We start from the raw sequence: 288,358 nt of genomic DNA, 5'->3' as shown, positions 1-288,358 counted from the left end.
GTTGTTTTGCCAGTCCTGGAGCTTGAACTGAAGGCCTGGGCACTATCCTTGAGCTTTCTCAAGGCTAGAGCTCTACCACTTGAGCTACAATACCACTTCTGGCTTTTTCCTATGTATATGGTACCAAGGAATCAAATCCAGGGTTTCCTGCATGCTAGGCAAGCATTCTACCACTAGACCACACTCCCAGACCATGTTCCTTGTCTTTTAGTATAATTCCAAGAGTGAAGTTTTATACCTAAAGTTCTACACTCAGGCAGAAGGCTTGCGGGTACCAGGCCAGTTTGGGCTATATAGCTAGATTGTTTCAGAACTTTGCATCAGTGATATAAGACATGAACTTTACATACAAGAAATGATCTTGGGGCCAGGAGTTTGGCCTAGTGGTTAAAGTGCTTGCCTAGCATGCATGAAGACCCGGGTTCGATTCCTCGGTACCACATACATAGAAAAAAGCCGGAAGTGGTGCTGAGGCTCAAGTGGTAGAGCTCTAGCCTTGAGAAAGTCCAAGGATAGTGCTCAGGCCCTGAGCTCAAGCCCAGGACTGGCAAAAAAAAAAAAAAAAAAGAAATGATCTTTACAACCTGAGGGGGGTTGGGGGTGTTTGGGGGGAGGGAAAATGGGAGAAAAATGAGGGAGGGGACAACATGTTCTCATTACTTTATTTATGTAACTGTAACCCCTCTGTATATCACCCTGACAATAAAATTCAATTAAAAAAATTGGGGCGGAGTATGGCCTAGCGGTAGATTGCTTGCCTAGCATGCACAAAGCCCTAGGTTCAATTCCTCAATTCCACATACATAGAAAAAGCCTGAAGTGGTGGTGTGTCTCAAGTGGTAGAGCTATCTAGGCTTGAGAAAGCCCTAGGACAGTGCTCAGGCCCTGAGTTCAAGCTCTAGGACTGGCAAAAAGAAATTTACCAAAACAAAAAAATTTTAACAATGAAAATGAATGCATAAACTTTCAAAAGAGCAATTTTTACATTTGGTAAACTTCATTTTTATCAAACTTTTTTGTTAAGTATTAGAGTTTGAACTCAGAACCTTGCTCTATCACTTGAGCAATGTCCCTGGTCCTTTGGCTTTTACTTTTCAGTATTTTTTTGATAAAGTCTCAAGCTTTGGACCTGAATCTTCCTACCTCTATCTCCTGAGGAGCTGAGATTACAGGTTTGTGCTACCATGTTTAGCCTAAAATCTCTTTTCTCCCCTTCCCTCCCTTTTCACCCTTTCTTATTAAGTATCATACCCAGGGCCTCATGCATACTAGGCAAGCAAATTCTCTATCATTGAGTTACATATTCAGCTCTCACACTTTTATTTTACGTTTCATTCTTTTTTTTATGTCTATCTAAGAAGCCTTCACATAGCAAGTAATTCAGCCTTTTCAAAAATTTAACTGGGCCGGGAGTTTGGCCTAGTGGTAGAGTGCTTGCCTAGCATGCACGAAGACCAAGGTTCGATTCCTCGGTACCACATACATAGAAAAAAGCCAGAAGTGGTGCTGAGGCTCAAGTGGTAGAGCTCTAGCCTTGAGAAAGTCCGAGGACAGTGCTCAGGCCCTGAGCTAAAGCCCAGGACTGGCAAAAAAACAAAAAACAAAAATTAAACTACCATAATTTGAAGAGTGCTAAATTTCCTCAGAGATTCCTTCTTTACTGGAATTAAATTATCTCTTAAATATAATGAGATGATGTTTATGGAAGGTGAGATTGATTGGAATACAGCAATGAAATCCCCCAACCTCATATAGCTAATACAAGAAAGAAAAGAAAAACCACAAAAGTATTGTTTGTGTTGTTTGTGCCTAAGAATATAGTTGACTCTTAATTCTATGTTGGTGCCATAGGTTGGGTCTCCTAGAACACAGACAGACGTTTGCAGGTGACAAAGACTCTTTCTTTGGCAAAACTTAGGCATATTTTCTAAGTCCTTTTTTCAGCTAGGCTCAGGTTATGACCTTCAGTATTCTCAGCTTGGGTAAGAATAGGAAGAATTTATCACTCTTCATATGTGACAAGTTCCCATTCTACCATCATCTTTCAGGTAAAGTATAGTTAGTCTGGTCTGCTTTCAGAGAGAGTCCTACCAAGTTGATTACATTAGAATCTCTCCCTAAGCCCCGAATTTTTCATCATGGTAATTTTCCATCCACAGAATCCCTACCTACCTTGTTCCTGGGCTCTCACTCCATAATTGTCCTTGCTGCATACAGGGTTGAACTAAGCTCTATTACAATAGATTAAATCTGATTTTTAACAAATACTATCAAGCTTCAGCTTTCCTCAGACACATGCAGAAATTCCTTTGGGGAGTGCTAGCAGAAGTGACACATCTAAGGTTGTGAGTGAAACACATTGACAGAAGGAGATGCTGAATTATGGAGCAATTGCAAGAGAGGCCTCAGCTGATCCCGTGGGGTAACTGAGACTAGGACAGTCTTGCAGAGTTGCCCAGAGAACAGGGAAATGTCTGGACCTTTGCATCCTTCATCCCCTCCCCCATCTAATGAGCTCATGAGAGAGACTTACATAAAATGTGGTGTGGGAATGGGAGAGATGAAGCATTTGAACTGTAATAAGTCTTAGTGAACCTAAGGCAATCTTCAATAAGGACAAATAAAGCACCACTAATTAGTTATTTGTGAAAGAAATCCTCTCTGAGGCTCTGTGACCTCTGCCATCCAGCAGGCATGTATCCTGGCAACAGTCTCTGGGCTTTCTGCCTAGTTTTGCATCATTCTCTCCTGGGTAAGCACATCATTTTTACCTGTTCTATTACTTCTTATCTTCCTGAAAAACTAGGTAAATCTGGATAACAAAGATTTCTATCCTTGTAGTGAATCCAAGAGGATGTGGCTAAGGCTGAATATAACAACTTCAATAAAATGTAATAATAACTCAGTCATTGTACTACATACTTGTAATTCCAGCACTCAGGAGACAGAGGCAGGAGAATCTCAAGTCCCAGGTCAGCCTGGTCTACACAGCAAGACCATACCTAAATAACCTGGATCCATGGGAAACCCTATCTGGCTGGGTTTAATCTTTACGTGTCACCTATGCTTCACTGAGGCTTCTCATATTGTTTTGTCCATTTAAGTTGGAAGAGTGGTTTCTCTTGCTCCAAAAGAAACCTGGCTGCTTTTAGTCCTCTAGGCAAGAAAAGTGCCTCTGGGAATCAGAGCTGTCAGGAGAGATTTGGTCTAACCATAGTTTCAGTGAGATCCTTTACAGTGAGGAAAGAAACTTAGGAGCACTTGACTAGCTTGTGGCAAAGCCAGCATCTGTCCCAGATCTGTTGACCAAGCCAGAAGCTCAGTGCCCTTTCTGATTCTCTTCTTTTTCTTCTTAAATCCACGTAGTCCCTAACTTACATTGTTTTGGGCCTAAAAATACTCCTCAGACTTAACTCCATATGTCTTTGTTTAGGTTCTACCTAATCTTTTGGACACTTCTTAGTAGCTTCATTATTGGTCCCTTGACCTTGACCTTGATTTCCCATTGTCAGCCCATAGACTGTTGTGCATACAGCAACCAGTGTTATGGTTAATTTTCTTCCTTTCAGTTTTTGTTGCTGCTGTTGTTGTATTAGGTAGTAGTGGGGACCGAATGTGGGGTCTTTCCTAGCACTTGCCTAGCAAGTGTTCTACCTCTTGAGTCACACCCTAAAACATTTTGCTTTTAGTTTAGTTTTCACATTGGGTCTTGACTTAGCTTTATTAGAGATGACCTTGAAATTGGATCTTTCTACCTCTGTCTCCCCAGTAGCTAGTATACTTATAGACAAGCATGTAATGATCCAGGGTGTGTGCGTGTGTGTACATGTGTGCTAGTCCTGGGGTTTGAATTCAGGGCTTAAGCTTTGTTGCTCAAGGCTAATACTTTACCAGATGAGTCACAGTTCCACTTCTACTTTTCTGTGGGTAATTGGAGATAACAGTCTCACAGACTTTCCTACCTGGGCTGGCTTTTAGCCACCAGCATCTGGCAAGTATAATGATTTTTAAGTACAAATTTTGGTAATCACTGTCTTATGTATACCTTCTCAAAAATCCTAGTCCTCTGTATGATAATACACCAAGTTCCTAGCCATGAGTATAAATGTCATTCTTGACATAACAGGAGTTATAACAAATTTGGCTACAAACACATCTAGTAGTGGCTTAACCATAAGGACATTTGCTGAGCTACAGTAAATAATTGTGAGGCTTAAGGGAGACAGCCTTACAAATGGTTTGATGAGTCTTTGATGTTGTTTGAGATCGTGTCATTTCTTTCTCCTTTGTCTTTCATTTCCAAGCTTTTCACTATGGTAATAATCCAAGTCACAAGAAAAGAGAAGAATGAAAACACGAATTGCTATTATTAAAAAATAAAGGATATCTGGAGCTGGGTACCAGTGAGTATGCCTGTAGCTACTCATGGTGGATGAAGGTTTAAGCCAGACCAGCAGAAGAGTTCATGAGACTCATTTCCAATTAGCTAGCAAATAAGTCAGGATAGAGTTATGGCTCAAATGTTAGAGTACCAGGCACGAGTAGAAAAATAACTGACTAAGAGCTAGAGGCTCAGAGGCCCTGAGATACACCCTCTGTCATGTGTGCATGTGCACGCATGTGCACACACACATACAAATACCTCTTCCCTGGATATCCTCCACCTTAAAAGCATATTTATTTGGTTGGAATCCCTAAGCATTATCATCAAAGGAGATAGCTATGACTGGTGCTACAATTTGAACACGTTCCCTGAATTTATGTGTTGGAAACTTGATTCCCTGTGCAGTGGTTTGGGGTCAGGCTTGAGGACATTTGAGCCAAAGGACCAAAAGATTAATGAAGAACTTGGAGTGTGGTCTAGTGGTAGAGTGCTTGCCTAGCATTCATGAAGTCCTGAGTTTGAGTACCACATACACACAGAAATGATGCTGTGGCTCAAGTGGTAGAGTGCTAGCCTTGAGAAAGCCCAAGGACAGTGCTCAGGCCCTCAGTTCAAACCCCAGGACTGGCAAAAAAAAAGAAATAGATTAATGAATTATCCCAGGAGTAAGTTATAAAACAATGAACTGGGTCCTGTGCATTCTTCCCCTCCTCTTTCTCTCAGTCCCTCTCTCCATCATGCCTTCCAGCCTTCTGCCATGAAATGATCAAACAAGAAGGCCTTTGACACATGTCAGCCCCTTGTTCTTAGATTCCTAGCCTCTAGAATTGTGGAAAAAAATTTCTTTACATATTACGGTCTCTCATATTCTGCTAGAGAAGAACAAAATGGATGAAAACAGATTAAGATTTGTTGTGTTTTTTACTCTGTCTCTGGGCACTCTGCTACCTAAACAAAAATCAAAGTTCTTAAAGGAGGAAGGAGAAATGATGAATAGGATGATCACTTTACAGTGTTGATGTCAGACTAGAAGGAGGCTGTTGTGAAGATTAAGGATTGAGGCCACTCTGGGCATAATGTAGGGAACCCAATTTCAACCAATAGTTGGACATTGTGGTATACAAAAGGCACACATAGGCAAATTATAGTCCAGGCAGGCCTGGACCTATATGTGAAAAATAATAAAAACATAACAAAGCTAAAAGGGGTTTAAAGGGTGCCTAGCAAGCTCAAAGACTTGAATTCAACCCCTTGTACTACCAAAAATAATTTTTAAAATTCCTTAATATATTAAACATATTTCTAAATAGTGAAATCAGGCTTCCTAGAAATTTGAGTAAGATTCTTCCTTGCATAGAATCTGATTCTAAGGAACTTAAAATACTCTGATGTGATGATTGGTTTCATAATATTCTTTCCCAAGGTATCTATAAAAATAGTTCCCTTGGGCAGGGAGTTTGGCCTAGTAGTAAAGTGCTTGCCTAGTATGCACGAAGACCCAGGTTTGATTCCTCGGTACCACATACATAAAAAAAAAAAAGCCAGAAGTGGTGCTGTGGCTCAAGTGGTAGAGTTCTAGTCTTGAGAAAAGTCCAAGGACAGTGCTCAGGCCCTGAGCTCAAGACCCAGGACAGGATAAAAAAATAGTTCCCTTTTACTCCTGGGTGGCTTGTACACGTTTTCTTACTGTCAGTCAAATTATGTTATGAATACTTGTATAGAGGTAGGGAAACTTAAAAATGCTTATTTGTATTGGGGTGATTCTAGTTGGGGGAAGTGTATAAAAATTTTAGTCAAATACAAGCAGTAAGATAGAGAAGGAAAGGATAAAAAGGTAGAGAGGGGAAAGAAAAAAAGAAAAGGACAACAGAGGGAAAAGATAGAAAATGATAAATGTAAAGAATTCAATTTAGTCCTGAGTGTGGGACGTTAATGCAAAATAATTTGAGGTGGCATAGGTTCTTAGGGGTAACTAACATTAATGTACACAAAGCTTATAGTCTACCATACCAATAGATACATATCAAACTGACTAAAGGATAGCAGATGTAGGAGTGTGATTGTATGGTGTAATCCTTTCGAACAAGTATCAGTCAGTTGAACAGGAACACAAAAAAGCTGAAACACATCTTGACTGTGAGGATTAAGGAAAGAAGGTGGACAAATGAAAAGAGGAATGGTGAGTAAACATTCAATAATACATACATAAAATAATATCTAATATACATACATGAAAACTGAACTAGGAAAGTTGAGGGATTAGATGGGGAACAGGACAGATAAGGGTGGAAGGGAGAATAATGAAAAACGTGACTGATCAGGTGCGCTGCACACATAAATGGACTGAAAATACATATATAAATGTCCAATAAAACTGAAACCCCTTTGGTCTTTAATATTTTTTCTTTGTTCTTCCTTTCCCCACCCCCAGTCTTGGGGCTTCAACTCAGGGCCTGAGTACTGTCTCTGAGCTTCCTTTGCTCAATTCTAGCACTCTACCACTTGAGCCACAGGGTCACTTTTGGCTTTTTCTGTTTCTGTGGTACTGAGGAATCAAACCCAGGGCTTCATGCATGCTAGGCAAGCACTCTACCACTGAGCCACATTCTTAGCCTTTAATTTTTCTTAATTATATTTAAGGAGTTATTCAAAGGGGTTCGGAAACCCCTTTGTACAACTATTGAAAGAAAAAGATAGTTTACAAAACATTCTTCCTATCTAAAAATAAATAAATAAAATAAAACAAAAATGCTTCTAGTCTCTTTAAATTCCCTAGAAACACAAGTCACCAGCTCAGGAAAGTGGAAGTGGCCTCGCTGGAGCTCTGTGTGCTGACCCAGCTCATGCTGGCTGGCTCAAGCATTTATGTGAAGGAATCTTTGATGGTTTGGTGCCTGACAGGGATTGGCTAAGAAATGCAAAGAGGCAGAAAGTGTCTATGAAGTCACAAGACGAAACTACTATTCAGTAAAGTGGCAACTACTCATGTTAACAGAATGAGACTTTTGGTGGGTGGCAGAGGGTGCTACCAATGTTGAAAATCAAGAAGACAAGGACTCAAAGTGAAGAAAAGGCTAGATGAAGTCAGGAAGGAAAGAAAGGTTAAATTGAGACTTCTGATGTTGGTTACAATGTGGCTTCCAGGAAGCCACGCCTATTCTGTGAAATATGACTCAAGTCCTTACCCAGGGGTATGTATAGCCTTGCTCTGACAGAACTTGGAAATACTTACTCTGTGGTCAGCTCAGGCAGCATCTCCATTATTTGTCTTTAAACCTCTCCTTTATAGGTTGGGATTCCCAGGTGAACTCGGTACCTTCAGGAGGAAAGTCGACTCTGTCCCTCAGGCTTCTTCTACTACATTTTTGCCTAGCTTAGTTCTCTTAGAAAATCTGCAGCTAAGGACAGGATCTGAGGCTGTCTGGACAGACGAGGGGGACTGAATTACAGACTGGGTTTATTTAAAAGGCCTGCTGGACTTTCCAACTTGGGCCCGGCAGAAAGTCTCCAGCAAAGAAGGGTGGTGAGAAGAAGGAAGGCCGTTCTGCCATCAACGAGGTGGTGACCCGGGAATACACCATCAACATTCACAAACGCATCCACGGCGCGAGCTTTAAGAAGCGTGCTCCTCGGGCACTCAAAGAAATCTGGAAGTTTGCCATGCAGGAGATGGGGACTCGCACATGAGCATCGACACCAGGCTCAACAAAGCTGACTGGGCCAAAGGAATAAGGAAATGTCCCGGATCAGATCCGTGTGCGGTTATCCAGAAAGCGCAGCGAGGATGAAGACTCACCAAACAAGCTCTATACGCTGGCAATCTACATCCCTGTTACCACCTTAAAAATCTACAGACACTGTGGCTCGAGTGGCATAGCAAAAGAGCAAAGTGAAGCTGGGCCAAGGGACTCATGCTTGTCATCCCAGCTATTCAGGAGGCTGAGATCTAAGGATCACAGTTCAAAGCCAACCAGGGGAAGGAAGGACTACGAGACTCTTATCCACAATGAACCACCAGAAAACCCGAAGTGGAGCTGTGGCTCAAAGTGGTAGAACAGTAGCCTTGAGCTGAAGAGCTCAGGGACAGTGGCCAGGACCGGAGTTCAAGCCCCACGACTGACAGAGAAAGAAAAAATAGAGAAAAGGCAAAGTGAGAGCGAGTTCAAGCCCTGTAATGGCAACCAAAAAACAAACAAGAGACAGGGAGTTTGGCCTAGTGGTAAAGTGCTCTCCTAGCATGCACCAAGCCCTGGGTTCAGTACCACATAAGTAGAAAAGGCTGGAAATGGTGCTGTGGCTCAAGTGGTAGAGCTCTAGCCTTGAGAAAGCCCAAGGACAGTGCTCAGAGCCTGAGTTCAAGCCCTGGGAGTGGCAAAAAAAAAAAAATACAGAAAAAAAAAACTCTACAGACAATGTGGATGAGAACTAACCAGTGAGTGTCAAATAAAACTACAAAATTGCTTAAAGAAAAAAAAAGCCTACCGGGTCATTTTAAACAAAAATCTCTTATAAAATAATATATCTTTGGAAATCTGATTGAAATTTGTCTAACAAGGACAGCCAAAGTGACTGTGTGGGAAAACTTGGAATTTCAGTCCCCAAGCATCCTCTGGATGCAATCAGAAAGCATTTCAAGGCCACTACCAAAATCTGTCTTGAGGGCAGATTTACATAGGTGCTGTAGCAAAGCAAGACATTTCTTTCTAAAGGTCTTAAAGGAACTAATGGACTGTTTTTTACACCTAGGATTATCTGTGCCAGTGAGAGAAATATTTGGGGGAGATAGGAAAAGCTTCTTGGACTCTATGAGAATGTAATTCCTGGAATTTAACCTGTCACTAACACTAACTGTAGACCATGCCTGAAAAATAGCCATGGAATCCCCTCTTTTCTATGCTTCCATCAGAAGCACAAGCAATTGAGCTTTCATTGGCACTTAGTATTTTGTTGAGTATTTTATAATATTTAGGTAGAATATAATTAGTATTATTTTTATTTATGTGAATCAAATGCCAAGGGCATTGATTGACTTGCAATAAATTGGAAAGTCCAAGCACAGAGTTGGCTTCAAATTTGACTGGACTTAAACAGTGTCATCAGAACCTTGTCTTTCTCTGTCTCCTGGCTGGGCTCCACCTTCCTTTCAAAGTTGGCTTTGTTCTCAGGTTCCCTGTGGGGGCAGGCAGCAGCAGCTGCTCCTGCCAGACAGTCTTTCAGCATCTCCATTTCAGTAGGAAATGGAGAACAACTCTCAGGATATAGTACTCAACTTCCTTCTGACTGCCCAGTTGCACTCTGATGACATATGATGAAGTTTTCAGCTTTGAACTGGCCTTGCAGCCAGCAGCTTGATCAAGCTCTGCATTTCTGGATGGTGAAATACCATACAAACCAGAGGATAGAGATTAGGAGGATCCCCAGTAGAAAGTAGGGGACCAGGCAACAGGAAAATTTTACAATCTCTAAGCATGTCATGGCTAATTTGATAAATGGGAAGACTAAGGCTCAAGAAACGAAGTAATTGACCCAAGCTAGGGGCTAGAAATCCACAAAACAAATTAAGTGTGCTGGCTCAAACCTGTAATCCTAGCTACTTGACAAGCAATGATCAGGGAATAGCAGTACGAGGCCATCCTGAGCTAAAGGAAGTTTGTATGACTTGATTTCAATCAATGGCCAGGCACAGGGCACATGTCTGCTATCCTAGCTACAGAAGAAGCATCATGGCTGGGATCAGTGTTGGGAAACTGTCATCCTACAGGAACATAAGTAGGAAAAGCACTGTCCAGGCCAGAGCTGTGGATTTTGGAGCATGTGGGAAAAAGCAATATGAAAAGAAGCTGAAGTATGGCTCAAGAGCTAGAGCATCTCCCTGCAAGGACATGAGGCTCTGAGTTCAATCATGAGTTTTGTTAAAAATTAATTAATAAAGATAAAAATTTGCCAGAAAAGGAGCATAAATTCTAATGATTAAACTTAAAGGCCATAATTCATCTTTAAATAAAAGTAAGCATAAATAACTAGAGTAAATAAATTAATGTCCAATTCTCTATAATGAAAATCCTCCTTCCTGGAAATTTATCACAGGGTATAAGCTATAAGAAGCTTTCTAAGGATTTATATCTTTCCAATAAGTCACTGGCTAAACTCTGCTGCCAAGGTAAAGAAAGGGAATGTGGCTATTGATTCAAGATACAAAGCATGTTTTAAAATTTGCCATCAGAATAATATTCTGCAGGATTTCAAGAAAAATAACACATGAAGTAAATTCTTAGTCTAATTTTTACTTTTCCTAGATACCAGACATGAATCTAGGGGTCTCCTGGGAAGATTTTAGAACATTCTTCTAGGAGAAATGGCCACTGTTGATTTTGTTCTGAACTCTTAACCCCAAGCAGTTATAAAGTTGGTTATTAATGACCTTATATATTGACATGTACTAACCATGATAAAGAAAGCTATGGTGTTGGCAGAGTTAGCTCAGTCCTGGAGCTAGAAACCACCTAACTTTACTGGTTCTTGTTTTCTTCATCCTTAAAATCTTTCTGTTTGGGTGCTCACATTAACTAGGCAAGTGCTCTCTCATTAAGTCATACTCTTGTTCCTTTTGCTTTTCGTTTGTTTTTCAGATTGAATCTTGCACTTTTGCCCAGGTAGGGAAATAGTGAAAAAAATACTCTCCCACCAAGTTACTGACTGATGATCTCTTACCCACACCTCTCAAGAGGCTGGGATTATAGATGTGTGTTGCTTCTCTTGGCTACCATTTATATGCTCTTCAAGATAAAGAAGATACTTTCTTCATAGTTTTTTTTTAAATTCAGACAATAGTGTGTATGTTAAGACCCAATCTATATGTAATCCTTTCGATATTTTACAAATACAGTCTTCCCAATCTGAGAAGTTCATGATTACCTGTACATTTTAGCAGTGCACCAAAAGGTCAATCTCAATCAAGTTACAAGTGAAGTCTGCTATAGCAGTAGCTGATTTGGACTAGGAAAATAACCTTTTATTTAATAAGGAAATAGTGGCTTGCTGCCAAACTAAAGAAATAAAGCACAACAAAGAAACACTAATGTGTTTTATTAGATTGAAATACAAGAAAAAAAAAGGAATGGGATACAAGTGTGTCAGGAGCTTCTCAGCAAAAGATTAGTTACCAAAACTTCACATGATTCAACTTTTTAACATCTGGGCTTCCGGATCATTTACTCTCATCCAAGAGATTTGTGTCCATCATCCTGGGTATGATCACATTCTTTCAGTAGGAAGCCAGACTCAGGGAAGAAAGCAACAAGGCTGAGCCAGTTCTTCAACATTGCACACCAAAGAGCAGTTTTACTGAGATCATATCAGAACAGAGCAACAATCTACCTTGGCTGCAGACTTGGCCACTGAACTACCCAAACAGTGACCACTTTTACTTGAACACAAAGGCAATTTTTTTTCATATTTTTTATTGTAATTAATAGAAGGGTTACATGATATTTGCCAGATAGGAAGTGCATTAATTCACATACATTGATATCCTTTCACATGTCTTGATCCCCATTTCCCACCCCCCCACCCCCACCCATCATCTTGTTTTCCCTCCTTCCCTATCCAATTTCAAATAACCAAATACAAATATATCCGATATATCAGGTAACAAAGTGAGATACTGTAACAATATGAGATAACCAAGAGATAGCAAAAGAGATGAGAGATAATATAGTACATTAAGGACAACAATCATTCATTATATGGCTTTTGTTTCTATACCCTAGAGGTCAGAAAGGCAAATTTTAAGGGCAGATTGTTGCTCTGGCAATATGGAGAGTCATCTTCCAAAGTATTAATTCACTAGTTCTCTGCCTCGCACTTGCAAAACACAAAGAACTCAGCACCTTAGATCATTTTCAACATTAATATCAGACAAACCCTTCTTGACTTTGCTTGCTTCCTAACACTCCGGAAACACCAACCGCCATTTGTGGTTTGTGTGGAGGACTGGAAGCAGAGTGTTGACCATGTCCCTCCATTCCAGGTACTGGAAATATCAACTAAAATCCCAGACTCTCTTTAATGGAATCCCCTGACAGATGGTTGGCCTGCAAAGATGGTATTTGAGCTGAAAGTTGCCAGCCCTCAGACAAAGGGTACAGATAAAGGATGCTCAGGTATTTCAAAGCAATATCCTGAGCTGAGGAGAGGCACAGGAAGCCATGATGAATTTGGTACCTTTGTGTCCATACCATTGGACTATTTCATGTAGCTGGTGTGGGGAAGCTGAGAGGAGGATACAGAAGTCAGTCATGATGTGCCCGTAAGACACATTAGTTTTGATCTAGAAGACAATAGAAAGGCATCAAAAGGTGTTAAGCACATAAGTGATAGAATTAGACAGCATTTAAGTAATAAGCAATGCATATTCCATTTAAATAATTTTTAAAATGTGTTCCAAAAATTAGGAAATCAGAAAAGCAAAGAAAACAAGAGCAGATTTATTGACTGTTCCGGACACCTTATATCTCTGGTAAGAAATGGCATTTGGTGATAGTTGGGGCCATGTTTGTGTGTGTTGGTACTGGAGCTTAAATGCAGGGCCTCATGCCTTCACGTAACCTTTTCACTCATAGCTAGTGTTGTACTACTTGAGCCACACTTCTACTTTTGGTGGTTAATTGGAGACAAGAGTCTCATGAACTTTCCTGCCTGGCTGTCTTCAAATCCCAATTCTCAGATCTCAGTCTCCTGAGAGTCTAAGATTATAGGCGTAACCCACCAGTGCCCAGCACCGAAGAGTTTTTCTCTTCTTTCTCTCTGACCTGAAGGTGAAAAACGGGCTTTTATCGACTGACCCCATATCTCAGTATGCCCTGCATCTAGCTAGATGGAATAGTAATTCTGCTTTTCAACATGCTGATTTAGGACTTATTGAAGTATTCTTAGTCCTTGAAGGCTTTATAAAACAGAGAGAGAAGGAGGAAGCAGAAGGCAGAAGCCAAAGAAGAAAAGAGGAAGAAGAAGAAGAGCTTTTTCCTTGGAAAATAAAACATACCTATAATTCCACCAGGATTTATTTTTTATTCCCTCCTTTGGAAGTCTAGAGCAAAAGAATAAATATCTTCTTTGCTCTCAACCTGGACAACTTTGCGTGTATCTTCCAAAATTGTCTTTTATGTGTATAAAAATCTAAAGATATGTCTAAATAGCCAGTAGATATTTTGAAACAAAGCTATGGATTTTTTGACATTTTTTTTCATCAAGGGTAGAGTTCATATTCCCATCCCTAGAATCCACATGAGCTTCTAACTGCTGTGAGCACAGAATAGAATAGAAATGAAGCTTGTGGTTTCCTTGGCAGGATCATAAGAGACCATGGGGCTTTCTTCCACCTTGCTTTTGGGAATACTAGCTAGCACTTGAAGCCCTGAACCACTGAGCAATATTCGTGACTGTCTTGAGGCCATAATGTAGGGAGGCCACACCCAGGTCAGTCTCTGATGAGCCAGTTCTTCAGCATTGATGACCAGGGCACAGAAAATGAGGACACCTTCCTCTTACAGCTGTGGTTCCCAGCCACTAGCACATAAGCACTATATATCACAGGGCAGAGCAAAACTAACCCTGGTATATTCTGTCTAAATTCCTAACCCATAGAATCTACAAGCACAATAAAATGGTCATTATTTTAGAATAATAACATTGGAGTTGCTTGTTACATCATGACAGGTAACAGGAATGATGGATATAGTCCTATTAGTAAGTTCAATTAATTAACCAGCCAGATACAATGGCTGTGTTGGTTCACATCTGAAATCCTAGCTATTCAGGAGGCAGAGATCTAGAGGATCATGGTTAGAGACATTGCAATCCATGCAAAAATTTAGTGAGCTATTAGCTCTATCAATAAGCTAGGCATTGTGCCTGTGAGCCCATCTATGAGAGAAGGGTCGATATCTGACAAAACCCCAAGACCTGACAGGTTCTGATAACTCGCACCTGAAATCATAGTTACTCAGGAGGCTGAGATCTGAGAATTTCAATTCAAGGCCAGCCTGGGCAGGAAAATCCCTGAGACTCTTATCCCCAGTTAACCAGCAAAAAGCCAGAAGTGGAGCTGTGGCTCAAGTGGTAGCCTCATGTAAAGAAGCTCAGTGATGGCACTTAGGAAGGAAAAAAAGGAAATACCTTACGAATGCTGAGTAGCATGTTGGAGAGAGCACACAGGGGAAAACGTCTGAGCTTTCTGCACTAATCTGTATGTGGTAAGGACCAAGTTTAGACAGTGCTAAGTGGAGTAGGAGAGGAGAGACAGCAGAAACTCAGACCCACTGGTCAATGTCAAAACTATGAAACATGTCAGCATAGGGGTACATACTTGGAATTCCAGTAGTCCAGAAGCAGAGACAAGAATATTCCAAGTTCAAGAACATCCTGGACTCGTGTCTCAATTTTTTTTTCTAAACAGCATGAAACAAAAGGTAGAAAAAAATAAGGAATAGGGCTGGGACTTTTGTGTGTATTGTGAATGAATGTCTCCTTCCTCCCCCGCTCAGTCTTGCTCTCCATGTGCAGAGTCGGCTTTCTGACTCCAGGCTGTGATTATATGGTTTCATTTCACAAATGGGAGGCCTTGAATGCTAGGCTGTAGACTACATTAATCAATCTATTTCGTTTTATCTTACATGCTTACTTAAAAGCCTCTTATACTTAGAAAATATATGCAAAGTAATGTACAAAGCAGGGCCTTGTCATTATTTTAAACTGAGCCATTTTCCCTGTCGATGACAAAAGGCTCCTGGGTCAGACTCCATGAGGTCAGCCTCCTGCAGTCAAGCAGTCAGGTGAGGTGTTCATGACAAGTGTACAGACCCCAGAAACAATCTCTCACGAATTGCTCACTACAGTGTTTCAAGCTATACCATGCCAGGCTCCAGGACAGTGTCTGCAGTAAGCTATCATTTATATTCTAAAAAAAGGGAAAAGGTCAGCAAACATGTGAATCTGAACATAGACAAAACACCAGAAGCATACAGATCTCAAATGGTGAAGATTATTATCTGGAGGGGAGGGGTGTATATGCTTTTACTTCTGCTTTGGTTGCTTTGTTAGATCTCTTATGCCTTTAAAAATGTTTAGTTTTCTACACATATATTGCTTTGAAACACACAGGTGCACACATGCACACACACACGCACACACACACACACACACACACACGCAGCTGGAAATCATTAAGCCTTCTTTTTACCCATCTTGCCTATGTTTACCATTGCCAGTGTTTCCTGCAGTTTTTCCCTTTGCTTATCTTACTGAACCAGGAAACCACAGTCAGGGACCACTTCACACAGTTAAGAACACTGTTTCTGTCTTCCAGAATTCTCTTCTGAATATTTCTCTACCACTCACCCCCTGAAATACCAGGTATATGGTCTTTCCTAACTTTCTCTCTGGCATATTCTCCCACTTCTATATTCTTTCATTTTCACACTGTCCAACCAAATGCTTCCCCAGTAGATACGGTCAGATGTTAGAAATGTAATCAAGCTCATTCATAGCATTTGAGTAGTTAATAGCCTCAGATTCTCTGGGTTTTTAGAGGTTACATAGTTCATGCTATTGTGTCTCTAATTGGTGATGTAAAAGCTATAGCAAATGCAGATTTTCACGCTCCCATTAGAACCACGTGCACGTAGGTCGCAACCTCTTTTTAGCAAAGCAGAGAAGGTTTTCTGTTGCCAGACGCCATTGCTATTAATATCAGATAGAGAGCAACTAATTCAGTCATGCTGATGGATGCAGAGATGGTACCCAGACTACAGTGCAAGAGTGCAAGAAACCAATTTCCTCCCAGCCTGAAGTACTCAGGTCAGCCTGGTTACAGAGAAAATGACATGACTCACTGTGTCTCCTAAGCCAGCTTATCCAGAATGTTGTGCAGGGTTAAGCCAATAAGTAACAATAGGTGTGTGTGCAATGCACGTGGTCTCACACCATTAGTTCCAAAGATCTACTCCAATTTTCCAGAAATTTTTTTTAAAGGTGAGGGAAACTGAATTTGAAACATTTTCACAAAGCACTTCAAACCAATACCCAACAGTGGCAGGAATACACTGGCTTCTGAACTCTAGCCAGTGAGCCAATACAAAACACGTTTGTAGCCAACGCCAAAACAAGGCTGCACTTGTCCTGACCAGAGAATCCCTTCCCCCAAGAGACCTACATAAAGGTTCAGAGGCTTTTTTGAGGCTTTTCTTCCCTTTCCCGGGAAGTCAGAATATAGAGACATACTTAAATACTTTTACATTTGTTCATTACCTTTGTGCCACTTACTGAGGCTTCAGTTAAGATTATGATTCGGTTTTCCCTACAACCAGAAACTAAATAAGACAGACTGACAGTTGAGGAGAAAAAGAAATGAAAAGGGGCTTCAATCCTTCTGCCAGGACTGAGAGGAAGATGGGGAGAGGGTAGGACAGGAGGGAACCTCTGGAGGGGAAACTTCAAGGATAATAACTAACCAAGTGCCTACATGAGGTTCAAGAGAGGAGGGGCGTATGACCCATTTCTAGATGTTTAAGGTATTTTTTTGTTGGTTTGGTTTGGTTTTGATTTTGTGCTAGTATGAGGCTTGAACTAAGGGCCTGGGCATTGTCTCTTTGCTTTTTCACGTATGCTTACTGCTCTACCACTTGAGCCAATTGCCACTTCTGGCTTTTTTTGTTTTGTTTTGCTGACTAATTGCTAGGTCTGACTTGGTGATCCTTAGATTTAGCCTCTGTATAGCTAGGATTACAGGCATGAGCCACCCACACCCGGCGTACTTAATTTTCTGTAGCAGGGTTTGTTGTTGTTCTCCATTCAACTCTATCATCAATATTAAGTGAAAACATTTTGTAATTGACAATGGAAATGGTACAATCTGACCTGTTAATTTTACACAGTTGATTTTACACAGTCATCCTCTGTTGTTAGTCCTTTTGAGTTTAGAGTTGTCCTAGGAGCTAGATAGAGAAATGAAAGGGGAAACGTGAAATCCAGTCAGTCCTTTTCAGTCTTTGATTCATGTTTTATAGCCCACTTCTGAAGAGGAAATCATTAATGTATCTGTGCAACTGATTGGGTTAAATTGATCATGAATATGCTAGAAACGAAAAGGTACATTTCAACCTTATTTCCTCAAGCTATTTCTTTCCTCTATTAGCCTGATAATTGAGAGATAACTGCAGGGCATGACATATTCACTTCCAAATATATTACAGGAAAAATGCCAGAGGCCTTCCTAAGCTTTTTCTTTATATAAAGGTTCCTAGAGCCACCTTTAAAATGCATTTGTATGTGTGTGTATCTTCTTTTGTATATAGTAAACTAACCATGAATATATTCCTTTAAAACTAATTTTAAAATTATAAGCAATATATACTTAAAATTAAAATAAAAATTACAGAAGTTAACAGCACTCCCTTCCCAGAAGCACTCACAGTCAACAGCTTTTGAATCTTTTCCCGACATGTATATTACATGCAGAATATTTTGTAGATCATGGCATCTCCAGCATTTCTATATCTGAGAAGCTCAGAGGAGGCAATCTGGTATGATGAGAGGAATAGCAACTAGCTTGCATTTTTCATTTTTCATAGTTAAGATTTAGGTTGATATTGACTTGGCATGATTTTAGGGATGGGAGCTGGAGGAGATATGAGTGAAGCTAAAGGCTTTATGGAGCCAGCCATGGTCTGCAGTGCTATATATATATATATATATATATATATATATATATATATATACATATATATATATTTCTACAACATTTTTAAAATTTTAAAGTGAATATTTCCACAATTTTATTTAAAAATGTCTTGAGCTGGGCATCAGTGGCTCATATCTGTAAAACTAGTTATTCAAGAGGCCAAGACCTAAGGAGTCAAGATTTGAAGCCAACCTTGGCTGTCTGGGATAGTCTACCTATAAATAACCAGCAAGAAGCTGGGCAGAGAGGGTGGCTCAATTGCCAGCCGTGAACAGGAAAGGCAAACAAACTTATAGCCCTTTATCATCTCTGCAAATAAATAAATATTGGAAAAATAAATTAGAAAAAATAGAAACTATAACATGCCATTATCTCAAATAGTCTTAGTATCTTCTTTGATAACAGTTACACAGGATTTTACTGTGTTTAATACATTCAGACCTTTTACCAGTTTTCATTAAATATTCTTATACTGGAGTTTGAACTCTGGGCCTTACACTTGCTTGGTATATACTACTACTTGAGCTACATCCCCAGCCCATAGTTTTCACTAAGTATTTTTGTATGTGTGTTTGAGTGCATGCTCTACTTATGACAAGAGAATGACTGTAGAATAAATTCCTCAAAGGGCAATTTCTAGGATGAATGAAATGTATACTTAAAGTTTAAACAAAACTGTCATTGTTTAATGTACAGTTAACATACAGATGTGGAGTCACTTGCCATTATGAAGGCAAAATACTGTCTTATGTGATTTATAGAGTAACCACATAATTTAATATTCAAAGCAGATCACTTTAAGAAAGTGCTATTAATTCTTATTCCAGAGGAATTCCAGAGGAAACTAATCCTGAGGAAACTAGTACAATTATTCATCATAATATTTATTAACAAGCAATATTAATGACAATGAGATCATTGCGAATTTAAGATAGCTCTGCAAATAGCTGAAGGCATTTCAACTATTCTCTTACTAACCTTCCAATCAACTTTATTACTCTCATAGTATTACAACAAGAAAGGACATGAATGTCCCAACAATCAATCAGATCTTATATTAATGACAGTAAACAAGAAAATGGGGAGAAGAAGGGTAAATTAACTTGTAAATATTTTACTAATAAATTTCTCAGTTGAAAAAGAGGGATTCCTTAACCAAGGATAGGCAGATTCCAAATTTTCTTATAAAATAATGAAGTAAGGTGGTGCCAAGGGCTGGTGGCTTACAACTGTAGTCCTAGCTATTCAAGAGGCTGAGATCTAAGTATCACAGTTCAAAATCAGAAAAATCTGTGAGACTCTTACCTCCAGTTATACAGGAAAAAGCTGGATATAGCACTGTGGCACAGGTGAAAGAGCATCAGCCTTAAGTGAAAGAGCCAAGTCATAGCAGGAGGGTCTGAGTTCAAGCTCCAGCACAACACACACACACACACACACACACTTACATGCACACCCAAAGAAGTAAGATGGAAGAGGTGGATATGTTTTGAAAAATAGTGATAGGATATTATCACAAAAAATAGATCTGATTTCATGGGTTCTCTAAAAGCCCAGAAATTACATGAAAGCACCAAAAAGAAAATGACAGATTATTTTCTGAAATCCATGGCTGGGATGGAAGAGGTCCAATTTCAGAGCTCCCTTAGTAGATGCTGATTTTTGTGGCTCACCTGGAAAGATGCATTCTCTTGGGTGTAAAAGTCTGGCAAACCTCAGCCTCCTTTGGTTCTTTGTGGGCACTTCAAACCTGGGGTATACACATACTGCCGTCTGTGAGTGTAGTCTATCAATGGGAATAAGAACATGTCATTTCCCATTTCCAAGACAGCAGGGGAAAAAAATCTTATTTTGCTGCCAGGCAGGATCAACTCTTGGTGAAAATCTGTGTGAGTTCAAGGGACAACTGTTTGTTCCAAATGGGAAAGGAAAAGCCCATTTCCATCTGGTCTGTTTGTGTTCCTATCCCTTTAACAGAGCCCTTTGTTGTTTGCTCCTTAAGGATTACATTTTTTTCTGTGTATCTCAGGCTCACGAAGAAAGCCCTTGACGGGCTAATGAATTGCCCGGCACACTGAATCATCTGTCTTGTGTTTCTCACTAAATGAGAGGCTTTAACAGATCAGTGCTGAGGTGTTGGGAAGTGTGTTTCTAGCTGATGGCAAGTTGTTGACAGAGCCTGGTGCCCTGCACTCCAACACCTGAAGACAGATCCATGGGAAGGGATACTCCAAACAGGACTCCTTTCAGCTCTGTCCATTGGCTGTTAAATCAAAAAGTGCATGCAATTGCCCAATTATTTAGCAAAGCCTGAGTTCATTACAATAATTTACTGTTTTATGGTAGCAACTATTCATCTACTTTAATTTCCACCTCCAGAAGTAGTAATAGAAGAAAGAGCAATAGCCCCACTTTCTCAAATAAACCTTGCTTTAATGAAGGCGTGTGTTGGCAAAATACTGCATATGCATTTCGTTTCTGTGAAATGGATGTTTTCCTTTGTCAAAAGCTATCTGAAAGCTGAGATCAGTCTATAAACACTAACAAAGATGGCTAAGCTGTGAAGACAAAAACAAGCAAACAAAAATTGCCAAATTGTATGCATGGCAGATCCCATTTATATAAAATATGTATAAATATAATATGTGCTAGTATATGACTAAAAGAAAGCTGGAGGACTATATACCACATTATTAATAGCTGTTAGTCTGGGGGTTGGTGGTCAGGCCTTTTTACTTTCTAAGACAGCTTTAAGATTTGCCTTTTCTACAATGAGCATCTGTTACTTTTTCAGTCTCAATGTGAAGCGGGATACAAAAATAAAGTTACTCAGAATGATTGGATCGATTTCCTAACCATATCAACAAACTGGCTGAGCTAATCAAATGCAATAATAAATAATTTCCCAGTGGGACATGAATAGCACATGAGGTAGAAATAGCCCTCTTCTATATTAATAAATAGAATATACATGCTTCACACGACAGAGGAAAAGGACAAAGACTGTAAAGACTTTTCTGTATTTCTTAAACTTGTTTAAAACATAAATTTGTGTTTTTAATCCACTTAGAGAACCTTTTTAAATTCCAGAATTGTTTCAGAAGAATACTCATTTTAATTTCATAGCCTAAACCCTCAGTGTAAAAAATTATTTTGATAGAATATTTCAGATGTTAGTAGTATATGATGTCAAATTATTGTTATATGGTTTAATTAAATCAGATTTAGTATACTTTTACCCCTATAGTTTCAGAGTTATGTTAGTATGATATAGTAGAAATGACATAGGCTTTAGAGATTTGCATTAGGTTCATCTGCCCCCATTCCCACCATACTTGCAATTCAATTTTGAATAAATCACTTAACCTTGTTGAGCCTTAGGTTTTTTTTTTTAACTTGGTATATGGTATACTTTGGTGATCACTAATGCAGAGGGTACTGCAAAATAATCCAAGGATCCAAGATGATCCATTTAGCCAGTCAGGCAAGTACAGTGTAGCTAGGCCAATTTTGATTCTCTTTCAGCCAGGCATCAGTGGGCATGCCTATAATCCTAGCTACACAGGAAGCTGCGATCTGAGAATTGTGGTGTGAAGCCAGCTTGAACAGACAAATCAGGGAAACTTATCTCCAGTTAGCTAGCAAAAAGCCAGAAGTGGAAATAACATCCTTGAGGGAAAAAGCTAAGCATGAGTGAAAAAGCTAAGCAACAGTGCAAAATTCAGAATTCAAGCCCCAGTACCAGCACCAAAAAAAGAAAAAAGGAAGAATGAAAAGAAAAAAAGGAGGGCCGGGAGTTTGGCCTAGTGGTTAAAGTGCTTACTTAGCATGCATGAAGACCCGGGTTCAAATCCTCGGTTCCACATATAGAAAAAAGCAGGAAGTGGTGCTGAGGCTCAAGGGGTAGAGCTCTAGCCTTGAGAAAGTCCAAGGACAGTGCTCAGGCCCTGAGCTCAAGCCCAGGACTGGCAAAAAAAAAAAAAAAGGAACAATCCCTTTCAGAGGAATCAAATAATTTGAGAGTTGAAGGAAAAAATATACTTACCCACTTTCAGAATGAGTTCTATGATAGCATCCCAAAGTGACAATTTTGTGACTGAAGTCTACGTTTGGTCCCATAGTCAGGAAAGAGAACACCTTAACTTAGTTATCTAACACAGGAGGTTTTTAAGTGTGGAAACATCTCAGAAAGAAGCCAAAAGCATAATTGTTTAACTTATTTTTTTCAGTGTTATGTCTTTAAAAAATACTTCTTACTACCACATAATAATCACACATACATATGGGTAGAATATAGAGTACATATATCCAGCACATGCATAAATTGCGTACTAATCAATCTGCAATAATTAACATATTTAACACCTTAAATATTCATCTTTTTTTATGGGGAGAGCTCACTTAAAAATCCACTTTTCTAGACGTCTTGAAATGAGTTGATCTGGCAGTTTAGTTTTGGCTGGCTGCTCATTACTTTTCCTTTCCTTATCCTGCAAGTAATCCCCACTGTTCCATCTGCCTCATTATATACTGGAACAGCAAGGTTGAGACAAGCAAGCTCTGGGGTGACCTCAGAGTGAAACAGCTCAGATGTGAGTCTCCTACCCAGGAGACAGTGGAGACTAGATTCCTAGATTTGAAACCTAACAATAATGGTGTATGTGGCAGAAGAACTTGGCACAAACCTAAAAGCCACAAAATACGCACAAGGCATCTAATGAGAAGGATAAACACACGGAAGAGCACTCCAGGAAGTATTTGTAGGAAAGGAAAGGTGGCATTTGGATTGCAATGGATTGTTAAATGAACAAGAATTAAGGCAGTACAACAGTGATCATTGGCTAAGGGACTGATAGAGGAGGAAGTATCTAGACAGGTATGGTCTCTTTAAATGCTTCCTCTCCACCCATGAGCCAGGCTACCCCAACCTAAACACAGAAGCTGCATTCCAGCCATCAGCACTGAGATAGCTTTCTACTTTGACTCTCACCTAGCCTCCTGAAATTTTTGGCTTTGTTTTCCTATCCCTATTTACAGATCCCTAAACTCCTGTCCAAGTTTTCCATCTTTGCCTAGAGTATTTTGGAGAGGTGTGGTGTTGCACTTGTCTCTGTCATCCTATTTCACTTGCCTCACCCTCTTTCCCTTTTTATTCCATGCCCTGAGATAGAGCCATGAGGATGTAGGCTCCAGCCTCTGAACTCACGAGCATCTCTCTCTTGCCCAATTTCCAAGCAGAATTAGCCCATACAAAGGTGAACAGGATACGGGATAGAAAAGAGGTTTTATTCTGGATAAGACAGTAGGGAAAGGAACATTAAATGATATCCCAAGTAAAATAAGGAAGAAAAATTGAAGGGACAAGCATCTCGAATAAGTGAAAGGGTACCAAGCGTATAGGTGGAGGCCTTGACCAGCGGAGGGGAAACCTTACCCTAGAAGAAGAGGGAAGGAGGCACCGGTGAGGATGGTTCAGTATGTAAGATGGGGCATACTCCTTAGAGTGAAGACTATACACATCAGGCAAGAACTTTGAAGGCTTGGAAAGGTTTGGGTGGTCATTGAGGAGAAACGTAAAGTGAACTAAGCTGGGAACAGGACTACTGGGTGACACTGTGAGGTTGGTGGAAGCTGGAGATGCTACACTCACAACAGTGCCTGCTGCAATAAGTGGTTCTCTCCTTCAGGGCTGCAGCACAGGGGAGCCATCTCTGATGATCAAGGTGGACCTTAAGTCCTGGTAGTTACAGCAAGAACTTGCCTTGGTTCTAGCCCAAGAGCCAGATGCACTGGAGGAATCCAAATATAGGAGATTTAACAACCCTACCCAGCATCTCTCTCATCTGTGAAAGGAAGTAGATGCTCTTCTAGCAACAAACAGGAATTTGAGCGCTGAATAGTAGCTTCTATGGAGGAATTACTATTTTATGTGATCAAGCCCAGTCTCCTTTTCTACTACACACTAGTTCTGCCCATCTTGAGCCCTGAGGGAGATTGTCTGTGTCCTACTATGTCTGACATTTTCATGGTCCTCATGTCCCAGGCCACCCATTTTTTTCAAGTGGAAAGTGAGCCTGTGGCTTTATGTAACGCATTCTTGGCTAGGCTGGGCTTCACAGGCTGAAGACCACAGGCTGGGCTTTTCGCAACTCCAGCAGACTATGATCATGCCAGACACTTTGCAACAGGCCTCTGGACCCAGAATCCAGGATCCAGGACCCAGAAACCAGAACCCAGAACCCACAGGCAATCTTGAACAGTTAGTTCAGCACAGAGCTGAGTGTCATTCCCAACAGCCTGGCTGAACTCCTATGCTAAGCAGTCAACAAATGTCCAGGGACTGAAGGCACACAATGGTCTCTGGAAATAAAGTATTATAATATGTATGAGTGTCCTGTTTGAGGATCCCAATCTCTACCACGAAGAGATGCCACATTTCTCCAACGAGGAAGAAAGCCAGCCAGAACCAAAAGAATTGGATCTCCTTTCCTTGACTATATCTTCTGTCTTGAGATTGACAGCTCTGCAGCTGCTCAGATCCAAAGTACATTTACAGCAGGGGCCCTGAGAATTCTGCAGCATCCTTTGCTATTTATTACATACCTACATACACATGAATGTGCACCTTGACAACCCTGAATTACCAGAGCAATTACCCCCCTTCCCCTGCTCCCTCACTCTCTCCCTCTCCCTCTCTTTGTCTGTGCAGGGGCCAGCAGTATTTAATGAAAAGACAGCTGAGAGATTATGTACATGGTGAAAGGAAAATAAATTATTCCAGGATGGCATGCTTTCTGAAATGAGATTTCAGCAAAACATTGAACTGCCTGGCCAATTATCTTCTTTGTCCAAGAATTATTTTATGACTTCATTCAACTGTAAGGTCTATGTAACTGATCGTGAATGGATAAAACAAACAAACTAAAAAGGTCAAAATTAAGCAAAAGCTGGGTAATGAGGTTGACAACCCTTTTCCCTGAAGGTCATGATTTTGAAATGTGTGTAAATTTGTGGCTATCTTTGCTGTCTGAAAATGGTCTGAAAGGTGGAGCTGTGAGTAACCTTGGCAACAAGGCAAGAAAGGAGTGTGTCCTGTTAGGGAATCCAAACAGCCGATATTTGGCTCAAGACAAGAGTGAATTTACTGTGGGAACTGGTTCGCAGAATCACAGATGGAGGCTGAGATGTCCCCCAATCTGTTGTTTGTAAGCAGAGAACCAGGACAGCCAGTAACATAAGTCAGTCTTAAGGCCAAATGCCTGGGAACTAGGAAGTGGAGCAGGCGTCATTGTGTAAATCCCAGAGTCTGAAAGCCTCCAAATAGTAGCTCCAAAGGGAAAAACGGGTATTTCAACTCAAGGAGGCAGGGAAGGGAAGGAATGAGATTCCCCTTTGCTCAGTCTTCTCTCTTTCTTTTTTTCCCCTCTATCTGGCCTTAAATAGATTGAATGATGTCTGCTCACTTTGGTAAGGCACATCTCTTCATTCAGTCTACTGACTCACATGCTAGTCTCTTCTAGAGACACCCTCGCAAACTGAAATAATGTATCTACTAGCTATCTAGGAATTGCTTAACCTAGTCAAGTTCACATATAAAATGAATCATAACTCCTTGTACCTGTCAGTAGTTAGTCCTAATTCCTCTGTGCCTTTAATATCCCGGCAACCACTAAATTACTCCCTGTCTCTGTGAATGTGTCTATTCAGAACATTTCATGTCAACTGAAATATGCAGTTCATTGCCTTTTGTGTCTGCTTGTTTGTATTTAGCCTGTTTTCAAGTTTCACATATGTTACAGAGATATACTTTATCACTTCTTATTGCTGAATAATATCCATTATTTTGGTATGTGACCTTTTTTTAATCCATTTACCAGCTGATTGACATTGATTCCACTTGCTACAATGAAGTCTATTTTTTTGTTTTGTTTTGTTTTTTGCCAGTCCTGGGCTTGAGCTCAGGGCCTAAGCACTGTCCTTGGACTTTCTTAAGACCAGAACTCTACCACTTGAGCCTCAGCACTACTTCCTGCTTTTTTCTGTTATGTTGTACCGAGGAATCGAACCCGGGTCTTCATGCATGCTAGGCAAGCACTCTACCACTAGGCTAAAATCCCGGCCCATGAAGTGGCGAAGATCCTTTCAAATTACCACATAACATTTTATAAGCAAAATTTGCAATATAACCATTTCTTCTATGGATCAACATATATGTTTATATGTGTGTTTATTTGTGTGTATATGTTTGTGGTCCTGGGGTATAAATTCAGAACTTTGTGCTTGCTAGACAGGTGCTCAATTGTTAGATGCTGTAGCCATTCTTCCATCCTTTGTTGTCACTGGTTTGAAATAGGGTCTTCTTTCCTTTCTAGCTATGGACCACAACCTACTTAGTTTAGCTCCCTACTGAGAGCTCAGATGGTAGGCGTGTACCACTACACCCAGCTTCTTCTGTTAAAAGACAGTTTCATGGACTCTCTCCTCCTAGGCTGGCCTGCAACCAAGATCTTCCAATATCAGCCTGCCACATAGCTAAAATAACAGGAACTTGCTATTGTGCCCAGCTACTGGTTGAGAAGATTTCTTGTGTATGCTTGAGATTGACTGGAACCTTGCTCCTCCTGATATCAATTTCCCATGTAGGTGGAATTACAGGTTTGAGCCAATGGCACCTGGCAACCTTTATGTTTTATTCACTTTTTATCTATTATAAATGATAGTGAAACACTTACCTTTATGCATACTTCTTTGAGGGAGATTGGTATAATGAAGAATACACACTGTACCCTAGCCATTTATATCTACTTCTTGGTCTTGTTAAGCTGAGCAACTTTCTTAGCCTGTCTGTGCCCCTGTTTCCTCATCTATAAAATGAGAAAAGACTAGAACTTAACTTACAAAGTCTGTTAACATAAACGAATCAGTCACCAGAGCTTTATACATGGCATATGTTCAATAAATTTTAACATTGTACATAAATAGTTCTTCATATTAGATTCTTAGAAATAGATTTTGGGGAGTATTCATATTTATTATTTTGAATGGTACGCTATCTCTGATAAAGTTATTCTAAAAGAAAGAAGAATGTCTATTTCTATATACCCTGATACCAATTCTGGGAATTATTAAGCTTCTTCTTTTCCTTCCTTCCTCCCTCCTTCCCTTTCCTTTCCTTTCCTTTCCTTTCCTTTCCTTTCCTTTCCTTTCCTTTCCGTTCCTTTCCTTTTCCTTTTCCTTTCCTTTCTACAGCATTCCTGTGGCTCTAACTCAGGTTCTGGACACTGTCCATGAGCTTTTTTGCTCGAAGGTAGTGCTCTACTACTTGAGTCACAACTCCATGGCCAGCTTTTTTGCTGGTTAATTGGAGGTAAGAGTATCATAGACTTTCCTGCCTATACTGACTTTGAAACATGATCCTCAGATCTCAGCCTCCTGCTGAGTAGCTCGGATTACAGTCATAAGTCTGGGCACTGTCCCTGAGCTCTTCAGTTCAAGGCTACCGCCATACCCCTTGAGCCACAGCTCCACTTCCAGTTTTCTGGCCTTTAATTTGAGATAAGAGTCTCACACATCTTAGTGCGCAGGCTGGCTTTGAACCTTGATCCTCAGATCTCAGCCTCCTGAGTAGCTAGTATTATAAGTGTGAGCCACCACACCTGGCTCAAGTCTTTTGCTTTTCTTTACCTTTTTTTTTCTAGAACCAAGACTTGAACTCAGGTAGTATAAAAATTTATAAAAATTTCCTTAAGACACATTTATTCATGTATTAGAGTGTTCTCTATTTTGACCTCATTCACATTTTAAGTCTCATTTATATCAGTGTTATATATACAAACATATACATGGGATCACTACCTGTCTGCTACATCAGTTTACATTCTATTCAGATTCTATTCCAAAATTTTCAGATTATATTAATAATAAAAGGCACAAAATTGGAGTTCTTTTTGTTTACCCATAGATGGAACTATATTTGAGTGCATATGTTTTGGGAAATTTTTTTCATATATTTTTTATTATAATTAATAGAAGGGTTACATTATATTCACCAGATAGAAGGTGCATTATTTCACATACATTGATATCCTTTCTTACGTCTTGGTTCCCATTTCCTTCCTACCCACCCCCACCCCTCATCTTGTTTTCCCCCCTTCCCTATCCAATTTCAAATAACCAAATACACATTTATCCAATATATCAGATAACAAAGTGAAATACTGTAACAATATGAGATAACCAAGGGACAGCAAAAGAGATGAGAGATAACATAGTACATTAAGGACAACAATCACTCATTACATGGCTTTTGCTTTTATATTCTAGAGGTCCTTTCATTTAGCCTCATAATGTATGGCCTTATGTATCTAGGTTTTGCTCTATTGCAAATCTCTGCTAGGAGATCCCAAGGTTTCTACTGATTATGACAAATGAGGGAAACCATTGAGCCTATGTTCCTTTGAGTCTGGCTTACTTCACTTAATATGATTTTTTCTAAGTCTTTCCATTTCCTAACAAATGGGGCAATGTCATTCTTTCTGACAGCAGCATAGAATTCCATTGTGTACAAATACCACATCTTGTTGATCCACTCATCAATTGAGGGACATCTAGGTTGGTTCCATATCTTTGCTATGGTAAATAGTGCTGCAATGAACATTGTTGTGCTGGTGGATTTAGTATGTCTTTGTTTCTGGATGATTGGGTAAATGCCAAGGAGTGGAATTGCTGGGTCATAGGGGCGCTCTATGTTTAGTCTTTTGAGGAACTGCCATACTGCTTTTCATAGTGGTTGAACGAGTTTGCACTCCCACCAACAGTGTAGTAGTGATCCCTCCTGGCCACATCCCCTCCAGCATCTGTTGTTATTAGATTTTTTGATCCTGGCCATTCTAACTGGAGTGAGGTGAAATCTTAGAGTTGTTTTGACTTGCCTTTATTTTATGGCCAGAAATGTCGAGCATTTCTTCATGTGTCTATTGGCCATTTTTGTTTCTTCTTCAGAGAAGACTCTCTTTAAGTCTTTGGCCCATCTTTTAATGGGATGGTTGTTACTGTGGAGATTAGTTTTGGAGTGATTCAATTTTTTGAGCTGTTGATATATTTTAGATATGAGGCCTTTGTCTGTTGTATTGTTGGTGAAGATCTTCTCCCATTCTGTAGGCTTCCTAATTAATTTACTAGCTATGTCCTTTGCCCTACAGAAGCTCTGCAGTTTCATGCAGTCCCACTTATCCAGCCTTTCTCTGACTTGTTGTGTTTCTTGGTCCTTATTGAGTAAGTTTCGACCTGTGCCAAGGAGGCCTAGTGATTGAAGTAAAAATTGCATGGTTAAAAATAATATTTTGTTTTTATTTCCTTGTTTTTGTGCTGGTCCTGGGGCTTGAATTTAGGACTTCAAGCTCTCATTGACTCTATTATTCAAGGCCTGCTCTACCACTTGAGCCACATCTCTATTTCTGCCTTTTTGCTACCTAATGAGTCTCAAGGGTTTATCTGCTCATTCTGGTTTTGAACCTTGATCCTCAGATCCTGAGCAGCTAGGATTTTAGGTATAAACCACTGGCTTCCAACTGAAAATATATATGCTTTTGTATGTTACAATGTACTTTGAAACTACCTCTAATTTAGAATTATGTAAAATCTAGAAACAGAGATAAAGAGAATCGTTATGGAAATATCAGGTAGAACTTATGTATGGGTAAGGTCTATGGGAAAAAAATGGAGTCTCTGTATATTTCTAGAAAGGGCGGAAACCAGAGCTAAAGAATACAAATGTATATGACTTCTAGCTCATAGCCCCTTCCTAGATTAGACCATGGCTGGAGACTGTCTTTATCCCTCTTCCTCATAGCTCCACCACTTTCTTGGGTTCTTTTCATATGTTCATATGTTAGCCTGCTTGCTTAAGGCCTCATGGGAGGTCTGCTGCTGGTGTTTTCCCTCTGGGCCCATCACAGTGGGGGAGTGAACCCTGTTCCCTCATCAAATTCTCAGGTAATCTTGGTAGTCACTAGACAGTCTCTCATTGGTAACTGAAACCCAACCAGGAAATGATGCTTACTCTTCTGCTCACAATGCACTGGCTAGTCGCAGAGTCCCATCCAACCACAGAAGGATCAGGAAGTATCAGTTGAGCCACAATCCAGAAGGTAAAGAACTAGAAATCTATCTCTGAGCACAATGAGTGAATGCACCTACAGTGGTCAAAGTTAGAAAGAGAGAGATGGAAATATAGGAGGAAACACTAGCGGGGTAAAGGGAGTCTTACTCTATCTGCAGATGTTCGATGAGAAGGCTGTGATCTAATAACAGAATGAATTTGATATCATGTTAAGAAAGCCATGGCTCCTGGAAAGCACTTCATGTGGAAAAGAATTTCAAAGAGGGACCCATTTCAGAAATGTTTCTGACTCTGATATAAATTTTAGCGTTCAAAGAGTGAGCATAGGAATTCTAGTTTTTCTCTTTGGCCATTGATATAGTCTTGATGTGACAAGTTCATATAGCTCATTCACATATTAAGCCACCAAGCCAGAGGGTATTTTGAATACATTTAGGGAATGACAGAGGTCTCTGTTCTTGAATAAGTGCCTGCCCAACCCCCACTGGCTGTAGGTTCTCTTAGTATGTGTGCGCGCACTTCTGTGAGAGGAAAAATCAATATCTTCTTGGATGGATGGAAATTGAGCTGTGTCAAAGCATACATGCTCTGCCTGATAGCATCTTCCTGCCAGGAATCTAATATATTGATCAAATTTCCCTAGCAGAGCATCCATGAAATATACAACAGCAAGACAGGTGAATGGTAGCTATGTTGGCTACACTTTGAACAACAACAACAAAAAAGGTCTCCTTTACCAAAAATAACAGAGCTTGAGATTTTCATGCAGGCCTCTGCCGTCTCCTGATGAATGTCCTGAATTTATGATTTCTGGCAGAGGTCATGGACAGCATGCTCTCCTATCTGTTTCTGTGGTTCACATGCTCCTCACTGGGGGTGAGAAATGATTTTCTCAGTTGGAACACTCCTGCGGAACACAGAGTTCTGCCTCCTCCCCGCATTTGCCTCAATCTCTCCCTCCCTGCAACTTCCAGGCAAAGCCACATTTCCTTTCTTCCCCAGCTAATAGCAGCAAATGTGTGGGTGGCTATTTGGCTTCAGTGCTACACAGCTAGAGAGACGTTGTACCTTTGTACTGTGCACATGGCTGTTGTGATTGTTGTTAATAATGTTTGTTATTATTGTCAGTGTGATGGTTGTTAAAAGGTCAGGATGATGATGGAAAGCAGGAGAATGGCTCTCTGCATCGCTTCCTTCACATATGCTTAATGACACACGGACACAAGGGACATTGACAGACACTTCGGTCATCACAGATGAGCCGGCCTTGCACCGTTAAAGAGGAAGGGATGGGGAGAAAAAGAGGAAAATGTGCCTATATTTTTACATAAATTGCCTTGTGATGCCAAAGCTCAGGGAAACATTTGAGATATTAGACTCTGGATATATGGAAAACTACTCACATGGTTTCTTTTTTTTTTTCCCTTTCCTTAATGACTCTAGCAATCTAAAGGAAAATTATTCCAGTTCAGTGACTCATCTCAAACACACTTTCCAACTGTATCTTGGGCAAGGAAGAATCTATTCAGAGATAACAATTCATTATTTAACATTTTGACAGGTCCACAGAAGTACAAGTCAATTGAGTCCAAATAAAGAACTGTGCTATTTTTAACAACTTCTAGATGTTCATGGCAGAACCAAGGCCAGACTTCATTAGAGGAAAGAACAGGTTTGTATAATTTTTTTTTATTCCGGTGTGTAAGATCTGATCATCAAAATAATATTTTAAAGGAAAAGTCAGGAAATAGATCCATTTATGAAAATATGGATGGAAAGGTTAACAAAGGAATAAAAGAACATGAAAACAAACTGTTCTAGAATTAGAAATAGATGCATCTGTGTTTCTATTACTTCATTTCTATTAGTTTGTAAAATTTTAGAATAATAATGTGCTTTTATGTCCTTAACATACAGGAATTATATCCTTTAAGGGAAAAAAATATCGCTGGGTGCTGGTAGCTCATGCCGGTAATCCTAGCTACTCCGGAGGCTGAAATCTAAGGATTGCGGTCCAAAGCCAGCCTGGGTACGAAAGTCCATGAGACTCTTGTCTCCAAATAATGGCCAGAAAACCAGAAGTGGCACTGTGGCTCAAGGGATATGGCAGTAAACTTGAGCTGAAGAACTCAGGAACAGCCCCCAGACCCAGAGTTCAAGCCCCACAACTGACACGCACACACAAAGTACTGTCCTGTTGGAACTTTGTTGTTCAAATCTTCAAAACCTTCTATACAGTTTTTATATATTCTCAACGTTTTCAAATATTTATTAAATAATTCTTTATTCAGAAACATATATTCTTATTATATAGATAAATGCACTATTGTTCCAGATTTATTGATGAGGCTACGGGGGCCAGGGTGACAAAGAAAATTCTGATACTATTAGACGCTTCCTGAACATCTTTATTATAACACATGGTTTCTTCAGACCAAAACCTCGCCTTATTTTTGGGCAATTTTACTTTCTCTCTTTTCCCTGGCACTGGCTTTTAGCTCTTAGAAGTTCTTGAAAAGTTTGAATGCATAAATATTTCAATCTTCCTGCTGAAGGAGTGACAAATGAGGGGTTTGTTCCCTTTGCAGTGAAAATGGATATTGTGTTGCATTTTCACAGCTTGAATTGGTCTGATTTTGTATTGTGCCACTTCCCAGTATTTTCACTTGGTTTCTAACATTATAGTGATTTCAGTAGTGAATATAGTTAATTATAGTAACAATGGAGGAATTAATATGGGAATGTCATGATAATCAGATATGGACATAAATCCAATAGAAGAGTTTGAGTAATAATACTCTCATGCAACAATGTAATTCCCATCCTTGTTGTTTATCCTGTGTTATGTAATTGAGCTCTTTACTGTCATGAGTCTCTCTTGTCTAATTTTATCAATGCATTCAAATAAATTCAATGTAGGATTTAGTTTTTCTGATTTCTTTTGTAACCTTTAATCTAAAATATGCTTTCCTTCATATATGAAAACATAGAAAGGGCCATATGAAATATAGACATCAAGTATGGTTAAAGTGTGATGTATATAAGGGTAGATTCCAGTGATATAATTCCTTTGAACAATTAACTGACAGTTTAAAGAAAATAATACCAGGAAGCTGAAACATGTTTTGAATGAGTAGGATGTGGTTTAAAGGGAGAGGAGGTAGACAAATGAATTGAGGAATGATAGGCAAAATGTTCAATGTCCATATGTGAAAATGGAACCAGATAACTTGAAGGGATGGGTGAGATTGGGATTAATATGGGGGAGATGATAGAAAGGGGGGACATTGATTAAGATGCGTTGGTTCCTAAAGTGACATGTTGAATTGAAATGCCTTTGTGCATGTACAAAGAATAATGCATATGCTTACCTTTAGAGTCTTCTTGAAGCATTCTCTATTTAACAATGTTCTATGTCCCATTTTTGCTCAAAACAATGCATTTATTGTCTGTTCTTATGATGTTTTTGATGCTCTGAAAATAAATATCCATGCTAATTTGTTAATACATTAATTTCTTCATTTATATGCCTACACATTTTACTACATGTAGTACATATTGTATTCCCATAATGTTTGCCATATTACATAGTAATTATCTGATTTTTCTCCTAGATCTGAGCTGTCAGCAGATGAAGACTATGTGTGTGGTCTTTTCATTTTGAGAGGCATCTGGTATACTCTGAGTGCCCAATGATTTGCGTGTGTGTGTGTGTGTGTGTGTGTGTGTGTGTGTGTGTGAAAGAGAGAGAGAGAGAGAGACAGAGAGAGACAGAGAGACAGAGAGACAGAGAGACGGAGACAGAGACAGAGAGACAGAGACAGAGACAGAGAGACAGAGAGACAGAGACAGAGACAGAGACAGAGTCAGTTCCAGGGCTGCTCATTGTTATTTAGCTTTTTTTAGCCTGTCGCTTAAGCCTGCCTCCAGTCCAGAATTTTGCTGGTTAATTGGAGATAGGAATTAACAGAATTTTCTTCCTGGGTTGTCTTCACACCATGATCCTCCAGTCTCCTTCTAAAATACTAGAATAACAGGCATGGGCCATTGGCAACCAGCCACAATTAATGCATTCTGATGAATATCAGTTAGTACAATGCCATGACCCCAATAAACAATGGCTAAATGATTTTTAGTGCCAAAGGCAACACTGATATTTTTTTGTTTTCTGTCCTATTCATTTTTTCATATGTAAGAGGTTTGAAATATTTGAAAGACTACCTTTCAGTTGAAGTTTCAAAAACTTTACTATGTAATAACTGTAACCCCTCTATATATCACCCTGACAATAAAATGCAATTCAAAAAACTGTTACTATGTAAGACCCTAGTTAAATAAAACCAGCTGCCTATTTGGGGAGTGTTTGGATATTGAATGCCCCTGAAGGTATTAAATATTTTTCAATACACATAATTTTTTCAGTAGGTTGATATATGCACAGCATGATGCAAAGAAATCTCAGGCAGGGATCAATACATCTTGTACTTTAAACTGTAGGGAAATAAATAAAAACTATTGAAAAAATATAGATAATTGTTTCTACAGTGTTTTGAATTTCCACCTCTGGTTAAGGCAAGAATCTTTTCAAATGCATTGGAACTTTAATCACATGTCACTAAGTGCTTTCACTTGTTCAATTTTTCATTTGTGAAGGTAATCTGGGCTTTAAAACCTGCAAACCTTTGAAATATACATCAGGCAGGAGGTCGGTGTGGAGACTGCCTTGAGGTCAGGGCTTTCAGTTCCTTGGTTGCTGAGTCTGAGGTTTCTCCCGAAGGCCACGAAATATCCCTTCATTAACTGGTTCTTGGCGGCAAATGTAATTAAGAGCTAGCCAGAGATCAGAGCATTGTAGAAGGAGAGATGTCTCCTGTGGTGTGAAAATAGGACCAAAGATGCTGATCCTATGACAAGAGTCCCGTACAATCACTACCCTTCAGTTGGCAGGAATGTGATTTTACAAAAAGGTTTGAAATAAAGCAGTTTTCGAATGCTAGTCATTTCAGTCAGTTAATGCAGTCTTCTGTGGTTCTGGCTTATGCAGCGTTCATTTGGCTTGATTCCATATGTTGGCAATGCCTTGGTTTTTTGTTTTTTTTTTTTTACCAAATCCCTTCTCAGAAAACCCTCAGAATAGGCCAGTGTGGTGCCTGTCTGTTCAGGTAGTTGGGCAGCTATTAACTGGAAGGCCTTTCCACTTCTTCCTGAGAAGGTCACTCAAGGGTGACAAGAAGTGTATACTGCTTGAAGACTGAGCCTGCTGTTGCTGCGGCTACCAAAATATAGCTTCAAAGAAACAATGATTTGAACCTGGCTTGTTGACTGCTGTCTCTAGACTGCCCGGCACCACTCTGTTCAGCACAGGAAAAAAAAAATATATATACCTGGTAGTGTTCAAGTTGGAAATTGTAATGAAGTTAGGGTGCCCAGATGTATCCTTTTAAAGGGATTAACCCAGTGTCCAGGAAGCCTTTTGACGATAATAAATTATTTACTTTTTCCAAAGCAGATAGCAATAGGAAATCTTCAATTGTGCTCAACGAGATTATGTTTTTCGATAGGCAGACCTCTCAAGTAGGGAGGTGGTAGCTGTTTGAATACAAACAGAGTACACCACAATTGATCTTTGTTTCTACCTAGATCATTAGTGGGTGGCTCTGATTACACCAAGGTCCCCAGAGTTCACCGATTACACTTTGCTCAAGTCTGCCTTAACAGTTGGATGGTGTAGTAAAAGAAAAAAATCAAAATCATCTTGGGAAGAGAAAGGAGAGATTTCAAAATGCTAATATCTGTCTTTGCAAGATCATATATCGCTGTTAATTCCTCCCGCCAAGCAACACTCTGCTCTCCCTCTTTCAGCTTGTTTGTTATACAGACTTGAATCATTTTCCAAAACCTCTCTTCAAACCCTTGACACTAGTCAAATGGCTCCCTGTGATTTCCTGAACACAACATTGAATAAATATTTCTCAACTACATATCCTAGACAGGTATTTTGTTATATGTCCTAAGTACATAGCATTTCTTCAAGGTGATTAATATCTATTCATTCTTTTATTCTATCAAGAAATACTTAATGGAGCCGGGAGTTTGGCCTACTGGTGGACTGCTTGTCTAGCATGCACGAAGACCCAGGTTCAATTCCTCAGTACCACATACATAGAAAAGCTGGAAGTGGTGCTGTGGCTCAAGGGATGGAGCCTTGAGGAAAGTCCGAGGTCAATGCTCAGGCCCTGAGATCAAGCCCAGGGCTGGGAAAAAAAGAAATACTTAATGAAAGCTGGTGTCTGTGGCTCATGCCCATAATTCTAGCTATTCAGGAGGGTGAGCTCCAGAGGACTGATGTTTGAAGGTAGCCTAGGCAGAAAACTGTAAGACTCCGTCTCCAAAATAGCCTGCAAAATGATGGAGCAGAGGCATGGCTGAAGGGGTAGAGTGCCAGCCAAACAAGCTAAGCCAGTATGAATTTTTAAATTCAGTATCACCAGAGGAAAAAAAACCTTTAATGTGCACATACAATATGTCAGGCTTTAGGGCTTTAGAAAGAAGTGAGAGTGCAGCTGTGAATAAAACAGATATATCCTGAACTCGTGGAACTTATGGTCAATAAAAAAGGGAGGTGCTAGATTATAGTAAGGAAGGCTAGAAAGATATGACATACAGCACATGCTTGCCTTGAGACATGAAGGAATTATGGGAAGTGGATGAATGAAGTTGAGATGAATGTTGGGGCTGAGGTTAAAACTCTGGGAAAGAGAAAGCAGCTTGAGTAAATGCATGGTGATGTGAGCCAGGGTTCTTGGTTCAAATCCTGGTTTATTATTATTTTCTTTGTAGCTGTGAGCAGGTCATTTAACTTCTGTGTGCCATTTCCTTATCTTTATATGGGGAGAACAGCAGTATAACCTAACTGTTGTCCTGGTAAATGAGTTTCTTAGTGCTCTGTACATAGTAAAAATTATATAATATTGGTTCTTTAAGCAATACAATGAAGAAATTTGGAGTTACTCTCTGGCAAAGGGCATGGCATTTAAGGCGGTAAAGAGTATGAGGCGAAGGTGAAACTATAGCTGATACAGCCTAGGTTTGGGTTATGTAGCCAAGGCAAAGGCTTGTAAAGCATTTTCTTAATCTGTAGCGCAGCAGGAAATCATTGCAAGCAGGACTAGGATGCTATCAGATTTGTTTGGTCAAGAAGAGACACAGTGTGAATTGGCAGAATACTGACTACATTTGATTATGGATTAAATTTATCAATGAAGAAAAGGGAAAAAAATAAAATGTAAGGACTAGAGGTGCACCTAGTAAAATGGAGATGTTGAGTTTATAATACTGGTACTGGAAAGAAGAAAAAGAATGAGGGAGGAAGGGAGAGAAGAAAGGAATGAAGAAGAGAGGGAAGAAAGGAGGAGGGAAGGGGAGAGAGAGAGCAAGAGAAGGAAGGAGGAAGAGAATTTGGACTGGGAAGCATCCAAGGAAGTTCTTTTGTCCAAGTAATAGAAAAAATATGGGATCATGCATATATAGCTAATGATGAGATTTCAGGAAAAATGTTGTTCAAAGTTTTGTCTTTGTCCATGCTAGGAATGCTCCCAGTTCACCTGCAGGGTAAGCTGAGAAAATGAGGGTGGAAGTTTGAGGAACTGCGACTTGAGATACAGGTTGCAGATAATGGGAGAGAACATTTTCGGGGGAAACCAAGATGAGGGTAGGGGTGGGAGTAGATTAATGAGGTTGTGATGTGTAATTTTTAGTGGTATTTGATTGCCTGAGTGTGAGGTTGGCTCAAGAGTTCTTGTGGCTCTTAAATACACAAGGTAGGTGAACCTCTGAAAGCCCTAGGACCAAGATACTCAAATGGTAATAATACTGATATTGTTCAATCCAACATTTATTGAAGGGTTATCAGGTGCCAGGTACTGTTTTGTTTTTATTTATTATTTATTTATTTTGTGGTACTGCAGTTTGAACTCAGACCTAGGTAGGAGTTCTACTTCATGAGCTACTACAGGAGCTATACGCCTAGGCCTTCAGCTTTTTAGTTTGTTTTCCAGGTAAGGTCTTGCTTTTGCTCAGGCTAGTTTGGAGCCTTAATCTTCTATCTCCACCTCTGGAGTTACTGAGATAACAGGCTCTTAGTATCTCTTCCATTCCAGGTACTATGTTAAAAGCCTCACACACATCTCATTTAATAGGTAGGTCTTAAAGTTTCACCAAAGGCATTAGCACAATGACTAATTTAAGGCAGCAAATAAAAGTTTAGGTGTTTGGTATCTTTCTTCAACTCTTCCTTCTTTCTCTCCTTCCTTCCTTCCTTCCTTGCTTGCTTCCTTCCTTCCTTCCTCCCTCCTGTTCTCCCTTTCTCTGCCTCCCTTCTTCCCTTTCTCTCTCTCTCTCTCTCTCCCTTTCTCTCTTCTCTTTATTTCCTTCCTTCTTCATTCCTTCCTCTCTCTTTCTTTCTTGTTCTTTCTCTCCCATTCATTCCTCTTCTCCTTCTCTCCCTCCATCTCCCTTTAACAGGATCTCATTATGTAGCCTAAGCAACCTTGTGTGATCCCTGCCCTACCAAGCTCAGTGATTACAGGTACCACTTGCCTAGCTCTGATATGTGATATGTTTATCTATATGACTTTATACATAAGTTGTGTTTCTCTGATCTCACAAATCCCTGAGGAAATTAGGGTTAAAAAATAACAACAACAACAAGGCCATTCATACTTCTCTATCTCTGTCCTAATCACTCTTGAAAATTCTTCTCAAATTCTTCACCAGTTTCATAGAGCTTCCATTTCATATCCCACAGAGTAGCTTACAACAAAAGGCTGTCTCCTAGTTCTAGAGGCTCCAAGTCCAAAATCAAGATATCAGAAGGGCCCACTCTTCTCTGAAGCCTGTAGAGGAGCGTCTTCCTTGCCTCTGACTAGCTTCTAATGGTAGCTGATGATTCATGGCATCCCTTGGCTTGCAGTTGAGTCACGCCAATAGCTGCCTCTACTGTCACATGGCACTCTCCCTGTGCATCTGTCTTGGAATGGCATTTCTCAGTTCTTTTAAGGACACTGGTAACATTCAATTAGACTCATCCTAAAGCCCTCACCTTAACTTGACCCGAATTCCAAATAAGGTCTCATCTGGAGATTCTAGGGGTAAGGCCTCCTTTTTTAGGGCACAAAAGTTAACCCATATCCAATTCCTTAATTAACTCTGAAAGTGCCCAGGAGGGCTGCTGGACAATCTCAAACCAGTATTCTTTATTTCCACATGCATGTCTCCTTTCCTGTTTTGACTTTGTTATAGCAGCTGCTCTTATGCTTCTGCCACTGTCAACATATTGTCCCAAATGCTTCAAAATCTGCAAAGAAAGACCAGATGCAGTGGTTCATATCTGTAATCTTAGATACTCCACAGGTGAATGAATATTGGGAGCATTACAGTGCAAGGAATCTCAGACAAGAAAAAAGTTATCAAGACCCCATCTGGACATAGTACATGCCTGACATTTCAACTGCAGGTAGATATAGATAGGCAGATGACGGTTCAAGGCTGGACCCAGGGAAAAACATGATACTCGTCCCTTAATATAAATCAAGAAAGGGGCTAGAAGCATGACTCAAGTGTAGAGTCTTGCCCAACAAGTGCGGGAAGTACTGAGTTCAAATCCTAGTACCACAAAGAGAACAAAACATAAACAAAAAACCATAGGGAAGCTCTAGAGAAACAATGGTTACAAAGCATACTGACCCCTCTTTGAAGCCACTGCACCTGGTACACGTCCTATCCACTCCCTGATCCAACAATGCGGGGGAGGGGGAAGTCTGTTGTATCCATTCTGAATTCTCACATTTCCCACATTGCCACCTGACCTGCACCTGCACAACCCCCACTGGGTTAGCAAACTACAAAGCAGTGCTCTGCATAGAGTTTCTTCCTGACCACATCACTGCCTGTCCAGCTTCCTAAACTCAGCTGACCTTGAGGACAATCAAACACTGGGGCTTAATGATTCTCCTGCTGGTAATAAACTTGCACCAGAGTCCCTGAAACAAACTTGCAAGGCTCATCATCCTTTTCCCTGGTCTGATGGTTGTTATTGCGCCCCTTGGTATAAATAAAGCTTCTGCTATACCCAGACATATACAAAAAAGTCAATCAGAATCTTAGAGTGAATGTAACTTAGCTTCTCAAGCCATGCTATGGCTTCTTATCAGAAGTGTTGAGATTACTTTTGTTCACAATTTAATCAGAACATAAAGCTTATGGTCAATAGCTAGTTAGTGGGTCTACAGCTAAAGACAGGGAGTACATGATAGAGGCATTTTATTATTTTTCTTTTAGGTAGTACCAAGTTTTGAACTTAGGACTTTGCACTTGTTAGGCAGGTGCTCTACTACTTAAACCAACCTGTTTTTCCTGCCTTCGTTTTCACACTGGGTCTTATGCTTTTGACTAGGACCTCAGACTTCAATCCATCCTAAGCTGACAGGTGAGAACCACTACATATGGTTTATTTGTTTAAATGGGGTCACATTAACATTTTTCCTGGGTTGTCCTTGAATTATCATCCTCCTACTCTCCTCCTCTTAAGTAACTGGAATTATAGGCATGTTCACCACATCTAACCCTTCTTCTACTCTTGAGTAGGGACTTTTTCTCTACCCATCTTGACTCTTCTTCTCTTTCCAAGCTTGCTAAATTTACCAAGATGTTCAATTCCAGTCCACAACACCATCTAGCCAAACACAACCTCAGACTGTGAAAAACAACCATACTCAGTAATATTTGACTCTAGTGTGTTTTGCTTTCTTCTTGTGTCTGCCCCTATAATTAAAGTAATTATAAATGTTTGTACCTAATCCTCACTATGACAGTTTTCACTTTCACCACAACACAAAAAGGGTTGACTGTAATTATACCTAGCTGTCTTTGATCCTACCTGTCTCTAGGTATGATGTCTTTCTTCCCACCCAAGAGAGCAATCTAAAGTCATTTATTCAGTCTGTCATCAAATATTTATTATTTCTTATGGTTCCTTACTAGCAAAAAAACACTAACACAAAGAAGCCATTCTTCTTATTTTTTTTGCCAGTCCTGGATCTTGAACTCAGGACCTGAGCACTGTTCTTGGGCTTTCTCAAAGCTTGAGCTCTACCACTTGAGCCTAAGTACCTCTTCCAGCTTTTTCTATGTATGTGGTACCAAGGAATCGAACCTGGGTATTCGTGCATGCTAAGCAAGCATTCTACCACTAGGCCAAACTCCCAGCCCCGAAGAAGCTATTCTTTTGGTGACTACTTTTTACATTTTTTTTTCATTCAAGAAATACTGTCTACTGTGCCAGACACTAGGGGACAGAATAAAAGCAAAGATCTGTACTAGTGCTAGATCTACTATCGGATAACCATCTTATAGATAAATATATATCTATCCATAAATCTTAAGAAGAACTGTAAAAGAAATATATGGTGTGCTATGTACAATAGGGAGAATGTAAGTTAGGTGGGCATGGATGGTCTGTGATACTTAATTTGGAGTTTCAAGGATAGGTGGAAGAAATGGAGAACAACATCTTGTGTAGAATAAGGTAAACAGAAGCCTGGAGGTGGAAAAGTGTTTATGCCATATAGACACTGGGGAAAAAAAGGACAAGGCAGTGCAGTATATTAGAAAGAAAGTAAGAAAAGATGGAGGGAGAACAAGGGCTAGCTCCTTGGCTAGCCATGGGAAAGAGTCTCAATTCTACCACATGTGTCATGGAAAATATCAAAGGAAGTTAAACAGAAGAAAGGTGCAATCAGACTTGTACTTTAAAAGATCATTCTTATGACTGTGTAGATAGTGGAGGAGGTAGACCAGCTGGGAAGTTGTTAGCACAGTTGAGGTGAGAGAAGATGGTCACAGTGCTGTGCTGGCAGGGAGAAGAAACAGAGTCGAGACATTTTGGTGACAGAGTCAGTGAGTCTCTTTCTAGAGGAGTATGAAAAGAAATCATTAACACATATAGAGCCCTGAATTCTTCGGGTGTTAATCCAAACAACCTGGAAATGAATCACTTGTTTAAGCACTGGAGATTCTGTTCCAATGCTCTGCAAAGATGCAGTACCAAGCCAGAAAATTCACCTGCAAATGGAGAAGTTGCCTTTCATTTTAATGCCTGCTTTGCCTGAGGCTGTGTGATCCATTTCAGGATTTCAAGAAATATGTAAGTGGTATTTTAAAAGGCAGTCATCTGAATTTATTTTTCAGAGATACACAGACATTAGAACAAAGAAATAATGTTTATAGTCTGATTGCTGGTGATACTGGGGTTGGCAATCAGGGGCTTGTGCTTGAGATGAAGGAGCTCTAACGCGTAAGCCACACTTTCATCTCTTTTTGGCTTTATTTTTCAGTCATGGAGGGTCTCTCATTCTCTCCACCCCTGGAGGGAGGAAGGGGTTTCTGGTCTCAGATCACCTTCCTCCTAATCCTTGCCTCTGGTATAGTTAGAACCACAGGTGTGAGCCACTGCGTCCGGTTGACCGTTTGAGATGTGTTCTGGCTTCCATTTTGCTCAGATTGGAGCATGTTCCTCCTGATCACTGCCTCATTACTGACTAGCTGGGATTATAGGTGTATATCACCATGCTTGGACTTGTTTTTCTATTAACTAGTCAGTGTCTTGTTTGTTGTGTCCTTATCATTGCTTATTTCTTCCTACATTCATTAGCTAAAGTCTGTAGGAATTATCTTTGAAATACACCTGCCCAATAAGTACCCAAATCTATACTCCTTACATAATTCTAGTCACCCTAGCAATCTCTCCTTTAAACAGGCACAGCCTGCTTCCTTTCTCCTCAGTACTAACTGATTCTTCTCAGGCACTTGTCTACTCTCCCACCCAGATCCTGGCTCTCATTATACAGCTGGAAAGATGTGAGCTGAAATGCACTAAAAATGGGTAAGAAAGGCATGCTGGACTTCTCTAAATGGCTTTTCCTAAGATCAGTCTGGCATGCAAAGGTGTTCCTTTCCCCCATTATGGAGATATTGACTATTTAATATCCAAGTTAGTAATGTCTGCAAGCAGGACATGGATGTGTTCTGTGAAGAAGGACGGATCTTGCCTCCAAGATCTGTACCTGATGCCAGAGACTAAACTAACAAGAGAGAGGAATACTTCTGCTCTTCAAGCTGCTTACTTGTCCTAACTTCAAAAGAAGCTTTTTTTGGGGGGGGGAGCAAAAGCAAGCCCCAAATGTTGACAGTATTAATATTTTTTAAATTTTTATTGTAACGTATAGAGGGGTTATAGTTATATTCACCAGATAGTAGGTGCATTACTTCTCACACATTGATACCCATTCTCATGTTTTTGTCCACATTTCCCTCCTCCCACCTCCTCCCAATCATCTTATTTACCCCCTTTCCTTTCCTATTTCAAATAAACAAATAAACTTATATACAATAAGAAGAGAAATAACAAAGTACATTAAGAACAACAATCATACAAGATAAAGCTCTTGTTTCCATATCCTGGAGATCTTTTCATTTAGCCTCATCCAGTATTACTATTTGTATGATGATATGTGTGTATTTCTTTATACTTTTCTGTGCATTCTCAATTATATACAATTAATTTGATAATTAAGAAAACATGCTGAAAATTAAAGTCAAGAATCTCTTCCTCCTTTCCTTTCCTTTCCTCTTTTCTTTTCTCTCCCTTCTTCTATTAGGAATTAAATCAAGAGCCTTGCTGTTCCCCCAAAGTTAACTTTGTTTTTCTGGGAATTTTTTGATTAGCCTTACTTGCAACTGAGTACCAAGAGTCTTCTGTAACTCACTAGGACTTAGGGACATGTTGGCAAATCTGAGCCCATTGGCCCCAAACTCCCCACTCCCTAAATTCTTCAGACATTTCTGTTTCTGAAGAATCTATCTTGTTTCTAATCATTCTAAGCATTGGAGGAGAGTACATTCTCATGACATATTTTAATAACAAACATGGATCTGCATGGACTCCAAAATTGTCATGCTTATCATTCCTGAAGAGAAAAAATGCCCATGTATTAAAGAGCCTATTTATATTGCTATGTTAAGTACTGTTACGAGTGAGTAAGACAGGCACGATTCTTGTCCCTCAGGAGCTAACAGCAATTTAGGAAAGGTTATTTCTTCAACTTTAAAGCTTTGGCAGAAAACAGTGATTTTTCTTCTTTGATCAAAACATCTGTGAGACTAATAAAAGACAAAGTGAATTACATCATGGCCTGCAGCGATCTTTAATGCCCAAATTAAAAAAAAACCCAGAAAGCTCTTTTAGTAATTCAAACAAATTATTTAAACCGCTATTCCCTAGTCATTTTGATTAAATAGCAAAACAACCCTGTTTTATACCTTTTCATTCTTTTGCAGGGTTGTTTTGTTTTCTCTTTGCTGAGGGGTTCCAAACAGATAACAGAAAACCACCATTAGCAATTTGAAGAAGGGCTATATACAGGAAATTATGTGCTCACAAATTCATTAGAAGGGCTAGAGAGGTAGGTCACTGTTTTGAGGAATTGGGGAGACCTTTAAGGGACCTCCTGGCTAAAGGGCTGGGGATGCAGCTCAACAGGAAGAGAGTTTGCCTACCATTCCTGACACCTTGCATTCTAGTCTCAGCACTACAAACAAAGCAAAAGCTTAGAGAAAGAGGAAAGAAGGAACAAAGGAAGTCTGTTATAGTATACATAACAAACAAAAAAGAAAATTGGGGTAGATCATACAAATCTTATTTCTGCATCTAGTCCCAAGTCCAGAGTTGGTATTTCTAATTCTATGTCCTCTTTAAAAAGTCTTCAGGCTGGGAGTTTTGCCTAGTGGAGTGCTAGCCTAGCATGCACGAAGACCCAGGTTCAATTCCTTGGTTCCACAAATATAGAAAAACCGGGAAGTGGTGCTATGGCTAAAGTGGTAGGGCTCTAGCCTTAAGAAAGCACAAGGACAGTGCTCAGCCCTTGAATTCAAGCCCCAGGACTGGCAAAAAAAAAAAAAAAAAGAACTGTAAAATAAAAGTCCCCAAGCTGCACTTTACCTGCCATACCTCTTTAACTCTTCATTTGAAGACTGACTTTATTATTTTTTATTCATTTGGAGATGTCAAGATTTGAACTCAGGGCTTTGAGCTTGCTAGGCAAGTGTTCTACCACTTGAGCCACACTCTCAGCACAGTTTTTTTAAAAAAATTATTGTACCACTCTCACCAAATGACAGGTCAACTCAACAAAAGATAAGCAAAGACACCACTGACTTAAATGATACCATAGCCCAGGTGGGCTTAACAGATAAACACAGAGTGTTCCACCCAACGGCAAAACTTTATACATTTTTCTCAGCAGCACATGGAACATACTCCAAAATAGATCATATAATAGTTCTTACAGATAACTAAAGCAGATACAAGAGGACTGATATAATCCCATGCATTCTATCTGATCACAGTGGAATCAGACTAGTTCTGAACAACATAGTAAAAGGTAAAAAAAAAACATTCAAACACTCGGAAGCTGAACAACACACTTCTGGATAAGTCCTGGGTTACAGAACAAATCAAAGAAGAAATTCAAAACTTTCTTGATTGTAATGACAATCAAGATACATCACAAAAGAACTTATGGGACACCGCAAAGGCAGTTCTAAGGAGCAAATTTATTGCACTAGGAGCCCATATTAAAAAGACAGAAGAAGAGCATGAAAATAAACTAAAGAAGAAATTGAAGAACCTAATGGTGCAAGAAAAAGTTAATTCTAGGGGGCCCGGAGTTTGGCCTAGTGGTAGAGTGCTTGCCTAGCATGCACGAAGACCCGGGTTTGATTCCACATACATAGCAAAAAGCCGGAAGTGGTGCTAAGGCTCAAGTGGTAGAGTGCTAGCCTTGAGAAAGTCCAAGGACAGTGCTCAAGCCCTGAACCCAAGCCCAGGACTGGCAAAAAAAAAAGTTAATTCTAAAACAACTGTAAGGACAGAAATAACAAAAATGAAATCGGAAATATCAGAGATTGAAATAAGATCTACTATGCATAAAAGTAATAAATCAAAAAGTTGGTTCTTAGAAAGACTCAACAAAATTGACAGACCCCTGGCAAGAGTAATCAAAAAAAGGAGAGGGGAGACTCAAATAAACAAGATTAGAGACCCTATGGGAACAATCATGACGGATATCCAAGAAATTCAGTCCATTATGAATAAATAATACCAGGGCCTATATTCAAAGACAGGAAAATCTAGTAGAAATGGATTTCTTAAATAAATATAGGCTACCCACATTGAACCAAGAAGAGGTAAGCAAATTGAACAAACCAATTTCATACAATGAAATAGCGGAAGCAATCAGAGAAATGTCATCCAAAAAGAGCCCAGGTCCAGACAGTTTCACTGCAGAATTCTACAAGACTTTTTTTTATTAAAGAATTTATTAACAATGATTTTTACATCATATTTCAAATGACATATTTAACAAATGAGTGTTCAAGAAGGGAATCTCTATGTACAATCACTGGCACTTAGTTTTTAGAACATAATCAAAATTAGGCTAAGGGTTTGTATATCATAGATACATATTAATCTATGTAATAAAACGTTATGTCTATAGAGTCATAGGTTTTTATGGTTTGTTGGGTTTGACGGGGGGGGGATTAGTTTCTTGAGTTCCCTGTGGATACTGGATATTAAGCAGATATATTTTGCTCCAGGCAAAAAGAGCAATGCAGGTGGTATTACAATACCAGACATCAAACTCTACTATAGAGCCATAATAACAAAAACCACATGGTATTGGCACAAAAATAGACCAGAAGATCAATGGAACAGAATAGAAGACCCAGAAATAGAACCACATACCAATAGTCAACTTGTATTTGACAAAGGAGCCAAAGATATACAGTGGAACAAATACAGTCTATTCAATTATTGGTGCTGGCAAAAATGGGCAGCCACATGCAGAAAACTAAAAATTGACCCTAGCCTTTCGCCATGCACAAGCATTAACTCAAAGTGGATCAAAGACTTCAATGTCAGACTGGAAACCATAAAACTGCTACATGATAGAGTAGGAGACACACTGGAACTCATAGGCACAGGCAAAAGATTCCTGAACAGAATCCCAGTGTCACAACAGATTGGAGAGAGACTCAATAAATGGGACTACCTAAAAATAAAAAGTTTCTGCACAGATAAAAGCATAGTCGCAAAAGTAGAGAGAGAGCTAACCAACTGGGAAAAGATATTTACCAAAAATACATCTGCTTAATATCCAACAAACCCAACAAACCATTCACTAAATGGGCAAGGGAACTAAAGAGAGACTTATCAAAAGAAGAGGTTAAAATGGCAGAAAGTCATATGAGAAAATGCTCATCATCCATGGTCATAAAGGAAATGCAAATAAGAACAACCCCAAGATACCACCTTACCCCAACAAGAATGGCCAAGATTTTGAACTCAGACAATGACAGATGCTGGAGGGGTTGTGGAGAAAAAGGAACCCTCCTGCACTACTGGTGGGATTGTAAGCAAGTTCAGCCACTCTGGAAAGCAGTGTGGAGGTTTCTTAAAGAACTGAAAATTGACCTTCCCTACGATCCCGCCATACCACTCCTGGGCATCTATCCTGAACATCATGACCCAAGATATGATAAGGACACCTGCTCAGCTATGTTTAGCTCTGCACTATTCACAATAGCCAAGTGATGGCAACAGTCCAGATGCCCTACTGCAGATGAGTGGATATAGAAAATGTGGTGTATGTATATATATATATGTATATATACATATATATACATACAATGGAATTCTACATAGCCAACAGACAAGATAAAATAATGACATCTACAGGGAGGTGGATGACTCTAGAACGAATCATGTTGAGTGAGACAAGTCAAGACCAAAGGAACAAAAGGCACATGGTATTCTTAATATGTAGCTATTAGACCCAAACAGTACAAGAGAGAGGACTCAATATTTGCATACCCAATGCTATGGACATGGTATTGGAAATATAAACACAACTACATAGACATAAAAATCTATGGCTCTATAGACATAATGTTTTATTACATAGATTAATATGTATCTATGATATACAAACCCTTAGCCTAATTTGTTTTGATTTGCAATTCTTTTTTTCATATTTTTTATTGTAATTAATAGAAGGGTTACATTATATTCACCAGATAGAAGGTACATTAAATCACATACATTGATTCCCTTTCTCATGTCTTGGTCCCCGTTTCCCTCCCCCTCACCCCAACCCCTCATCTTGTTTCCCCCGCTTCCTTATCCAATTTCAAATACCTGAACACAAATATGTCCAATATATCAGATAACAAAGTGAGATATTGTAACAATATGAGATAACCAAGGGACAGCAAAACAAATGAGAGATAACATAGTATATTAAGGACAACAATCACTCATTATATGGCTTTTGTTTCTATATCCTAGAGGTCCTTTCATTTAGCGTCATACTATATGGCCTTATATATCTAGGTTTTGTTCTATTGTAAGTCTCTGCTATGAGACTCCAAGGTTTCTACTGATTATAACAAATGAGGGAAACCATTGAGCCTATGTTCCTTTGAATCTGACCTTAGCCTAATTTTAATTATGTTCTAAAATCTAAGTTCCAGTGATTGTATATAGATTCCCTTCTTGAATACTTGTTTGTTAAACATGTCATTTGAAATATGATGTAAAAATCAATGTTAATAAATTCCTTATAAAATTATTGTAAAGGTGATGAACAGGGGTAGTTACAGTTACTTAAGTAGGAAAATGAGTACATTTCTTTTTTTTTTTGCTTTTGATAATTATTTACTTTTATACATTTTTAAAAATCACAGTTTTCAGACTATACTAGATAATTTAAGAAAAATATTTGTCTTATACTGAAGTAAACATCTCTTTGGTATAGAAATTATATCATATATGGCTTTTAGCCAAAAACCAAACAAACAAAAAACAAGAATTAGGGCCTAACATGCTAAATAAAACCATTCTTACTATTCTTTGCCCATCCATTTGGCCCCTATTGCAGGTCCACTGTGCGGATTTTGAATATAGTTCTTTATACATCAATAGTTCTACAAAGACTTAAAATACCACATCAAAGATGCTCAAAAGTCATAAATACATGGTGTCACTGTTGACATGATACATAGCTAAAATGAAATATGGTCAGTAAGGTCAAATCATACAAAACATTACATCACTTAATTTGACACATTAGAAATAAAGTCTCTTCTGAAGTTATTAAAAAGCAATAGCACAGATAATGTAATTCAAACATGAAAACATCAAATGTGAGAAATATTAAGTGTGAAGGCAATCAATCTTAAAAATAAGTTGGGAGCTGGGCATTGGTTGTTCATCCTTGTATTCTTAGCAATTCAGGAGGCTGAGATCTCAGGATCTCTATTGAAGGCCAGCCCAAGTAGGGAAGTCCAAGAGAATCTTATCTTATCAAAAAGGTGGAGCTATGGCTCAAATAGTAGAGCTCTAGCCTTGAGCAAAAAAGCTCAGGAATTTTAAGTATGGCCAGGAAAATAAAATGGGGATAAAGGGCATATTTTCTCTAGACATACATTTATTCTCTAAAGTAAACACTTTTTCAAAAAGCATCACACACTGGGAAAATTTACTTATCTGTTTCAAAAAGTTATCATTAGCCGGCGCAGTGGCTCATGCCTGTAATCCTAGCTACTCAGGAGGCTGAGATCTGAGGATCACAGTTCAGAGCCAGCCTGGACATGAAAGTCTAAGAGACTTATCTCCAATTAACCACCAGAAAAGCAGAAGTAGTGCTGTGGCTCCAGGGGTAGGGCAGAAGCCTGGAACTGAAGAGCTCAGGGACAGCCCCCAAGCCCAGAGTTCAAGCCCCACCAAAACAACAACAAAAAGTTATCAAAATTCAATTCACCATGCTGAGGATGGTGATGTATACCTGCAGTCCCAGTACTCATGAAGGCTAAGGCTGGAGAACCTACAGTATGAGGCTAGCCTTGTCTACATAGTGAGATCCTGTCTCAAAACACACACACACACACACACACACACACACACACACACACACACACACACACACACACACACCCTCAAGTCCCATTGAGCTAATTTTTTCCCTTTAGTTCAGATTCATACATCTTTTTTTAGGAAAATAATCTTAGTCTTCATGCCAAAAAAAAAAAAGAGGAGGGAAGCTTTTAATCATGTTTGCCAAGTGTTTTACTCAACAAAAAATTGGGGACTGTCAGGTGACAGTGTCAGGTGCTGTAGGCCTGGAAGTCATAAACTTGTCTCTGTTTTCATAGAACTGGGAGCTGATTTACATGGGCAAACTTAGTCATATGGCTTGGGTTGTACCATGACCTTCTGACATGCACCATCTTTCAAAACAATTATCTGGTCATACTAAGGCACTGTTAAAATTATCTGTTGAGAGAAATAACTTTTGTAAAGGAATCTCGAAACGTTTAAAGAACAGAAAGTAAGGATAAACACATCTGTGTTAACATAAGAAAATCACATCAATATTACGCTTTCACAAAGGTCTAGAAAAAGAAGAAAAAATTTCATTCTGAGTACACAGAAATGCTGAAGATTGCCCTATATATGTGGTACATGTGCAAATCCATATGAGGTGAATTATACAGTCATAGTCAGTTATCAGGTCTCATAGAATCATAGCCTTCTTTCAAGAGGTCTCTCCACGTCTTAAGGAAGCGTGCATTTTCTGTACATTTAAGGGCAATCTCTTCCACTTGAGCTGATATTGCAGATGTGACCTCAAGAAGTTTGGTTAATGAAAACGATGCGTCTCTGATCTGCCGCGCCACCTCCTCCAGGGGGTCCACCACTCCACCGCTGCTCTTGACAGTTACCCTCTCCCTCATCTTCTTCTGCTTGCCATTTCCCACTCCCCTACTCCCCAAGTTATAAAGCTCAGCACATTTTAAGGATGTTTGAGTCCTTGGTGATCCTACTATAATGGGGTTGGTACACATATAATTCATCCCCCGATGGCCTAGCCTAAGGAATGTCCTTCAGATTTCTCTTGGTTTTAGACCCAGTCTATTCATCCCACCCATTTCATTCCCATATGCTTTGTCTTGAAAGTCAAGACCAATCACTGCAACAAGAGACTCCTTTTTACTTGCTGACTTAACTATCACGGCATCTGCCAAATGGCTATCTCAATTTTCACTGAAGCTCTTGTTGAAGCCTAGGATGAGAGCCATATTTCTCAGGCTCTAAAGCCTCCTAAACCAGCAGACAGCCAAAATCCAGATACAAACTGTGCTGATCTGCAGTAATGGAAGGTGATACCACCATCTCACCCCTTCATGTCTAGACTTCTGTAATTTGACTAGGAGAAAAATCACTGAGTACTGGTTAGAGTACTGTCTCATTCCAGAGCACAGTATTTCAACTTCTGAGAGTGTTCTCCTTACTGGTACCATAACTGAGTCTTCAGTTTCTCCTCTATTCTATAAAGGCACATACGTATACACAATGAGATGAATAGTGAGGTTACAGTGAAGTTCTTGTTCTTTCTCTCACTTTGTACAGGTGATTTTGAAAGGTGATTACAGGAATTCACACATTACAGGCAGAATGGAAAAATCCACATCTAGAAACCAGTATTCCATTGAGGATAAGTTACTGCCTCTCTCATATCACCCCCATAATAGAGAGAGATCCATATGATACCCTACTACTACATATCTGACTGATCTACCCACTTGAAAATGGCTTATGTTCGGGACTGGGCCCTGGTTCCTCCTATTTTCAGGATAAATAATCAGTACCTACAAGACCAGGCTTGGTGATGGGGAATCCCTCTGTTCATATTCTTTATCCTGCTAGATGGCCATTTTATTCATGAGCTCTCTGGCCAAGGTCCTGACTGGCTGATGAAAGGGACTGACTGACATCCACAGAAAATCATTTTGTGTATCTAATTATTGAGTAACTTCTCAGTAACAACCGTGAGCAAATTTCTTAATCCCCATGACCATTCAGGGTTCTTGGCTATAAATAGGAAAACCTGACTGTGGTTACCTTAAACAGAAATAGATTTTATTGGATGACTTTAAGTAGTTCAGAGCATCAATGTTAAAGCAGGTAAAGAAACTTAAGAGAAAAAACTTAAGCTAAGAAAAGCTCACAGCCAAAACACAAGTTCATTTGAGGGAGGAGTCAGGGAGTCAGGGAATACCCCTTTAATGATCAGTTTTGGACAGTTGGACATTTTCACTGCTGAGGCCTTAAATCTGCTTTGGCCCCGAGAAGATGGTCTACCTATTGTCATGTTGTTAGGTACTTCTGCCTGAGGCAAAATCCTGGCAGAAGCATCTGTTTGGCCAAATCTAGGCCTTGCTTCTTGTCAAGGAGTTTTATGCCTAGATAGAGATAGAATCTTACCTCCCATCAAGATTTAGAGATAAAGGATCCCATTATCTAGTTGTCTTTTTATCCTGATTTATTTATTTATTCCTTTCTTTCTTTCTTTCTTTTCTTTCTTTCTTTTTTTTTTTTTTGCCAGTCCTGGACTTGAGCTCAGGACCTGAGCACTGTCCTTGGACTTTCTCAAGGCTAGAGCTCTACCACTTGAGCCTCAGCACCACTTCCAGCTTTTTTTCCCTATGTATGTGGTACTTACGAATCAAGCCCATGTCTTTGTGCATGCTAGGCAACTACTCTACCACTAGGCCAAACCTCTGGACAGTTTCTTTCATTTCTAATGTTGGACCAATCCTTTTGTTCAACTCTTGTCCTTGATCATTCGGATGATTCCATAGTTCCCAACCTCAGGCTTCTCTGGATGGTTGGCATAGCTCTTTTCCCAACTTTGTTCCTATTTCTCCAAGCAAATGGATTTGTTTGTTTCCTTTACAGAAGAAAAAGAGGTTACATAGAGATGTTCAACTTTTTCCTCCCAACCACACATCTATTAGCCTTAATTATTATTATTATTATCATTCTTACCCCAGGGCTCAAATGATGTCAAGCCTCTCCTTTGAAGGCTCAGTCCCTCCCTTTGTGTTATTCTGCCTTCTCTGAATCCTTACTTGAGCTTCCAAGCCTGGATTTTAGAACTCATTTTAAAGTTCCCATTTAAGGAAAAGTTAAGTTGTAGAGATGCGCTCAGTACCAGAGTTATCCATTGAACCTTATTTTATCTTATGAATCATAGGCATCTCTTTATTGAACAATTATAATGGCAAAATAGCTAATTCAAAAATATTCTCTGCTCAGATTTTGCTTTTCTTTGCCAGTGATATTTATTGAGAAGCAGAGGGGGAAAGAGAACATTATGTCACACTGGCCTCTTCTCTGTGGCTTGCAATATCAAATCTGCAGGAACACTTTCACAGACATCCCATATCACAAAGTATGAGTTCTATTAAACTAGATCTCTTTTTTCTGGATTGTATACATGAACTTTGTAAAAATTAAAAGCAGCCCAGAAAGGCTCAAGAACTAAAACAATCATTTGAAATCTTGAATGAAAGGGAGCCATTCCAAACATTCCTGATCTTGCCTCTCTCTTCAAATGTATTAGTATTTTATGTCTGGTATTATGTAGAGAAAATTTATGTCTCCATTCTTTCCCATGTAATCATGTTTTCCTACACTGAATTATTCTCATCAGACTATATATATGCTGTTATTTCTTCCAGCTTAAAAACATTCCTATTATTACATTCTAATGCAACTCTCACTTTATCATTTCCCTGCCATTTATAGAAATATTTCCTGAAGGAATGATAAATTCTCACTGTATTGACTCCCTCTCTCTTCCTCATCTAGTCTTCTTTATACATTACTTATCTTTCCAACTGTTAAGCTTGAGAATGTTGCAACAAGATAGAAGGGAGATCTTCAGACTCTTCTCTTTTTTCTATCTGCATTTATTCTCTAGGGGATGTAATCGAGACTCAAAGCTTTAATTTTATTCTGTTAACTCATGAATTTCCTCTCCATCCAAAGATTCTCTGTTGATCTTAACTCTAAGTTGCCTATTGGATGTTTCAATCTGGATGTCTGACTAACATCAATATAGCACATTGAAAGCTGAGCTGTTAAATCCCACCCCATATTGCAAGCAGGCTCCTTCTGAAGTACTTTCCAGTTCTAACCTACTTAGGAAAGACTCCAGAATCATCTCTGAGGCTTCTCTTTTACTCAGACCCCACACTGATTCCACCAGCAAATCCTATTTGCTTTACCTTCAAAACATATATTCAATTTCTAAAAATCACTTCACTTTTTACCTCCTGATTCAAATCACATTGTCTCTCCTTTGAATTTTTTTCAATAGTGCCTATAGTTTTTCTCTGTGTGGATGGATATGTAGCCCCTTAAAAGGATGTGCTGAAATCCTACTCTTAGCACCTGGAAATGTGATCTTATTTGGAGATAGAGTCTTTGTTAGTGTTATCAAGTTATAATGCACTCAAATTGAGCTATAGTTAGTTCTAATCTAGAAAGTAGGGTGTCCTTGGAAGAGGAGAAAACAGAAAGGAGAGAGTCATGTGAAGACATAGAGACATATTCAGTCAGGACACCATGTGCCAATGGAGACAGAGATGGAATTACACAGAAGGAAGCCAAGAAGCACCAAGGACTTCCAGTGACAATAGAAGCACAGAGAATGATATGGAACAGATTTTCCTTAGTGCCTTTGAGAGAGGACAATCCTGCTGTAAGTTTTATTTTGGACTTGTACCCTTCAAACTTGTGTGAGAGAAATTTCCGTTGATTGGGCATCTGGTTGGTGCTATTTTGTTAAGGTAGTCCTAGGAAACCTAGACACCCTGATCCTTCCCGTTTTCCTCTGAACACTATTTAACCCAGCAGAAAAAATATATTTTATCTGAAGGATGATATCACTAAAAAAAAACCCTACACTTGCACCTTGAAGCTGAACACAATGTTCATAGAAGCATTGTTCACCATAATCAAAATGTACAAACAGCTCAAATGTTTTCCAGCAGATGGGTGAGTAGCAGATTATACACACATAAAACAGAGTACTATTCAGTTTTTAAAAGGAATATAGTTTTAGCTAGGTATACTGGTGCATGCCTATAATCCTAGTTACTTAGGAGGCTGGATCAAAAGGATCAAGTTTTCAGGTCTACCCAGGCAAAAATGTTATGAGACATTTAACCATTAAGAAACTGTTATCCCAACTATGCAAGAAATGTGAATTGGAAGATCACATACAGGTCCACTTAGACACAAAGAGAGAACCGTTTTGAAATGTAAAGCAAAAAGGGTTGGAGTGTGGCTCAAGTGGTAGGCTGTCTACCTAGTAAGCATATGACCCTGAGTTCAAATTCTAATACTGCCAGACTAAATGTATGAAAGCCAAGGAATGCTAATTCTAACATAGACTACAACTCAGACAACCTGGAAAAGATTGTGCTAACTAAAATATGCCAAACACGAAAGGACAAATATTCTATGATGTCATACTTATGAAGTGCCCACAATGAGCAAATTCATGGAGTTAGAAAGTGTAATGGAGATTAGCAGGTGCTAAAGAATGGAAGGGTGGAGCGTCATTATTTAGTTGACATAGAGTTTCCGTTAGGGATGTTAACAACATTCTAAAAATGGACAGCGGTGTTGGCTGTACTACACTGTGAATGTACTTAGTATCATTGAATTGTACACTAAAAATTGAAATAGCAGAGTATATATTATATGCAATTATCACAATGTTTTAAATGCCCAGAAGAAAAGTAATTAGTATCACATCTATTTCACAATTCCAAATCAACAAGAGTGAAAAATAAAATCCTACCACAGCCCTAATTTACTCTGAGCCAAGTTTCCTGGTGGAAGCAATATGGCTCCCGATTCTCTGTGTGAGCCTCCCTCCTCCTCCCTCCCCCCACCTCTCTCTGTCTCCTTCCTCCCCCTTCCCCCACTCTCCCTGGCTTTAGCCACACTGACACTGCCATTCTTGCTTTTCCTCTAGCACCCTCAGTATATTCCAGTCTCAAAGCTTTGACATTTGTTGATTACTTTGCTTTGACTTGGACATCCAACTTGTACCCCCATCTCCAACTGGTATTTACATAGTTTTCTCCCTTTCTTCTTTCAGACCTCTCATTAAAGCTCACCTTGTTAGTGAGGCCTTTCCTGACTACCCTATATAAAATCATAAGGTATTCTTTCTAGCCACACCCTGTTTTATTTTTTCCACTCCTGTCTTACCTTCTAACCAATTGCATACAAGTTTCTTTATTGTCGGTATTCTCCTATTTAACAATGAACTTCATGAGGTCATGAACTTTTAGTTATTGTTCTATCCACAGTACCTGATTAGCAGTAGGTGCTTAGTATTTGTTGAGCAAATAAATGAATATTATACATGCTTGTTTTTCTTTTGTTTTTAATGATGAGGATTGAACCCAGCACCTGGCTTTGTGTATGACAAGCAGACACTATATCTCCACATCCCCAGCACACTAATGTTCTTTTATGACTTGCACAATATCTTTTTAAAATTTTTTATTGTAATTAATAGAGGGGTTACAGTTATATTCACCAGATAGAAAGAGCATTACTTCAAACACATTGATACCCCTTCTCATGTTTTTGTCCCCATTTTCCTCCCCCAATCCTTTCCCCCATCTTGTTTTTCCCCCTTCCCTTTCCTATTTCAAATAAACAAATAAATGTATATACAATATACCAGATTATAAGGTAAGATACTGTAACAATATGAAAATAACCAAGGGACAACAAAAGGTATAAGAAATAACATAGTACATTAAGAACAACATCCCCTCTTGTGCAATATGTTTATTCCTTAAAAATACTGTCCTGGAGAGAAATGGGGACCATGTCATGAGAAAGGGTATCAATGTTTGTGAAGTTATGTACCTTCTATCTGGTGAATATAATGTAACCCTTCTATTAATCACAATAAAAATTATTTAATAAAAAAATACTCTCCTGTTGTCCAAAAAGAAGTATGCTCTAAAACTGGGTGTTGGTGGCTTATGCCTGTACTCATAGCTTTCCAGGAGGCTGAGATCTGAGGATTGCAGTTCAAAGCCAGCCTGGGCATAAAAGTCCATAAGACTCTTATCTCTAATTAACCAGCAGAAAACCAGAAGTGTACTGTGGCTCAAGTAGCAGAGCATTAGCCTTGAGCTGAAGAGCTCTGGGACAGTGCCCAGGCCCAGAGTTCAAGTTCCACTACTAACAATCACAACAAATCACAATCACAATACTATTTACCTGATTTATGTAACTGTAACCCTTATGTACATCATCTTTATCATAACAATAAAAATAGAATACTTTTTATATAATAAAATATATTTAAACTGTTAAAATGAAAGTATTTTTAGCATCATAGAATTGAATAGTTTGGAACTTCATTGTAAATTCTTTTTTCTTTCCTCTTTAAGTGGAGAAAGTTAGTGTCCTGATGCTTTTGTTTTCAAATAATATGAAAAGTTTTTCTTTTTCGTCCCCCTGCTCCCCCTCCCCTACTTTCCTTCTCCATTTTTGGTGGTTGTATGGGGTTTGAAGTCAGAGCCATATACTTGCTAGGATCTATCTCTTGATTCATGTTCCCTAACAAGTTTTGCATACAATTTTAAAGGAGTCGTGGACCATCTGAAGAAGATCTATTGAATCCCTATTGGTCCCACAACTCCATCATATTTTGAAGTTGGACCAGACTTCACAGAAGTGTGAATCTTGGTTGTACTTTGAACATGATCTTTTCTCCTGTGCGACCACAGCTTATTCAGCTTCAACAGGGTAACCTTAAGAATTGATTTCTCTGAAGGTCAGTTCTTCACCTTTCTGCATGATCATTAGTCATGTTTTTTTTTAAAGTAACAGTTTGAATTCATCACACATAATTCTAAGTTTTAAAACAGTACTTTGTGGTAAGTATAACTGTTCTAAAACTTAGAATTATATGTGATAAATATCCATCTCTTAGATTTAGTACTTATGAATTTCTAGATAGATTGCTGAGTATAATATTAAATTCTCACTCCTGGTAACTGTACACCTTGTAGCCAGAATAAATACAATACAGGATCTATAAAAACAAAATGCTACTCATTGTCCAGACTTCCACAACCTGTTGATCAGGAAGTCATTCTTCCCAAGATTATTAATGACTACCTACTCTCTAAATCCAGTGATTTTTAAGTCACCCTACTCAACTTCTCTATGACGTTTGACTTTTGATTGTTGCCTCCTTTATAAAATATATGTTTTCATGGCTTCCTTGATGTTACTCTGTCCTAATTGTCTTGCCATCTACTCTGATCACATCTTGGCCTCCTTCCTTAACCCATCCTCTTCATTAGGCTCACACCAGCTTGTTCCCTTGGCCTCCTTTCCATTTTACAATATGTTGGCTCCCTCAGCACATTTACCAGACTTAATTACCACTTCAGTGTGAGTGGATCCCTAGTCTTTAGTTTTAATCTCTCTAGAATTTCAGATTTGTATCTCTAACTGGAGTACTGCATGTTCCAAAATATCCAACAATGCCGAAATCTGCTCCCTACTTGGATTCCTTATCTCATTTCATGATGGTTCTATTTAGGCATTATAGTCATGTTCCCTCTTCTATTTCCATGACTGACTTGAGTGGTTGCACCAAGTATCACATAACATAGTGGTCAGAGCAAGAACTCTGAAGTGGAGTTCTAACCTAGGTCTGCCATGTACTAGGTAGGTGTTCTCATGCAAGATGCTTATCCTCTTTTTCTGAGTTTACTCGGTTCTAAATGAAGAACCTAGGGTTCTTGTAGGATTACAGAAATTCACATTTGGAAAACTCTTAATCTACTACAAGCACATAGTAAGTGCTTGTTGATAAATTAGTCTTGGGTTTGTTTCTACTCCAGCCCATTCTTCACACTCTGGCAGAAGATTTTGAGGGGCTATCAGTTATTGAGTGATAAAACAGGAGCCAGATATCACGCTAAACAATTTATAGGCAGAATCTCATTCACTCTTCAAAATAATCTGAGGTAAGGAGATAATTTTAATCCCGAGTTAAAGAAATTGGCTGTAGAGCTAATGTACTTTGACCAAGGTCACACAGCTTGTAAATGCCAGAGTTGATGTTTAATTCATGTTTGTCTATTCCGGGAATGTTCAAAAGTTGAAAACTATACTGTATGTACTGTTTTCCCACCTGAGTAAGTCACTTACCACTTATATTTCTTCAAAGACTCCATGTTGTCATGATCATGTTTTTCCAAGTGAAGTTAACTTCACTTCCTGACATCTCTCCTTATAGCCTGTCCTTTCCTTCCTGTTTTTCCTTCCTTTGTTCCATATTTACTAAATGTCTGAATGCTAGGTTCTGTGCTAAGCTTAAAAAATTAGAGAATGGGGGCCAGGAGTTTGGCCTAGTGGTAGAGTGCTTGCCTAGCATGCACGAAGACCCGGGTTCCATTCCTCGGTACCACATACATAGAAAAAAGCCAAAAATGGTGCTGAGGCTCAAGTGGTAGAATTCTAACTTTGAGAAAGTCCAAGGATAGTGCTCAGGCCCTGAGCTTAAGCTCACGACTGGCAAAAAAAATTAGAGAATGAATTTTGATTACGTTCTAAAAACTAAGGGCCAGTGATTGTATATAGAAATTCCCCCCTTGAATACATGTTTGTTAAACATGTCATTTGAAATGTGATATAAAAATCAATGTTAATAAATTCTTTAATAAAAATAAAAAATAGAGAATGAGCAATTTGTCTTCTTGGAGCTAATTGTCTGATACAAATGATTAATGTCTACCGTGAGGGGAGTAAGGTGATATGAGAGAGACTGAGCAAGGAGAGTTTTATTGAGCAGCAGACCTGTCACTGTCTACAAAGAATATTCTCTTCAGATAATGTCTTTCTGTAACAATCCTGCCATCTTTCTTTTTTGCTAAGACTAAATTTCAAAGTCACTTTCTCTGTGACACCATTCTTTTCTTTCTGGTAAGCTAAGTGCTTGTTTCCTTATACAGATCTTAATTATAGTATGTGCTATATTGTAGTCTAGCTATTACCCTATCTGTTCATCATTTTGACTAGACTGTGATTTCTTCCAAGGAAAAGTAAGCTTATGTATTTTTGAACTATCTCCATCTCCAAAGTGGCATGACTGGAATATTACAGTGCTCAGGAGTGTTGTATTAAATGAAGAGTTATTTGCCTATTCATGAAAGGACGCCTGAGCAGGAAGCCTTTCTGACTGAAAACAAAAATATTCAGATAATCCTTTATAGTAACTGCCACAATGGTCTTCGGGGAGGAGGTGTTCAATAAACATGATCACAGTGAAGTATCTTAAAGATTGCTAGGAATAAGGAAAGTTCTTATTAAATCAACTTATATGGATAAAAAAAAAGAATTATTGGTTGGAGAGCTAATATTGAGGATTTCCTTTTTCCCGACTGTGGGCCACAATTCCAGATCTTATAGACAATTAAGGTATGGAAAGCATGCTGTGAGAGCATTGTGCCACAGCTCACAAAGGTTGCTACCAAGTGTAGCCCCTCTGTTTAGCTTTGTTTTTCTCCTGGCAATGATATACCTTCAAAAGAAGAGGGGAAATTTTATGGTGTGCAGAGAGGTAGTGGGCCGGCAGGAGTCCTGTCTTCCTTTTTTTTTTCTTCTTTCTTTGATTATGATTACCCTTCCAGCAGAGCTTAAGAGTCTGCAAAACTACAAAAATCAGAAAGATTTGTACTTATATTTCATCATCTCTTTCCTGAGAAAACAATTGTAGAATCCATACTGGAATGAATTTAAGGGAGAGGAATGGGGAAACGTATATGGAGGGAGTAGGGGGGGAAGAGGAGACAACAGCAGAGATCGATACTTTGCCAAGCACCATATTGGCTTAGTAAATTTCAAGTATATGTAAAGGAGTTTAGAACACTGCTTGATATAGGACAGTAAATGCTCAATAAATGTCAGCTATTATACTATCCAGGGCTCCTCCACCCAAGGCGGTCCCTGGGATTCTGTCTCAAATAATGTTCTCTAGGTCAGTCAGCTCCCAACGCCCACACCATATAGTGTGAATGATCTCTTCCATGTTTCCCAGGAACACTTCAGCCTGGGTGGATGCTGGAATCATGTCTAGTTTCAGTGGAAGTCAATTATTACAACATTTCTTTTTCCTCATAGCATGGTTTCATTTCCAACAGTTTTCCCCAGTCCTCTCATTCAGCTCAGTTGGTAGTGTCAGTCTGGATTTTGATTCAAGTTACTGGCCTTTCTAGTTCTGAGACTACATTATTACATTGAAATCTAGAAGCAGCATGCACTTTTTGGTATTGGCTTTTTAAATTAAGTTTAACAAGCCTTTGAAATTCATTTGCTTTATATGTATTTGGCTCTTAACTATCTTAACTACTCAAGCTGGATGAATGCTGATCCATTCTTACAGATTTTATGAAGACTACATATTCATGGAAAAACAATACTTGAACAGTTTCCTGCAAATATAAGCGTCTTGTGTGGAATACTGTTGCTACCGTATTGATATGACTTACAACACTGCTGCTTCCCCAGGCCGGCGCTGGAGAGCAACTGTAGACCAACAAGGAGCCAGACAGAAGAGGTCAGGGGAGGTGCTTCCAGCACGTCCGGCCCGGAGAGGGCCAACACACAAGCCCCGCCCCCGCCCTCCCTCTGACGCCCCGCCCTCCGCCCAGCCCGCTCGCCGGGTGCGGCGTAGGCGGTTACCATGGCGATGACGTCTAGGGGCGGGCGCGGGGCGGGGCTATGGAGAGGAGGAGGAAGATGGCGGGAGGGCGACTCTGAGGAGACCTCGGCGGCGGCGGAGGAGGAGAGAAGCGCAGCGCCGCGCCGCGCCGGGGCCCATGTGGGGAGGAGTCGGAGTCGCTGTTGCCGCCGCCGCCTGTAGCTGCTGGACTCGGGTGGGAGTGAGGGGGACCCGGCAGGATGAAGTTCGCCGAGCACCTCTCCGCGCACATCACTCCCGAGTGGAGGAAGCAATACATCCAGTATGAGGTACCGGCGGCGGCTGGGGCGCGGGGCACCTCGCTCGCCGGGGCTTGACTCTCTCACCGGTCCCGACCTCCGTCGCCTTCCCTTCCCGCTGCCTTCCGCGGCCGGGCGGACTTTGTCCCACTGCCCTCGGGGAGCCGCTGCGGCATCCCCGCCGCCGCCGCCGCCGCGGCCCCCACCGGCCGGGCCGTCCTTCCCCTCCCCCGCGGCCCGCTGCAGCCGGGGTAACGGATATGCGGGCGGCGGCGGAGGAAGGGCACCTCCGGGGCCGGGGCCGGGACCCGGGAGCGGGCATGGAGGCGGGGGCCCGGCCGGGGTCGGGTGCAGCCTGGGGTCGCGGCCGCTCCAGGTGAATGCTCCCTGCTCACCCTGGCCCCTCGTCCCCACCCCGGGCGAGCACCCCTTCGCCAAGGTTAGGTCTGGTTTCCGTCAGCTCACCTCTCTCGTCGGGGGTTCCTGCTCTTCCGAGCTAAGTCTCCCCGGTGATTTTTTTTTTCCTCACTGTTGACAAAGGCTGTGTAACAGAATTTGAAACTTGAATGTCTATCACAGATGCCCAGGTTCTAGTTTGCAAATGTCATGTAATCAACGGTACTGGTTTGATAAGGCGATGGCTTTTTTTTTTTTTTAAATGTAGGATTACATGAGGTATATAGAGTAAACACACATCTTTGGTTTAGGCGCTCCTGTGTTTTGAATGGAGGGAAGAGGAAGGAGACAAGAGAATTACTTAAATTTTCAGGTTTTTTCTTGTAAGTTTTTGTTAGCTAAGGAGAAATCACTATATGGTAAACACGGTACCTTACCTGTGTATCACAGAAATCATGCACTCCCTTTCCATTCCAGTTTCTGTGGCAACAGCTCCTGGAGGGTATTTTCTAGTGATAAGGACCCTTACATCAATTCTGGGAAAAGTAAAGGTAATGCACCATTTATGTATTTGGAAAGTGAGATACTTGAAGGACTTGAAGCATTACAGTACGTTATTCACCATAGCTAGCAAGTCAGCTTCTGAATTGAGAAAGACTGACTTTATCTGTAACCCAGGAATGTCTACCTCCTGTGCAGTAACAAAGAGTATACAAAATCAATATGAGCACACACACCCTCTAGTTAGATTTTTAGGAATTAAACTTTTAATTCTCTGATTTCTATGTAAATTTAGTGATAGGATGTTTAGGATAGAATGTTTAGGCAAGGAGTTCATTTATATATGTAGTTGATGCCATAATTGATGAATAAAGGATGTGGATAGGGAAAACAGAATCTTAAGATTGTCAGACAAATACAACATACAGAATTTAATTATTAGCAGAAATGAATCGCCTATATTTAATTCTTGTCACTTAATTTTCTTCTAGTGTTTTGTGGCCACATTTTGTAAGAAAATGTTCTAACATTCCAGCTTGTAGAGTCATTGATTTATTGCTTTTAATAATATTTGGTCAGTTTTAAAATCTTGGCTAGAATCCAGATGATGGGTTTTATTGGAAGAAAGGTATTATGGTTTTGTTTTTTTTTTTCCTAGTAGTAATTTTCAGCACCACTGCCAGTTCTTCATGGAGGAATAGAAAGACAGCAGCAGGCTGAAGCACATCTTATTCTTGTTATATAGCATGAAATTCTTGATTTGGGCAGAAGTAATACATGCTATGATTCATTTTAAGTATTTCAACACGACGATTTCGTAGAATTAATTTGAAATATCTGAGGCTGAAAGGAAAGCATATGATTTAGTTTGAAAATGCAATTAACTCTTGATTTGTAATGTCAGTTTTGTGGCTAGAGTAACCACAGTGACTCTGGGACTCTTCAATCACATAGTCTATTTAGATTCTATTCCTAAATGATTACTCTAGGTTGCACACCGAGGGACAGAATTCCTGAGCTTATGTGTAACTGCATTGTCTTACTTTTTGAAAAATTCATATCATAGATAACTGAAATTTGATTCTGTAGAGTCTCTATTATGTGTCTTCTGTCCTGGACAAACTCATTTATAGGCAAAATTAAGAACAAGACATATTTCTTTTTCTAAAATGAAATCATTGAAGAAATTTGCTTAGGGTTGAAGTCTTTGTCCTGTGTATTATTTCTAAAGAGTTGGTGGTATTCCTTTAAAAATAATTAAGAGCTTTGAGTAAAAGCATTTGTGGTCCTGGAAAGTTAGCTGCTTAAAAACTTCAGGGAAAAAGGACATCAGTCACCCTTTGCTTGGGAAAATGTTAGCCCGTGCTTTGGGAAAACAGCCTTCTCACAATGCAGTGCTTTCTTATATATGAAGATGATGCTCTATAGATACTTGGATTTGTTTTTCAAGCATTAGTGATGAAATTTAGGTATGTTACTCTTTATTTTTAGCCTAGGCTGTTTTCTAATATTTTCTAATATTGTGAAACAGTAAGAACTGTTCAGCTTTTTTGTCATTATACCATATGCAGTATTATTTGCATTAAGCAGAGCTTTAGGTAGAAGCTGAAACTTCTGTTTGCACTGTATTATTTTATCTCATTTAATCATATATATTATTATGTATACATAGTAACATGATAAATATTCTTGTTTATGTTAGCCATGATAACCTGGAAACAATATTTTTGTCTTCCAGAGCTCATTCTCATAAAAAATAAACTATAGGACCATAGCTTTTCAGTGTTCATTCTGATTTATAAGTTTTTGGTTTAAGTTGTAATATTTTTATTCTTCGGATTGCTAAAATTTGTAAATGATAGTATCCCAATATCCTGAATATACTTAGTTTTAATTTAAAAATAAATTACAGGGTTCATGCATCTAGTCATCGTAAAGCTTAAAGGCAACAAAGAATAAATCAACATTAGGAAACCATATAAAGATGGTTTTGTGAATAGGCTTTACAAAGAATAAATACAAGTTAGCAGACTATCCCTGTTTCCAGTAATCTATTTGAGAATAAAACTCAATATACAAAAAAAGACATCAATGATTTGGAATCAGTTATTGTATATTTTAGAGCTCTGTACTGGATCAATCAGAATTGATCCAAACATTCAGGTATAGTTATCTTAGTATTTCATGGAAAAATAGCCAAAGAAAGCAAATGTATTTGGTGCCTTAGGCTGCTGATTTGTGTGTGTGTGTGTGTGTGTGTGTGTGTGTGTGTGTGTGTGTGTATTTCTTCTTCTGTCAGTCTTTGTTTCTTTGATTTCTCAGTAACAAGGATGATTTTTGTAAAAATATTCTACAGTTTTGTATAATTCTAAAATGAGATCTCTGAATTACAGAATTTTAGAGTGGAAAGAGAATTGAAGATTACCTATCCTCTTAGTTTTTCAAGGAAGGAAACTAAGGTACAAGAAGCTAAGCCACTTGTTTAGCATCAATACTCCCAGCTGTAAAAACACTTTTATTTAGCCTGAGTACATAAAAAGTGGTGGCCATGGATTAATTTGTTGTTGTTGTTGCAAATATTGAGAAAGAAGTGCTGTATAAACTCTTATTTTTAAGGAAACATTGCCACAACATTATTATGATTTTCATTTATAGGACTCTCCCAGGAGAATACTGTGTTGCAGGCTTCAATTTCTCAAAGGCATTATGTTGATTTGCAAGAGTTAACTTGCCTTGCTGGAACTTGTTTGAAATTTCCAGTTTGGCCACCCAATGGGGCACAAACCACACTTTTTTTTTTTTTGAAGGCATTTCTGCAAATGAAAGTACAGTACATTATATTTAATATAACACTTTAAGTGATTATGTCAGTGAGATACCTGGTATTTACAGATACTTTTAAATGAGAAAATTTGCAGAGACAGGAAGCTATAACTATTTTTCATTATTTTTTTGTAAAAAGTATGTTAGGATGAATATACTGGCAAAATTATAATTGTCCATCCATCCCTCAGATCAGCTTTTGGGCCCAGATCTTAAACTAAGAATCTTATGTGACCTGGAGTAACCATGGAAAATTAGTCCTAATCTGGAAAGCACTTGAAAGTGATTAAGTTGTCCTAGGTAGGAATTTTAGGTATATTTGAGTCACAAGCCCCAAAACAATATTCCCTAAGTTCCCATAGGGCAAGAAAAGATCATATGAAAGCCACTGATTTCATTTATTTTATGCATATAAAAAGGAAGAAATCAATTTACTAATATTAAATAATTGGATTAATGTAGTATGTTTGGTAAAGAGATCACCCGCAATATTCTGAGGGAAACAGAACTGCCAGTGATTTTTTTTTTTTTTTTTTGCCAGTCCTGGGCTTGAGCTCAGGGCCTGAGCACTGTCCTTGGACTTTCTCAAGGCTAGAACTCTACCACTTGAGCCTCAGCACCACTTCCGGCTTTTTTTCTATATATGTGGTACCAAGGAATCGAACCCGGGTCTCCATGCATGCTAGGCAAACACTTTAACCACTAGGCCAAACTCCCAGCCGAGTGATATTTGTTTTTTTACTTGTTAGTTAGTTTTTAGCAGTTATGAGTGCTCAATTAAATTAATGTGTAATTATTTATTTAAAAAATTAACCCTTACAATGTGAACATGATTTAGGCTTCTGTAAAGATGCTGTAACAATAATACCAGTAGTATAAGCTCAGGTGAACAACCAGAAAATGATAGAGCTAACATCTACCTCTAGTACTAGCTTTCAATCGGCCAAAATATAGATAAAATAACACTTAATGGACTGGATAAATTTTCCATAAATTTCAAAATTATAAGATAACTTTTTTTTTTTTTTTTTTTTTTTTGCCAGTCATGGGTACGGAACTCAGGGCCTGAGCACTGCCCTTGTGTTTTCTCAAGACTAGAACTCTACCACTTGAGCCATAGCACCAGTTCCAGCTTTTTGCTATATATGTAGTACCAAGGAATTGAACTTGGGTCTTCATGCATGCTAGGCAAGCACTCTACTACCAGGCCAAACTCCCAGCCCTATAAGATAACTTTTAAATAGGATTTTATGTCTACTGTCATCTGCAGTTAAATTCACCCAAAATATACTTTTTTGGGTCTGTTTTTCAGAATATATCCATTATTAGTTTCACATTAACTGAATCCTGAACATTGAGCTAGACTTTGAAATATTGTGATAATTTCTTAGGTCAAAATCATTCATAAGTGACAGGCAAATATACTATCATCCATTTCCCTTGTCTTCTTAAAACTTTTTTTTCTCCCTTCATACTGGTATTTGAATAAAGGCCTTAGATTTGTTCAGCTTGCTTAGATATGCCTGTAGCCTGGCTTTTTGCTGGGTTTTGGAACTAGAATCTTGAAGACCTTTCTTTTTTTTTAAATATTTTTTATTATAATTAATAAAAGGGTTACATGGTATTTGCCAGATAGAAGGTGCATTAATTCACATACATTGATACCCTTTCACATGTCTTGGTACCCATTCCCCCCCCCATCTTGGTTTTCCCCCCTTCCCTATCAAATTTCAAATAACCAAATACAAATAAATTCAGTATATCAGATAACAAAGTGAGATACTGTAACAATATGAGATACCCAAGGGACAGCAAAGGAGATGAGAGATAACATAGTACATTAAGGACAACAATCATTCGTTATATGGCTTTTGTTTCAATATCCTGGAGGTCCTTTCAATTAGCTTCTTGAAGACCTTTCTGCCTGGAGTGGCTTTGGACTGTGATCCTCCAGATTTCAGCCTCCTGAATAGTTAGAATTATAGGTGTTAGCTGTAGACACTTGGCTTTTTAAAAACATAAATTTTTAAATTTGGCCTTTTAGTGTTCCCAGTTTTAGATTGATATAAATATAAATGTATAAATATGTATACATGTATATTCTAGAGTTGTATACTAATTAGACGTTTGGTATATCATAATTAAAAAATTGGAGCCTGGGGCCGGGAGTTTGGCTTAGTGGTAGTGTGCTTGCCTAGCATGCACAAAGACCTGGGTTCGATTCCTCGGTACCACAGACATAGCAAAAAGCCAGAAGTGATGCTGTGGCTCAAGTGGTAGAGTCCTAGCCTTGAGAAAATCCAGGGACAGTGCTCAGGCCCTGAGCCCAAGCCCAGGACTGGCAAAAAAAAAAAAAAAAAAAAATTGGAGCCCAAATTATGCAAATTAACCAAAGCTGTTGTATGGTTACCTTATTTCATTGGCCTTTGGGATTGAGAGTGTGTCAAAAGTCTCCAGGAGGCGGAGAGTTTTGGCCTAGTGGTAAAGTGCTTGCCTAGCATGCACGAAGCCCCAGATTCGATTCCTTGGTACAACAGGCTTAGAAAAAAGCCAGGAGTGGTGCTGTGGCTCAATCACTAGAGCTCTAGCCTTGAGAAAATCCAAGGACAGTTCTCAGGCCCTGAGCCTAAGCCCAAGACTGGTGGGGAAAAAAAAAGTCTCCAGGAAAAAAAAACCACCAGGCAGGATTGTTACCCAATATATTTGCTTTTTCAGGTCTTTTCTTACTTAGTAAATGCCTTCAAAAGAAGTTAAGTAGACAAAGCTCATAAATAAATAATTTAAAAAATTCATTCAACAAATATTTGTATAGGGTTCTTATTTGCTAGAGGCAGAAAGGCTTGGATTTTAGCTCTTTTATTACCTTTAAAATAGAAGGGGAAATATATGTGCATGAGCATGGTATTTCTGTCATTGGTGTTTGCAGAAATTGAACATTGTGTAGAAAGGCAAGATCGCCGAATGAGGAACTTGGAGCCTGGCTCTAAGTTTGCATCACTTTTGTAAATGATACTTAGATATCTTTAAGTCTAATTTATTTTATCAGACTGAAATCCAGACATCTATTTTTTCATGTTACTAACCAAATGTATAGGCATTTATAGGGACTCATCAGTTTAAAAATACTTTAATATTTATTTGCTAGAGACCAATTATAGAAATTATAATTAATCTGTGAACATAAATATTTTTCTTATTCTCTGTAGTGAGGTTAGTATGTTGATTCTTTACAGTATTATAAAGACCTTTGGTCAGAAATAAGGAGATATGCCAGATGCTAGTGGCTCATGCTTACAATTCTTGCTACTTCTGGGGTGAGATCTGAAGATTGAAGCTCTAAGTCAGCCCAGGCAGATAATTCCATGAGATTTTTACCTCTCATTAATCAGTAAAAAGCTGGAACTGGAAACATGGCTTCAAGTGGTAGGATACTAGCTGTGAGCAAAAAAGCAGAATAAGAAAAGGTCTACAATTGAAGCCCTAGGAAGTGGTGCTGTGGCTCAAAGTGGTAGAGTACCAGCCTTGAACCGAAGAGCTCAGGGACAGAACCCAGACTCAGAGTTCAAGCTCCAACAAACAACCACAACAACAACAAAAAAACCCCAAACAATTCAAGCCACAGTACCAGCACAAATAATAATAATAATAATTAATAAATAATAGTGAATACGTTTATTATTTTTTAAGATTGAAGGATTGGAGTATAGTCACAGAGGAAAATTGAAAGCTATTTGGTTATTGTATGAATTACTTAATCTAGGCTAAATTGATAAAATTGTGATAGATTGTGTGCTTTGTGGGCTTTATTTTTTAATATTTAGTAGCTTCGAGCAAAAATTCTCAAACTTTTTCTATTAGGACTACTTGAAACTTTAAAAAATTATTAGGATTTCAATATCTATTGGCCTGAAAACTGAGAAATGTTTAAAATATAAGCACATCATGTACTAGCTGTTAGGGACATGATATTTAATTAGTTTATTAATATATCCATTTATTTTATAATTTATGTTTTTTGTCAGTTGTGGGGTTTGAAGTTGGGGCCTTGACACTGTCCTTGAGCTCATTTGTTCAAGGCTAGCACTTTGAGCCACATCACTACTTCCAGTTTTCTTGTAGTTGATTGGAGAGAAGAGTTTCATGGACTTTCTTACCCCAGCTGGCTTTGAACCAGGATCCTCAGCCCTCAGTCTCCTTAGTAACTAGGATTACAGGAATGAGACACCAGCACCTGCATTTCATTATGTGCAGCATCTAGGAAACTGCCTTCTATAACTCCAGAAAAAAGCAAAGTTGTGGTAAGAAAATAATCTTGAAGGTTTCTGAGGATCCTTAAGGTATGTGGACCACTCTGTACAGTTTCTGCCTTAGAGCACAGACTTGCTTCAGAAAATTTGGAAATGTCTTGAAAAAAAAGGCTCTCTAGTCTTAGGAATCACAGAAGAGGGTATGGAATCTATAGGATGAGGATTTCTGGCATTTGCGCCACCATAAAAAGCAATAACGAAAAGAAAATTATCTTCTTTGAGTTTTATCTAATTCCCTAGTTCTACTCTCTTTTCTTTTAATTTAGTTAGTAGGAATGTTGTCAGTTTGTTTTGAGAAAAGAATTAACATGCACTGAGCAAGTATCTGATGATAGATGCTTTACATTATTTTATCATTTAGTCTTCGTGTTACTTGGGACAACCCAAACTTAGGAAATTAGCAGTTTGCTCAAGATTGCACTAAGCTTAGAACATAGGACTAAAGTTCAAAATCAGCTGTGAGACTTTACAACTCTTGGTTTTGTATGGTAATATCAACAGTGGTGTAGTAGCGGCTATAGCGGTAGTTGTTCCTTTTTTGAAGTCAGGTACTATGATAAACACTTTAAAAAACGTTTCTTCTAATAGCAAGCTACTTAGATAGGTTGTTAACACTGCTGATAGATAGGGATATTGAGGTAACTGACACATTGCTAAGTATGGATAGCAGAGATGACATTGTAAGAGCCTGTTCTCTTAATTCCTGTCTGCAAGATACTGTTTTATGAAGAATAAACCCATTCATTTATACTTATATGTATTTGGGCCTGTTCTGACCTATTCTTGAGCACCGCTGACTTGTTCTACAGCACCTGTTAGGTAGCATGAAGTAATGGCTGGTGTATTTTTAGCCCCAGGTTTCACTCTGCAAGGTTTAGAAGGTCTTAGTGTGTGGTCAGTAAGATAGAATTTACCTCTGTTAATTTACATTTTCCTCAAGATGATGATAACTACTGCTGAACATGTAGCTGATAGAAAATCTTAGGAAGATAATCATAAGAAAAAATCAGTTAACAGTGATAAGGGTGAAAAAAGAAAGGTAAAAGTAGATGTAGTTTTTGCCCTGTTACAGTGTGGCATTTGGTTCCTAGATTGTATGTCATAGAATGTTGTTATTAGACCTTTAAGGAACTTTACAACTTAGCCCAATTTCATGTTTTATTTAAGTGGGAAATAGAATCAGAGAGGTTAAGTGACTTGACTTAGGTTCGTTAAGTGCTGAATTAACACAATCATCTGATTTATTGCTCATTAATTCATATCAGATGATAATTTGTTAACAGTGTATACAGAGAACAAATTCATATAAAAAGCCAGATTGCATAGATTCATATTCCAGGTCTGACAACTTACTGGCTGAGTAGTTTAGTCAAGTCTCTCAACTTTTCTGTGCTTCAATTTTTTCATCTGTTAGATAAGAACAGTAATAGTACAATATTTATAGGATTTTATGAAGATAAAATGAGTGAAAATATGAAAATCTTTAGATCAGTACTTGGCACATAGTAAAAACTTTAGTTATTAAGGTTATTTCTTCTACAAAGCTTAAAAACATTAAATAATGTTTTGTTAACAATATTTATGTTAGTAAAACAGAACCTCAAAATGTATCTCTGTTAATCTTTTTAGGACATCCAGTGTAGGTTTTCTTAGAAAGCAGTTTTATTGTTTTTTTTGCTAATCTCTTACCTATAGGTTTTATTTTTGCTTTAATAATGAGTAGTGTAAAAACAGTTACGTGACTATGAAGTAAATTAGTTATCCTTGTCATTTATAACATTCATTTCAGTTATAGCAAGACTTGGTATTTTCTATTTAATTTAATTTAATTTTTTTCTTATGGTACTGGAGATTGAACTCAGAGCCTTGTGCCTATATTATTTTAGCCACACCCACAGTCCTCATATTTTTTTAATTGAGGTGAAATTCACTTGTGCATTCTTAAGTATATACAGGAGGTTTTAGTTTTTTTAAGGTTTTTTAAATTGTAATTAATAGAAGGGTTACAGTTATATTCACCAGATAGAAGGAGCATTACTTCACATACATTGATACCCCTTCTCATGTTTTGTCCCTATTTCCCTCTCCCCACCCCCTCCCCTCATCTTGTTTCCCCCCTTCCCTTTCCTATTTCAAATAAAGAAATAATCATGTATACAGTATACCAGATGACAAGGTAAGGCAGGTGGTTTAGTTTTTAGTTGATCTCTAATCTTAATCTTTTCAATTTTATGGTGAAATTTTAATAGTTAATCCTAGTATTTGTTTTTGAACATAAAACGATTTTCTTATTTGGATGCTGGTGGCTCACTCCTAGCTACTCAGTGGGCTGTGATCTGAGAATCACCATTCAAAACTAGCCCAGGTAGGAAATTCCATGACACTCTTTGTTCCAATTAACTACCAGAAAAACTGAAAGTGGAGCTGTGGCTCAAGTGGTAGAGTGCTAGCCTTGAACAAATAAGTTCAGGGACAATATCCAGGCTCTGAATTCAAGCCCCAGGACAGGAGCACTTACGTGTGTATGTGCGCGCACGCGCACACACACACACACACACACACAACCTTCTTAATTTGTTTTACAAATGAATTAAGAATGGAGAGGCAAAGATATTTTATCAGATTTCTTACAACTAGCTTATAGCAGAATTCGGCATTAAAGTAATTGTAATTGCATTCTGCTTAATGTTGTACTTTACTGAGAGTTACCTCAAGTCCTGAGGTTTGAACTCAGGGTCTGGACACTGTCCTTGAACTTTCTCAGGGCTAGTGCTGAACCACAACAACATTTCTGGCTTTTTCTATGTATGTGGTACGGGGGAATCAAACCTAGGATTTTATTCATGCTAGACAAGCACTCTATCAAAAGGTCACACTCTTGGCCCCATCACTGCTTTATAAACATTTCTTTGCTTTTACATTTTACTAAATTTTAGCAAATGAATATTCTTTGTGGGAGTTAGTAAGGATTTAAATGTTCTAGTTAATGATCTGAGTTCAGTCCATTAGATCACAGTAGTTCTTCCATATGCCAGCTGAAAGATCTAGTAAATTATGAGACTAGCCATTATGATATTGTTTAGTCAGCTACATAAAATTTGCCATTGCCAAATTTAGGTGTGGTCATTAGTAAAAAAAAACCCATCTCCAGTGAGGAAGCAGGATGTAGATAATTTTGATAAGGCTTGAGGAGGAGGGTCAGGTAGCAACGAAAGGAAAAATTAAGGTAGAAAAATGAATTGTCCATTCCTCCTAACATATCTGTGTTTGAGTTGTAGCACAGTTTATATATGTTACATAAAATACATCCCCATCTTCTGTAACCTAATTTGCCAAGACATGCAAGGCAAATGTGTAGAAAGTCAGAATGTCATTAAGCCTATTTATTAAGTATTCAGGAAGTCTTAACAGCAGCTTATGATAGACATTTTGCATTTATTTCTTATCCTCAAAGTGAGGTTTTGTTATCCCTTTTATCAGAAAATACTGAATTTTATACTGAGTAATTTTCCCAAGGTTACATAGCTATCCAGTGGTAGAGCTAGATAGCAAATACAGGTGTGTCTTATTTCAAGTGTGCCTTGACATGATGTTAAACAGTAGGAGTCATGTAGGGTGATTTAGGTGCTGGACATATAACCAGTGAGACTTAGTCCTTCTCATTACTATTAATTCTAATGTAGTATACTATAATTATATTACAGAGAAATGGGCAATTGAATTTGCCCTGGGCAGCAAAGACATTTACATCCTATGGTGTTAGGATTTGAATAGGATATTAGAGATTAAGTGTGATTTTATCATATTGCTTTTAAGGATAAGAACACAAGGGGCCTAAACAGGAAGAAAGATGATAGAAAGGTGATACTATCCAGATGTAATTAATAGAATATGGTTTTAATATATTGTTGGACAGTAAGCAATCTGGGAGAGTTCGAAGGGTAAAGGGCCAAGAGTATTATGACAATGAATGGAAACTTTTTCCTGAGTGTGAACCATAAAGATTTTATTTTTTTAAATTTGTTAATTACTCATTTAATTGGAGACAGGGTTCTCACTGTACAGGCTATTTTTGCCTCAACTTCACATGTAGACTGGCCTCCAACTTGTGATCCTCCTATTTCAGTATCTCTAGTCGTGTGAGGGTTCATGTACCACTTACGATCTCATAAAAGATTTTAAAGATGGCAGAGTGGAATCAGTGCAAAGTAAGATAAATAATTTTGGTTGCAAGACCAAGGCCAGAGACAAAACCAAATGTACAGTCAATGATAATTAATGAAGGCTTGAATGAATATCTTTAACAATTTTATATGTAATTTTTTCCCATTTTTACACTTGAGATCAAGCTGCCCTAACATTATATTATTACAGTTTTTAATTAGTAGGCTTGAAGCGTATAAAAGAATGATATTATTAGTGACATTTTAGATTAAGTATTATAAAATTGAGGGCTGGGAGTGCTTGCCTAGCGTGCATGAAGCCCTGAATTTGATTCCTTGGTACCACATACACAGAAAAAGCCGGAAGTGGCACTGTGGCTCAAGTGTTACAGTGTTAGGCTTGAGCAAAAAGTGTCCAAGGACAGTACCTTGGTCCTGATTTCAAGCCCTAGGACTGCCCCCCCAAATTAATAAAAATTGAATACTAGTTGTGTGTCAGGTAGGTAGTAATACTGGTCATATATCACTTAATACATGTTTAGTATCTTTAGCATGCATATTTGTTGAATGAAGTAGCTCATATAATCTTTATGATATATATATATATGCCTGGTGATGTAGGTTTTCATCACATTTTTAAGCAAAAATAAGTAATAGTACAAAGTCACATAAATAGTTTTTAGTAGAATTAAGACTATGATCTATAAGCCTTTGTTACTTCTACTGAGGTAGGAAGAGGGTTGAAGATGAAGGATGGATTTTTGAGAAATTTGATAGTAACTAGTATTATTAGGATGTTTGCTATAGGAACTAACAAGTACAATGAAATTTTTTATAAAAGTTGTCTTTTGAAGTTAGCACATTTCTGGAGAACACCATTTCATTGGTTGCCACAGAGGCATTACAAAAAATAATCTTTACCATCATGAATTTATTTTGCCTATGTTCTGATCAGAATTTGCAGTTTTTAAATGACTGTGGATTGATGGGGCTATGATGTAATTTAGAGTGAATGAATGAACGTTGTTCAATTCTCAGGGCAGCAAATTACTAAATTGAGAATTGTACCCAGAGCTCACATGCTAAAATAGGCTTGTCTTGTCACCAAGTTGTTTCCTTTTCGCTTCTCCAAGCTAAGAAAGATAAATTATAACAAGAAGGTGCCTGACTGAGCATCTAATTAGAAATAGAGTTAATGATTCACTTATTTAGTACTATTAGGCCAAGGTCCTGTGGCAGTATCTAGATGGGTCACATTCCTGGTGGAATATCTGTTTTCCCGAATTATGCTAGAAGTACTATGATTATTTTTTTAATTTTTGTTTTTTGTCACTCACGGGGATTGAACTCTGGCCTGGGCACTGTCCCTGATCTCTTCAGCTGAAGGCTACCACTCTACCCCTTGAGCCACAGCGCCACTTCCGGTTTTCTATTAGTTAATTGGAGATAAGAATCTCATGGACTTTTGTGCCCTGTCTGGCTTTGAACCTTGATCCTCAGATCTCAGCCTCCTGAGTAGCTAGGATTACAGGTGTGAGCCACCATGTCCAGCTTATTGTGATTATTTTTAAGTTTTCCTTATTCTTTTAAATACTGCCCTATTTTGTTTTGTTTATGTTTTTGGTAGTAACACTCAGTAGAGAACCTCCCTAAACTAGTAACTTCTTAGGCAAATGACAACAGAATTGCCCCAATCAGAAGTTACGTTAAAACTATGCACTGCTTACATAATGAATCAATCCAAAGCACTTAGTTAGGTTAGAAACAGTAGATTCAAATTATTTTACTTTAAGAAAATCCAACAGTTTTATGAATTCTGAATTTATTTAGTCAATCAATATGTATTTATATGAAGTACAAAAATATTTTCTATTTACAATGGATTAAAACCAATCCCTTACATCAGCATTTCTACTGTAATCTGAGTATCATTTTTATATTACTGAACTATTTATATAAACATAAACTAGGACAAAACTTCCAGTCCTTATAACAATTCATATACAGTAAAATCTTACAAATTAAATAAAAATAAAGCCACAAGATTGATACGATGAAACCTACAATATTAACAAGAAAGACAAAAGATGTTGATTTGCTAAAAATATAATCTCAACTTGTAACATGCACTTTTGAGCCCAGAATGCCTATCTTACTTTTTGTCAGATGAATACAATTCTTGATGTATTTATCTCTACATTGAGATAGTACAGAGGAAGTAGTCAATTTTGAACTCGTAACTATATATAAAAGCAATACTTCTGAGTCCTATAATCCTGGGAGAATTTATATTTTTGTACTTCAGTGCCCTCATTTATAAAACGGGTAGAAACATGAGAAAGGGTACCAATATTTGTGAAATAATGTACCTTCTATCTGGTGAATATAATGTAACCCTTCTGTTAATTACAATAAAAAATATATGGTAAAAAAACAGGTAGAAGTGATCAAACATACGATTTTAGAGGTCTATCTTGAGAATTAAAAACTCTTAAAACATGACTTGAACAGAAATGAACCAATTTTAAGAATTTAAATTTTTCTTATTTCACTGGATATCTTTTTGTTGTTGGTGGTTGTGGAGTTTGAATTTAAGGCCTGGGCACTGTCTGAGTTTTTGTGACTAAGGCTAGCCCTCTTATCACTTTGAGGCACAGTTCTGGATTTTTCTGGGTGCTTAATTGGAGATAATCTTATGGACTTAACTGCCTAGGCTGGCTTTGAGCCAGGATCTGCAGATCTCAGCCACCTGAATGCTAGTATTATAGTCACCAGCCACCAGCACCCTGCTAGATATATTTTTACAGTATTATTAAGTTTTGTTAGTCATGGAACTAACAGGCTGATCACTAACCTTGAGCAAATAGTGAATTCACTGGGGAAGAATGTAATTACTAGATGTGAATTCTAGATGTCCAATAAACAAGCTTACATATTCTGTTTCTTGCATATATATATATATATGTGTGTGTGTGTGTGTGTATATATATATATATATATATATATATATATATATATATATATATGCATGCAGGGCTGGGAGTTTGGTCTAGTGGGAGACTGCTTGCCTAGCATTTATGAAGACCCAGGTTTGATTCCTTTATATCACATACACAGACAAAGCCTGAAGTGGTGCTGTGGCTCACATGGTAGAGCACTAGCCTTGAGGAAAGCCCAAGGACAGTACTCAAGCCCTAAGTTCATGAAGGTGGGGCGAGGGAAATGGGGTCAAATATCTAAGAAGGGGTATCAATGTGTGAGAAGTAATGTACCTACTACCTGGCAAATGTAACTGTAACCCTTACATTACCTTGATAATAAAAAAGAAAAGGGCTGGGAGTTTGGCCTAGTGGTAGAGTGCTTGCCTAGCATGCATGAAGACCTGGGTTCGATTCCTCGGTACCACATGCATAGCAAAAAAGCCGGAAGTGGTGCTGAGGCTCAAGTGGTAGAGTGCTAGCCTTGAGAAAGTCCAAGGACAGTGCACAGGCCCTGAGCCCAAGCCCAGGGCTGGCAAAAAAAAAAAAAAAGAAAGAAAGAAAGAAAAAAAAGTGACAAGGGGGAAAACAAAATAAAACAACAAAAAAAGCAAAGTAAAATAAAACTCTCTAGTCATTTCTTGGAGTTCATTTAGATAACCATCATTTTATGTGATCATATGCAAATAGCTATTGATCCTTTATGATCCTTTTCTAAGAATATCCTCCTTTGGTCTCACCATGTGAATGTTTAGAGTCTTAATTTATCATGTCCAGTTGTGATTTTTTGTCTTTTATCATCCTTTGTGTTTACTTATGGATTTACAGGCACATTCCAATTACTACCAATGATGGAAACCATGTAATCTATGTTTCCTTGGGTCTGGCTTACTTAATATAATTTTTCCCCAGGTTTTTCCATCTCCTTATGAGGATTCCACATTTTCTGGATCAGTTTGTCCGCTGAGGAGAATCTGAATTGATTCCGTATCTTGTCTATGGTAAACAGTGCTGCAGTGTGCTGGTAGCTAACTTTAGTATAGGCTAGTTTGTGGTCAGTGGATAAATGCCCCTGAGTGGAATTGCTGGGCCATAGTTATATTTAGTCTTTTCAGGAACTTCCATACTGCTTTCCAGAGTGGTTGAACACATTCACATTCCTACTAATAGTGTAGTAGTGTTCCCTTTGGCCATATACTCCAGCATCTGTTATTGTTAAATTTTTTGATATTGGCCATTTTAACTGGGGTGAGGTGGAATCTCAATGTTGTTTTGATTTACATTTCTTTTATGGCCAAGGATGTTGAACATCTCTTCATGTGTCTTGTAGCCATTCTTTCTTCTACTTCTGAGAAGTCTCTCTTTATTTAAGCCAGTTTTTAATTGAGTGTTGTTTCTTTGATGATTTGTTTTGTGGGGGTTGTTTGAGCTCCAAGTACATTTTAGATATGAGGCCCTTGTCTGATACAAAGCTAGTAAAGATCTTCTCCCATTCTATAGGCTTTCTGTTTTTCTTTATATGTCCTTTGCTATGTAGAAACACTTCAGTTTGAATCCCATTTGTACAGTCCCTCTCTGATTTGTTGTGATTCTGGATCTTTATTTAGGAAGTTTTTACCCATGCCTAGGAGCCCTTGTGTTTCCCTTCCTGTAATATTTGCATGATATCTGGCCTTACATTGAGGTCTTTGTTTCATTTGGAATTGATTTTGGTGCAGAGTGATATATAAGGATCTAACATCAGTTTTCTGCTAATTCTGCCAGCACCATTTGTTGAAGGGCTGTCTTTCTTCCATCCTGTGTTTTTGACTCCCTTATGAAATAAATACTAGGTGGCTTTAGGTCTGTGGATTCATTTCTAGGTCTTCTATTCCATCGATCCTCAGGCCTGTTTTTGTGCTATTTGCTGTGGAAATTTAAAAGTGTATAAATTAGCTCTTGTCCTAAGGATTAGACAATAATAGGTGGGTTTTAAAAGTTAATTGAAATATTTCACTACATTCTAAATTTGGTTAATAACTAAATATAGTTGGATATTAAAAAAGTGTTGTCTAACTTGAACACTTTCATTGTAGAGTTTATTTAATGATTTCCTATATTGTTTTTCTTTCTTTTCAATAGGCTTTCAAGGATATGCTGTATTCAGCTCAAGACCAGGCACCTTCTGTGGAAGGTAAGACAAATTAATCTTCAGATTTAGTTATAGCAAAAAAAAAATTTAACTTCAAAGTATAAAACAAATATGATCTTTTCCTATGCATAGGTCTTTTTCCATTGTTTTGGTGCTGGTCCTGGAGCTTGAACTCAGGGCTTGGATGCTGAGCCATAGCTCCACATCTAGCTTTTTTGCTGCTTAAAGATAAGAATCTCAAAGACTTTCCTGCCTAGGATGGTTTCAAACCACAATCCTTAAATCTCAGCCTCTGAGTAGCTAGGATTACAGATGTGAGACACTGGTGCCAGGTGGGTTTTTTTTGCTTTTGATGAGGTGATTATTTTATATTTAAATTCACTTGTTTAGCTCAAATTTACTCTGTGATGGATCTTATATCTTTATATATCATCTGTTAAGACTAAGATATGAAGTATCCTCCAGAGTACTCTTATGTAAAATCTTAGTCTTTAGCTGTTGATGCTTATTTTGGGAGGTGGTAGAAACTGTACAAGGTATAACCTAGTTGGCGGTATAAATCACTAGAAACATATGCACCTTGTTTCTAGCTCATTTTAGTCTCACCTCTTCCTGCTCCCCCCCCTACTTCCTGTCCACCATTAAGTAAGCTGCTTTCCATTACTGCATGCTCCCATGCTCCCTACCTTAATGTTCAGCTTTCCCAAGGCCCAGGAACAAGATATTCAGCCAGGTGCTAGTGGCTCACGCCTGTAACCCTAGCTACTCAGGAGGCTGAGATCAAAAGATAGCAGTTCAAAGCCAACCCATGCACTAAAGTCCATGAGACTCTTATCTCCAATTAACCATCACAAAACTGGAAGTGACACTGTGGCTCAAGAAGTAGAGCACTAACCTTGAGCTGAAGAGCTCAGGGACAGCACCCAAGCCCAGAGTTTTAAGTCCCACAACCCACAAGGAAGGAAGGAAGGAAGGGAGGAAGGAAGGAAGAAAGAAAGAAAGAAAGAAAGAAAAAAAGAAAGAAAGAAAGAAAGAAAGAAAGAGGGAGAGGGAGAGGGAGGGAGGCATAGTCTGAAACCTGTCAATCCAAATTTCCTTTCTTAACTTTTTCTGTATTTTGTGCAAATGTATTTGGTTCATGATAAATGCTTAGCCTGAACTCAGATCCCAATACTGCCCCAAAATAAACTCACACACACATATGTATATATATATATATATATATATATAATTTATTTATTTATTTATTTAGCCAGTCCTGGGCTTGAGCTCAGGGCCTGAGCACTGTCCTTGGACTTTCTCAAGGCTAGAGCTGTACCACTTGAGCCACAGCACCACTTCCAGCTTTTTTCTATGTATGTGGTACTGAGGAATCGAACCCTGGTCTTCGTGCATGCTAGGCAAGCACTCTACCACTAGGCCAAACTCCCGGCCCCAACTCATGTATATTTTATTTTCCATGTGAATTCTCTTTCAAAACACTGGGTAATTGAAGATTGTTGGGAACTGGTTATCTTGAATAATGCTAAGACTAGAAGAAATTGCTAAGGGGACTGTAAGTGTTCTTTTACTTGCTTTGAAAAAGTATTGATAATAATTTCCATACTATATCCTTGCTATTAGTATTTTGGGACTTTTGCTTAGCAGTGCTTAGAAAATATTACAACGTATTACCTATATTACCAACAAGGTCTCAAGACTTTAAGAAAAAAGATGTGGTAGGTCAGGATTTTTTTCTTCTCCTCTCCCTCCCCCTCTTCCCTCCTCTTCCTCCTCTTCCTCCTCCTCCTTTTCTTCCTCCTCTTCTTACTACCCCTCCCCCTCCTCCTCCTCTCCTTCTTCTTCTTGAATTCTGGGCCTGGGCTCTCCTCAGCTCAAGGCTAGTGCTCTACTACTTGAGCCACAGCACTACTTCCAGTTCCCTGGCAGTTAATTAGATGTGATCCTCAGATCACATCCTGAGCAGCTAGGATTATAGGCATGAGCCATAGACATCTGGCTTCTGTTTTGTTTTGACAGTACTGGCATTTGAACTCAGGATATTATACTTGTTTGACTTATCATTTGAAGTTTTTTAGCCTTTGGGGCTTTATTTTTTCAGTTAGGGTTTTTTCCTTTTGGCCTGGCCTACCATTGGGTTGTGATCTTCCAACTGTATATCTCCTATGTAGCTTTTATTATAATTGTGTACCACTATTCGTGGAGACTTGTTTGTTGAGATTTTGCTTTTGCTAAGTTTTGCCCCCTGCTGGCCTCAAAATTCTAACTTTCTACTCTATGTCTCCAAGTAGCTAGACTTAAAAGCGTGAGCCACACAGTGCACTGTATAAACTTTTCTATTTCTTTTTTTTTTTAAATTGGGATTTGAAATAGGTAAGCACTCATATCACTCTGTTGTTTCATTTTGTGTTGTTGTTGTTGTGGGGCTTGAACTCAGGGCCTGGGTGCTGTCTCTGAGCACTTTTGCTCAAGGCTAGTGCTTTACCACTTTGAACCATAGCTCTACTTCCTGTTTTTCTGGTGCTTAATTGGAGATAAGATCCTCAGATCTTAGCCTCCTGAGCAACTTGGATTACAGACATGAGCCACTAGCACCTAGCTCATTCTTCCCTCAACAAATACTGTTTAAGGGAGGATCTTGGCCATGTAGCTTATTCTACCTTCAAATTTCTCATCTTGACTCAGCGAGGAATACATATCTGGGCTGCTATGCCTGGCTTTTTTTTTTTGCATGTGAAAAACATGAAGTATGATACAGTAACCCTTCTGTACATCACTTTTCCCCCCCACAATCCATATACATATTTTTTAGTTGAATTTGTTAATGGTACAGAGTTCTTATACTGCCAGATCATGCCTGAGAATCTAAAGGAAAGAAATGGTACACGGACAGCCCCCTTTTGTACATCACTTTTATAATACCGATATATATGAAATAAAATAATAAGGTAGATATAGATTTGAAAGGTCATTTGTGAGTTGTTAGAGAATTTTTTTGTATGTGTTTATTCTGTGGAATAAGTTTTTCTATAGTACTTAATATATAAAGACTTCTGGTTTGATAGGCTTCCTTTTACATTTTGCTTTTCATTATTTGGTGATGCTTTCCTCCTAGTGAGGAATAATATACTTGGCCAACCTTAGCTTAACATAGCTCTGATTCATTTAGCTTGATACAGCTGTCTGATTTTCTAAAATGAATGGATACAATTAAGGACATAAGTAACTGCCTGTTATACTATCCTGTTTTCCTTCTATTATCTTCAGTCTTCCCATCTCCTTCCCAGTTTCGTATACTGTTTTGTTGGAAATTTTTGGCTTACAGTCTCTTTGTTTATTCTTCTTAGTTACCAGATGTGTCAACAATTTTTCTAAGCTCCTTGGGATTGAGCTCTTAGTGACAGTGAAGATGAAAGCATACTTGTCAATAATTCACAGTGATTATATGCTTGGATGGGCAGGGTCCACTTCAGGCATTTTCTTTTGCCTCACATCTGTCCCCCTAGGTCTTTGTTGTTTTAACAGATAGGAGCTTGCTTTTTTTTTTTTAAGTTCTGGACACTAAAATATTGGATTATATTTCTAAAATTTATGAAGTAATTTTTATATGATAGGATTGTTGTCAAATGTACATTCACTAAGTATATTACTTTTTTATGTTGTTTGTAATTTTGTTCCCTTCTCATAGTTTCACTAAATAGACTATATCAGTATCTCTTTATTTATTTATCATTATCTCTTATTTATTTTTTAATCTAGAAATAAAACAGTTTGATATTGGTAAGGGGGAAAGTTTTACAGTATTTGTTACATTTTTAAGGGAGCGGTTGCAAAGAATAGCTTTCCTAGATTTTCTTTGAGTATTGTTTTATCAGTTGGAGTGCCCATTATAATCTATTTTCAAAAGGATTTCTGCTTGGAATAATGTTACATGAGACCAGAGGACTGGTAACCCCTAAATGAATATATTTACAGCAATTTTTAAAGTGAAATACTAAAAAAAATTTTTAGCTACTGTACTATATTTGAGAAGCATAAAGGGATATAGATAGCTAATAATGCAAGTTGAAACAAGAACTAGGCCATCAAGATAATTGTCATTTTATTCATGGTACTGAGCTTGAACTCAGGGCCTCACACTTGTTAAGCAGGTGCTCTGCCAGTTGATCTATGCTTTCAACTCCTTTTGCTTTTCCTTTTCTAATTTTTTTTTTAATACTGTCTTGATTTTTGCCCAGGTTAGCATAGAATGCAATCCTCCTATTTATAATTCCCTTGTAGCTATGATAACCGGTGTGAACCACCATACTCAGCTTTTTTAATTGACTGAAATGGTCTTGAGACTATTTTTGCTTAAGCTGCCTTTGAATTATGATCCTCCTCATCTAAGCCTCCTGAGTAGCTAAAATTATAAGTGTAACCATGGCATCCAGCAAGGATTAACTTTTGTTTATTTTAGAAAGTATGAAAAGCCTAAATGGTACTAAGAGTCATGTGAATAAGTTAAGGGTATGCTTTCCTGATTCCTGTTTCATGTTTTATAAAAGTATATTGAATTATAGTATGGAAATGACAGCTTATAGATTAAAAAAGATTATTTTAAAGCAGAAGTGGGGAACATTTTTTTTCTGTCTCGGCCATTTGAATATTTAAACTCATATAAAATTATCAGTTTGGTCAGATAGCCATAGGCACCCAATAAAAAGCATATGCGTCTGTCCTGTGTCATGTACCAGATGGCAGATATTATCCTATTCTGCTTAAAAGAAAGGACTTGTGTATTTAAAGATGCCACCAACCTTAGTGTAATTCACTAATAGAAAAGGTGAGCTTCCAATAGATGCAGAAAAGGCATTTGACAAGATCCAACACCCCTTTATGTTAAAAGCTCTGGAGAAACTAGGAATCCATGGACATTCCTCAATATAATAAAGTCGGCGTATCACAAACCCACAGCTAGTATTATACTTAATGGTGAAAAGCTAAAGCCATTCCCTCTAAAATCAGGAACGAGAAAAGGATGCCCACTCTCTCCGCTCCTCTTTAACATAGTACTAGAATTCCTAGCCAGAGCAATAAGGCAAGAAGCAAGCATAAAGGGGAGCCAAATAGGAAAGAGGAAGTAAAACTTTCCCTCTTTGCAGATGACATGATTCTGTATTTAAAGAATCCTATAGACTCCACTCCCAAGCTCCTTGAGCTGATTCAAAACTTTGGAAAGGTAGCAGGGTATAAAATTAACCCTCAAAAATCAACTGTCTTCCTCTATGCCAACAGTGAGAGGAATGAGGCAACAATCAGGAAAGTAACTCCTTTTGCGATAAAGTACCTAGGAATTATCTTAACTAAGAATGTAAAAGATCCTTTTGATGAAAACTTTAAAACCCTGAAAAAGGAAATTAAAGCAGAACTGAGGAAATGGAAAAACCTCCCATGCTCCTAGATTGGAAGAATCAACATCGTGAAAATGGCAATCTTGCCAAGGGCCATCTACAAATTCAACACAATACCCATTAATATCCCAATGTCATTCTTTAAAGAAATAGAAGAGGCAATCCAAAATTTCATATGGAATAATAAAAGACCCTGTATAGCAAAAACAATTCTTAGCAGAAAGAACAACGCAGGAGGAATTTCAATACCAGACTTTAGACTTTAGAGCTACAGTGACCAAAAGAGCTTGGTACTGGCACAAGAACAGGCCTGAAGACCAATAGAATAGAACTGACGACCCAGATATTAAACCACAGACCTATCTTTGACAAGGGAATCAAAAAAATAGAATGGAAAAAAGACAGCCTCTTCAACAAGTGGTGCTGGCAGAACTGGTTAAGCACCTGCAGAAAACTAAAGTTGGATCCTTCTTTGTCACCCTGCACTAGAATTAACTCCAGATGGATCAAAGACCTAGAGGTAAAAGCTGACACACTGAAAACTTTACAAGAAGGAATAGGAGATACACTAGGCCTCCTTGGCACAGGTAGAAACTTTCTTACTAAGGACCAAGAATCACAACAAATCAGAGAAAGGCTGGATAAGTGGGACTGCATTAAACTGCAGAGCTTTTGTATGGCAAAGGACATAGCTAGTAAATTAATTAGGAAGCCTACAGAATGGAAGATCTTCACTAACCATACAAGGGACAAAGGCTTCATATCTAAAATATATCAACAGCTCAAAAAATTGAATCACTCAAAAACAATCTCCAAAGAAACAACCATCCCATTAAAAGATGGGCCAAAGACTTAAAGAGAGTCTTCTCTGAAGAAGAAATTAGAATGGCCTATAGACGCATGAAGAAATGCTCAACATCTCTGGTCATAAAAGAAATGCAAATCAAAACAACTCTAAGATTCCACTCCAGTTAGAATGGCCAGGATCAAGAAAACTAATAACAACAGATGCTGGAGGGGATGTGGCCAGGAGGGATCACTACTACACTGTTGGTGGGAGTGCAAACTTGTTCAACCACTATGGAAAGCAGTATGGCAGTTCCTCAAAAGGCTAAACATAGTGCTCCCCTATGACCCAGCAATTCCACTACTTGGCATTTACCCAATCATCCAGAAACAAGGACATACTAAATCCACTAGCACAACGATGTTCATTGCAGCACTATTTACCATAGCAAAGATATGGAACCAACCTAGATGTCCCTCAGTTGATGAGTGGATCAACAAGATGTGGTATTTGTACACCATGGAATTCTGTGCTGCTGTGAGAAAGAACAACATCACCCCATTTGTTAGGAAATGGAAAGGCTTAGAAAAAATCACATTAAGTGAAGTAAGCCAGACTGAAAGGAACATAGGCTCAATGGTTTCCCTCATTTGTCATAATCAGTAGAAACCTTGGGCTCTCCTAGCAGAGATTTGCAATAGAGCAAAACCTAGATACGTAAGGCCATACAGTATGATGCTAAATGAAAGGACCTCTAAGATATAGAAATGAAAGCCATATAATAAGTGTACTATGTTATCTCTCAGCTCTTTTGCTGTTCCTTGGTTATCTTATATTGTTATAGTATCTCACTTTGTTATCTGATATATTGGATAAATGCGTATTTGGTTATTTGAGATTGCATAGGGAAGGGGGGAAAACAAGATGAGGGGTGGGGGTGGGGGGGGGAAATGGGAACCAAGACATAAGAAAGGGTATCAATGTATGTGAAGTAACGCACCTTCTATCTCGCGAATATAATGTAACCCTTCTATTAATTACAATAAAAAATATATGAAAAAAAGAAAAGGTGAGCTTTTTTTAATGAAATATTACTAAGTTATTGGGGCCAGGAGTTTGGCCTAATGGTAAGAGTGACTACCTAGTATGCAGGAAGACCCAGGTTCAATTCCTTGGTACCACACACATAGAAAAATACAGAATTGGTGCTGTGGCTCAAGTGGTAGAGCTCTAGCCGTGAGAAAGCCGAAGGATAGTGCTCAGGCCCCGGGACTGGTTAAAAAATTCTGACTTTGGTACTTGGTATATTGTATATATATTTATTTGTGTATTTGAAAATGGAGAGGTAAAAGAAAAACAAGATGAATGGGAGTGGGTGGGGAGAGGGAAAATGGGAGAAAAACATGGGAAAGGGTAACAATGTTCAAGAAGTAATATATCCACAACCTGATGAATGTAACTGTAATCCCTCTGTACCTCACCCTAACAATAAAATATAATTAAAATAATAATAATAAAAAGGAAAAGGTAAGCTTCTAAAGAATAAATACCATTATTATTTGAACAGAAGAAATATCTATTTCACTATCTGAAATAGAATTTGATGTAATTCATTGCTCATTCTTAGACAGTTGATAGTCACAGATTAGTAGTAAAATTATAAAAAATATATCAAGCTGTGAAGAGCTGGAGAATTGGAAGAAATAAAATGTTTTGAATATAAGTTGTTAATCTTTTCTTTTTGACACTAAGGAATATTTAATGTACCATAAGTTTTTATAATTTTCCCTTGCTAGTTTTTATGCAATACTGTTTATTTCTTATTAAGTCTGAGAGAAGGACATGAAATTGAGAGAGAACAAGTACAAAATATTAAATTATATAACAAAATGCCCTAGGAATTACTGATGTAAATCTTTTGTGGTAGAGCAATAGGTAGCATATCAGTTAAATGAATCTGATTACTTCAACTAGAATTTCCTATAATAACCATTAGAAAACTACAAAAATGGTTAAAGGGTGAAGTTGGCAAAGTTTAAAATAAGAGAAATTTCTTTTTTGGGGTTTTGCTTTCTTTGGATAAGGCTATTTTAGGTGTTCAGGAAGAATAAACAAGAAAGCTAGAAATTATGATCATTGAGCAGCTTTCCAGTCTACTCTGCTTCCTAAGAGTTCCTTCTGTAAAATTAATCATGACAGTGAAAGTAATTTTTAATTTTTTTAAGTAGTCAATAATTGAGAAAAGTAGATAATACCTGAAAATAGTTTCCCATGGCTGTTAGACAGTTTACCAAAACTTGATGGACAGAAACCTGTTTTTATTTTCACAATTCTTATGAAGTTCCCCATTTTCCTCATTTTTAAATATATTTTAAGATTTGTTAGTTTGAATAGGGACTCAAATCATTCATACAAATATTGTGGTTAATAGGCCTTTTAATTTTTTATTGATACGTACTAGTACAATCCAGTGTTGTACTCACCAGTTATAGTTATTTGAATTGGTCACAGTACCTGCATATCAAACAAGTGTTCAGAAGCCATGTGAAGTCTACTGCGTTTTGCAGCATAGACCATTTTTTCATTTGAGAAGGTTCTGTTTGTCAGAGCTGATATCTTTTTTCTCCAACTTTTTATTTTAAATTTTCCTTTAAAATGATTATTATTGTTAATGATTAGTGCTGGTTTTACTGTTATAGTTGATGGAACAAATCTTTTTAAATTCAGTGCTGGCTAAATGTATGTGTGTTTCCGAAAGAATGTTTTATCAGTGCTACTAAGGGACGTATGTGTATTTCAAGTATACACACATACACAAGAGTTGTTTCTCTGTAATATTACTAGCTGTAATGACCGTTACCTCGCCTGAGAGTAAGGTTTAAAAAATGGTTGTATTCTAATGTTCTTGAGTCTACTAAGAAGGTACTGGGGTTTGAACTCAAAGCCTGGTGTCCTTATTTGTTTTTTTTTTGTTGTTGTTCAAGATTGGCACTCTACCACTAGAACCTCTACTTTGCTTTCTGCTGGCTAATTGGTAATAAAAGTCTGTTGGATTTGTCTGCCTACGCTGGCTTTAAACTGTAGCCATGTGAATAGTTAGGATTATAGTGTTGAGCCACTGGAACCCAGCTAGCAGAATTCTGTGAAGTGAAAATTTGTCAGCTATTAATTCTTAGGTACAAGATATATAGGAAAAGTGGTATTAGTATTTATTCCTTTTCCTTCATTTACAGTTTTCAACTTAATATTGATTCTTTAACATTTTCCAAAGATGGCCAGTGAACTTATGAAAAGTATTTGAATGAACTTGCATGTTTAAGTATATTCAGTATGGATGATCCAGAACCCTTTTATCCCTAATAAAGATGAAATTCTGAACTTGGGAGAGTGGGACCCAAGAGAAAAGTCCCTGCTAGTCTTTGATATCTTTTCTATTACCTGGTGTTATAAACTTTCCTAGGCTGATGATACCTGGGACCTGAAACTGTTTTACCAAGTACTCTTAGTTCTTTTAATCATTACCAGGGAGTCTTAATTTCCTTAGAAGCCACAAACTGGACATTGCTTTGAAACTGTCATTGCTGTGGCATATTCATTGTTTTAGACTTTTTCACTGAAAAGAAATACATGCAGATATACTTACACATACATGCATATATTTAAAGATAAGTACTTCATTCTTTGAAACTTAGATTCAAAGAAGTACATGTTTTGGATATGAAAAAATGTACTGTAGCTGAAATTTGATCATTTTTAAGATTGAATAGGATTCTTAGGCAGCTTTCTACAATCCCAGTGTTAAGGATAGGGAATCAATTTTGATTAAAATTCATTTTCTTAGTGAAGGTTGAGAGGTAAAACATTGTTTATCAACTGGGAGATTGAGTACCAATTTGTGCCTCTTGATAAGAAACTGACCTGCAATGTGCTTGTTACCAAAGGTATAGTCAATGAGTTTGGAAAAGGAAATGGAATTTATATTGGAATGTTATCACATGCAGTTAATTTTACATATATACTCAAGGCATATGAATCTTACTTGAAGTTGAAACAGCTGTCCTCTGAAACGAGTCATTGAAAACTAGTATCATTAAATGTATTTGGGAGTTTCTATTGTTCCACAATTGCTGTCTTATAAGACTATGTGTTTATTAGATTCTTTACAAAGGAATCTTTTGGTTATTACAAGAAAATAAGATAGCTGCTTTGTGCTTTTTTTTTTTTACAAAGACTAATCTAGAATAAAATATCTGTGGTAAGATTTTATTTTTACATCATATTTTGAATGACAAGTTTAACAAACAAGTGTTCAAGAAGGGAATCTCTTATTTACAATCACTGGGACTTAGTATTTAGAACTTAATCAAAATTAGGCTAAGGGTTTGTATGTTATAGAAACATTAATTTATGAAATAAAACATTATGTCTATAGAGTAATAGGTTTTTATGTCTATATAGTTATGTTTATATTTCCATTACCATGTAGATTTTATTTATTGTGCTAAAATATGATCAAAATATATCAAGCTGTATGCTAAGAAAAATCTTGAATTTTATATACCTAGTACAAAAAACGAATTTGGAAAAATAATAGAGACCAACTTTTTTTTCAAGTGCTTTATTAGGATAGTCAGCAGTATCTATAATATTTCCTTACTAGGTATGGTTATTTGAATATAATATAATCTGATCTGATTACAGTCTTTTTTTGTTTGTTTGTTTTTAGGGTTTTTTTTTGTTGTTGTTGTTTTGTTTTGTTTTTGCCAGTCCTAGGATTAAGCTCAGGGCTTGAGGACTGTCCTTGGATTTTTCTCAAGGCTAGAACTCTACCACTTGAGCCTCAGCACCACTTCCAGCTTTTTCTAAGTATGTGGTACCAAGGAATCAAACCCGGGTCTTCGTGCATGCTAGGCAAGCACTCTACCAGTAGGCCAAACTCCCCGCCCTGATTACAGTCTTAATGTAATATTCGTTGAGAAACAGGAAGGTAATGATTTCATTCTTCTTTAATGAACATACTTTCTAGAATCATTAATTTTGAGCCCCATGCTGGAAAGTTTAGATAAGACATGATCTTGACATTATACAAATATTGATTCTTGGAGCTCAGCATTGGGCATGTTGAGGTTAATTATATTGCTCTTCTATATACTACTGTACAAGTTTTAAATTTTTAATTAAAAGCTTTTGGGGGGGCACTTTCGATTTTATTTTACCCAAAATATTTTCCAGGAATAGCATATTTAATGATTTAGAGTATTGTTGTTGTTGTTGTTATTATTATTATTATTATTATTATTATTATTATTATTACGTCATGGGGCTTGAACTCTGGGCCTGGGCATTGTCCCTGAGCTCTTCAGCTCAAGGCTACTGCCCTACCCCTAGAGCCTCAGCCCCGCTTCTGTTTTCTAAAGGTTAATTGCAGGTGAGAGTCTCTCTTCAGGCTGGCTTTTTTTTTTTCCCCACTGCATTTTTTTTTATTGTAATTAGTAAAAGGGTTACATGATATTTGCCAGATAGAAGGTGCATTAATTCACATACATTGATACCCTTTCACATGTCTTGGTACCCATTTCCCTCCCCCCCCACCCCCCCCACCCGTCTTGGTTTTCCCCCCTTCCGTATCAAATTTCAAATAACCAAATACAAATAAATTCAATATATCAGATAACAAAGTGAGATACTATAACAATATGAGATAACCAAGGGACAGCAAAGGAGATGAGAGACAACATAGTACATTAAGGACAACCATCATTCGTTATATGGCTTTTGTTTCAATATCCTGGAGGTCCTTTCAATTAGCTTCATACTATATGGCCTTATGTATCAAGATTTTGCTCTATTGCAGATCTCTGCTAGTAGAGCCCAAGGTTTCTACTGATTATGATGAATGAGGGAAACCATTGAGCCTAAGTTCCTTTGAGTCTGGCTTACTTCACTTAATATGATTTTTTCTAAGTCTTTCCATTTTTCAGGCTGGCTTTGAACAATGTTTTTCAGATCTCAGCCTCCTGAGTATCTAGGATTAAAGGTGCCGCAAGGGTTATTATTTTTTATTAAAGGATTTTATTAACACTGATTTTTTACATCATATTTCAAATAAGTTTAACAAACATATTCAAGAATGGAATTTATATGAAATCACTGGCGCATAAATTTAAGAATAAAATTAAAATTAAGCTGAGTTTTTGTATGTCATAGATACGTATCGGTCTATGTATCAATATGTCTATAGAGTGTATATCCCATTATGGACTTATATGTCTATATAGTTATAAATATATCTCCAAGATCATGTCAGTGGCCTTGATTACCGGAGTATTGAGTCATTGCTCTTGTACTGTTTGGATCTAATATCCACATATCAAGGAAACTATGCACCCTTTGTTCCTTTGATCTTGACTTATCTCATTCAACATGATTTGCTCTAGTTCCATCCACTTCCCAGTGAATGCCATTATTTTATCTTGTCTGGTGGCTATGTAGAATTCCATTGTATATATGTACTATATTTTTTTTTGTATCCATTCATCTGTAGTGGGGCATCTGGGTTTTTCCATCCCTTGACTATTGTGAATAGTGCAGTGATGAACATGGCTGTGCAAGTGTCCTTATGATATCCTGGGTTATGATGCTCAGGGTAGATGCCTAGGAGTGGTATGGCAAGATTGTAGAGAAGATCTATTTTAAGTTTTTTGAAGAACCTCTAAACTGCCTTCCAGAGTGGTTGTACTAGTTTACATTCCCACCAGTAGTGCGGTAGTGGTTCCTCTTTCTCCACATCCCCACAGCATTTATTGTTGTCTGAATTCAGACTGTTGGCCATTTTGTTTGGGGTAAGGTGGTATCTTAGGGTTGTTTTTATTTGCATTTCCTTAATGACCATGGATGATAAGCATTTTCTCGTAGGCTTCTTTGCCATTTTTGCCTCTTCCTCTGTTAAGTCTCTCTTTAGTTCCCTTACTCATTTGGGGATTGGTTTGTTGGGTTTGGTGGGGATTAGTGATCTTATTTCTGGATCTTTATTCCGTTCCATTGATCTTCTGGTCTATTTTTGTGCCATTACCATACTTTTTTTGTTGTTATTATGGCTCTGTAGTAGAGTTTGAAGTCTATACCTGCATTGCTCTTTTTGCCTACAATTGCTTTGGCTATTCTGGGTCTTTTTTTGTTCTGTATGAGCCTTTGGATTATGTCCTCTATTTCAGTAAAGAATGCCCTTGGGCTTATGTATCAAGGTTATGCTCTATTGCAAATCTCTGCTAGGAGAGCCCAAGGTTTCTACTGATTATGACAAATGAGGGAAACCATTGAGCCTATGTTCCTTTCAGTCTGGCTTACTTCACTTAATGTGATTTTTTCTAGTCTTTCCATTTCCTAACAAATAGGGCGATGTTGTTCTTTCTCACAGCAGCACAGAATACCATTGTGTACAAATACCACATCTTGTTGATCCATTCATCAACTGAGGGACATCTAGGTTGGTTCCCTATCTTTGCTATGGTAAATAGTGCTGCAATGAACATTGTTGTGCTGGTGGATTTAGTATGTCCTTGTTTCTGGATGATTGGGTAAATGCCAAGTAGTGGAATTGCTGGGTCATAGGGGAGCTCTATGTTTTTTTAGCCTTTTGAGGCACTGCCATACTGCTTTCCATAGTGGTTGAACAAGTTTGCACTCCCACCAACAATGTAGTAGTGATCCCTCCTGGCCACATCTCCTCCAGCATCTGTTGTTAATAGTTTTCTTGATCGTGGCCATTCTAACTGGAGTGAGGTGGAATCTTAGAGTTGTTTTGATTTGCATTTCTTTTATGACCAGAGATGTTGAGCATTTCTTCATGTGTCTATAGGCCATTTTTGTTTCTTCTCAGAGAAGACTCTTTAAGTCTTTGGCCCATTTTTTAATGGGATGGTTGTTACTTTGGAGATTAGTTTTGGAGTGATTCAATTTTTTGAGCTGTTGATATATTTTAGATATGAGGCCTTTGTCCATTGTATGGTTGGTGAAGATCTTCTCCCATTCTGTAGGCTTCCTAATTAATTTACTAGCTATATCCTTTGCCATACAAAAGCTCATAGAGCAAAACCTTGATACATAAGCCCATATGACACTAATTGAAAGGACCTCTAGGATATAGAAACAAAAGCCATATAATGTGATTGTTGTCCTTAAGGTACTATGTTATCTCTCAGCTCTTTTGCTGTCCCTTGGTTATCTCATATTGTTACAGTGTCTCACTTTGTTATTTGATATATCAGATATATTTGTATTTGGTTATTTGAAATTGGATAGGGAAGGGGGGAAAACAAGATGGGGGTTGGGAGGAGGGGAATGGGTACCAAGACATGTGAAAGGGTATCAATGTATGTGAATTAATGCACCTTCTATCTGGCAAATGTCATGTAACCCTTTTATTAATTACAATAAAAATATCAAAAAAAAGAATGGCCTTGGGATTTCTACAGGGATTGCATTGAAATTGTATATCAAGTTTGCAGTATGGCCATTTTCACAAATGTTGATTCTTCCTATCCATGAGCTTGGGATGTCTTTCCATTTCCTAGTATCCTCTTTGATTTCTTTCTTTAGGCTTTTATACTTTTCATTAAATAATTCCTTTACATCCTTGGTTAGGTTAATTCCTAGTTATTTTATTCTTATGGGGGCTATTGCAAATGGGATCATTTTCTTGATTTCACCCTCTGTTTGTGTATTGTTAGTGTACAAGAAGGCGATTGATTTTTGGAGGTTGATTTTGTATTCTACCACTTTGTCAAAGTGATTTATTAGTTCTGAGAGTTTGGGAGTGGAATTTATTGGGTCATTCAAGTATGAGATCATGTCATCTATGAATAGGGATAGTTTAATATCCTCTTTCTCTATATGGATTCCTTTGATGTCTTTCTCTTGCCTTATTGCTTTGGCTAAGGATTCCAGTACTATATTGAAGACAATTGGAGAGAGTAGGTATCCCTGCCTTGTTCTTAATTTTAAGGTACATTGTTCTAGCTTTTCTCCATTTAGTATGAGACTAAATGTAGGTCTGTCATATATAGCTTTAATTATTTTAAAGAATGTATTCTTATTCCTGTTTTCTTTAGTGCTTCAACATGAATGGAGTCTGTATTTTGTCAAATGCCTTCATGGCTTCTAGAGAAATCATATGATTCTTAACCTTAGCTTTATTAATATGATTTATTTCATTAATTGATTTGTAAATGTTAAACCAGGTTTGCATTTGTGGGATGAAACCTACTTGATCATAGTGTATATTTTTTTAAATTTGTCTCTGGATTCTGTTGGCTATTATTTTGAGTAGCTTTTCATCTGAGTTCATCAGAAAGATTGGTCTATAGTTCTCTTTTTTTGTTGGGTCTTTCCCTGGTTTGGGTATGCGTGTGATATTGGCTTCATAGAATGAGTTTGGGATGGCTCCCTCTGCTTCTATTTCTCCAAAGAGATTCAAGAGTATCGGTATTAACTCGTCTTTAAAGGTCTTATAGAATTCTGCAGTGAAACCATCTGGGCCTGGCTTTCCCTAGTTGGCAGGTTTCTGATTACTTCCTCTATCTCATTGTATGAAATTGGTTTATTCAGTTGACTTATCTTTTCTTGGTTCAGTTTGGGAAGCTTATGTTTATTTTAAAACTCATCCATTTCTACTAAATTTTCCTGTTTCATTGAATATAAGCCCTGGAAGTACTTACTCATGAGGGTCTAGATTTTTTGTGTATTGATTGTAATTGTTCCCGTGGCATCTCTAATCTTGTTTGAGTCTCCTCTTTCCTTTTTTTTTTTGGTTAATCTTGCCAGGAATCTGTCAATTTTTTTAACTCTTTCAAAAAATCAGCTTTTTGATTGCTATTTCTGTCCTTCTGGTTGTTTTAGAGTTAACTTTTTCTTGCTCCTCTAGGTGTTTTAATTGCTCCTTTAGGTTATTTACATGAATTTCTTCTGTCTTTTTAATATGGCTCCTCGGGCAGTAAATTTGCCCCTTAGGACTGCTTTTGCTGTGTCCCATAAGTTCCTTTGTGATGTATTTTCATTTTTATTGCGTTGTAGGAATTTTTCAATTTCTTCTTTAATTTGTTCCGTAACCCAGGTGTTACTCAGTAGTGTGTTATTCAGCTTCCATGTGTTTGAGTGATTTTTACAATGTTATTCAGAACTAGTCTGATTCCAGACTATGGTCAGATAGAACGCAGGGGATTATATCAGCCCATCTGCTTAAATTCTTTGTGTGAACTATTTATGATCTATTTTGGAGAATGTTCTGTGGACCACAGAGGAAAATGTATAATGTTTTGCCTTTGGGTGGAAAATTCTATGGATGTTTGCTAAGCCCAGCTGGACTATGGTGTCATTTAACTCAGAGATTTCTTTGCTTATCTATTGCTTGGATGATCTATTCTTTGGTGAGAGAGGTATACTGCAATCTCCCACTATGACTGTATTTGAATCTATCTTGCCCCGTAGCTCTATGAGAATTCTCTTGACATGCTTTAGGTGCTCCAGTGTTGGGAGAGTAAATGTCTATAACTGTGATATTCTGGTTATGAATTGACCCCTCTATTAATATGTAGTGGCCATCTTTATGTACTGATTTTACTGAGAAGATTGCTACTCCTGCTCTTTTTTTCATATTTTTTATTGTAATTAATAGAAGGGTTACTCCTGCTCTTTTGAATGGTGCATTGGAAAGAAAAGTTCTTTTCCATCCCTTCACTTGGAGTTTGTTTCTGTCTTTGGCAGAGGTGGGTCTCTTGGAGACAGTATATTGATAGATCTTGTTTTCTGACCCATTCTGCGATTCTTCTTTTGATTGGAGAGTTAAGTCCATTAAGGTAATTATGGAGAAGTGATTAGTGCCTTTTGTGTTTTATTTATTCCCTCTGTTTCTCTTTTTTTTCCCCTTTGTGCGTACTAAATTTTTCTATAGGTGATAGCTTTAAAAGCTTTTTTTTTTTTTTTGCCAGTCCTAGACCTTGAACTCAGGGCCTGAGCATTGTCCTTGGGCTTTCTCAAGGCTAGCACTCTGCCATTTGAGCCACAGCACCACTTCTGGCATTTTCTATGTATGTGGTATCGAGGAACTCAGGTCTTAGTGCATGCTAAGCAAGCACTCTACCACTAGGTCAAACTCCTGGCCCTTGAAAGCTTTTTTTTTTTTTTAAGAACCCTAAAATAGTGCTAGTCTTAGAAAAACAATGAGAGGAAATGTGTAACTGGTATGTCCTAAAGACATAATTTGTTACAATTTAATAATTTCTTCTTTTTAAACTCAGTTCTGTGTGATTTTATGTGGTTATATTGGCACTTTATATTGAATCATTAGAGCAGAAATACTTGAAAAGCATATAAATCTCAGTGAATTTCTTCCTGAAAATATTAATTTCTGAAGAGACCAAAGATTTTACTTGCTGGTAATATGCAGAGAGGGATGATGGAGGGAGGGGGAGAGAAGAGAAAAAGGAGAGAGAGAGAGACAGAGAGACAGACAAACAGACAGGCACTAACTCCCCTCTGGCCCAAAGAGTCCCTAGTGTACAGAGCTCAGTGTCATTAATAATGTTTTTGGTAATTTCTCTTCGTTTTCATGCTCTGGTAGACTGTAGAGACCATGCTTCTAAATAATGAATTGATGACTACAATCCCTATTCCCCAGGGTAAATGCTTTGGCCTTCCATCCTTCCTGAGTTTCTTTCATCTGGCCTCTTTGCCTTTCTTCCTGTCTCATGGTTGCCTACCACCTCTGTTGTAGTCTTTTTCTGTCCCTTCTGTCCCTTCTCTATTATGCTGTCTGTATTTGACCTTATTGGTTTTTGTCTCTGACAGTTTATTTTCTCTATGTTTCTGACTTGCCTCCCTTTTTTTGTCTGCTGGTCTTACTAAATCTGACTCATTTTTGTACGTTCCTTTCTCCCATTAGTGTTCTGATTTTTTTTTCAGTCTGCCTGCCTCCTGCCTGCCTGCCTGCATCCATCCTTCCCTCCCTCCCTCCCTCCCTTCCTTCCTTCCTTCCTTCCTTCCTTCCTTCCTTCCTTCCTTCCTTCCTTCCTTCCTTCCTTCCTTTCTTCCCTCCCTCCTTCCCTCCCTCCCTCCCTCCCTCCCTCCCTTCCTCCCTCCCCTTCTCATCACTCTCTCTTTCTTTCTGCCAGTCCTGGGGCTTGATCTCAGGGTTTGGGCACTGTTCTTGGGCACCACTTGCATCTTTTTTTTTGTGTATGTGGTACCCAGGAATCGAACCCAGAGCTTCATGCATGCTAGACAAGCACTCTACCACTAGGCCAAACTCCTGGTTCAATACATTCATTGTTTTATTTTTCCTTGTTTGTCAACTGTTTTATCCATCATTATTGTTGTTTTCTCTGTTATAAACTCTTCTTAATCTCATGCTTGCCACCTCTATTTCTTATTTTGATTATGTGCTTATGCTCTTCTTTATATCTTTTATTTTCATTTTTTGCCAGTCCTGGGGCTTGAACTCAGGATCTTTCTTAAGGCCAGAGCTCTACCACTTTAGCCAAAGCACCACTTCCAGTTTTTTCTATGTATGTGGTACCAAGGAATCAAACCTGGGTCTTTGTGCATGCTAGGCAAGCATTCTACCACTAGGTCAAATCCCAGCCCCTTTATATCTTTTATTCCCTTTCTCTCCCCCTCTCTTGTTTTTAATGTTAAGGTGATATATAGAGGGGTTGCAGTTATATAAGTCAAGTAATGAATACATTTCTTCCAGAATAGTGTTGCCTCTTCCCTCCTTTGTTTTTTTTCTCTCCCACCCACCCTCCCCTACAAATTATATAGTTCATTTTCAACATAGTGCCTAATATCACTGCTTAATTAAATGGTGATCTAATTCTCTCCCTTTCTTACTGCTACTTCTTTTGTCTCTGTTACTCACCTTTTCTCATTCTTTCACAGGATCAAGTCACTGCTGATAGCACTATACCTTAGCTACTTAGACTCTACACTAAGACATCCTGGGGTAACACAAGAGTGCAAATGAGCTATTTTACATTTGGAGGAACTATGGCATTATTTTATGTCTATTGGAAACAAAGTGTTAATGCAAGGCTGTTTACAACTTCAATATTAGATTCCAGTACAATCTTTTTGGTATATCATATATTTGTGAAGGTGGAATTGTAGTGATTTCTGGAATAAAACAAAGGAATAAAAGTTATCAGGAAATGAGATTGATAGTAACCAGTGATTTCAAAATTTTAGAAATTATGAAGTATTAATAGGACATAAGTATTTGGATTTATTAATAAGTATAGATTTTAGGCATTTTTTCTTTTTAAAATATATTTTTATTGTAATTAATAGAAAGGTTACATTGTATTCGCCAGATAGAAGATGCATTTCTTAACAAACATTGCTACCCCTTCTCATGTTTTGTCCCCATTTCCCTCCCCCACCCTCTGTCCTCATCTTGTTTTCCCCCCTTTCCTATCCTATTTCAAATAAATAAATAAACATATATACAATATATAAGATAACAAGGTAAGCTACTGTAACAATATGAGATAACCAAGGGACAACAAAAGAGATGAGAAATAATATAGTACATTAAGAACAACAATCACACATTATATGGCTCTTGTTTCTATATCCTGGAGGTCCTTTCATTTAGCCTCATCCTATATGGCTTTATGTATCTAGGTTTTGCCCCATTGTAAGTCAGCCAAGAGCCAATGGCTTATACCTGTAATCCTAAATACTCAAGAGTCTGAGATCAGGGATAGTGGTTTGAAGTCAGCCCAGGCAGGAAAGTTCATAAGACTTTTATATCCAAGTAGCCACAAAAAGCCAGAACTGGGCTGTAATTGAAGTGACAGAGAACTAGCCTGGACATGCGTCCATTACCAAATGTATGCATCAAATGCATGTAACCTCCTTCTATGGTATATCTTATAATTTCTTATCCCTTAAAATCAGTGGTCTGCCTATTCATCCCTCTTTCCCTCCCTCCTTCTTATCCACTGACAATCACTGGCCTTTTTTTAAAAAAAATTTATTAACGTTGATTTTTACATCATATTTTAAATGTCAGGTTTAACAAACGAGTGTTCAAGAAGGGAATCTCTACAATCACTGGGACTTAGTATTTGGAACTTAATCAAACTTAGGCTAAGGGTTTGTATGTCATAGAAACATACTGATTTATAAAATAAAACATGTCTATAGAGTCATAGTTTTTTGTATCGGTATAGTTATGTTTATATTTCCATTACCATGTCCATAGCATTGGGTATGCAGATACTGAGTCCTCTCTCTTATAGTCTTTGGATTTAATAGCCACATATTAAGGATACCATGCGCCTTTTGTTCCTTAGGTCTTGACTTGTCTCACTCAACATGATTCGCTCTAGATTCATCCACTTCCCTGCGAATGCCATTATTTTATCTTGTCTGTTGGCTATGTAGAATTCCATTGTGTATATATACCACATTTTCTGTATCCATTCATTTGCAGTAGGGCATCTGAATTGTTTCCATCGCCTGGCTATTGTGAATAGTGCAGAGATGAACATGGCTGAGCAGGTGTCCTTATCATATCTTGGGTTATGATGTTCAGGGTAGATGCCCAGAAGTGGTATGGCAGGATCATAGGGAAAGTCTATTTTCAGTTCTTTAAGAAACCTCCACACTGCTTTCCAGAGTGGCTGAACTAGTTTACATTCCCAACAGCAGTGTAGTAGGGTTCCTTTTTCTAGACAAACCCGCCAGCACCTGTCATTGTCTGAGTTCAAAATCTTGGCCATTCTTGTTGGGGTAAGGTGGTATCTTAGGGTTGTTCTTATTTGCATTTGCATTTCCTTTATGACCATAGATGATGAATATTTTCTCATATGCTTTTCTGCCATTTTAATCTCTTTTTTTGATAAGTCTCTCTTTAGTTCCCTTGCCCATTTAGTGAATGGTTTATTGGGTTTGGGGGGATTAATTTCTTGAGTTCCCTGTAGATACTGGATATTAAGCATTTGTCAGATGTATTCTTGGTGAATATCTTTTCCCAGTTGGTTGGCTATCTCTCTACTTTTGCGACTATGTTTTTATCTGTACAGAAACTTTTTATTTTTAGGTAGTCCCATTTATTGAGTCTCTCTCCTATCTATTGTGACCCTGGGATTCTGTTCAGGAATCTTTTACCTGTGCCTATGAGTTACAGTGTCTCTCCTACTTTATTATGTAGTAGTTTCACGGTTTCCAGTCTGACGTTGAGGTCTTTGATTCACTTTGAGTTAATGCTTGTGCATGGCGAAAGGCTAGGGTCAATTTTTAGTTTTCTGCATGTGGCTGCCCAGATTTGCCAGCACCAATAATTGAATAGACTGTGTTTGTTCCACTGTATATCTTTGGCTCCTTTGTCAAATACAAGTTGACTATAGGTATGTGGTTCTATTTCTGGGTCTTCTATTTTGTTCGACTGATCTTCTGGTCTGTTTTTTGTGCCAATACCAAGTGGTTTTTGTTATTATGGCTCTATAGTAGAGTTTGAAGTCTAGTATTGTAATACCTCCAGCATTTCTCTTTTTGCCTAGAATTGTTTTGGCTATTCTAGGTCTTTTCTTGTTCCATATGAATCTTTGGATTATATCTTCTATTTCAGTAAAGAATGTCTTTGGGATTTTGATGGAGATTGCATTGAATTTGTATATCAATTTTGGCAGTATAGCCATTTTCACTATATTGGTTCTCCCTAGCCATGAGCATGGGATGTCTTTCCATTTTTGTTAGGCTTTTATAATTTTCATTGAATAATTCCTTTACATCTTTGGTTAAATATATTCCTAAGTATTTTATTCTTTTGGGGGCTATTGCGAATGGGATCATTTTCTTGATTTGGCCTTCTGTTTGTGTATTGTTGGTGTACAAGAAGGCTACTGACTTCTGAAGGTTAATTTTGTATCCTGCCACTTTGCTAAAGTAGTTTATTAATTCTGGAAGTTTGGGAGTGGAGTTTGTTGGGTCACTCAAGTAGAGGATCATGTCATCTGCGAATAGGGATAGTTTAATTTCCTCTTTCCCTATGTGGATCCCTTTGATCTTGCCTTATTGCTCTGGCTAAGGGTTCCAGCACTATATTGAAGAGAAGTGGAGAGAGTGGGCATCCCTGTCTAGTTCCTGATTTTAAGGTGAATGGTTGATTTTAGGCATTTTTTGAATCTGGAAATTTTGGGGTAAAATGATGTGATTCAAATTAAGTTCTGAAATTGTGACCCACCTGGCTCAGACATACATGTGGGCCACAATCCACCTGTTCTAGACATCTTGTTATAGCTAAGATGACAGGTGAATGCCACTGTGCTTAGATATGGGTTGAAAAGGACCTCAAATACATTTGTGCTGGGTTTGATTCAAACTGCTATCCTCCTAATTTCAGGCTTCCAAATACCTAGTATAAATAGGTGCTCACCATTGGTGTCTGATATCACTTTTGTTGTCATTAAATCTGAATCTTCTCTAGCATCTTTTGATACAATTTTTTGTGGGTGGCCAAAAGGTATTACAACAGTTTTTTTCATCTATTTTTATTGTTACTGTGGAGTTGATATACAGAGGGGTTACACTTACATGAGTCAGGTAATTAGTAATGAGTACAATTCTTTTTGAACCATGTCTCTCCTTCTGTTTGCTCTCTCCCAGTTTTTTCCTCCCATTCCCTCCCACAAGATACCCAGTTCATTTTCCACAGTGTCTGATGAGTATCACAGTTGTATTTGTTCATCCTTGTTCCAACTTTTATGTGCCCTCCCAATATAGTTGTTTTTATTATTTCCTACTTACCTGGGATTAAATTAGGGCTTTGGCTTGCTTACTTGGCTGACACTACCACCTGAGCCACATATTCAGATTCAGTTTTTACTGGTTAATTGGGAATAAAAATTTCTCATTTTTCTGTGTGTATTGGCTTCAAACCAATGCCCTTCTGATCTCACATTGCTGAGTAGCTAAGATTATAAGCACAAGCTACTGGTACATGCCTCTTTGAAAGATTTTTTAATCATAAATTCCAGATTTCTGAAATAAAGCATTCATTTTCAATGTGTCAAATAAAAACTTCCTGGGTCTTGATAGTTTTGATGTTTTACTCTGAATTGATTTATTTGCTTATAATTATTTGTATTTTAAGTACTATTCTCAAATGTTAGTAAGGTTTCTAAAAAGCTTGAATATTTTTTTCTCTATTTTGCTACTAAATAGAAATTTCAAGTAAACTTAAAAAAATTAGATACTTTAGAAGCAGATCTTACTAAACTGGTAGGTATAAAACAGGCATAACTGGTATAATTGACAAGTTTTTCTAATTGACAAGTTTTTCTAATTATAATTTGGATTGTATATTTGCAGAAGTGCCTTATTCTTTCAGTAAATACAGACTTAATAGATACAGACAAGTTAAAAAGGAGAAAGGTGCACAGAATAAGTCACTTAACTAAGAGTAAGATTAAAGTATTTCAGTGTTTGGGCAGCAGTTGATTGAAAAGCTAAACTTGGAAACAAGGAAGACAAGTAAGAATATATGTTAATATAACAAGAAGAATGTCTAAATTGAGATAGAGTTTGTAGGGAGAAAGAACAGTGGTCAAATTTTAAAACCTAAAAAAAATCTAGAGAAATAGACTTTCATTTGGTAGAATAAGTAAGAGATAAATGAAAGATAACTTTCTTGCCTAGACCTTTTGTAGCTGGTTCAAGCATCTAAGTTAGAGAAATCAGATCTTGAAGTTGCAATCAAAGAAGCAGTGGGAATTGATGATAGTATTTTTAATAGCTGGTAATTTGATGGCTTCCTTTGTATCTGGCATTGTGCTAAGTGCTTTACATTCAGTTTTCATAGCAGTCCTTTCAGGACAATTATAATCATTTCCATTTTACAGATGAGTGACATTGTCAAAGAATTGGAATATGTTTTTCAGGGTCAGATACATAATATAAGAAAGAGACAAGGTCATTATTTCAACCCAAGGATTCTTTATCCAGAGTCTTTTCTTCTAAACCATGGTGCTTTCAAGTTGCCGAATTCAGTTTGGACATGTTGAGTTTAAGGTGCATATGTGAGAGCCAGAAGTAGGTATAGGGTATATCATTCTGGAGCCTTGTAAGTGGTAAAGTGGAGATAAAGATTTTAGCGACTTAATTGTATTAGGTGGTGAGTTGTAATAGAACCTAAAATGAAGATAGGTATCTTGGAAATCATTATGGGGAAATGCATAGTTAAGAATTCTGAGTTGACACATGAAGACACATGAAGAAATGCTCAACATCTCTGGTCATAAAAGAAATGCAAATCAAAACAACTCTAAGATTCTACTCCAGTTAGAATGGCCACGATCAAGAAAACTAATAACAACAGATGCTGGAGGGGATGTGGCCAGGAGGGATCACTACTACACTGTTGGTGGGAGTGCAAACTTGTTCAACCACTATGGAAAGCAGTATGGCAGTTCCTCAAAAGACTAAACATAGAGCTCCCCTATGACCCAGCAATTCCACTACTTGGCATTTACCCAATTGTCCAGAAACAAGGACATACTAAATCCACTAGCACAACGATGTTCATTGCAGCACTATTTACCATAGCAAAGATACGGAACCAACCTAGATGTCCCTCAGTTGATGAGTGGATCAACAAGATGTGGTATTTGTACACAATGGTATTCTGTGCTGCTGTGAGAAAGAACAACATCGCCCCATTTGTTAGGAAATGGAAAGGCTTAGAAAAAATCACATTAAGTGAAGTAAGCCAGACTGAAAGGAACATAGGCTCAATGGTTTCCCTCATTGTCATAATCAGTAGAAACCTTGGGCTCTCCTAGCAGAGATTTGCAATAGAGCAAAACCTAGATACATAAGGCCATATAGTATGACACTAGATGAAAGGACCTCTAGAATATAAAAGCAAAAGCCATATAATGAGTGATTGTTGTCCTTAATGTACTGTGTTATCTCTCATCTCTTTTGCTGTCTCTTGGTTATCTCATATTGTTACAGTATCTCACTTTGTTATCTGATATATTGGATAAATGCGTATTTGGTTATTTTAAATTGGATAGGGAAGGGGAGAAAACAAGATGAGGGGGGGTTGGGGGAGGGAAACGGGGACTAAGACATGAGAACAGGTATCAATGTATGTGAATTAATGTACCTTCTGTCTCGCGAATATAATGTAACCCTTCTATTAATTACAATAAAAAAGACAAACAAAAAAAAGAATTCTGAGTTGTCAGAATTGTGAAATACAGCATAGAAGCCATTGTCTTATCCACAATAAAAATGTTATAACCCAGATAGTCTGTTTTGAAATAGAATGTAGTCAGTAAGATTAGTTCCCTTGACTACTTAGAGGGATAATTAATATCGAATATGTTTTCATAATGTCTTTTGTGTATGCCAATCCAGGAGCTTGACCTCTCAAGATCTGGGTGCTGTCCTTGAGCTTTTGTGCTTAAGTCTAGTGCTCTACCGCTTAAGCTACATTTCCACCTCTGAGTTTTGGTGGTTAATTGTAGATAAGAGTCTCACAGACTTTCCTGCCTGGGCTGGATTTGAGTAATGATCTTCAGATCAGAGCTTTCTTTACTCAGGATTACAATTGTAAGCCACCAATGCTCAGCTGAGTAATTCTTTTAAAACACAAAAAATCACTTCTGTTTAGAAATACATATTGTCAGACAGACTGTGTTCTGTATTACTAAGTCCCAGTCTGTTTGAAAACTGATCAAGTAGTAACTTTTTAGAATGGTTTTAATCAGATTTGAGTATTACATTATGCTTTTCTCTAGAAATTTAACTTATTTAGGCCTACCAAAAATTGATTTTCAATTAACAGCAGATTTTATGACAGGAAATATTAGCTAAACAATTCCATGAAGTGACATGTATTCCAAACAAAAACAGATAGCATCTGTTAATTCATTTGGTAGGACAGAATTGAACTTAATTTTTTACTTGTATTTTTGAGAATTTTTATTTCAGACATTTTAAGGACTTTTACTAATACTGTTACATGAGATTTAAAATATAATCATGTCTTTTAATGACAATTATACTTTTGAGAAGCGTGTCTTTGTATGATCTTTAAAAACAGGTTATATGGGCCGGGAGCATGGCTTAGTGGTAGAGTGGTCGCCTAGCACGCATGAAGCCCTAGGTTCAATTCCGTGGTACCACATACTGAGAAAAAGCCAGAAGTAGCACTGTGGCTCAAGAGGCAGAGCGCTAGCCTTGAGCAAAAAGTGTCCAAGGACAGTGCCCAGGCCCTAAGTTCAAGTTCCAAGACTGGCCCCCCAAAAAACAAAAAAAACCAACCCGTCTTATAGTATACTTAATCAAAATAAAATAGTATATGTCATTCACCTGATGTGGTCTCTTTAACTCAGAAAACAATGTAAGGCTACTGATGGCATAACATGATTTATTGTTTTACAGTAAATGTTTCTTTTAATAAGGAGGAATAGACTATGGTATATTGATAAATACAGTATAAATACATGAATCATTTATGTAATTATTTTTGTGAAAAAATATTTTGTGAAGATTTTGTATCATGAAATCGTCAACAATTTTACTTTGTAGAATTTAGATATACTATGTAGAGCTAGTGAGGATGAGGATTCAAAACTCTTCTCACAGTATCTATTCTACCCTCTTCAAATGTCAGATTCCTTTCTAGTAATGAGCTATTTCTCACTGTCCTACAAGTTCAAAGCTGTAATTCATAGTGATATTCTGAATCTTCCCAAAGCAAAGAACTTTATTTCCTTTTGTGAATAAAATTTCTATGATTAAATATTTTAATAAGCACAAAGGTGCAACACTTAGTAGACACTGTATTGAAAATAAACTATACAACTTGTGGGCAGGGACAGGAGTGAAAAACTGGGAGAGAACAAAGGAAATGATGACATTTCACAAAAAGAAATGTACTCATGACCTGGCTTACAAGATGGTAAACCCTCTGTACATCACTTTTATATTAACAAAATATTGAATAAAAAAGCAACACTAAAAACGGCTGATACTCTTTAAGTTTTGCCACTTCTAGTCTGACTATACTAATTAGTTCTTAGCATTTTGAAACAGGAAAGCATTACTGCCATAATCTCCTTCTCATAGATTTTGGTATTCTGAAGCACTAGTCCTTTCTTTAAATGAACCAGTTTAAATATATAGAGTAAAACAAAACAGCTGATCACCAATGGTTCATGGCTATAATACTAGGGAGGCTGACATCTCAGGATTGTGGTTCAAAGCCAGCCTGGACAGGAAAAACTTTTTTTTTTTTTTGTCAGTCATGTGGCTTGATCCTGGCCTGGTTGCTGTTCCTGAGCTCTTCAGCTCAAGGCTTCCACCTACCCCTGGGCCTGGGCCAAGCCCCACTTCCCATTTTCTAGAGGTTAATTGGAGATGAGAGATTCTTTTGTGCCCAGGCTGGCTTTGAACCTTGATCCTCAGATCTCAACCTCCTGAGTAGCTAGGATTACAGGTGTGAGCCACCATGCCAGACAGGAAAAGCTGTTGAAATTCTTATTTCCATTTAATCACCTGAAAAACACAACTGGCTCATAGTGGTAGAGCACTATTCTTTTAAATTGTAAACTAAAATAGTCTAACCATAGGAGCTAATTTTAGTCATAGCCCCTTTAAACACAAGCTATGATTCACTAGGTGACATTCCATAAATTTAGGTAGAAATTAATTTACCCCCATTGAGGTGATGTTCCTCTGCTTTTACTTTAGGAACAGAAATAAGCATCCGTTGGATTTGTTCAAAAGAAGGAGAATTTATTGAAGGACAATATGTATGGTAGCACACAAAATTGAAAGAACAGAACATCTAGATAAATGGGAAGAAAAAAGGTCAACTTTGGTGCTTCCCAACAGTAGGGCCATGGATTACTTTCAGATAATTTATCTCAAATTATCCATAGCAAAGGGCATTAATATCTGTCAGTTTTTTTTAGTAAGTATTTTCTTTTTAAAAATTTGGTTTTGAAGCCAGGCACCAGTGGCTCACGCCTGTAATCCTAGCTACTCAGGAGGCTGAGATCTGAGGATTGCCATTCAAAGCCAGCCTGGGCACTAAAATGTCCATGAGACTCTTCCCTCCAATTAAGTATCAGAAAAACCAGAAATAATGCTGTGGCTCGATAATCAACCTTGAGCTGAAGAGCTCAGTGACAGTGCCCAGACACAGGGTACTGAGAACAGGAAAAGAAAAAAAGAAATGAAAAGAAAAAAATGGTTTTGAGTTTGTTACTATGCATATATACAAGTATTGCTTAATTTGAATAGTTTTTGCAGTTTCATTAGGTAGCATCTCTCTGGTGTCATCCTTGCTGTAGTTGTTTGCTTCCATGCAAATTTTCTCTCTATATATTTTTTGGTGTGTTTTTGGCCTCTGAAAATTTTCCTTACTTTCTTTTAGTTATGTAGTTAGCAACTACATAACCTGGCTTAGCTCAGGTTGCTACAACAAATTACCTTATATTTGATGGCTTAAACAACAGGCATTCATTTTTCATGGTTCTAGAAATTGGAACTTCAAATTTAGGATGGTCCAACGTCATGGTCAGGTTCTAGTGAGGTTTCTGCCTATGCCTTCTTTAGTTTATGCATACAGGGAATTTTCATGTCTCTCCTTTTATTTTATTTCTGTCATGCAAACTTTACTACCAGCACCTGATCTGAGCATTTTTTCCTCACAAGAGGCCCCATTTCCAAATAGTATTATATTGAAGTTTAGCACTTCATCATAGGAATTTGGGAGGAGAGAAAAACATGAATATTTTTTTATTTTCTATAGTATGAAAGTTACCTCTGATTATTCAGTCTCTTTTATTTCCAGAAGTGGAAGTCCTAGTATTTATCCTGAACTTACTAAAAAGTATATGCTACTGTCTTTCGTCTCATTTTTTTTACACAACTTTCTTTTATTTGGCATTATTCAACAATATTGGATTTCCTGTCAAGTTAGCCATGCTCTCATCTTTCACTATAACCTACTCCTTCCCCACATACATTCATTTCCTCATTATATCTTAGCTGAAGTGTTACTTCCTGAAAAAAGCGTGTTATTTTAAAATAATAGATCAGTGCTTTTTTAATGGGATGCTCATTGCCTTTTGTATTTTCATTACTCTTTTTCTCTCCTAATTATGTGTTTAGTATCTGCTTTCTTTCATCAAAAGTACAGGGTTTAAATTTGTCTTCCTGATCACTATCCTTAGTCAGTAGCCCAGTGCCTGACTATAGTCTTTTGTTGTTGTTGTTGTTATCTTATTCTACAGTCTTCATAATATTCTAGAAGACAGATTATTTATCATTCTAGCAATAGTGCCATCTGTATCATTTTAACAACAATATAACTTTGTTAATGAATATGTAAACTAATTGATAGAAGCATTATCAATTTAAGTGAGATTTATCTTCAGATTACCAGTAATATTTGTTGTTTTAATACAGTGCGTTCTAAGAATTATAATGGAATTTCAATATGGATGAAATTTTGATACCTAAATAATCAGTGTTTGCAAAGTGTCATATTTTAAAATTTAACATATATGTATATTTAATAACTAGAAAGTAACATAGGAACAACAATCACAAAGATAAACGCTTGTTTCCTTATCCTCTATGACCTTATGTGCATAGCTTTTGAGCTATTGTGATCCTCTGCTAGGAGAGTTCTAGATGTGTACTAATTATTACAAATGAGGGAACCCATTGAGCCTATGTTCCTTTGGGTCTGGCTTACTTCACTTACTATGATTTTTTTCCAAGTCTCATTTCCTTACAAATGGGACGATGTCATTCTTTCTGATGGTAGCACAGAATTCCGTTGTGTATGAGTTACTCTATTTGACTTTGTTACCTGGCATTTGTATATATGTTTATTTGAAATAGGGAAGGAAAGGAGGGAAAAAGATGTTTGGGATGGGGTAGGGAGAGAGAAATGGTTACTAAAGCACAAGAAATGGTATTAATGTGTGAGAAGTAATGCACCCACTATCTGACAAATGTAACTGTAACCCCTCTATACATTACCCTGACAATAAAATAAAAAAGGGGAAAAAAAGAAAGATTAGATGTTCAATAAGTGGCTTTAAGAAAAAAAAATATTAGGATAAATTCTGTTATTTGAGTAAAATGAAAATATAAGTTCCCAAAGGAAAGCGAGTGATATGAACTTACTGGTAATAACCTTATTTATATTTTAATAAGGACTAATGGTAGTCACCAAATTACTTAATCATTTATATTCAAATATGCATTTTAAATCATGTTATTTTAATTACAGTGCAAGAGAAGCTGCATTGTTCATAACTTTGAATGTGTTAAAATCTTTTTCATAATTTAAAAGTATGTAAAATAGTAGCAATTCTTTTAAAGATTATATGAGGCAGCCATCATTTGAAAGTTACTGACTGGTACATCCACTTAACTTGACATTGACTTATGCCCTTGTTTGAATTAATTTGTCAGTGTTTTTGTTTATTGGTATCCCTTGCCTAGCAGATCAAATCTAGATAAATATTCATCAGGATAATAATTAATTGTATCAGAGTTCGTGCTATTAAAATTAATTTTATTTCACTTACATTAGTGTGTATTAAATGGTTTTTTGTGTGTATGCATTCTGAGAATATTTGAAAAATACACTAGGTTAAAATCTCTTACGATAAAAGCTGGACTCAGAATTGTTTTTACAAAATTAGAAGTTTGGAAATTAACAGAATAGGAAATAGGAGTGAGGAGATTTAGAAATTGCCTGTTCAAATGCCCTCATTTTTTTTCCTCCAAAAATTTCTTTATTGAGATTAAGTAGTTACATATATTTCACAGTACTGGGGCATAGCTATACTTTCTAAAGTCATAATCACTTTTTTACTTTCATAATACTAAGCATCATCATTCTAGTCTACAAAATTTATAAATGTTGAGAAATACAAAAACCTCTAGTCATAAATAGAAAAAAGAGTTCAACTTTTCGAACATTGATAATAAAAACCATTTCTTCCAGATCTGGTGTTTTGTATGTTTCTTCCCTTTGCTAGGGTATCGGTTGTTTCCACTTTCTCTCTCATTCTCTCTCTCCCATCACTGCCCTTGCATTGCTTAGTTCCATTTCACCAATGTCTGGTGCCAGTGATGCATCCCGCTGCTTACTTTGTCACCTGTTTTCCACTCCTTCTGTGCCTTCCTCCCATATTCCCTTAGGTGTGTTCCTGTATATGCCATAGATAAGATACCCAGGAATACAGAATCATCTAATAATGCACAAGCCCTCATTCTGCTATGTCCTCTGCTTAATATCCTTCAAAAAGAAATTTTATTGGTCTTAGAAAGAAGACCTGTTCTTTATTCTGAAAGGCCCAACTGACTGGGCTTGCCTTCTAGCTTTGACACAGCGATCACTGTCCCCTGACTTCCATTGTTTAGAACTTTAGTTATTGGGATATAATACATTTTTTTCTGTAGCATGTTGTTACATGCTGTTTCTGCTGATTGGACCACTTCTGCTGCTCTAGAAAATGCTTGCTTACCCTTGAGATTTCATCTCAGATGATATTTCAGAGACTCCTACACCTTTCCCTCACCCAATCCTTACTAATTAAAGACCTGCTGATTATTTTTTCCATCTTTACATTTTTTTTCTGTTTGTATATTTGTGTCATTTGAACTTTTTACTACATAGATTTCAGAGGGCAAGTTTTATGTATACACTGTGTATTCATCTCTACACCTATTGTATTGCTTGATGTATAGAAGCATTTTAATATTCAACATTACTACACCAGTGATTCAGAATTATATTTTTATCTTTACAATCTTATTTGCCATGTGCTTTATGTAATTATCCACCTGTTTATGTGGTAGTATCTAGAAATAAATTGCATTTCAAGTTAGTTATTCCTGGTTTGCAAATTTATACTTTTTTTTTAGTGGGTCCATGGGGCTTGAACTCTATCTGGGCTCTGCCCCTGAGCTCTCCAGCTCAAGGCTACCGATCTACCCCTGGGCCTGGCGATGACCCTGAGCCCTTCATCTCAAGGCTACTTCCCTACCCTTGATATAAGCCCCATTCCCGTTTTCTAGAGGTTAATTGGAGATAAGAAAAGGTCCTTTTGTGCCCGGGCTGGCTTTGAACCTTGATCCTCAGATCGCAGCCTCCTGAGTAGCTAGGATTACAGGCGTGAGCCACTGTGCTTGGCTTAAATTTACACTCCTTGAAAAAGAAGTCTGAAAATAATAAAAGCAGTAATACAATTCTTACTATATTTGATAGTACCTACTCAGATATTTAATTTTTATTGATCAGTTTTTATTTCTCATGAGTAGAAATTAAGAATTCATAAAAATGATTGTGTGTAGAATATATTTGAATATAGACAAAAAGGTAGTTATGGTACTTTCATTACCATTAATACCTCTGAACTGAATAATCTACAGAATATCATTCTTACAGATTTGACTCTACCCTTTCCCCAGCTTGTCTCTATCACATTCCACCCTACTTGCAAGAAGCATTATATTCTTGTATATAAATTTCAGAAGCATAGTAAATCATGTCCCTTTTTTATAGCACTGTATATTAGAATAAGGCTCCTCTTTTAAATTTTATAAATTGTTATTATAAAGATAATGTACAGTGGTGTTGAATAAGTCAGGTAACAAGTACATTGTTTTTGAATAGTTTCACCCCTACCCTTGCTCTCTCTCAGCTTTTTTCCTTCTATCTTCACCCACAAGTTGAATAGTTCATCTTCAGTATAGTGTGTAGATAGTACCACAGCTTCATTTGTTCATATTTTGTCCTTCAGGGCCTCTTAAGGCTCACTTTTCACCAAAATATTAGTACTACTGGTATTTCCTTTTTTTTCTTTCTTTTTTTCTTCAAACTTTTTTTATCGTGATTAATAGAAGGGTTACATTATATTCACCAGATAGAAGATGCATAACTTCACAAACATTGATACCCTTTCTCATGACATGGTCCCCATTTCCCTTCCACCCTCCCCCTGCTTATCTTGATTTCTCGCTTCCCTATCCAATTTCAAATAACTAATTAAGCACATATAAAAAATATCAGATAACAAGGTGAACAATTGTAACAATATGAGGTAACCAAGGGACTACTGGTATTTTCAGTTGAGTAATTCTTTGTTTAAACAGGCCAGGAACCAAGAAGGAATTACTATCCTGGACATTAAAGAATATTTGTAGGGAGCTGGGAGTGTGGTCTAGAGGTAGAGTGCTTGCCTAGCACGCATGAAGCCCCGGGTTCAATTCCTCAGTACCAAATAAACAGAAAAAAACAGAAGTGGTGCTGTGGCTCAAGTGGTAGAGTGCTACTGAGAAAGCCCAAGACAGTGCCCACGCCCTGAGTTCAAGCCTCAGGACTGACAAAAACATACACACACACACACACACACACACACACACACACACACACACACTATTTTGGCTTCTACTTAGTAGATTAGTAACATTCTCTCAGATGTCCACTTTTTACAACCAAAAATGTTTTCAGACATTGCCATATGTCTTCTGGGCAACAAACATGGCTTAACATTGAGAACTACTACTTTAGAAAAAAGTCAGTTAAATTCTATTCACAGACTTATTCCAAAACTTATTTAAAGATAGAATTATTCTTCTTCATCTGCATTTCTAATTTTCTCAGAAGCATAACTTTAAATGATCATTTAGTGAAACTGGAACTATTTCTACTATGTATACACTATGGACTTAAAAAGCTTCTGTAAGTTTCATTGCACATAGAATAAAATCCAAACTTTTTAACACAGCCTTTGTTTGTGGAAGGACTATCTCCCTACCTTTATCTCATCTCACCACTGTTTGTTGGTTACATTTTGAGCTTCTTTCAGTTCCTCAGTCATCCCATAGACCCTTTACTAAAATGTGGTTCCCTCTGTTTTGTCATCCTTTATATTTTAGATTAGATATCATCTATTAAAGAGAGGTACTGTATGTGTGTCAGAAGGGGTAGAACTGAGCTTTGAACTCAGGGCTTTGACCTTAGCAGTCAAATATTCTACCACTTGAACCACAATCTCCAACCTGTGATAATCTCTTATTTTGCTAGAAAGGGTAGTCATTCATTGGGGGCAGCTTAGAAGTAGAATTGCTGAATGTTATAATAATTACATAATTTACATCTTGAGGATCTGCCAAACTATTTTCACAAAGTTGCTATACCTTTATTTTAAATTGGATAGAGAAGGGGGGAAATCAAGATAAGCAGGGGGAAGGTGGGAGGGAAATGGGGACCATATCATGAGAAAGGGTATCAATGTTTGTGATGTTATACACCTTTTATCTGGTGAATATAATGTAACCCTTCTATTAATCACAATAAAAAAATTATAAAGTTGCTGTACCTTTTAACTTTCTTACTTGTACTGTATTAGAGGTCTAATGTTTATCAAACACATGAATTTTCTCCTAGTCTGTAGGTTTCATTTGTCTTTTTAATAATATTGTTGCTAGAGGAGAAACTCATGCTATCTATAGGCTCTCCATACCTCAGTTCTTTTATCTACAAAATAAGATGAGCTAGTTGGCTTTTGAATGCTGTGATTCTTTGGTTCTCAAATTCAGAATAACTTTTTTTTGTTATTCAGCAGGGAAGTTATGGGAAGCATCTCATGTGAAAAGTTGATGTTTTGTAAATGGGCATTCTACCAACTTGTATAAAGAAACATGACTCAATCATTCTGTACCTCTACATTCTGATAAATTCTTTTCAACTAACTATATTGATATTAGCTTTTTACTATATATAATGTAAAGATTTAAATGTGACATTCCCTTCTTGTTAATAAGGTCCTTTATTTATTCATCTATGCATGAATATAATTTTTGTAATGAATTCAAACAATAAGTAATTATAGACAGTAAAAATAAGAGACTCCCTTTCATGCCTAATGCTCTTTTGTTTTTCTCCTTAAAATTCTTTTATTGTTATTAAAAGGTAATGTGCAGAAAGGATACAGTTACATAAGCCAGGTAGAGTGAGTACATTAACTTTTGGACAAAGTCACCCCTTCCCTTGCTTTCTCCCAGTTTATCTCCCCATCCCACCACAAGTTCTATAATTCATTTTCAACATAGTGTCTAGTGAGTGTCACTATTCCATTTGTTCATTCCTGTTCCTCTATCTTCCCAGAGACAGATAAATGAACAAATGAGATAGAAAGCAAACAAAAAGAACAATGAAGTAAACATTGCTTGTTTCCATTTCCTAGTGTTCAGTTTGATAGGTAGTAATTTTATATGATCAGGTATATATAGGTATTGAACCTTTGCGCCTATGCCTCTTTTTTTGTTTGTTTGTTTTTTGTTGTTGTTGTTGTTACTTTATACAAGCAGTGAAGTTTCTATAATAAGATACTAACAGAAATGATCCCGGAAAGTAGTGTCTTTGCCTACTCCTCTTTTTTTTTTATTTTCTTTCCATTTATGTAGTAGAATATTTATTTATTTTTTATTTTTTTGCATTTTTATTGTAATTAGTAAAAGGGTTACATGATATTTGCCAGATAGAAGGTGCATTAATTCACATACATTGATACCCTTTCACATGTCTTGGTACCCATTTCCCTCCCCCACCCCCCACCCCCGCCTACTCCTCTTTTAATTATTTTATTTTATTATTTTTTTTTTGCCAGTCCTGGGAATTGAACTCAGGGCCTGGGCACTGTCCTTAGACACTTTTTGCTCAAGGCTAGCCCTCTTCCACTTAAGCCACAGTGCCATTTCTGGCTTTTTTTGTGTATGTGGTACTGAGGAATTGAACCCAGGGCTTTGTGCTTTCTAGAAGAGCACTCTACCACTAGGCCATGCTTCCAGCCTGCCTAGTCCTTTTTTAAAAGAGGCCTCCACAGCTCACATTTTGGTAACCTCTTTTCAGTCTTGTTTTTTTGTGAATGTATAGAGAATGTTAACTTTTACATGTATTTTTCATAATAGAATCATGCTATCTATGTATTTTAATTCTTTTTACCTCATAATTTCCTGTGATATTTTATGTAAAAAATGACTGCTACAGTGTCAATTATAGTGTTTAGTTTTTTTAAATCAAACTTCTTTATTTTTTGTTGGGGTTGAGGAAGGGCAAGAGTCAGAGCAGGATAGGGGTTTCTCCACTGGTCCTGTCTGCTTGCATGCCTTGGAGAATTAGGAAGTCTAAGGAAGATTCATCTCTGAGACAAGTCATTCTCAGAAGTGAATGCCAGCCTGTGTGACACACACATCTCTCATGCATGTGTCACAATTCCTAACATCACTCCCCTTTATTGGCCTTCAGTTTGTTTTCTTTATCGCCATTGAAAGCAATGGTATATAAACACTCCCACAAATGTTCATTTGTTTAGGAGAGAGAGAGAGAGAGAGAGAGAGAGAGAGAGAGAGAGAGAGAGAGAGAGAGAGAGAGAGAGGGGGGGGGGGGGGGGAGACAGAGAGAGAGAGAGAGAGAGAGAGAGAGAGAGAGAGAGAGAGTGTGTGTGTGTGTGTGTGTGTGTATGTGTGTGTGTATGTGTATCTGCTTGCCTGCCTGCCTGCCTGCTTGCCTGTCTTGCCTGCCTGTCTGTCCTGGTACTAGGACTTAAATTCAGGGCCTGAATGCTGTCCCTCAACTTTCTTGCTCAAGGCTGATGTTCTGCCAAAGATTATTTTATAATGTATTTCCTACATGTCACATTGAAAAATACTAATTTTTTAAAATACCTATTACTAAGTTATCTTTCTAAAAGTTCCTACAGACTCATATATCTGTCATATAGGAGAATTCATTTTCCTTAATCATTGCCAAAACGTTAACAACTTAAAATCTTTCCAGTTATGATGGTTGAATATTGTATTTTAGTTTTGATTTTTCAAAAACATTTCATTTTTATCAAGTTGTTGTATTTAAATATTACCTGTGTTTTTTTTTAAGTTGCAATTATATGATGTCTGGATGTTGAATATCCTTTCATTTCTTTGTTCCCATTTGTTATTTTTCTGTTAATCTTTTTTTTTTTTTTTGCCAGTCCTGGTGACTGAACTCAGAGCCTGAGCACTGTCTTTGTAATTTTCCCTCTAAGCTAGTGCTCTACCACTTGAGCCACAGCACTACTTTCCAGCTTTTTTCTATGTATGTGGTACCAAGTAATCGAACCCAGGTCTTCATGCATGCTAGGCAAGCACTCTACCACTAGGCCAAACTCCGGGCCCTCTGTTAATTATTTTGATCCTCACATTTTTTCCTATAAAATTGAATATAATTCAAATATTGATTTGTAAACTTTTTTGAAATATGTTTTTACATTTGAGTCTTCTGTGTTTTAGAAAACTGAAGATACTTATTGCTCTTGTTTGCTGCTTTTTTTAAAAGCTTTGCTTATAGTATCTTATAGAATAGAAGCATTTTATTTTGTGAAAGTATCATTCATCTTTTGACTTTTCTTCCTTTTGTATAGTACTTAAGAAAGACTTCTATGGGGCCAGGAATTTGGCCTAGTAATAGAGTGCTTGCCTAGCATTCATGAAGATCTGGGTTCAATTCGTCAGTACCATATACATAGAATAAAGCTGGAAGTGGTGCGATAACTTAAGCGGTAGAGCTCTAGCCTTGAGAAAGCCCAACGACAGTGCTCAGGCCCTGAGTTCAAGGCCCAGGACTGACTGGCAAAAAAATAAAAAAAATAATTCTTATGTAATTCCTTTTTTATCAGTGAGTTGAACACCCCCCCTTTTTTTTCCTGCCAGTCCTGGGGCTTGAACTCAGGGCCTAAGCACTGTCCTTGGGTATTCTCAAGGCTAGGGTTCTACCACTTGAGCCACAGCCCTACTTCTGGCTTTTTTTTCTGTGTATGTGGTACCAAGGAATCGAACCCCGGTCTTTGTTTATGCTAGGCAAGCACTCTACCACTAGGCCAAACTCCTGGCCCATAAGCCTTTTTTTTTAATTAAAGAATTTATTAGCATTGATTTTTATATCATATGTCAAATGACGTATTTAACAAACAAGTGTTCAAGAAGGGAATCTCTATGTACAGTCACTGGCACTTAGATTTTAGAACATAATTACAATTAGGCTGAGGGTTTTATGTCATAGATACATATTAATCTATGTAACAAAACATAATGTCTATAGAGTCATAAATTTATTTTTTCTTTTCCAATCCTGGGCTTGAGCTCAGGGCCTGAGCACTGTCCTTGGACTTTCTCAAGGCTAGAGCTCTACCACTTGAGCCTCAGCACCACTTTTGGCTTTTTTTTATGTATGTGGTACCGAGGAATCGAACCCGGGTCTTCATGCATGCTAGGCAAGCACTTTAACCACAAGGCCAAACTCCCGGCCCAGAGTCATAAATTTTTATGTCTGTAGTTGTGCTTATAGTTCCAATACCATGTCCATAGCATTGGGTATGCAAATATTAAGTCCTCGCTCTTGTACTGTGGGGATCTAATAGCCACATATTAAAGATACCATTGGCCTTTTGTTCCTTTGGTCTTGACTTGTCTCACTCAACATGATTTGCTCTAGATTCATCCACTTCCCTGCAAATGCCATTATTTTATCTTGTCTGTTGGCTATGTAGAATTCCATTGTGTGTGTGTGTGTGTGTGTGTGTGTGTGTGTGTGTGTGTATCACACTTTTTGTATCCATTCATCTGCAGTAGGGCATCTGGAGCAGGTGTCCTTATCATATCTTGGGTTATGATGTTCAGGATAAATTCCCAGGAGTGTTATAGCAGGATCATAGGAAGTTCTTTGAGAAACCTCCACACTGCTTTCCAGAGTGCCATAAGCCCTTTTTTATCTTAATCTGAATTTCCATGTTTATTTGGATTTGTTTCTGTACACTGTTCTTTCTGTTGTGTTTTTTCTAAATTTTTAATTAATAAAAATACTTGCAGATCCAATAGTTTATCAGACCTTTTCCACCTGACAGGACCAAAATATTACCTTTGGTTTCATTTCTTTTTTATAGCTATGTTTGTTGTTTTTATTTATGTTTTTCTTCCTGTTATAGCATTACTGAACCCTCTTTGATTCATGGCTCTTAAATTGTATGTGAACTAAGACAGACTGCTGATTTTATATATAATGATCTCTGAAATGAGAACAATAAGAATAGTTCATGGGTTGAATGCTCATTCCTTAACTGCTAAAGTTTATTACAGATGTTTCAATTTCTCCAAGGCCTGGCTATTTTTGTTTCCGATTTTATGGTAATATTTTATGTAGTTGTGGAATAGGTAGCTTGTAAATCTTCAAATATATTATTGCCAAAAATTATCATTAATGGTAATCTATACATTATTTGAAGATTAGAGACTATCTTAAACTACTTTCCTGAACTTTACCTATCACTTTTATGAATGAAGTCTGATATTAGGAAAACTGAGTAAATGCAGCTAAGCCTGTGTTTTGGTTTATGTGTTCTTTGTTGACAATAGGAAATAAAATAAAAAATAAAACAATTTTTTACATTCCTTATTTTAAATTACCCATAGCTATGTGTGATTGTAAGTAGCGCATCTGATAACATGGACCTTCCTTAACTCAAGATCCACCTTTTTAAGAAGCTGGGGTTTGCTTTGAAAAGCAATTATCTAGTGGCCTGCAGTACCTTAATTGTATATAAATTGCTAAGTTTCCCCGAGGAGCTTAGTTATCTGTTGTTTTTTACTTTACTTTTTACAAAATTGTTATAATATCCTGCATTATCTGTGCAGATTTATAACAGGTATATATTGGAAGTAATTTTTTTGTGTGCTGGTTGTGGGGCTTGAATTCAGGGCCTAATCACTGTCCTTGGACTTCTCTCAAGGCTAGAGCTCTACCCTTGAGCCTCAGCACCACTTTCAGCTTTTTTTTTCTATGTATGTGGTGCCGAGGAATCAAACCCCAGTCTTCATGCATGCTAGGCAAGCACTCTACCACTAGGCCAAACTCCCAGCCCCTGGAAGTAAATTTTTGTGCATGTTTGTTGCACATTTATTTTACTCAAATTACACAAATAGAATTGATATAAATTACTGTTTATCTGAGAAGCTTTCAATGGTCATCTCTTTGTTTTTTATTTTTTACAAAATTACTAGAATATTCTGCATTATTGGTTCAGACCTAACACAAATGAATATAAAAGTAAGACTTTTAGACAAGTTCAATTTGTTTCACATTTATTTTATTCAAATTACACAAGTAGATTTAGCATCCTTTTTAGAACTGTTAAGCTCTCAGTGGTTTTTAACATGTTTCTAGTGATAAGAACTTGCATATATGTGTGTTTGCATATTTCTTAAGGAAATGACATTTCCATTGTCCTTACATTTTAGTGATCTGGAAAATAGAAAGAGATGTATACTTTTTCTATACCTTTCAAGCTTAAAAATAGCCAGAGATTGGGCAGGGAGTTTGGCCTAATGGTAGAGTTCTTGCCTAGCATACAAAGACCTGGGTTTGATTCCTCAGTACCACATACATAGAAAAAGCTAGAAATGGTGCAGTGGCTCAAGTGGTAGAGAGCTAGACTTGAGAAAGCCAAGGAAGTGCTCAGGTCTTGAGTTCAAGCCCCAGGACTGTCCAAAAAAACATAAATAAATACCCAGAGATCCAAAAACAGAATAGGATTTTGTTTATTTGTTTGTTTGGTTTTTTGCCAGTCCTGGGCTTGAGCTCAGGGCGTGAGCACTGTCCTTGGACTTTCTCAAGGCTAGAGCTCTACCACTTGAGCCTCAGCACCACTTCCGGCTTTTTTCTGTGTATGTGGTACCGAGGAATAGAACCCAGGTCTTTGTGCATGCTAGGCAAAGCACTCTACCACTAGGCTAAACTCCTGGCCCAACAAAATAGTTTTATACTATGAATAATATCTGGAGAATCTAATGGCATCTCAGGAAGGAAACATAGCCCTTTAGGATAGGTCTCCTGAATTTACATTTATATTTTATAGATTGTAATTCTACAAATTGGATCTAGCCTGTGGAAAAATGTACTGATTGGTCCACATAGGATTTATGGTCTGGAAAAATGGGAAAATCTGACAAACTATCCTTGTCCATATCACTACAGGGCAGCTAGTGGACTAGTCTAGATTGCCAAAAGTCATACCATTCATGTTAGAGGTGATAGTTACACTTATTATCTCAGTCATCCACTTGCTCAATTCAGTTTTTTTAACCTGTCAAGCTTCTGAAGCTTTGGAGCATCTAAACCTATTTACACTTACGTGCTCACACTTTTCTCTCTGTATCTGATAGTTAAAGTAAAAATGGTAGAAATTTAACAAAATCAACCTGATTTTTCAGGTTGATATCTCTGAGAGCTGCTTGGTTTTTTTCTTCTCCAAATTTTCTTAATTGAGTTTAGCTAAAGAAATCCCACAGCTCACCTGCTAGCACCTTGTATCTTCCTGACTTCTGTCTACAGAACAAAAATCTTCTTCTGAAGTCTTAGAACATTTCTTTTTTTTCTTTTTTTTTTTTTTTTTGTTTGCTTGAACTCAGGGCCTGGGCATGTCCTTGGGCTTTCTCAAGGCTTTCTCAAGGCTAGAGCTCTATCACTTGAGCCACAGTACCATTTCTGGCTTTTTTCTATGTAGGTGATACTGACAGAAAAAAATAAAAAATTAATACCCAGAGATCCAAAAACAGAATAAGACTTTGTTTGGTTGGTTGGTTGGTTTTTGCCAGTCCTGGGCTTGAGCTCAGGGTGTGAGCACTGTCCTCGGACTTTCTCAAGGCTGGAGCTCTACCACTTGAGTCTCAGCACCACTTCCAGCTTTTTTCTATGTATATGGTACCGAGGAATAGAACCCAGGTCTTCATGCATGCTAGGCAAGCACTCTAACCACTAGGCTAAACTCTCGGCCCCTTAGAACATTTCTTAACATGAGTTATTTTATTAGAGTAGAGAGTTAGTATCGTACAATTAAAAATTTGTGTTACTACGAAGAGATTTTTAGTTAGTCTCTTAATATGGTTTATAATTCATTTTTTTCAAAAAATACATGCAACCCTCTGTATAACACCTTTATAATAATAATAATTTTAGAAAATATAAACAACAGAAAGACAAAGAAAAAAAGAGAAATACATGCATTTGTTATCTGACTACTAAGATGGTACTAACAGTAATCTTGACTTCCCTAAGTATTTAAATACTGTTTTTCTTACCATTTAGTTACAGATGAGGACACAGTAAAGAGATACTTTGCCAAGTTTGAAGAAAAATTTTTCCAAACCTGTGAAAAGGAGCTTGCCAAAATCAACACATTTTATTCAGGTAAGTAGTCATATTAAGAGACAATGTCTGCTGCCAGTATAGAATAAATTCTGTAATGTCATTATTTTAATTTATTAGTATTGAGGCTTTGCTTTCCTTGTTAAACTACACTAAAGGAACATTTTGTTTAACTAGAATAACAGTTCTCCTAGTACCTTAGTGTTTATTAAGCTTCATATTGTCAGATTTTCCTGTAGGACCTCAAGGGTGAAAAGCTTAGCTTTGTCACTTTTAAGAATCAAATTTCACGACTCCAGGTTATGACTTAAGTAATGTTATGCCTGGTCACTGCCTAGAACACTTCTGCCTACATCCCTCCAGAGCACTGTCTCCAGTGTTAGAACTTCTGTTTATTTTGTCTCTGGATTGAAATATGCAAATATAGATCAGTAAACAGTAGTTTTATAATGGAAAAAAACCCTCAAAAATCTTCTTTAGAACATTGCCTTCTGTAGGTATCATCATTCTTTTGATATTTAGTTGATACTCAAGATAGTTTCATGAAAATAGAATCAAAGCAAAACCAATTAGATTCAGAAGCAATTTTCGTTCAGATTGTGGAAAAACTTACATGTAATCAGTATCACATTGCTGAATTTACATCCTGATAACTAGAATGCCTTTTGGATGTAATGATCTATTCCATGAACAGTAATAGATTTCTTCATCAGTTTTCAATTGTTAATAATATAGTAATACCACATACTAGGTAGGTTTTCAAAAAACATGCTTTGTTTCTGGAGGTCCAAGATAAAGCAACTATATCTATATCCGTTGATGACCTTCTTGCCAGCAGCGTTCTGAGGAAATACTTGTCTGAAGACAATTAGGGAGCCAACCACATATCTCTCTCCCTTAGTATTTAGTCCTGGGGCTCTATTCTGATGACTTCTATCTAATCCTACTCACCTTCTAGTGGTCCCACTTCTAATATTGCAATTAGATAAAGTCTCTTCCCACTTAATACCTTACAGTGGGGATTAATCTGCACCATGACTTTTGGAGTGGAAAGAACATAGCAATGAATGAACAAATTTTACTCCATAGCTTTATTTAATGTCAAAAGCCTAAAATTATTTTTTAGATTTTTCTTTGTATGTTTAGTATGAAAACTACATTTATACTACTAGTGTGCTATTATTAAATTATAGGAGATTTTAGTTTTGTATTATTTTAAATTATTGAATACTCTGTTGATAAACATTTTAGAAATACCATAATCTTAATACTAGCATAATCACAAACCAGATACTCATAATATGATGATATGTAATACATAATACATAATCATAAACCAAATGTTTTAGTCTAAGCATGAATAGTTTCATGGCTTTGTTAGCTTCTTCAGAGAATGATTTTTTCCCCCTGAGTTTTTTTTTTTTTTTTTGTCAGTCCTGGCTTGAACTCAGGGCCTGAGCACTGTCCTTAGGCTCTCTCAAGGCTAGAGCTCTACCACTTGAGCCACAGTTTCATTTTCAGCTTTTTTCTATGTATGTGGTATCGAGGAATCGAGCCTGGGTCTTCATGCGTGCTAGGCAAGCACTCTACCACCAGGCCAAACTCCCAGCCCTTTCCCAGGGTTTTTTTTTTTTTACAACTACTAGAAGCATCTTACTTAGGTGTCTCACAAGGCTCATTTATTTTTCAGTGGGAAATGGGAGATGGAGAGAGGGCAAAAAAAGTAATGAAAAGTTGCTTTAAAAAGCAAGAGGCTTAGCCAGGTGCCATTGGCTTGTCCTTGTAGTCCTAGCTATTCATGAGGCTGAAAACTGAGGATTGTGGTTAAAAGCCATCTTAGATAGGGAAGTCTGTGATTCTGACCTCCAGAATTGCTTAAAGTAGAGTTGTGGCTGAAGTGGTAAAGTGCCAGCTTTGAGCATAAAAGCTAAAGGATGGTGCTTAGGGCATGAGTTTAAGCCCTATACTGGCACAAAACAAGCAAAAATAAGAGGCTAAAGCCCAGTGATCTTCTAGATACCATTGTTCATCTGAGTCAGTATTTTTGTAAAATGAATCTTCTAAGATCTAGTGTAAAATAATGCATTCTATTCTATAATCCCTTTTGTACTAATTGAACTCTTGGTTGTTGATTCAAACTTTGGACTCCTGGCTCCCTAAATAATCAACTCTTGTTTATATATAATACCATGTATATATAGTCCACTCCTTCCTCAAATGCCTATGGATATTCTCACCCTTACTTATTTTTCTTCAGGTTTTGTAGGATACCCTTCTTCGCTCTTTGTCACATCTCTATAGTTACTGACCATATTCAACTCTTTGAGGCTTTACTCCAGTGATTGACTCAGAATAATTTTGAATAAATGTTCTTTTAACCCTCACCCCCTTTTTTTACTGCTTCATTCTTTGGGCAAGCCATCCTTTCAATATCATACAAAATTAAGAAAATTGAGAGAAGGGGTTGCGTTTGGAGGGATGGGAGAAAATATTGAAAGTGGTGACATTGACCAAGATGCAATATATTCATAAACTACTTTATTTAGCAGTAAGTCCTTTGTACAGCTACTTAAAGATAAAAAAATATATAGTGAGCATCCTTGTCTCGTTACTGATTTTAGAGGAAATGGCTTTAGCTTTTCGCCATTAAGTATAATACTAGCTGTGGGTTTATCATAGTCTTTATTATATTGAGGAATGTTCCATGGGATGAAGCTAAATGAAAGGATCATCCAGGATATGGAAACAAGAGCTTTATCTTGTGTGATTGTTGTTCTTAATGCACTATGTTATTTCTCTTCTCTTTTGTTGCCCTTTGATTAATCTCATATTGTTACTGTATCTGACTTTGTTACCTGACATATTGTATATACGTTTATTTGTTTATTTGAAATAGGAAAGGGAAGGGGGAAAACAAGATGATAGGGGAGGGAAATGGGGACAAAAATATGAGAAGGGGTATCAATGTGTAAGAAGTAATGCATCTGGTGAATGTAACTGTATCCCCTCTATACATTACAATAAAAAATAAAATAAAATAAATAAAAATACATCTACATTATGACCCAGTGCATGCATATATAGATGTGCATATTTTACATATGTTTGTATGCACCTATGTAAATGCACATGTTTTCAAATAGTTTATTTTTTCATAAGACAATGTTATCCTATCTTTGTAATGTTTTCTAGTGTTCATACTTTGCTATTTGTGTTTGATCTTTAACATGTTGGTTATGATCCACTAAATTAGTTTCATGATCCCCTATTGGGTTACAACACTCAGGTTGAAAAATGATACTTTATACTAGATCACTTGTCAAAAATAATTTTAGTCTAGCTGTTATTAAAAATTTGGATATTGTGGTTTAATAACATCACTGTGTGTATTGGCAGGACCATTGGGATATTTCTCTTGATGTCATCTTAGAATACATACAATTTGATAGTCTACAGACTGATGTTTTTTGCCAGGTCAGGAAGAGATAGGTAATATGAAGATAGGATTGTCAGAAATAGAATTTGGCACATGGCTCTAAATAGTATCATTTATCTCCTTATTTAGCCTTTCTCTACAGCAAGTTGTCTGAAAGACTACAATCCTCAGATAAGAGGGTATATGAAAAACCATAAACAATACAGAGGCATGTTAAGCTTTTAAAAAAAAAAGGACAGATGGGCTGGGAGTTTGGCCTAGTGGTAGAGTGCCTGTGTAGCATTCAAGAAGACCCAGATTCAGTTCTTCTGAACCACTTAGAAAAGGCTGCAAGTGATGCTGTGGCTTAAGTGGTAGAGCTCTAGCCTTGAGAAAGCCCAAGGACAGTACTCAAGCCCTGAGTTCAAGCCCCAGGACTGGCAGGAAAAAAAAAAAAAAGAATCTAGCTTCATAGCCTAGACTGGCATGAACCATGGATTCTTCTGCCTGAGACCTCTTAAGTGCTGAGATTACATCTTATGGTAGCATGTACAGATAAATTAGGCTTATTAACCTGCCTCCATCTATCACAAATTAAGTTAGCTAATAATGTTAGGTCAGTTTTAAAGTAACATGTTCTTTAATTTTTAATTACATTTTATGTAGTTGTACAGAGGAAAATGAAATATATTAAAACATTAAATGTCTCATAAAATATGTTTTATTGAGTCTGTTTCCTTTTAATTTTTCTTATTTTTGTAAAGGTGATATACAGAGAGGCTACAGTTACATATGTTAGGTAATAAGTACATTTCTTTTTGAACAGTGTTACCTCTTTCCTCCTTTTCTCCCAGTTTTTCACTCTTGTCCCTCTACAAGTTAAATAGTTCATTGTCAACTGCTACATTTGTTTGTAATCATACTTAAGAAAGGCCAAACAGGGCCAGAAGTGTGGCCTAATGTTAGAGTGCTCACCTAAGAGGCACAAAGCCCTGGGTTCAGTTCTTCAGTACCGCATACACAGAAGAAGCTGAAAGTGGTGCTGTCTCAAGTAGTAGAGCACTAGCCTAGAGCACAAAAGCTCAGGGACAGCCCCATGGCCCAGGAACCAGAAAAGAAAATTTCTTCAATTATATAACAATATAATAGATTTAGTCTTGTAAAAATAGATAAATTTGGCAGGAGAAAAAGACCTTAAGTGTTTGTTTGTTTTTTCTCCTCTCTTTTTGGCAATATTGGAGATTTGAACTCAGGGCCTATGCTCAGTAGGCTGGTGTGATATTGCCAAGCCATATCTCTAGCCCTGTTTTTCATTGGTTTTCTAGGATAGCTCTCTTTCTGGCTGAGCCTGAGTATCTACCTGCCTATTGTAGGCTTTCTGTCTTTCTGGAATACCAGGCATATATCATTGCATCCAGGTTCCCTTCTTTGAAGGTAGAGTCTCACAGACTTTTCTGCCCAGGCTGTTTTGTAAATCTCAGTCTCTCATATACAGGATGATAGGATACACCACTGAACCCAGTTACAAGTTGAGAAGAGGTCTCATATAGGTCAGTGATCCTCCTGTTCTCAACCTCCCAAGTGTCTATGTTACAGGTACAAACCACTGGGGCCCACACAGTTTTGCTAATTCTCATTTTAGGTTTTTGAAGGACACATAAGTGTTTTGAAATCTTCTGATAGTTATTAGAAACTTTGATCAGATATTATATATGAAAATCTATAGCAGTAGTATATGCTATTTTAATACTGTTGTTTATTCTCATTTAGTGTCTCTTGATATATTAGAAATTGAAATTTGTTGCCAAAATAAACTATTACTTGTAAAATTACTTACATTTGTTTTTATTTTTCTAAGTTTTTTTTACAGATTTGCATTCATAGATCAAAGTACTTTTTTTCTTCTTGTTGCTGATATTGGGGCTTGAACTTGGGCTTAGGTACTGTCCCAGCTCTTTTGCTCAAGGCTAGTGTTCTAACACTTAAGCCACAGCTCTACCTCTGACTTTTTGTGGTTAATTGGAGATAAGAGTCTGACTTATCTTGCCTAAGCTGGCTTAATCTTCAATCCTTAGATCATAGTGTTCTGTGTAGCTAGGATTACAGCTGTGAGCCACTGATGCACAGCTTCATGTTTATACATGTGTATACTTTTTTCCAATTTTTGTACAGTTCTGTATGTTGAGTTTTTGATCTAGATATGATAAAGTGTTCTCCTTGCCAAATAGAGTTGGACACTTGGTCCAAAGTAATGTTTGTCATCTTCTCTAAGCCTACAGAAACAGCTTTTACCTTAATTGTAATAATGTTGAATGTAACTTTTTCAAATCATATATGTTTTTGTGCTTTGATCCCTATCTCTATTTGGGGATTCTCATATGCTATTGTAGATAGTTAAGCCTTGAGAAGAATCACTAGTTAAAAGGAAGAAACAGCCAAGCGCTGGTGGCTCATGCCTGTAATCCTAGCTACTCAGGAAGCTAAGATCTGAGGATCAAGGTTCAAAGCCAGCCCAGGCACTTGTTATTTTTAAGTATCTGGCGATGTGTTATAGTTATCACACCTAGTATTCTTTATCTTCTATGTATCCGGTAGTAAGAACATTTGTAGCTTTATCTTGATAGTGAAAAGGAATAGCATCTTTCACATATCTCTGTTCCTTCCACTTAGCCCTGGGTCAGAATCTGTCTAATCTCCTATTTTGACCTACTGAGACCTGAGAAAATTGTAGGATGAGTTTGTAGACCAACTTTCAGCTATTCAAACTTAGGCTAGCAGTTTTGTGGGGAGAAAACTATGAAAGAGGTTGAAAGATGGCATTACACAAAATAATTTTCATATTCAGTTGTAAATAGTACATGTACCACTGTTCCCAGAAATACTAGAATAGCAACCTAATATTATTAAAAACTCAGAAGTCAGTAAGAACTCATCAGCTTTTATCTTTTTTTTTTCTCACTTGTGGGATCTGAACTCAGGGCCCTGTGCTTGCTAGATGGGTGATCTTACCACTTGACCCCTTATATCTTTTTACAAGCTTTTAAAAAAAAAAGACTTACTTTGTGTTTCTATTTTATTTCTTATAGAAAAGCTTGCAGAGGCTCAACGCAGGTTTGCTACACTTCAGAATGAGCTTCAGTCATCACTGGATGCACAGAAAGAAACTACTGGTGTTACTACTTTGCGGCAACGCAGAAAGCCAGTCTTCCACTTGTCACATGAGGAACGTGTCCAACATAGGAATATTAAAGACCTTAAACTGGCATTCAGTGAGTTCTACCTCAGTCTTATCCTGCTGCAGAACTATCAGGTACTTAACCTAAACAGTATTGTTTTAAAATAATAGAGAAATTCTAAGAAGTAGAATTATCTTGAAATACATTAAGACCTTCCAAAAAGGAAAAAAGTTTTATTCTTTGAGTTTTTATTTTAGTGCTGGGATTCTTGGGATTTTTAGTGGGTTTTTTGTTTTTTGTTTTTTGCTTTTTTTGTTTTTTTTTTAGTGTTTTTTAATTGACCAAAACTATGTACCAGATTTGACAAGTGCTGAAAATTTTGTTTGTTTATTTTTTATTTTTGGTAGTACTGAACTTTGAACTCCATGCCTCAAGCTTGCTAGGCAAAACCCTCTATCTTATGAGCCACTCCATCAGCTTTTTTTGCCTTGGTCTTTCTTTTTTTTTTTTTTTTTTTTTTTTTGCCAGTGCTGGGCTTGGGCTTAGGGCCTGAGCACTGTCCTTGGGTTTTTTCTCAAGGCTACAGCTCTACCACTTGAGCCACAGCACCACTTCTGGCTTTTTTTTTTTTTTTTTTCTATGTATGTGGTACCAAGGAATCAAACCTGGGTCTTTGTGCATGCTAGGCAAGCACTCTACCACTAGGCCAAACTCCAGGCCCTGCCTTGGTCTTTCTTGAGAGAACAGTCTTACTTCATGCCTAGGCTAAACCTATTCATGATTTTCCTATTTGTTCTTTCCCACATAGCTTGAATGATTGGCATATGCTAGTATCTAGCCACTGTTTTCTGTATAGGTTAACTGATGTTTTTCTGGGACTGGTTTTGATCATGATCCTTTTTTTTTTTTAAATGTGATTCCCTGCATAGACAGAATGAGAGGAATGTAGCATTTTACCCAGCCTTTGGTTGAAATGCAATCTTCTTTTTTTAATTGTTACTATAAAGGTGGCATGCAGAGAGGTTACAGTTACACAAGTCAGGTACATTTCTTTTTGAACAGTACCATCCTTCCCTTGCTCTCTCCCAATATTACACTCCCATCCCCACACATAGGTTATATAGTTCATTTGTGAGTACCACTACTACATTTGCTTATCCTTTGCCCGTCCTTTTCTGTGCCTCTTCTTGAGTTCCCAAAGACATATTAACAAACAGAACAGAAAGGAAAGATAACAAAAATGACAGAAAAGAAAAAAACTTGGAAACATTTTTGCCTAAGTTGGTCTTCCACATCTCTACTTCCCAAGTAGCTAAAATTATACGTTTCAGATTCTGCCCTGTCAAGATTTTTGTGTGTATTATTGGGTTTTGAACTCAGTGTTTTTTGCTGGCTCTGTTTACTGGCTCTGTTTGGTACTTGTACACTTGAGGCATACCTCCACTCTAGCTTTTTACTGTTTGTTTTTGAATTGTTGGGGATTTTTAAATTGTATTTTTTTCAGGGTCTGGGCACTGGGCCCAAGCTTCTTTTGATACTGCTTTATCACTTGAGCCAAAACTCCACTTCTAGCTTCTTTGGTAGTTTAGTGAAGATAAGAGTCTCACAGACTTTCCTGCCCTGGCCAACTTGGAACTGTGATTCTAAAATCTGAGCTTCCTGAGTAGCTACGATTAGCGATTTTGTGGACTTTTTTTTTCCCCTGATGCCTTTGAACTATGATTCTCTATCTCAGCCTTGTAGCCTTGAGGGGCTAGGCTTGCAAGCATGAGCCACCAGTTTGGAAAAAGACTTCTATTTTTTGCAGATTAGTTTTCTAAAACATTTTATATAGTATTGAAGGGATATCCTTTGACTCATGGAGTAGCCTTGCTTCCTAATTTAAAAGCGGCTCTGGTAGTTTTAGGTAAAGATAGTATGTGTCTACTAAACCATTCTGGGTCGTGTTAGAGTTCCTAATCAATAGTAAAAAAAAAAAATCCGAAATGGAATCATTGAAGAAAAATGTACTTCTCATTTTTAGCTGACCTTGTAGATGCAGTCACTTCTTCTACTGACTATTTTATGCTCCTGTCTCCAAACTTAAATGAATGGTAAGGAAGTAAAAGTTAATGAAACTAAAGTTTTCTTGCAGGTATATACATGATTACCTCCCAAAAGCAAAGAACTGCATAAGTATGTGTTAGTGCATTGTAAGTGCAAAAAAATGTACATAAATGTTCTTTTGACCAATGTAGTACAGTAATAGAAGCTATTTTTGGAATAGTTATACATAATAAAATGGAAATTAAAATGATTTGAGTAATAACCGGAGTTTTTTTTTTAAATCCATAACAGTGAATTCTTTTGTAAAACTTCTGTTGTTTCCTTAGGTACTCCATTCTTTGTCTATTCAGCTCTGTCAAGGCTTAATGCTGTTTTTTTCATCCTCTAACGATGGTAGACATTAATAATGTTTTTCCTCTTTCTTTCTTTCTTTCTTTCTTTCTTTCTTTCTTTCTTTCTTTCTTTCTTTCTTTCTTTCTTTCTTTCTATAGAATCTGAATTTTACAGGGTTTCGAAAAATCCTTAAAAAGCATGACAAGATTCTGGAAACATCTCGTGGAGCAGATTGGAGAGTGGCTCATGTAGAAGTGGCCCCATTCTATACATGCAAGAAAATCAATCAGCTCATCTCTGAAACTGAGGTACAGTAATCCTGTTTATTCATGATATATTTCACTTATGCACCCTGTACTTTATATTAATACGTTATTTTTAAAAATTATCTCTGCTTTTCTGTTTACCTTTTGTAAATAGTTATCTTTGAATTTATGATTTTTGTTTTATCGTCATACATTTGTATTTAGAGTATATATATTATAAATTATATGCATATAAGTATGTATCTGTATAGTATAGAATTATTCTTAAGGTACTATGTTATCTCTCATCTCTTTTGCTGTCCCTTGGTTATCTCATATTGTTACAGTATCTCACTTTGTTACCTGATATATCGGATATATTTGTATTTGGTTATTTGAATTGGATAGGGAAGGGGGGAAAACAAGATGAGGGGTGGGGGTCAGGGGGAGGGAAATGGGGAACAAGACATGTGAAAGGGTATCAATGTATGGGAATTAATGCACCATCTGTCTGGCAAATATCATGTAACCCTTCTATTAATTACAATAATAAATATATGAAAAAAAGAATTATTTATAACATGTCAAAATTTAGTAATTTGTTTTCTAGGCGGTAGTGACCAATGAACTCGAAGATGGTGACAGACAAAAGGCTATGAAACGATTACGTGTGCCCCCTCTGGGAGCTGCTCAGGTTTGTGTTTGCTTATACAAGTTTGTTTGTTTTTCTGTACTTAATATTATTTAATAACACAATCTAGTTGCTGGCTGGCTTCTTTATCTTAAAAAATTTTAAGCCAAAATTTATAAGTAGTTGCTATTATTATTATGCTAGGCATTTTTTTCAACTAGATGTCAAGAGTCAGACGTGGTGGCACATGCTTATAATATTAGTACTCAGGAAACTTGAGTCAGGAAGATCAAAAGTTCAAGGTCAGCCTGAGCTATATAACAAGACTATCTAGAAATATTATTTATTTTATTTATTTATTACAAAACTGGTGATATTTTTCTGCCTGGGTACTGATGATGTATGGAGAAAATTGTGTCATTAAAACTAATAAGAGTGTGACACTGTTGCCTTTTCAGTTGCAATGTAAGTTTACAAAAATCAGTTGTATACATAAATTTCAACAAGAACAATTAAAAAGCAAAAACTTTTCAATAATACTGTTTATAAGACTTTCATCCTTTGTGGATTTCTAAGAGGGGTTTGAGACTTCCTTGGAGGAAGTAACTGCAGATGTGGTGGAAATAAAAAGAAAACTAGAATTCAAAGTGGAATCCAAAGGTGGGGTTGAATTGCTCCATCTTTCTTTTTCCTCCTAATAAGTCCCTTCTGATAATTACCCTTTATCCATTCATTTGTTGTTAGGCATCTCAGCTGATTCCATTGTTTGATTATTGTGAACAGTGCTGTCATAAACATGGGCAAACAGGTGTAAAAAAAAAAGAATTAGATGCCTAAGATTATAATTCTTTTATTTCATGATTGAGATCAGATTTTTATAAAGTAACCGGTAACTCTATTCTAGTTTATAGGATGATAGTTCATGAATAATTCTGTGATTTATATTTATGAACATCTAGATAATTGCAAGGCATGGTGACAGAATCATAGCATGAGGAGGCCGAGCAAAAAAGATTGCAGGTTTAAGAACAGCCTGAACTATGTAGACATAAACAAGACACTGTCATCAAAAACAAAACTGAAAAATCAGATTATAAAACATTATTGCAGCTTCAGAGATTCCTTTTGTATTTATTTTTATTGGCTTATATTAGTTATACAAGGGAGGAAGTCATTGTTCTATCTCTAAATAGTTTGCACTGTTTTTCACTTTTGCATATCATACACTCTTCACCTTTCCTTTAAAACAGAATCCCTAAGAGGTTTCCTTGTTCTTTTTTTTAGTGTAAATTGTGTATTTTGACAATATTTCTCCCATCAGCCATTTTTATAGATTGTTGAAGCTTATACTGCTTATTACAGCATATGCTAAATGTATTTGATATCCTCTAATATTCATAATGCTGTTTTTTGGTCCACAGCCTGCACCAGCATGGACTACTTTTAGAGTTGGCCTATTTTGTGGAATATTCATTGTACTAAATATTACCCTTGTGCTTGCAGGTAAGTACTGTAAAATTTGAAATCATTTATTATAATTAATATACCTGTGTCATGTTCTGTCTCTGGGTTAAAAAAAATCAAGCATTCTTTTTTTAGATTTTATTGTCAGGGTGATATATAGAGAGTATACAGTTACATTTGTAAGGTGGTGAGTACATTACTTCTTGAACATTGTTAACCCTTCCCATGTAAAAATCAAGCATTCTTCTACCAAAAATATTGAAAGAAATTTGTCAGGGCTAATTTTTTTGTTGTTTGAAGGTTTGTTATTTGTCTCTTATTTATTTTACTTTTGTATGTGTGTGTGCCGGTCCTGGGACTTGAGCTCAGGAGCCAGGCTCTATCCTGAGCCATAGTTTCACTTCTGGCTTTTTCCGAGTAGTTTATTGGTAACAAGAGTCTCATGGAGCTTTTTGCCTGGACTGGCTTTAAACCATGATCCTCAGATCTTAGCCTCCTTAACTAGCTAGAATTATGGGCATAAACTACCTTGCCTTTGGATATAGTTACACTTTTAATCATTGACCTCTTACCTTTCATCTTTTTTTAGTTTTATCTTAAGTTTCTTCAGACTTCTTCTAGCTCAGTTACTTTGAGTTCAAGAATTTTATCCTTCTTAATTATAGATGAAGATAAATGAACCTTAAACAATTTATTCACCAAAACTCATTTGCCAAAACTCGTTCACTTTGCATGTTGGCGATCCTCTTAGCCTTTTCCAGAACAACTTATAACTGCTTTGGTATATAGTTTTAAGAAATTTGTTTATGTAATATACAAGTTTATAAAATAGAGAGTAGAAAAGATTGCTAAGATAGTCTCAATGCCAATAAATAATAAAATAGTGAGGAAACTATAATCATACTAAATTTCTCTAAAGAATTTTACCAGCCTGTCAAGAGCTTATACAGTGTTTATCACCACTTCTTGAAATATTTTCTTAAATTGACTTTCCTATTAATTTTTACCTGTGGATCTTTCCCAGTGTCTTTCACTAGCTATACTCTTCTGTGTGATATTGAAATGTAGGGGAGTCCCATTAGATTAAATCCTTACATCTCTACTGTTATTTATTTCCTAGGTACTCCTACTTGAGCCTATTGTTATAAATGCCATTTATATGATAAGAACTAATAGTTACCCCACACTTACATAGAAGAAAAGAACTCTTGGTTTTCTATCCTTAAGCAGGCCTTTTCTTTTCTGTGGCATCACCTGTTACCTAGTTTTTAGGCTGAAACCATTTAGCTTCTATTTTCTATCTCTATAACAAAATACCTGAGATTAGCAACTTAAAAAAAAGGAAATGTGGCTGGAAGTTTGGCCTAGTGGTAAAGTGCTTGCCTAGAACGCTCAAAGACCCAGTTTCGATTCCTCAGTACCACATTCATAGAAAAAAGCTGGAAGTGATTCTGGCTCAAGTGGTAGAGCTCTAGCCTTGAGAAAGCCCAAGGGCAGTGCTCAGGCCCTGAGTTCAAGCCCCAGGACTGGCAAAAAAAAAAAAAGAGACATGTTTATTTTGACTCATGGTTTCAGCCTATGGTTTGGCCCTGTCACTTTGGACCTGGCCAGAACATCATAGTGAGGAAAAAGTGGTGGAGCTAATAAGTTTATGATGGCTGGTAAAGAGAAAATATTAGGAAAAGGTTTGACTCTCAATATACCATTTAGTGGCATATTCCCAATGACCCACTTCTCCACCTAGATCTTTCTTCCTACTAAAGTTTCCAAATATGTTGATAGAACCATCATCTGAGTACCAGATAAGCTTTTGGGGAAGATTTAAGATTCACTCATCACTAATCCATCAGCGAATCCTCTGACTTCTGATTATCTAAATCTAACTGCTTCTCACTACCTCCAACAGTCAGTACCAACTTTACTTAAGCAACCATATTTTTTGAGCTTGTTTCCTTGAATCCACTGTTACCTCCTTGTACAACCATAAACCTATGGTATTTTGTATGTTTTAGTGTAAGTTGGATCATGTCACTATTCCATTTGAAATCCATTCCCAGTTTCTCTTACAATAAAATCCAAACATTTTACAGTGGCCTATATGATACAATAGGATATTGTCCCCCTGGACCTTTCTTACTTTATGTCCTGTCATCCTTCCCTATACTCAGCCCATTTTTACCTACTGTTCTTTCTTATCTAAGGAAGTTGCAGTGGTCTAATGTATCTTAAGCTCTCTACGTAGCTTACATTGTACATTCATTTAGGTTCCCTCTTTAGATACTTTTTCAGGAGACCTTCTCTGACCACCTATTCCCCACTCACTCTAAAATAATTTATTCTGACCCTTTAGTGCTAAAATTAAAATATATTACATATTTATCTCAGTTTCCTCACTAAAATGTAAACTCTTTGGTGCTTAGGCTTTTGTCTGTTTGCCAGTACATCTTTAGTGTTAGAACACTGTATAGAACACAAGAACTCAGAATGTTGGGGACATTTAAATAAATGGGAAAGAAAAAGATGAAATCATATGATTTGTAGAAAACACAAATAACAGAAAAATAGAAACAGAAGCAAAAACAATATCTAAAATGTCAGGTTTCTCCTTGGGGCTGGGAGTTTGGCCTAATGGTAGAATGCTTGCCTAGCAGGCACAAAGACCTGGGTTCAATTCCTTGTCAAAAGAGAGGGGAAAAAAAAGAAAATGTCAGGTTTCTCCAGGCAAATGCTTTCAACTTGAGGCCCAGTAATTACAGCATTCTTCAAGAGTCTATATAATTATAACTGTGTAATAATTTATTGTAAAATTAAACTCTTCAATAAGGTGGGCACAGTGGCTCACACCTGTAACCCTAGCTACTCAGGAGACTGAGATCTGATGATCTTGATTTAAAGCCAGCCTAGGCACTAAAAAGTCCATGAGACTCTTATCTCCAATTAACCACCAGAAAACTGGAATGGGTAGGATGATAGCCTTGAGCTGAAGAGCTCAGGGACAACACCCAGGCCCAGAGTTCAAGTTCCATGACCAACCACCCCCCCCAAAAAAAATTAAACTCTGTTCATTGGAGTCTGAAAAGGAATATGGTTTAGAAATAGGTATTACATTCTGTTTTAGACTGTCAGTGTAATCATAATGAATGCACAGGTAGGTTTAGACCACTGTCATACTGTCTTCGATTATATGTATTTTACATTTCATGTTCCTTAACAGGGCCCGATATATATAACAGATGTTCAAGAAAGAATTTTTTTTGCCATCCTGGGGCTTGAGCTCAGGGCCTTAAGCACTGTCCTTGTGCTCTCTCAAGGCTAGTGCTCTACCACTTGAGCCACAGCACCACTTCAGCTTTTTCTATGTATATGGGGTTCCGAGGAATCGAACCCAGGTCTTCGTGCATGCTAGGCAAGCATTCTACCACTACGCCAAACTCCCAGCCCCTCAAGAAATACTTTGCACAACTCATTACACTTCGTAAATGTTCTTCCTAATGCTTTCAATTATGTATTATAAAACTGTTACCCAAGTTGTGATAACATTTAGAGAGTTTATGAACTTTACCTATCAACAATGTTTTTATTTGTATTGTTATGGTTCTTTCATGAATTATTAAATATTAATGCTAATATATTAACTACCCTAAGCTTAAGATGTAGCATCAATATATGTAATCTGTGATCAAATATTAATCTGCCTCTGTTTAGGATAAATACTGTGTAGATAAGGAATACATAGAAATACTGTGGCATGAAGCTAGACCAACATTATTAAACTAAAACTTCTTTTCTTTATAGTTTGCCAGGTTAGAAATACTAACACAGTATTAATAATATGCTTTGAGGTTAGAGCCTATTAAATGTTCTAAGCAGTTCAGAGGAACAACTGAACACTTTTTTTTCCTGTTCTGGGGCTTGAACTCAGGGCCTGGGCTCTCTACCTGAGACCACAAGGCTTGTGCCCTACCACTTGAGCTATAGCACCACTTCCAGCTTTTTCTGAGTAGTTTATTGGAGATAAAAATCTCAAGGATTTTTCTGCTTGGACTGGCTTCAAACCGTGATCCTCAGATCTTAGCTTCCTGAGTAGCTAGGACTACAGGCTTGAGCCAGTGCACAGCTGAGCACTTTTCAATGAAGCTATTAAGGAAGATTTAGTGGAAGACATGGTATTTAAACTAGATGTCAGCCACAGTACCATTTCTGGCTTTTTCTATTTTTGTGGTACTGAGGAATCGAACCTGGGTCTTCGTGCATGCTAGGCAAGCACTCTAACCACTAGGGCAAACTCCCAGTTCTTTGGTGGCTTTTTTAATGTGTGTAATTTATGTTTAATGTTATGCATGGGGTTTTCTTACCTCAGAACCTTTTTTGTTTGATCTTTGTGTGTGTTCTTGAGGGGAGGATAAGTACAGTAAACCCAGCTGTCTATCCTTATTATCTCCCAGTGGGATCTCAGTGTTGAGAGTGAGGAAGAATGCAGCAGTAGTAATACATGTACAAGCATGAGCATTCTCATAAAAATCTATGTGTGTAATTGCTTTGGTTTCTCAGGAGACATGGTCCAGTGTTTAGTAATTTGTCTGAAAAAATTATGTATTCCATAATTTAATTTCATGAAGATGAAAGATGTCTATCTTGGGGAAGAAAATGGGGACAAAAAAATGAGAAAGGGGTGTCAGTATGTGAGAAGTAATGAACCTGCTACCTGGCAAATGTAACTGTAACCCCTCTATACATTACCCCGGCAATAAAAAAAATAAAATATAAAAGAAAGAAAAATGTGTATCTTAGAGATTCTTTAATATATACCATATTTCACTATCCTTGGCCATTTGCAGTTGATATAAGGGTGTGACATAGGCACAGAAACTAGTGGTAGGAATGTGATTGTAAGCTTTTTTGAAAACAATAATTTGGAAATTTTAAATATTATTTTAAGCAATTTTATTTCTACAGACATCCTTGAACATAGTTATAAATTTATATATGCAAATCTTTATTTTAATTGCCCATATTCAACAGAATACCATGTAGATATTAATATGAGTGGGAAGGTAGAAGTAAAATTGGGTACAGCACTTTGGAGGTCACTTTCCAAATCTGAACACATTAAGTTTAGATTCAGCTATAACAATGGGAAGTATTTTTTTTCATGTTTTGGTATGTTTGTTTGTTTTTTGGGTGAGATAAAGTTAAAATATTTTTGGTGAAAATCAAACCCAGAACTTCAAGCTCTCTCCCATTTGAGCCACACACTCTGCCCAGTCTCATGTATCTGAAGACACGAATGAGAATTTTAGTAGCAGTGCTGTTTGTGATTATTGCCAAATTGGAACAATCCAAATATTCATGGACCATAGTACAGTACTTTGTACCCGGTGAAATAAATGTAGTAGTGTGGAGAATGAAATGCATCTTCATTCATGAACATGGATGAATCTCATAAATGTTTATCAAAAGAAGGTTTTACAAATTTTAAAAAGTAAAAACTTTATGAGTCAATTTACATAGAGTTCAAACTGAGTACAATTTTGTTAGAGAGGATAATTTTTATTTTAGGGAGATGGGTAGCAGTTAGAAGGAGGATATAAAGTGGGCCACTAGTATACTGCTAATGTGCAGCCGTTCCCTATTCTGAGTTCCGTATCACTTTTATCATCATTCATGATAATGTAGTTACAGTTTATCCAAATTTACTACATAGCATTTGCATTAAAACTTTACATTAGGAAATAGTTGCTCTTTGTGTGCTAATTTGGAAAAAAATGACACTTCTGAAATATTTTTTGTTTTAGAAAAACAGGTTTTAGAATATACATAGTATTTCTTTGAAGAATTCTTTTTTTTTTAATTGTCAGAGTGATGTATATAAAGGTTACAGTTACATTCGTACATTACTTCTCAAACATTGTTGCCCCTTCTTATGTTTTTCTCCCACTTTCCCTGCTCCCACCCCCTCCTAAGCTGTAAAGTTCACTTCTAACATATTGTCTTGTGAAGATCACTGTTACTTGGTTCACCCTTTATCCTTTGTTATATCATTTTGTTTTCCCCTTCTGTTCCCTAGTTTGAATAAATAAATAAATGAATCTACAATACACCAGCTACCAAAGTCAGATACAGTATCAACAGGGGATACACGATAAGGGGGAACAGAGAGAGAGGAAAAAATAACTTCATATATGTACTTGAAGAATCCTTGAAAGATAATACATAAAACTGTTAGCATGGTATACTTCAAGGAACAGACTAGCAACGTGGACTGAGAAGAGGATTTTTATATTCTTCATAATATTTGAAGGCCTTTTCTCATATGTGTATTCCTTTTTAAATTTTGAAAATGTTCTTTTAAAGAAAACTGGTTTGGCAATTTGATATTATACACAGAAGACTAATTTTTTAACTTTTAAGTTATACTTCTATGGGGGAGAGGGGCAGAATTAGTTTTAATATGGGCACCCACTGATGTATATACAACCAAGCCCTGTTAAGTATAATGGATTTTGGAGCTAGATTGTTAAGGTTAAGTCCTTGTGATCCTAGTCAGAAGGCCTAATTTAATTAAACTTCAATTTCTTCATGCATCTGCTTAATAAAACCAAACCATAGTGTTGCTGTGAGAATTAATGAAGTTATACATGTAAAAGCATTGAATATATTACTTAGTCTAGAATAAATGCTTGATTAATGTTAGGTATTTTTGCTTTAAAAATTCACTTTGTTACCTGATATATCGGATATATTTGTATTTGGTTATCTGAAATTGGATAGGGAACGGGGAAAACAAGATGAGGGGTGGGGGAGGGGGGAGGGAAATGGGGACCAAGACATGTGAAAGGGTATCAATGTATGGAAATTAATGCACCATTTATCTGGCAAATATCATGTAACCCTTCTATTAATTACAATAAAAAATATATTAAAAAATTCATAGAGCCATGGAATTTTTGGAATAGAGTAATTTTTATCCTTAATTATACAGGTCAATGGATCACAGAAATGAATATATTTATTCTTAAAAATAAGTAATAGTAATTCTATTTTTTAATTCCATCGAGTTTCTGATGATGACCTTGACTAGCAGGAGATATTGCAGCTTATCTCCAGTATATTTACAAAAGATTGTTTCAAAAGGATCCTACCAGAAAGAAGTTTCATTCTACTTAAAGTTTATGTTATCAAGTAGAAGTTGGGTTTTATCATTGTTTTATAAATACATTAGTTTTTCTGTTGATAGCAATTTTCTTCATATACAGAAAGAATATTAAATATATTAAATATATTTAACCTTAAATATATCTATTAGCTGGGCTATTTATCTTTCTTTTATCCATGCCCGCCCACAGATTTTTTTTGGAGGGGTTGGGGGGGAGTTTCAATTCAAGCTTAAGCTCGGGAGCTTGAATTCAGGGCCTGGGGCTGAGCTTTTTTGTTCCAGGCTAATGCACTATAATTTGAGCCACAGGTCCACTTCAGCTTTTTAGGGCAATTAATTGGACATATGAGTCTCACAGACTTTTCCACGCTGGCTGGCTTCAAACCACAACCCTCATATCTGAGCCTGCTGAGTAGCTAAGATTAAAGGCATGAGCCACCAGTGCCTGACTAACCACTGATTTTTAATTGGATAGAATTAGAAAATTGTGGTATGGTATGACAAATCTATAATAGTTGAAATCATGTGTCTAACAAAGAATTTTGTCTTTATGAAATTTCCTACTCTGGATATTTCTTACAGCTGAAATCATTCAATGTGAGGTACTTTTTGTTTGCCTTTCTTCAATTAGCTAATATTTTCAGGGTTCATTTATGTTGAAGAATGTATCTGTACGCCATTACTTTTATGATTAAATAGTACTCCATTATATGTGAATAACACACTTTCCCACATTTCTACTTCTTAGGGATTTTTTGCTTTGTGGTTTTGTTTGTTAGATTTGAGGGATTTTTTGGTGCCAGTCCTGAGGCTTGAACTCAGGGCCCTGATGTAGTTTCTGTGCTTTTTAGCTAAAGGTTATCACTTTACTACTTGAGCCACAGCTCCGCTTTTGACTTTTTGGAGGCTAACTGGAGATGAGTTTCTAGTACATGGCCAGGATTTGAACTGTGATCCTCATATCTTCTTATCTTGAACAGCTAGGATTACAGATATGAGCTACTGACTCCCACCTATAATGTTCTTTACTTTTGATCTTATTAACAAATTAATGAGAATAGATTTCATTGACCAATAAGGAAAGTGAGTTTTAGAAAAATTAAATCATTTGGTCAACTAAAAGCACAGGCTTTCTCTTCCATTTTTTTCTTTCTCATTAAGTGATTTACAAATTGTAAAAAATACAAAGAAAAATAATAATTGACTTTTAAGTAAGTGAATAAATTAGTGAAAAGACAGTACAAGGCCATTTAGGCACAGTCAAATGTGAAAAAAAGCTTACTTAGAAATTTGTCAGGAGCACTGGAACTCATAGGCACAGGCAAAAAATTCCTGAACAGAATCCCAGGGTCACAACAGATTGGAGAGAGACTCAATAAATGGGACTACCTAAAAATAAAAAGTTTCTGCACAGATAAAAGTATAGCTACTAAAGTAGAGAGACAGCCAGCCAACTGGGAAAAAGATATTTAACAATAATACATCAGACAAATGCTATGGACATGGTACTGGAAATATAAATACAACTACATAGACATAAAAATCTATGACTCTATAGACATAGTTTTAGTACATAGATTAATATGTTTCTATGACATAAAACCCTCAGCCTAATTGTAATTATGTTCTAAAATCTAAGTGCCAGTGATTGTACATAGATTCCCTTCTTGAATATTTGTTTGTTAAACATGTCATTTGAAATATGATGTAAAGATCAATGTTAATAAAAATAAATAAATAAAAATTTGTCAGGAGCTAAGAATTACTGTTCCTCCCAAATTTGTATGCCATTCAAATAAGTATGAAGGGGTATCTTGTTTTAATTTGTGTTTTCTTAATGAATAGTCATTTTCAGCATCTTTTCATGGGTTTCATTTGTCATTTGTATATTTTCTTTGGACAAATGTCTATCCAAATCCCTGCCCAAATTTTCATTGATTTGTCTTGTTATTAAGTTCTTATTCTAAATATTAAACTACTGTCAAATAAGTAGTTCACAAATATTTTCTCTCATTCTGTAGATAGAGCCTCACCACATAGACCAGGCTGATATCAAACTGGGATTCTCCTACCTCAGCTTTCCAAGTGAAGTGCTTCTAAGAAGCCCTGCATCTTTTTGCGTGCTTGCTAGCAATCCATAAATTTAATTTCTATGAAACCTAAATTACCTGTTTCTTCTGTTCCACATCTTTTTTAGTGTCACATGTGTAGCCATAGCCAAATTGAAGATTATGAAAATTTGCATATTTTTTCTGAGAGTTTTATAACATTAGCTTTTATGTGACCATCAGTTCTAAACTAGTTTTTGTACATGATATGAATAGCCAACTGTCAAAGTACTATCTGAAGAGTATGCTTTTTCACAGTGATCTTTGCTCACTTTTTGAAAGTCAGCTAGGCATAGATGTATAGTTTTATTCTAAGTGTCAGTGTGTTTTCTGTATGTCTTTTTTTTTTCTTCTAGTACTGGGTCTTGAACTTGGGGTCTGGGTAGGTGTTGTCGTTGAGCTTCCTTTGCTCAAGGCTAGACCTTTACCACTTGAATGTCACTTCTGGCCTTTTCGGAGTAGTTTATTGGAGATTACAGTCTCACAGAAGTTTTCTACTTGGGCTGGCTTCAAACTGTGATTATCAGATCTCAGCCCTTCTGAGTAGCTAGGATTACAGGTGTGAGGTAAGAAAGTACCCAGTTGTATGTCTATTTTTATCCCTACCAACTGGCACTCTATACTTGAGCCATACCTCCAGTCTTATGTCTGTTTTTATGCCAGTGCCACAGTTTTAATTTCTGTAGGCTTATAGTATATTTTAAAACTTAGAAATAACATTGCTTTAACTATTTTGGATCTCTTCTAGCAAAGGCACCAAAAGAGAGAAAGATTAATATTTAAGATTACTTCAAGATAAATTTTGAAAAAATTGATTCAATATTAGATTGTCAAGAACTTATATTTGTAAAGCTGGGATATTTGAATGTTTTAATTATAGGACTGCTAAGCCTGGTTCGAGTTGGCTTATCCCTATAATACTATCTACTTGGGAGTCTGAAAGCCAGAAGATCCTGGTCCAGGCCAGTGTGGGCAGAAGATAAAACAATATCTTAAAAAATAATTATTATACTAGAATTAAGAATAATGGTGTTATTGAACATTTACATGCATTGCAGTGCTTGATAATATCAGCTTTGGATCAAACCTGTCTGCCTTTGCCCTGTAGTAGTTAGCTAACTGGGCAAATTACTAAACCTGTATGCTCTAGTTTCCTTATGAATCAAAATAGATAGTTGTTTTTAGCTCATAGAGTAATTGTGTTAATTAAATGAATTATAAGCAAAAATACTTAGAATAATGTTTAGCACATTATAAGCATACTTCAACTTTGCATTTAAATTTTATATTGGCTATGTTTTATTTCTTTTTTATTAATTCTCTACATAATACTGGTATCTAGTGTAATGGTAAAAAAAACAGTCAAAGAGATTGTATTGTATCAGAAACCCCCAACTGACATAACTGATCTTTTGATTCTAAGCCATTTCAGCATCTTCACTATAATCTAAGAAACTAATGGATCTGTGGAATAACATGCTAAAAGCCAAGTTTGAGGAAAATTGCTTTAATGGCATTCTGCAGAGTAAATGCAAAAAGAATCTGGAGGCAAGTTGAAAAAATATAGGTATAGGTTTTATTTATGAAAAATTCCATGCCAGAGTTAGGTCTTGGAAAATGAAAAAAAAAGTAATTAAAAGTGACATCGTGGATTTTATAACTAACCAATAAATTTTCTTCCAGCTGTATTTAAACTTGAAACAGATAGAAGTATATGGCCATTGATAAGAATCTACCGTGGTGGCTTTCTTCTGATTGAATTCCTTTTTCTACTGGGCATCAACACATATGGTTGGAGACAGGCTGGAGTAAATCATGTGCTCATCTTTGAACTTAATCCAAGAAGCAATTTGTCTCATCAACATCTTTTTGAGGTAATCAAAGCAAGACATAAAATCCTATGAATATTATTTGCCTTAGTTGTATAATAGGGTTAATAGGTACTGAACTCCATCTACTAGAAGAAAAATTGGCTTATTACTAATCATTTTACTTACCTTCATTTATTAAAGAAACTCCTCAGTAGTAATAAAAATAAAACTAATTATGGGGGGGAGGGTAATGGGTACCAAGACATGTGAAAGGGTATCAATGTATGTGAATTAATGCACCTTCTATCTGGCAAATATCATGTAACCCTTTTACTAATAACAATAAAAAAAGGTTTCATACAAAAAAAAATAAAACTAATATTTCTTTCTTTTTTTTATGTCCTTATCCTTTACCAGATTGCTGGATTCCTGGGGATATTGTGGTGCCTGAGCCTTTTGGCATGCTTCTTTGCTCCAATTAGTGTCATCCCCACATATGTGTATCCACTTGCCCTTTATGGATTTATGATCTTCTTTCTTATCAATCCCACCAAAACTTTTTACTATAAGTCTCGGTTTTGGCTCCTTAAGCTGCTGGTAAGTTCAGAAACTTTTTTAAGAATCGGATAAAACCAGGGGCCAAGAGTTTGGCCTAGTGGTATAGTGTTTGCCTAGCATGCACAAAGACCCGAGTTTGGTTCCTCGGTATCACGTACATAGAAAAAAGCCGGAAATGGTGCTGAGGCTCAAGTGGTAGAGCTCTAGCCTTGAGAAAGTCCAAGGACAGTGCTCAGGCCCTAAGCTCAAGCCCAGGACTGGCAAAAAATAAATAAATAAATAAATAAATAAAATAAGATAAAACCAAAACTACTAGGCTGTAGGATTTTAGAGGGTTACTGTTTACATCTATGCACATGGTACCCTAGCTTTGGTGGCAAAAACTGCATTTGATGGAAAGTTTTGCAGTGTGGTTCCCTTGGGGAAAGCACTCACGAATTTTCTTTCCCTCTTAACATGACCTAACCACTTCAAGAAAGTAAAGTTTTGTATCGCTTACTATTACATTATGCAGATTATTTAAGCAGTTATTGTATATAGAACTTTGTAAGTTTACATCTAAAGAAAAATGATAAAGCCATTATAATTTTTCTATAAAACTGATATAGTCGAGTACAATATTTTATTTTAGAAAAGTGTGCCGGGAGCGTGGCCTAGTGGTAGCATACTTGCCTAGCATGCACGAAGCCCTGGGTTCGATCCCGGGAACCACATACACAGAAATAGCTGGAAGTGCCCCTGTGGCTCCAGTGGCAGAATGTTAGCCTTGAACAAAAAGTGTCCAAGACAGTGCCCAGGTTCTGAGTTCATGCACCAGGACTGGCAAAAAAATAAACAATGGCAGAAATGCTTTGGCTATATATCTGAGGTTAATTTGAAATTTAATTTTTATTTTTGACTGTAATAAATTCCATTTCTTCTATTTTACCTAATAGTATATGTTTGAATTGAGAGTCTTATACTTGCTAAGCAAGTACTCTACTCCTAAGCTATGCCTCTAGCCCTGTTTTATTCTGTTTTTTTGCTTTGTTTTATTTTTGTTTTTGTTTTTTGCATAGGTCTTCGTGCATGCTAGGCAAGCACTCTACCACTAAGCCAAACTCCCAGCCTCTATTCTGGTTATATTTAAGTTAGGGTCTTACTTCCTGCCTGGTGGTAGGGCCTAAGCTACTACATGCCTATTTAAGGCTTCCCACCATTGCTGAGATGACAGGATCATGTGAATACAGCCAGCTTCTTTCCATTGAAATGGAATCTTGGTGAACTTCTCTGACCTGGTTGGCCTACAGCTGCAATCCTCCCTATCTTAGCCCCCTATGCAGTTTAGGATGACAGGCTTATGTCACTGTACCCAACTGGGTTGAAAGAAGGTCCTAATAACTTTTCTGCCTGGGATTGGCATCAAACCTCAGTCCTCCCACTCTCAGCCTCCTGAGTAGCTAGGCATAAACAACTGGTATCTGCTTTTAATAAACTGTACTTCTAAAACTGATACTTATTAGTTTGACTTGTTGGTCACTTTATTTTAAATATTTAACTTTGATCTAGTGGATCAAATTAATAAAGTATAAAAGTCAATTTTGGAAAAGATAGGTTTATTCACAAGACTAAAAACTAGAAATTTAAAGGTCGTCTTCACTGTTTATCTGCATTCACTTACCTTTATTGATCAACATCCCATTATACCCATTCTCCCTCCTTAACTACCCAAAAAAGTATGCAATATCCAGAGCTTTGGGTTGCAAATAGTATATCTTATCTCTCTGGCTTTTTGAACCCACAGAAAGAGTGTGAGAGTTATCAACAGGCTGAAGCATGGGGCCAAAATATACTGCCTCAAGAAAGCAATGTCTCAGAGCCTTCATTGTGTCCTGCAGACACCTGATATACCTTTCCAAGAGACATAATTTTCATAGATGATACCCAGAAAAATATTTAGAGAAAGAATAGAAAGGACAAACTAAGTCTAAAAGAGTTTTCATAGAGTTTTTAGATTGAATTTGTCTATTAAGTGAGTATGCTCACATAGGCAAGTCTATTCCTTAGGCAAAATTCTTTCAGTCTATTTCTCCTGTATAATAGAATGGAGTCTCATGGAATAAAAATAAAAGCTGGTTTCATTCCATCTTCACGTAGGCATATCAAGCCAGCCTTCAAAGTTTAAGCATATTTCTATGATAGCATTAGTCTGTAATCTTATTTTCTCTGCAGTGTCAGGGTTTCTGTTTATAGTGGTAATAGACTTCTGCTGAATAGGTAGACGTGTGTATTTATAATGGAAATTCATGTGCTACCTACCTTTAGAATTCTAAAACTTTAGTTAAAGCATTCATGAGGCTCTAAGAAAAACATACTGCATGAAGTAGTGGTCATTACACTTAATACATTTACTATTATTTTCAGAACAGTGGGAAGAATTTTTTTCATGAATTATGACAGTGAAACAGAAGTCAGTTTTATTAGACTATAATGTGTGGGATGATATATCATCCTTCCTTAGTTTTTCTTTGCAGGTAAAGAATACCTTTGTTTAGTTAGCTATGATAGGAAAATATTCTAAAAGTGATCATAATACTGTACCCAGCCAACTTACTTTATAGCCAAACTAGACTTCCTTTCAAGTTGTTCTACCTTAAGCTCTCTTTTATTCTCTTTTCCTCTTGGCTTTAAGTCTTCTCGCCTCTCTTCTTTCTCTTTTTTAGCTGCATATATTCCTGTCTCCTTACTTAGTTATACATTTCAGCTTCCTTCACTACTAATTCTCAACCGAGCCACTGTTGCTTGGTCCTTGGATTTGTCAGTTTGACTTACTAGTTTTGTTTTATTAGCTAAAACAGTCATGCCAAATGATAAGACAGGAAATAGACATAGTATAACTTCTTTTGTTTCTGTGTTGGCTGATTTTTTTTTCTTTCAGTTTCGAGTATTTACAGCCCCCTTCCATAAAGTAGGCTTTGCTGATTTCTGGCTAGCTGATCAGCTGAACAGCCTGTCAGTGATACTAATGGACCTGGAATATATGATCTGCTTCTACAGTTTTGAGCTAAAATGGGATGAAAATAAGGGCCTGTTGCCAAATGCAGGTAGGGTATGAATTTGCATTCACACTACTAAACCACTGGTAAACCAAGAACTGTTGAGAATGGTAATTAGGAAACTTAAGGAAAATTCATCCAATAATATTATAAACTTAATTAAATGTGCTTGGCATTCTGTTAACAATCTCTGATTCTGAAATTTCACTTTTAAATCATGTTGTGAATTTAGCCATCCATTTGCCAGGAGCTTTACAACCTACTTAAAAAGGATTCTAACACTTTTTTAAAAAAAATTTCTAGTAGTTATAGTACAGTGCTATAATGCCAATAATTTGTCATCATAGTATTTTTATATAGGTATAACATTATATAAGTACTAATGATCAAATATACTATTTATTTAGTTCAGTTCAAGTACTTTATGAAAAGCATAATAGATTCCTTTAATACTTATTTGCTTGAGACTTGTTTTTTTCTAGTTCTTTGTCCCACCTTTAGTTTAATGCCTGGAATTACATTATTAAGGAATTTTGTCTTTTTGACAACAGTTTAATGTAGATATTATGGCATCTGACTAATGTAATTAATGATAAGCTGGACAAGGTAGCACTTACTGTAATCCAAGCACTGTAGAGACTAAGGCAGAAGGATTCAGATGTGCCAAGATAGCCTAGGCTACAAAGCAAGATCCTGTCTCAAAATACATTAAAGCCTGTGCTGATACATTTTGAATAAATGCCAGTGGATTACAAGTCTGTTAAGGTTTGTCGTGCTATATAACCAGAACTCAAATATAGTAAACTATTCTTGGTTTAAAAGAAGAAAGGAGGGGCTGGTAGTTTGGCCTAGTGGTAGAGTGCTTGCCTAGCATGTATGAAAACTGGGGTTTGATTCCTCAGTACCATACACATAGAAAAAGGCCGGGAGTGGTGCTGAGGTTCAAGTGGTAGAGCTCTAGCCTTGAGAAAGTCCAAGGACAGTGGTCAGGCACTGAGCTCAAGCCCAGGACTGGCAAAAACAAAAAAGACGAAAGGAACATAAATATTTTCTTGGGGTATATTTTATTATCTTATAGTGATTTAAAGCTAATGAAATTGTCTATAGTACTGTTACTATATTTGTAGTTTTTTCAGATGTTTTAAATTATAAAACAAACCAATTCTGTTCTCCTTTGATTAGCACGCTCATTTTCTAATTTGCCTACAGTTTGATCATATTCAGAAGAAAGTGATTCTAGGACAGCTTTTCAGAAATCTAAGAGGAAAATTTTTCCAACTAGTTTCTTTTTACCTCCTCTTTTTTAATAGTTTGTCAACCACAAGATAGTATGTTGGAAATGATAGTATGTGGGATGGGGAGGAACTGAAAGGAAGTAGGAGACAAACAAAGGAAGGGATTAAAAATGTTTGACAAGAAATGTACTATTACCTTACATATGTTATGTGATTCCTCTGTACATCATCTTGACAACAAAATTATATTTACAAAAAAAAGCTTGAGAATACAGATATTTTCAAGAAAGAATGTTTAGATTACAGGCCTTTTAAGACTTGTTAACAGTTACACTTGTGACTTAAGTAATGTAAACCTGCATGTTTTGTTTTGTTTTGCTTAATTTTTTCTTCTTTTGAAATCTTCACAGAAACAAAAATTTGCAACAAATACACATATGGTGTGCGAGCCATTGTTCAGTGTATTCCTGCTTGGCTTCGGTTCATCCAGTGCCTGCGCCGATACCGAGACACAAAAAGAGCCTTTCCTCATTTAGTTAATGCTGGCAAATATTCCACAACCTTCTTCACGGTGACATTTGCAGCTCTTTACAGCACTCACAAAGGTATTCTGTGACTACAAAGAGATTTTTTTTACCACCTAGATTTTTAGTATTTTAGTTTGTCCTTACTCTCATTATTTTTCATTTGTTGTGGTTTTTTTTTTTCCACTGAAGTTTGAGTCTGCTCCATTTATTCTTGAAAACAATCTTAGTCTCAAAGTACTGGCAACTACTTTGAAAAGAAATACAATCACCCAAAATAGGAAGGATTATGATAATGTTTGAAATCCTGGAATTATGTTCAGTGAGTTCAATCTTTGGATACTTTGAATTTTCATTTGCTATTTTTAGACTTACTTGTTCGTTAACAGGGCTGGGAAATAGGTAGGTAAACAAGATTCCCTCTGGCATCAAGTATATTTTTAATCTCTTCCCTTTACCAACTAGTAAGCGTTGTTTCCAGCCCATTTAACTGCAAATTCAGTTCTCTGATCCCTCTAGGTTCTCATCTCCATGGCAACCTGTTATTACTTGCAAGTGCTCTTCTGTTGAAAAGAAAAAAAGCTTTTAAGTTCTGGGCCACATGCAGTCACTCCTTTTGAATTTTTAACCTTTTTCCAAGAACTGTCAATCAGTAATCTCACTTCCTTTTTCTAAAATGCATTCCTTCTTTGTTTTATAGAGGATATCAGCCCATACCTTAGATTCAGCTTTCTTACCTGTAGTTGGTAGAGAAATGTTACTAATCAAAAATATTATTCAGTTATTTTTAAATAATTAAGTAGAAAATGCCAATCATTTTTTTGTAAAAAGGCTGTTTTAGTGTTATAGAAATCTTCAAAATTTTTAATTATCTAAAGTGTGTCTGTTTATCACAAAAAAATACCAGAGCATTTTAGTAAGCATTGAGATTTGGTCCAGCAGAACACATGAATTTTAGGATTATTTTCCTGTTTATGTAAAGAAGGTAATTAGAATTTTGATTGAGATTATATTAAATTTGTAGATTGCCTCAGTAATATGGCCAGTCCACAATATTAATTCTGCTGATCTATGTACATAAACACCTAGTGTTTTCCATTTCTTCTTGGTTACATAGTTTTTATTATAAAGGTTTCTGAGCTCCTTGGTTAAAATTTATTCCTACTTTTTTGTTGTGATTGTTTTTGTTTTGGCTTTGGCTTGCTTTTGAGGCTGTTATGAATGGGCTTGTTTTTCTCATTTCTTTCTCAGTATATCCCAAAATAGTTCTTATCCTCAAAAATTTACAACTTAACAGAGAAAACAGATAAGTAAAACTATTTTAACTGTTGTAGGGCAATATGGATACTGAACTACACATTTAGATATGGTTGCAAAGTAAATTTTATTTATTTACGTTTTTACAAAGGACTTTAAAATAAAGTACAAAGAGAAAAATCAAGATTTCAGAAAGGCCCACAGTGCAAGGAAGTTTCTAACCCATTCTTCAGGCCACAGGATACAGCGTTTAGAGATTTCCAATGGGTGATATGTAGACTAACTCCCATTATATTAGGTCTAGAAAGATTCTGGCTATCTCATTATGTGCCTTGTTCCACACATGCATGTACATTTATGTGTTGGTATGCATATAGCACTGAGAGATGATCCTTAGAAACTTAATTGTGTGGTAGGCAATTACCATTTAACATTCCATATAATTTGAGTGGTAAAAGTGATCCTATTTCTTACATCTATCACCCTAGAGCTCTTTTATTGTTGCTTATATTTCACACAAAGCCATATTTTGAAAAGTGGAGATACTAATACCCATTTGTTTATTTCACAGATTTGTAGTAAGGACTAAGTAAAGGAGTACAAATTGAAACCACCTTGTTGCTTCTAATGTGCCAATAGATGGAATATACACTGAAATGAAATAGTTTCTTTTATTGATGAGTCTTTTCTTTTTTTCTTTCTTTCTTTCTTTTGTAGGGCTGGAACTCTGCGCCTCGGCGCTGTCCTTGAGCTCTTCAGTTTTAAGGCTACCGCCCTATCCCTTGAGCCACAGTGCCATTTCTGGTTTTCTGGTGGTTAATTAGAGATAAGAGTCTCACAGACTTTTAGTGTCTGGGCTGGCTTTGATGTGATCCTCACATCTCAGTTTCTTGAGTAGCTAGGATTACAGGCGTGAGCCACCTCACCCGGCTTGATGAGTCTTCTTATGAGCACTTTGGGTTGAAGATTGCATAATCCAAGTATCTGCTAGGAATGTTCAGTTGAAAATTTTTGGACAGCATAGTTGTCTCATGCCAACACTCCTCATTACTCTGGATACTGAGATCTAGATCAAGGGTTCAAATTTAGTCAGGGCAGACAAATCTGAAAGACTCCTATCTCCAGTTAACTAGTGGAGATGTGCATCAAGTTTTAGAGCTTCAGCCTTCAGCAAAAATAGCTAAGTGAGAGCATGAAACTCTGAAGGCAAGCCCCAGTTCTGCCAGAAAAAGGAAAAAGGGAAGGGGCGGTGGAGGGGAGATAAAAGAAATACTTTGGGCTTTTTGCTCAAGAAATAAAAATGCTTGTCTATTGAACACAAATTATGTGCTCATGGACTGAAGTTTTTGTTTTGCTTTGTTTTGTGCCAGTCCTGGGGCTTGAACTCAGGGCCTGGGCACTGTCTCTGAGCCTCTCTGCTCAAGGCTAGTGCTCTACCACTTGAGCCACAGCGCCACTTCTGGCTTTTTCTGTTTATGTGGTACTGAGGAATTAAACCCAGGGCTACATGCATGCTAGGCAAGCACTCTAACACTAGGCCAGACCCCAGCCCAGAGGAAGTATTTTTAAAGGAACCTTAGTTACATATTTTAATTATGTCCCTAAAAGTTTTTAAATGTTTTGTTGTTGTGACATATTACTATGTCACAATTTTTTTCTACCAAAAAGCTTAGAACAATGGGAAAAACAAGAAAGACAACTTAAGAGGGACTATTGATAGAAAACATGTCATTGAGTGATAAAATAATTTTCTTTTGTTTTTTTAAACTATTTTTGGATAATAAATAGTCCAGTAGAAAAGATGGTAGATAACAAGACTTGGGAAATAATCACTGAGTCAAAAGAATAAATTCAATATGGTTATCTAAGTAGGTTTTTCTTAAACTGAGTCTGAGTATGAAGTTGCAAAGAATAAATTTTATAAGGAAGAATGAGTAAACAGTAGTAAAATAGCTTTGTTCAGGCACACAGATCTGAGTCTTTTCAAAGATCTAACCTGCAAGGGTTGCCATAGTAACAGCATTTCATTAAAGGCATTCTGAATATTGTGTCACAGATTGTTTTTGTTATGCTGACTGATTCCTTATATTATGCTGCTGTACATTAAAATGGAAGCATCCGAGTTAACTCTACACCTAGAATAATTTTTTAGAAGGCTAGGAAAGAGTTTGTCAACCTACATTAAACTATGCCTGATAATATCACAGGCAACCTCATTGGTTGTATTGAAAGAAAAGCTCATTTGAAACATTTTGATATATTTAATTTTCTATCGTTAATTTTTAGAAACAGGTTTTTAGCTAACAGTCAACCTTTTATTTAAGAATTTGCATTTCATTACAGGGCTAAATTTGAAGCCAACTCCTATAAGTATTTTGTTGGCATTGGAATCACAGGAGGCAAGATAACATTTTAAATGGTGTTTTGTTGTCCTTGAGATTTTTTGGCTTTGTCAAGGAAAAGGTTGTGGGAGGTACAATAATAGAAAAGATCCATCCTATTGTTATTTCTAACCAGTTATTGAGGGAAAGAAAATCACTAGATTTTCTGTTTTTCATTTGTTCTTATTGGATTAACACTTTGCTATTCTCCTTACTATATAGAAGGGGAACATTCATTTTTAAATACTCCGTATTGTCCTCTAGGTTGTTTTGGTAGCATTTGCTAAAAAGCATTAATTATTAAACTTCTTTAAATGTTTGGACAAAAATAGATTCTATGTATTTAGTATTTATTTGTGTCCAAGTAGTTGGTACTGTGCCTTCTGATGAGGTTTCCTTAGCAGTAGTTTAGTGCCCTCATTGCAGTAGTTACATCATTGTTACAAGAAAGTACACATAGTCCTGATGTACTTCCTCTCTCAGTTGTGACCAGTTTGTTACTCTCTTATTTCTACTCTGAATAATAGACTGCAATTTCAAATTTTAGGGGTTTTTTACATTATAATGGAATGATAATTGTTTTTTAATTCTCTGGGGCAGTTTTTGTCCTGTTAACATTAAAAGATACTATGCGTAATTTATCAGTGACCTATTTTTAAAATGATTTGCCTTCTACTTTACTGTAAAAGACATTTCAAAGAAAAATTATGATATGCTATTATAATTTAAATTTATTTTTATTTTTTCTAATTTGAATACATTTAAAGGTGAAAAAATAGTATGCGTAATTTTTAAAGTTCATTTGGACAAATATTCCTCTTTTTTGGCTTACTATTGAAAATAGTTCAAAATTTTAACTGCTTCTACTTGATATGTTCTGCTGTAATTTTCATAGCCTAACAGGCAGATAAAATTGATTATTTTAAAATTTAATTTTGACAGAGGCTCCAATGGCTTATGCTATAAATAATTCTAACTACTCAGGAAGCTGAGATCAGAGGATTGTAGCTTGAAGCCAGCCTATATAGAAAAGTTTGTAAGACTTTTACCTTTAATTAGCCACAAAAAGCCAGAAGAGGAGCTTAGGCTCACGTGGAAGTGTACTAGCCCTACGCAAAAAAAAGCTCAAGGACAGAGCTCAGGCTCTGAGCTCAAGCCCCCAGGACTGGCATCAAAAAATTTTTATCACAGTATTGATTTACAACTTGCCAATATCATAAAGCCAAAAGTAAATTTTCTTGAGTAGCTTTTATCTGCTTGGCATTATGCTAATATCTAACCTTAAGTAGCTTTAAAAATAGTTATGTCCTTTGTTAATTGAAGAAAAGGCTTTGGAAAAAATAGTATGTATTCATTTCTCCCTGATACTATTTTTAGTTGTCTTTTCTCTAGTCGCCTTTGATTTCTTAATTATTCTTCCAACAAGAAGATGTGATATAAATTATATTACTTTTGAAACACTTGTCCACAAAAGTCTATAAAGTTTAAGGAGAATCTACTTTTTTTTTTTCTTTTACAGTATTGGAGTTTGGGTTCAGGGCCTGTGCTGTTCAGCCATACCTCTAGCCCTTTCAAGGTTTGGGGCTCTTGCTTGGCTTTTTTCTGCTCAAGGCTGCTGCTCTACCACTTGAACCTATCACATTTCTACTTCTGGCCTTTTGCTGGATAATTGCCAATAAGAGTCTCACATACTCTTCTACCTGTGCTGGCTTTTGGAGGGTTTTTTTGGTAGTTTACTGTAAATGAGTGTCTCAGACTTTCTATTTTTTTCTTTTTTATTGTAATTAATAGAAGGGTGACATTATATTCACCAGATAGAAGGTGCATTACTTAATAATCATTGCTACCCCTTCTCATGTTTTTGTCCCCATTTCCCTCCCTCACCCCTTCCCCTCATCTTGTTTCCCCCCCTTTCCTATCCTATTTCAAAGAAACAAATAAACGTTGTGCTAGTGGATTCAGTATGTTCCTTGTTTCTGGACATTGGGTAAATGCCAAATAGTGGAACTAAATCCACTATCACAAAGATGTTCATTGCAGCACTATTTACCATAGCAAAGATATGGAACCAACCCAGATTCCCCTCAGTTGATGAGTGGGTCCACAAGATGTGGTATTTATACACAATGGAATTCTATGCACTGTCAGAAAGAATGACATTGCCCCATTTGTAAGAAAATGGAAAGATCTAGAAAAAAATCATATTAAGTGAAGTAAGTCAGATTCAAAGGCTCAGTGGTTTCCCTCAGTTGTTGCGCTCTTCTAGCAGAGATTTACAGTAGAACAAAACCTAGATACATACGGCCATGTAGTATGACGCTAAATGAAAAGACTTCCAGGATGAGCTGGGGGGGGGGGGGGAAGGGAAATGGGGACCAAGACATAAGAAAGGATATCAGTGTATGTGAAGTAGTGCACCTTCTATCTGGTGAATATAATGTAACCCTTCTATTAATTACAATAAAAATATATGGAAAAAAGAAACAGATAAATGTATATACAATATACCAGATAACAAGGTAAGATATTGTAACAATATGAGATAACCAAGGGACAACAAAATGTCTCATAGAGTTTCTTATGCCTACTGGCTTTGAAATACTGTGCTCAGATCTCAGCCTCATAAGTAGCTAGAATTGCAAGTGTGAACTACCAGTGCCTAGACTATAGACTGTACTAGTTATTGTTGTTTTAAAATAATTTTATTGTTATTATTAAGGTATTTTACAGAGTGGTTACTATTTCTTAAGTCAGGTAGTGAGTGCATTTCTTTTTGCTGACAGTGTCATCCCTTTCTTTGCTTTTCCTCAGTTTCTTATCTCATCCTTGCCCATATTACATAGGTCATTTTTCATGTAACTGACTGCTATGAGTGCTAGTTATTTTTGAGATATGGTGTTCCTTCCTTCCTTAGTGGCACCTGAACCATGATCCTTATTTTTCACTTGCTATCATACCTGGGATGTCAAGCATGTACCACCCAGCTTCTTTCATTGAGGTTTAATCTTACAGACTTTTCCTCTTGATCTCAGCCTCCCACATAGCTAGAATATCAGACATACCCCAGTGCATCTAACTGTTGGTTGAAAAGTGTGCTTTTGTGTATTCCTGGCTGACCTTAAACTTTATCCTTCTGATCAGCCTCCCAAGTAACTAGGATTATAGGCTATAGGATTATAGGATTATGACTCAGTGGTGCCTAGTGAATTGTCTACTGTTTTATTACTTCAGTTGGGGTATTTGTGATTTTTAAAAGAAATAAAATTGAAAATGACTTATGGATTCAACAAAGAACAATTTCATTGGAAAGAAAATGGAAGATAATTGCTTAGTAGGTTTTGGGTCTGAGAGCGAGTGTGGCCTACTGGTAAAATGCTTGCCTAGCATGCATGAAGCCCTGGGTTCGATTCCCTGGTACCACATACACAGAAAAGGCCTGACATGGTGCTGTGGTTCAAGTGGTAGAGCACTAGCCTTAACCAGAAGAGCCCAGGTACAGAGTCCAGGCCCTGAGTTCAAACCCCAACACTGGCAAAAAAAAAAAGTAAGTTTTATTTTAACTTACTTATATTACATATAGTTTTAGAATTGTGAAAAGCAGTGAACATTTTCAGCAAAAAGAAAAAGAAAACAATGTTCAGGTAAATGCACTATCGGGCCTTAAGTTTCTGCTAAGAGCTATTTATTGTTCTCCAAAGAGCACAACATATTCTGTGTGAATCTTGTTCCATCAGTTTTATGGTTTAGTACAATCAACTATACATTCAGGTATTGCTACACAATCAATATAAAACTCATAATTTAAAACACTAGTAGTTTTTTGTTGCTTGTTCACCTTCAGACCAGTTGGGAATTGATTGAATTAAACTGTACTCATGTGGATAGCACAATTTCAATCCTCAGATTGGATTTGGGTCTATTCCATGTGTGTTCATTCTGGGACCCCATTTAATGCCTCTACTTGTTATATAACTGCTAGCTTCTCAACCAAAGCAAATCATATGACCAGATCAAGAGTATATTTGCCCTTCTAGAATCTAAAGCAGATAACCAAACCAAGTATCACTGAGGCAAAGAAGGATCCCTTACCATGGAAGCCAAAAGAACAGTGAATATTTTTTTTGATTGGCAAATGGACATGAACATAATTTTGAAGATAAATAAAAATAAGTGATAAACATAGGCAGTATTTTAGTTCACTAACAATACTTCACTAATAGCCTGAGCTAAACATAGTAGGCCCTGTCTCAAAAAATAAAACAATTCTATCAGTAAGAATTTTAATTTTTACTTCAATGATTAAGCATAATTTAGAACTGAATTGTTGAGAATTTAGCTCAGAAGAGAAGTACTTGCCTGGCATATGCAAGGCTTGGAGTTCAGTACCCACCTCTGGAAAAAAACAAAACAACAACAACAACAACAAATCCAACTAGAATTAAAAGAAGAAAGCCCCACTGGGTTTACTCATATTTTTGCTTACTGTATCCTTCTTACCTTTTGGTACTAGGGCTTGAATTCAAGGTCTCATGTTTCTTAGTGCCAGTTTAGTCAGAGCCCTGTCCTTTTTCCTCCTTAATTTCCTAATCTCCTATCATTCACATTGTTTTACCCAATAGGCAAGATATTGGGAGATTTTCTTAATGCTTTCAAGATTTTTTTCAAACTAAGCACTGGGCTCGAGCCCAGCTGAGCATTTCCTCCTTATAAGAAGACCAGGGATTCTAGCTACTAAGTAAGCTATGATCTGAGTCAGCCTGAGCAGATTCCAGTTAACTAGAAAAAAGCCAGAAGTGGAGGTATGGCTCATATGGTAGAGCATCAACCTTGAGCAAAAATAAAAAATCACAGGCACTTTTTTTTTTTTGATCAGTCATGGGGCTTGAACTCTGGGCCTGGATGTTGTTAGCCCAAGGCTAGCATACTTAAGCCACAACACCACTTCCAGTTTTATGGTGGTTAATTGGAGATAAGAGTCTCACAGACTTTTATGCCCGGGCTGGCTTTGAACCAAGATCCTCAGATCTTAGCCTCCTGAGCAGCTAGGATTACAGGCATGAGCCACCACCCAGCTTATAGGCACATTTTCTAAAACAGGAAATTGAGTTTAATCATAGTGTATCTTAGCAATGATTTATACCGTTCAGGTTTTTTCAACTTTTTGAATCTATGAGTTTACATGTCTTGCTTACTTTATAGAATTTATGTTTGTTTTGTTTGTTTAATTTTATTTATTTGAGCCAGTCTTGCTATGTAGCCCAGGCTGGCCTTAATTCATGATCCTAGTGGTTCAATTCACTATTAAAGCTTACAGTTTGCCAGATATGATGGTATTTGCTTATAATCCCACCTACTCAGGAGACAGGCAGGAGGATTGTGAGTTTGAGAAGAAACCAGGCAAGATTAGGAAGGTTTTATCTCAAAAGCAAAATGGCTAGAAGTTTAACTCACATGGTGACATCAGAAATGTAACTTCTTACTATGATGGAGCCTAGAAGTGCAAGTCAAGTTGTCATCAGGTTTGTCTTCTTCAAAAGCATCTTCTCTTGATTTCCAGATACTCTTATCTAACTAGCTCTCACTGGATTGTCTCATCACAGCTCTGCCAATCTCTTCCTCTTTTTGTATTTCATGGAATTTTATGAAACTTTTTCTTTTTAAAGTTTATATATACTCAGAGAAATAGCACTAGTACAAAAACTTTCCTGGACTAGGTGCTAGTGGCTCACACCTCTACTGTAATCCTTGCAACTTAAGAGGCTGAGATCTGAGGATCACAATTAGAAGCCAGCCTGGGCAGGGAAGGCCATCAAACTTATCTCCAATTAACCACCAGAAAGCTAGAAATGACACGGTGGCTCTTAAGTGGTAGAGTGCTAACTCAGGGACAAAACTCAAATCCTGAGTTCAAGCCTCATGATCAACCAAAAACTAACACAAAACTTTTCTGGATCACTATTCCTATTTCTGGTTCTTTTTTCTTTAAACCTAATAAGTTCCATTTTTGACTCAAAATTTTAAGAGTGTAGTTTTTTTGTAAGCGTAAGTTGGGGAAGTGGCATAATTTATATCTAAGGTCAAGTCCTCTAACATCAAATGTGGCATTTTGTATTTCTCTGATCTTCAGAATCCGTAACTATAAACTGGAAATAATAATGTCGGCAGTGCCTGCCCCCAAGATAAAGATGTTAATCGCGTAAGAGAGTAATACACACGATTTTGCATGCTAGCCAAAATAAAATACATATAACTAAAAATAAGATCAGGTTAATATTTACTGATATACCTTAATTTAAAATAGGGCTGCATCCTGATAAACTCTGTACATTTTTAAATATTCAAAGCAGGGACGGGGAGTTTGGCCTAGTGGTAGAGTGTTTGCCTATCATGAACGTCGCTCTGGGTTTGATTCCTTGGTACCGTATACACTGAAAAAAGCCGGAAGTGGTGCTGTGGCTCAAATGGTAGAGCGCTGGCCTTGAGGAAAGCCCAAGGACAGTGCACAGGCCCTGAGTTCAAGCCCCAGGACTGGCAAAAAAATAAAAAAATACTCAAAGCAAAAATTGAAAGGTAGGCAGGGTGGCTCAAGCCTATAATTCACTCCTTTGGAACTTGAGATTGGAGAAATCATAGTTTGAGGCTAGCTCAGGCAAAAGAAGTTTATGAGACCCCCACATCTCAACCAATGTCTGGGCCTAGTGGCAGATACATCTTAACCAATGTCTGGGCCCAGTGGCACATACAATCCACAGTGACACAGAAGCACAAGTAGAAGGATCACATCCCATCTGAGCAAGACCTGGTCTTATGAATAACCAACACATAAAAGGGCTAGAGACATGACTGTGGTGTTAAAGTGCCTACCTAACGAACACAAGGCCATAGGCTATCCCTAGGACTGCCATTTTTAATGCATTTAATACACTTAATCTACCAAATATGATAAGCTTGGCAATACAGTACATTATAGAATCTGAGTCATTTAAGCACATGAGCTTATGCCTGACTTAATGCTTGCTGCTATAGCCTATCATCACTAGAATATTATATGGCAATCACTCATTTGAGAACAGATTTAAATTCAAAGTAAAGGTTTCTTCTCAATATATAGGCTTTGGCATTATTGTAAAATTTTAAAAACTATATTTGCTAGATGCTAAACTCGGTCATAATTCAGCTTATTTACTGCTATTGATTTGGACCTTGAAAACAGTGTTCACTGTATTTTTTATTTGTTATTTAAATGAACAACTAGCAAATAACTAGTTGTTGAACCATTTTATGTGAAAAGAAAACATTTAGGTGAAAATTGTTCAATTTCTCTCTTGACTTTTTTCCTTTTTAAGATATCCTTCCTGAAAACTTAGAAAAAATCATATTAAATGAAGTAAGCCAGACTCAAAGGTTCAATAGTTTCCCTCATTTGTGATAATCGGTAGAAACCTTGGGCTCTCCTAGCAGAGATTTACAATAGAACAAAATCTAGATACATAAGGCCATATAGTATGATGCTATATGTGAGGACCTCCAGGATATAGAAACAAAAGCCATATAATGAGTGATTGTTGTCCTTAATGTCCTATGTTATCTTTCATCTCTTTTGCTGTCCCTTGGTTATCTCATATTGTTACAATATTTCACCTTGTTATCTGATATATTGGATATATTTGTATTTGGTTATTTGAAATTGGATAGGGAAAGGGGGAAATCAAGATGAGCGGGGGGGGGGGGGGGGGGGGGGGGGGGGAAGAGGAGAGGAAAATGGGAACCATGACATGAGAAAGGTTATCAATGTTTGTGAAGTAATGCCCCTTCTATCTGGTGAATATAATGTAACCCTTCTATTAATTACAATAAAAATATATGGAAAAAACATAATTATTTAGTACAAAATATTAATGAACGTTCTCTAATTGTTTTCATATTAAACCTGTTTCTTGCCATTAAAAAAAAAAGATATTCTTCCTGAAAGAAACATACTGGCTTATATAAAACTATTAAGGAATACATTTTTCTTTGTTTTAGATTCAATAGGTATCATTACCATAAATTCAGTATGAATTATGCTTCTAATGTGGCTAGCAGATGCGTGCTATAGAATGTTAGGGTAAAATAACAGTCACTCGATTTTCTTTCATTATTACTACTACTAAAGTAGACTACTGAGGTTAGCCAAGAGAGAATAAGATATAATTGCTTGCCTAAAGTGATATCTTTCCAGTATATCCTCAGAATACCAATGAAGCAGATAATTTCAGCAAGAAGGTTTTCTTCATTTGGAAGCTGGGAAAAATCAAATTAGGGTGGTAATTAAAATGAAATCAAACTGTACATGCATATGCTAGATATGCTAATCATAAAATATCACTAAACTATTCTATAAGAATATGTGTTGTTTACTTAAACTTTAATAAGTCTTCATGGATGTTTCATAGGAAATTTGTTGAATAATATAGGCTTAGAAAAGAGGGAGACTCGGGCCGAGAGTTTGGCCTAGTGGTTAAAGTGCTTGCCTAGCATGCATGAAGACCCGGGTTCAATTCCTTGGTACCACATACATAGAAAAAAGCCGGAAGTGGTGCTGAGGCTCAAGTGGTAGAGCTCTAACCTTGAGAAAGTCCAAGGACAGTGCTCAGACCCTGAGCTCAAGCCCAGGACTGGCAAAAAAAAAAAAAAGAAAAGAAAAGAGGGAGACTCACTTGACTCATTTTAAGAATTAAGCTATAAGGACAAGACTTAAAATCTAGGAATACTAGAAAAGTAGCATTATTAACTTTTATTTGACTTTTATATGATAATTTACATTCAATTATTCAGTAATCAATAAAGCAGAAAAGACAATTAGCTTTCAGAAATACTTCGTTAACTCCTACTGAATATATTCATATTACAATATTCTTGTAACCTTACTTTTACTAGCAAACAAAATATATTACAAGGTCCAAGGCATATATGTAGAGTAGATTACATATATAAACATTCAGTTCTGAAAGTTGCTAATATATTTAACAGTTCAATTAGCTTGTTTTCAGAAATGAGAAAAGTGGATTTTGTTGAGGGTGTGGGGGTGAGGGAAGAGCTGGGAATCAAACCAGTCATGTTGGGCAAGTGCTCTATTACTGAGTTACAGTCCCAGCTCTGAAAAGAATGAGTTTTTAGTAAGTTGCTGAAATTATTTTTACTCAGTTCATTAAAATGTAACTATGTTGCTAATTACTGGATGATACTACTTAGACTTGGTATCTGTATGGATTGAAATAAGGGTATTGGAACACATGCAGCTATACTCTGGCAATAAATCTTTTTAGAAATTAATAACTAGTATATATGATATTATAATATAAATATTCAGTCCAATATGCTTTTTTTTAATGTGCTGGTAATAGGACTTGAATTTAGAGCCTTGCATGCTTGTTTAGCTTTTTTGGGGGGGGGGCAGTCCTGGGAATTGAACTCATGGCCTGGGCACTGTCCGTAGACACTTTTTGCTTAAGCCTAGCACTCTGCCACTTGACCCACAGGTCCATTTCCAGCCTTTTTGTGTATGTGGTACCGAAGAATTGAACCCTTCGTTGCTAGGCGAGCACTCTATCACTAGGCCACACTCCCAGCCCTTGTTTAGCTTTTTACTCAGGGCTGGCACTCTGCTCCACTTCTGACTTTTTGCTGATTAATTGAAGATAAGTCTTGACTTTTCTATGTTGACTGGCTTGGTACCACAATACAAAGATTTAAGCCTCCTGAGTAACTAGTATTACTAGTATGAGCTACCCAGTAGTATACCTATTAGCCAATTTTAGGACAACAAAATGATAGCATTGAGTTTAGAGTTGGAAAAATAAGTATATATGGTTTACAGCATTATATAGTATTTCCATCATACAGACAGCATAAACATATATAAAATCTATATAAAGTTATAGTTACCATTTGTGTAGTTTGATGCTGGAATTCCGCATTATCCGTGCATGTGTGTGTGTGTGTGTGTGTGTGTGTGTGTGTGTGTGTGTGTGTGTATTAAATTATATATGTGTGTGTACTCACTGGTTGTGGGTCTTGAACTCTGGACCTAGGCACTGCCCCTGATATTTTTTGCTCCACTCTGGATTTTTTGGGGTGGTCAATTGGAGATAAGAATCTCATAGACTTTCCTGCCTGGACTGACTTTGAGCCATGATCTTCCCGATCTCAGTCTTCTACATAGATAGGATTTTAGAAATGAGCCACTGGCCTCCCAGCAGTATCCACTTTTTGCAACAAAGTAATTCTGATTAACTTGTCAACCAGTCAACTTTCTAAAACACAAGTTTGATCCTAAAAAGGCATTCCACATTCATGTCTAATTGTCCTTTCCAGCCTCATTAACTCAGTATCCTTTTTCTGTACATCACTTCTTTGAGGTATAGATGACTTACAGCTTTTCTTAGCATACTTTATGCTCTCCTATTCATACCTTTTCATTATTTTCCTTCGGTTTTGGATGACCTCACCTCATCTGTCTGCCTTTTGCAATACTATTTATTTCTATTTCTATAAATAACTCAAATGTTATTTCCTACTGCTGGAAACATTCCCATTCTCCTTGATGTCCTTGTACCTCTGTGCTTTTACTTCATTCTGAATTCAAATTTATCATCAGTAAATCTCATTAGATTATACATGACAATTACCTTTGAATCATATTGCCTTTTAGCATGTATTTTAATAATCTCAAAGTGATGGATACTTGTTTATATTAGTAGGAAAGGTATTGCCTGAAATAGCCCTTGCTCCTAGTACTTTTGAAAAAATAACCAAAATATAAACTTTTTATATTAGATGGTGTGCACCATTTTTTTCCCCTTATAGTTCAGGTAATTTTTCAGCAGTGATCTTACAATACCCATATCTTCCATGTAGAAAGCACTTATTATAATGAGTCTGAAGCTTATCAGAAATTAATTTCAGAGAGCATATAAAGTATTTACAACTAAAAACCATACATAGCTACATTGGTAATCAATAATTTATTTAAAATCATTTATAATATAGGTATATATCTCACTACTTTATTATTATAATTTATAATTCACTAGACTATAAATCTGTAATTATATTTGCAGTTATTTTTATTTGTATTTAATGTGTTCTCAAAAGAAAGTAGAAAATAGTGTTTTTAGCATAAAACAAAATTAGAACTTTGTATCAATAAAATCCTTCTAACAGAAGTAAAATTCCTTGGCTTATTTTGTGAACTCAAAAATTTGCTTTTTTAGTCTTTAAGTTTTTTAAATGTTTTTCTATTATCTTTAGTTCTATAAAGTGTTTCAATTCCATATTTCAGTTTATGAGTTCTTATATGTCCTTAAGATTAAATTCCTTATCAATCTGCTGTTTTCTGGCATTCTGCCTACGATTATTGGATTGTCTTTACAATTAATACTGAGAAGATCTAAGTGCCTGAAGGAAATACTGTTATAAAGTAAAAAGGACTCAAAAATTTCTTGAGTAACTACATTCTTTGTTAGTGATGCTTCTAAAATGTTACCATCTTTTACCCTAAACTGCCACCTGATGGCAAAAATTGTAATGACATTTTTTAGAATATTCAAAAAATCCATTAAAGTTATTAGATTTTTATGTATTTGATATAGAGCCTCCAAAATTCCAAATGTACATCTGTAAAAATATGATATATTCAATAAAAGTTTAATGATTTTAGATCTCAAGGAAATCATATTCATTAGATAGCCTTTGTTAGATAATGATCCTTATAAGGATCATGTCTGTAATCCTAACTACTCAAGAGGCTGAGATTTGAGGATCATAGTTCAAAGCCAAGCACTAAAAAGTTTGTGAGATTCTTATCACCAGAAAACTGGGAGTGGCACTGTGGATCAAGGGGTAGGGTAGTAGCCTTGAACTAAATAGCTCAGGGACAACTCCCAGGCCCAGAATTCAAGTCCCACAACTGACAAAAAAAAAAAAAGGCTTATTTCCTTTGTGAAATTATTTTTTAAAACTAGTTTTTAATTACTCTTATTTAATGAGCAGTTTTGCTTTGCTTAAATCTAGTAACTTTCTGTTTTCCTTTTTCCCTTTTCTTCAGAACAAGAACACTCTGACAGTAACGTGTTCTTTTACTTGTGGATCGTCTTTTGTGCCATCAGTTCCTGCTATACCCTCATCTGGGATCTGAAGATGGACTGGGGTCTATTCGATAAGAATGCTGGAGAAAACACTTTCCTCCGGGAAGAGATTGTATACCCTCAGAAAGTATGTATAATATGTTTGGGGCCAGGAGTGTGGCCTAGTGGTAGAGTGCTTGCCTAGCATTCATGAAGCCCTAGGATCAATTCCTCGGTACCTCATACATAGAAAATGCTGGAAGTGGTGCTATGGCTTAAATGGTAGAGCACTAGCCTTGGGAAAGCTCAAGGACAGTGGCTAGGCCCTGAGTTCAAGTCCAAGAGCTAGCAAAAAAAAAGATGTTTGAATTTTTAAACACAACACAAAAAAATCTTATCTCATTAATTAACTCCTGTTGTAAAACAGATCTAGTTCCTAATTAACCTAATAAAATTAGAAAAATATTTCCCCAAATAACTAAAATCAGCAAAAATATACTAGATAGATATTATGTATAGGTACTATTCAAAGTATAAGCAAAATAAATTGTGTTTCTCCAGGAGGCCATAAATTACATTCAAAACAGATAAATGAATTCCAATACAGTATAATATTTTTTTAATTAGAACATGAGAAAGGGTATCAATGTATGTGAAGTAATGTACCTTCTATCTGGTGAATATAATGTAACCCTTCTATTAATTACAATAAAAAATATATGAAAAAAATTAGAAGCTTGGGTGAGAGAGATTGGAATATATGTAAACATGTGGAAAAGTAACTGAAATCTTCCTTTATAACAAGTATGAGTTCATTAATTTTAAAAAATCTAGAAGAATAATGTATTCTTAAATTTTTATAAATTTTCAAGCATATTTGCCATTCATACTAATCATTTCCATTGCTGCAGTTAATAAATTGTAGTATAATCTATTTGAGAATAGTTAAGTAGTTAATGCATATGAAATTAGTGGATACCTATTTGTCTAAAGGAACAGCTGAACACCTACAGGAAAGGAAATATCTGACTACTTGGTACATGGTTTTCTGCTTCTTTTTTAATTCAACTAGTGTTTGTTACAATCAAGTGCCAATAAGAAAATACAAATTGTAAAATTATAAATTATAGGTAATAATTATTTTAGAATACTTTCCACATGTAACTAAAAGGATGGAGACTGAATTTTTAAGTCAAAAGATTGAAAGTGTTTATACTCTCAGATACATTAATAAAGGATTACTTTTGTGACTAGATGATTTGACTTTGAAAGAAATTAAACAATGAAAAAAGAATCCTAGTATGTAAATTTAGTCTGCTGTGTCAGTCATTAGCTACGTACACATATATGGTCATATAGGATGAGACTAAACAAAATGAATTCTAGGATATGGATACAAGAGGTTTATCTTTGTGATTGTTGTTCTTAATGTACTATGTGCAGTTACTTCTTTTCTCTTTTTTTCCCCTGATGGTTAATCCCATGTTGTTACTGTATCTGACTTTGTTACCTGGTATATTGTATAAATGTATGTTTATTTGAAATAAGGAAGGAAAGGGGGGGAAACAAGATGATTGGGGGGGAAGGAAATGGGGAAAAAAACATGAGAAGGGGTATCAATGTACAAGAATTAATACACCCACTACCTGATGAATGTAACTGTAACTCCTCTATACATTGCCCTGACAATGAAATTTAAAAAAAAAAATAGTTATACAATAATATGAACTTTAGAATCACTTCCTAGAGATTGGTAGTTCATAATATTGAACACCACATCTCAGGTTAAGGAATCATTTTTCTTACACATCTCTCCCTCTTGATCTTAAGTCATATGTATTCTTCCTAGAATTTTTTGATAGCTTCCATGGTAGTTAACTATAGATAGCTTTAAGAAAAAAAAAAGTGTAGTTCTTCACTTAGGGCTAACAGTGAGTACACTAAATGTGGAATTTTTTAATGCACTATCACTATATTGGAAGGATGGGAGAAGAAATCAGAGGAGTCTTTGTGGATGTATTAAAATCCTCTTAATAGTATTCACAAAATCTATAATAATCAGTCTGGCTATTTTCTAAAATTGACTAATCAAAAAACAGTACATATTATTTAAAATATGGAAGGCAAATAGTATAACGAATAGCTATAGATTTTGAAAATGTTTCTAGGGAATGGGAAAAACACAAGAACATTGTTGCTTTTCTCTTAATAGTCCTCTAAAAATGGCTAATGCTATGCTGTCCAATTAAATGCTAAATCTTAATACCTAGTAGTATAACAGTTATGGTTCCCAGAATTATCTCAGTCTTTAAATGCATATTAAAGAAATAATTTTGGAGTATTGGAGATTTAGCTTAGTGGCCATGTGTACTACAGCCCTAGTCCTCAGCTCTGGAAGAAGGAAGAACTTTGAATGAGCATACCCCTAAATGTCAAGATAAATTGGCAGTTTGTATATTTATGACTGAGAGGCGAGGTAAAATGGACTACTAAATACTGAATACTAGTCCCTACAAGTATTTGTTGAGTGCCTTCTTCCTCTGTAAAAAATGGAGCATTTCTTAATTCCAACCATATTTATGATATCTAAGCTTTGTTTAATACTAACATCAGAAGGCAAGGGTAAGGCAACTTGAAAAAATAGTACAGTCAGTAAATCTTCTAATATTCACTAATGTCATTAGCAAATCACATTCCTGCTAATATATAATCTAAATTGATCAATGTTCCTTTTTAATTTGTATTTCTGGGCTACAGAAAAGAATCTGGTATACAACATAATAATGAAATACATATGTTAAATAATTATTGGCACTTAGTATTACTTCATTTTGAGAAAAGTGATAGAGAACATACTCAATTTATTTCTTGTTCCCTAGGCTTACTACTACTGTGCCATCATAGAGGATGTCATACTGCGCTTTGCTTGGACTATCCAAATCTCAGTTACCTCTACAACTAAGTTGTCTCACGTTGGGGACATTATCTCAACTGTCTTGGCTCCCCTTGAAGTTTTCCGGTAAGTAAAGCACTGAAAAGTTTATCAGATTTATTTTACCTAAAACATACTGAATACTCTTAATTAGAATGAATTATAACATAGCTGATAAGCTTAAATTTTCCTACAATTCTCAAACTTCTCATCAGTCTTTGAGTTAGAAAATCTTACTTAAATGACTTGGAGATTAAAGCTAGCAAAGTTAATATAACTATTGATTAAGAAAGAGGCTCCATTGAGAATTAGAAAATTGGGAGGTTAAAAAAGTTTGTAATAGCCAGGATTGTAATCCTTGATACTTGAACAGCTGAGATGAGAGGATTAGAATTCAAGGCTAGTCTAAACAGAAAAGTTCATAAGACTTCATTTCAACCATTGGCTAGGCATGGTGGTACCCTCCTATTAAATCCAGTGATTTGGGAAAGAGCAAGTGGGAGGCTCAGGCAGGCAAGGCCCAGCATAGAGTCCTCAAAAATAACAGATGCAGAAAGGGGCTAGTGGTATAGTTTGAGCAGTAGAGTACTTGCCTCGCAATATGAAATACTGAATTCAGTCTCTATTACTATTTAAAAAACACCTTGATACAGAAATTAAAATCTTATACAATTAATTTTTATGAGCCAGGAGTTTGGCCTAGTGATAGAGTGCTTGCCTAGCATGCATGAAGCCCTCAGTTCAGTTCCTCAGTACCACATATACAAAAAAAGCTGGAAGTGGTGCTGTGGCACAAGTGGTAGAGTACTTTCCTTGAGAAAGCTCAAGGACAGTACCCAGGCCCTGAGTTCAAGCTGCAGGACTGGCCAAAAAAAAAAAATTAATTTTTGCAATTGTCTTCCTGTTTTTGTACTTTGAGTCTTCCTAAAAGTATCAACAGCCTAGCAAAACAACATAAAACCTAACCAGCATCGTAAATCTGCTTCTTTACCATATAAATTTACCCATAATGGAAGGTTTGAGGTTCAGTAGTTATTGCTAATACTTTGTATATCCAGTAACATACCTTGAAACTATATAAAGCAAAAGTAAACAATACTAAAAAGTAGATTAATTCATACTTTTAGGGGAAGAGTTTAACATATTTCCTTTATTGATAGGTCAATAAATACCTGTCAAGTTTGACCTAATTTATCTATGTAGAACATTGCATCCATAAGCGTACATATTATTTTATATATGTAAAGAACAGTCACTAAAATTTACCTTATATTGGGCCATACCAAGAAATCTCAACAAATTTCATAGGATTAAAATCACAAAACGTGGGCTGGGAGTTTGGCCTAGTGGTAGAGTGCTTTGCCTAGCATGCATGAAGACCCGAGTTCGATTTCTCAGTACCACATACATAGAAAAAAAAAGCTGGAAGTGGTGCTGAGGCTCAAGTGGTAGAGCTCTGCCCTTGAGAAGATCCAACGACAATGCTCAGGCGCTGAGCTCAAGCCCAGGACTGGCAGCAAAAAAAATAAAATAAAATCACACAACGTAACTAAAAATTCCCACATACTTAAAAAATAGTATATGTCTAATAACTCCTGGATTGTTTGAGATTGTAATACAAAGTAAGATAGGGTGAAAAGAAAATAAAGAATGCAGCTAAATGCCATGGGAAACATTTAACCCTAAATGTGCATATTAGGAAAGTATATAGCTGAAGAAATTAGAAAAGATTTAAGAATAGAAAATCAAACCTGAAAGAAAAATAAAAGAATAGAAATTTATGGACTAGAAAACATACAATGGAAAAAATTAACAAAGCCAAAGTTACATAAGACTTACCAAGCAAAAAAGAAACAAAAGCACGAATTAAAAAGAATCCTAAAAAAGATAGGACATCTAGCTCAGTTGTAAAGTGCTTGGCTAGCACACACAAGGCCTATCCCTGGCTCCAAAACAAACAAATAAAACCAAAAAGCTGGATGCCAGTAGCTCATGCCTGTAGTCCTAAGCTACTAAGAAGGCTGAAATCTAAGGATCAAGGTTTGAGGCCAAACCCACGCAGGAAAAGTTCATAAGACTTGATACCTTCAGTTTATCACCAAAAAGCTGAAAGTGGAACCTGTGGCTTAAGTGGCAAAAGCATCAGCCTTGAGCAAATTGCTAAGGGAAAGTCCCTAAAGGTGGCTTTCAGCATATGATAATGTATTTCCTACGTCTGGGTAATAGTCATGCAAGGTGTTCATCTTATGATACCTAATAAAGTTATATACTTAAGGTTTGCTTTTACCATGTGTATGTTATAATTAATTAAAAATGTTTATATTTTTTAAGCCAGAAAGAAGTTACACTGATAGTAACTTTCCAACAGCCAGTTAAAATGAAAGCCTAGGTATAGTGAAAGAAATGACACCCTGCTTAGAACTCTTTTTCCATTGAAAAATTTCACAAATGAAATGATTCATCGATATTTTCTAGTAGGTATATAGCATTCTTTTTTAGTCAGGATGAGTAATCACATCTCTATAAAATATGATAGATACAAATATTAAGTAATTGTGAAAGGTAAAGAATGACCCTAGAACACAGCATTCTTGTTACCCATACTCTCTCCAGTCCATTTTCTCTTTAAAAAATACTTAGAAATACTGTTCCCAAAGTACTACTTAAAAATAGTATTTGTTACCAATATTGAAACTGTGCCATCTTATTAATAATCTATAATCATAATAGGATAAATATTATGTAGTGCCAATTATGTATGTATCACTGTCCTAAAAACTAGGTTTTTTTTAAGTTACTGAATCCTCATAGCAATTTTATTATAAATAAGGTACATTCCATTATTCCATGTTACTGAGGACATGAAGCTTAGGCTGTATAACTCATTCACGGTCTTTACACCTCGTAAGTGATGGATTCATGATTTGAATAATTAGACAGTCTTCTGGAAGTAGAGCTCTTATTTTATGTTGCCTTTTGTCCTAAATCATATAGTCAGGTCTCTTTAGTTAATTTACCTTTCAGCAAAGTACTCTTTTCACTTGACTCTCTAAAGCTAGATTCTCCTGTCTCACCAGCTTTTCCTTCTCAATTCCTTTACTAATTCTTCTTTCTACCTTTTAAGTATTGAAGTACTCTAGGGCCTAAACTTTCTGTTCTCTTTTCCCATTATGTTATCCATAAGACAACAACTCAAAATATTGTCCTTATACCATCTGCAATGTCAAACTCTTTCTCCCTTGAACTGCAAGCTCAAAATGTCCATCAGTATTAACTTCTCTACTTAGATATCAGGAACAACCCTTACTTCTCCAGTTTAGTAAATGGTATCAACATTCACTCAGAATAAAAACCTGAAAGCCACTGACATCTCATGTGAGTAAATTCTATCAGTTTCATCTTCATAAGTAAATATTTAGTTTCTCTTTTCTTCTTATCACCTTTTTATCACCTTATGTTCAGTCATCATACTCTTTGTCCAGACCACTACACCTGCTTTCTAACCTAATTCATCTTCAACTATTCTTTCCTCCTTTTATCTGTTTACTGTTCAGCCCATAGAATGATCTTTTTGTTATAAATCAAAATTCTACATTTCCATTGTTTTCCATCACACTTGAAATACATGGTTTAGAAGCCCCTGTAGATAGGTGTTCCTCTATCTCTTCATCTTCTGCATTTTGACTTCACTTGTTTTTTCAGTACATTAAGCATTTTCATGTTTTTTTAACTTAATATTTGGTTTTCTATTTTGCTTCAGGGGTTTTACCTGAGTTGTTTCCCTGCATCATTCAGATTTTTGCTAGATGCCATCTCTTCCAAGATACTTTCCCTAACCAGTCTTTTTTTCTTTTTTCTTTTTTTTTTTTTTTTGCCAGTCCTGGGTCTTGAACTCAGGGCCTGGGGATCATCCCTGAGCTTCTTTTGCTCAAAGCTAGTACTCTACCACTTGGGCCACAACGCCACTTCTAGCTTTTTCTGTGTATGTGGTACCAAGATATCAAACCTAGGACTTCATGCATGCTAGGCAGACACTGTACCACCAAGCTACATCCCTAGACCTCCAACCAGTCTTTTAATAACATACTCTCTTCCCTTCTAGATTTGTTTTCTTCAGAAATGTTTCCATCAAATGAGTTGTTTTTTGTTTCTACCACTAAAATAAAGTCAAAGGCTTTGTCTATATCATGTAGTGCCTTCTTCCCTTACAGTAGATATTCAGTAAATATTTTTTGTTTAAGGTGAAACTGTGGAACTCTATAAAACCACATTCCATGAGTTCACTTTGGTTCTCCTACCCTCATCCCTACTCCATCTTTCTCTATTATTTTCATATCCTAGACTTCATTTGTGTGTCCATGAATTGAAACCTGACATTCCAGGAGGTTTATAAGAAATAATAGTAGTATATTCATATTTATGATGAATGTGTTTGCTCTACAAGGCGTTTTGTGTGGAACTTCTTCCGTCTGGAGAATGAACATTTAAATAACTGTGGTGAATTCCGTGCTGTACGGGACATCTCTGTGGCCCCACTGAATGCAGATGATCAGACACTCCTTGAGCAGATGATGGACCAGGATGATGGGGTTCGAAACCGCCAGAAGAATCGGTCATGGAAGTATAACCAGAGCATATCACTGCGCCGGCCTCGCCTTGCTTCTCAGTATGTATAGCTTTTAATTCTGTAAGGGTTTTGACATGTAATAACATTTAATCCAAGAAGTTATTAGATTGAGCCAAATGAAATTGCTATTTTTCACCATTATTCACCTACAAAAAAATAGTAATAAGCAGCAATTTCAAATGATCCAACTTACACCTTAATGAGTACATAGAGTCATGAGTATATGAGTAAATGTCATTCGAGTCATTACCTACTAATTGGGCATTGAAAGTACACTGGGGACAACTTTGTTGAATGATTTACTTGAATATGTTTTGCTGAAAATAATCTTCAAGCTATCAACTTTAGGAATCCTGTTTCTGTAATCTTTGGCAAATCCCTTAAATTTTATTATCCATCTTCTGGAAATTAAAATTAATATAGTTCCTGCTCGTAGAATGATTAGGACTAAATTCATTATTACATCAGATCATACTAGTTCTTTTACAAAAGTACCTTAAAAATATTTCTGAGTCTTATTAAATACAATATAATCATATATATTATATAATATATTATACATGTTATATATTATATATATTATAATATATAATATAAGGGGCTGGGAGTGTGGCATAATGGTAAGAGTGCTGGCAAAAAAAAAAAAGAATCTCAAGGATGTTTCTGCTCAGGTTGGCTTCATGCTACAATCCTCAGATCTCAGCCTGTTGAATACCTGGGATTATAGTCATGAGCTACCAGTACCCAGCTGCTCATATTTTTAATAGAGTACAATTTTCCAAAGCTTTAGATAGAAATTTGAAAGTTTTCTGAAAAGAAAGTAGAGAAATTAAAAGCAGAGAGCAGGAAACTTGCAAGAGATAAATGCATAAATAAAAAGCAGAGTGGTCAAGAAAATCAGTAGGAAGAAAATGAAAGCCATTTTATACCAAGGAAGTAAAGTTTAAAGGCTGGTGTAGAACTCTGGGTGGGTATATATAGCTTCCATTTCTGTAAAGTTAGGCAGGGTTAAGTACCACAAAGGGCTGAAAGAAAAGATCTTACATGATGTACAATCTCTTAGCTCCTGATTTTCAAAGTGCAATCTTTGTGACTTACCAGCAGAGGGAAGTCTAATCACACTTTCTATTTCAGAAACTAGGAGGCTTTTAAGCAATTGTGTTCAATTTCAAGTGTTCAGTAAAAATACTGAATAACTAAACTACAACCAAAGGAAGATATTTCAAGTATAGCAAGTTCAGTGCAACAGAAGTAGTAAAATGATAAGATCGGAACTCTGAGCTCTAAGTTTATGATTTGTGCAACTTTTAGCACATCCTTTAACTTTGTGAATGTCAGCTTCCCCCTACTGTCAAGAATGATTTCTATCTCATGAAATACACCTTTCTTCTCATGGGGCTCATAAGTTGCAGGATATGTTAACATTATCTAATCTTATTTTTTATCCAGTACAGGAATGTCTTCCACAGCATCTTTCCATGATCATTTTGTACTAATGGCCAATTAACAGTGATAATGAAGTCTGCATTGAATTTTATTGTTGGATGCAGTGGTAATAAGTTAGGTTGTTGGCTTAACCAGTCTCCATCATAATAATTTTATTGTATACTCATTAAGCTCTTTCATATAAATTATAATGAGCCTCCTCTTCTGCATTATGCTTTGCCAACTATTTGATGATAGACAACTATCATATACCTCTTCTTAGGTCTTCTATTTGCTAACTACCCTAGTTTTTCAGGTATACTTCAAGTAATATAATTTTCTCATCCTCATCATAATTTCTTGGATTTTCTTAGTAACTTATTGATGTTTTTTGCACCCATTTCCACACTTGATTGATAGACACACTCTCCATGAGGTGAAAGGTTTAGTAAGTGAAATAGGTGTTCCTTCTTTACAGATATGAAAATGGATGTTCAGAAAGTGATGTATGGTCAATTGAAATCAGTATCAAATTTAGATATTTTTTAGTGATACTAGGTTTGAATTCAGGCCTTATGCTTATTAGGCAAATACTCAACTGCATGAGCTACACCTGCAACAAATGCAAATCTTCCTGTTTCAGATTACTACTCTGTTAAAACCTCCCCCATAGAGTTTTTCTAGTGATACCTGAAATTGAGTATAACTCCAGACATAGTTAATCTGGTGCAGTAGATAATAGCTGTTTGTGGTGGTAAGATTGGAAATGTACCTAATTCTATGAATATGTTTATATTTTAGTAATGAACTAAGTGGTGTTTTTTCCTGTTCTTACCATTAGATCCAAGACTCGTGACACTAAGGTATTGATAGAAGACACAGATGATGAAGCTAACACTTGAATTCTCTGAAGTCTGATTAACGTCCTGGTTTTCCTACTCTACGATTCTTTCCTCGACCAACGCAACCTCTAGTACCTTTTTCCAGCTGAAAACAGGAGAAAAAACATAACACATTTTCCGAGCTCTTCCAGATCGGATCCTATGGACTCCAAACAAGCTCACTGTGTTTCTTTTCTTTTCTTCTGGTTTAATCTTAATTTTCTATTTTTAAAACAAATATTTACTTCATTTTGCCAATTAGAGGATGTTTTAAGAAACAAAAACATAGTATCTTATGGATTGTTTACAATCACAAGGACACAGATACCTATCAAGATGAAGAACAGAACAAGCATTGAAAGGACCCTATGATGGGATAGTACTGAGATGTCTCTCAGCTTCTGCTTGGCCGGTTTTGACTGGTTGAAACCGGACATTGGTTTTTAAATTTTTGTCAGTTTATGTGGAGAATTTTTTCCTTTCCTTTCCTTCATACCCAGCACAAAGGCACTGGCTGCACTTGCAGGAAAAGTGCACCTTAGAGCAGTACCTTCATTCATGAAGCTACTTTTTAATTTGATTTAACTTTTCTTATTTGGGATAGGGTTATTGGGGGGGTGGGAAATATGATGTATTTGTTACATATGGTTTTCTCATTATTTATGAAACTTAACCATAAAAGAATGATACAACTCCTGTGCAATGATAGTGATCACAGTGAAAGAAGATGGGGGAAACTAATGTTGGGTGGCATTTATGAGTCCCACATACCTCTTTCAGGATACAACTTGCACCAGTTTGACTTTTTCTCTTTCTAATTTTAAGCCAAAGTTTTATTACTAAATTTTAAGTTGCTGCTGCTTTAGAATCCTGAGCATCTCTCATAATAAAGTATCCCACTTCTCTACTACTAGTTGAAATTCATGTAAGAGGTTCTGATACTTAGTTTTTTTAGAAATAGACATAGACTATGTTTGCCCACATTTCAGCCATAAAAACTAAAATTATGCCTTACTATGCTTCAGCATGTAGGGGAATCGTAATACAGTACTATCTCTGAGTTGAAAGACAGAGCTATTTTGGAAATTCTTCACACCCATACTAGGCAGTTTTTCCTTTGTGCTTACTCACTTAAGCCAGACTTGGATCAAATTAAAAGTCCATTGTGGGGAACCATATACTGTTGAGTGTGTATAGCAAGTCTGTTCTCCTTCATATTATATTGATAAAAAAAGACCTTGTTAACAGTTTCTGCCAGCATTTTAAGAAATGAATGTTGAGTTTTATGCCCTGCCATGGTAGTTAAATGTTGTGGTCTAAACCTGGTCATACATAAATACATACATACATACATACACACATACATACATACATACATACACACACACGCGCATGCATGCATACATACATCAGACTATTATGGTCTGTATGCAATGCCAATTCTCACTTGCTTTTCTCATTTCTTTTCTTCCTAAGATGCTCTTAAATTAAATGTAGCATTTTATGGTGGGGGTGTAGTTCAGTAGTGGAAATACTTGCCAAGAAAACCCAATGCCCTAGGTGCAGTCTTAAGCACTGAAAAAAAATATATATATATAATCTACCAAAATTAATATTAAAATATTAGGAAAAAGTCTTTTAATACTCAAGACCCAGATAAAGTTCCAAAGTCAAAAAGGAGTGACAAGTAGACAGCTCTCAACAGTTACTTTTTTTTTTAGTAGTGGGGCTTGAACTCTGGGTGTGGGTACTGTTCTTGAGCTCTTCAGCTCATGACTAGTGCTCTACCACTTAAACCACAGCACCAGTTCTGGCTTTTTCTATGTATGTGGTACCAAGGAATTGAACCCTAGGGCTTCATGCATGGCAGGCAAGCACTCGACCTAGGCCAAACTCCTGGCTCCAACATTTACTTTTTATCTTAAAAGCATGCTTACTACCCTTCAACTAAAGCTTTTGTTATTAGATCTTCTCCATTGTATCATAAAACATCACTCCTTGTTTCTGATGAATTTCTATCAATTAACTGACAGATCTTTTAAAAGGAGTTTCTTACATGTTTATTCTGATAAACTTCCAAAATTGGTTTCCTTTATGAACTGAAAATTCCTTTTTCCTGAAAAATCATATAACTGTATGGCTTCTATGGCTATCATTTGTTTTACCAAGCAGTCCCTTTCTCAAAACAGAAGAGGAAGTGTTTACTTTTTCTTAACTTTAAATAAATTGAGTCCTGTCTAAAAATCAGTGGTGACAATCTAAGAGACTTTAGTAGATAAAAAGTTATATTATTTCTACTGTGGAATTTTTCCCCTAACCATTCTAATTTTTTAAACTTTAAAACTCTGGGGGGAATATCATTAAGCTATCAAGCAATAGCAGTAATTACTAGTATATGGAGAAGTCCAGTGGCCAGTCATTTCTTGAAAAAATTGCTGGTACTCTGTATCTAGAGCCATGTGAATTTTCAGCTCCATTTTCTGTTAGAAAATGAAGATGATGGCACAGAGAAAATCTTACAGTTAACTGTTGGTATTTCAATTCATGGTTTTTAGTGTATCAAATGGCTAGTTTGATCCTTTTTCCTCTAGGTCCCATCAGTGTTTTTTCATAGATAAGACTGATAAATATATATATATATATATATATTCTTTTTCTGGTGTATTTATGCTGTTGGCATATAGGCTGCTCAGAAATAGGGCTTACGAACTTTCAGCTTACCATGACAGAGTCTCAAGTGTGAAACATCCATTTTTTTTCTTCTTAAAACTACAATGAGAAAAAGGGCTTCCCTCATCAAAAGTATTTGGAAGACTAATTTACATTTCATTTTTCCCTCATAAAAATGCGTCTTATCTAGCTTCTCTGTGCTCTAATACTTGTGAATGTTATATCCTGCCTAAAATTTTATTGGAGATGCCTATTTACTGAAACTCTTAATAGCTTCATTCTTACAGTTTAATCAAAATTATAAAATATTATCTGTTTTTAGATATAGAAATTTTAGTGTTTTTAAGAACTACTCCATTTTAATATGAGTTGAAATATCCCCCCCAGAAGAATGAGAAAAAATCCAAACAGAAAAATAAAATTTATTTTTAAGTTATTATGAAAGCATTTGTGTATACAGAGAAATTAGAAGGCAACACATTTTATTTGCTAAGCACAGTTTTAAGGCACTCATTCTCAAGGTTGCCTGTCAGATTCCTTAGGCAAACTACTTCACTTCAGACTCAGAAACCAACAATCAGTAGTAACTTATACTAACCAGTTAAGAATTAAAACTGAGGCCTAGGATCCATGACTCAAAATGGCTTTTCTGCTATTTTAACTGAGCTCTTACTGCATTTGTTCATATATGATAGCTTTCACAGTCATTAAGATCAAGTACATTCACCAGAGAAAACAGCTCACTCATTTTTGAATAGGTGAATAAGATAAGAATAGTACTGGTGGTTCACACACAGCATATAAGGAGATATATGGTTGAGGAGTAAAATAAATTTTTTTTGATAGAAGAGTGGGCAACATTTGACCTTGGCATTAGATGCAGGACCATTAGAAAAGTGTGTGAGCTCAGTGACATGTCAGTAATGCCTCTCTAGACCTGATTATATTGTAGAGAAAGCTGTTTTTATGTTCCTGTCATTTTTTTCTCCCACTACTTTACCTTATATTTTAAGGAAAAGAATATATCTGTGACATTATTTTATTCATAAGTTTAGGATTCTCTGAAGTGATTACACTTATTTTCTAATCATATCTTTTAATAGTTTGCCTAAAATTAACCTAAGTAAATAAGTAGCATTTTATTTTTAAAAATTAAGATGACTTCTTAGATTTTTAAAAAGAATGTTCAATTTTTCATTTTCTTAACTGTAAAATCACCATACTTTTCTTAAATGTAACAAACCAGTGTCATTACAGCGATCAGTAGTGTTCAGGTCAAAGGAGAAGTTTGAAACATTAGGTAAAGGAGAATGAATCACATCTACTTGACTCTCACTCTCTCTCTCTCTCTCTCTCTCTCTCTCTCTCTCTCTCTCTCTCTCTCTCTCTCTCTCTCTCTCTCTCTCTCCTCCCTCTCCCTCTCCCTCTCCCTTTCCCTTTCCTTCATCCTCTCTCTCTCTCCCCTCCCTCTCCCTCTTCCTCTTCCTCTCTCTCTCCCCCCTCCCCTCTCATACCCTCCCATCCCCTTCCTTCCTTCCATTTTTTCTCTCCTCCTGCTTTTCCTCTTCCTCTTTCTCTTTTTGCTTGTCATTTGCTATAGCTTGAACAGTAGTTTTGTAAATTACTGTAGCATACATACTTTTCTATATCATAGAAAGTAATATGTATTACATAGAAGGTATATACATAACAATAACATACATACTTTTCAAGTATCAGCCTTGACACATGAATGCTTCTAGCTCCCTGCATTGTGATTTTAAGTCTGTAGAGTGTGAGAGTACATGGTAATGTTGGTTAGTTGATTATGTTATAGCATAAGAAGTTTTGTGTTCTTCATTATTACACATCAGCAGTCTAGCCAACATTAATCAGACTTCATTAAATATTAAGAAATTGAAGAATCTTGTTCTGGGAGAGCTAAAGGTAATATAAATAAACTTATCCGGCAATGGAGAAGTGCCTACTGATTGGCATTCTTCCTGATGAATTGTTAGACTTTTGATACTAAGTTGTCTCTCTGAAATAACCTAGAATATATTTTCTTCTTAAAGGTGGAAGAGGAAGTAAGAGGGACAGGATGAGTTTTCCCTGAAGCAAGGAGAATCATTATACTAATTTTCAACTGCAGTATGTTTTCTTGTAGCAACCTTTGGCTTATTTTTATCAAATCAATTCTACCTTCAGTTTTCTGTATGGTGCCATCCTAAAGGAGGACAATCAAAAATAACCTATTGTTTGCCTTGAATTCAGTATGTGTGCTAATTACAGTGTCATCTTATACATCTTCAAACCAGTTTACTTGACTGAACACTATTTCCTTTCTACCACGAGAAATCATGAGCACAGGCCTCAGTACTACTAGAAAGATGTGGACTTTTGGAAAGAGCAAGGATTCCATCTCACTGTCCCTTAATATTTATCTCTGAATTTTCCAGTCTGTAATTTCCAGATTGTTCATAGCAATGCTACCATGCTAAGAGTAGGGAGAATCATTGTGGGGAAATCTCTGAGTCATCGCTCCTCACATTGAAATTCTTTTGAACTGTAAGATATAGTTGTGAACTGCATTTCAGCTGCAAAAAGAACAAACCTCTTTAAGCTTTATCACATTCTGAATATTAATTTCTTGCCATTTTATGGCCTAGCATAGAAGCTTGTATCATTGAAGAATATTTAAGAGGGAATAGGGTGAAACCAATTTTCTTTTCAAACTCTCGCCCTCTACTCAAGTTTCCTTCACACACAACCCCCCTTCAATACTGTGTTGGTCAAATAATACTATTCTATGAAACCCTGAGCTAGAGTTGTGGAAAGTAACTATGGATTGTGATTAGTCCTCTGTGGGTGATTCTTTCCCTCTTTTTTTCTCCCAGGCTTTCTTACTCTCCATTTTGATAAATGGAAAAGGTGACGTCAAAGAATTGATAATTTTGCTTGGATTTATGTTGTACCTGTGACTATGCTATTTGCTGTCTCCTTCCTTCTTAATATGGGTAGAATTCTTAAGATGTGGAGTTCCCTTCTTGATAAGTAGGCTAAATGCACAATGTGGTACTGTTTTATAGTTTCTAGATGGTTGTATAAAGAAAAAGTTAATGTGGTTATGTGTTTTTAAAAGAAAACAAGTGATTGATTACAAAACTGTCCTTTTTTCATTATTACAAGCTCTCTGTTTTCCAACAGTTTTATGACTCCTTTGTCACTAGTTAATGGTTTGTGTCATTGTGTCTTTTTCTTCCCTGGGTTTCTTGAATTCCTGAGCTCCATTCCCCTTAGAACTAACTTGCATATGGGATTTGCACAAATAGAGTACTGGAGTAAAATTTTCAAATTATTTTGCTAAGTTAAAATATCTTAAATGACCTTTTTTCCTGTAGGTAACATGTGAGATGTGAATGTAAAGTAGTGATAGATGCTGCAAGTCCTTCACATTTTTCTCACATAAAGGATCTCAGATATTAGGTAAAATGGTATGTTTCATTACATGTTGGAGAGCAAGATACTGGTCATCACTACATATATGTCCCCTGTGTGGAAGCACAGTGTGGAATTCCTGCATTTACTAGTATTCCTGGCATCTATGTAAACTGACAAAATTTACTTCCCCAAAGACCGAATAGAATTGAAAAGATAAATGTAAAAATTGAAAATGAAAAGAGAAAAGTAATTTATTGGCCAAAGCATTAAAGCCTTTTTATTGTATTTTAATGCCATGATCTCTGTTCTGTGTAGGCTAAACAAGAATGTAGCAACAAGGGGTTTCCAAGCCAAAGTCAAGATAGGCTATGAATATGAATGAATCAATAGGTGCTCAACACCTCTGTCTATAATTTTTAGTACATAACATTTATAGGCCTGTGGTGTTTGTTTGTCAGTCATGGTGCTTTGACTCTGGGTTTGGGTGCCGTTCTGAGCTCTTCACCTAAAAGCTATTGTCCTAACCCAAGAGTTCTTCAGCTCAAGGCTACCGCCCTATCCCTTGAGCCACAGCACCACTTCCAGTTTTCTAGTGGTTAATTGGACTTAAGAGTCCCACAGTCTTCAGTGCCCGGCTGACTTTGAACTGCAATCCTCAGATGTCAGCCTCCTAAGTAGCTAAGATTGCAGGTGTGAGCCACTTTACTTGACCGGGCCTGTGTTTTTTTGTTGTTTGGTTTTGGTTTTTTGACTTACTGGGGTTTGAACTCGGTGCCTCACACCTTCTTGAGTACCACTGTACTCATTACTTGAGCCAAACTTCCAGCCCTACTTGTTTTTTGCCAGTCCTGGGCTTGAGCTCAGAGCCTGAGCACTGTCCTTGAACTTTCTCAAGGCCAGAGCTCTAGCACTTGAGCCTCAGCACCACTTCTGGCTCTTTTCTATGTATGTGGTACTGAGGAATCAAACCTGGGTCTTCGTACATGCTAGGCAAGCACTCTACCATTAGGCCAAATTCCCGGCCCTTTTTTTTTTTTTTTGCCAGTTCTGGGTTTGAAGCTTAGGGCCTGAGTACTGTCCTTGGGTTTTTCTCAAGCTCTACCGCTTGAGCCACAGCACCACTTCCGGCTTTTTTCTATGTGTACAGTACCAAAGAATCGAACCCAGGTCTTCATGCATGCTAGGCAAATACTCTGCCACTAGGCCAAACTCCTAGCCCCTTTGTGGTTATTTTTGAGATGGAGTCTAATAGACTTTTTTGCTTGGGCTGATTTTAAACCATTATCCTCCAGACTTAAACTTACTGTGTATCTGGGATTGCAGGCATGAGCAAATAGTATTGTAATTACTGGTGAGTCAATGAACCATCTGTTTATTTAAAAAAAAAAAGACCTAAAGTGATGACACTCACAGTCCTAGATGATATTTGAAGCCCATTCCCTTACCTTAGATATATCCAGAGTCCCTGGACTTTGGTAATCGTGTGTGTGTGTGTGTGTGTGTGTGTGTGTGTGTGTGTGTGTGCCTCTGCATGTGTGCCCCAGTCCTGAAACTGGAACTTAAAGAGTCTGGATGCTCTCCCTGAGCTCTCTTCGCTCAAGGCTAGTGCTTGAGTCACACAGCTCCACTTTCACCTTTTTTGTGTTTAATTGGAGACAAAAGTCTCACAAAATTTCCTGCCTAGACTAGGTTTGAACCACAACCCTCAGATCCCCTAAGAGTACAGACATGCGCCACTGGTACATGATGTTTAATAATCATGAGTAACATTTATTAGAATTTTTTCAAAGGTTATGAAAATAATGACCAATTTTATACTTTCTGATTTACTTCTAGTTTCCCACCTTTTCCTTTAAGGGAATTGTGAAGTTCCTGGTATTTTTTTAATTAATTTACTGTGTGTAAATTGCTTTAAATTTTTAGTTGAAGTTGTTTTCATTATCATTAATTTCAGGGCAACAAGAAAGTAAGTTTTTCTAAAGTACTGGCAAATTTTCTGAAACACTGGCAAGTAAAAGCCAGAATCCTACAGGTGTCAAGGTAAGCTGGTTTTTTTTTCTTTTGTTTCTAGGTTTCTTTTAATTTTTTTATTATTGTGAAAGTGGTGTACAAAAGGGTTACAATTACATAAGCCAGGTAAAGAGTGTCTTGCTTTTTGGACAAGGTCACCCCTTACCCCACTTCCTCACAGTTTTTCCCACAAGTTGTATAGTTCATTTTCAGTATAGTGTCTTAAGTGAGTACTACTGCTGCATCTGTTTCCTCTTTGTCCCTCCATTTCTGTCTCCGCCCTTTTCACTCTCCCAAAGACAGATAAATGAAAAACAAGACAAAAAGGAAATCAAAAATATCAAAGAAAAAAACTCTTTGTTTCCATTTCCTGGAGTTCATTTCAATAAATACTATTTATATGATCAGAGGCATATAGGCATTGTACCTTTGTGTTCCTCTCCTCAGATTATCCTCCTTTGGTCTCAATGTGTATGAATGCTTAGAGTCCTTTATAATTTATCATGTCCCAGCATATTTTACATCTGGTTTCTACATGTGAGAGAAAACTTGCACCGTTTTTCTCTCTCTGAGCTTGCCTACCTCATCTAACAGAATTTCCTAGGTCCATCCATTTCCCTGCTAATGACATAATATTCTTTCTAATGGCTATAAAGTTCCATTGTTTATACCACATTTTTTTTGGATCCATTCATCTATTGTAGAGCATCTGGGCTTTTTGGATTTCTTGAGGTGATTGTTACCTTGCTACGTAGCAAGACTGTGGTCTTGCTACATAGACTGGCCTTAGACTCCTGTTTCTCCTACCTCAGCATCCCAAGTAGTAGGATTATATGTGTTCACCACCATGCCAAAAACATTTTTTCATTATCCACTCCCCTGGATTCCTAGTCATCCTTCTAAAGACCAAAAGTGGAAGCCAGAGCAAGATGGTGGCTAAGATCCTCCAGTGACCACCTCGCTGTAGACAAACCAAGTTGAACAATTAATTGTTCACATAATTATCTGCATAAATGCCAAGAAAATCAGATAAAAAAAACCATAGTACCTGCTTTTAATATAACGAACTAAAGGAGAGAAGAATAGAGGAAGGAAAGATGCCTATATCATCACAGCTTCCAACTCTAGCTCAGCATGAAGTTGGGGGAGGGAACCTCTTAATTTCTGTTGTGTCTGGGATTTAGACCTGTAATTTGATGGCAGAGGCCACAGTGAAATCCAGTGCTGGTCTGAGCCCTACAAGCCTTTCTGCTGCATCAGTGCTCATCAATGAAGCCACTGAAACTGCCTCCACCCTTTTTTAAAAATTTTCAGGAGTCAGAGTACGCAGAGCAAGACTGCTTGCTGAGGAACAAAGCACAAAAGCTAAAAACAAAGACAAACAAAAAAAACTGTTTATCTCGGAACTCAATGCCAGGCCCACTCCAATGAGACTCCATCTTTGGAAGAAACTGAAGGCTATGTACACCAGCTACATCTCAGAGACAGATCCTGCGCCAAAATCAGGTGGCCACATGTGTGCCCAGAAGAGAAGACTCACATTTTGGCCTACATAGTTACCTGCCCTGTAATGTTATACCACCCTCCTCACAAGACTATACAGATTCAGGGATGGCTCAAAATAGCCCAACTTACTTAGCTTCAGCCTTGGTGATGGGATGTCTTGCCATCCTATTACTCAAGCAACACTATCTCAGTTGAGTGCTCAGAACTGGAACTCCAGAACTGCCCCAACACCTGTCAGACATACAATGAAATGGACTTGTCTTGACTTACATTACTGCCAACTACAATATATATTCCTGAAATTGTTGGTCCCTGTACCACAAATGACAAAAGAAAAAAGAAAAACCTGACACCGATAGGAAGGACATTTGGACTTGGTATAAAATGCAAATTTCAGATAGTTTTGAAAAAGATTTGCTCATTGGGTGCCTGTGGCTCATACTTGTAATATGGCTGTAGCTGACTTGTAGTTAGCTGTGTGACTCAAACATGCTCTACTTTAAACAAAAGGACTATCTTCACTCTACGCCAGCTTTGGATAGTATAGTGTGTCAGAAGGGTGATATGCACAAATTTGCCTGGAGAACTAAGTGTTGGACTACTGAAACCAAATCCTACTACCCTATACCCAGACCTACCTTCATACAGAGCATCTGGAACTGCCCCAGTACTGATGTATTAATACTCCAGAAATCACATTGACTGATTGCAGAGGCCTTGGGCCACAAGCCTATCTTAGTAGTATACATCCTTTATTAGTGAAAGTAAAAGAAGGAATATTTGGGTTGTTGGGGTTCAAGAAAGATGAGAATACCAAAGGGGGAGAAAGCTTATTCAAAGAAACAGAAAATTCCTCCAAATCTAGAAAAGGGTACAGATAATCTAGATGAAAGGAAAAGGTCACCAAACAAATTGCCCCAATCTACCACAAGACAAAATCAAACTCAGCGTAGAATGAAGATTATTCTCAAGCCTACCGAAGAACAGAAACAAGACAGTGGTTCTTTTTCAGCAGGCTTTTCAGCAGCAGCTAATAGGCTAAGGGATAGTGCCATAAGATTTCCACAATATTGAAGGGAAAAAATCAAGTATATGCAGCCAGTCATGTGGAACATATCTGCAGTCTCAGGAAGCTGAAGCAGGAGGAACACAAGTTTGAAGCCAGCCTGACCTATTTGGGAAATTCAAAAAGGATAAAAGCTTTTGGATTTCTTTAAACTGAATGTCACAAAGCTTGAATTACAAATGAAATGAGATATTAAGTATTTCCATATAAAAGTTGAGAGAATATCTCCACCAGACCTATTTCTTGAAATGCTATCTGGGTGCCAGAAGATCACATCTGTAATCTTAGCTACTCAGGAGACAGAGATTTGAGGATTGCTGTTCAAAGCCAACACATGCAAGAAGTCCATGAGTCCTTTATCTCCAATTAACCACTCAAAAAAACAGAAGTAGAGCTGTGGCTTAAAGAGGTAAAGAGCCTTGAACAAAGAGCTCAGAGACAGTGCCCAGGCCCTGAGTTCTTGCCCCACAAATGACAGAAAAGAAAAGAAATGCTTAAAAGTTTTCTGCAAACTAAAAGAGATATTGAGAAAAACAGATGGGAAAGTATATAATTAACTGGTAAGAATAATTATACAAACTTCCGCTGGGCACTGATGACTCATGCCTATAATCCTAACTACTCAGGAGGGTAAGATCTGAGGATTGCTGTTTGAAGCCAGCCCAGGCAGGAAAGACCATGAGACACTTTTCTCCAATAAACCAGTAGAAAATCAAAAGTGGGGGCTGGGAGTGTGGCCTAGTGGTAGATTGCTTGCCTAACATGCACAAAGCTCTGGGTTCAATTCCTTGGTAACACACACAGAAAAAGCAAGAAATGTGGCTCAAGTGGTAGAGTGCTAATCTCAAGAGAGCCCAAGGACAGTGCCCAGGCTCTGAATTCAAGCTCCAGAACTGATAAAAGGGGAAAAAAAACTAACAAAAGTGAAGCTATGGCTCAAAGTAGTAGAGTACTAGCTTTGAGCAGAAAAACTCAGGGACAGTGCCCAAAGCCTGAAATTAAGCCCCACAACTGACAAAAACAAAACTTCAGATTGGTATATTAGCTGGGCGCAGTGGCTCGTGCCTGTAATCCTTGCTACTCAGGAGACTGGGATCTGAGGACCAAGGTTCAAAGCCAGCCCGAGCACTAAAGAACATGAGACTCTTATCTCCAATTAACCTCTAGAAAACAAGAAACGGGGCTTGGCTCATGAGTAGGGTGGTAGCCTTGAGCTGAAGAGCTCAGGGACAGTTCCCAGGCTAAGTTCAAGCCCCATGACCCACAAAAAAAAAAAAAAGTAATAATAGCATGATATGAAAATTCAAATAAGTACATTAATGTCGATAGCCAATATGGAAAGATGCATGATACCACATCAAAAATTCAAACTGAGGAGGAATGGAGGGTAAGTGAAGATAGTTATTGTTAATATAACTTCTTTTGTTTTTATTCTTATTTTTGTGATCATATTAAATTGCTATTATTTCAAAATGGTTTTTCTAATCAAAATATTTTTATAATTGCCATAATAGTCACCAAGCAAAAATCTATAATAGACAAAGCAAATAACTAAGGAATAAAAAACAAAATTGCAATATAATAAAATTAGAAAATAAATCACTTACTAGCTGTAGTAGACCTTAGCATTACTTTGAGTATCAACATATTAAATTCTCCAATTAATAGACATTAAGTGACTGAAATGTTTAAAGAAAAGAAATAAATGTGACTGTATCTGACTTTGTTACCTGGTAATACTGTATATACATTTATTTGTTTATTTGAAATAGGGAAGAGAAGGGGAGAAAAAATGATTGGGAGGAGGTTGGGGGAGGGAAATGGGGACAAAAACATGAGAAGGGGTATTAATGTGTGAGAAGTAATGCACCTACTACCTGATGAATGTAACTATAACCCCTCTCTATACATTATCACAGCAATAAAATTTTTAATTTTTTTTAAAAGTTACAGTTTAAAAAACAACACAAAAGAAATAAAAACAAGACCTGACTATATGTTGCTTACAAGAAACTGACTTCAATTCTAAGAATACACATTGGCTTAAAATATGATATCTTAAGTTATTGTATGCAAATAGACAAAAGAAAGCAAGAATAGCCATATTTAAAGTATACTTAAAAGCAATAAAAGTAGAGAAGAGGGCCTGGGAGTTTGGCCTAGTGGTAGAGTGCTTGCCTAGCATGCACAAAGACCTAGGTTTGATTCCTCGGTACCACATACATAGAAAAAAGCTGAAAGTGGTGCTGAGGCTCAAATGGTAGAGCTCTAGCCTTGAGAAAGTTCAAGGACAGTGCTCAAGCCCTGAGCCCAAGCCCAGGACTGGCAAAAAAAAAAAAAAGTAGAGGAGAAAAATCTACAATGATAAAGGATAACCTCAAAAAAATCTAAATTATTATTTATTAATTATCCCAATATTAGGGTGCCCAGATATTAAAACCAAATATTAATAGGCCAACAGGGAGAGAGCTGTGCTTCAATACCATAATGGGTGGGGAGTTCATCAGTGGACAGATTATCCAGACAAATTCAGACTGCAAAGTTGTAATACTCAAGGGTTAATATACAGATTATATAAAGAATTTAAAAATCGAACATCTGAAGAATAAATAACCCAAGTAATAAATGGATAGATGAACTGAACATACACTTCTCAAAGTATAAAAGGCCAGTAACATTTCTAAACGTTCAGCCTTTTTATCCATCAAGGAATGGAAAAAAAAGATTTTTCAATGCTGAGATTCCATCTCATCCCCATCGAATGACAATCCTGGAGGAAACAAGAACTGGCAAATGATGGTGAGAATGTGGGAGAAAAGGAACCCATTACACTTTTGGTAAAAATGTAAACTGTCACACTATTGAAATCAAGTTTCCTCAAAAGAGTAAATGTAGGTTTGGCTATACCACTCCTGTGGATACACCTGTCCTAATCAGAGTCAGCATAAAATAAAGATACCTGAACAATCATGTTTATAGCAACATTATCCATGACAGCCGAGTTATAAAATCTGCCTAGCTGTCCACCAAAGAATGAGTAAAGAAGATGCAATAGACAGCTAGGTAGATTTAAATAGATAGATAGATAGATAGATAGATAGATAGATAGATAGATAGATAGATATCTGGAAAGAAGAGCAGATGTGGCTGCTGCTTTCATAACTAGAGAAGTCAGTGTTTGGCTTAAACCATCAGAGGATAGAGAGTCTTTTATTAAGGGGAAATGCAAGTTGAAATCAAGAGTGTGTGTGTGTGTGTGTGTGTGTGTGTGTGTGTGTGTGTGTGTGTATGTGTGTGTAGAAATATAACGGATTAGTATAAAGAAGAATGAAATGTTATTTGCAGGAAAATGGGAGGGGGACTAGAAATCATGTTAAGAAAACTGCTAGACTCAGACAAATATTGTTTGTTTTCTAATACGTTGTTTTCATGATTTTTTTTTTCAGTCCTGGGGCTTGAACTCAGGGCCTGAGCACTAGTCCTTGGACACATTTGCTCAAGGTTAGTGCTCTGCCACTTGAACCACAGCACCACTTCCAGCTTTTTCTGAGTATGCGGTACCAAGGAATAAAACCCAGGGCTTTGTGGATGCTAGGCAGGCACTCTAGCACTAGGCTATGCTCCCAGCCCAAAATACTTTTTTTTTCCTTTTTTTATTGTGATTAATAGAAGGGTTACATTATATTCACCAGATAGACAGTGCATAACTTCACAAACACTGATACCCTTTCTTATGACATGGTCCCCATTTCCCTCCCACCATCCCCCTGCTTATCTTGATTTCCCCCCTTCCCTATCCAATTTCAAATAACCAATTAAGCACATATAAAATATATCAGATAACAATGTAAAATATTGTAACAATATGAGATAACCAAGGGATGACAAAAGAGATGAGAGATAACATAGTACATTAAGAATAACAGTCATTCATTATATGGCTTTTGTTTCCTTATCCTGGAGGCCCTTACATTTAGTGTCATACTATTTGGCCTAATGTCTCTAGATTTTGTTCTATTGTAAATCTCTGCTAGGAAAGCCCAAGGTTTCTACTGATTTGTCATTTGTGGGGCTTGAACTCTGGGCTTGGGCACTGTCCCTGAGCTCCTCAGCTGAAGGCTACTGCCCTACCCCTTGAGCCACAACGCCATTTCTTAGATTTTTTTTTTAAAAAAAAACATGGAAGCAGAAGGAGACTATCTAAGAAGTACAAAGGGACCAGTGGTCAGAGGGCAAATGTGATTAGAGTACATGATGTACACATATGAAAGTATCATAAACCTACTATCTTGTACAATAATATACACTAATATAAATAAATAAATTGCACCTTAGATGGGATGGACTTAACAGACATCTACAAAACTATCCATCAAACAACTTAAGAATACATATCCCACGTTCATGAATTTAATCTACAAGATGTTGTAGTACTCAAATCAGTTTACAGATTCAATGTAATCCCTATCAAAGTATCAAAAACATTCTTTACAGAACTAGAAAAAAATAATTCTAGAATGTAAATTTTAATGGATGCATACAAGCTCAACATCTTGAGCAAAAAGAACAAAGCAGCAGTCATTATCTACCTGACTTCAGAACTTACTTCAAATTTTCAATAACCAAAGCAGCATAGTACTGGCATTAAAATACCTAGAAGAGAACCTAGAAGTGAATCTATGCACCTATAGCCAACTGCTTCAATAAAAGTGATAGTAACATGTATTGGAGAAAGAAGAGCCTTTTCAGTAAATTGTGCTAGGAAACTTGGACAGCCACATGCACAATAATAAAACATTTTTAATCACAAAAAGTAAACTCAAAAGAGTGTGGCCTTTTGGTAGAGTGGTTGCCTAGCATGCACGAAGCCCTGGATTCGTTTCCTCAGTCCCACATACACAGAAAAAGTCGAAAGTGGCACTGTGGCTCAAGTAGCAGAGCACTAGCCTTGAGCAAAAATTGTCCAAGGACATTGCCCAGGCCCTGAGTTCAAGCCCCAGGACTGGCAAAAAAAAAATCAACTCCAAGTTATAATGGAAAAAGAACAAAGATAAACAGGAAGGGAAGAAGGAAAAATGAGTGAGAGGAGAAAGGGGCAAAGGGGAAAGGAAGGAAAGGGAAATGAGGGAAAACTACCATTTTAATGGCTGGTAAAGACCTATCAGCCATAATTTTCTCCAATGTCCTCTAAGGGATCAAAGATGTCCCCCATGTCCAGCTTAAAAATGGAGCAGGGCATTAGTGGAGAAGTCAAGGACAGTAGGTGTTACAGAGGCAACTCAACAGCACCTGGGAAAGAACAGATGTGGCAGCTTTCATAGCTAGGGAAGAGAAGTCGATGTTTGGACAGAGGCTCTTTTATTAAGGGTAAATGCAACCTGTGAATTTAAGTTGAAATCAAGACCCACTGAGTAGTCTGACGATCCCACAGCCCTTAAGAAAGACCCTAAGCCTCGTCTGCCTAAGTTCTGTCAGTGGATCACCAGAGCCTAGATAGTACCACATCTGTCTACAACATGCTTTACTATTTTAAGCCCACTGTTGAGCCTACATCTCAAAAGATTCCAAAGATGGCCTCTTGTTGATGCAGCTGTTGCCCAAGAGCTCCCATGGAAGTGTGCAAAATGAATGTTGCTTTTCTGCTTCTATTCAAAACATCCCATGAATTATGAATTAGGAACTAACACATCCTTTCGAGCCTTATTACTTAAGAAACACATTTCATACGGCTTCAGCTGCCTTAGATAGTGATTCCTTTGATGGACCCAGGCAGAGTAAATTGAAAACCTCTGGGAATGGCCCTTCATCTCAATACCATGAAGAACACTCATGGGATGAAGTCCAAGTAGTATCCTGGGCAAGATTTAGGAAGCAGTTGATTTCCCTACCCCCCCTTGTGGATGATTTTGAAGGGTTCACAGAAGTCACTGCATGGATTAGGAGAGTACATAAAGGTAGAAAACTTGTCCTGCAAGTCTAAAGTCCTCAGTTCAAACCCTAGTGTCACCAAGAAGAGGAGAAAGAGAAGTCACTGCAGATGTGGCAGAAATAGCAAGAGAACTAGAATTAGAAGTGGAGCCCAAAGGTGTGGCTGCATTGCTGCCTGTTAAAACTTAAACAGGTAAGTTTCTTATTATCAATGAATAAATGAATGAATGAGTCAAGAAATCCATTTATTAAGATGGAGTCTATGCCTGGTAAAAATGCTGTGAACATTATTTAAATTACAACAAAGAGTTTATAATATTACACAATTTATGTGGAAAATAGTACAGGATTTAGGACCATTGATTCCATTTTGTTTAGTTAGTGTGACAGTACTTGGGCTTGAAACCTGGACTTCACAATCTTGCCTTACTTTTTCACTCAAGGCTGATGCTCAACCAGCTGAGGTATACTTTCTGGCGTTTTGCTGGTTAGCTAGAAACAAGAGTTTCTCAGATTTGTCTGCCCAGTTTGAATTCAAACCACAGTGTTTCAGATCTCAGCCTTCTGAGTAGCTAGGATTATAGGCATGAACCACCAGTGCCCTGATTTCACTTTTAGAAGTGCAGTTATCTCGTGTTATAGAGACTGCATTTGTGAAAGGTAGCCAACTGATGCAGCAAACTTCACTGTTGTTTTCATTAAAACCACTCAGTCAGTAGCAGACCACATGGAGGCAGCAAAGACATTACAGCTTCCTAATTATTGCCTTCTTTAGCAGTGCAGTATGAAGGTGTGCATTAGACACAATGCTATTGCAGATTTGGACAAGGAATACAAAATGTTTATGTGTAATAGGAAGCCAGAAAGAGCGTGTGACTTGCTTTATTGGTGGAGCGTGGAACCAAACCCACACTACCCCAGGTATAGAACTGTAAGCAGCTGATGAGAGAATGAGGTGAGGGGTGAACTCAGGTTGCAGAAGGGGTGGGAATTTGAGAAAGCAGACCAATGTTTCAGTGTTGTGAGTTTAAGTGGAGAAAGCATTTCAGTGGCCATGACTTGGACTTGTATGAACAACCTGAGGTTTTAGGAAATGGTGGTATGGGAGTTAGGAGGGTGGAGATGTACTCAAATGATAAAATGTTTGCCTAGGATGTGTGAGACTGGTTCCAGCCCAACACTACACATAAAATGGAAAGGTTAGGGTCATCAGGCCAGGGTATTCTAAAGGCTAGAACACCAAGTTGGAGGTGGATTCAATTCTGTGGAGGATCTGAACTGTCTGTAGAGGGAGGGAGTCTGGGTGTTGGATGACACTCTTCATGGAGAAGGGAAAATGATGACTTCAGTTCCTAATATATCAGCATGCCCAAACACAGAAATATTCACTTCTAAGCATCTATTGAGTAACCCCAGGCAGGGAGGCACCACTGAGAAGGAGCCGGAGGCTGTAGAGTAGGAGCCTTCAGCATACAGAGATGGTGGCACAAACATCCTGTAATTAGACAGTGTCCCCCCAGGAGTCTTCACTGTTGGGAGCTGGAGTCAGAGCCCTGAGGACAGATGGGGAAGGCAGAGAAGATGATAGGTCAGAGATAAGGAAGAATACCAGTGGAAAGAGCTTGTGTACATGATAGGATTTTGGTTTGTTTGTTTGTTTTTTAAGTGGTTTCCATGTTTGAACTGGTACTGGGATTGAACTGAGGGCTTACTGGTACTTTACCACTTGAGTCCATTTCCAGCATTTACTGGTTAACTAGAGATGAGTTGGATTGGTCTGCCCAAGCTCACTCTGAATTTCCACTTTCAATCTCAGACTACTGAGTAGCTAATAGTACAGGCCCATGACTCCAAGTATTTTTTTTTGATGTGTTGGATGTAGATGTAAAACATACACTTAACTTCTGTGTAAGACAAGCTGCCCTCCAACAAACCTAAAATTTTCGCTTTATTACTTAAATGGAACTTAATTTTTACCTGCCTTTGAGGGTATCATTTGCCTTTGAGGAATCAGGTTATCACAAAATGAAGAACAGGGAAACCCTGCACAGATCATGCAATGATTTTAACATTTGATAATATAGGACTAAGAGTTTTCCCACACTCACATGGCTGCATGTGTGTGGATGGGGGTTTAAGTTTGTTGTTTATAAAATTTATTTATTTACCATGTTTGATGAGAACTATAGGTCTTGGTGTTTTGATCAAGATCTGTAAAATACTTTTAAATAATATATATTCATAATATATACTATAGAAAATAATAATGTGACAATAATATGACAGATGGTTGCAGGTAAAGGTAATATAAACCATTTTTATTCCATCCTATCTTTGATGGGATTGTCCTGACATTGTACCATTTTAAGCATGTTACAAATCCAGTGATTTGAGAAAGACACTTTTTTATATATCACGTTGAGAAAGACTTATAAGTTGGGTGCAGTGGCTCACGCCTGTAATCCTACTACTCAGGAGGCCGAGATCTGAGGATCACCACTCAAAGCCAGCCCAGACACTAAAGAATGACAGGTTCTCATCTCCACTAGAAAATGGGAAGTGGGGCTTTGGCTCAAGGGGTAGAGTGGTAGCCTTGAGCTGAAGAGCTCAAGGACAACATCCAGGCCCAGAGTTCAAGCCCCATGACCCACAGAAAAAAGAAAGGAGGGAGGGAAGAAGGGAGGGAGGGAAGGAGAGAGAGAGAGAGAAAGAGAGAGAGAGAGAGAGAGAGAGAGAGAGAGAGAGAGAGAGAGAGAAACAGAGACAGAGACAGAGACAGAGAGACAGAGAGTGAGAAAGAAAAAAAGACAGACTTCTTGGCACCATGTTGAATTTTGTTCAAAAATTGAATCTTTATACTTCTCTTGAAATATAGTTTTCTTTTGGTTGCTTATTTTTTTTTTTTTTTTGCCAGTCCTGGGGTTTAAACTCAGAGCCTGGGCACTCACTGTCTTTGAGCTTTCTCAAAACTAGTAGTCTGCCACTTGAGCCATAGCACCACTTCTGGCTTTTTCTGTGTACATGGTATTGAGGAATTGAAGCCAGGGCTTCGTGCCCACTAGGCAAGCATTTTATGGATAAGCCACACTCCTAGTCCCTATTTATAGTTTTGTTTTCTTTTGTTTTTACTGATCTCCTAATACATGAATCACACTGATAAAATTTTTCGTAGTTTCTTGTATCTATCAATATAGTACTGAACATTTTGTCTTTTCTCAAGATCCAAAAGTGACTTTATTCTTCACCATTCTCCAAAAAATTATTTGTAGGTAAAGAAGTTGATGTGGCCACACCGGACAATGACTGTGGAGAGTCAGCTGAATAAAGATCAGTCACCCTCTCATATTGACAGCAGCCTCACACTGAGCAGCTGGTATGATAAGAGGGAGAGTATTAAAATGTTTTCTTAATCCCAGGCATTTCCCTGTGATTAGGATTACGACATGAAAAGTCTTCCATAGGAACAGATGCCTGGCTGACCTTGTCCATCAGGTTGAGCAGCACGAAAGGCATGGGGTTAAAATCCCCAGGGTAGTCCTGTGCTATTCCAGTTGGGTTCCCTGCCTGGCAGCCTGGGGAGCCGAGCCAGCCAGCCCTGAGCAGGTAAGAACTATACTTGTACTCCCCCTGGGTCTTTGCAGAATCCAGCCCTGTGAAGTGAAGAACCCTGTGTACACTGGTTGTATAGTAAGTTGTAAGAGGAAAGCAGTAGCTGCTGACTGAAGATACCTAGTGGTCAAGTTGCTGACTATACCTCTCCTTTCCCCCCTTTCTAACAGCTATGTTACCTCCAAATTTCCAGGCTCAGAGCCAGTGGAAATGACTCATCTCACCATCCATGACCAGTAATATTTGGGAGAAAAGGATGAGGGACAGGAGTAGAAAGTCTTGGTGTTCATCTACATGTATGTTGGGGCTAGTCAGAATAGCTGGCACTAGCCCCAGCTCTGCCATGGACTGTCTTTCTCACATGGCCAAGGGCAGGACTGGTAGAACAGTGGCTAACTCAAAACCTTTGGGAGTGACTTCAATTCTTGTAGCAAGCAGGGCCTCCTCTTCCCTTTATAGTTTAGTAAAGTTCCATCCTTACCCAGTGGAGACTTTTTCTTTCATTTATCCATCTGACATTTGATGAGTACCTTTTGTGTACCCAACACAAGTTAGCAGCCAGAGACACAGTGAGGCTCAGATACAGTCCTGCTTTCAAGAAGCCTGTGGCGTATAAGGGACTGAGAGGAGTTTGACCTGACATTCCTTTTTCACAGTTGAGAAGGCTGAATACCAAGATAGAGTGCCAACCAGTCAGGGTAGTGAGAGTTCTTCTTGGCTCGAAGGCAGCAACCTTCCTGCTCTTCCTTCACAGCTAGGATGGGTCTTCTGGACGAGAGCAAGCCCTCTGGTGTCTCTTCTGACAAAGCCACTACCACCAAAAAAGGGGGCCCTTCCTCATGACCCAGTTACATCCCATGACCCCATTCCTAACCCCATCACATTAGCAGAGAATGTTTCACCATGTGACTAGAGTATGATGCAGTAGACACAGGATGTTCTTATGTATGGAAAGAAGGAGGGTCTCATGGCCTGGGCCATAGCAATAATAAACCAAAATCACCTGTCAGGGATCCAAAAACAACTAGGTATGATAAAATGCATACAGTGCAATTGGCCATAAGAAATGAGTAAGATCCAGGCATCTCAGGAAGGAGTTTCTGAGCCAAGAACCTCTGCTCCTAAACTGCTTGCCTCAAACCAGTTGGCAAGCTTGTTAGAAGACAGATTCCTGGACTCTCCTGCATCTTAAGAGTCTCTGTTGGTTGCAGGGGGGCGGGGAAGGGTGACCTAGAAATTGGCCTGTTGTCAGCATCTCAAGGATCCATTCAGACCTGGCAGACAGGCCTGGGAGAGGAATGGGAAGTAAGTCTATGGACAAAGCCCTGTCAGTGATAGGACCCAATATCTCTTACTCCTCAGCCACAAAGAAAAGATGAAGGCCAGAGGGAAGGCTCTGAGGCTATGAAATCACTTCCGGAGCTACTGCTGGTGTCAGCTGCCTCCTTGCTTCACCATGAGCCTGTGGTCAAGACAGGAGCTACAGAGAAACGTGGGATTTGGGTTGGATGAATGCTAGTGATCTATGCTGACTTGCTAGAGGTGTCCCTCACCCCTCTTCTTGTCTCACCTGGCTCTACACGTGTGAACTCTCACATCTGTCATCCTACATGAAACCCAATTTTATATCCTACTCTGGGGGTTCAGAGCCCAGTAGGGATGCTGGGAGAAAGGGGTTGTGCTTCAACCAGGGTAAGTCAAAGAAGCTTCTGGGAATGACAGGTTTCTTTAGTTGTTCACATGGAGGAAGGGGCTACACGATCACTATTTACTACATATTTGTTTTCCTCCTAGGTTTTTGCCCAAAACATAGTAATGAAATAGATAAAGGTAATATTCTAGTGCAGAAATGTACCAGGCTGTAGAGAAGACCACCTACTATGGCTTTTCTCTCAAGGCTGGACCAGGTCCATGAGGTGCTCGATGAGGCCCACAGCACCCCTGCTTCAGCCTCTGCCCTCACCTGAACTTTGTAGGTCTCAGTTTCACAAGGCAGCTTCTCTCCATGCTGTGTAGATGAGGCTTTTCCTTGCTGCGTTGATGCTAATCTCAGCCTGAAATGCCTCCCACCCCCCTCTGCCTCTTCCCATCCAATACACACTCCTCAATTCAGCTCTTCCTATGGCCAGGGTATATACCTTCTTTTGCTACCTGGTCAAGAGGGAACATAGCATGTTTATATGTCTGCCAAGCCCTGTTCAACTTTGGCCAGAATCCTTAAGGGCAAGGCCTGCATATTAAGTTTTGTTCCCACATGGAAGTGGAGCTATGGCTCAAATGGTAGAGCACCAGCTTTGAGCTTAAAAGGCCAAGAAAGAACACAAGGCTCTGAGTTCAAACACATACACACATACACACACACACACACACACACACACACACACACACACACACACACACACGTTTCCTATCCCTGACATCATAAGAGTTCAGCAAATATCTGTGGAACAAAATAGAAGTCAGTCGCTCTGATGTGGAGGTGGCATGATAGTTATAATTTATGCTAAGATGCTTTTTAGGGATTTGCATTTTGGTGTCTCTTGAACTAGTAGCTTTAAAAGCCTCCAAAATGACAGGGCACCTCATCTCCCTCCTCACAAAGTAACAGATTTAATGAGTAAGCTGAAGGTGATTATTTGTATCTTATAAGATGTAAGGAGAGATCTTTGGAGGTTTAAACATTAAACCTTTGCTGGAACTTTCAGAAACTTATCATACAGATCATTAACTTCTGGGGAAGAGTGGACACAGGAGTCATGGAGAAATCTGAGTTCAGAGATGCTTCTGAAAAGAAGCAAGACAGAACCTTGGAGCAAGGCAAATTTGATTCAGAGTCTTGCTATACTAGCAATGTGGCCTTGGGCCAGTCATTTAACTTCTCTATAATCCGGATTTCCTTACCCTAAAGTAAAGCAACATGGCTCCTATTTTTCAGGGTTGTAAAGATTTAAGATCTGATATGAACTGCCTTGGCTCATTGGAGGCCCCAGCAGTGGCAGCCAGCAGCCAGCAACATGATGTGACATTTGCCCCTGGGGGTAGGAAGGATCCTTACTTGGTTTTCAGGATTTTATGGAAGAGGAGAGACTAGCAGGATCTAGAAAGGAAGGACCAGCCTGATATTTGAGTATCACAGTACTTCATGGTTTGGGTTTTTTTGTTGTTGTTGCTTTATTTTATTTAAATTATTTTATTTAAAACAACAACAACAACAAAACTTATATAAACCTTTCTTGTATCTAAATCTTTGTATGCAAAGAGCACTGTCCAGAAGAGATGGACTTTACTATCTCTATGTTATAGGATGCTACCCTAAATTCAGCTTCCTCCTCTACAGGAAGGAGACACAGTGTCCAGTGAGTGAAGTGCAGTGAGATAAGGCAAAGTACTCTGCCCAACACCTGATGCTCGCACTCCTTCCATGGGTGGTAGGGTTCCTACACTGTGATATGTCAATAATAACAAACAGAGTCATAAATGTCCTGTTCAAGGAACCACTTGCTTTGGGCACACAAGGGAAAGTACCCAGACACTACAGAGCTGTGACTTTGGATGGGTTCCCTCACACCAGGCTCACCTGGATAATCTCAGGTCAATAAATTATTAGCAGTTTTCAAGTTCACAGACCTAGATGTGGTTACCTGCCAAGGTGTCTCCTCCATACCTTCTGCCAGGCAAGCCTGTTCACTCAAGGGAAGGCAAGCCCGTCTGCAAGCATCTTTCTCTTCATAGACCACACCGACAGAGCCCTTTCAGTTGCTGTCCTGGCCATCTGAGGATGATCTTGGTGCCCGAGCATAAGTACCCTGTGCTTATATGAAGCTTATGTGCGGAAGGAAAGAAGAACAGGCATAGTTTCTTTGCAGAGATATCTGGAATGTCTGTCTTTTGTGGGAAAATAGGTTTGGCAATAGACTTGGCCACATCTTGGGTATCTAAAGACAGCTCTGCCGGTTTGGACCACAGCTGCAGGTAAAGCCTTTTGCTCTAGAGCAAGTGACAAAGTGTGCTCAGGAGTTCCCATCATCCTGACAAACAGTTCCTAACTACCAAGGCGGCTTGGCAGACAGGATGAGGGGGCCCTTTCCACTCAGGGTTACCCCACCACCGGCTGCCGCACCTTAGAAGCCAATGACCTTGACTTGGAGGAGACCTGGGGACAGCCCCACAGAGGTCTGTAGACTCCTCCGGAAAAATAGTATAAACAAAGGGCTGCCTTGACTTCTGCCCAGCTCCAAGATCCGCTGAGCTCCATCCCGGGACACCCGCCCGGTGGGCTGGGCAGGCTGGGCGTAATCTCTGGGCCGGCGCCTAGGTTGTCCCCCGCGGGCGGTCAGGGAGGGAGAAACGGCTCCAGGAGGCTGGGGGTGGGGAGGCTGAGGTCCCGGTTCCTCCAGCCCCTTCCGCTGCCCCTCCTCTTGCTCCGCCACTCCTCTGCCATGGCCCGGGAAGGCGCCCGGGCGGCTTTTCCCCCTTCTAGGCAAAGCCGTGCGCTCCCGCACCAAGCTGCGCACCTCGCTCTCCCCAAACCCCGACCCTGGGTCGGGGAGGCCCCAAGGGGCGAGGCCTGCGGGCCTCACTCCCACCCACCCGGATCCCGGGCTGGAAGTCCCTCCCCGAAGTCTGCTGCAGGCCTGGGAGGGAGAGGGTGCAGGACGGCCTCACCTCTCAGAGGGATGGAGGGGATGAAGGCCGAAGCTGCCCGCCACAGACCTCCGTGAGTATGCGAGGCTACAGGGTGGAGGGAGGAACCTCGGCTGCTGGGGACCTCCTCGGGTCAACGAGCGGGAGGAGGAGGCCCGCCCTTCACGTCCATCTTCATTCCGACTCTCTGAGTTAACAGCCTGGGTCATAGGAGAGCCCATCCGAGCTGTCTTCCGGGAAGACTGCTCAGGGGACCTTAAGGGGATCCCTCATTCTTTAAGGTCTCAGAACCGGGGTATTCTGGAATAGCTGTCTCACTGAAAAGGCTCCTGTTCTGTCCTAACCCTGTTTTGGACCTTGGACGAGAGGAAGAAGTAGCTGGACAGCAAACAGAAACCCAGCACATTCTAGGTTAACTGACAGAAGAAAATATTTCTATCCTAAAGATAGCTCTTAAACTTCACTGGCCTGAAACGACTGTGACATTTTGTGTTATAGGTGTATGCTGCTTTTTCGTGAAACGTGTATAATTTGGGCTGTAACAAACAATTGTAGAGGGACTTGTCATTTCAGAACATTTTATGGTGAATATGTCAGTGTGTGAAGGGAATAATTAATTCCTACTTTGTAGTTAATACGTATATAGATTTCATACACTGAGTTTACTTGGAGTGAGACATTTCTAGCTGTGGGTGATGTTAAACAAGCCTTTTCTTTGAGAACAGAGTAAGTATTTAGACACTGAAGTGTGGTGCCACGCTACTCAGGAGGCTGAACGCTGAGATCACAATTCAAAGCTAGGGGAAGGAAAATCCATGAGTTCTTATCTCCAATTAACCATGAAAAAGGTAGAAGTGGAGGTGCAGTTCAAATGGAAGAGTACCAGCCTTGAGTGAAAAGCTAGCACACTGCCAAAGTCCCAAGTTCAAGCCTCAGTGCAGGCACAAGAAAAACACTAGCACGTAGGTATACAGAGAGCAACACTTCAGGGAATAAAAGGCCATGCTTTTCCTCTTCCACTAAGCCATTAATATCAGCTGAAGAAGCTGTGTGATACTGGGAAGTCACTTATTCCCAGTCAGTGAGCAATACTATCTTCCAAATGAGGTGGTGGGACTGGGGGATCACCAGTGCTTTTCAAGAGCCCTGGGTTTACTTTAAGCCGTTTATTCCACACTGGACCTCTCCTTAACACCTGTGACACCATCTCTGTAATTTAGTTTTTCCATCTGCGAAAGTGATGATAATAATGCCACTCTGACAGCTGTGTCAGGATTGAGAATGATTGAAAGCATGTGAAAGCAATCTGCCTGATAGAGAGGTGATAGGACTTGGTGACTGATTGTGATCTCTCTGTGAGCACAACCCCATGCTGAGTTCCAAGGCTTGTTCACCCAGGGCCTGGTGAGACTGGGGACACAGGCCTTCCACTGGAGGGACAGAACTGGTCTGATTCCTTCCTAAAGTCCTTCCTCCACAGGGAAAGCATATTAGCCACTAGCAGATGTTAACATCCTCCTCCCAGCAGCGGCCAGCAAAGCAATAGGCCAGGGATTGGAGAACCACCCTAACTTTGACTCTTGTCCCCAAAGACATCAGATTGATGTTTGAAAATACATTTTGCTCATCAGTAAAGCAGAGATAGCATAATAAAACACTACTGAGACTTAGAACAATCAATTCAATAATAACACATTTGCACTGCTATATGATTAGAACTTCTCAAAGTTGCATTCATGTGAGGAGTCTACTGTCTCCAGGTTACTCTCATTTGGGCATGGTTCCACACCAAGGTACTTTGGGAACTGAGCAAGTTTCTGGGTGCAGCTGCTGAGGTCTCAGGATCTTTATCTGTTTTCTCCTCCAGAGAATCCAAGACTTGTAACAGATCAGCCAGTCCCATGCAGGTAACATCAGCTGTACCACAGGTGGATAACAGAGCCCTCCGAAGATCCTGGCCATGCCCTCAGGAAGACAGAACACCCAACTGGATGACTCCTCGGCCTCCCAGAACTCAGGAGCTGCCGAATTCCTCTGTGCTAGAGTCTAAAGTGAGGGCTTTGAAGGAGATGACTGCAAATAAACAAGGGTGTTCATCCCCGAAGAAATCCAAATGCCAACAAGTCAAGGCCCGGGGAGTCCAGAGCTCTCCAGAAGGCTCTCCCCTGCCAGATGCTGTGCTGGTCCCCCATACTGAGAACCCCAGTGATGAGCATCTGGACAGCAGTGTCAATGAAAAGCAGCTCACCAGGAATGGAGGGCATCAGCCTCCCAGATCACTTGCCCCTGGGCTTGAGTGCTGGAATGGGCAGAGTCTACGGCCTCCAGAGGCAGAACAGATGGTGTGTGAACATGGGAAGAGTCTGTTGCCAGGACTCAGCTCTTTGCAAGACAGTCTCATTCACAGAGTTACTCCAGCTCAGCCAGAAGGGTCTAGTCCTTGTAACGTGACTCACATACCCAGCTTGACAAAAGGAAGGCTGTACCACCTTGAAGACCAGCTGGCTACAGGGAGAGATCTGGACAGCCCGTCTTTGACCTCTGAGAAGGACTTAAACCCTAGGAAAGTCCCACAGGGGACATTCTGGAGAGCGGGAGAGCTGGGGGCTCTGGGTCCAGGGGATAATGCTTTATCTCTGTCTGACCAAGTAGAGAAGAACCGTCTTCTGCTTCAGGAGATGCTCAAGGTCTCTGGACAGAGTTTCTCCAAGGTAGCAACCCCTACCTGTACTCCATCCTTGGAAAGAACTATATCAGGTGAGGCGTACTAACAGCGTAGCTGGGGCAGCAGGAGGAGAGGATGGAGGGGGAGGTCTTCATGGTGGGGAGCAAGAAAGGAGTTGTCTGTCATCAAAATATTCAGAGTATCCTTTTAGTGTTGGCACTGGCAAATATTTTTACTCCCCTCATAAGCAGGCATGCCTGATAAAGACACTAATCCCTCCAGATCAGTGAGAGATGACTTTTTGTACTTTGGAAAAGAAGCTGCTGCTTCTTTCCTGTGCTTTTTTTCTTTGTAGCCCTTTCCACAATGGTGTTTTGTACTCTTCTCTCTCCCAGACTCCCCACTCCAAACACCCTCCTTCCCCACCCCCACTTGGGGCCTCAGCCCTATCCCTCTGTGGCCCTCATCACCCTCTAGCAGGCAAGCAAAAGAAAACTCTTCTTCTCTTCAGAGTCTGAGCGTCTTACTATTATGCGGACAGTCCTGCCTACTGGGCTGAGTTCTACAATGGAAGGGCTGGGAGGTTTGAGTATTCAGACAGACTCAAGAGGCAGCCTTCTCTTATGAACTCATTCATCACTCCTCTCTTGGGGGCCATCTCAGTCATTATAACAGTCTATGTCTACACTTCTCAGACTAGGACACTAGGTATTGGATTTATTTGGAAAATAAATGGAAGCCCAAACTTCACTTGACAGTCATTAAGTGGTAGCTGAGAGCCCAGTTTCTGTTGTCACCTGATCTCTCTTCCTGGACCCTAGAGCGACCAGCAGGGGACATGGACTGGGACTCAGGAAGCTCCCTACAGGACTCAGAGCAGAACAGGTAAGGGCTCAGAGCCACATTTTCTCTCCCTCCTTCCTTGCCTCATACATTCACTCCTTACCTGGAAAATAGATCTTGAAAAGCCATGTAACAGGCAAACCCTATGCTAGTGGGTAGAGAGCTCCTATAGATCACTACCTGAAACCCTAGAAAGTGGTAGATACCCCAGTGCCTTGAGCTGCTGCTGTTTGAACAAAACCACCAGGTGTAGAGGTGTGCAAAGGGTCTGGACAACTACTTGCTCCATCCTCTGCCCAGGCTTCTATCTCTTTATCTTGAAAGTTGGAAAAATCTGTCTGGTTATGATATAGAATGGTTATGAGGCTAAACCAAGAAAATGAATATAAAGTTTTACACCACATATTATTTTCTTTTTTTTTAAATTTTTTATTTTTTATTTTTGCCAGTCCTAGGCTTTGGCTCAGGGCCTGAGCACTGACCTTGGACTTTCTCAAGGCTAGAGCTCTACCACTTGAGTCTCAGCACCACTTCCGGCTTTTTTCTATGTATGTGGTACCAAGGAATCGAACCCGGGTCTTTGTGCATGCTAGGCAAACACTTTAACCACTAGGCCAAACTCCCAGCCCCACATATTATTTTCTTAATCAGAGTTATGTGCTGGAGTCAGAGTCAGGATTTCACCTGCAACCTTACCATAACACCCATAGTCTTCCTCTTAGCCCCTCTACCACTGTTTGGGGGAAGTTGAATAGGCTGTGTGGGGACAGAAAGAGGGACACATCCTTCTTAGGCAGTGCTCTGAACCAGACAAGGCAAGAGAAGTACCCTCAAGATAGAGTGAGGACCACCTGGGGCCTGAGCCACCCCAGGGACCCACACAGAAATTAGCTTCAGCTTCCATCTTTTCTTAGCTCTTAGTATACAAGTTTGAAGGAGGCCCTGGGGCTGGGGCTGGTTCCATTTCCCCAGCTGCACAGTGATGTCAGCCTCTGCAAGGTCTTGTGATTTCTGTTGAGATCAGAGGTCAACACTGCTGCATTTCTGTGATCAAACTGCTCCCTGCATAAATTCTACTCTGTTTGACCTACCCTCTAGAAAACATGGGCAGGGCCTCTGATCTAGTACATTTGTTTGGGCTGCTATGACAAAATACAATAACTAGGTGTTTACAAGCAGCAGAAATGTGTCCTCACAATTCTGGAGGCTGACATCTAGAAAGATAACTTGTCTGGTGAGAGCCTATTTCCTGGTACAAACGGTACCTTCTCACCTTGTCTCCACATGGTGGAAAGGGGCAAGGAGACTCTCTGGAATCCTTTTCTATGAAGGTACATGTTGCTTCTACAGACCCTCCTCCTAATATTACCCCATGAATTTGGGAGACATAGCATTCAGGCCATTGCAACCCCAATCCCCCAGCCCACTTTAGCAAAGCCAGGGCCGTCCAGAGTCACGTGATTTGGCTTCTGTTTAGCTAAGAGTCTGGTGGAGAAAAGGATGCCTGGCTCTTTTGTCCCTAGTTACTTAAGACTTGGTCTCTTCTCTTGTCTCCTTAGCCACTGTTCTCACTTTCTTGTCCTTTTCTGGCCCTGCCAGTGTGGAGGAATTTGACCACAGTGACACTGCATTCTGGCCCCCTCTCTCCACCTCCTGCCCTGTGGACCCCTCTGAGGAGGCCTAGGCAGAGGCTGTGTGCTGTGAGATGGGACCCTGGCCCTGAAGTTGCTTTGTCCACTCCTACCTACTCTACTCCATCATCTGGAGGAAGGACTCTTCAGGAAGCTGGAGCCTTTGTTCAGAGGCCACTGTTGAAAGCAGAAGCCTAACTTACATGTTGGATAATAAGTAATTTAAAAAAAAAAAAAACCACTCATTTTAAAAGAGGAGAAGCCAGATATCAGCGGCTCATGCCTGTAATCATAGCTACTCAGGAGGCTGAGATCTGAGGATTGGTTCAAAGCCAGCCCGGGCACAAAAGTCTGTAACACTCATATCTCCAATTAACCACCAGAAAAGCAGAAGTGGCACTCTGGCTCAACATGGTGGAGCACTAGCTTTGAGCTGAAGAGCTCAAGGACAGTGCCTAAGACCCAGAGTTCAAGCCCCATGACTGACAAAAAAAAAAAAAGAGGAGAACCTCAAGTAGGGGTTGAAGGGGCTTTCACATAGTCATGTGAAGAGAGAGCATTGCTGCAGAATCCCCAGGACAGGGACTTCGGGGTTATAATTTAATTTTCCAGCCATCTGAAGCATGTGTTGCATCTTAGAGTTCAAGTATGTTTGTGTGTGTGTGTGTGTGTGTGTGTGTGTGTGTGTGTGTGTGTGTGTGAGAGAGAGAGAGAGAGAGAGAGAGAGAGAGAGAGAGAGAGAGAGAGAGAGAGAGAGAGAGAGAGAAGGGAGGGGAGGGGGAGATGAGGGAGGGAGAGAGAAAGAGATGGGTGAGTGTATGTGGAGAGAGGAGAGATATCTTGTTTTGGTTCAAAGAGCTAGTGAGATACGCACCTAGAATGTCCAGCAGAGAAGAACATAAGGTTGGCATAAGCCCCATCTCCCTGCTAGTTAGACACCCAGAAGAAGATCCAGAGAACACAGGCAGATGCAAGTAACAGCCATGCCACAATGCCCCAAAACCCTGTGGCACTCTTTTTCCCGTAAGTGCCGTGATTTTTGGGTGCTATTGCTATAGAATTAAAGTTCCCAAGAGATCTGGGAGTAAAGCATGCTCCAGGATATCCATTTGAGGCTAGGGTCCTGAATTAGATTCTGTACTAAGGAGTGGTGGGACCCAAGGCAGTCTTCTAAGGCTACGGCCAACCACTGATAGGGCCTTCTCCATGAAGCAATGAATGAGCTTTATGTGTTGGTCTTAGTTCACTGACAGAAACCTCTCTGGAGGGCGATCTCATTATTTGGCTGGTGTTTGGAGCCAGGACTAACACTTGGGACTACCTCACTCTGCAGAATTTCTCAGGGTTTGAGGGATAAATGGCTATGTCACACTCACTTAAGCTTAGCATCTATGTGGTTGAATGTTGCAAGCAAATAACCCTCATAAGCAAGTTAACTCAACATGTATTTAATTATGCCCCTGATTGTTAGTGCTCTGCAACATAATAATGCAACAATCTTATGAAATGACATTGACTGCCAAGCCCAGTTCTTGGGGTAGGGAGTGACCCAGCTTAACCTATGGTGGTCCCACTGAGCCAGCTTTCATTATCATTGCAGTCACTGAGGATCTGGGACCTTAAATACTAAGAGTCAGATGCAGAGGAACACTCTACTCTTAAACCCCAGGAATTCCCTTGCTATTAAGGGGCAGAAGAGCCCTAGAGGATCAGAACGTTTCAGTGTCACAAATGCAACTGCTGTTTTCATGCTCATTTATGCTTTTATTATATGTCAGCTTGCTGTGCTAAGTGTTGTTCCTGCATTCCATTTTATCCTAATAACAGACTTCATGTGTTGGTCCTGATTTGCTGACAGAAACTTCTCTGGGGGGAAAACTTATGACTTGGGGTGTTTGAAGTCGGGACCCACCCTGGGGCCTACCTGGCTCCAAAACCTGCATTCTCATCATTATGCTGCAGTGCCACCTTCTGTCCTTTCCATCCCTCTCCCCAGGGTGGGGATCCTCTGCATCCCCCAGCCTAGTCTATTAGTAGATATAGGCAGAGAAGAGTAGGTGATAGACACTGTGGGGAAAATTGGTTCTAAGTCTGTGGAGAAACTGAGGCAATGAGGTTTGGGATTGGGGAGGGGGATGAAGTGAGAGGTAGGTCCTCATACAAGGCAACTGGTTGATGCCTGGACCGAATTCAAGAGATTCAGAAGCAGGAGGACGAGGAAGTGGGCATTGCACTTAGATCCCATCTGTCCTTATCTACTGCTGACAGCATGTAGCTGTTTCTTCTGTGCAGGTGCCCTAGATCTAGAGTTTTCATCTCTATAAAATGACCACAACTATCTCAGCCTTTTTCCTTCCTGAAGCTCTGGAAGACATGTTGGGAATACAGAGTGTGGTAGCAACCCATATTGATCTGACATGATTAAGAAGTCCTTGAAACCAGATGAGCTGCAGAAGTCATTGGAGTGCTGGCTCCAGTTATGTGATAGCTCTTGGACACCCTGCAGCTATGGGACACCTGAAGCTCTGGGATACCCTGCAGCTGTAGCATACCCGTTCCAAGCAGCCTGAGGCTAGCAGCATCCATAGAGAGGCTGTACTGCATGCCTTGGGCCATTCTGATCTAGGAGGCCTCAGACCCTGGAGTGTGCCTGCAGGGCAGAATGAGAGGAGAGGGTTTCGCTGTGTTGTGCTAGTGATGAAGAAAAAAAACGGAAGATGTCCTTTGTGGTTGAGTTCCCCTCCTCTCCAGGGTAGGATAGTTCCTCTTGCGTACACATCCTTCAGAAGGTCATGAGCAGACATGCCAGCCATACGGATCAAACTTGGCAGGTTCTCTATTTTCAGGCCCCTGTTGGGATAGCTAGAAGTCTAAACTACTTGATCCCAGCCATTAGGAGACTGCAAAGGCAAGCAGCTCTAATGAATTTCAGAGACCTGGTCTGTGGCTCAAGTGCTCAAACCTGCAGTTGTGAGAAAGTTAAAATTTTAATATATTAGCTAGTATTTTTGAGATTGGAAAAAAAACTACAAACTAAGTTGGCCTAAAGGCTCTCACATATAACACAGCACAGAACACCTCATCAAATGCCTGGGTATTTTATTCCACCTACCAGCTGAATACCCTGCAATGATTTATTTGTGACTTATCTACATAGAGATGGTGCCAGCTCCCACAGGTGGAGGGCCCAGTCCTATGAGACTGTCCCCTCTTTGAGTCCCAAATGATGACCCATACTTCTGACCAACTGGCTACAAGTCAGGACTTGCACTATTCCCTCTTTGGATTTGATTAATTTGCTAAACCAGCTCACAGAACTCAAGGAAGCACTTTAGCTTACTTGTTTATTATAAAGGCTATTGCTGAGGATAGGAATCCTTGGAAGAAATAGTTACACAGGACAAGGTTAATGTCATGGAAAAGGTGTCACCTTTCATCTCCTCTCTGGGCACATTTATTCCGGGAACCTCCATGTTCTCAGCTATCTGGAATCTCTTCCTGTCTTTTAGGTAGATTTCTCATTGGCCGATAGCCCAACCTTCATTCCCATTTACCCCTTAGGAGAATAGATTGAACTGAAAGTTCAAACTTTCTACTTAGGACCAGCCTCCATCCTGAGCCTATCTAACCCCATGACCAGTCATTTTACCAGTATATAAAAGACTTGCTGATTACCTTACTGAGTCCAGGGGTTTTAGGAGCTGTGTCCTGCACGTCTGTGGGGGTGGAGGGGGGGGGAGAAGGAAGAGACCCAATGCATGTCAATTGCATCACAGTATCAAATTGTAACTCCCATGTGTACACATGTGAGTGTAGTGAGTGTAATTTTAGGTGCAAATTTTGGTGTTATTCCCACTGCTGGCTAAACCACAGTTGTGGCTGTTCCTATATAGCTAGCTCTTCTTCTTGACTTCCTGGGGGGAGGAACTGTGGGAGTCATATAACAGGAATTGAGAAATTGTCTGGCACAGGGAGGCAGGAAGGAGCTGGTGAGGGTTCACCAAGGGCTGGGAGCTGTGTGGGCTTGTGAGGGTCTGAGTGGAATCAAGACAGGACATACCAGATGAGTGAGGGCTGCAGAAGTGCTCGGGAGAGGTAAGGAGGAATATAGGTATGATCTTAGGGGATATTGGGCGGAAGGTGGGCCAAGGCCACTTATCGAGAGCGCTGGGATTTAGGTTTAAATCTACACCTGAAGACCTTTTATCTTTACATCTTTCCTGAGCCTCCCCAGTGCAGGATTATCTTATTTCCTGGGAAGGGGAGCTGCCATGGTGTCAAAGAGTCTGGTGACGGAGTTTAGAGACCACTCTGTGTCACTGGTTAGCGTCTCAATCTTCAGGTATTATCTAGTGTCAGGGAACATGAAGAGAAACACTCCTGCCCTGCTCTAGGATTCCCAGGGTAAGAGAGATCACTGAACAGTCCCCGGGGAATGTGAAATGAGAGTGGCTGCGCCCTACTTGTCCTGCTACCCCACCTACCCTATCCTGCCTCACTACCACTTTCCTTTCAGCAGCCACAAAGGAAACTGCATTACCCTTTCTCAGAAAAACCATGACATTTAGCCTTAACTTTCTCCTACAATGTCCAGTGTTCTGAACCCTAGTGAAGAAGGAAGCTAACCCTGAGCCCTACACAAATTCAAAATACCACTTGGGACATTCAGACCTCCCATGCCACATCCCCACCACACCACCACACACACGTTCAAACCACACATGTAAATTTCATCATCATCCAATCTTTACCAATCAAGGAACTCCAGAAAGTGAATTTACCCAAGGCCATTAACCTGGCCCATCTAGGCTGAAATCTAAGAAAAGCCTTTCCTCTGCCACTCCAGAACTGAGCAGGCCTCTGCCTAGATACCTGCTACCACCCACCAGTAGTGCATCTCTCTCTCTCTTTCTTTAGCTGGACAGAATGGTTTGTCACTTCCAAATATGCCTTCCCCTTGCAAACAACAGAATGGTCTGGTCATTTGAGTGAATGATTGTAGTTCATGTGCAGGATCTCCTTTGCTCTTACTAACAGGACAAGGCTGATGTAACAGAGCCCTGCTGTGAAAGTACTGATGGTAGTTAAAATGCTGGCATGTATAGAATCTTAGAAAATATCCATTGTTGTACTCAGCCCTTTAAGGGCATTTATTTAGTAGGTGAAGAAATTGAGGCTTGCCAGCATGACACAGCTAAGAAGTGACCACTTAGGGATTAGAACTCAGGCAGACTGTCCCTGAAGCAGCCTTCTGGGCTTTGTCCTGCCAATGTCTACAGACCTGGGAAGAAGGTACAAAAGGAAGGAAGCACTGGGGCTGGTAATGTGGCTTAGTGGTCTAGTGCTTGCCTAGCATGCATGAAGCCCTGGATTCAATTCCTCAGTACCACATACACAGAAAAAGCCAGAAGCGGTGCTATGGCTCAAGTGGTAGAGTGCTAGAGTACTAGCCTTGAGCACAGAGAGGCTTATCTCAGGAATAGAGCCTAGGCTCTGAGTTCAAGCCACACAACTAGCAAAAAGAGAGAGGGAAAAAAAAAAGAGAGAGGGAGGGAGGGAGGGAGGGAGGGAGGGAGAGAGACAGAGAGAGAGAGAGAGAGAGAGAGAGAGAGAGAGAGAGAGAGAGAGAGAGAGAAAGAGGAAGCACTATACAGTTGAGTGTAGGTTCACAACACTGGCGCAGCTTTTCCTTTTCTTCCCCTCAGGAAATTGCACACAGTTTCTTTTTGTCAGTCATGGCCTTTGAACTTGGGGCCTGGGCACTGACTCAAAGATTTTTCTGCTTAAGTCTAGCACTCTAACACTTTGAACCACAGCTTTACTTCCCAATTTCTGGTAGTTAATTGGAGACAAGAGTCTCACAGATTTGCTTGTGGGGCTGGACTTGAACCACAGTCCTCAGATCTCAGCTTTCTGAGTAGCTAGGATTATAGGTGTAAGCCACCAGCACGTAGCAACTTTGTCCTTTTAAATATACAGCTTTGGGAAAGCAGGAGTGGGCGCATGGCCTAGTGGTAAAGTGCTTGCCTAGCATGAACGAAGACCCAGGTTTGATTCCTCAGTACCACATACTGAAAAATCCAAAAGTGGTGCTGTGGCTCATGTGGTAGAGGACTAACCTTGAGGAAAGCCCAAGGGCAGTGTCCAGGCCCTGAGTTCAAGCCTCAAGGCAAAAAAATAAAAATAAAAAAATACAGAGAGAGAGAGAGAGAGAGAGAGAGAGAGAGAGAGAGAGAGAGAGAGAGAGAGAGAGAGAGGGCGTGAGCGCTTTGTATATCCACATTGTAATCATAACCTAACTTATGGAATTTTAACCCCTTTGTACAACTACTTAATAATCACAATAAACAATAAAGATACAGCTTTCAAATATCCTGACAAGGGACAAATGCTAAGGAAAGAGGTTCATATGCTTTCTGTATACTATATATTTTCCCTTTATTGCCCACCTGCTGGAATCTGGAAAGACCTGTCTTCTATTCCCCATTTCCCAACTGATGTGCCTTAGATGAAAGAGTTAAACTCAGAGTTGCCTGGCACTCATTGTTTTAATCCAGATTATGATGACTATAGAAAAGTTCACTCTGTCCCCTTGACCACCCTGGCTAGGAGAGGGTTCTTCTGACCTGCTTGGCTGTGAGGGGAAATGAAGTCAGAACTAAGCCTTTCTCTTCACCAGGAACTGATGGAGGGAGAGAAGGAGGAGACACACTCTGCCCTTTGTCCTTAGGATGCTGGTGGCTGGTAGGGAGAGGGAATGGCTCATACATGCTAGTGGCCCTCTAGTTTCCCTTAACAATTAGCTCTTTGTAGGATTGCAACCCCATGAGAGCCAGATTTGTGTGGTGTGAACCCAAGGTAGGAACCTCTGAGTCCCTCGAGGCCCCCACCAAAGGCTGTCTGGCCAAAAACTCAGACTCATAGAATGGAAATATAAGTCATCTCCCCTTTCCAAGTCCCTTGCTTACAGATGGGGAAACTGAGGCCTAGAAAGGAAAAACACTGAGCCCCTCACCTACTAAGCAAATGAGCCCCAGAAGTGCAGGATTTCAAGATAGTAGACAATATTATCTGCTCTTAGGTAGGAATTGCCTTTGCCTGGTGGTGCAGTGTCTGCCCTACCCCTGCCAGGAATTTCCTGAGGAACTGTGAAGGTAGAATTGTGGGATCATCTTCTGTGATAGGTAGGGACTAGCTCTGGGGCTTTATAACCTTGGCAGAGGCCAGGGTCAGATTGAATTGGAAAGTCTCCCTCAGATGCAAGGTGAGCAGTGACAGTCTCAGCAACCCTTGACACTACATCTGCTTGCTTCCTGGAAGAATTACACCCCCTCCCCAACCTCCCCACAGAGCCACAACGACTAGAATCATGCTCTGCTGGCCTTGTCTACAGTCTGTGAAGGGGACTGCTGCTACCCTCCCCACATGGATGCCTCCAGGCACTTAAAAACCCTGCTTTTCTAATCAGCAGAGAAACTAGCTTTGTTTGCCAGAAACTGAAGCAGGGAAGCTGATGAGAAATGGGGAAAAATAAAACTGCTCTAAGTAGAAGGAGTGGAAAGGAAACAGCAAAGCTGCAAAACGGCTTAAAAACCTGGGGCAAGGCTGATTGTGGCAGCATCTGGCCAGCTGCCTAGAGGCCCTCCTGCCTGCCCACCAGACCTTGTGACAAATGCCCTCTGACAGCCAGGGAAGCACAGCTGTCACCGGAAGGTTCTGAGTGTGAAGGCAAGCAGCCAGAGGCCACCTCTCCAGGCTGGTAACCTCATTATCTCTGCTGTTGGAGCAGGAGCCCCAGGGAGCACAGCTGTTCTCTGCTTTCTTGGAGGAGCAGTTTGCTCTGGAAGCTGTGGGGTGGGGGGAGAAGTGGGGGACCCCTTCCTGCCAAAGAGGCCTGGAGGGGAGAGGAGGATCGGCAGTGGGCCTGGAGATGCACTTTTGCATCATCTCATGAAGCCCTCCTTCTTCCTCAGCCAGGCCTGGCCCTGCCAGGGTTTGCAGGCACAGATGGTGCCTTTATGCTAGCAGCCTTTCCCGCTCTGGCACAAAGCACAGCTTGATGCAAATGATGAGAAGAAAATAAAAAGGGAAATTGCCTGCCCAGAGCCGGTCCAAGGATGTCTCAAGGAGCCCATGTCTCTGGAGGCCTCAGAATTGTGCCCTTATCCTCTGACATCAGGGAAGTTCCTGCTACTTAATTTTCTGGCCCCTTCTCCCATAGGGAATATGGAATGGGATGTGTGGGGAGGGAGTTGATGGAGGTCACAGGTCTGAAGTCCAGGCTATGTTAAGTCTCTGGTACCTGACTCTCCTAGGAGCCCTTCTGTGGAGACAGCCTAGCCAGGGTGATGGTGAAGACTGTATGGTTACATCAAAGTGTCCTCCAGACCTCAGCCACAGACATCTTCTCCCTACCCTGGGAGGCAGGGAGGAAGAGGAGAGGCCATGGGGGTAATGCTGGAGGTAGCAGGGTTGGCTAGCCGTTCTCTGCTCTGCTCTGCTGTGCTCTCAATTGATGTTTGACCTTGAGCAATGTGCCAACATTCCTGTCAGCACTGGACACCCTCATCTGTCAAGCAGAGGGAACACCTGCCCTTGGCCAGCCTGGCCAGGGAGAGAGAGCGCTGCAGAGAGCACTGCCCATTAGAGGGAGGTACAGGCTGCCGTTATTGCTGTAGCCCAGTGCAGGTGGTGTGTCACTGTCTGGAAGACAGCTTTGGAAAGGGCCACTGTCATTTCTGTAGCTCTGGACTGGCCAGGGAGGCAGCGCATCTGTTCGGGTTGCTAGAGGACTCTTATTATTATGAAAATCAAGCCATTTGCTCACTTGGTTTGGGTCCAGCTTCATTTCTCTCAGTGCTGAGCCTGTGAGCCCTGAGCGGATGCCTGACAGGTTTGGATGGGGACTCGGGCAAAAAAGCACCAGGATTTATAAAAATGTCATTCCCCCCACCAAAAAAAATGGGAAGTTTGATAGGCAGCTCCCAGATTCCTTCTGCAGTGGGAGCCAGGGGTGGCAGTGTGTTGCTTGAGTGGGACTGTGGGTGCCGAGAGACAGAAGGAGGCAGGGAGGTCTGCACTGAAAGACCATCTGTCTGGGCACAGGCCCAGTCCCACAACCCCAGGCCCTTCCCTTCCTCCTCCTCCCAAATAACTCCCACTGTCTGCCCAGGGAAGGAACAATAGAATAATCTGGAGACTCCCCTATCCTCTCTAGATCCTCCTGAGGTCTCCCCTGTAGTCCCTCAGCAGATGTCCAAGGCAGAACCAGCTTCCTTGACCCCTATCAGGGCCATTCTCTAGGCCCCAAACCCCATTCAGGGACCCTCTTGAGCAGGAGCCAGAGGGGGAAGGCTGCACACACAGAGCTTTTCCTGGCGTAGCCCACGCTCGACACTGTTAAAGCCCTTCTAATCCATGTTATTTTCTTCTAATCCTTTCCCCTCCCTCTCTGGCCTGTGTGCCACCCTGAAGGACCTCTGGTTCTAAGCCTGAGCCTGTGCTGAGCTCCAAGCATGAGGAAGCTAAGCATCTGCAGCAGCATGCCCGCATGAAGGCCAGGACCCGGCCCCTTCGTGCCAGCCATGATATTGTGCCCACTATTGCTCAGGGCATCCGGTAAGTGGGGCCTAAGCCAGGCTGATCTGGGAGGGCCAAGGCAGGGCAGGTCCAGTAGTCACGAGAAGCAGCATGACAGGAGGAGGGGAGAGGAGTGGAGGCTGGAGCTCATGGCAGGCTCCAGGCCTGTTGGACAACCCCGATGTCTCCTGTAAGACTGAAGACTTACCGTAAATAAGACAGGTAGACTGCATAATCACATCTGCTGCAGGTTGTGTTGACTCCAGGACACTGGAGTGAGAGGAAGCTGTTGTCATATCCTGGTGGGAGGTAGAGGGAGGAGGGTATGAAGACTTCTCTGAGAGCCCCCCCAAACCAGAAACAAGCTGAGCCAGGCTGTCTGGGTTTACTTCTGGCTGTGCATCTCATTAGCTGTGTGATGCCTGGAAGTCTTTGTACCCCCTTTTCCTCTTCCACAGACTGGGGACTATAATAGTGCCCATTTTACAGGGTTATCATGATGCTGATATAATCTAATATATGAAAGGTACTTAGAACAGCACTCTGGATATTGTGAATGTTGTAGTGCTGTCAGCTCTAGTTATCCAGCATTTCATTTTCCATCTGTGGGGGAGCATGAAGAACAGAATACAGGGTTCTAACTTGCCTCTGGGTGTCCAGTGGAGCCCTGGCCAAAGGATGATGCCTAAGTGAGGGACAGGCTTTGGAAGAGAGAAGCCCCAGAGCAGCTACTAGAAACACCCACCAGGCCATTGGAATCAGGGCTGCAGAAGTGACATCAGAAATGGAGACTTGAGTATTATCCTAATGGCATGATGCTGGAGCCACAGCGATGAAGAGACAGAGGACAGGTTCAGGAGCCTTCAGACAGCACATCACATGACTGCCCTAGAGTACACACCCTGCCCTCATCATCTGCCCTCTGTGTACACCTAAAGAGCCACTTATTAAAGGCATCTCCAGCACACACAGCCAGTTCCTGGTCATACACAGTGAGCATGTTAGATCTGTCTGTCTCCGTGGCACTGGAGGAGGAAGGACTCCTATTCAAACAGGACTATATGATCTTTTATGGGGGATGCTGATCCTTTTTTTTTTTTTTCCTGGTACTAGGGTCTTGTGCATGGTAGGCAAATGCTCCACCATTCAAGCCAGGACCCCAGCCTTATTTCCAATTTTTTTTCTACAAAGGATTTTGTGCTTTTGCCAGGGTTGGGCTTAGTGTGTAATTTTTCTACCTCTTTCTGCCAAGTGGTTGGGATTATAGGCATGTACCACAACTCCTAGCCCTTTAATGAGCTTACTCATTAAGGTTAAGGACCTATAATTAATCCTTGTTATGATTCCATTGTGAACAGAGAGGCCTATGTATGGTGTCACTATAACCCTTGGGCAGGGGGCTCAGGAGACCCTAAATCACTTTATTTTGAGCTCACTCTCTTCCTCTCTCTCCCTCCCTCCCTCCCTCTCCCTCGCTCTCCCTCCCTCCCTCTCTCTCTCTCTGGACAGAAGGAACTGGCTTGGAGTGGCGTAGCTTACTTGAGGCATCTTTACGGCTCTGCTTCACATATGCATAGCCAGTAGCCTTAGACTTTCAGCGAACTCTCTGCTGCCACTTTCTATAGCTATAAGACTGACATAAAGATCATCTACAAAACAGACTTCATTTGTGTCAGTATCCTCTCAGGCACTCCTCTCCTCCAAATCAGCCCAGCAGCTCACCACTCACCAGTCACTATGGTAAAATAGGTTCCTTTCTTCCTGGCTGTAGAAATGCTATAGAAATGCAAGGTGACCCACTTTTAACAGCTGCTGTGTCCAGAAAAGAATTACTATGACTTGGCAGCCCTGGTGAATCATCAGAGAGTATAGCTGAAAAATTCACACCAGATGGCTTGCTGCAGCTGCCTCCAAAAGGTTATGCCCTATCCAATCACCCTGGAGAGCCAGGGAGAGTTCCTATGATGGTGTCATTCAGACTCCAGGTCTCAATGCAAGAGCCTCTACCCCATCCCTGGTGCATCATGCCTTCTAAAGAGCAGCTTAGGGAGAGATGAGGGAAGAGGATGGGCACTGGAGCCGGCTCCTGAAGGCCCTATCCTTGGCCTTGTAGGAAGCAGCTGGGCAAGCCTGAATACAGGGGGAGGCAGAGGTAGCTATGTTTCCTGGAAGCAAATCACAAGTCAACATTAGGAACCTAGCAGCTCCTAGAAGGGTAAGATCTTGCCATTTGGGGGACAAGCACACTGAGACTGGTGCTCTGAATCTCCACAGGGTAGCACCTAGATTTCAGCAGGATAAGCCTGGGAGAGTATCAATAAGTGATACTAATGTGTGTGGCGAGTGGCTGTGTAAGATTGCAGAGTTCATGCACATCATAGCTTTTAGAAAGGAGGCTCCTGGTGAAGCCACACAACTTCAGTGCTATAGAAAAGGCCCTAACTCAGAGTGGAATCTGGCCACTGGGACTCTGCTAGGCCCGTCTTGAGAAGCTCGGCAGCCCCGGGAGCTGTGGGCTGCTTAGCTGCCTCCCACATTCTGCCCGTGCCTCCAAAGTCCACCCCTCCCCCCAACACGTACACACTCTTCATTCTTGCTAACCCTGCTTTGGGTAGGGAAGAGCTCTGGGTCTTACATGCTTAGCTTCCCTTTACTCCTACTTTTAGAACAAAATGTTATTTCTCTCTTTGGAGTGGGTTCTGGGATGGCTCAATTCACCATCTTCTTACTGGAACACCTTGAAAACTGATATTTTTTCTTTTTCATCACATAGCCCTCCAACTGGGTTTCTGAGTCATGTATAGAACTTCCTCTGGGCTGGTGCTGGGTGATCCTGGCTGGTGACAAGGTCCTAAGCTTCTGCTTGACAGAGTACCTCTTCTTCCTAGGGCCATAGTGACTGTGTCTGTGTTCTTCAGCCCTACCATCTTCTGAGTCTGTGATGACAAATGCAGTGCAAGTGTTCAGAGGAGAGAGACACACACAGTTGTAGGGCATTGATCAGGGTGTCCAGAGAAACTTACACACACAACATACACACAGTCAATGGGATGTGTAGAGTTTCATTTCAAGAAATTGGCTCACATACTTGTGGAGATGTAGTAGACTCAAACCCTGCAGGTTAAGTCAGGAGGCTCAAGGAAGAGTTCAAGCCCAACATATCTGCTGGCAGAAGTCTATTCTACTTAGTGGTGTCAGTGTTTGGTCCTCCTAAGGCCTTCGGCTGATAGAATGAGGCTCACCACATTGTGGAGGGTAGTCTGCTTTGTTCAGACTCCACCCATGTAAATGGTAACCTTGTCTAGAAATAACTCCTAGACAGAAAGGTCCTGAATAATGTTTGACTGGTTGATAAATAAAATTACCTACCATCACACATGGCATGTAAGTTTTAATAAGTAGGGATCAAAGGCAGGCAGATTATGAGGGAAGATTTGGGGCAATGGTGACATCCCCATAAAGGGGACAGGGTCAGAAGCCTGGAGGCCTATGAGTGAGTGTGTGGGAAGTGAGGTAAAACATAGCTGGAGAGGCAAAACCCATCACTGCAGTCCTGTGCCTTCTTGCAGGGAGAAGGGGAAGTCGGTGCCAGGTGGGTTCCAGGAGAATCCACAGGCTAGATGCAGGTAGATAAATGAGGGGCACAGCGTGAAGCCCAGACATTTCCTAGTAGATTGGTGGGGGGGGGGGGAAAGGAGTGAAGTAGGTGGTCTCTGACATGACGTGGTCTACAGCCTTGAGCTGCTTGTGTAATGGCCTGAAACGCCTGTTATGTGGCTCCAAGGACACACACCAGGGTATGCGTTTGTGAGGAGGAAGGGACTTCTGGAGCTAAAGAGGACTTGTGTGTCCCTGAGCCAAATGGATGTGAACTCTCCCAGTGCATTATAGTCAGAGGCAGCATGAGAATGTGTGAGGTAGGCTGTGTATGGGTAAAGAGTGGTAGTGGAGGTTGGACCAGTTAAGACTCAGAGTTCAAAGCTAGGCATGATTGTCCATGCCCATAATCTCAGCATGTAAGAGGTGAAGACAGAAGATTCCAAGTTTGAAGATAGCCTAGGCCATATATTGAGATTATTCTCTCATACACACACACACACACACACACACACACACACACACACACACACACACACACACACACACGTGTGCGCGCACGCAAAGGCTTCAAATCCAATAGTGACTGCCAGGTGTCCTTTGGTCTGAATTCTGTCCAAGTAAGGTGATTAGGAATCCTAGGTGGAAACTGCAGGTCAGAAACCCTGACTTAAAGGCTCACACAGCCCCCTATAGAGATGTTAAATGTCCTCTTCTTGTGAGGGCTCTCCAGCATCCACAGTTGTCCCTTGGACACCAAGATCCATGACTGTTTAAGCCCCTCATATAATCTGTGCACATCCTCCTGTTGAGTTAAATCACCTCCAAATTTCTCCAACTATCTGATATAATATAAACACCATGTCGTAGTTGCTAAGTAGTGGTGTTCAGGGGTGAATGGCAAGAATGAAGTCCCCTTGGACAATACAATGAAATTTCTTTCTCAAATATTTTCACTGCATGGATTCACTAATGAATCCACAGATGTTGTATCCATGGAGAAGGCTGATTGTACCTGTGTCCAGAAATGTGGGATGTTCTGATCGCTTCTAATACTGCCACATACCACACATGCTATACTACATACAATACACAACACATGTCCTCTACCACACACAACACATATAACACATATACACAAAGCACATACTACCCCACACCTCAGATACCACACATGCACATATCACACACATCACTTGCACACAACACACACACCCCTCTCATGTAAGATCTTTGGTGTCTTCTGTCTATTCCTGAATTTAGCAGTACTTTGTCATAGCATACTGAGACACATAGCACGGGGAAACCCACACCATGGTTGTGTTGGTTTTGCTGAGTCTGGGAACTAGAGTAAGCCACTGTGGTTTACCACTTGATTTCCCAAGTACCTGACTTGGGGTAACTGTGTGGGTTGAGGCTGCCCCAATCACCCTGGGACTCCCAGGGTGGGGAGGATAGCGTAGGATGGGTCCCAGGAGAGGACTCACCTGCTTTTCATCCTGCATGTTTCTCCTGTCTCTTCCTCAGAGATGCCACAAGAAGCCCAGCCCAGGACCCCAGGATGACCTGTAATGACAGCCTCCGGAATGGGACCGTGAATGACTCCTCCAGTGAGGCATCCCACAGCGGGCAGGGGCCCAAGCGGGGCAGCCCTGTGTCGCATGTCCGATTTGAGGATGAGTCTGTGAGTGAAGCTGAGGTCCGCTACTTAGAGCGGCTGCAGCAGCGCCAGCGGCATGTGCTAAGCACAGCGCTGCAGAAGAAAGTGGGCCAGGGCCCCCTGCGCTCCAAGCCCCATCTCGCCCACTACATTCACCAGGACTTGGGCAAGGGCTGCCTGGATGTCAGTGACCACTCAGGGCCACCACCTGCATGGGAAAGTGACAGGAATTGCCCATCCTGTGGCAGCTGTCTTCAAGAGCATCACCCAGCTGAGAAGGCAGCCTCCAATTTGAGGAAACCCCGGGGGTTCCAGGTTGCTGATGGGGTGGAGGGAGCACTGCCAGAGCTCCATAATTCCCATGGCCTGAGCACTCCATTCCCATTCCTCTCTGCCCAGCAAGGGCCCAATACAGAATGGATCTGGGAAACACACATTGGGGACTCTGCTGCCTGCCCTGAGGAGGGAGCCCCTGCCCTGGACAGCAGGGAAGTTGGGACCTCTCAGCCTGGCAGGACAGGTGGGCTGACCCAAGGTAATAGTCCCTGGCAGCAGCCTCAAGAAGGTCACAGGTGGTCCAGGAAGGTGAAGATGGAGCTGTCCCAGGACCTTCAGGCCCCATCTCACCTGCCTGGAATGGATGATGTGGAGAGGGGAGATGAGGTGAAAGGAGACAGAGGTCTCACTCCCAAAGGGACTGAGTTTCTGAGGGAAGATGCTGTTCCTAAGCCCCCTGTTCTGGAACTTCACAGGGCTTCCCTAGAGTCCCAGAGACCTCCTAAATCAGAGCTCGGAAGTCACCAAACTCACCCTATGAACTGGACTCCATGCAAGACAGCCTGTGCCACAAGAACACTGTCCATGAACGCTGGGCCCTCAGGGCTGGGCACACCAGACCAAGTTACAGAAAGCCATAAGTCTCTGGAAATTGCCTGTGCTTCTTCCCTGTCACCGAGCCATACAGAACCCTCTGCCCCACAGCCAGTCCAGCAGCTGACTGCTTCCCTCTTCCCTGAAGGCTGGCTGCCAATCCCTCCCCCTTCAAGGAAAACTCCCTGCCCTGTGCCTCACAGGAAGTCTGCCCAGACTGGACCCCGCAGGCCAAGGAGCCAAACACAACCTGTGGATCTCACCATGCCTCAGTCTCCTCCAAGAACTGTGGTTCCCAGTCCGACTCAGGCTCAGGCCTGCAGACCTCAGGTCAGGCACCCACAGCTGGATCCATTTACCAACAACCACCTTCCTCTGGGGCTGCGGGAGCCCCAGAGAACAGTGGTCCATAAAAGCAGGATGGAGAGGAGCTCCTGCAGCCAGGATCCAGAGCTGCCCCTGGAGAGCAATGTTAATGGTAAGGATTGCCTCTGGCCCTGGCCCACAGCCACACACCATTCCCGGCAGCCCCTAGGAGCCCTCAGAGCATTGACAGCTGTCAGGGAGCCAGTGGAGGCTGATCTGGATACAGGATTCAGCATCCATCAAGGTGGAACAGATTAGCTGATTCCCCCCTGGAGCAGGCAGGGCTATAGGGAAGGCTGGAGTGATACCTCCTACTGAAGTGTGTGAGGAAACGTCAAGTTCAATGGCTGCTGGAAGACTGGCTTTATGGGAACTTGACTCATATAAAACAGGAGAGGCAGCAACTCCAGGATCTACATAAATGTCGACTCATCACATGGCTAGGACCTGTCCCCTCCAACCTCTTCATTTGTGCCATGTACTTATTCTTTCAGTGTTGATTGAGCACCTGGTTTTATGCCTGGCTCTGTATTTGGTTCTGTGGGGAATGGTATACTTTGCCCTTGAGACTTTCTGGTAGCTGTTTGCTGTCTAGGGAGCAGAGAGGCAGAACTTCTAAAGGGAGGAGCTGCTTTGTGGCCTGAGCCCTCCCAGAATCCCCTTCTTGCCTAGCTGCTGGAAGGTTCCAGCAAACAAAGCTGCTAATGGGTAAAATATTTCAAAGCTCTTTACCCTTGAGAAGGGTCCTTGTGTTGTGGGCATTTTGTAGGGACTGGCAGGTCCAGACTCTCATTTCCACTGGTATGATTTCAGGTGACCTCTGAGACAGAGATAGCTGCCCCACCCCACACATTCTTGCTTAATGGGCCATGGTTCTGACTGCCTGGGGCTGAGGCTTGGAAACTATGAAGGGGGAAAAGACAGAGAAATGTTAGCTCATAAGGACCTAGGAAGGATGTAGACCCCCCCCCCTTTACACACACACAGACAGACACACACACACACACACACACACAGTGTATGGTCACACATAAGCCTTGAGGAGATGGGCCTCTTCTAAGGTCTCCTCCTGCTCCAAGCTCAGCTATGATTCCTAAGTGGGCTAGGGGGCTGGCTTGCCCTTAAGCACTTCCTACAAGGCTTCTATTCTGACACCAGGTGATTACAGGCAGTTGAGGCCTGGGACAGAGCACAGGTAAGACTCCTCTCCCAGGCTGCAAGGCCTGCAGTGATTCACTGACTCTCAACAGTTCATCTTTTCCTCTGTGAGGACCAGCACAGCAGATATGACCCACAGGAACGTAGTAGGCCATCTCTACAGGGCCATTAACTCATCATGTAACACACACAAGCGCTCTCAAAGCATGGTTGTTGTTAAAACTCTGAAGAGGCTATACTGGCTTCCTTTCTTAGGCTCACAAAATTTTCCCCCCTTAATACTGGTGGGCATGATTTTATTGAAAGCGATACCATCAACTTAAATACTTCATCCATGTACTGCATAGTGCTGGGTGATAGGGTTGCTGCAGTCCACAAGAGCCCATCTGTCGTTGTTTTTCAGAGCAGAGGGCAGGACACTCGGGGATGGGCCTTCAGCCTTGATCATCTGAGAGCTCCCACCTTCTCCAGATTCCCCTATTCTCCTGCTTCTGAGTCTGAAAATGTCCCTTTCCCCCACCGTGGCCTGTGCAGATGGTCAGTCTGACACAGGAGGGATGCTGTGGCTGTTGCAGGACGACTCCAGGGCTCGCCAGGCTCAGCAGATGTTGCCACCGTCAACTCCGTGGGCATCACTCTCTCCCTGGCCACGGAGGAGCCTGAGTCCAGTCAGGAACTGGAGGGAGTTGTGAAGACAGTGGAGTCCAGCGCTGGAGGACATGCGCCACCTGGGTGAGTGATGGAAGAGCCCAGACCACAGTACAGGGCTCTGGGTGGCAAAAGGCCCCCTCGAGTCCTCCCCCAAAGGCTACTAGACAATGTCCTGTTACCCCAACACCCCTTTCCTAGTTCTTTGTATCTGAGTGCCTGGTTATTCAGTCACTGAAGCCTCAGCCGCTGGTCCCATCACCCAGGGTGCTCCAAGGAGGAAGGACCTGCTCCTGACTTTGGGCCTGGAAATGTACAACCATCATGGAGATGACTGTTTCCCTTTTGTTCCCTCCAAGGGAGAGAGTGCGGGGGTGGGGGATGGGAGGGGAAGCTGAGGCTTTGCCTTGGGGACCTCCTTCAGTGGACCTCAGCCTTAGTGAGCCCAGTGCTCTGGCCGGAGCCTTTTCTGGAGCCTTTTCTTCTCGTGACCAAATGTTGCCTGTGGCCTCCTGTGCCAACCAGCTAGCTTCTCTCTCTCTCTCTCGCCTTTCTTTTCTTTTCTTTTGCCAGTCCTGGGCCTTGCACTCAGGGTCTGAGCACTATTCTCAGGCTTTCTCAAGGCTAGAGCTCTACCCCTTGAGACACAGCACCACTGCAGGCTTTTTCTATGTATGTGGTACTGAGGAATCAAACTTATGTCTTCATGCATGCTAAGTGAACACTCTACCACTAGGCCAAACTCCCGGCCCCCAGCTAGCTTCTTATCTCCAGCCCTGTGTGCTCACCAGAACTCCAGGTTCATCTGGCCAGTGCCTACTGGACAGCTTCCCTTGGTATCAACAGCTCAAGCTCTAAAGCTGCTTCTTCCATGTCTCTCCTTCCCGGCAAAAGCCACTGTTCTGCTGTCCACACAGTACTCAGGCCCTAGACCTGCTCCCTCTGCTCTCTCCCACTCCAGTCCTCTGGCAAGTCCTCCCCAGCATCTGCTCTCATTTGCTGCCATCTCCCATCTCTACTCCCCTGTTGCCCCTTGCATTCACTCTTTTTTTGGTTGGTGGTGGGACTTGAACCACTGCCTTCACTCTTGGTGCGGCATTTCTTCCCCTCTCAATAGAAAAGGATACCGCCTTAAGTGATAATGCCATTCTCCTGCATAAAACCTTGCAATGGGCTTTCCACTCCCAGTAGAATTCAAAGCCCTTATACTATGATCGACTTGTATTCCATATAATCTGCCTGCCTCTACCTGCCTGTCTGATTTATCTTGTGCCTCTGCCCAGCCTCCTCCTGCTCTGGCCAAGGCACCACCACTGCTTCCTGAAGCTGCAGTTCTTCTCTACAGGCTTCCCAGCTTGGCTCTTGCTTGTCACCAGGCATTCAAAGATCGTCCTCCTTGGTCACTATTTACAACAAATGCCTGATCATTCTCTGCTTCACTCCACATGCCAGTCACTGATAGTTTTCCTCCTCCATGCACTGTTATATTGTTGATAAGCTCCTAAGAACAAGAACCTGTTTGTCCTTGATATCATGTACCTAGGCCTGGCATACAGAAGGCTCTTGAGAAACACTGAATGAGTGAGTGAATGAGTGACCTCCTGGCTGTGGATATGGGAGGAACATGCCTGGGTTATTTTCCCTAGAAAAGAGCATCTGGCAGAGTTCCTATCCCTAGCCTCCCTTCTGAAGCCTACTTGGAGATTCTCCAGGTGGCATTGACACTGGCTCATTTGGGGCCCACTGGATTAAGTCTTTATCTGCTTCCCTCCTGGCAGTCTCCAGCCACCTCACGACCATCCTTGTGTTACAGAGCACTGCCAGGGTTCAGAGCAGAGTCCAGACCACCCTCAGCTGCCCCTTCTGATGGGAAAAAGAAAAGAAGCAACAGTATTGTATCTGCCCTGGGGCTGAAAAAACTTTTCTCCGCCTTGGGTCACACTTCCCAGGCTAAGATCAGCAAATCTCGTAGCTACAGTATGGAGCAGCTGCAGCCCACGGCACAGGGCCCACTTTCACACACCAGCACCCCTAAAGTGAAGAGAGTCTCATCATTGCATCTGGTGAGTCCTCAGGGCCCCGGGCTAGGGGTCATGATACCAGAAATGGTGTAGCCCACTGGAGAGAAGGTGAAGGGAGACATGACCCCATGAAACAGGTTCCTGGATCCAGGACCTGTTCTGTTCTTAGGCCTGGGCTCATCCTCTCTCCCCTTCTCCCTCAACTTTACCACCTCAGCCAAGTCCTAGAGAATGCATGTCATGGTCACACTCTAGGGCCACAGTGACTCTCTTAATCCAGGCACCAGTCACTGTGTACCTAGATTACTTCAGTGACCTTTGACTGGATTCCTTGCCACAGCATCCTTTCTAATTTGCAAATCTAGCTAAATCCTTGCTAGGTGGCAGTTCTGGGTCATTTAGCACACTCAGAATCAAGTTGAGACTGCTTAGTGTTGCCAGAGTTCTGTGATCTATCTGTTCTCATCTCTCATAACTCTCTATTACTCTCAAAGCTGGCTATGGTAGACCATCAGATCTTACCACCACAGTGGGTTTTGTCTTGAATGTGCCTCCCACCTCTCCACCCTCTGACCTCTGCCACCTCCCCAGGGCCCCTCTGCTCTGTGGTGCTGTCTCACCCTGCGCTTCCCTCCTTTGTGGACCCTGTCACAGCATTTTAATTGACTTCATCTCTCTCCCCTCACTTGAGTGAGGCTGTTAAACTCCCAATATCTATTATAGTAGCTACATTTGGGACAATGTGCACTCAGTACACACTGAGTAAGTGATTGAATTCAGGAGCTAAAGTTCTTTCTTCCCCATGCCAGTCTAGCAAGCCAACCAACCAACTCAACCAGGCCTCTAGAAACCCTGTTCTGTTCTAGCAGTTTTTAAGTCCTGTGGTGTTTCTTCTGTCCTTGGCCCCTGCCCTGGGCAGAATGAGGTAGGTGACAGTGGCCTGGTGTATGGGAGCTTTTCATTTCTCAGGCTGCATAGGGAATAGAATGCAGGCCCAGTGAAAGTCAATGCCTGCCTTTACCAAGGATAGCACACACCATGTGGTCTGTGCTCAATAAATATCTGTCAGCCAATGAGTGGAAGCTGAAGAAGCAGGTGCAGATGGCAAGCTAAGGAGAAAGGCAGCATGCTGACCTTAAGATCCAATCTTCTCATGGATTTAGATTTGTGTACTGTCTGAGCTGTGGCACCTTGACTTACTGCCATCAAAGCTTCTAATGCATTTATTCACCACAAATACATTGAGGAAAGCGACACTGTTCATGTCACACAATGGTTTGTTGGTGGTTCAAGCTAAATAAACAGACAGAATGCCACCCACTCAAGAGAGGCTAAGAGTGAGGAGTTAGTGGTTTGTGCTTGTAACCCCAGCTACATAGGAGCCTGATACATAATTTTAGCCAGAGCTGGCAGAAATGTCTGAAATTCTGTCTCCAATAGAGGGAAAGCTAGACACCATGGTATGGCTATTATCTCAACAACAACAGGAAGCCTACACAGGCACTATCCTAACAGTAAACAGTGAAAAATAGCTGGAAGTGTAGCTTAGCGGTAGACCTCCAGTACCTGATACTTTGGATGACCCATGTAAGTCCTATCTTGTGGAGTAAGTTCTGCCAAGCACTCAGACTTGGTAAGCAAAACTTGCACCTCTGATCTCTTAGAGGAGGGGCCCTCAGGTTCATGGTTGAGACAAGTCCTCTCTCAACCCCTTCCCAAGGGGCTTTTCTTACCTGCAATAGTGAACCTTGGCCACCAGGTGTCACCCTTCCACAAACATCAGAAAACTTCCTCTTTTCAGAATCTACATTCTCTACTGAGCAGCAAGGGAGACCGGTCCAGCATCTATCTGGTAGAGGAGCCAGGGAACCCCAACACACCTGGCAGGTAAGTGTGGACACAAATAGCATGAAGGGTAAACTCAGAATAGCAGTAGAGCTATAACTCCATCCACAGCGTCATGGTTCTGAACAGGTCCCTTTAAGAGGAAGCGAGGCAGGCCGCCTGGGCCTCTCCTTCAGTAAATCACATGTATGGCACAGGAGCTTACCCTTGCCTGTGCAGGTGAGCATTAAGGCGTGAGGTTGCTACAGAGGAAAGAGCTGGCAGGTTTGCTGTCCTCTCCTTTTGATGTCTGATGACATCTTGAAATCCACATTAAGACCTAAGGGGTCCTCCAACCCCCAAATAGTCCTTGACCCATTAGCTCATTGCAGAGTCCCTTTTAGCTGGTTTTATCCAGGACTCCATAGATCAACACCAGAACATCCATTCCCTTGTGGAAATGCTGTAAGAAATTAGAATTTCCCTCAGATCTTATTGGTCTCTGCCTTAATAGAGAAACTCCTACATTTTTGGTGTGTGGGGGGGAATATTCTGGTTCTGTAGTAGAATTAAGAGGTCTCAAGCAGATGTACCCCTCTGCATCCCAAGGTGTTCATTCTCACTGTCGAAGGAACCCTAGCCTCTGGCACCAGACACAAGTTTGAGAGGTATCATTTTCAAGCCAAGAAAAGGCTAGCTAGATCTTGATGCCCAATTCCGTATCCTCAATGAGTCTCTATGTCTCTCTATGTGTCTGTCTGTCTTTCTCTCTCTTCCCGGTTCCCTCACAGGTCAGCCAAGGGCCCTCCCCAGCGCACACTCAGCGTGGAGGATGTGGGGGCCCCCAGCCTAGTTCGCACTGTGGGCCGGGTGGCAGAGGTGTTCCCAGATGGCACAAACCAGTTGCAGCTGCAGCGCCCCCTTGAGGGAACTTTTGGCTTCTGCGTGGCTTATGGGAATGGGCATCGGGACTCAGGTATGCCCTCCCCTTACTCAGCAAACCCCGAAGGGCCTCTGGGGTATGCTTAGTTTGTTCTGATCCCGGCTGTGCAGTAGGGCAGACACTCAGATGCAGGTCTAGCCTTCTCCCCACACCCATCTCCCAACCCCCAGGGAGCAGGGATTTCCCCTGGTAACCAGACCACAAAAGCCCAGACCTGCAGTGTGATTTTGCCCCAGGCACCTGCAGCTGTGAGAGGTGAGGGCTGATGGAGGGTGGGGTTGGCAGATTGGACTCCGCTGCTCTCCTGCTGATTGATGGCATCTTGAAATCCGAATCTTGAAGGCCATCTTTTCCAAGGAGAAGCAGAAGGAAATTGTCTGTGCTTGCCTCTCCAGTTTCCCTTTGATGTGGTCATTGTGTTGCAAGGGTTCCTTCCTCCAGCTCCAGTCTGTCTGGGCATGTTGAGTGTGCCTGCCTGTCTGTGTGGCCTGTCCATGCCCTGGCCCCTCCCTCAGCCAGCTCTGGAGGTTACGCTCAGATGGCACCTGGCCCTGGGCCCCCTGCTGAGTTACCTGCTACCTTGGTCTGGCACTGGTAGGGAGCTAGCTCTTTTCCTTATTCTATACCTTAGCTAGTTCTCATTCATGCCCTATCCAGGCAATCTCACTTTCCTGGCTTTTACTCAAGGTTGTGGCCCAGAATGCATCTGAAGGCAAGACATGACACCAAACACCACATGGCATTTGCCTTATGTCCCCTCAGTCCCTTTTGTACATAGTAAGCCCACATCTCAATGGACCTCTGATATGTGGCATTTGTGATTCTGTCCTCTCCTTCCTCTCTGGCTGGGTTGGCCCTGCCCAGGTGGCCCTCGCCATATCATACAGGGTTCCTGCACATAGAGTGGCATTGTTACTGTCCCTCACATGCTCTCCGTCAAAGGCCAGGTTTCCTGGGACTATGAGTATCTCACTCACAGGTGGTCACGTCCAGTTGGGTGAGGACAGCAGGCTTTGCCTTTTAATGTACAACAACACAGACATCGTGAATCCTTCCCCAAAGCCATCTCCAGCACACAATACATGCCTACAAGAGCATATTGTAATAGTTTTGCCATGGCTTTCAGCTGGAAGACATCCTCAAAATGTCTCCAGTGACATCAGTGCCTGCATTTGTTGGGATTTTATCATTACTCCCACCTGCTTTTTTTTTCTTTTTTTGGTCATGGGGCTTGAACTCTGGGCCTGGGTGCTGTTCCTGAGCTCTAGCTGAAGACTAGCACTCTACCTTTTGAGCCAAAGTGCCACTTCTGGTTTTCTGGGGATTAATTGAAGATAAGAGTCTCAGGTACCTTAATGCCTGGGCTGGTTTAGAACCGCAATCCTCAGATCTCAGCTTCTTAAACAGCTAGGATTACAGGCATGAGCCACTGTGCCCAGCTCACCTGCCTTTCTGGCTTCCCCTCACTACCTTCTCCCCATATCACTAGCATAGAGACTGGGCCGCAGACACACAAGAGAGAAGAAAGGACAGAGCCTGAGCAAGGGCCTTGTGCAGCCAGAGAGGCAGACAGGCTTGGTCAGGAGGTGACTAAGACTTGCTGAACAGGCTTGGCTTGGCCAAGAAACAAAGAAAGGGAGATCCACACCTCAGATACCGACATAGTCCAGATTTGCCCAACACACGCAAAGCTTAAGGGGCTTCGGGGGAAGCTCAGATACCACTTCATTTGCAGACCCAAGTTCAGAGAAGCCTGCCTTCTGTCAGAGCTAGAGGTGAGCTGAACTGGCCCTTGAGACAAGGGTGAACCAGGGCTAGCCTAACTGCCCTGTCCAAGATGCCATGAGTGGTTTCAGGCCAGTGAGATAAAGACACCAAGAAAGGAAGGGCTTTGGGGTCCTTGCTAAGCACTGGGGGGAAGTGTTCTATGGACAGCTACTTCAGTTCTCTCAGCCAGAGAACCTGGGTAGCAGTGAGGTGTGGCACCAAGCTGTCCCTGTGGTCTCCCCAGTAACGTGGCCATGGGAAGAAGGTCAGCCACGCAGAGCTTTCTCTGCAGCCCCGTAGCAGGTGCCCATTCAACAGGAGGCATGGCGACATGGCAGCAGGGTTCCCACTGGCCCTAGGAAAGCCTGCAACATTTTTGTCTTGGGGAAGCAGCTGGCAGGCCATGGCCCTGTATTAGTGACCAGCAGTGACCAAGGGAAGCCAGCTCTATAGGCAACAAATGGGGGCTCCCTGGGAATCTGACACAGAGAAACAGACCTGAGGTGGGGAGACCACATGAGAGAGAGCCACCTCCACAGGCGGGGGGGGGGGAGGGGAGGGAGGAGGAGGGGGGCAGAATTTCTATCTTTCCTTGGCTTTGGTCTAGATGCTTCCATCTCCCAACAAGGACCCAAGGAAGATGAAGGTGAAGGCAGATTCTACACAGTTCTGTGTGGTAAACAACAAGGCCTCAGCCACTCCCACTACTCCAAAGACACAGCCCCCCACCCACCCTTTCTGGCCTTCTTCCTGGGTCAGGGACACTAGAAGTCACGCCTCAATCTATCCAGATCCCCACCTAGCATGGTGCTGGCACCTAGCACGCTTTTTCCTTCATTCTGAAAAACAGTTTATCAGCCAGGTGCCATTGGTTCATGCCTACTACTACTCAGACTGAGATGTGTGGGTCAACAGTTCAAAGCTAGTCCAGGCAGGAAAATCTGTGAGACTCTTATCTCCAACTAACCACCAAAAAGACAGAAGTAGAGCAGTAGCTCAAGTGGAAGAATGCTAGTCTTGAGCAGAAATAAAGCTAAGGGACAGTGTCCTGGCCCTGAGTTCAAGCCCTAGTACACACATACACACACACACATTTGAACGTGCGTGCGCGCCATTTTTCTTTTCTTATAATGTATAGAGGGGTTAGTTATATTCACCAGATAGTAGGTGCATTCTCACACATTGATACCCCTTCCTATGTTTTTGTCCACACACAGTTTTTCTACCTATACTACAGTGTCCTGGCCCTGAGATCAAGCCCTAGTACATATGTACACATGTGTGTACACACACACACACACACACACACACACACACACACACACACACACAGTTTTTGTGCCTATACTACAATGAAAGCTCTCCTCAGGAGGAAATAAGCTTAGAGGAGACATGCTACATAGATCACTGAGGCTGGCTGTGGTGTTTGTGAGTCAAATGCACCCTCTTCCCCCTTCCCCTCCCACTGCGCCGCTAGCTCCCAGCTGCAAAGCTCTGCTGTGGGTCCCGCTTGCTCACTCACCTCCTCCTGTCTCTCACAGGGCTCTACGTGAAGGAGATGGCTGACCTGGACACGGCCAAGCTGTACTCAGGACTGCTTGGGGTGGGGGATGAGATTCTGGAGGTGAATGGGGCCAAGGTGGCCGGGCTGGGTCTGGCTCACATTAAGGAGCTCTTGGCCCACTCGGAGAGCTTATCAATTCGTGTCCTCAGGAGGAGGCCTGTCCCTCGCTGACCTGGAGAGGTCACCGTTACCTGGCCCCGCCCCAGGGTGGGAGGGGCCTGGAGAATATTCTGTGCACACCTGCCTTGTGGACCCAAAACACATCCAGGCACTCAGGCTGTGACAGCTTTGTGGATTGACCACCAAACAGGAACAAGGAGCCTATGTGTATATTTCATTTAAGGACATTAATTTATACAGAACAGGGGGAGGGAAGGAAGGAAGGAAGGAAGGAAGGAAGGAAGGAAGGAAGGAAGGAAGGAAGGAAGGAAGGAAGGAAGGAAGGAAGGCAGGCAGGCAGGCAGGCAGGCAGGCAGGCAGGCAGGCAGGCAGGCAGACAGGCAGACAGGCTGGCTGCTCCTTCTGTGACACAGGTGGTGGTAACACCGAGCTACCTTTTGATCAATGGAAGCAGTTGTCAGTGGTGCTCTGCTTGCTCCTCACCTCTAGATGGAAAAGCCCCGGCCTCCAGCACTCCAGAACCCAAGTGGCCGCACTGGCCTTGTACCCTTCCCTTTCAGCCATGGCTCCCCTCTCTCCCACACACCACCTTTGTGCCTTCAGATAAGGCACTGTGTCCCCTGCCCTTAGTCATAGGCAAGAAGCATATACCCAGACCACACTGGCCTGACGAATTGTATGCTCCTTCTGGCTGTGAGAACATCTAAGGTGGTAGCCAGAATATTAAGAATTTCTAGGAAATGTTTATGCTATGTACGATGAAGGGGAGGGGGAGAAACTCTAGCCCATTTCAGGGAGGTACACCCTCCCTCAGTGGCCACGTTCAGTGGGAGGTCAGCCCAGCCCAGGGCTGCGCCTCTGCCCCCGTGGAGGCTGGAGTTGCTGCAGCCTGGCCTGGCCTTTGTTCTGTCCAGCTTGGAGAGAGGGCTGCAGCTGGTGTCTGGCTGTGCCCCAGCTGCAGATTCCTGTCCAGACCTCCCTGGTGGCAGATGTGGGTGGGCGGGCAGGCAGCAGGGAGGCCACAGAGAATGGGGACAGCCATGCTGTTTGGACGCTGACCAGGGCCTGGGACTCTGTGCGAGAGCATGGCCATGTGTCAGTCTTAAGTTATTAAAATGCAAAGCTAAAGTTTCTTCCAGTCTAATTTGCAGAATTCTGGGTTCACTTGAACTTGACTAGACCTTGGCAGTCTGGGACAGGAGAGGGGGAGGCTGGGAGAACTTCTGGGCCTAAAGCCGGGAGATGAGCAGGCACAAAAGAAGATATGAGAACACACACACACACACACACACACACACAGGCACAAAAGATATGAGAACACACACACACACACACACACACACACACACACACACACACACACACACACACACACACACACACACAGGCAGCATTGCCTCCAAGGCTGTGCAGCAGAGGGACGGGGCAATATGCCTGGGTGTAGGAAGCCAGAGAGGTGTTGAGGGGGGCACCAAGCCAGGTTTTGTGAAATGAGGGGACTGTAAGAACAGCTAGGACATGTGGACACGGAAAATACACAGCATGTGCACAGGTGCTGGTTTCCTTGTAGAGCCCGTGTCCTGTCCTGCTCACAGGGCACCTGACACTGGGTCCACATGGCAGGAAAGTACTAACTTTAGACAAGGGTGCACCAATCTCAGATCCAAGCTGAGGGGAAGGGGGTTCAAAAGCCACCTCCAGCATCGGGGTTACGGCAAGCGGCTTTTAAACCACCTCTCTCCAGCTGTGGAGGGGCAGGAGGAAGAGTGTACCTCCGGTCTGCGAGAGGACAGGCGCTGGGTTCTGGAGGGGACCGTGCTTGCTGGTGGCCTGCCAGGAGCAAGTCCACTCGGGCAGCAGGTGTACACTGTGAAGGAAGGGGGTGGGAGGAGGGAAAGGGGGTGTCTCTGCAAGTAGGGCAGGTTGCAGGCTGTACTCCAGGAGGGTGCCTCCAACCAGTGGCGGGAGGGAGGGGTCCCACCTCCCCAGGTCCTGGGTCTTTGGTGCCAACGTTCATAACCCTGATGTGGGGCTGATTAGAGAGCCTAAGGGCAGACAACAGGTCCTGGGGATCTGGGTGCTCCACACATAACTTGGGAGCAAAGACCCGGATGAAAACAACCCTCACTTTCCCTGGGAAGAACTCGGGTAGTGCCCCTGCCTCACAGAAAGTTGTTCAAGATGGCTCGTCCAGCACAGGAGCTGCAGCTGTCCTGAGGGGGGAAGCTAGCAGATGACTCTTGGAGCCCTGCCCACTCAGGTTGCAGAAGCAGCAGGTGGGGATCGTGGGTCCCAGTGCAGTGTCCCCAGACTGCAAGCAGGGTAGGAATAACAGGCACGGCTTGAATTTTGGAAATCAATGTTAACCTAGAAATTCAGGGAGTGCACTTGTGCCCATCCTTGCTGTTAACCTGCTCCGCAAAGATTCCTAAGCGCTGTCGGGGTCCTTAAGGCTGTGGCCCTGCACTGCAGAGGGGTTCCACAGTACTCACCTCCAGGGTCCAATCTGGGATGCACAGGATACAAGAGGCAGGAATCAAACCCGGGAGTCTGGCCTCCCAGCCTGCAGCCTCCCACTTCGCTCGCCCTGTGGCTCCTTAGCCATGGCCCTAAGAAGTGGGGTGGGAGCTCCTACTCTCCAGGCCTAAAGCAAATCATGGCATTATTTCCAGCCCACTTGTAGGTCATAAAAACCAGTATTGTGAGTTGAGAGCATCATGCAGAAAGGCATGTGTGGTGGGGGTATGGAGCCTGAATTATGTATCAGACTTACCTGGCAACAACTACCCAGAGCATCTGCACAACCCCCTACCCGCCCCCAATCTCCAGGCTAGTTCTGGAGTGATCCAAGTCCATTCTTCCTTCCCTGTTATCCTCAATGGTTTCTCTTTCTTATGGAGCCAAAGCACCTGCTTAGAAATGGCAACAGCCTTCATTGGCAAGCAGCTCTGCCCAGCTCTCACAGGCTGTGGCTTTGGCCAGGTCAGAGTGTTGGGCCCTAAGGAAGGGACTGCTGGGTCTGGCTCAGATATTATACCCATGGAGCCAGGGTTTAACAGCTGCCCTGCTAGTCCCGGAGGATATCTGGGGGACTCTCCTGCGGATGCTCAGTGGCCCACTGGGCCTGTCTTTGTCTCCCCCTTCCGCAGCCTGGGCCCAAACTCTTATTCACCACATGGAGCTGTCCTCACAGCTCTGGCTAGGGGCCAGGTCTAGATAGCCCTCGGGGTGCCCACATCCCCACAATACAGAAAGCTATAGCTGTGAAAAAAGATGCGCCAGTGTGCCAAGGGTCACAATGAAAGCCCACAGGAGGAGGCCCTACTGCACCTGGGGACCAGAAAGGCTTCCTACGAGAGCTAGCTCCAGGCCTGCGGTCCCGGAGGTCACCAGTCTCCATCATGCCTGGCACTAAATTAAGGACAAAGAATGCAGGCCATGATAAAAGCTCCCATCTTGGGCGCCTCAGAGTCTCCAGGCCTTTCTCTGTTTACAGAATAAAAGGCTTGCTTATTTCTGGTCAAATAAACAAAATCTCTAAAACATGTTACCAGTGAGGCCAGTCTGGTCCTGGATTAGATGTCTTGATTCTACAGTGGGCTTACAAGGTTTCAGACATGGTCAAATCCAAAGCAACTGGGTATCCATGCTTTATCTTAGGCACTTCTAGTCCAAGGCTTCCATCCTCAGCTAAGTTTCAGAGCTGCTGTGAGGTTCTTCCTCTCCTCAGCTATGTGCTACCTGGTCTCAGGTAGGAGGAAAGCTCAGTGACACATCTGCCTGCAAACACTGAAATTAGACTAGCATCTTTGTTCTCTTCAGGGAGCTGAGTCAGACATAGGTCCACAGTTCTAAATAACTGTTCTCCCTATAGTACAGCCTTGGTTAAAAACCTGCCAGCAGACCAGATTCTCAATGAACATTAGTGAGAATAACTAGAAGCACTGTGTTAGTGGCTCATTGGTGTGGTACTACTGAAATGCTACTCAGGAGGCTGAGATCTGAGGATGGCAGTTGAAGCAGGCCTGAGTAAGAAAATCCAATAAACTCTTATCTCCAATTAACCATCAGAAAACCAGAAGTGGAGCTGGGGCTCAAAGTGGTAGAGCACAAGCCTTGAGCAAGAGTTCAGGGAAAGCACACTGTCTACAAATAAAGTAAACAACAACAACAACAAAATCAACTGTAGCCCAAGGACATACACGTCTAGTTCCAGGTCTTGCATAAGTAGAGGGGAGGAACCACCTGGAAGCCACCCAGATGTTGGTTTCAATCCTAACCCTTGTCAGCGTGCCCTTTAAAATTAATACAGTAAAGTCTATCCTTGGAAAAAAAAAAGGCACTTTATCCCTGCTGAGTTTTGCTATATATCATATATTGTATTTCTCAGTTTTACTAACTTCTGATAAATAAGCCAGGGAAAGCTATTTCCACTTGGAAAAAACCTTATAGCTTGGTTTCTTAATCCCTTTCTAGATGGCTTCTAGGCCATTGCTCACATCTGGATGGGCAAAGTGGCAGCAAAGCCCAAAGCAGTTATGTATCACAGGGAGCTTTAAAAAAAAGCACTTCCAGGGGTTGCATGTAGTCCTCAGTGGTAACAGGCTGTGGGCTGTATGCCCAGCCTCACCCACCCCCACGTCCCACAAAAAGCAGTCCCCAAACTTCATCAGTGAGCCTCTTGGTGGTCCTTACTTTAGCCCACAGGCATTGTTCCCAGTACTAACATCAGCGGCAGGGGCACATTTGTCATTCACTAACTAGTGAAACTTCAGCTCTGTCTACTTTCTGCTGTGCTGAAAAGAACAGGCCAGACCTGGTCCTGCCCCCAAGGCTGACAAAATGCTCTACTAAAAACTTCCAGCAAGACCAGAGAACAGGGTCCAAGGTTTTGGCAGAAAACCACATGGCTAGGCAATCACATTCTCAAAATCCTCTGAATAACTGAGTAGCCTCTGGATTCAAAAAGTATGTGTGTGTGGGGGGGGGGGGGGGCAGTGAAGAGCCTGGTGCCAGTGGCTCACACCTGTTATCCTAGCTACTCAGGAAGCTGCGATCTGAGCATCAGAGTTTGAAGCCAGCTTGAGTAGCAAGTCTGTGAGACACTTATCCCCTCTACTACAAAAATAAGCCAGAGATGGAGCTGTGGTTCAAGTGGTTCTAGCATTGAGCAGAAGTTCAGGGATGATGCCCAGGCCCTGAGTTCAAGCCCCAGGACTAGCACATATACATACATGTACACACACACACACACACACACCACAAATTGGTAAAGTATTTTCCACAAAAATCTGGCTGCAGCTGGCAAACCATGTCCGTGAAATGTTCTTGCAGAGCAGGCAAATGGGTCCATCACTGGGCATACATACATTTACATAGCCATGTGAGAAACATTCCTGGACAAAGTTTTTGTCAAAATGAAAATGGCACCGAGGTTCAGAGCAGAGGAAAGTAATTTTCTTTGTTTCTCAGCTCTCTGTAAACAGACAGCAATGAGACTAATAGATGAAGAACTTCCAAGGCTATCTAGTTATTAGCAGCCATGTAACTTTCAGAGCCTTGGGGTATGTCCAAAAAGCATCATATGTGTGGGGAACAGGAGGGAAAAACTCAGAGATACTCTCTGAGGGAAGGGGGGATGTTGTTCAAAAAAGAAATGTACTCTTTACCTGACTTATGTAACTGTAAGTCACCTTTATAAAAATTTTAAAAACAATGTTAAGGCCGGGAGTTTGGCCTAGTGGTTAAAGTGCTTGCCTAGCATGCATGAAGGCCCGGGTTCGATTCCTCGGTACCACATACATAGAAAAAAAGCCAGAAGTGGTGCTGAGGCTCAAGTGGTAGAGCTCTAGCCTTGAGAAAATCCAAGGACAGTGCTCAGGCCCTGAGCTCAAGCCCAGGACTAGCAAAAAAAAAAAAAATAATAAATAAATAAATAAATAAATAAAATAAAAACAATGTTAAAGCATCACAAAGCTGTGGTAAGGAGCTAAGCACAAGTTAGTGGCTCTCTGCTTTGTGGTAGGATGGCGGTTAGAGTTTTAAGCACAAGAGGCCCTGCCCCCACCATGGGGGTCTTAGCCTGCCAAGGTGATAATCAGAGGCCTGCTCTTTTGGAGTTTTACCCACTCTATCATCAGGCACTTAACTCTCTTTTCCAACTTTAACACCAGACAGCAGCTTTTCAAAGAGCATTATCAAGTAAACAGGTGACGCTGGTATCCATACAACAAACTGATGTGGTCCCCACAGAATAAGACCACTTCAAATTTAAGTGAATATTATGAAGGGTAGGAACTGACTAAGGATAGCTCAGAAAGATGACCTGTTCTTACCAGGCCAACAAGGTTAACTAACTTACCCTATTCAAGGCAAAATTCCCAGAGGAGTGAGTTCTGGGTCTCCTGTAACTTGGCACTGGCCCTCACTGGGGGCTGGTTTCAGGAACTGATCAGAGGGAAGGTGCACAGTGACAGGAACCCTGGGTTTTACCTTCTCTCTACTTTTGATGAGCAAAGAATACACTTTTTTTGTTTGTTTGTTCGTTTTTCCCAGGCCTGAGCACTGTCCTTGAGCTGTCTCAAGGCTACAGCTCTACCACTTGAGCCACATCACCACTTCCAGTTTTTCTACCGGGTCTTTGTGCATGCTAGACATGCACTCCACCACTAGGCCAAACGCCTGGCCCAAAGAATACACTTTTAACCAGCTCAGCCAGTGCTGTCCCACTTGAGCCATTCTGTTTGCCCTGCTTTTTTTGATTCATTTGGAGGTGGTTCATGGGTTTTCTGCCCAGGCAGATTTTGTATCAAAATTCTCCAAGTCTCAGCCTCATGATGGCTAGGATTATAGCATGAGCCACTAGCTCAGGCAGAACACTCTTTTTTAATAACTTGGAAGGGAAGGATATGCCAGCAAGAGGAAAATAGCAAAAACGAGAAGCCGTTCATTTCATAGTTTAGAATTTGCTTTTTGGATAGGCCACGTTTGTTTAGATTCATCTTGTGATACAAACAATATGAAGTCCACTAAGTTAAAGCACATTCCTATTTATCATTCAAATTCTATGAATTTGTTTTCAAAAGTAACAGGAAATAGGTGCCCCTGTAGTTTCACTTTACAGCCAGGGAAACAACTGAAAGAAAAATTTTGGCTCTGCCACCTTTACTTACAGAAGGTAAGACACTTAACAGAGACAGATTTCTGTTGGAGTTAAGACTAGATTTCTTTTCACAGCCCTTAATCTCACGAGGTGAGAAGGAGTACAAGTTGCCAAGTTGTTGGCTAGCAGACCCATCAGTCTGTTTAACTCTGGCTAAAAGCAGAGAATAATGGGCAAGTTACCAAGTTTCCCCTTCAGTACTGGTGTGAATTCTGAAATTATGGAAGATACTCCTATCTCACTTTAGCTTTCTCTACAGCGCACACACACACACACACACACACACACACACACACACACACACAGTGCATAATTCCATTTGCCAAAAAGTCCAAAGCATACATAGAATTGTGATTTTTTTTCAGGCCAAACAAAGACAAAACCAAATGTAGGTCTGAAAACTAAAGGTATTTTGGATTTCCAGTTGGATTCAATCTCTGGCAAAAGTCTCTGAATGGATCATTTCTTATCTCGCTCGCCACCTCCCCCGCTGCCCCTAAATCAGTTAAAATGTTCTAGTAAACATACATTGAGCTCTCTCTGTTATCCATCACATTCTGCCAGTTCTTTAAAAATGATGAACATGAGGCTCAGAGCAGAAGGTGACAGGGGAAATTGCAGCTGGTACCAGGAGCATTCAGAAGAAGCATGGGCCATCTCTCCTTTCTCCCCATTCCAGGACACAGAAGGTGACGGGATCATTTATATCCCCTGGATCACAGAGGAACAAGTATTTGTCCTGAAAAATAAATGGAGGCCCCTGGCATGTTCTCTGGCTGCTAGTTTTGAGCCTGAGTGGAGAAGGGCCTTCAAATGAAGTCTCCCTCTGCGACCGCCAGGCATGCAGAAAACCAGGCTGGGACTAAGACAGCCCAGACATGAGTGGGAGGGCTAATGGAAGGACACCCACAATTGAAGCTGACTTTCTCTAAACAGTTCCCTATCTAGTGTTGGCCTAGTCAGGTCTACAATAGCCATAGCTTAGCAAATACCTTAAATGAATGAGAGAAACACGGTAATTCAAAATAGTCCAAACAAAATTAAGCCTGGGGGGCGGGTCACAAAAATTAGACTGTGAGCTAATGTGAGAATCTTCTCCGTAATCACTAGGCATGTTCTAAACAGGCCCAAATGATACACGGTCTGGTAATGGCAGGACAATAGCATGGCTTTTAAATGGGGTGATTTTAATTCTTTGAGATATAAGTTGATTCCTGTAGAGTGTGAATTACAGTACTTAGATATGGTCCACATTTATCTGTAACAAAACATATCTATACTTTAATGCAAATCTAAAGACCATTTCTGGTCTAAATTTATAGATGACAATAATATATATATATGTATGTGTATATATATATATATGTCTATAGACTTTGCAAAACATAAAGAACCTAGTACTCTACATTTGAAGCCCTTTGTAGTATTCACTTTATTTCTGATTTGAAAAGAAATAACTTATTTATGTATCAAACATCAGTGTAAACATGGATGTCAACCATCCTTTCAGCTTTACAAATCTGCTTTCACTTCATCAACAGGCAGATTTCTTTACCTACCATGAACCTAAGCAAGATAAAATATCCTTCTTTTAAAAAATTGTTACAAATATTTATTAAAAAGTGCAATTCAAAAGTTAGCTAGGCAAGCACATCATTGCAAATCACAAAAACAGGAGAAAAGCAAAACCCAGAAACAAAACCACAGGAAATACAAACAAAACAACAAAAAAGGTTAGCGTGCTGAGGAATACACAAAAGGACAAGGAAAGGAAAAGCCAAAATTCAAACTCTGTCCAGATACTGCTGCTCTTTCCAAGTGCAAAAGACAATGGTGAGGACAGACGGCAGCCTCCAACGCTGAGCTCTGGCTCTGGGTCCAACTACTACTTCAGTATCAGGGAAGTTATAAAAATATCCTATGTACATGTGCACATGTGAGGCATTTAAAATCATCAGAAGCTTGAAGTTTAGTGTCTCAGCTACTCAAAACTCAATTAAAGCATCGATCATTGAATGTGGACTGGCTCAGTTATATGAATGGATGATAAGGTCAAGCTGTCACCTTAGGGAACGAAAGAATCAAGTTCACTTACTGTATTTTTGCCATTACTCCCAGGAGAAGAGAAGTCTGATCCAGACTAGCCTTTTTGTCTCATGACAGAATTTGTAGAAATGTAGTAAAGTCATTCACCACTCCTCCTTGCGCAGAGCCACAGGAATGAGTGTACAGGAGGGAGATCCAGGATCCCAGCCTATCTGCTGTGTTACTGCATAGTTCAGCAACAATATATTTCAGGGTCACCCTAATCCACAGGCTGCACCACTGGGGAGAATGCCTTGGGACAGTAACATGAAGTCAGCAGGTCTGGCCTTGACCTCCAGCAACTTCACCCGCTGTCCCTGAACTATGTCACTGCAGGTTCAGCCAGTCTTCTCCATTCCTGGCCACTACAACCTCTGGCTGTAGTGCAAGTGCCATAGTGCTTCACTATTTCCCCATAGCCATTTCTACCACTAAAAAAGTGCACATGGAAAAGCAAGTTAATCTCTGCTCTTATCTCTAAAACCAGAACTACATTTTCTGTCATGAACTGCTCACCGGTGACCAGCTAAGAAGCCTACAGCATGAACTGAACATGCCCAGCCTCACGAATGCTTGACAAGTTTGAGGGGACCTGCAGCGCCTGTCTGAACAGAAGAAAAGAGATGCCAGAAACAAAAGGCTGAGCAACAGCACACTACTGGGTCTAATTCACCTGGATGACTGAGTCCCTCCTCAGGGGTGGAGGTCAAGTGAGACTAAGCATGGTTGGCTGTCCTCAAGACAAAGCAGGTGGCAGGCTGTGGCTGTCACCCAGGCAGGAGTGCAGTCATCTCTTCCAGCACTGGGAGAGAAGAGCAGCCTCGGTTGTGGAAGGTGAGCACGGAGGCACGTTTTTGAGAGAGGAATGTGAGGATGGAGTGTGCTTGCTGCTCCTCTCCCCTCCCTCCATCCACGCGTGCGCAGGAGGCTGCAGCAGGCACGTCACAGCAGGAGGAAGAGAATCAACACCACCAACAGGACTGCGAGGAGGACGGCTATGGCACACCACTGGCGGCGATCTGGAAGGCAGGACATGAAGATTTAGCCTCCCAGGACTCTGCACTCCCAGACACACAGATAAACGGGATTTCAGACAAGGCCCCTGAAGCAGAAAAGGGCAGAGCATGTAAATGACAGGGGTGCAGAATCTTGAACTACCCAGGCCTACTACTCTACTGTTCTGCCCTTGACCTGCGTGTCATTCACTTTTACAGCTACCAGTCCCCCCAAAATGTGCCTCATACTAATTACATGCTCTGAGTCCCACAACTTTCATCAAACTCCAGAGATCTCAGCTTTCTGCTGGTGGTTGGTGAATCCCTAGAAAAGATGCTGGTGTTGGAATTACAGATCAAAGTCTGTCTGCATTAATCTCTCGCTGAAGTCAAGTCATTGTGATTCAACAAGGATCACATTCTTTTCTCAATGGGAGCTCCAGAAAGGCAGAAAGAAGATGAAGCTGGTCACTTCAGGATATGAACAGCAGGAGGGGAGCTTCGGTGAGAGAGCGGGAGTAATTTCACATCACACCTGCTCCAGTAAGATGACTTCACCAGTAACCGTGTTAAAGTAAGTTATACAGCTCATCTGGAAATGGAAGCCAAATGTCTTTTCCGAAACCTGTCTACCAATGATGTTGAACAGCAGGCACAAGGACACAATGTGGCCAGAATCCCTTTGAATGGCTGATAGCGGGGAGGCCCCACAGGACAGAAGGGCATAGACAGGCCCAGGGGAGACCTGCTCTAGCCCACAACACTGACAGCAGTCCCCAAATTCCATGGCCACCTCAAAGGACTATGGTGTGAGTCAGATAACACAAGACTGCACCACATGCTGTGCAGGGCCCACGCTTGAGGCACAGAGGATGCCACCTATGAGTGGCATGTTTCCTTCAGGTGGAGAAGATACAGAAAGGACAAGCAGTGTTGCTACAGGGGAGTCCTAGGGTCTTCCCAAGGGCAGACTGACAGTTTCACCAGCTTATAAAAATGAAATTTAACTACTAGGAATAAGAGGCTTTAACTTATCCATAAACTGCTTCAGTGAATGGCAACTCATTTGTACTACTTAAAGATAATAAAAAGATTTTGATAAATGAACTGGATTTCTAGTTTCCTGCATAGCATGGAAAGATCTCAGAAAATTTATCACTCTATCTTAACAAATAAAAATCTAAGTAAACTGAAAAATCAACAGATTTCTCTTAGATCCATCAAAGAAGGAAGGCCAAAGAATGGACTATTGTCTTCAATAATGGAGAAGAAAACTGGTGAACATGAAATTCACAACTTAAGAGTAGAATACCCCCAACACCCTAGCAACTCCTACCTTTCAGAACCAGAGCTGGGATAGGGGAACCTAAATGATAATTGAAGAACTGATGGAGGCTCACTGTGTACTAGTCTATGCCAGAGCATTCTGCTCCTAACAAGACTGGCCTACCAGCTAAACTATTTTACTATGGTGTAGGTGTCTGGGTTTATCTGAGCCTAACCAACCTGGGAGAGGGGAAAGAACCACCCCTGCCACATTCTGGTATTAGTGAGGACTGTTAAGATACCACCAAAAACTATTCAAAACTGATACCACAGGGGAGCGGGAAATGGGGACCAAGACATGAGAAAGGGTATCGATGTATGTGAAATAATGCACCCTCTATCTGGTGAATATACTGTAACCCTTCTATTAATTACAATAAAAAAATCTGAAAAAAAAACTGATACCACAGCCACAGCCACACACACACACACACACACACACACACACACACACACACACGTACACACACGTACATACATACATACATACATACATACATACATACATACATACAAGACAAGCCACACACTGGGATAAAATATTTCCAAAAGATCCATCTGATAAATGACTTACCCAAAATATACAAAGAACTTCAAAACTTCAACAGTAATAAAACAATCTGGTTTTAACAAGGGAAAAAGACTTAAACAGATACTTCATCACAGGTAAACAGATGTCAAGTAGACATATAAAAAAATGTTCCACATCACATGTCTTAGGGGAAGTGGAGGTGCCTCAATAGAGCACCAGCCTTGAGTAAACAGAAGAGCTAAAAGCCAAAACACTGATGAGATACTAACCTCTGGTGAAGGATGTACAGCGACAGGAACTCCTGTATAGGAGTAGCTATAGCCACTTGAGAAAACAATTCAGTTACAATTGTTCTACTTTACTATTCTGCTAGATTGTTCCTAATCTTTTACTGTAACTCATAAATTTTCTGAGGTATATATATATATATATATATATACACACATACTGTAAAAATTTCAGAATATGTAGGGTTTGGTCCTATCTAATAAAGGTCTTAGAACTCCTAGATAAGAGGAAATGACTATAACCTATGGTATATTCAAATAATGGAATATTATCCAGTACTAAAAAAAAAAATATGAACTATCAAGCCAAGAGAAAGGAGGTAACTCACATGCACTACTGAGATAAGCCAATTTGAAAAGACTCCACATACTATGATTCCAACTACATGCATATTGGAAAAGACAAAAACTACACAGAGTAACGTGGTTGGATCAGTGTTGCCAGGGCTTAGGAGGGTGGGAGGGACGAAGAGAAATGCAAATGGAAGCTATAATTAAAAACAAAAAACAACCCCACAATGAGCTGGGCTAACCTGTCCCCTATAGTCCCACCTCATTCCAATGATCAAAAAGATAAACAAGAACAGATGATGGGACTGAAACAGAAACATATTGTACTTTGGAGAATATGAATTAGTAGAAGCACAATGCAAAATAGTTGAGGTTCTGAAAAAAATGAAACGTAGCCCCTCTAATGCAGTAATCTCACTTCTGAGTAGAAAGGAAATGAACTCAACATGGTAAAAAAGACATATATTCCCATGTTCACGTGGCACTATCCACAACAAATAAGATATGGCCTAAGTTTAAATTTTTACCAAGACACAGAAAATGTGGCACATGGGCTTGGTGGATTACTATTTCAGCCATCAAAACAGGAAATCCTATCATTTTCAACAGCATCAACAAGAGGACATTTTGTTAAGTCAGGCACAGAAAGGTAACACCATGTGATCGCCTCATACATGGCATTCTTAAAAGCTAATCTCAGAAAAGCTGAGCACATAACTGTGGTTACTAGCAACTAGAGGGAAGGAGATAGGGAAGAGGATAAAGTAGGGAGAAAGGACAAGAAAGAGGTTGGTCAACAAGGACAATGGTAGCTTGAAGCCAAGAATTAAGTTCTGATGTTTTAGGCTACACTAGGATGAATATAATTAACAAAAAAGAATTACATAAGTCAAAATAGAAGATTCTGAATGTACTCATCATTAAAAAAAAAAAAAAAAAGATTAGCTGGGCATGGTGGTTCATGCCTGTAATCCTAGCTACTGAGGAGGCTGAGATCTGAGGATCGAAGTTCAAAGCCAGCCCAGGTACTAAAGACTATGAGAGTCTTATCTCCAGTTAATCACTAGAAAAGGGGAAGTGGAGCTGTGGCTCAAGGGATAGATAGGACAGTAGCCTTGAGCTGAAAAGCTCGGGGATAATACCAAGGCCCAGAGTTCAAGCCCCAAGACTCACCAAAAAATAAAAATAAAAAGACTCACCTTTAAGGTAGTAAATATGCTAATTACCTTGAGTTGATTTTGAGGCAAGGTGAATCAAAACATCACTCTGTACATCATGAATATGTACAAATGTACAAACAATATATGTCAATGCAAATAATTAAGAGAAAAGAATTCTTAGGATCATAAAGCTATTCTGTATTATAGTATGATGGAAAACAATCCTAGTTTTTGTTAAAGAATACAAATGAACACCAAGAATGAAAGTATAGACTTTAACTGCATTGTTAGATATAAACAGGAGGCGGCAAGTAGGTGTGACAGTGAGGACAGGAGTTATATGGGAAGTCCTGTGCTTTTCTTTCTCCTCAGTTTTGCTGTGAATCTAAAACTTTCTAAAAATAAAGTAAGGAGGGAAGGGAAGGGGAGGGGGAGGGGGAAAGAGGGAAGGAGGAAAGAGGGAAGGGGGGAAAGAGGAAAGAGGGAAGGGGGGAAAGAGGGAAAGGGGAAAGAAGGGAAAAAGAGGGAAGGGGAAAGAGGGAAGGGGAAGGGAGAAGGGGAGGGGAGAGAGGAAGGGGGAAGGGGAGGGGAGGGGAAAGAGGGGAGAAAAGAAAGCAGGCAAGCAAGTAATCTAAGCAAGTGAGATATCAGTAGCTAGAAGCCTCAAGAGAATGTTATCTGAGGAATACAGTTCAAAGTCAGCCGAGACAAGAACTTCAATGAGACTCTATCTGCAATTAATCACAAAAAAGCTAGAAGTGGAGCTGTGATTCAAGGTGTCTTGAGCACAAAAGCTCAGAGACGGTGCCTAGGCCCTGAGTTTAAGCTCCAGGACTGGAACTAATTTAAAAGCAAAAAACCTTTTCAGTAATTTATTAGTTCATACTCTTCCGGGCAAAAGCAGGGAAGGTAATTACTTCCCCTCTCCCCGAATCTCACATATTTCCTATGGCCAGCCCTGACCAGCTTCCCTCAGTATTTCTGCACTTCTCACCATTCTCGAGTGATTTCCAACACTGATTTTGATGTCTACTTTAGGCTTTCTGTCAGCCTCTTCAAATCTATACCACCCCCAGGCATCTCTCTTCAGAAACTGCACTCAGTGGGGTTCTCATCAAGTGGAAATGAGTGTTGCACAATCGAGTACAGCCCAGACCTGGTCTTTAAAAGCCATTTCCCTCAGCTTCTCAGGAGCCTGAACTAGGTAGGCAGTCTCAGACTATGCAGTTTCTCCCCACACTTCCTGTAAAGTATCAAACATAGAAGAAATGAGTAACCACAAGGCTTTTGTGAAAGTTATAAACAGGTAGTTTTGGTTTAATTTATTTTGTTTTGGTGCCATGGATACAACCTAGGGCCTACTGCATGGTAAGCATATACTATATTCCCAGGCTTCAATCAGCTTTCTAAGCTCAGGAGCTACCTCAAAAAGTCAGAGGGACATTGAAAGAACTGCAATAGTCTCCCTATCCCCAACCCCCTTTCCTCTCCTCTTCCCCATTCCCCCTCCCCTCCCTCCCTCCCTCCCCCTTCCTCCCTCCCCCCCTCTCTCTCAAAACAGTTTTCTTTCCTAAAAAGATGAACTATAGAATGTTGGAAAGAGGATTAAAAAATGTATCAGTAACCCTCAAAAGAATATTCCTTAGAAAAATGACCACATTAATGTCTCTTACATAAGAGAATATTTTTAGGAAAGAAACACAAAGACACAATGCCTAAGTGTCTCTTTATATAAAAATATATACATATTGAAATGACTTAAGATACGGAAACAAGTTTTTTTTTTCTTTCTTCCTTTCTTTTTTTAAATTTTAGTTTTTGGTGATTATGTCTTCTTATATATGGTACATTCAAGTGTACATCATCAGAAGGGTTGGGAGGAGGGGAAAGGAAAAGAGTGAAAAGGTACAGCAGTAGAGCTCACGGGACACTGGTGGAAGTGAACTATACAATTGGTGGGTGAAAATGGGAAAGAGGGACTGGGAGAAAATGAGGGAACAGAAGACACTCTATGAAAGGAAATGTACTCATTACCTGACTCATGCAATACCTCTGTACATCACCTCTATAAAATAAATTAATAATAAAAACAAATTAGTGTCCCTTGGGTTATTCACAGAAGTCAGGTCTTCATTGATTTCTCTAGTGAAACAGCCAGTGGAGAGAAAAGGAGGAGGGAGAAGGGATCCTGCCGCTCGGTTGCTGTCATGTGTTCATTACTGTTTCATCACACTCTGGTGTTTAAGTACAGGTCTGACTACAAAGCTGTGAGCTTAATCAAAAGTTATGGGGCACATAAGGAGAGAAAGGGGAGAGGGAGAGAATGCAGTCATAAAATTCAATGCAAATCCTACAAGATCAAGAAAACTGAGGAAGCAAAAGAGGGGGTGACATTGTCCAAAAAGAAATGTGCTCATTATCTGCCTTATGAAATTGTCAACCCCTCTGAAGACCAAAGGAAAAAAAAAGAAAATCAAGGCCAGGGTGGGGCTGGGAGGAAAGGGGGACAGTGATCAAGATTCACTGTTTTCATGCACTACTTGGATGAATGGCATCTTCTTTGTCTACCTAAAAGATTTTTTTAAATTTAAATTGTTTTTGAAGTTAACAAGTAGAATAATAAATAGCCTGGTCAACAGATTGAAGCAGATACTAGCAACAGGAAGAAAAAGACCACTAAGCATTATTCCTTTTGGTAGCAAAATGAAAATACAGACAACCTGTCCCAAATGCAGGGCCTTTCAGGCTAGCTGCTGTTTCCTGGCTCTTTCTCCTATGTAAGCAAATTGAAGTTTGCTCTCTAAACTTCTTTTAGGAGAATAAAGCATACATAAATCTCAGAGATACTTACACACATGGAGGTGATTATCATTCCTACTCAGATGCTGGGAAACAAAGACACAGTGCATTCACTTGCTGTTCCCCAACAACAGTGGTGCTAAAGGAGATACCTGACTTCATGACTGACAAGACTCTAACGAGAGGCCTGGTGTTTAACATGGTTTCCTAAACAATACTTCATTAAAAGTACAGGAGTTAGAGTGAAAGAGAAAAAACACTCGGACCAGACTGAAGAGCTAGCAAACTTTTCTATAAGCATGTGAAAGATGAGCTAAGCTGGTGTCTGCTTCCTATACTGTCACAGCCTCAAGCAAGGAGGGGTCTGCTAAAGCAAAGAGCTATCTGTCCTGGAAAGAAGGAACTACCTGTATTCACAAGCTTCCCTCAGTTTTGGATTTGATAGGTGCTTTACAATATTTTTAAAGCATTTATGAAGTGCCAATGCACTGTTAAATATTTGTTTCAATGACCTCTCAAGGCAGAAACTGATGTGGGGTTTTTCCCCTTACCCATCTAGTCATGCCTTATCACTGAGCTACACCTCCAGCCCATCTAGCTCCAAAGAACTGTTAGGAAAGTTGGGGGCTTAAACTGCTGAAAAATAATTGTGCAATTATATTTAAATCTTGCTTGTTACGTACACCTGTGGTAGAATGAGGGTCAAGAATCAGGGGAACTCTCAATGGGAGGAGGGATGCTGTAGTTTAAAACAGTCAAATTGCCTGAAGGATTATCTCAGTATCAAGTTCCCTCTACTCCAGGAAGAAGATAACAGGGCAGGTTTTTTGTTGTTATTTTTGTCTTGCTTTATTTTTTGGTGGGACCTGAACTCAGGGCCTGAGCACTGTCCCTTAGATTTTTTTTTTTTCCTATTCTAAGCTGACATTCTATCACTTGAGCAACACTTCCATTTCCAGCTTTTTAAGAGTTAAGAGTTTCTCAAACTTATCTGTCTTGGCTGGCTCCGAACAGTGATCCTCAGATCCTCACAGCCCCCTGAGTAGCTAGGATGATAAGCTTAAGCCAACAATGCCCAGCAAGAAGAAATATATCTTAATTTTTTTAAATGCTGGGCCTTACTCTGGAAGGCAGTTTGGAGGTTTCTCAAAAAACTGAAAATAGACCTTCCCTACAATCCCGCCATACCACACTCCTGGGCATCTACCCTGAGCGTCATAACCCAGGATATGATAAGGACACTTGCACAGCCATGTTCATTGCTGCACTATTCACAATAGTCAAGCAATGGAAACAACCCAGATGCCCCACTACAGATGAACAGATACAAAAAATGTGGTGTATATATATATATATATATATATATATGTGTGTATATATATATATATATACACAATGGAATTCTACATAGCCACCAGACAAGGGAAGTGGATGAAACTAGAGCATATCATGTTGAATGAGATAAGTCAAGACCAAAGGACCAAAGGTACATGTTCTCTTTGATATGTGGATATTAGATCCAAACAGTACGAGAGTGATGACTCAGCATTTGGGTACCCAAGGTTATGGACATGGTCTTGGAGATATAAACATAACTATATAGACATAAAAATCTATGATGGGATATATACTTTATAGACATAATGTTATACAGAATGATATACATCTCTGAATATACGAACCCTCAGCTTAATTTTAATATGTTCTAAAATCTATGTGCCAGTGATTCCATACAGAGATTCCCTTCTTGAATACTTGTTTGTTAAACATGATATTTGAAATATGATGTAAAAATCAGTGTTAATAAAATCTTTCAAAACAAATGCTAGGCTTTGGTGGCTTGCTTCTGTAATCTTAGTTACTCAGAAGGCTAAGATCTGAGGATGGAGTCAGCTGAAGCAAGACAACTCACCATACTCTTATCTCCAATCAACTAGCAAAAAGCAGGAAGTAGAGCTGTGACACAGTGCTAACCTTAAGCACAAAAGTTCAGGGACAGTTCAGCCCAAAGTTCAAACCCTGAGATTGAGATATACACACACACTCTCTCTCTCTCTCTAATACTTTCCATATTGTAACCATAATTCTTAACATTCTTACGGTAGGAAAATTAAAAATCATTGTGTGTTTTGGGTCATTCACAGAAATAAGAGTTGAACCTTGGCTGACCTTTGTGACCTCTCTGGAGAGACAAGTCCATGGTACATATCTTCATAGCTTCCATTATAGTAATCTGAAAACTGTTACTTCTTCACCCTTAGTTCAATACAAATTTGCTACAATAGTTCATTATGGATTTACATATAACCATTTAAATTAAATTTATAAGGCCATCTTATTCTGAAATAGCAGATATTTTTCTTTCAATCAGGGAAAAAAGCAATTAGCTTCTTAATTATTGCTTTGAATACACTTTTGGCGGGGGCAGGGGGGGGATTAAAAGACATGTAGTTGCAAAGAAAGTTGCTCCACTGGAAGAAAAACTACCCTTTTTCCAAATCAAGGCTACAAGCAGTTCAGGTATCTACACACCAGTCTTCCACTCTCTACTCCTGACACAGTCCAAACAAACATCCCACAGGTGAGCACCCTGCAGCGTTTCAGAAATAAGTATGCATTTCCAAGAGTGAACATACATACCACTGGTCATATGAGACACTTTTGCAAGTTTCTTCATCACATTGTCTAGCCGAGACTGGGTGCTCTCCAATTCATGGGAGAAATCATCCAGCATGCTGGAGAGAGAAACAGACAAGGAAGGGAGGGTGTTAAGCAGAAAGCCTCGGCAATGCACAGGCCATGAGACTAAATCAGGATCTAGGCCTCCATTTTAGCAAACCAGAAACATTGGATTCAGAGCTTCATCTCTTAACCAAACTCCTTAGGACACGGTATGTTTTTAGTTTTGGAATTCTGGACATTTTTTTAAAAGTTATTTATGCTATGCATTAACATCCACAGCAGAGCCTGGGACAATCAAATATAAACATATTCATATTCCTACAGGGAAACCTATGAAGAATCAAGCTTCATCAGTTCATATGATTTTACTACCACAAGAGCTTGCTGCAAATTAACAATATTACTCAGGGGAGGGAAATGGGTACCAAGACATGTGAAAGGGTATCAATGTATGTGAATTAATGCACCTTCTATCTGGCAAATATCATGTAACCCTTTTACTAATTACAATAAAAAAAATTAAAAAAAAAAACAATATTACTCAGGTTATAGAGTTCCCAAGATTTCAGGATTGCAGACAATACAACCAATTCAATGGCAGAGCAATTCAACAGAAAGTGAGTACTGAAGACAGACTGGCTTTGCTACCTGCTTCCTTAAAAAAAAGCACCCAACAACTAACCTATGAAGTGGGACAATCCTACCAGCTCAACTCTCTTCATGGAGTGAGCCTTGTGAGAAAAGTGCTCTGTCAATATGTTAGGAATGCACTTTAACAGATTCAGTATCTAGGTTTATCATAGATGGACCATTCCTGGGTGTGTGTGTGTGTGTGTGTGTCTCCTTGTCTCGAAGGAATAGTGTGTGTCTTTGAGATCTGTCTCAGATGGCTTCCATGTGTGCTGCCTAGTACAGCTGGGAAAGAAAACATAATACTATACTAGTGTTCCAGAAGTGCTGGTTTCATAAATCACTGGACATTCCAGACTTTTCCACTTTTCAGTAGTGCATGATTACTTTGAAGCTAGAATTAACACTCCAATTAGTACCAGAGTCTTACTACAAACAATGGCCTTATTCACTGATAGTGTCATTGTCAACTAAAAACTGCTGGTCTTGATATGTGCCCATAAAGGACACGTGACAGCTTCATAGGATTTGGGTCCTCCGGTTATTTAAATAAGCTCCACACTGACAACAACATAAATAAATCTTTGTTCCTTACCTGAGTTTTCAAATTAAAATATCTTTAGTTCATCTGAGATCCTGGCAGCATTTTGGGCCTACAGCTGGCAGGCCTCCACAGGCAGGGCCAAACACTATGAACAAGAGCTACCTTTGTGTGCTGGGTATGACTTTTCTTACTGAGGACAAAACAGGCATGTCACTAAACCTTAGCCAAGGATACCCACATTATAACCAAGCTCCCAAGCCCATTCTAATTCAGCACTGAACAAAAGACAATGCACATATATACTTTATATTTTCTAGCAGCTGCATTTAAAACCAAAGGTGGAAATTGATGTTTAATATTCAATTTTCTTTAGCTCATATATAAAAAATATTTCAACATAAATATAAAAATTATTAATAAGCTATCCCTTAACAACATTTTATCACATCACGTGTGTGTGTTTGTGTGTGTATGTGTGTAATCCTGGGGCTTGAACTCAGGGCATGGCTGCTGTCCCTGATATTTTTCATTCAGGCCCAGTTAGTGTTCTACCACTTGAACCAGAGCTCCTCTTCCAGCTTTTGGTGATTAACTGGAGATGTTATAGAATTTCCTGTGCAGACTGGCTTTGAACTGTGATCCTTAGATTGCACCCTCTGAACAGCTAGGATGACAGAAGTGGGCCCTGGTGCCCAGCTCAGTGTGTGTTTTACTCCCCAGGCTCACTCAACTCAGACTAGCCGCACTCTACTTGCTCAACAGTCCCAAGTGACCAGCAGCGATGGGGCCGGTCAGCACAGGAAAGGTCCAAAACTGACCTTGTTATATGTACACCCAGTTTAACAAGACAATTGTTCTACAGGGCTTTTCATGAAAAATCCACAGCTGTTTTTTGTTCCTTAGAGCAAGTACTCTTACCTCCATGAAGTCTTTTGGTACTTTCTCCATTTTTAGAAGTACCACTTTCAACTCAAGACCCCAGCTTTTATCCAGACTTAACACACTATCGCAGCACTGATTCCATCTCTGCATCCTTCCCACTTCCCTCTGGTATAGACTAGACCAATATTCAGTATTGACTTTAAGAGAACTGAAAAAGGGCTATCCACAGGCAAGGGCATCCCTAGTGTAAGGCAGAGTTCTTTGGCTGTCTCCACTGCAGGCTGAAGATTCAGCTTTCTCTGGCTTGTTGAGTCCATAATCAGTCATCTACCTGCTTTCTTGAATCTAAAATGTTACAACCATTGTTTCTCTGTGATCTATGTCCCCAAAGGTTTCATGCCTTAAAAACCATTTCTTTAGAGCCGGGAGTTTGGCCTAGTGGTTAAAGTGCTTGCCTAGCATTCACGAAGACCCGGGTTCGATTCCTCGATACCACATACTTAGAAAAAGCTGGAAGTGGTGCTAAGGCTCAAGTGGTCGAGCTCTAGCCTTGAGAAAGTCCAAGGACAGTGCTCAGGCCCTGAGCTTAAGCCCAGGACTGGCAAAAAAAAAAAAAAAAAAAAAAAAAAAAAATTTCTTTAGGGCCAGGAGTTTGGCCTAGTGATAGAGTGCTTTCCTAGCATGTATGAAAGCCTGGCTTGGATTCCTTGGTACCACATACATAGAAAAAGCTGCAAGGGGTGCGGTGGCTCAAGCTCTAGCTTTGAGAATGTTCAAGGACTGTGCCCAGCCTCTAAGTTCAAGCCCCAGGACTGGCTGTGAATGAATGAATGAATGAATGAATATATAAATTAAAAACAAAAAACATTTCTTTAGGTTTTAAAGGGAGTGGCAATAAGGGTGTTATGTTCAATTCACCTCTTTTCTCTCCTTTTCTTTTCTGTATTCTTTTTCTTTTTTTTTTTTTTTTTCTTTCTTTTTTTGTCCATCATAGGGCTTGAACTCAGCCTGGGCGCTATTTCTGAGCTCTTCAGCTCAAGGCTACTGCCCTACCCCTTGAGCCACAGCACCACTTCCAGTTTTCTAGTGGTTAACTGGAGATAAGAATAACATGGGACTTTAGTGCCCAGGCTGACTCTGAATCTCGATCCTCAGATTTCAGTGTCCTGAATAGCTAGTATTACAGGCGTGAGCCACCACCCGACTTTTTCTTCTCTTTTCTGTTCTTTGGCAGTACTGACGTTTGAATTCAGGGCTTTGTACTTGCTAGGCAGACTGTTGAGTTTACACCTAGCCTGGCCTTATTTACACTTCCCATAATGGCGAGGATGACAGGCACACACTTCCTTACCTAGCTTTTACTGGTTGAGATGGAGTCTTGTCAACTTTTTATTTAGGCTGGCCTTGAACTGTGATCCTCTGTCTTCCACTTCCCAAGCAGCTAGGATTACAGGTGTTAAGTCACTGCCCAATTCACCATTGTTAACTGCAAGTCTCCTAAGTCTCCTGGCCTTTCTGTATGATCTGGCTGCTTCACTAATGTACATCAAAGCCTTTAGTTACTTCCTATCTCAACATGAAAGTCGAGTATTAAAACTTATTTTAAACAGAAATTAAACAGGCACATCTGCTACACAGCTTTCTACCTGGTTATCTTTGCCAAGCTCTATTCTAGTACACAACTTCAAACCAGCCAGGTGAGCCTTTCTAACACCCGATCACGCCATCACTCCTAAAATCACCTTTCCTGGTCTCCCATCACACTTAGAAGAAAAAGTCCTGCCACCTTGCCCACACTGACAAGGCCTTTCCTGGTCCGTTCTTCGCCTCCTTACCTAGACTTCTGCCTGACCCCAGCTCCCCTGCTAGAGTCACATGAGCTTTTCTGCTCTAAGCACTTCTGTACTTATAGGTCTTCACAGATACTCTTTTTCCCTCCTCTTATCCATAACCTCCTCCTCACACAAATACCAGCTCCTACTTTCCTAGCTGTATCCTACACCTCCTGCAGGCTTCAGTTAAAACACTTTTCTCAGAACCTGGGCTAAGTCAGTGCTCTCCAGGCATCAGCACTTCTTCTACACAGTGGCTGAGCTTCACTATCATATAACCTCCGGCCTTCATTTCTATGACTACCCTCCCCTCTCAATGGTGAATTCTATGCATGGCAAAATCAATGTCTATTCTATCTCTTTATCCTCAGGCCTGATGCAGAACACATATCCAGTAAGAATTTATCATAAACAAGTATGTGACAATAAGTGTCAGACTGGATAGAAGAGTTTCTGAACAATAGTGGTGAACTATCATATTTTTCTAGAAAAAAAACTGTAAAATAAATTGTATGGCAGAGCAATTAAGAATGCTGTCTCTGGGACCAGGAGTTTGGCCTAGTGGTATAGTGCTTGTCTGGCATGCACAAAGACCCAGGTTCGACTCCTTGGTATCACATACATAGAAAAGGCCAGAAGTGGTGCTGTGACTTGAGTGGTAGAGCTCTAGCCTTGAGAAAGCCCAAGGACAGTGCTCAGACCCCGAGTTCAAGCCCTGGAACTGGCAAAAAAAAAAAAAAAAAAAAAAAAAAAAGAATGCTGTCTTTATATCTGGGTACCTAGAATCCTATCTACTCAGAAAGCAGACTAGAAGGATCATGATTCCAAGCCAATTCAGGCAGACAGGTTTGTGAGACCTCCCTAACTCTAAAAAGTAAAATGCTAGAGACTGGAAACATTACTCAAGTGGTAAAGCACCAGCCATGAGAAAGTAAGCCAAGCACAAATGTGAAATCCTGAATTGAAGCTCCAGTATCAGTAATCAAAGTTAAAAAAAAAAAGTTTGGGGCCGGGAGTTTGGCCTAGTGGTTAAAGTGCTTGCCTAGCATGCATGAAGACCCGGGTTCGATTCCTCGGTACCACATATATAGAAAAAAGCCGGAAGTGGTGCTGAGGCTCAAGTGGTAGAGCTCTAGCCTTGAAAAAGTCCAAGGACAGTGCTCAGGCCCTGAGCTCAAGCCCAGGACTGGCAAAAAAAAAAAAAAAAAAAAAAAAAAGTTTGCTATTATACTTCAGAGCATAAGGAAAAATAAAATTTAAATTTCTAAGCTTTTTCATAAAGCTATAATTGCAGATAAAAGCACAGTTCTGTTGAGTGTAGCAAGAGTTACAGCATGATACAGTTAAGGCAGCTTCTAGCATAAGCTTTATAGGTTCAATGCCTGCCCATTCTTTTTAGAGCAAAAATGTTATGTGCCAGCAACAGAGCTTGAACTCGGGACCCAGACACCTGTCCTTTAGTTTTTTCACTCAAGGCTGGCATTCTACTAGTAAGCCATAGCTCTGTCTCTGGCTTTTAAATTGTTAATTGGAAGGAAGAGTCTCTTGGACTTTCCTGCCTGGGCTGGCTTCAAACTACCGTCTTCAGATCTTATCATCCTGAATAGCTAGGATTACAGGTATGAGCCACCAGCACTGAGCACATTCTCATTCTTAGTTATGCATCAACTATTGTCGTAGAGGAATTTCTAGCTGTTCTAGGAAGTATTTAAAACTAGTAATAAAACTTTGCCTAAACTCTGTTGTGAATTTTCTTCAGTACATTTGCTCCTTTGGGGAGCCTGGTCTATATACCAGAATAAAAATTGCAGCTGCACATAAAATAGCTTTGAGTTTTACTAGCCATGTAACTATTAAGGCTTTTAGGGGTTTGGGGGTGATTTGTCCTCTTTATGTACAGCAGAGAGAAGGGCATCTCAATACTCACACTGCCTGTTCCTCCAGCTCTCCTCCGATGCGCTGGGACATGTTCTTCAGCACCCCAATGCTGCCAGAGACCAGCTCCAACTGCTCATCCTGCTGCTCCACAATCAACTGGTGCCAGGGAAACGGAAATAAGCAATTAAAATCCATCTTACCTGGTTCCAAGCCCAGCACTCTAGCAGCTGCTAGTTTCTTTGCCAGCTTGGGACAATTCACATTCAGAAGCAAAGCCCAGAAATCAAAGGACCAGACCGTTGCCTCTGAGAACACACTGCTCAAAAGGCTGGATTGTCAAGCTACCGATATCTCCTGCTGATCCAACTTGTGAACAGTCAGCAGGACTTGAAACCACCAAGAGAGATTTGCTCTGGTTGGCTGAGGTCCAATGAGGGAACAGACAATGGCTGAAAGCACACATGCAGATGACCACTGACTCCAGGGAGTGGGGGGGAGTGGGGGGGGTGGGGGGGCAGGGGCTTGAGGAAGAGGAAGCCCCACTGCCAAGGTCAAGGTCTCAGTCCCTAACCAGTGCCACAGCTGAAATGCAGGAGAGCCTGGCAAAGTATGGGAAAATTATACACACAAGGGTCTTTTTCTTCTTCCTCAAGAACATCCTAGGAGGACCTGAGGAAAAAATTACCTCAAAGACCATTACTATCAAGTAAATGTTTTTCATTGTGTTGCATCTCACCTTACTCATTTCTATAAAAGCTTTTTTTTTTTGCTTGGTTAATAGTAATTTGACCAAGGAACTTGTTAGACAGACATGTTAAAGGAACTAAAACAAGAGAACACATACATAAAGCACAGTATCTAAGGTATTTCAACAAGCAGCTGACTTCAAATCCTCAGAGACATCATCTGCTTCCATTTACTAGTATTTCACCTTAAAAGCAGCAGCATACAATGCCTTCATGTCCTTCTAGCCATCAAACTCTACAAAGTAATCATTTTTATATGTAACTGAAAAATTAATGATTTCAACAATAACAAGGACTCAATCTTTCTGAGAGTATCTATGTTGAAAAAAAATCAGGGTATACAAATAAGAGGTTGGAGAAAAGATATTGTTTGCATTTTTAAAATCTTAGCCTTATCTGTCACTTTTGATGTCTGCTCTGCTTTCCCTGCGATCATTATAATCAAATGTGGTTTTCCCCCCTAAAGGTTTAGAATTTGTTTCCTATATGCAATCATTACATATTTGACAGTCAACTACAGCATAAGCTCAGACCCAACACAATGTCATGAGGTGATGAACCCATGACCCATGGCTGGAGGAATGAGAGGAGGTACCCCCTACCACCACCTCCCACCCTTAGCAGCCATTCTCAGGGTACCTGCTGCTGTGCCTGTTGCTCCTCGATGAAATGAGAATTGGCTAGCTGCAGTTCTCGATCAAGGTGGCCATATTGATGTGTCGTTCCAGTGCTCCAGTTCTGGGTGCTACTGTCTCCCAGCAGTGCCTGTGTGAGAAGGATCAACCAGAGAGAGAGGCAACCAACACGGATGATCTCCAAAGTGATACCAACAGTTCTCACATTTCTCATAACCTGCCCAGACCCTGTGGCAGTGCAGGCTGGTACCCTGGACTGTCCAAATTGAGGAATGCCAGGAAGGGCCTTCTCCAAGGCCTCCCAGTGGACATCACAAACAGCTTTGTCCTCTTAAAATGCAAGTGAAATGTTTATACTAATCAACAAACACTGATCTGTATATCACTTTACAACCCAAGGGCCTAGTCAAACAGATCTAGAATCTTACTGAAGGAAGATCCAGGAAAGTTCTGAGGTCCAGGGGTGGGCAGGAGTGTTTAGAATGGCAATGTTAATTAACAGCCTCTCATGCAAGGGGAAAACTGAAGGCTACAGGCTTTCCAGAGAGTTAAGAGAAGACTGCTGTCCCAGTCAGGTATGTCCATTAGTGCCTTGATATCAAGTATCTCCATCAAGGATCCTAGAGACTAGGGCTGAGGTTCCTGAAGTCAGAAGTGTCTAAAAACAAAAGTCAGGTTTGTTGAGTATTTTCCTCATATAAGAGGCAGACTGGCACAGTGGCTCACACCTGTAATCCTAGCTACTCAGGAGGCTGAGATCTGAGGATCAAGGTTCAAAGCCAGCCCAGGCACAAAAAGGACCTCAAACTCTTATCTCCAAATAAACACTAGAAAATGGGAAGTGGGGTGGTAGCCTTGAACTGAAGAGCCCAGGGATAACACCTAAGCCCAGGGGTAGTGTGGTAGCCTTGAGCTGAAGAGCTCAAGGACAGTGCCCAGGCCTAGTTCAAGCCCCCTGACACACACACACACACAAAAAAAAAAGAGGCAGACTGGCAAGTGAGAGCTCAGTGGTGGCAAGTGATCTGAAGTAGGGTCCCATGTTTTAACTGGATAAATGATTGCTCATGGCAGCCCTGTACCAAGACAAGATTGAGAAGATACTGGTGATCAAGGCTCTTATACAGTTGCCAAAATCACAAGGTAAAGACATAACTTCCTTTTGTTTTGTTTTTGCCAGTCCCTGGGGCTTGAACTCAGGGCCTGGGCACTGTCCTTGAGCTTTCTCAAGGCTAGAGCTCTACCACTTGAACCACAACACCATTTCCGTCTTTTTCTATGTATGAGGTAACAATAAATTGAACCTGAGTCTTTGTGTGTGCTAAGCAAGTAGTCTACCACTAGGTTAAACTCCCAGCCATAGCTTTTCTTTTGCTGCTGGTGGTGGTACTGGGGTTTGAACCCAGAGCTTCACATCTGCCAGGCAGATGTTCTACCAAGAGTCATACTTCCAGCCCTTTTTAGTAGTAGTCACTTGTTAAACAAGGTTTTGTGTTTTTGCCCATTTTTTCCCAAGTCTGGCCTTTGGAAATCCTATCTATGCCTCCTATCAGAGCTGGAAGGACAAGTGAGAGCCACCATGTCTGGCCCAAGCATTTTCCTCTCTGATACACTTAAAAGCCTGACCAATTTACTTAGTCTCTGAAAAATGCATCAATGGCTCCATTTCCCTCTTCCATATTGACACTGACATGACTTCTCCAAGGTGAGCTTCACCTACTATCCAGACTCCAGGAGCTAGGAGTGGAAAGCTCAGGATGCAGAGTGCCAAGTTCTTACGTTATTATCAGAACAGCATTCAGTTCTCAGCAGTTCTTTTTTGTTTGGTTGGTCATGGGGCTTGAATTCAGGGCCTAGGTGCTGTTCTTGAGCTTTTGCAAGGCTAGCACTCTATCGATTTGAGCCAAAGTGTCACTTCTGGTTTTCTGGTGGTTAACTGGAGATAACAGTCTTTGCTGCCCAGGCAGGCTCAGATCTCAGTCTGGCGCCCAGCCCAGTTTAATGGGACATCCAAGCAGCTTTGGGCCTCAGCCCTATCAAAAGGCTGGATGGAACAATCTCTTGGGAAAAACAGACCCAGGCTTTTTGTAGGTGGCTCTGCACTGATTCAGCCTTGGTTCAAGTCAAAATTGAAAAGATCCTGCTCCTTCTGAGTCCAAACTCCTAAGGACCTCATGGAGAACACAGGGGACTTATGATACTTTCTTCAGGGTCAGTTTTCTGACAGAAAACTGGGGCTTCTTCAAAGTCTCTGTGCTCCTATATCAGCCAGGGTATACACTTACCGGCGATATGTATTAGTTATGCTTTTAAGAATCATCTAGATTTTACAGTGAAATTGCTTAGAAGTTATCTATTGGACTCCTAGAATCTGTCTCGATGGGAGAGAGGATACTGAGTGCTAGAATAACAGCACCTGGGACCTGGCACTAAGGCAACTTTGCCCACTTGAGTGTCTAGAGAACCCTGGATCCTACTATTCCTTGAAAACTTGTGGCTCTATGACATTTCCTTCATGGCCTAAAATGAGTTTATAACTTAAATTTGGAAAGATAATGTATACACTTATTTTCCTTGCTACTTTCACAGTACTATCTAGAGAATAGAGCATCCATATTATTAGTAACAAAGGACAAACATTACCTACTTCACTACTGCAATTACTTCAGGTGTCAAATGCAAACAAAGAAACTCCAAAACCAGGCAGCTATACCCATGCACTACTTTCCTTCAAGAGAAACAGCTAGCCAATAGCTTTTCCTAGCTGCACTGTTCAAAATAAATAAGTAAATAAATAAAAGCAAGAGACAGATAAGAAGACTCTTCTCTTCAATTAACCACTCAAAAACAGAAAGTAGAGAGAGTTGCAGGTTAAAGTGGTAGAGAGCTAGCCTTAAGCAAAAGAGCTCACAGACAGGGTCTAGGCCTTGAGTTCAAGCCCCAAGACCCAAAACTAAATAAATAAAAGGCCTAAGGCACAATGTCCAGGCCCTGGATTAAACCCCAGGAAAATGGTTAGCATTTAAAAATTCCAAATATCTAAAAGTGTTTTCTTGGACAGATACTTCTATTCTGGGCCAGACATGTACTGCATGCCTGTAATCAAAGCTGAGGCAAGAATATGACTACTTCAAAACCAGTCTGAGATACACAGCAATACCCTATGAAAGAAGGGGGCCTGGGGGAGGGGGGGTTAGTGAAAGAAATAGAAAAAGAAAGCAAAAGTGAAGGAAGGAGGGGGAGAGAGGGGAAAAGAAGGGAAGGAGGGAGGTTTTGCTGATACTGATGTTTTCTCACCTGTCTGTTTTTCCTTTCAGTCAATGCCTGCACAGATGAAGTTGACATCTGATCTTTCATGTCCTAATAGACAAATAGACCAAAAAACAAATTTTAAAAATCCTTAAAAGAAAATAATTGCCAATATTCCATATATAATTATATATAATAAATTATATATAATATATGATTTATTATTTTCTTCTTTAAACAAAAGGAATTTCCAGAGGTATCGAGAAAAGTTTTATAGGAATAAACTATTACTTAATCTGAAGTAAACACTTTTTAAAATATTAGCTATTTAAGCTTCTCACATTTAATTGTGACCTGACAGACTACAAAATGATATAACATGATAATTCCAATACAATTTTGTTTTTAAAAAAAAAAAGGTGTCAAGATACTTCCCACCATTTTGCTGGCAAATACACTATTTTTATTGATGCAAATATTAAGGTGTTCAGTTTTTGGAAACTCCCTTTAAGACCCATGACAAGTGAACGCTAGGTCAGGAAGTATGGTGGCTTTTATAATTTGGTTTGTGGTAAGTTTGAAAATAACCCCCTGGCTACACCTTTCAAAGCACTCAATCACTCAGTCAGCAAATACTTCCTCTGTCTACTGTATGCAGGTACACAGCAGAAAATGATACAGTGTAGCACCAGCCCCCTTACAGTCAGACACCTGAGGGACTGTTAAAAATGCCACTCTCGGGGACCGGGAGTTTGGCCTAGTGGTAGAGTGCTTGACTAGCATGCACGAAGACCTGGGTTTGATCGCTCAGTACACAACATACATAGCAAAAAGCTGGAAGTGGTGCTGAGGCTCAAGTGGTAGAGTGCCAGCCTTGAGAAAGTCCAAGGACAGTGCTCAAGCCCTGAGCCCAAGCCCAGGACTGGAAAAAAAAAAAAAATGCCATTCTCTAGTCCTCAATCAGCCCTACCAAGACTGATTGTGTGTGTGTGTGTGTGTGTGTGTGTGTGTGTGTGTGTGTGTGTGTATGTGTGTGAATTTTAAGGTCCACAGTGACCCTGAGCTTCATTGCTCAAAGCTAGAGCTCTACTACTTGAACCACAGCTCCACTACAGCTCCACTTCTGACTAACTGGTGGTTAATTAGAGATAAGAATCTCCTGGACTTTCCTGTCCTGCGGCTGGTTCTGAACCACAATCCTCACATCTCAGCCTCTTGAGTAGTTAAGATTATAGGTATGACTGTGGGAACTCAGCCTGTGACCAACTTTCTATGATGATGCACCTTAACAAATCCTCTGGTATGTCTTAAAACTAAAAGTTGAGACCCTTTGGTTTACACAAATCTAGAAACGTCAATAAGATGATTAAAACCCTATCTATGGACTACCACGGTTATTTATGCATTAGAGTTTAAGATAACATTCTGATATTCCATCCATTTCACTTAGTTAATATCTACCAATAACTACAGACACGATATCTCATATGTTCCCTAATATATGCTTTTAAATGCACTCAATGCATTTCGTAAGTCTTTCTTAAAAAGAAAAGCAAATAAGCATGCTACTTTCCAAACAAAAGTACCAGTGTATACAGAAAAAATAGTATCTTATCCTTCAAGTATCCTAAGCAGAATGTGTCTGTGCAGTTGAAAGTCAGATGGTGCAGGTAGAGGAAATGACTGTGAAGGAGCACGGGAGAGTTCCAGGCAGGCAGTCTGGTCATGCCTAATGACACTTCTGAGAGCTGCCTGGTGAGTGTACCCAGTTAATAACTTATTCAAGCTGTGAATTTAGGAATCATGGACTGTTATATATTGCTATTCTTCAACACAAATGTTTCTTTTAATACTATTTCTTCCAAACAATAGTTGGATGGCAAATGGAATAAATCTTCAAAAATAAAATTTTGTCATTTTATATGTCAAGAGACTTAAAAATATTAGTCACCATGACCTAACTGATTCCTCTAATAGCAACTGAAAGAATATTAAGTACACACCAAAACAGATATTCAAAAATATAGTCTGCAATGCCATTTAAAATATGCAAGAAAAGTGGCAATAAACACCATGTCAAAATAAAGGAAAAACCAAACATATTATCTATTAGACACTATTCTTAGGGGCAAGTTCTAAAGACATGACAGTACACAAATGACTAAGCACGAAAAGATACACTAACCTGCAAATAATCAAAGTGCAACTAAGAGACGTTTCTCATCAGACCAGAGTAGATAGAGGTGGTGAATCAATTCACAGATTCTAGTCAGTACTAGGTGGCTCTCACCTGGCTACTCAGCAAGTAAAGATCAGGAGGAGTGAAGTTTGAGGCCAACACACATGCATGTGAAGTAATGCACCCTCTATCTGGTGAATATAATGTAACCCTTCTATTAATTACAATAAAAATATATGGAAAAATAAAGAAAAATTGTGAGACCCCATGTAAGAGGAAAAACACTGAGCATGCTACATGCCTGTCATGCTAGCTACAGCAGGAAACAGAGATAGGAGGATCCTTAGTCCAAGGTGACCTAGACAAAACAAAACCCTATCTCAAAAATAACCAGAGCAGGGGCCGGGAGTTTGGCCTAGTGGTAGAATGCTTGCCTAGCAGCCAGAGACCTGGGTTCAATTCCTCAGTACCACATATATGGAAAAATCCAGAAATGGTGCTGTGGCTCAAGTAGCAGAGTGCTAGCCTTGAGGAAAAAGCCGACAGATAGTGCTCAGGCCCTGAGTTCAAAAGGACTGGCAAAGAAACCTTAGGCTCTACTAGCAGAGATCTATAATAGAGCAAAATCTTGATACATAAGGCCATATAGAATGAAGCTAATTGAAAGGACCTCCAGGATATTGAAACAAAAGCCATATAACGAATGATTGTTGTCCTTAATGTACTATGTTATATCTCACCTCCTTTGCTGTCCCTTGGGTATCTCATATTGTTACAGTATCTCACTTTGTTATCTGATATATTGAATTTATTTGTATTTGGTTATTTGAAATTTGATAGGGAAGGGGGGAAAACCAAGATGGGTGGGGGGGGTGGGGGGGAGGGTAATGGGTATCAAGACATGTGAAAGGGTATCAATGTATGTGAATTAATGCACCCTCTATCTGGCAAATATCATGTAACCCTTTTATTAATTACAATAAAAAATATTAAAAAAAAAAAAGGACTGGCAAAAAAAAAAGCCAGAACAGGGTTAGGAGTTTGGCCTAGTGGTAGAGTGCTTGCCTTGCATGCATGAAGATCTGGGTTCGGTTCCAAATACATAGAAAAAGCTGAAAGTGGTGCTGTGGCTCTATTTAGCCTTGAGAAAGCCAAGGACAATGTTAAGGCCCTGAGTTCAAGCCCCAGGACTGGCCAAAAATAAATAAATAAACCAATAAACCAATAAACAAACTAGAGCAAAAAAGTAGGAGGCATACCAAGAGGTAAAAGGCCTGCTTAACAAGTATAAGCCCCTGAGTTCCAACTCTAGCAGTGCAAAAAAATGAAATAAAATATATAAATAAAATATATATACTATGCTGTTCCTACTAAAAATCTTGTATAATATACTCTGAAAATATTAATCAATATTTAAAATAGATATCCCCACTGGATACTTAGAAATATCGAGATTATACTCAAAGTTGATCACTGAAATAAGGAATATTTACTTATTTATTTATGGTACATGGGGTTGTGCTCTTGGTTAGTTCTTTTGCTCCTGCCTGGTACTCTAACACATGGGCCATACTCCAGTTCCAGATTTTTGCTGGTTGACTGGAGATAAGAGACTTTAGCCTCAGAACTCAGCCTCCTAAATCAGTAGGATTATAGCCATGAGCCACTGGCACCTGGCTGAAGTACAGTTTTTGATTGCTAGATCAATAAATAAATCAGAGCAGAGCCAGATTAGAGAAGGCATTGACGTCATTCATAGTCTTCCACATAAAAGACCTGGAATTCAAGACTCTACAACATTTTTAATAGCTATGTTAAGGTGGACAAAATTATCCCACGTCTCTATTACTTCTACACATTTGGGTAGTATCTCTAAGAAGCACTGGGGGCGATTAAGGGAGAGTACATGAAGTATGATTAACCGTGGTCAAGAATACAGTAACCAGAGAGGTATACACTACCATTATATGGAAGTATGCAATTGTTAAAAAGGACCATCTAAAGTGGTCAGGCCCAAGAACAGCCACAACAACCAACTACTGCTACTGAGTACTTAGAACAGGGTCAGTACAACCAAGGAACTAAATTCATTTGTGTTATTCTAATGAACAGAAATGTATTTACTCAGTAGAAAATTTGTAAGTTGTAGCAAAAAACTGAGTTTGTAAATCAACTTTTTCAGTTGTTTTATGAATTCTAAAGATAGGTTAAACATTTCCAGTGAAAAATTCACATCTGAACTGAGATACACTTAAGTGTAAATTATATGCCAGACTTAAATTCGTTTTTGCTCTTTTTTTCCCTGAATGCTGGTATTTGGAAACAGGACTTTGTATTTGCTAGGCTAGTATTGTACTTGTACTGCCTGAGCCAAATCTCCAGCCCTAGAATTCTTTTTTTTTTTTGGGGGGGGGGGTTGTGAGGGGAGGTAGTGGGGAAGGGAGGTCAATTGTGGGACTTAAGCTAGGCATGGGCACTGTCCCTGAGCTCTTTTGCTAGCACTCTACCACACTGAGCCACAGCACCACCTCTGGTTTTCTGGTAGTTAATTGGAGATAAGAGTCTCAGAGACCTCAGACTTTCTTCCCTGGGCTGGCTTTGAACTGTGATCCTCACATCTCAGCTTCCTGAGTAGCGAGGATTACAGGTGTCAGGTATTGGCATCTGGGGCTTGAACTCAGGGCCTGGGCACTATCCTTGGATACTTTTTGCTCAAGGCTGGCACTCTGCCACTTGAGCCATTTCCAGCTTTTACTGTGTATGTGGTTCCAGGGAATTGAAACCAGGGCTTCAAGCATGCTAGGCAAACGCTCTACCACTAAGACACGCTCCAGGCACCTAGAATTCCTAATACAAATGCCAAAAACAAATGTTTTCTTATATTATCTTCATGTTCAGATAATTGTTTGGATGTATTAGGTTAAATAAACTATATTTGATTCACTTGTTTCTTTTTTTTTAAATGTGGACACTAGAAAATTTTATAAAACGTAAATGGTTCTCACTACATAGCCAAGAATAGCCTAAAGTTAATATCCTCCTACTTGGCCTCCCACACAGCTTGTCATATGCATGTCTACAGAAGAAGAAATGACATATTAAGTGAAGTAAGCCAGACTCAAAGGAACATAGGCTCAATGGTTTCCCTCATTTGTCATAATCAGTAGAAACCTTGGGCTCTCATAGCAGAGATTTGCAAAGGAAAACCTATATACATAAGGCCATATAGTATGACACTAAATGAAAGGACCTCCAGGATATTGAAACAAAAGCCATATAATGAGTGATTGTTGTCCCTAATGTACTATGTTATCTCTCATCCCTTTTGCTGTCCCTTGGTTATCTCATATTGTTACAGTATTTCACCTTGTAATATGATATATTGTATATATACATATTTGGTTATTTGAAATCAGATAGGGAAGGGGGGAAAACAAGATGAGGGGTGGGGGTGGGAGGAGGGAAATGGGGCCAAGACATGAGAAAGGGTATCAGTGTATGTGAAGTAATGCACCCTGTATCTGGTGAATATAATGTAACCCTTCTATTAATTACAATAAAAAATATATGGAAAAAAAGAAAAAGAAATGACAGAATATCATGTCACTTTTTAAGAATTGATATTTCAATGTACACAAAATGGTTAGAAAAACATGGACAGTGATTACTTCTAGGGAGAAAATTACAGGATGGAACAACACCTTTCAAACACATTACAATTATTAGCATTTTAAAAAATTGTAAGTGGGCAGGGTAGTGGTAGAGTGCTTGCCTAGCATGCACAAAGCCCTGGGTTCAAGTCCTCAGTACCACAAACACAGAAAAAGCCAGAAGTGGTGCTGTGGCTCAAGTGGCAGAGTGCTAGCTTTGAGTAAAAGGTGTCCAAAGACAGTACCCAGGCCCTGAGTTCAAGCCCCAGGACTGGCAAAAAAAAAATTGTATGTATAAATTACTTTTCATTTAAAAAATTTTTTTAATTTTTTTATTGTAATTAGTAAAAGGGTTACATGATAGTTGCCAGATAGAAGGTGCATTAATTCACATACATTGATACCCTTTCACATGTCTTGGTACCCATTTCTCATTTAAAAATTTTTTAAAGGCATATAAGGATCACAACTTCAAAATGTTCCACACCTACAGGAGGCTGAGAACTAGAGGACTATAGGTTAAAGCCACCCTAAGCAGAAAAATCCATGAATCATCTCCAAAATAACGAGCAAAAAGCACAGCTAAAGCACTTGCTCAAGTGGTAAAGCCCTGAGTTCAAGCTCCCATCTCATCAAAAAAAGAAAATATAGAGGTGGCCTACAGATGTAGCTCCAGAATAACCTGTCTAGCACACCTTGATTGTATTGAGAGGAAAATGACTAAAACATTACAACAAAGCATTATATCTGGGTATTACACTTTCTTTTTTCAGCTTATAAAATTGCTCTAATTTTTAAATGAGTATGCATTATTTTAATAAAATGTTTATTCTCAAATCCCAGATCTTAAGGTCTTCTGTTTAATTAAAAAATATATATATGGGCACCGGGAGTTTGACCTAGTGGTAGAGTGCTTGCCTAGCATGCACGAAGACCCGGATTCAATTTCTTGGTACCACATACATAGAAAAAAAGCTGGAAGTGGTGCTGAGGCTCAAGTGGTAGAGCTCTAGCCTTGAGAAAGTCCAAGGATAGTGCTCAGGCCCTGAGCTCAAGCCCAGGACTGGCAAAAAAAAAAAAAAATACATATATATATATATATATATGTATATGTATAAATATGTCCGTGTGTGTGTGTGTGTGTGTGTGTAGAGAGTGTAGAGTCCTGATAGTCATGTGATGGGCGGCCTGCATGAAGCCCTGGCTACAGACAGAAGAGCTATGGGAGCTACGGCTTTTACTTACAGGATGATCTTTTATCTATGTAGGTTAAAATCACCTGACAACAAAAAGAAGTTCACCTCCATTACTGGGATATGAAATTTTAAGCTACATTACTGTACTGAACAGTTTTAAAACATAATTGTAACCATTCAGTATGCCAAAACCTAATTACTCATCCTCTTCCTAACGTAAAGTTTAAAACCAGCAATCAAGAAGCAGTTAGTCCCAATAAAATATGATTCCTCTGCCAAAACAACAACAAATGCCCCTGTTATGCTTCTGCTTCCACTTTGCAATCTTCCAGGCTGAATGAATGAGGTATTCTACCCAAAGACCTCACATTCCAATGGTATCGAAGAATACACCAGATACCTTACCCTGATTAATCAACTTATATTTTGACTTGTATATTAAAAATTATGGAGCTGGCTGCCAGTGGCTCACACCTATAATCTTAGCTACACAGGAGGCTAAAATCTGAGTATTATGGTTCAAAGCCAGCCCAAGCAAGGAACTCCAGGAGACTCTTTATCTACAATAAACTACTGAAAAAAGCTGAAAGTGACACTGTGGCTCAAGTGGTAGAGGACTTGCCTTCAGCAAAAGAAGCTCAGGGACAGCACCTTAGCCCAGAGTTCAAGCCCCAGGACTGGCAAAAAGAAAGAAAAGAAAAAAGTAAACAAATTGGGTTAAAGGCAGCTCACACCCATAACTCCTAACTACTTTGGGAGGCAAAAATAAGAGGAACAAGAGTCAAGGCCAGCCCAGACAAAAAGTTTGAGAGACCCATCTCAATCAGCAGTAGCTGAGCATAAATGTCAGACCCTACTCCAAAAATTACTAAAACAAAAAGGCTGAGGATTCGGTTCAGGTGGTAGAGCACAGCCTAGCAAGCTTGAGGCTCTGAGTTCAAACACAGTACCACTACTAAAAAAAGCCTTGTGTTTAAAGGTTTTTTTTTTTTTCTTTTAGGAAAATATAAGCATAGTTTGATTCCCTTTGGAAGATTAAAGAAAGTGAAAAAATGTTAACAAGAAAAATTTCATTCACAAAACCAGCATCCAAAGAGGCTAAATGACTTGTCATCAAATGCTTTTTCATCATTTCTTTCCATTTTTGCAATTATTGATCCAAACTGCATAGCCTATTTTGGCAGAACAGTGGAGACTATAAGACCATGCTCCACAGCTGCAAGACATATAAGTAATTATTTTTTAATCAATTCCAGGGAGTAAAGACAAATTTGCCTTTTCCCAAACTGGTAAGGCATTTAAGGAGATAATATTTTCATCCAGCAAAGGAAATCTTGCTTCTTTGCCATAATCACCAGTAACTGTCATCACAAGCAAGATTTCTAGAACAAATTTGACCCAGTTCCACTGCTATTTCCTTATTATGAATGTATTTTTAAAACCTCTTCAAGCCAGCATTAGTGACTCATGCCTGTAATCCTAGCTACTCAGGAGAGTGAAGTCTGAGGATTGTGTTTCAAAGGCAGCCTGGGCAGCAAAGTCTGTGAGAATCTTGTCACCAATTAACCACGCAAAAGTCAGAAGCAGAGCTGTGGCTCAAGTGGTACAATGCTAGCCTTAAGCACGAAAGTGCAGTAACAGTACCAAAGCCAAGTTCACGTCCAGAACTAGCACAGAAAAGAAAAAGAATGAAAGAAAGGAAAGAGAATAATTGTTTAACATGCAAGTCAACACTAAATATTACAATTGACAGTAGCATCTTTCTGAAAACTTATTACAAAAAAGGAAGGAAAGAAAATGATATTCATCCAAAACAACCAGGGAATTAGTCACTATACAAAAGATGTCATCAACAACAGGGTATACCAGAACAGCATTTTGAACTGGCTAGATAGGAGAGTTTAATCCCAAACACTCACTTCCTAAATGGGGTACCAGAAGTCAGAAAGGTTTCTAGCATGTGAGTTTAGTTATAAACAATTTAGGTGTAGGTATACAGAAATGCAACTACTGAATTTAACAAAAACAATATATGAAGTTCAATGATAACCTAGCATTTAAAATACTCCAATACTTCAACTATTTCAAAGAGGAAATCACATGACAGAAAGTCTTTGGCAAATACACACGAAGGTTCCTGCCATATGTTACCATTGGTCTGATCCCAAGTCTTTTTTATTCAAAGAGGCCGCTTTCTAGTACATATGTTAAAGACATCTGGTTCTCTTCCATCTAGTTATGCTAATCAAATAGCCTGGCCGTATAGTTTCAAAATACAAAACATATCTTAATGATGCAAAATTTTGTTTAAATGATATTCTTATAAATTTAATAATAGATGCAATTTTAGAAACTGGGGACTAAAGATTTTGTCAACTACAACATTGTGTGTGTGTGTGTGTGTGTGCGTTTTTCCCCACACTGATAGATGTTTGTTCTGGATAAGTCCTGAAAGGCTGTCAAATTGTATATGACTGTGTCAATAACACAGGTTGCAAGAGTTCCAAAAGCAACTCAGACAGTGGAAGCTGCCACTATCCAAACAGGAGGGTTGCACTATTCAGAACACAAATGATTACTCATTCATCAAATATCTTCTACTATAGCAAGTCTTTCTTTTGTTTAGAAATAAAGTATACCAAGGAAAAGAAGATTACTTACTAGTTGAAGAAATCAGAGACATGAACAAGTAGATCATACATTATAATGAACTTTTCACAGCCATGAGTTTGTTTCATTTTTTTTTTACTAATAAGCCAAACAATACTAAAAGCATTCTTTTCGGTTTTTTCAATCAGAGTTGTTTGTGGGAAACTGGCACTGAACTACTAAAACGTGGCCTAAGACTTGACCTACACGTTTACAATTACAGGAAAGAATTCTAAGAAATTTGGCTTTTTCTTACACAGGTAACACAGTAAGATCATATTTCTTACCCTGACGATTTGTCGAGTACTTGTAATGAAGGCTTTTCTTATACTCAATTCAGATGCATCAAGGTTGAATTTTCTAGGATTTGCTTCAACTATGCGTGGGTCAAAAGTCAAGGCTAAGAAATTCCACAAACAAAAGCCTAACAACATATAGTTAAACCACAGAATGTTTGACATGTCATCAGTAAAAGCTTGCCCAAACTTTCTGAAAACACAGGCAATTTGACCCTAAACATTCCCAAACTTTCTCAGCCCATAACAATGTGAAGATTCTTCCATTCCAAAACAAGGGACATAGTTTTCCCAGTTAGGAAATAGCCCCCGATAGCCAGCTGTGAGAGCACACACCTGTAATTCTAGTACTTGAGATGCAGCAGAGGCAGGACAGCAAATTCTAGGCTAGCTGAACTACAGGGCAAGACCCCATCTCAAAAAACAAAAGGTAGCCTGGCACACATAACTCATGCCTGTCATCAGAGCTACTCAGGAGGCTGAGATCTAAGAATCTGGGTTCTGCCCATGCAGAAAAGTCAGCAGGAGACTCTTCTCCAATTAACCAGAAGTAGCACTGCGGTTCAAATAGTGCAGAGCTAGCCTTGAGCACAAAGAGGCCCAGGGAGAGGCTCTGAGTTCAAGCCCCACAATGGACAGAGGAAAAAGGTGTGTGGGGGGAAGACAGAACATAACTCAGTGGTAGATAACTCAGTGATAGATTGTTTGCCTAACCCAAAGCTCTGGGTTAAATCCCCAGTGTACACACACGCGCGCGCGCGCACACACACACACACACACACACACACGCTCCTATTAGTTATATTTACTGCAAAGTTGTGGCCTCTGATCACAGCAAAGTTGAGTTCTTCCTGACCTACCAGCAAAACATTTGCCTTCTGATTCATGACAGTGTTTACAATTTTCATTTCAAAATATGCACGTCTACCAAAAAAAAAAACCACACGCACACACTTTAGGGAAGCTATCTTCAATCCTCTTTTACTCTAGGCTGGACCTTAGGTAGTAATACACTAGAAAAACTGCGATTATACATATGTTATTATTTAATATCTGTTCTCTACCCTAAGTTCCATGAGTGCTTGTATACAATTCAATTTACTAACCTAATTTTAGTAACCCAAAAGAACGCCTGGCACAAAGTATACTAAAGAAATGTTTGCTAGGTGCTGGTGGCTCATGCCTGTAAGCCTAGCTACATTCTATATGCTAAGGAGGCAGCCATGGCCTAGGAGCTCATTGAGCACCTCAGGACGGGGCTACTCACCACAGAAATCAATCGTGTGATTAGAGGAATTTCAGCCTCAGCTCCTTCCTACTTCTGGGGAGGAAACAGGGGTTAAATATCCAGTAATGTAATCAATCATGCCTATGTAATAGAGCTCCCATAATTCCCCAAATGAACAGGGTAATAGGAGCTTTAAGAGAGCTACCTGAACTTGTAAAGATGGTGGACAGTGGTGCTGCAGAAAAGGGTGTTATCCTTGTCCATTTCCCTATACCTTGTCCTAAACATCTCTTTCATCTGTCTACTTTGTATTAGCCTTTATAATAAATGAGAATATAAGTAATAAGTCTCCCTGAGTTCTGTGAACAGCTCCAGCAAATGAATCAAATCTGAAGGAAGTAGGTAAAAAGCACAGGTCAGAATCTAGGACTTGTGAGTAGCATCTGAATTGGAAGTAGTATTGGCTTCTGTGGGATCTGATGCCATCTCCAGGAAGACAGTGCCAAATTGAAACTGAATTGTAGGACTCCCACCTGGTGTCTGCTGGAGAAATGCTTGGTGTGTGGGGAAAATATCCACACATATGGGCTATCAGAAAAAACTTTACTGAGTGTGAGTAGAGAGAAAAACAGTGTTTTTACCTCTCTGTGGTGGAACCAGAATCTGAACATCAATAGTCTAACTCAAAGTCAGACCACCAACTGAATGGCAGAGGTGTCGTGCACTATGAAAATGGCTATGCTACCGTAGCTTACTGGAAAAGTGTTGTGTGTCACGGTACAAATAGGAGTAATAGCAATAGAAATAAAGTAATAGCAAAAGGAAATGTACCATCTATGTAGTTGAGACATGTGAATAAAACTTGTCCATTTGTGTTATATACCCCAGCAGCATAGACAGGCACAGAAAAGGATATTGATAGTTTCATCAAGGTCCTCCAGATCCCACTCTATGCTACGGAGGTTGTTTCTCAACTCGTTTGTGGTCCAGTCTATTTCTTCCCTTGTTGCCACAGAGGGATCCTGGAGGAGTTCCGTCCATCTCTGAAACAATCCCTGGGCAGTGTTGACGGCTTTCTGTACCTCTCTGTAATCAAGGTGAAGAAAAGAAGTCACACATGACAGTTCTCGACAAGTTAGTGCATGACTTAAAGTTGACATTACAATCATATACCATGCTCGGCAACTACCATTCCCACAGAAGGTTCATCATGGACAAGTACCTAAATTCAAACACATAAGACTAGGTTCTCAGTGAAGCTTAAGTACTAAAACACTGGCCTGGCAAGCTGGAATCTGAGTTCAAATACCAGTATCTGGGAGTGAGGGGAACTATTATTTAGGTAGCCATAATATAACGTTTATTTAAAGAAGACAAATTTAATTCCTCTATGGATAAACTATGTATTTTTAAATGCAAAGAAACAATTCTACAAATTAACTAGAAGGCACTTAACAGTCCCACTGCTTCCATTTGGTGAATTTGTTCAGGGTGAACAAATGCACACATTAGACATTATATTGAAAATAAACTATGCAACTTGTGGGTGGAGACAGGAGGGAAAACTGGGAGAAAGCAAGGGAAGGGGTAACAATGTCCAAAAAGAAATGCATAATTGTAATGCCTCTGTACATCACCTTCATAATAACCATTTTCTTATTTTAAATAAAAATTTGTATTTTAATGAAAATGCCCTGGTACTTTCTTTGCTTGGGGTATGAAGGGTGAAAGAAAAATTACTCTTATATAGCTGTATTTATAGGTTAAATACTTTAATCTGAGATTTGGGGTTTAAAATCTATTTACGTTTTGTGTTAGTAGCCCTAAATACATCTATTTTCCTAGATTAAGCAATGCTATATAACTGATTAATATTTTTAATCTGTAAGAGTATGAGACACGCTTGGGCATCTACCCAGAACGTTATGAGTCAGGGTACTATAAAAAACACTTGCACATCCATATTCATTGCTACACTATTCACAAGCTATGGAACAGCCCAGATGCCCTACAATAGATAAATGAATCAATAATATATGGTACACAATGAAATTTTACTTATCCATTAGAATAAGATTATGTCATTTGCAGGAAAATGTATGGACCTAGAACAAATCATGTTAAGTGAAGTTAAGTCAAGTTCAGAGAAACAACGGACACATTTTTCTCTCATCTGTGGAAGCTAGGTCTAAAATACAACTGGACATGATAACCTATCCAGGACTCTAGACATTCAAACACACAGAGAGACTAAAGGAGGATAAAGGATAGCCTTACAGGAGGAACACAAAGGTGGAATTCCTCTGAACATTTAAAATACTATGATCAAAATGAATTCCAAGAAATGGAAGCACAGGGTTTTGTTGTTGTTATTGGTGGTGGTGGTGGTGGTGGTGGTGGTGTTTGTTTTTGATTTGGGAATTTTTTTCTTTTTGGTGGTGGGGAGCTGTAGAGGACCTAGTATATACTACTTAGAAAATGAAATATATAATTTGGCAGTGATGAGAGGGAAGAAACAGGAAGAGCAATAAAAGAAATGTAGTCATTACTTGATTTATGAAATGGTAAACCCTCTGTACAACACATAAATAATAACAATAAAAGCATATTTTTTAAAAAAAGTATGAGACAAGGCCTGTGAGTACTATGACTACAATGTTTTCAGATATGACACATTTACAAGGTCTTAAGAATATCCCCCACCACCACTAGTCCATAAAGGTAGTTAAGTTCACTATTCTCAAACCAAGAGAACTGCCCCTTTATAATTTATTAACCAGTTCTTCTAAAATATGTGTTCTCACTAATCAAGGTGCCTGCTGCTTACGGCTTTAAGACAGAAATTGTGGGCCAGGAGTTTGGCCTAGTGGTTAAAGTGCTTGCCTAGCATGCATGAAGACCCGGGTTCGATTCCTCAGTACCACATACATAGAAAAAAGCCAGAAGTGGTGCTGAGGCTCAAGTGGCGCTGAGGCTCAAGTGGTAGAGCTCTAGCCTTGAGAAAGTCCAAGGACAGTGCTCAGGCCCTGAGCTCAAGCCCAGGACTGGCAAAAAAAAAAAAAAGACAGAAATTGCAAGCATTTTACTCCTTCCAACATTTCAAGTACCAGAAGAGGAAAAAAAAAAAAAACAAATAAAAATAAAAAGACTGGAGGCATAGCTCAGGTGGTAAAGCGCCAGCCCATGAGTAAAAGCATCAAATAGCAAATTTGAGTCCTAAAATGAAGAAAAAGAAAAGAACCTTACAACATTTCAGTTTCTGGCATACTGATGAGCATTCAAAGGCTGAATGTTAGAGAGATGATACACACTGGAGTCAGACAGAAGCAATCAGGGACCTCTATGATCAATGACGAATCTGCAGAGTATAGAACCACAGTCTGGCCTAATATGCCAGACTCCTCTCTAACCCCTCTCAGAAGCCCCTGTGAACACCTGGAATAAACACTGAGGATCACATTTCAAATAAGTCAATTCACAAAACATGACATTATAAAATGGCACCATCTGTTTGAAAGTGTGGAAGTGAACACAATTTCCATTATCCTACTTTCTCAGGGAAAGTGAGGGAGGTGTTTCAGGAGCTAGATACTCCTAGATCCTCCTGAAACTGGTTAGCTAGGCATTACCCACAAATGCACACTAGCTCTCTTTTCTGCCCCAAACAGGCAACGCATGTGAGCACTTCATTCTGTGAGAAGCACTTCCGTCTAAGTGAATAACTGCAGCTGCTGGTTACTTAACAGCCTGGCTGTGGTTCCAGAAAGGCTGAAGTCTCAACCTATTCCCCTTTTACCCTATAGAGTACATTTTTCTTCCAACAATACACTAAAAATAATTAAAGTCTGATATCAAGAAGTAACATAAGAACACAGATATTCTTTGAATTCTTAAGAGTTCAGATCAGAAAACTTCTTGATAAAAGATTTATTCACCAGCATCTTGAGAATTTCATTGAGAGGTGCTAATCACTTTTTTGAGGAATTGGTTTTAGCTCCTGACCCAGATAAACCTACATGTCCTTAAAGGAGAGATTACTAAATCAAGCAGACTTTCTGTTTTATATGTTCCCAAAGTCAGTCTTAATCCTACAGCATTTCATAGATAACAAGAGCTCCAGTGTTAATACTCCAGAGGAGACTTTCCCTTTGCTGTCCGCCGGTCTGTCGAAATTACAAGACTCGTCATGTTCTAAAGGACTCAACATCAGAATGAAGGCCCTTCACTGTAAGACACCACAATTCCCACGGGACCATTTGTAACACAGGGAAGCTTTCGTAGTAAGCCACTGTCCTGGTAAGATTGCTGTGGCTGGTCTTTCCTGTCATGCCCCAATTAGCCTCTAGGACAAACAATACATGCAAATGTCCATTAAATCACTTTTCTTATTTGTATTTAATCAAGTTTTCCAAGAAAAGAAAGAGTAGCTCATCCATTATGTTCAGATACGGTTTTATGTGTGATCCCCAAAAGGTTGATTTCTGAGGCTTAGTCCTCAGAAATTAGATGGTTTCTAATCTGGTGATGAAACCTGAAAGACCCACACTGTGCAAGCCTCTACAATCACACCACCCTCCACTCTCTCCATCAAGGCTGGTTCTTATCACACAAACAAACCTAAGCCATTGCATTACATCTTTTTTCTATTGAAAGAGAAATATCCTCCCCCCACACCTTTCCTTTGAAAACACCACCATTTCCAATTTAACTATATTATGGTATAAATAAATAAAATGGATTGTCTCTACTTAACTACCTAAATTATCACGTAATTTTGATCCCAGCTTCCTACTGTTTCCACAGAATACACTACTGCCACCAATGACATTTAACTTGTGTTAAATGTCATCCAGCACATTCGTTTTTTTTAACTTCCTCTCTTTCTGTGACACTGTTTTACTCTAGTTTCCTATTTTTTTTTCTTTCCCTCCATTAGATCCCAATACTTCCCTGCATTCTTCCTACAACTCCTGGGCTCATGAGCAGACATAGATTTCAAACACCTCTTAAAGTAAACTACCCCTCAACAGCATTTCCAATGTTAATTACTCACACAGGATTAAATCCTTTATCTTTGGTTGCCTAGAGGAACTTTCCATTTACCTAAAATTAAACTAACCACATCCTCTCTACAAGAAAAGTAATGTTCAAATAAGCAAAGAAAAGAAAACAGGCTTTCTTCTCTTCTTCATTTTAGCCAATAGTGCTAATTCTCCAAGTTTCAAAACTTGTGCAGACAAGTCATTTTTGACTCCTCCTACCTCTTACCTTGCACCACCTCTACTTATGCTCAGTCACTGGATTTTTAGATATGAAGAAATTTTCAATATAATCTCGACTATGCTCACAGAACACAGACCTGGGTTTCATACAGCTTAGCTGCTTGCCTCAAGTTCTTCTGACGCTGACTATCAGAAGCTTACTCTGACCAACTTCTATTTAACCTCACTTTTGCAAAGCCTCCAGAAAAATCTATTTTCTTCATGGAATCAAAAGATTTAGGTTTAAATCCATGTATGATCATTTAAAGTATGTCTAACAATAGTAACCTGATGAAATTTAAACTCTTACACCAGTCTTTCAAACCCTCCTTGTGCTTTCTGCATCCCAAACTGGCCATCTACAATATCCAACCTGATTCCCCACTAAAACTAATTCTGTCTCAGTTGCCAAAACTTCTTTCTACCATCATCTTTCTCATTCCTGGTTCTAGTCTTTGGGGTGCTGCTCCCCGACCTGATAGGACCCTTATACCACTGGAATGAGAAGCAGACACTTGCTTTAAGGACCAGATTGAAGCCCTTATTAGGCTTTATTCAAGTGTCCTTAGCAACATTCCCAAATCACAAAACTCTTCAGCTATCTGTATAGTGTTCTTCACATCATTTGGCTGTCCATACAATGTGAAACTCAGTATAAAGTGCTTCCTCAGCACACAAAGCCTGGTCTGAGAGATGACTCCCTTTAAATGCTACCTATTATTTTTACTTCCCCAGTAAGCTTGCTCCCCTGGGCTGCTTTCCTTGGTTATTTCCAGATATCCAATATCTGTCTGTCCATGGTCTCTGCTGATGGTGGTCCCCACTAAGCATCTCCTACAGTATGTGTTCAACATTTGCACAATATCCTCAAAGCTAGAAATGCAGGAAAAACAAACAGTCCCAAAGCTTCAATAGCTTAGAGTCTAATAATGAAACACAGCCAGAGGAAACAGCACAAAAATGTGTTACAGGTGCCCAGGAAGTCCTTCCTGTAGGCAATGGAGATGCTTCACACTTCCTGGAGACTGAAGTGATTCAGACCTTGTGGGTCCATGAAGACCCACTCAGCACCACAGGCAAAGTCACCAAGTAGTGTCCAGCAATGCTGGAGCTCCAAGCCAGGGCAGGCACAATGAGTAGGAGGTTTAGGCCTAGGAGGTGCTGCATGAGAAGGTCACGAAGTACTTGCATTTTATTCCATAGGCAGCAGGCAGCCATAAATATTAAGCAGGGGATACCTGCGTGTATCTACATGTACCATAAGGAAGCCATATACAACTACTGACTTAAAATGTGGCTAAGAGACTAGAATTTAATTTATAAATGATACAGTTAGTGCCCATGAAATCATTGCATTTACAACAATTAGGGTATTGTCCTTTTCAACTGTTAAGTTTGATGAACTCAGATGCTCCATGTAAAATAACAATAGATTTTGAAGAGTTGGTACAAAATCCATAAACTATTCATTAATAATCTTTTTTAGGGGATGAGTTCCAGAGTTTGAACTCAGGGCTTCACACTTGTTCAGCTGGTGCTCTACCCCTTGAGCCACACCTCCAGCCAAGCTTTCTGCTGATCTAGTGAACTTTTCTGCTTGAACTGGTTTCTTGGCTTTTTCCTACCAGCATCCTCTAGATCTCAGTCTTCTGAGCAGCTAGGGTTAAAGGCTAAGCCACTGGCACATAGCTCATTAATAATCTCTACTCAAACCACATACTGAAATACATTGTGAATCTATTGAAGACTTTAAAATTAATTTCACCCATTTAGTTTTGAGTTGGTTTTTTTTTTGCCAGTCCTGGGGCTTGAACTCAGGACCTGGGCACTGTCCTTGAGCTTTCTCAAGGCTGGTGCTCAACCACTTGAGCCATAGCTCCACTTTAAGTCTTTTCTGTGTATGTGGTACTGAGGAATTGAACCCAGAGTTCTGTGCATGCAAGGTGAGCACTCTACCACTAGGCCACATTCCTGGACCCTAGTTTTACTTTTTAGTGTTGTTACTAGATAATGTAAAACAGCATATGTGGCTTATACTATATTTCCACTACACAAGGCTGATCAAATAGACCCAAAGGCAGAGGAAATCATTTGAAGTAGGAAGACATGACTTTCTTAATCATTCAGATATGAGAAAAGCTTAAGTTATCTAAATTTTGTCTATCTTCAAAACCTCATTCTATACCTATTACCAGCTCCCAAAAGGTTTCCCATCATAACAATTCCTAAATAACTGCCTTGCTCTTAACTACTAGGACATTTATCATCTAGAACATTCCCTACAGAATTTATTTACTGCCTGTGTCCTTTCTACTGAATTCTGGAGTCATTTTTTCCCCCAGATTAAAGACAAGTAGCTTCTAGCTTAAGGCTCTATTTAGGCACCTTAATTTTGTCTACATTGTACTATGTGTTTGCCATACTTGCAATAAACTGAAGTACACGTCTTCTCCAACTATGCCATCATACAAACATCTAAAGACACCCACAAGGCTGATTTTACCTTTCTGCAGCAGAAAATAATGAGGTAAAACAACATAAAAGTCAACATAAAACAACAACCAACCAGTGTCCCAATGCTGCGGTGACACCTAATCAGTAATCAAGCATTAATAGTCTGTGTGTGACACCTAATCAGTAAACAAGCATTAATAGTCTGTGCTGGACACTATCAGGAAAAACAATGTGAAGATGGTAGAACAATTAGGGGTTTTTCACAAATTCAACTGGAAGTCAAACAAAAAATGTTTTCCTTCACCTCTGACAAAGATAACCTTTGTAACCTTGCTAACCAAATTGTTTAAAACACTCCATTCAGTTCACATCTACAATCCTAGCTACCTAACAGGCTGAGATCTGAGGATCTAAATTGGAAGACAGGCTGGGCAGACAAATTGGCAAGATTCTTACCCCAATTAACCATAAAAACTAAGAATTGGAGGCAGGGTTCAAGTGGTGGAGCCCCAGCACTGAATGGACAAAATGGAGCAAGAGCAATAGGCCCTGAGTTCAAGTTCCAACATGGACTTGTCCATGTGCATGCATGTGTGCACGCACACACACACAACAAAACAATAAACCCTTGCATTCCAAAGAAAAATGCAAAACTTTAAAAAAATTAACCACTAAATCATGCTTCTACTAAATATCACATTTTCCAGATAGGGAGCCACTACATGATAAAGACAAAAGCTTAGAAGTGGCGCTGTGGCTCAAGTGGTAGAGAGCTAGTCTTGAGCTGAAGAGATCAGGGACAGTGCACAGGCCCAGAGTTCAAATCCCATGACGGACAAAAATAAATAATAAAAGCTTTACTAGGGAAATGTTTAAAAAATGTTTACTAGGAACTCTTAACTATAAGAATAAACACCCTCACAACTGTTCAGATTTTCTACTCCCACACGAAGAAGCCAGTGTTAATCAGCTCTGAAAGCCAGGACGTCTTATCGTTTATTAGTACTTATCTTCTGAGCACTTGGGTGTTTTCAGATTGTTGACACTGGTTTGACATTCAAAACTAACCTGGCAAGTTACTAGAAGCTGAGGGGTGGTAATCAAAATTGATTTTCATGGCATCGGTGGGTAACGACTACAAAGCTGATAGAACAAAATCCTACTGAAGTTTCCAACAATCAAAGATGGAGTCAGGGAGAGTTCCCGAGGAAAAAAACATATGACAGCTCCCTTCTGGAAGGCGGAGTAAGAAGTGGCGAAAAACTGTCCAGTATTGTGTCTGAAATCGAGGAGTTAGAAGAAAAACAACTCATTTCCTTTAGCACTGTGGGAAAATCCCGGTTGCTCAGGGAAAGCCGAGGTAAGTTTGGCTTGGCTGATTTCATTTTGTTTTTCCTTCCAATATCAGCACCGAGTACGAAGGAAGGGCTTTGCTTTCCTCCCCTCACATCACTCAGTTAGAAACTCCCCCACCGGACGGAGCCGGGCTCGGGGCGCCCCCGGACCCCCGCCCGCCTCCCCGAGAACGTGCTCGCGGCGTGGGGGGCGGGGGTCTCGCCAGTCCGCGGGCGAGCGCTCCCAACTCAATGCACAATGGAACGCACCCCCCCCCCATCCACGCCAACTACAAAGCTCAGGAGGGCCATTTCCCTTTTCCTGCCCAGAGGCTGCTTGCTCTCCTTCGAAGCGGGGGGTCCCAGGCTCGAAGACAGCCCCCCCCCCCCCGCCTTCGCTCCCCACCTGCAGGGATGCGGAACACGCCCCTCCCCGGCCCCCAAATAAGTAGCACAGCGGCGCACCGACCCCCAGGGGAGGCACGGGGGTCACGATTCAGGTAGGACTGGGGGGTCTCCGGGCGCAGGGTCGTGGCCCTCAGGACAAGTCTTCTCCACACACACACACACCCCGACCCCCTTTCCAGCCTCAACTTGCCTCTCCTCCCCCGACAGCAAGGAGCCCCGGGAGGCCCGGCGGCCGCCTCCTCCTCAAGCAAGAGCCCTCGGCCCACGCTCACCCTTTCACCACAAAGAATGGGTCCTCCATGGACATGGCGTCCCGGCCCCCGGCCGCCTCCGCCGCTCCGAGCTCGGGGCGCCCGCGCCCTCCTAGCCTCGCTCGGCCTGCCCACCGGCCTGCTTACAGCAGCCGGCGCCTCGGCTTGGGAGACCGTGAGCAGCTGGGGCACGCAGGCGGGGCTGCCGGGACAACCGATGGTCCAGCACTCGGTCAGCACTGCAGGCCGAGCCCGGGACTCCAGCGCCCGGCCCCAGCCGCAGCCTCCTCCCACGGCTCCTCCCAGCACGTCCCTAGGTCTGATTCCGCCTTCGACCTCTCCGCCTCGGCCAATCACGTACGCGATCCGCAGCTCTACTTCCGCACCTGCGCTCACGTGACCGAGGCTGGGTCCGCCTCTTCGCCGGCGGGACTTGGACGAGCAGTCGCGCGACCTTGGGGGCGGGGCTCTAGGGGTAATGGGGCGGGGTTATGAGGCGGTGGGTGGGGCTTCGAGGTAGTCGGGCCGGTCGGATCTCGCCTGCCCCTTGAGCCTGGAGGAGCTCGTTTACCTGATTCCATCCCAGGTAGGAAGGCAATCAGCTTTTTGGGGAAAGTAGTGTTTGTGTCTGATTTGCATAATCCCTTTATCTGTCCTCTGCTGTCAATACTTATAAATCCATCTCATTCTCGATTTACAGCACATACATGTGATCTAGGAGACTACACCACTCCTTTGATCAAGCCATGTGCTGAAAGGTGCTTGGACAACCTCTCCATACTCCTGTGAGGAAGGTATTCTACTCATCCTATTTTGTAGGTGAGAAAACGAGTTCAGACAGGTTTCATGATCCCCTGTGACCATACAGCTTGGACAGAGCACGGCCACAAGGTTCTGTACACCTGACCATTCCTAGATGTGAACTGTGAACTTTAATTGCTCATAATCATTGAGCACTTAATGTGTTAGGCAATGTTGTGTTGTGTTGTGTTATCTCAATAGCTCTCACCATGAGATAATTACTATTAATTATTATCTGCATTTTATAAATGAGGAATCTATGAGACTTGGGAAAGGAGGGATTTAAGTGACTTGCTCAAGATCACCCACTCTGTAGAGCTGGCAGAGTCCTCAGAGTTGGACATAATCTCCTTGATATCCATCATTGTTTCTTGTCTTTTAAATGTAACCAATAATATCTAACAAGTAAACCCTGAGGCCTCCAAAGGAGAGAGATAATAAAGACACAAGTCTGGAAACTGCTGTGGTCATCTTGCCTAAAGGTATGAGTGTCAGACAGGATGATAGTAATTGTAGGGGAAAGGAGCAAATCTGACAGATGAGCACAGTGCTTAAGAGCCATATTGGGACCTGATTGCTTGAGGTTCAATCTCCGTTCTATTAATTTTTTGCCAGGAGTGTCTTTGGGCAAGCTTCTTAATTCCTCTCTTTCTTCAACTATGAAATGGACACCATAGAAATATTATGAGGACTAAGCTGATGTGTACAAAGGGTCTATAACAGCACCTGACACATGCTGTTCTCCTATTCTGTTCTAGGCACTGGGGACATAGAGATGAACAAGGCCTGGGCTTGGCCTTTAAGAAACTATCAGACTAATGAAAGAGGCAAGCAGCTACCACAATGAGAAAGGACATAGGTTTGCTTGGAAACATGCAGTCAAGATAGCAATAAACTTGTGGATGTAGCAGGGCTGAGATAGATGTTTCCCAGACAGTAACTTGAGTCAGCTAGGAGGAAAGGTCAGTGCCATGGAACAACATGGGTGCCTATAGAAGAGCCACACTGAGGGCCTTGCTGAAGTAGAAGGAATGGGTGGCAAGAGTTAAGGCTGAAAGTGGACAGGGTTAGATGTAAAGAAATACTGTGAATGAGTCTCCTATAGATCATGAGGATTGAGAGAATTCATTGTGTAGAGTTGACAATTGAGATACATGATAAGGTCCAGAGGAAGAATGAGAGTATCCAGCGCTAGGCTTATAGCTACTAGGGTGGAGAAATGGGATGCCTTTGAGACCTGCTGGAGAGGCAACGACCATAGACTTGGTATGAAAGGGTTGGTAACAGAAGGATGAAGGCTTGCAGAGTTCTGGAGTTGTCCATCAGTAGTTGTTGGTTGCATTACCAATAAAAGAACATAGGAGGAAGTCTCAGTTTAGGGTGGATAAGAATGAGGCTTTTCACCAGACTTTAAAATCCTGTAGGGACCAAACACTGTGAAAGCTATTACCAGCTCAAAGCCTACCACACCCTTTTGTTATCTAATCCATATACTTGTTAAATAGACCACAGGAGGCAGTCAAAGATTTACAAGTGGAAACAAAGAACAGTAGAGAGTTTGAGGGATTTCTATGATGGATTAGTAGTTTGGGGGAAAGTAACAAGCAGTGATAGTGAAGGAGAGAGGTAAGAAATCCTTGAGGCTACTTTAAAATGCTTCCCCCTTCTTCCCATCAAACTAACCCTTGGCCTCTACTATGCCAGAGAAGGGGAAGCATTTGCTAACTCCAGAGAGACAAAAGAAGCTATTTCTTTGTATTCCAGATTTTTTGCTTCTCAGTTCCAGAGGCAGGAGCAATAGCTTAGGAAAAACAACTGCAAACAGTCTTCTCCTTCATTCCATTCCCTACCTGCAAACCCCTAGAAAAAAAATCTAAAATTTCTACCAAGTAGAAAAAGAAAATCACTAGAGCAGTTGCCTCGGGGTGGAGAGTATTACTGGGAAGGCAAACTTCCTGGGAAGATGTACGTACACAGTCTTACCAGGGTATGCGTATGGGTGAATGCATTTGTCTGAATTTATTGAACTTTGACCCTAAAATTCTGCTCCCACTGCCAAAGGAGGCTAGCATAACAAGTTTTCCTTCTCCCTCGAGCTCCCGAGGGGCATTCAGAAGAACCTCTGGCCCTTGGGTGAGCCCCCAAGTTTAAGAGAATAAGCTATGGAAGGAGCTGACTGGGTCCTGCAAAGTACCTTGTCCAGAGATGGCCACAGACAGAATAGGCCACACATGCCCGGTCCACAAAGCCAATGAAATTGGGAGATCAGAAAGGACCAAGCCATTGAATGGTAGGAAAAAACAGTTTGAAAATAATTTGTAAAATAGGGTTAGGATGTGAAACCATTCTAGGTAAAATGACCCCCACAAAAGGTGTGAACATTCACAGAACAAGCTCTGAAAGGACATGTGCCAAGACATACCAGCAATTTTTTCCTCTGGTGTGTGTTTTCCAAGTATTCTGGACTGAATATATTAAAATAAGATAGTGTTCATAAAAATAACCTACCTATTCCTCCTAAGTAGCTGAGATTACAAAAAATGAATCATGTTCACTGAGCTTGTAGGTTAAGGTAAAATCTTGCTATCTTTGCCTAGACTGCCTTTGACGTTCAATTCTCCTAATCCCTGCCTCCCATCATGCTGTGATTACCAGGGTATACCACCACACTTTTACTTTTTAATGAGTACAATATAAGCTAGATACCAGTGGCTCAAGCCTATAATCCTAGCTACTCAGGCAGTTGATATCTGAAGATTGTAGTTTGAAGCTAGCCTGGACAGCCAAGTCCATGAGACTTCTATCTTCAGCTAACCACCAAAATCCAAAAGTAGAGCTGTGGCTCAAGTGGTAAAGCACTAGCCTTGGGCAAAAAAAGCTCAGGAACAGAGCCCAGGCCCAAAGTTGTTCAAGCCCCAAGACTGGCACCCCCCCAAAAAAAGTATAGTATGTGTTTTGGGAATAGATATTAATAGATATTTAAAGAAACAAATATACTGTCATGAAACCCCTGTGCTAGTAAAAGATCCCTTCCAGGGGCACATAAGCACCCATATTTGTCAAATGTGTAATGAAGCATAGGGCAAAAGAGGTGGGAAAGAAAGAAAGAAATACAAGGATCTGAGAAAAAATCAGTGCAAGGAGGCACTTAGAGGTTACCAAATATTAATTTTTATTATCTGGTTTCCTTTTCCTATTGCTGCTCTTTAAAAAATCATCACAAATTTATTATAATAACAGATTTATTCTGTACAGTTCTAGAGGTCAGTAGAATGGAAATGGGTTTAGCATTGTAGAGCTTTGTATTCTCTAGAGAGAATCTGCTCTTCCTCGTTTTTTAAGATCCAGATGCTATTTCATTCATTGACTCATGTCCCCTTCCAGTAATGACAGTGATCCCATCCTTGCTTTTGTTGTCACACCACCTTCCCTGACCCTAACCGTTCTCCCTCTCTCTAATAAGGACCCCTGAGATTACACTGGACCCAACAGTAATCCTGGAGAATGACCTTATTTCATGATCCCTACCTTAATGCCATTTATACAAAGTCTCTCTGCTAAGCAAGGGAGCATATTTACAAGTTCTGGGGATTAAGCCTTGGCATCTTTGGAGCAGGACAGCATTCAACCCACCACAGAAGGAAACTAGTTCACATAGGTCTCCTACCTTATAGTAGAACCACATCAAATCCTTCCACAGTCCCATGCAATGCATGTCAAGCTTAGCTTTTTAAATGGGAGGCACTGAGCCCCAGTGCAATTTGGGATTCAGTCAAAGTCAACTGCTGGGGTGCATACCCAGGTTTCTCAGCCTGAACTGAAGCCAGGCTGCCTCAGGGCCCTACCTCTGTTCCTCTCCCACTCACCTCTACTTCCTCCTTCCTGCCTGGGCCTGTTGTTCTGCTCCCTGGAAAAGCTTAAATTGCTGTTTATCAATTTGCAAAGACAATGTAACCACAGTCTGATCTTGGAGATTATTGTTGGTGTAGCAAGCTGAATGGCCTATTGTGCCATTCCCAGCAAGAAAACAGACAGACCTAAGCTAAAAATTACAGACAGTCTCAACATAAGATACTCTGTCCGACAGATGGACTGCCTCATTTCAGGAATCTCTGGCTTGACTTTCTCACTGACCCTCAGTGAAAACTTAAATCTCAGCAAAGAGGAGCCTTTGCTCCCTGTGCCTGGTGCATACCTATGCTCCACACTTAGAAGTTGGGAAGGGTAAAGGTAAGCACACCAAAAGGTTTGCATTCAGTGAATGAAACTAACCAAGGGTTAAAAGTACTACTTAAAAAAAAAAAAAATCTGTCTCTTTCCTGCCTAGTAACTGATGACACTGCTTAGTTTCCTTCATTATTACTGGGAAAAGGCTTTATATGTGGCCCTGTTGCTAAATCACCCCCAAAGGGGTGGAATATACAGGTTCTCAAAGGATCCACAGCTTTGGGTAACAGAATCCGGAACTAGATCTTCGGTAGAACTGATGGAATTCCTGTTACCTCTCCTCATTGTAGTCATGGCAAAGCACAGCCACGCCCGTGAGTATTCTTATGTTCTTTCCTCCCAAAGCTGAGGCAGCCCAGGAACAAACAGTATTGCTTCCTAACCTTTGTGATGGAAAAATGAACAGCTAGGGGTAGAGATGTGTGTGCATTATTCCCAGGATTCAACTGGGCAGCAGACCAGCTGAACAATTTTTCCAATGTGCACGGAATTTCCACATCACCCATTTTCTCTGAATGCATGGGAGTCATTTTGGAAAGACTCTGCTGGTGACTTCCTTCCTTCCCCTCCTTACTTTTCTGTTATTTCATTCCTTTTTCTTTTGTTTTTATAATTTAGTGAGTCTTGTAGGGTTGTAGGCAGTTTTGAAGGGCATTGGATAGTGGAGAGTATTCCTGTGACTTTTATTTGCCTCTATCACCAACCAAAGATCCAAGAAAGATAAAACTGTGGTTCTAGGCTTGTTTTACTGGATGTAAGAAGTAATCAAGTAAAAGGAAGAAGGTTTCAGAGTTTAGGGGGTTTGTGTCATTAGGGAAGCAGAGGCCTTCTTTGTCTTCAATACACAAGAAGGCCTTTGGGGTTCAGGATAGACTTCTAGCCTGAGCACCTGCTCTCCAGGCTGGATATTGCACTTCAGTGGTTGGTGGGAAAGTGTTCAGAACTCAGATTTGGCCACTACCTGAGCTGAGAACTGATGAACATGATATGAAGGATCTCTCTCAAACATCTGTATATTGATACTATAAACATTAGCAGCATGATATGTACCAGGTACTTTTGGAAATATAATAATTGGGCATGTGGGTGCAAGCCTATAATCCGAGCTACTCAGGAAACTGAAGAGAGAAGATCATGCGTTTGAGGTCACCCTAGGAATCTTAGTGAGACCCTATCTCAAAAAAATATATACAAAAATTAAATTAGGATGAAGCCTAGATTTTTCTCT

General features: G+C 39.6%; 3 protein-coding genes and 1 pseudogene across 4 annotated transcripts; 2 read left to right on the top strand and 2 right to left on the bottom strand.

Annotated features, from left to right (window-relative positions):
- Positions 1 to 50,820: 50,820 nt before the first annotated feature.
- LOC150057685 (uncharacterized protein C4orf46 homolog pseudogene) lies at positions 50,821 to 51,273 on the bottom strand (annotated as a pseudogene).
- Positions 51,274 to 62,053: 10,780 nt separating this feature from the next.
- Positions 62,054 to 176,854, top strand: Xpr1 (xenotropic and polytropic retrovirus receptor 1). Its single transcript, XM_090340315.1, has 15 exons — positions 62,054 to 62,293; positions 79,553 to 79,604; positions 121,966 to 122,067; positions 128,527 to 128,750; positions 131,154 to 131,303; positions 131,851 to 131,934; positions 133,293 to 133,374; positions 144,283 to 144,473; positions 144,828 to 145,007; positions 147,886 to 148,051; positions 149,649 to 149,843; positions 165,489 to 165,655; positions 168,387 to 168,526; positions 172,884 to 173,105; positions 175,333 to 176,854. The coding sequence occupies exons 1-15, from the start codon at positions 62,225 to 62,227 to the stop codon at positions 175,391 to 175,393; spliced, it is 2,085 nt and encodes a 694-aa protein (XP_090196441.1). The 5' UTR covers positions 62,054 to 62,224; the 3' UTR covers positions 175,394 to 176,854.
- Positions 176,855 to 200,028: 23,174 nt separating this feature from the next.
- Kiaa1614 (KIAA1614 ortholog) lies at positions 200,029 to 231,829 on the top strand. The gene is made up of 10 exons (XM_090340314.1): positions 200,029 to 200,298; positions 202,093 to 202,982; positions 203,712 to 203,775; positions 214,839 to 214,982; positions 220,068 to 221,548; positions 223,170 to 223,326; positions 225,056 to 225,305; positions 227,065 to 227,150; positions 227,879 to 228,063; positions 231,339 to 231,829. Exons 1-10 carry the CDS (start codon positions 200,258 to 200,260, stop codon positions 231,530 to 231,532), a joined length of 3,492 nt encoding a protein of 1,163 aa, XP_090196440.1. The 5' UTR covers positions 200,029 to 200,257; the 3' UTR covers positions 231,533 to 231,829.
- Positions 231,830 to 239,864: 8,035 nt separating this feature from the next.
- On the bottom strand, positions 239,865 to 282,412 carry Stx6 (syntaxin 6). 2 transcript variants are annotated; one of them, XM_090340310.1, is made up of 8 exons: positions 282,124 to 282,412; positions 273,311 to 273,480; positions 271,158 to 271,252; positions 261,245 to 261,307; positions 257,952 to 258,077; positions 256,616 to 256,722; positions 250,759 to 250,853; positions 239,865 to 241,747 (listed from the first exon to the last, which is right to left on the bottom strand). In XM_090340310.1, the coding sequence occupies exons 1-8, from the start codon at positions 282,156 to 282,158 to the stop codon at positions 241,671 to 241,673; spliced, it is 768 nt and encodes a 255-aa protein (XP_090196436.1). In that variant the 5' UTR covers positions 282,159 to 282,412; the 3' UTR covers positions 239,865 to 241,670. The 2 variants fall into 2 exon arrangements, with proteins under 2 accessions (XP_090196436.1, XP_090196438.1); XM_090340312.1 differs by lacking the exons at positions 271,158 to 271,252; positions 273,311 to 273,480; positions 282,124 to 282,412 and adding an exon at positions 273,226 to 273,257.
- Between the last annotated feature and the right edge of the window lie 5,946 nt (positions 282,413 to 288,358).

Source organism: Megascapheus bottae, chromosome 10 (genome assembly GCF_031878675.1).
Source record: "Megascapheus bottae isolate mThoBot1 chromosome 10, mThoBot2.hap1, whole genome shotgun sequence".
In the NCBI taxonomy this organism is placed as follows: Eukaryota; Metazoa; Chordata; class Mammalia; order Rodentia; family Geomyidae; genus Megascapheus; species Megascapheus bottae.
The sequence above is the reverse complement of the archived record's forward strand: the minus strand, read 5'-3'. Positions and strand labels throughout refer to the sequence as shown.

Bases quoted from the DNA above. Each gene is read 5' to 3' on its own strand.
- Kiaa1614 (XM_090340314.1), top strand. From the start codon at position 200,258: ATGGAGGGGATGAAGGCCGAAGCTGCCCGCCACAGACCTCC. The intron at 203,776-214,838 runs GTAAGGGCTCAG...GCCACCCTGAAG, and splicing joins CAGGACTCAGAGCAGAACAG to GACCTCTGGTTCTAAGCCTG. The intron at 225,306-227,064 runs GTGAGTCCTCAG...TCCTCTTTTCAG, and splicing joins GAGTCTCATCATTGCATCTG to AATCTACATTCTCTACTGAG.
- Xpr1 (XM_090340315.1), top strand. From the start codon at position 62,225: ATGAAGTTCGCCGAGCACCTCTCCGCGCACATCACTCCCGAGTGGAGG. The intron at 62,294-79,552 runs GTACCGGCGGCG...TCTTTTCAATAG, and splicing joins AGCAATACATCCAGTATGAG to GCTTTCAAGGATATGCTGTA. The intron at 148,052-149,648 runs GTAGGGTATGAA...AAATCTTCACAG, and splicing joins GGGCCTGTTGCCAAATGCAG to AAACAAAAATTTGCAACAAA.
- Stx6 (XM_090340310.1), bottom strand. From the start codon at position 282,158: ATGTCCATGGAGGACCCATTCTTTGTGGTGAAAGG. The intron at 258,078-261,244 runs GTGAGAAAACAT...CTTCTCACACAG, and splicing joins CTGAAAGGAAAAACAGACAG to GCACTGCTGGGAGACAGTAG. The intron at 256,723-257,951 runs GTACCCTGAGAA...CCCTGGCACCAG, and splicing joins AGCAACAGGCACAGCAGCAG to TTGATTGTGGAGCAGCAGGA.